This window comes from Leopardus geoffroyi, chromosome C2 (assembly GCF_018350155.1).
Source record: "Leopardus geoffroyi isolate Oge1 chromosome C2, O.geoffroyi_Oge1_pat1.0, whole genome shotgun sequence".
NCBI classification, from domain to species: Eukaryota; Metazoa; Chordata; class Mammalia; order Carnivora; family Felidae; genus Leopardus; species Leopardus geoffroyi.
The window spans coordinates 80,710,161-80,966,677 of NC_059333.1; the positions used below are offsets into that span (position 1 = coordinate 80,710,161).

At 45.0% G+C, this 256,517-nt stretch overlaps 2 protein-coding genes, 3 long non-coding RNA genes and 1 pseudogene across 12 annotated transcripts; 3 read left to right on the plus strand and 3 right to left on the minus strand.

Annotated features, from left to right (window-relative positions):
- The first annotated feature begins 10,570 nt into the window (after window positions 1-10,570).
- Window positions 10,571-27,795, plus strand: LOC123611119. Of its 2 annotated transcripts, XR_006718446.1 has the most exons (4): window positions 10,571-10,659; window positions 17,789-17,844; window positions 20,981-24,220; window positions 24,706-27,795. It is a non-coding gene; the product is annotated as an uncharacterized LOC123611119 (long non-coding RNA). The 2 variants fall into 2 exon arrangements; XR_006718445.1 differs by lacking the exon at window positions 20,981-24,220 and having other exon boundaries at window positions 17,789-18,385.
- A 5,146-nt stretch (window positions 27,796-32,941) lies between these two features.
- LOC123576128 lies at window positions 32,942-33,494 on the minus strand. The gene is made up of 2 exons (XR_006701180.1): window positions 33,265-33,494; window positions 32,942-33,025 (listed from the first exon to the last, which is right to left on the minus strand). It is a non-coding gene; the product is annotated as an uncharacterized LOC123576128 (long non-coding RNA).
- Window positions 33,495-60,731: 27,237 nt separating this feature from the next.
- Window positions 60,732-180,970, minus strand: ST6GAL1 (ST6 beta-galactoside alpha-2,6-sialyltransferase 1). 6 transcript variants are annotated; one of them, XM_045502638.1, is made up of 9 exons: window positions 180,518-180,965; window positions 151,926-152,056; window positions 112,313-112,470; window positions 95,351-95,486; window positions 89,693-90,328; window positions 81,640-81,737; window positions 67,378-67,476; window positions 65,922-66,096; window positions 60,732-63,657 (listed from the first exon to the last, which is right to left on the minus strand). In XM_045502638.1, the coding sequence occupies exons 5-9, from the start codon at window positions 90,276-90,278 to the stop codon at window positions 63,416-63,418; spliced, it is 1,200 nt and encodes a 399-aa protein (XP_045358594.1). In that variant the 5' UTR covers window positions 90,279-90,328; window positions 95,351-95,486; window positions 112,313-112,470; window positions 151,926-152,056; window positions 180,518-180,965; the 3' UTR covers window positions 60,732-63,415. The 6 variants fall into 6 exon arrangements, with proteins under 6 accessions (XP_045358594.1, XP_045358595.1, XP_045358596.1 ...); XM_045502643.1 differs by lacking the exon at window positions 60,732-63,657 and adding an exon at window positions 65,403-65,467 and having other exon boundaries at window positions 180,518-180,970; XM_045502639.1 differs by lacking the exon at window positions 151,926-152,056.
- LOC123611123 lies at window positions 105,445-124,891 on the plus strand. Its single transcript, XR_006718448.1, has 4 exons — window positions 105,445-105,455; window positions 109,893-109,903; window positions 117,641-117,650; window positions 124,497-124,891. It is a non-coding gene; the product is annotated as an uncharacterized LOC123611123 (long non-coding RNA).
- On the plus strand, window positions 123,741-124,891 carry LOC123611122 (annotated as a pseudogene).
- Window positions 180,971-234,364: 53,394 nt separating the features above from the next.
- On the minus strand, window positions 234,365-244,894 carry ADIPOQ (adiponectin, C1Q and collagen domain containing). Of its 2 annotated transcripts, none has more exons than XM_045502645.1 (3): window positions 244,780-244,894; window positions 236,073-236,294; window positions 234,365-235,190 (listed from the first exon to the last, which is right to left on the minus strand). In XM_045502645.1, the coding sequence occupies exons 1-3, from the start codon at window positions 244,859-244,861 to the stop codon at window positions 234,670-234,672; spliced, it is 825 nt and encodes a 274-aa protein (XP_045358601.1). In that variant the 5' UTR covers window positions 244,862-244,894; the 3' UTR covers window positions 234,365-234,669. The 2 variants fall into 2 exon arrangements, with proteins under 2 accessions (XP_045358601.1, XP_045358600.1); XM_045502644.1 differs by having other exon boundaries at window positions 236,073-236,321; window positions 244,780-244,893.
- Window positions 244,895-256,517: the final 11,623 nt, after the last annotated feature.

Sequence of the window (256,517 nt, forward strand, 5' to 3'; positions counted from 1 at the left end):
CACTTAAAACACAGGTGTGGCCCCACCTCCATGTGAACCTTCTGCAAATATCTGACACAGGAAAAACTCCCCACTGACTCAAAAATGAGGTCACAAATAGGAACTGCAAAAGATCTGTGCAAAGTTCCCATAAAAACAAATGAGGAAAAGAAAAATAAACAGAATATAAAAAACAATTTTCAAGAAAAAAGTTGCTTTGAACAACTTGAAAATTATGTAATTTTTAAAAATGAAAGAAGATTTGATTTGCAAAATTGGAAGGACACACAGTGACCCAGGACAAAGGAACACAAAGACATACTGTCACAAAGCTACTAAACTTCAAAGACAAAGAGTCCTTTGGGGAGCCATGCAAAAATATTAATTCATTTACAACGGAAAAAAAATAAGGCTGACCTCCGATTCCCCCAGAGTGAATTCCCATAGCAGGAAATAGTAGACCAATGTTTATAATCTCCTCAACAAGATAAGACCAAGGACTATTTTACTCACTCAAAATTTCATTCAAGTATAAAGGCAAGAAATGAACATTTTGAATATCTGATGAGCCCTTCTTGTAGAAAACACTAGAAGATGAGGTTCACTCAGCCAAGAGATAAATGAAAAAAACCGCAGGCTTGGCATTGAGATTGAATCTACTTTGCTGTAAAATAAAGATTAAAGCAAATGTAGGGATTATGGTAACAATGCAGAAAGAAAACATAATAATATCGAAAGCTGACCTCTGTTCTCTGGAGCTGAAATACATAATGTAAAGACAGAGTCTGGGTATAAAAAGGAAGATCATTTATTGCTTTGCCAGGCAAAGGAGACTGCAGCAGGCCACCAAGACTGCAAGGCCACCTGGGGTAAAAACCTGCAGGGTTTTAAAGGAAAATGCAGGATCTGAGTAGTTTCTATTGGAATCTGGTACATGCTGCCAGCCGAGTCCCTCCTGTCTTCAAGGTGGTCTCATGACTAGCACTGGTGCCCCTTCACCAAGTATGCACTGAGGTCAGTGAGATCAATATCCATACCGAGTCCCTGGACAAAAGATTCTACAGAAAAACAAGTGAAAGGGAAGGGGAGACCTCAAGAATGAGGAAGATAAAAATGTATTCCGTTGGAAGTCAAGCCTTGCTGAAGCACTAATGCGTCCCTCTAAATATCCATCCAATAATTCTTACCATATGGAACGGACATATCTAACAGATTTGAGAAAGAATTTGGAGAGTAAGTAGCTAGTAGTGAATACTGAATTCACTCATCCTCTATAGTACGGGGCCAAAAGATATCATTGGAAGCTGAGAAATCAAGTGGAAATAATGGAGATTTATTTAGCAATACAAAGATAAATGCTAAGAACAATAGCAATTAAAATTGAATGGAGGGGTGAAGGGAAAGAAAAAGGAAATATATTAATTTGTGGCTGCTCACAGTGGGGAGTTAATAGATTCTGAATAAACAGCGGATTAAAGGTTTTATCCTAAATTATGTTTATAACGGTAATCTCTAGATCAAAGAAATACTTTACAAAGTATTAGAATAAATACGCAAGCTCAAAAAAAGTGCAAAACATATTGCATAATAGATACTAAAACACAAAAACGTAAGATAAAACAGTATGACAGAATTAAGCTAAACATATCACTGATAGCCAGTGGTGTGCTAGCAAATGTTTAACAACTGTCCTTGGGAAAACATAACAAAACACGTTAACTTGTAGCTTTTGCTGATTTCCATGTTGCGCATACCCCTACTGTTACCAGTGGGAGAGTCTGCCTTGTGTGAATGGAGGTCTCCTTCCTTGGATTCCTCATGAGGAGACTTACTGGGGATCCACACTCAAATAAAGACAGACAGAAGGAGAGTAGCAAGCAAAGTTTATTATAGTGAAAAGTACACTCTCAAGGTGGGAGAGCAGGCAGGTTCCCAGAGGTAGAATGGCCCCTAGGTTGTTTTGGGATTGGGTATTTGTTGCTTCTCTCTGGGCTGAGAGGAGCTGTGACATTCACTGGGGTGGTCTCTAATGGAGGTTGCTTCCAATCATGTGGGGGACTCTTCCCACAGGTTCAGAGGGAGAGTTTTTGACTCTACAAGGTTTGTTACCAGAACCATCATGGCAGTCTTTCTCCATGGAGGGAGGGGGGTGTACCATACCTGCAGGGCAAATACAGTGTAATGAATCTAGGGGTTACCCTGGGGCAGAGGTGGGGGAGGAAAGTGCAGGCTCAGCACCTGTGGCTCTGGAGCTGTTGTCCCCAGAGTTTTGGAAGCCACAAGGTCAGGATGTTGTGCTCTGGGCTTCTATTGTATGACCTATTTACCACTGCCCTTGCCTCCAGCTCAAGTCTCTATCATTCCCCTTCAAGGACTTGGGACTCTGCCTCAGGGCGGTCCTTCCACTGCACTGCTCACTTCTAGGTTCTACCTAACTCTACCTTGGCCGATTTCAAGCTACGGATCTGATATCACTAAATGGGAGCTGAGAACTTATGAGAAGCTCCAGCACACCGTGGCTGACAGTGATAAATTTAAATCAGCTAAGGAGAAAACTTTCATTTTGGATTACAAAGCAGCACCAACTTAATACTGTATACAGGACATCTTAAAAACAAAGGGGTTGGGGCGTCTGGGTGGCGCAGTCGTTAAGCGTCCGACTTCAGCCAGGTCACGATCTCGCGGTCCGTGAGTTCGAGCCCCGCGTCAGGCTCTGGGCTGATGGCTCAGAGCCTGGAGCCTGCTTCCGATTCTGTGTCTCCCTCTCTCTCTGCCCCTCCCCCGTTCATGCTCTGTCTCTCTCTGTCTCAAAAATAAATAAAAACATTAAAAAAACAAAAAACAAAAAACAAAGGGGTTTAAAACTGAAAATAAAATAATGGGAACTGTATACTAGGCAGAGACAAAAAAAGAAATGACGAGGAGAGAGATCCCGATCTTATATAAAATAAATTTAAAGAAAACAGTATCAGGATGCCTGGGTGGCATCCAACTCTTGATTTTAGCTCAGGCGATGATCACACAGTTTGTGAGATCCAGCCCTGCATCGAGCTCTGCACTGACAGCACGGAGCCTGCTTGGGATTCTCTCTCTCCCTCTGTCTCTCTCTCTGCCCCTACCCTACTCAAAATAAATAAACAAACATTTTTTAAATAAAGAAAATAGTATCAAATGATGTCTCAAAGAGTGATTTATAATGACAAGGCATACAGATAACAATGAAAAGATAATAACTATAAACATTGGCACTAGCTAACATTACATCAATATCAATAAATAAAAACTACAGGAATTATGTGAAGAAACAGATTTAAAAATGCATTAGTAAAAAGACACATTATTATTCCCAGCCTAGGAATTCCAAGTGAATAAAAAGAAGGATGCAGAAGACTTATTAGCATAATAATGTATTGGTATATTTTTTATCAAATTCAAGTTCTTGGAAACAAATATACCTCACCTTCTTTCCAAGAAACCACAAAAGGAGTCATTAAAATTGATTACATATTAGGCCACAAGAAAACATCAAGAAAAATTTTTAATACTGCAGACAAGTTCTTTGATGACAAAGTTTAAAAACCATATATTTATAATCAAATTTAATAACAAAATTCTCTTATATCTGGGAATATTATTTTTATAATTTTTAAACAATTCTTGAGTCAACCAGGAACTCAAAACTGAACTTGCAGAATGTATTAAAACAAATAATAATTATCACATTTCATATTCACAATCCACTGTAAATAACTATGGCAGTGTTCAGAAGAAATTGTACACACTATATTATTACATTAACAAACAAAAAAGAATTAAAATAGTTGAAGTAACCATCCAACTTCAGAAGCTAGAAAAAGAACAATAAAAGTAAATAGAAGGAAGGTAGAGGAAGGAAATAATAAAAGACATAATAAATAATAAAAGAAAAGGTAAATATTTTGAATTATGAATTATAAATTCAAGATCAGAAAAAAAAAAAAAAGTCACCTGGGTGACTCAGTTGGTTAAGCATTTGACTTCGGCTCAGGTCATGATCTCACTGCTACTGAGTTCAAGCCCCACGTTGGACTCCATGCTGACAGCTCAGAGCCTAGAGCCTGTTTCCGATTCTGTGTCTTCCTCTCTCTCTCTCTGCCCCACCCGCACTCGCACTCTGTCACTCTGTCTCTCTCTCTCTCTTTCTCAAAAATAAACAAACATTTAAATAAATAAATAAATAAATAAATAAATAAACTAACATTAAAAAAAATTTTCTTTAAGTCATAATATTTTTTAAAGGTACCAGAGCTGGTTTCTGCAGGGCAAATAGGAAGCAATAAAATACCACATTTCATTCATATGTGGAATTAAAAAAAAAAAAATGAGCAAGCAAAGGGAAAACAATAAAAGAGAGAGGAAGCAAGAAACAGACCTTTTTTTTAAGTTAATTTGTGTATTTTGAGAGAGAGGAGAATGCATGAGCTATGGAGGGGCAGAGACAGGTAGAGAATCCCAAGCAGGCTCTGCACTGCCAATGCAGAGCCCAGTGAGGGGCTGGAACCCAGCTCATGAACCATGAGATCACGGCCTGAGCCAAAGTCGGACGCTTACCTGACGGGGTGCCCTCAGACGCTTAACTATAGAGAACACACTCATGGTTATCAGAGTGAGGGGGGGAGGTGGGTGATGGGGATTTAGGAAGGCACCTGTTGTGATGAGCACCAGGTGATGTATGGAAGTGTTGAATTACTATATTGTACACCTGAAACTAATATAACACTGTATGTTAATTAACTGGAATTAAAATGAAAACTTTTAAAAAAGGAAAAATGCAATTATATGAGATATAAAAGAGGAAATCATTGCAGACATTGTGAACCTGACACATAAGAGACTACTTTGATAAATTGTGGGCAACTAAATTTGAAAACCTGGATGAAATCGATAATGTTCTAATAAAATTAATTTTATTAAAACATAACTCACCAAAATTGGTCTTAAATAGATCAGTTACTATATGCTTAAAATTTGTCAAAGACCTATATTCCCCAAAACCCTATGTCCAAACAGTTTCACATAGGACTCTATAACTTGAAAAAGCAGGTGATCCCAATGTTATTTGTACTGTTCTAGAGTATAAAAAAAAAAAAAGAGGGGGTTTCCATTTTGGAACTATTCCACCCCCCCCAAAAAAAAGACACCATAGAGAAAAAAAACTATAGAATAATCTCACGCATGAATACAGACATAAATTCTAAATAAAATGGTAGAAAACAAAGTAGCATATTAAGAGGCTAATACAACATGACCAAACGTGGTTTATTCTAGGAATAAAAGACTGGTTCATTTAAATAAATTGCCATATCAGAAAATTCGTTTAAATAAATTGCCATGTCAGATTTCAATATCTAAATACTTGATCATTCCCTTAGACACTAAGAAGTGTTAGATTAAATTCAATACCTGTTCTGGACAAAAATGTTTAAACTGTAAGCAGAAGATATATCCTTAACATGATAAAACGTATTTATCTGTCTCCAAACCAATATTTATGCTAAAAGAAGATAGATCAAGATCATCACCATTAAAATCAATAATAAGATATAAATGTAAATCCCATAGTACCGGATAAAACTTCATCTTACAAACTGTACAACAGTATATTAGAATAACAATGGAAAGAAATACAGGTATTTTATTGTATTGTCTTGAGTAATTCTATTTTTTGAAAAGAACCAATGACAGGGTGAGAGATGTCGGAAAATAAACTGTAGTCAAACTAATTTTCATTACTATGCATGAATGTATCCTGAATGACAATGCACGATAATGAAGCTTTGCTGTTCACCTATATAAGCATTTAAGGGGTTAAAAGATGATAGATTATCTGACTCATGTTGCTATAATAATTCCATATACATCCCTTTTTGATTACTGCATAAAATAGCATTCAGAGAAGATACCTAAAATGTTACAGTTTGGGGATAAGAATAAGAATATATAGATTCATTAGTATAAATAATGCTATAAAGAACATTCTCCTCCTTTTGGATTATTTACATAGGATACTTTGTAAGTGGCTCAAAAGATATCTTGATTTTTATTGAAGAAAATGCCTCTTTTTCTATGGTCATACTTAATGCAAAAGGAGTATTGCTTCTTCCATAGCTAACATACTGTATTCTTAATAAAATTTAATTTCCAAATTTTCGACTAATTTTGTAGTTTTTCCAAAGCTACAGTTTTTCATTTTAAACAAGTTTTTTAAAAAAAGATGATAGAAGTTTAATTGCTGCTGGAGTAATCGCACATCCATAAACAAACAAACAAAAATGAATCCTGGCCTAAGTCTCACACCTTAAACAAAAAATAAAACTCAAACGGGTCAAAAACTTAAATGAAACCATAAGACTTTTAGAAAAAAATAGGAGAAAATCTTCAAGATCTAGGCTGGGCAAAAAGTTCTTAGACTTAACACAAAACATCACCATAAAAGGAAAAATTGATAAATTGGACAGTAACAAAGTTAAAAACCTTTGCTCTCTGGAAGACTGTCAAGAAGAGGAAAAGACAAGCTACAGAATGAGAGAAAATATTTACAAAACACATACCTGGCAAAGAGCTAGTATTTAGAATGTATAAACAAACACCAACACAGTAAAACAGGGAGAGTTCGGTAAAAGGATACAAACTACAAGTACATAAAAGGTCTGAGAATCTCATGTATAACATGTATCTCTAGTTGATAACACTGTGTTGTATGTTGTATCATTGACATTTGCTAAGAGAGCAGAACTTAGATGTTCTCACACACACAAAAGGTTAAGTATGTGATGAATGTGCTAACTGGAGGGGGGGGGAATCTTTCACAGTGTAAACATATATTAAATCATCACACTGTACACTTTATCTTACAATTTTATTTGTCAATTATAACACAGTAAAGCAGGGTGTGGCGGTACAAAACAGTAAAAAACCCCACACAATCCAATAGTTACCAGCTGGGAGGTAAGTAAATTGGGAGCCTGGAAAAAACAGAGCTCAATGAAGAGACATTTCACTGAAGCGGATATGTAGATTGAAAATCAGCACATGAAAAGATGTTCAACATCATCAGTCAACTGGGAAATGCAAATTAGAACCACAATGAGATATCAGTACATACCTATCAGAATAACTAAAATAAAAAATAGTAACACCAAATGCTGATGAGGATTTGGAGAGATGGGTTCACTCCTTACTTGCTGATGGGCATATAAAGTGGTACGGCCACTAGAAACCAGTTGAGCAGTTCCTGAAAAACTGAACATGCAACTGCCATGCAATCCAGCAAATTACATTTCTGGGCATTTATCCCAGCGAAATGAAGATTTGTGATCACACATGAACCTATTCACAAAAGTCTACAGCAGTTTCATTCATAAAAGCCAAAAACTGGAATCTGCCCAGATTCCTTCAATGGGTGAATAGTTAAAAGGTGGCATATCCATCATGAAATACTACTGAGCAACAAAAAGACACAAGCTACTGATGTAGGAAACAACTGGAATGAATCTTCAGAGAATTACGCAGAGTAGAAAAATGCCAGTTTTAAAGGTTACTTACTGAGTGCTTCCACTTATGTTACAAACCTGTAATGAGACTTTCAAGATGATAGAAATAGAGAACAGATGAATAGTTATCATGGATTAAGGATGGGGTGGGGAAAGGTAGAAAGTGGGTATATACTAAGGGGCAACGTGAGGTTCTTCTGACAATAGAATGTTCTGTAATCTTGACTGTATCAATCTCACTATCCACGTCTTAATATTGTAGTATAGTTTTGTAAAATGTTACCTTTGGGAAAAACTGGGTAAAGGGCACCGATCTCTCTGTATTATTTCTTATAAATGCTCGTGAATGTACAATTATCTCAAAATCCAAAACTTAATTTTTAAAAATCTGATAGAGTGTTTTTCCCCTTGATAACTACTGACAATGGATATAGTGGGGTTGTTCATGTTTGATGCACACATTATTTCAAGAAAACAATTTTAAAAACCCTATTCTGATACCATTATTGGAGTGTGAGCTGCTTTGGGGTAGTAATGTGTACCATCAATCGGTTGCATTATTCTTCAACACTAAGTAACCAAGACTTGAAAAATCATAACTAATGAGCCTCATAGAATCCAGTAATATGAATTTCCTTAAGTGATATTTGTAAATCTTACATTAACAACAAGTAAAGTTTGGATGTTTTAGCCTGCACACAGAAATCATATAGGTCTATAAAGAAAAATGTTTTTGAAATATTCACTATTTGAATATGCTCACTATTTGAAATGACTAGGGAATGCTTTGTTTCCATCAAGGAAGTAAAAAGTGTAACTACTGTGAAATTGACATATATTTCAAATACCTTTGAAAGTTTAAGTCCTTCTTAAACTGCAAGAAAATAAAATCAATCTCCGTAAAATGAAGGAAATTACGATGCTATTTATCAACAAATTTATAGTTAACCCCATTTACCAACACCTTTCAAAATGTCCATCTTTGCATAAGTTAAATAACATAGGCTTAAAGATAGATTTGAATATATACTGACATTGATTATGATGATTAGATTTAAAGATCTGTGTGATTGTGTAAAATAGCATCAGGAAAACAGGTAGGTAAGATATTCACAGGATAATGTAGGTAGGTAAGATACACGTTTCACTGTTGCATGATTTAATCGGTGTAAATAGGAAACGTTTTAGATCTAATTCAAACTTTTATAGCCACTTATTTGGAAAGAAGATACTTTTATAATAATATCTCCAACTACATGCTTGTTTTGAAACAGGTTTCAATCGCAGTTACTGCAAAGGTGAACAAGAGGTAAACTGCGTGGGAGATTTGACTTTCCTTTCAACTCAGAACTAAATTAGCACAGATGTTGCATTAACAGGAATCTTATAGTTTGTTAATATTAAAATAAAGTAAGTTATTTAACGTTTAGTTGCGTAAGAAATCTGCGATATATGAGATCTTCACTCGGCTGGGAGGTTAAGTAAATTGGGAGCCTGGAAAAAACAGCTCAAGAGAGTTGCCAAGCTCCCGGAGAGCCCGGCGGTTGTTCGTGGGGAGGGCGCCCCCTGGAGGTCTTGGCCGTTCCTCGCTCGTTGGCCCACTGGAGCCCAAGCTATGGGTGTTGGCCCGCAAGCTGCCAGAGCTAGCGAATCTTTTTCTTGTTTATCCAAAATGAGGATGACACCACGCCGTGTGCCCAGCGCCAGATCACGCACTGCAGCAAGACGGAGAACTAAGGATGGACGGGGACCCCAAAGTGGAATCCGCCAGCCGGCCTGCCGCACCCACAACGGCTTGACCGGGCGCGCGGCCGGGGGAGGGGCCTGTCTCCCGGGAAACCACCCTCGGGCCAATGCGCGATGCCAGCCCCGGGTTTCGGTTGAGCGGCGGCTGTTAGACGCCCTGAACCGTTGCCACCGCCAGCCGCCAGTTGCGGGTAGAGGGGCCTCTGAGACTGGGGTACCAAGGCCCCTGCGACTTGGCGGCCGCGGCTAGGCCAGACGGGGGGCAGTGGCCGCCCTTTGCGACAGTAGACAGGGTTCGGGTTCGCGATCCGCCCTGGTGGGTCTCGGGTGCGGGTGTCCGGCCAGCCGTTGCCCGCCCCAGTCTCCTGCAACTGGAGGCGTGCGTCCCCCAGTGGGGAGCGGCGGGAGTGCGGGCGCGGGAGGGGCCGCTGCTGGGCGAGGGTGAGCCAAGTCCGCTCCCCGAGCAGTGACCCGGTCGCCCCATGCAGGTTCAGCGGCCGGAAGCCTGGCCGCAGCTCGCACCCGCTCCCCCCGCGGGAGCTCCCGGAGGTCCCTTGCCGGCAGCGCCTGTGTGTGGCTTGGAGAGGAGGAAAGTTGACTATGAAGTAGCCTCGGAGTCACTCCTGCCCAGGCCTGCAAGTCACCGTTGCGGGTGTCAGTCTGTCGTTACCCAACTTGGGGCCACAGAAGCTTGACCCTATGAATACCCGGGATAATCCGTGGTCTCATCAGCAAAGGCAAGTGCCTTACCCACCTGCTTCTTCCCCTCACTGCTTTCCTCCCAAATGGTTCTCACTGGCTTCAAAACCTCTTCCTCAGTGAATTCTAGTAGACTTGATTTTGGAGTGTCCTTTAAGGTTCCATTCCTCAAGGATCGTCCAGGTAATCTCACCACTTCCTTGCTTCTTCCAGAGACCTACGCCCCACCTAGCCCCCGCTTCACGGAGGTCCAACCTGTGCAGTGGCGCAGGGCTCCACGCTCAGAAAGAGGGCCTCCTGCTTGTTTTAATGCTCCGCCCTCAACAATGAAAAATTCTTAATTTTTGAACAAAGGTCTCCATATTTTCCCTTTTCCACTGGACCCAGCAAATTATGAACCTGTTACTGGTCCCAACTCTCATCTTTTCCTGAAGGCCTTCTTTGATAAAATTCAATTATATAAAAATAGTTACAAGGGAGTCTTCTCTAGACCTCTCAGTAGCTACTAAGAGCATCAAGAGACAGAGGGGGGGATGATTCTATTGCCTGAACTCACAGTTGTTGGAATCATGAGATCTTTCTGATCCAGTGCTCACCCCCACCCCTCATTATATTTCAGGGCCTTCGGAGAATACGCAGAATGTGTAAGTGCCACACTTTTGAAGGCAACAATGTTTGGCTCCTTGCCTAACGATAGAGGCAGGTGAGAAATCAGCTCTATTAATGGGTGTTCTGGGACTACTTTCACAGATGCCCCAGAAGTGCTGGTGCAGGTGTAGGGGGCAGGGAGGGCAGAGAGAGGAGGTGCCTTGTTTGACACCATGTGGAAGAACTAAGAGGCTTCCAGAAGGAAGCTGAGAGGCTGGACAGCTGTGCTGTCCAATACTGTAGCCACAACCTGCAAGTGGTTATCGTGCACTCAAAATGAGGCGTCTACAGCAAGATGCGCTTTATTCATCATCAGGGAAATGCACATCAAAACTACAATGAGGCATCACCTCACACCTGTCAGAATGGCTAAAATCAACAACACACAAGAAACAACAGGTGTTGGCGAGGATGTGGGGAGGGGGAAGCTTCTCTCACTGCTGCTGGGGAAGCAAACTGGTGTAGCCACTCTGGAAAACAGTATGGAGGTTCCTTACACAGTTAAAAATAGAATTTCCCTATGATCCAGCAATTGCACTAGTAGGTATTTACCCAAAGAATACAAAAATATTAATTCAAAGGGATACCTGCATCCCGATGTTTACAGCAGCATTATCTACAGTAGCTAAATTATGGAAACAGCCCAGGTGTCCATCGACTGATGAATGGATAAAGAAGATATGGCATATATATATAATGGAACATTAACCGTAAAAAAGAATGAAATTTTGCCATTTGCAGCAACATGGATGGAGCTAGACAGTATTATGTTAAACCAAAGTCAGAGAAAGACAAAATCATGATTTCACTTACATGTGAAATTTAAAAAACAAAACAAATGAGCAAAGGGGGAAAAAAGAGAGGCAAAACAAGAAACAGACTCTTAACTCTAGACTTAGAGAACACGGTGATGGTCACCAGAGGGGATGTGGGTGGGCAGATGGGTGACATAGATGAAGGAGAGTAAGGAGTGCACTTATGATGAGTACTAGGTGATGTATGGAGTGTGGAATCACGAGATTGTACACCTGAAACTAATACTACACTGTATATTAACTAACTGGAATTTAAATAAAAACTTTAAAAATAGATGTTAGTAGGCATCTTAAAAAGAAAAGAAAATAGGGGCACCAGGGTGGCTCAGTTTGTTAAGCATCCGACTCTTGATTTTGGCTCAGGTCATGATCTCACAGTTTGTGGGTTCGTGCCCCACATAGGGCTCTGCACTGACAGCATGGAGCTTGCTTGGGATTCTCTCTCTCTCTCTCTCTCTCTCTCTCTCTCTCTCTCTCTCTCTCCCTCTCCCTCTCCCCCTCCCCCTCTCTCTCCCTCTCTCTCCCTCCCTCTCCTTCCCTCTCCCCCTCTCCCTTCCCCTCCCCTGCTCACACTCTCCCTCTCAAAATAAATAAACTTAAAAAAATAAATAAAAATAAAATAAGATGTGCTATAAGTGTAAAATGCACACCAGATTTTAATGTCTCACTTTTTAATACAAAATTTTCTATTTGTATTATGACGGCATATTGAAATAATATTTTGGATATATTGGGTTAAATAAAATATATTAAAATTCACCTATTTTTACTCTTTAATATAACTACTAGAAAATTTTGAACTACATGTTCACATATTTCTTTTGGAGAGCACTGTTCTAAAGATTTCAGAGTACTGCAAACTTTATGAAACTTATGAACTTAAAATGTTCAGAAAAACTGCCTCTCCCCAAAAAACTCACATTGCCCTTCCCCTTCCAGAAAGTACCCCTGTGTGGTCTAGAACTGCAGAATTACCATCACTTGTACAGGAGAGTCTCAAACTTGTGTCAGCTCTTGCCCCTGGAACCAATTCAGATGCTGGCAGCTGTTTCTACTGATTTGGCTGTTTGCCTAGTTTTGCAAAATAAATGATAGAGTATGCGAAGAAGGGAAGGAAGAAATAAGCAAGGGAAGCTCACGTCACCAATCTTTGCTCTAAATTATTATATTGCTACAAATTACGGGATTACAGCAGCACCTGATTCCTTTTTGTCAGCCATGCTACCTTAAAAAGTAATTAGCTTTAGGGGCGCCTGGGTGGCGCAGTCGGTTAAGCGTCCGACTTCAGCCAGGTCACGATCTTCAGCCAGGTCACGATCTCGCGGTCTGTGAGTTCGAGCCCCGCGTCAGGCTCTGGGCTGATGGCTCAGAGCCTGGAGCCTGTTTCCAATTCTGTGTCTCCCTCTCTCTCTGCCCCTCCCCCATTCATGCTCTGTCTCTCTCTGTCCCAAAAATAAATAAACGTTGAAAAAAAAAAAAGTAATTAGCTTTAGTGATGAAATTGCCTGATGTATTGATCTGAAGTATAAAAAGGAGCAGAAAATTATCTGCATATGCAGGCTCTCACTTGGGCATCCTCCTTTAGTTACGGAAAGTACAATGGGTGGACGCCAATATCTTAATCCAGTGTTTTGAATGTCTCTTAAAAGCAATGTGGTAAGTGAAGAGGTTAGTTCTAACTCAGTGTGTGTTGGATACTAGTCCTGACCCAGTGCTCCTAGAGCCTCTAGTTTTCTGAAAAGTGGTCCTAGTGTGGGAGTTGGTGGGAGAGGGGACGACTGGTTTCTTGGAGGGAATAACTTGGAATTCTGGACTTCCTGCAGTTTCCAGTAGGTTGAAGCGCAAGGGTTTCTCCTGACACCTAATAAGACATATGTCCAATAGATGTACACCGAGAGCTAGCTTGGTCTTGTCCTGATCTTCACTTTTGGCAGGGAGGGCATCTTGGCCTGTAGGCTTCCCTGGTGGAAGTGTTTTAACTACAAATTCAATATCTTTCATAGACATAGGACTATTCAGACGATGTACTTAAGTGAGTCTTAGTCACTTGTGTCTTATAAAGAATTTGTCTATTTCAGCCAAGTTTTGGGGGCATATGGTTGTTTGTGATATTGTAGTATTCTTTTAATGTTCAAGACCTGTAGTGATGGCCCCTTTTTCATTTCACACACTGGTACTTTATGTCTTTTTATCAGTCAGGCTACAACAATCTCTCAGTCTGGTACTGTTGACATTTTGAGGACACCTTTTAAGGATGTAGGATGTCTAGCAACATTCCTGGCCTCTATACCCCCTAGATGCCAGTAGTAGCACTACACCCCCGTCCCTACCCCCACCCCCATTGTAACAATCAAAAATGTCTTGGGCGCCTGGGTGGCTCAGTCGGTTAAGCGTCCGACTTCGGCTCAGGTCATGATCTCGCGGTCTTTGAGTTTGAGCCCCACGTCGGGCTCTGTGCCGACAGCTCCGAGGCTGGAGCCTGCTTCGGATTCTGTGTCTCCCTCTCTCTCTGGCCCTCCCCCGTTCATGCTCTGTCTCTCTCTGTCTCAAAAATAAATAAACATTAAAAAAAATTTATATAAAAAAAAAATGTCTCAGCATTGCCAAATGTCTCCTGAGAGGCAAAATTGCCTGAGGTTGAGAACCACTGCTTTAGGCTGCCAATTATCTTTTGGAACAATTAAAAATATGATAAAATGTATTTTTTATATTTTACTTTAATTTTAACTATTTCTGGAGATCTTCATCTGTGTAGATGCAAGTTCTGTTTGGTATCATATTCTTTCTGTTGGAGGTTTTTTTTTTTGTTTTCTTTTTTTTTTTTAAGTTTATTTTGAGAGAGCTTAGAAGCAGGGGAGGGGTGTGGGGAAGGGACAGAGAGAGAGAGGAGAGAGAATCCCAAGCAGGCTCTCCACTGTGATGAGAGGCTTAAACCCATGAACTATGAGATCATGACCTGAGCCAAAATCAAGAGTTAGAGGCTTAACAGACTGAGCCATCCAGGTGCCCCTGGAGAAGGTTGTTTTGACCTTTATTTTAGTGCAGGTCTATTGATAATAAATTTTCTTGTTGTTTTTTTGTTTGTTTGTTTTGTTGTTCTGTCTGTCTTTTAAAGTCTATTTTTCCATCATATCTGAAAGATATTTTCCCTGGGCACAGTATTCTGGACTAACAGTATTTTTCATTAATGTTTTACAGGTATTAACTCCACTATATTCTGAGTTGCATAGTTTCTAAGCCAGCTGTAATTCTTTGTTTCTCTGTAATGTGTCTTTTTCTCTGGCTACCTTCAAGATTTTCTCTTGACTTTTCAGCAGTTTGAAAAAAATGTATCGGGGTGTGTATTTTTTGGTATTTATCCTACTTGGGACTCAGTGAGCTTTTTGTATCTGTGGTTTGGTATATTTTATTATTTTTGGAAGATTCAGCCATTCTTTCTTCAAATGTTTCTTCTGCTATCTCTCTCTCCTGGAATTCCAAATACACTTTTATTAGACTGGTATTACCCTACAACACTTGAACACTCTTTTGTGTTTTCTTCACACTTTTTTCTCTTTGTATTTTAGTTTGGGTAATTTCTATTACACAGCTTCAAGTTCATGCTTTCCAAGTTCATGTTGTATCAAGTGTACTGATGGGCTTTTGAAGGTATTTTTCATCTCTGTTACTGTGTTTTCTATTAGCACTTCCATTTGACATACATAGTTTTTATCTCTACTGAAATTTTCTGTATGATCATTCCTGTTATCTACTTTTTCCACTGGACTCTTCAATATATATGATTAATATATTAAAGTTATGTCAAATCCCTCTCATAGTTCCAACACTTAGGTTATCTCTGAGCCTCATTCTGTTGACTCTTCTCTCTTGACAATGGGTTGTTTTCCTTATGTGTCTCATAATTTTCTATCCAATGGTAGGCATCTTGTATAGAACAGTAGAAATTAAGATAGTGATGACTCAAGTAAGTATGTTTCTTCTTCTGCTCAATCAGTCATGTGGGGTGTTGAATCAGTCAGTGGTTGACCTGGTTTTGGGTTTTCTTGTTGTACCTTCAGTGCACCATTGGTTTCAATTTCCTCTAGTGTTACCTTATACTTAAGATGTGGGATGAGGGGCGCCTGGGTGGCGCAGTCGGTTAAGCGTCCGACTTCAGCCAGGTCAGCGGTCCGTGAGTTCGAGCCCCGCGTCGGGCTCTGGGCTGATGGCTCAGAGCCTGGAGCCTGTTTCCGATTCTGTGTCTCCCTCTCTCTCTGCCCCTCCCCCGTTCATGCTGTGTCTCTCTCTGTCCCAAAAATAAATAAACGTTGAAAAAAAAAAAAAAAGATGTGGGATGGAAGGCTAAAGGGAGTTTCTCAACATTCCTTTTCCACTCTCAGCTTCTAGCCTTCCTTTTAACCTGCAAAAAAAAAAAAAAAAAAAAAAAAGGTCTGCCTCCATGCTTTTGCCTTTCTGCCTTCTTGTAACCTGCTGCTTGATAGCTTGGTAGTGGGAGCCAGAGGACCAATCATCCTGGTCCAGCCTCTCTTAGGCAAGTCTTATATGTTTAGGCCTTGCAGGTGGGGCTTCCTCAACTCCTCAGTCTCCCCATGGCAGACAGAATTCTACTTTGCATCTTTGATGAGTCTTTTTTTTTTTCCGTACATTTATTCATTTTTGAGAGACAGAGAGAGACAGAGCACAAGCAGGGGAGAGGCAGAGAGAGAGGGAGACACAGAATCTGAAGCAGGCTCCAGGCTCTGAGTTGTCAGCACAGAGCCCGACGCAGGGTTTGAACCCACAAACTGAGAGATCATGACCTGAGCCCAAGTCGGACGCACAACCGAGCCACCCAGGCACCCCTACATCTTTGATGAGTCTTAAGATAAGAGTCTCCTGATTCCTGTAATTGTATTGGCATGAGATCTTGAGCCCAAGACCATTTCCTATCCCTCCTTATCCAGGTATAGAAGCTCTTTGTTTGTCTTCTCTTACTCTTGGCCTTACCCAATATCAAGGGTCCTCTACCTGAGCCCTGGAGACAACAGTTTGCTTCCCCTTTCCCAGCGGCTTGAAGCTATCATTCATAGGAAGGGTATGGCAGGACTTTTGTCTTTACCATAGTGGGAGCTTACTCTGCTCCAGCAAGACCTTCACCTCCAAGGGAGGCTGTATATGGTCTCCTGCCTTGTCCCCAGTTTTTCTCATCAGCATCCAGTGAGAAGAGGCTGTAAGTGGAAATGGAAACAAGCTCCTTTTTGTCTGAGAGGTTTCTAAACATTATTGCTTGTCCTCACTTGGCCTTTAGCAATGTGTTAACAATTTTAGCTGAATTCTTACCACCCTGTATAGTAGTTGCTATCTCTTCTTCAGTGTTCACATCCTATCTCTCTTTGGTGGAGCCAGTCTTTTCTTGGCTCTCAGGCTACTTGCTCGGTCTGCAACACTTGCTAGGGTGTCAAATCATCCCAATTTGTGTGGTACTGAGAGTTTTCCAAGAATAGGACTTAACAGTACTAAAACCAGGAAAAGTCCAGTTGGTCACCTTAACTTCAGCTTCCCAACAGGTTCAAGAAAAGCTTTTCTATAGTTTTTCTAGGTGTTTAGGTAAGAATGATGTTCTTTCTGGATTTATTTTAGAGAGAATGTGCGTGCCTATGCATGAGAGCTGTGGGAAGGGCAGAGAGAGAGAGAGCCAGAGAATCTTAAGCAGGCTCCACACTCAGCGTGGATCCCATCAATCCCATGACCCTAAGATCATGACCTGAGCCGCATTCAAGAGTTGAATGCTTAACTGACTAAGCCACCCAAGCGCCCCCTTCTTTCTAGATTTCTACATCCTAGGTAGAAGACGAATTAGTGAAATGCTTATGCATGTTGAATCTGAACAAAAATGGTTCTTGAGATAGTAAAAAGCCATATGGGTAAACATCTGTTTCTTACTAAGGCAGAAGGGTTTTTGTGAAATCTTCCCTAAAATAGAGAATAAACAAAATTAGCTTAGTCTCTGTCATTATTTTGTCTGTTGACAACAAATTTATCTGATAACCTAAATAAACTCTAGCTGAAGAGGTAGGTAGATTCACACATACTATTTTTCTTTATAACTCTACTCAACATTCAGCTAGCACCAGATTTGAACTTTACTTCCAGCAGGTGAGTATCTCCCATAGATTTTTTAGTGACACTATAAAAAAAAAATCTTTATGCCCTTTTGTGGAGGAGCAGGAAGAAGGCTGAATAGGCTTTTATCAAGAATGTTGACCACCTCTGGGTAAATGTATATGTATATGTATACATGTGTGTATAATCTTGCTATCAACTGTCTGGGAACATACCTGATTTACGTTGCCATTGGTGGTACATCTCATCTTGTGGTTTTTATTTCAGATATCATGGGAGCCCAGGAGTGCGTGTGACCCCTACAGCCAGCACTAATGAGTATGGTAGGGAACCTCAAAGCCATGCTCTATATTTTGTGTGATGGTGAAGGCTCTGTCATTTGCTCAGTTACTCCTTTGAGTATCCAAGAGAAATACTTATGGCTGCTAGATAAACTTGTAGGCTGTATATAGGATATCTTAATATGTCAATAGTTTGATTAGTATAATAAAAACAGCACAGAAATCATAAGACATAATAAACACAGCACAGAAATCATAAGACTAGGAGCATGTGTAACCTCAACAGCTGTGGGGTTTATATGGCTGTAGATATGATAATAGCTGAGGTGTACAGTGTTTATCATGTGTCAAGCGTTGTCATAGAGGTTTACATCTATAAACATATTGCATCATCACATGTAGAAACTTCATAACAATCCTATGACTTTAGGTATTATTATCCACATATTACAGATTAGGAAAAGAGGAACAAACAAGTTTGGTAATGTGTTCAAGATCACAATGAACAAATGATGACTTAAGCCCATGTAGTCTGTTTCCAGAGTTCTTTTAACCACTGAAAATGATCAAAGACAAAGAAGAGGTAAAGATTTCAACTTTCAGGAGGGTATATAGTAGTGGGAGCTGTGTATCTGTGGGGAAAAGAAAAAGACTTTCAAATAACACTGATTTTAGGTTGTATACCAAATAGAGATGTACAGAAAGCTAGACAAAGACATGCTAAGGAAGAAGATTCAAAAAATGATCAAGTTATGTTTTGTACTCACTGCAAGTAAACAGAAAGTGTGAATTACACTGATGAGTATGGTCAGATATTTCATGTAAACTTCATGTAATACAGATAACCCAGTAATGGCAGAAATGCTGCAAAACCAACTTGCAGGAAGACCTCCACTTCTCTACATGAAATACTTGAATACTTTCAGTTTCAAAATGGAAAATTACTTAGATACTACTTGCCACATAGAAGAAACAGAGGCTGAAAAGTTTTATCAGTTCCATTTATTATTAACCAATTGAGAATAAAACCAACGAATGGTATGTAAAAGAACTTTGGTTTAAAGGTGACAACATGGGCATTATTAACTCACATGAAGCACAGTGAGATTTACAAATGACTGGAAGATTCCACAATCCTCTAGACCAATCCTTGTAATCCAGAGGACTCATAGGGGAGCAGGACAATCAATAGGTGTACCCACAACTTGGGTTGAGTGTGTTGTTGGCAGGGATTCTGGCTTTCTTGAAAGAGTGGGACGCTTTGTGGGCTTGTGATTGGTTTTTCAAGTCAAGTGGTTATAAGAGAGTATTGTATATAACTGTAGATGGGGTGAAATCTTTAACCTAACCTGAGAGTAATCACTGAAGTCCTCTCTGCACCTACTGGATGAGCTGCATGACTTCATACAGCTCATAAGTGGCGCTCATCTGCATATGAATCTGATATTCTCACAAAGGCTACAACAAACTGTGAGCAAGGAGAGAGAGTACTCAGATTGTGCTGAAAGGTATAATAATGCAGAAGCTCTGTAGATGTTTCTTAACGTTAATTTTGACCATGGTCTAAAATGTCCGGTGTGTTGGTAATCTAGTACAGCTTGTAGCCCATAATAAATGGATGCTATATTTGCATTACTATAATACTTAAGATAAGTGAAAGAATTTAATATAACCAGCTCAGCTACATTATGATAATCTGGAGTTTTCTACTCAAAAGAATTGAATGAGGATGTACTTTTGAAGGGCCAGTTCAGTATTTAAGGCATTGTCAACAATGAGCAGGAAAGGGAGCATTCCTCTGCTAGGATCAGCTCTACTCCGAAACTACAGCTATGCCTTTTTTTTTTTTTTTTTTTTTAAGTAAGTATTACTTTCTAAATTGAAATGATCTCACAAAAGACTTGGCTTGAAGCTTGGTGAAGAATAACCTTGTACCTAATGGACACAGAGGGCATTGGATTGGAGTGTTTGATGAATGTGGCTTCTCAGGTCTCTCCAACTCCTCCTAAGACAGGTGTTTAGGCTGGTGATACTCAGGTTCTGCCTGCCCGGGATGGAGGAGCTTTATAAGGCTCTTATATCCCCAACTACATTAGTCTGAAATTCCAGACAAAAACTGCCTTTCACAAGCCAGGTCGTCTGGATCTAACCTTCAGGATCCAGGAATGATCCTTGCTAAGCGACCAACACTGTCTTGCTACATTGCCTATAGTTGATACAATAATGATTAGGCATCTTACACAGTCATATTGTGATGTTGTAGAGAAAGAAGAAGCTGTGAGGGGCATAAGAATTCAGGTCTGCAATGGTCAAAGGTATAGTGGGAGCTAAGCAAAGCACTCTAGTCAGTTCCTACCACATATATGGGAAGGTATGTCTGGGTGTTGAAGGTGTTTGTGACCACACTCATGGTGCTTATGGGCATAACAAAACCCAACCGCATATGTTTTTGCCAAAGATAAATTATTACGCCCAGACCTGGCTGTGGAAACCATTTGGTTGTTCAGATATCTGTCTGGGACATCACAAGGCATAGGCAGCTACTGACTAGCTGCCAGAGTCAGAACCAGTGGTAACTGTTACAATGGTTCCCTCACAGAGTAATAGCCAGCGTTTGTGTCATAGGATATGTTGGTTTAGAAGCAGACATGGCAAATATTAACTCTTTGTTGATGTTTACAGAAGAATGTGGCCTCCAGAAAAAGTGTTTTGTATAAATATAAGAAACTTGTGTCCCCATCCCAGATTTCACTAACACTGTTTGAGGGTTTATGAGTGGGAACTTAAAAGTACAATCTGCACTGATCAATTTAATATGGTGCTTTTCAGCCCTTTTTTTGTTGTTGTTCCCCTTCCCACAAAGAGACTTTCTAAATTTTCTCTTAAAGTGTTCACAGATTTATGGCCAGTTGATGAATATTGCTTTTCCCCATAGGTAAGGATTAATGAAGAGTGTAGGATTTTACTGTTACTGCAGCCAGTACTAGGTATTTTATTTTCATTTTGCAGTTGGGAGAGAAGCAAGCAACTTTGTCTCTTTGGAGTAGAAAGTTCAGACTGGTAAAAGTTAGGATTTCCCCTCCTTTCTTTTAACTTGGGAGAAAAAATCAAAGTACCTTTTTACATTGGGAATGTTTTCTTGGTAAAATTTTAAGATAGCTGTTGCTTATTTTTGCAGGTATTTTTACGCTGGGGACAAAGAGTTAAGACTATAAACAGTATCCTATCTCTGGGTTTTAAGCAACTTTTTAACAGGTTTTTTAGAAACTTAGACTAAACTTTTCTTGTATTGAGTTTTAAAGCTATTTTGCGAGCTAATTACATTAGGAACTAACGCAAAGGAAATTATGTCTTGGAACTTTGCAACCTTTTACACTTTCTACTTTGGTAGTTGGTTATAAATGAGGGTGGTGGATGATGGTGGGCAGGACCAGTGCAGTAGTATTTGACTTATATGACCGAATGGAAAAGGGACAACCACTGATCTCATTATGCATTAAAATATAAGCATATAATTTAATGATGGCACTGTGTAACCACCACTGATGTCAAGAAAGAAAAGACTGCCAGCCTTCCACATGTTGGTTCCTAGTTACGGCCCTTATCCCCACAGGTAACCACTATTGTGACCTGCAGAGTAATTCCTTTTTTTATACCCATGCTCCTCAAAGCATGGTCTGGCATGAGCATCATCTGGGAACTTGTTAGAAATGCAAATTCTTGGGCCCTCCCCTAGACCTAACACATGTACACATTTTTGTGTGTAGGATGCATATTTATGTGAATTAAAGTATAAAGCAGTAATTCTCAAGCTTTAGCATGTATCAGCTTGGATGGCCCATTAAAACAGAGATGCTGGGGCCTACACCGACGGTTTTTGATGATCTCTTTATGGTGGTTTTATTCCCTGATTCTAATTTTCTTATGTGCTGGGTATCTTTGACTCTGTGCTAGTCATTGCACTTGACATGTTATTTTGCAGGAATAACTAACTGTGAGGCCTATAAAGAAGGTACTTTACCCCAAAGAGCATTTGCATTTGCTTCTGCCAGGCACCTGGGGGCGCCATCAGTCTGGGATCGCCTGTTCAGAGTTTGATATATCCTGGACAATGCAAGGGATTTTTACCATGTTTTAATTCTCTTTAGATTATTCCAATTCTTGCTCCCTTCATTCTGAGATCCTGGAACCCAGGTTGTTGTAGGGGAAGGCCTCCTGTCAGGTCCCCCAACTTGTATGGATCTAGAGTTAGTTCTCTTCTATACCCTGAAAGGCCATAAAACGGGAGGTTCTAGTTTTCTGGGATTAGCTAGTGCTATCAGGACAAAAGTGGCTTCAGGCTTGTTCCCTTCTCTAGATCCTTGACTTCTCTTTACTTTCGGCCTGATGATTCCTTGCTATTTTATAATCTCTTTGATGCCTTTGAAAAGATTATTTAAATATATTTTATCCAGTCTTTTTAGTTGTATTCAGCTGTAGGACTGATGTGAACAACCTGAACCAAACCTTTACCAAAAGGGAAATCTGGAAAATACATTATTAATACACAGTATTTTTTCAAAATACTGTGGTTTTTCAAAACATTAAGAATCTATGGATATTTATATCCTTAAAAAAAAACTTTTATCTTTAGCTGACAACTTCACCCAGACATGGGACACACAAGATGGTTTGGGTACAAAACTTTCAATATGAAAAGCTTGCATATTTACAACTTTTAACCACTCCTAAAGGCTCTGATATTTCTGGTGGGTTCCGAGGAATGCTTCCCACAAATGCAGAGCCTTCCAAAATGCAGAGATATGCCTAGTGCAGGCTCCATTTTGCAGTTTATGGCACTTTCTATGAGGTTTAATTTTACCCTTAGCTTTAAACAGTCTGGACACACCAAATTTAGGAAACATAGATGGCTTACACATTTATCCCTAGGACATGGGATAGCATGTGGAATGCCCCAAATTTTTACCGGCAAGTTCTAAGCACTTGATGAATTTTAACCACCTCTCTCTCCCCCACAAAAAGTAGGTTATATCATCTTTTTCCTCCCTGATTGACTCCAATGTCATGTTGATCCCTTAAGATAGGCAAGATTCTCAGGGAGAAAGTACCCCATCTCAACCCATTGCTGATGAATCAGAATACATTCTTTCTGGGTAGAGCTAAATCTTTTATAGTTATCTTTAGATATATTTTGAAGGGGTTTGGAGATGGCAATACACTAATGCTACACACGTGAATTTGGGAAGGAAACTGGCAGGCTTTCCAGATGTCAAGAGATTGTTGGGAATTTGGTGAGATACTTTATTTTGAACACTCTCACTGGGGTTGACAATTAGGATGTGTAGCAATCTGTGTAGGCTAGGCTTGAGGTAGGAATCAACAAACTCTGAGAGCTATTTGTAGAGTCCTTTAAAGATACTTGACGGTCATTTGATGAGCGTCAGGATCCCCTGAAGGTGGTAAGGCTTGCTTGCAGTGGAGCCCATGACCCCTGTAAGTTGTGGGTCAGGATAAATGCCAGATTTTAATCTTCATGGTAGCAAGCATTAGCTCCTCTCAGATAAAGGCTATAACCCAACTAGTTAGAGCAGAGAATGCCTTAAGGCTGTAGAGCACATGCTGCTCCCCAGTGCCTTTCTTTTCCTTCCCGAAGATGTGCCCAAAATCTATGGGCTTATGGCACGAGTGCAGGATGGGCCTCCCACCAGGTCAGAGGGACACTGAGTCTCCTGAGTCTGTGTTTTTCTTTATCAGTTCATAGAAGATGATGTTCTAGCTACCTTGTTGCTGAACCTAAAGTTCATGTTTTGAGTACAGACTTTCAAACTATACCATAGGATGCAGGAACTTTATAGTTCAGAGGTACAAATAATGGTTGGGGAAAGGGTGCTTTGTATATAACACGGGGCTTTCAAACCAGGGGATTTCTTAAGTTACAATATTTTTAAAAAGTCATGACCCGCCACAATCCACATGACTTTTGTGTGGACCAGCACATTGATCTCCAGACCAACATGATGCCATCATTCATTATTTTCACATAACTCGTCCCTTAAAATAGAAATATTGCTTTCACAAATAATAAACTTCCTTATTATAAATTCCTACTTTACTAAATGGTATGGAGAACTAGGACCACATGGAAGTCCGCTCAGTTTAACCATTTACTTATGGACGTATGTTATTGAATCCCAAGTGTTTGGGCAGTGGTCTGGGATGTAGGCATTTTCCCTGTTTAATAATACATGCCCCTTCTCCCTCCCCAGCTAAAATATAATCTTAAGGACATGTGGATATAGACAACCATATATCTTATGGTTACCATTTCTTCAGCATTACTGTTGCATAGCTGGTCATCTATAGCTCTATCACTGATCTCTGAAGTAGCCCTATCAATCTGAACGTTGGAAATTATATAGTAAGTTCTGTTCCTGAGCCCAGCAGGGATTTGGGGGAACCATTTAGTGGCTCCCAGTGCTGGTCTACTTAGTTCCAAGTAGCATCTCCCCCTGTATTCCTCAGGCAGTCATGGGTATACATGGGGTCCTCATATCCAGTAAGTGGGAGAATTAGGAGTAGACCTACAGTTATTGACAAAACCCAGAGTCCCAATTTTTGGTACTTAATATGGATGTTATAATATAGGACTTTTATGAGCATCCTTGATGTTACAAATGCTGGTGCCTAGTCCCTTTATCTCAGACTCAGAGAAAGCATATTTATATAGGGTTGGGACTATGCCTTAGGATGGCAGGAGCCGGGAATGTCAGGGGTTGGGGAATGGATCTTCCCTCTCATGGGTCCAGTTAAATGACTAGGTACAATCAGCCCTGCTCCAGCTGATAGAGATTTGGTAAGTCTAATATGCCCTATCCCCACATATATTTTCTCTCTTAACTGCAGGAGAGCCTTCCATTTATCATCCCTTTTAAACGTAGCCTTTGTGTAGGCTATCCAGCTTCTGGACTTTGCCTGGTTTTTTATTCAGTACCATGATTTACCATCCCTCAATTGTTATAGAATAAAGTATGTACCTCTAGCAGTTGGGCTATGTATTATTCTGTATCTGCAGCCTCTAGGCTAATTAGATAACTTGGTATATAGCCAAACAAGTGATTTAGTATCTTCTTGAGGAAATTCAATTACTACAGGTGCTCTGAATCACCTGAGATGTCTAGGGCAATGACTGTGATCATTCAAAGTAAAACTCATATAATCAGTGTTTTTTTTTTTAAATGTACACACACACACACACACACACACACACACACACACACACACACTAGAATGAGGACTATTTGCTTGCTGGCTGTAACCTTATTTAAATTGGTATTATAGCTAGCCCTTCCATAATTAATCTTCACTGTCTTCAGTGCAGGTAGCAGAATCCTCTTTGTGTTTCTTTCAGAAAGTTTCCATGCAGAGTTAGCTCCAGCTACAGCAATATGTCATAGGCATTGAACTTTGGGGCAATGACTGGTCAGAGCTCCAAGCCAAAGAGTCCCCCGAAGAGAGCACTCTACTCACCTTCCTCACTGGGAACTAATACCTGGAATAGTACCATACACATCTTTGTCATACTGAACTTCTTTGTCTTACTAAAATAAAGTTTTCTTTAAGAAGACTCTTCAGTGAGGATGACTTTAAGAACATGGCCAGGACAACCAGTGTTCTCAAGGGAGGAGATGGCAGACTCATTGGTTTGGCAGCAGCCCAGGCCAGTTTTTCCCCTGCAACTTTCCAAGCTTGTTTCTGTAGTGGTTGGAGCCAAATAACCACTCGTAGACTTTGTTATAGAAGGAATGGTGAAGTCCTATACAAAGAGCAGAATGGGGTCAGCTAGATGCTTTCTATAGGTAGCTAAACTCATCATTTAGTCAAACTAGGATGAACTGTGATAGGCAGCTAAAGGTTCTTTTCTGTGTGGGGAGAAAAGGAGAGGATGGGGCAGAGATAGTATTGTATCTTCCCTATTTGTATTACCTATTCAGTGTTTTCAGGCCTGTTCTCTCTGTTAGCCTGTAGACTCCTGCAAGGGTACTTGTGACTTGCTGTTCCTGAAACATTTGTGTCTCAACCACACCCCACACTAGACCCCACCTTCCATAGCCGCGCGTCTGTTACTTGCACATAAAGCCTCTGTTCCCAAATGTTCCCAGTGGAGGAAGTGGCCTAATTTGGGGTCACTGGCTTCCCTCTAGGGGCAGTTGTCTTGGAACTGTCTGAAGTTTGAACATAGGGTTGAAGGGCAGACAGTATGGTTAACAATCTTATTATTTCTCTTGGTATTTCCTTACCATGACAGTAAAGGTTGCCCATCAATTTGGGCCTCTTTTGGCCTGTCTTTTAATAGCCAGACCAACCGGTCTTTCCACTGAGAACCTCTTTTTTTCTCTTTTTTATATCCCCCCACCCATTTTCTTTTGGTTATTTGGGGTGCTGAAATTCCCAGAAGTCTTCCTAAGCCATCTTTTCCAAAATTATGCATAGAGACTGCTAGTTACCTACCACTCTAGTCATTCTTCTTATGAACAGAAAAAAAAAAAAAATACATTGTCTGTCCTCCACTACCAGTAAGGATGACACAGTGTGACACAGTCTTGTCAATGAGGGGTAACTAAATGTGTTAAGAGAAGTTTCTAGTAAAGCTCCTTAAAAAGAGGTAACTTCAGAGCACACACACTTTTGCTCTAATTTCTGCCCCTTCTTCCTGTCTGTATCTTAGGGGAGATGCTAGACACGGAACAGGCATCTTGTAACAATACAACCATGTGAGAAAAGCCAAGTGAAAAGCTTGGGTCACCTCTGAAAAGACTGGGTTAACAGGACACATAGGCACTGTGTGTGAACTCAAAACTGCATAATTTTTGCACACTGCCACCATCCCTGCTGCCTTAGGTTGTAAAGAAAACAAATCCCTTTGTGTACAACAGATCTGTACTGCTCTTATATCTCTAACACTGTTTGCGGGAGGACTGTGCTGCCATAATTTACTCTTACCATCTGCGACTTAGACATTTTTTTACACCTAAATTCTTTAAAAAATAGCCGTGTGTACCTCTTTGCTGTAAGTTCAAAACTTGACATTTCTTATCAATGGAAGGTCTAAGATCCTCCAGTGGAGTACAGGTATACAATTTGAAAACAATTTGGTTGGCAATAAGTTCATTAATTTTGACAATTAGACTTTAAAAATTAGTACCACATATATGTTAGAATAGTAGTACTATAAATGTACCATGAAATGGTTTTGTAACACATTACCAATTTTAAATGTGTAGATCCATATTTTAAGTTTTGTGGAGATGAATTACTCTCTTTTTAGATCCCTATTTATTTTCAGCCAGTCATTCCAGCTTTGTATTATTTGTAATAGTGAAACACTGAAACAGGTTCAGACCTAAAAATATAAAGGGTTATTGCAACAGCTTACGGAGTTACACAAAAGTTATGTATTACTTAATTGTGGCCACAAAATAAAATCTACAACTCCCTCAGTTTACAGAAAGATCACTTCTGTATGCACATATATATTATCAAGCCGTTACTGTTATTTTCCTAGATAAATGGGCTAATAGAATCTTTTAGTGTCCTATTTAATTTTTCTGTAATGAACTGTTATTAACTTTTCATAAGAACGATTTTTAAAAATGAAAAGACTTCCTCTTGATGGACATTTAACAAGAGAAACAAAAAGTGTTGCTGAGAAATGAAGAGCATTCAGGAACAGCAGGAACCAGTGGACGCTCACTTTTGCTGCTGAGATACCATCACCGATGACCCAGACTGCTCCAGGCTCATGAACTGCTCCTGAGCTGCTTGTAGGACCTGCGTGGCCACGAGCCCTGGTTGCAATGCCAGAGATGCCCTCTCATGTCTGCCTTTACTTCCACATGTTGCCTTGCCCCATCCCATGCTCACGTGTCTCTCTGATGCTTAAAAAGTGTGTTTTCGTGTATTCAATAAACGCTAGAATTTGAGTTATATGCCAAACCCCTGACTAATGCTGAGAATATACCAGTGAGCCAAACAGACCTTCATGGAACCAGTCCATCATGTTGGGATAGATGCTAATCACCTCATACGGACGTATAGAATGGGACAGAATGAGATACGGACTATGACAGAATGGGCTGCTAGGAGGCTGAGTTACTGGGCAGGTGGGGACACCCTCATTACATCATGCATTCAGAAATCCATTTAAGCTGAGAACTGAAGGAAGGGAAGGAGCAAGTATGTGACAGTTACGGTAAGGGGAACACGTATTTTGCGCAGAGGAGACAGCATGCATGAAGGCCCTGAGCTGCTCCGGCATGAAGGGAGTGAGAGGGCATTGGCTAGAGAAGAGAAGGGAGAGAGAACAGAGAGGTGAGCTTGCAGAGGTAAGGAGAGGCCAAATCACACAGGGCTTTGTAAGTTATGGCAGGATTTTGTCTTTTTCCCTACACAAACCAGTGAAAAGTTTTGAGCTAAAAAAAAAATGCCTGAATCAGGTTGGTTTTCACACTGACTCTTGGTACAGGAAAAAGAGTGGAGGAAGAGAGAAGAGAGGGATTGGAAAGAACAATGATAAGGAAAGGTCCAGTCATTTCCATAGCTACTCTATTTAAAGGAGATGGTTTCCAGAAGCAGTTATAGACTCTGGCCCAGAATTTGTAACCATGGCTATTATACTCAGCATTCTGATTTTGACACGACTGCCCATCTTCTTCACTCTTCTCTATAAGGGGTCCCATGTTTGCCACAGAGAAACTTTTGGACCGTGGTCAGGTCTGAGTTATGAGGTAAACTCTTTGCTCTTCCCAAAGTATTGAAGCCACAGTTATGAAGAGGACTGCACAGGGGCGCCTGGGTGATTCAGTCAGTTAAGCATCCAACTTTTGATCTTGGCTCAGGTCATGATCTCAGTTTGTGAGATCAAGCCCCATATTGGGCTCTGCGCTGACAGTGTGGAGCCTGCTTGGGATTCTCTCCTTCCCTCCCTCCATCTGTCTGTCTCTCTCAAATAAAACTTTAAAAGAAAAAAGAACTGAACAAATATTGAGTGCTTACTACATGCCAGGCACTGTAATAGGCACTAACATATGGAGTGAGTTTTAAAAATAGATTCCCTACTCTCATTGGAACTTACTGGATTGGAAGCAAATATTAAATTCTGCAAATGTGATTACACACAATGAAATGATCACATCTTCTTGTCAGCCGCTAATAATCTTTTTAAAACTTTTTAAAGAGTTTATCTGAGAAAGAGAGAGAGAGAGAGAAAGCATGGGTGGAGGAGGGGCAGAGAGAGAGGGAAAGAGAGAGAATCCCAAGCAGGCCTCCACACTGTCAGCACAGAGCCCAACATGAGGCTGAAACCCATGAACCGTGAGATCATGACCTTAGCTGAAATCAAGAGTTGGACACTGACAGAGCCACCCAGGCACCCTCAGCCACTAACAAGAATCTTAAGGTAATGTTCTTCATGGCTCCCGGACCCAGGGCTATCTGGTATAATTGTGCAATTTGAGTGTTGCACAAAGATGCCTGGCCAAGGGAGAAAATGGAGACTAAAACTCTGCCAGAACTCCCCTTGTCAACCCATCCCCTTGTGCAAAGCTACAACTGCCCAGAGGAAAGGTACATTTTTCTTTTGTACCAAAGTGTCCATCTATAGGTCAGCCCATCTCTTCATCTCATATTAGTAGGGAATTCCTTATTCTCAGGATGGCAGGCTCTAACTTGTAAATGTGTAGCTGCCCTAAGCACAGAAATCTGAGGTGAATGTCATAAGCATGAGTGGGTGTTCTTGTATGCTGAGAAAGAATTGGGAGTATAAAGAAGGCCTAGGACACAGGTATCTTTTAGGACATAATTTTTCAAAGCATCCTGCATCTGCAGGAATTAGAGCAATGCTATAGAGAGCTAAGATGAAGTGGAGAAAGAAAACTTAGTGGCGGCACAGTGGAGGAAATACCTGGCTGTACATTAGAAGGGTGGTTGTTTGGGGTGGTAGAACTTGTGGGGAAAGCTGTGGTGGAGGAAAGGAGATCTGTCACAGACTAGGAGTCTGGAGTTCTCCCTCCAGCAAGAGAGTGGACGCAGAATTGAATATGAGAGAGGCTAAGGTCTGGGAGGAGACAAGAGCCCCGAACAGGGGTTTCATCTCCGCATTTATTGAGCTCACAAGATATTACTCACGTGGTGAATGTGAAGAAAATAAGATCTTACACGTGTGAAGGTGGGGAAAACAGACAGTAGTTGTGTAAGAAGCAAAGGGTCTAGGGGGCAGGTGGAGTTTGTGATCAAGGTACATTGGTGCCAAATGGAAAGTAATTTCCTACAGGTGATATAACAAGACACTCGTGATTCCATTACACTATCTTGCTACCTAGCCTCGGGCGTTTTCACCCCATGGTGGCTGCTCTTCACCCTAAGCTTTTTTCTAACCCATTTATGTAGGTAGAACCTATTTCCTCACAGAGATCCATCTATAAAATCATGTATTGGTTTCTGTATCCTGAGCCTGGCTGATTGAACAAAGCTTTGCTCCCATAATACTAACCTTTCTGTCTCAGTTTTGAAATCATAGACTCTCGGCTTATGGGAGTGGTTCTGTTTCTGGGGAGAATCCTGCCAGAATAAAGCCAGAGACAAAAAGCAAAGGACCAGGAGCCAGATATCGTGACATCCTGGCTCTCCCCAGTAGCCGTATGATCTTGGAGTAGACCTCTCTGAGTCTTCATTGTTTCATCTGAAAATAGGAAGCTGCCTTCCTCACTGGGTTACAAGTCTCAAAAGATGTCAAGAAAAAACTTTGTAAACTGCAAGGCCATAAAAAGCATACAGTTTTTTCATGAAATGCCGAGTTTCAGAGGCCTGACTCTGAGCTGGGTTAAGCTGCCTGCCTGGGTTGCCTGAAGCTCTGCTTGGAGTGGCCTGGTTCTGAGGATGTTTGTCCTACATCTTCTGTTTCTCATCTGTCTTCTGGCTGTGCCAAGGGTTTTAACTACCCTCTGGCATTGATGGTTCAAAAACTTTTAATTTGTCATACAGACGCGAGACAGGTTATGTTCTGACCACAGGACATGTGTCTTCTAATGGAATCTGTGGTCAGTTAAGACCCTTTGCCCTTTAATGGGGGCCAGAAATGGAGGTAACCTTCAGGTACCAGCACCCCCCTTAACAGATGCATTAGACAGTTTCCCTCCCCTTGGCTGCTAGTTTGTTGACCATCAGAGCCCACGCAGCCTCCTCAGGCTCAGTCCCTCACTTGCCCTCTTTCTCTGACAGATATTTTGAGCAAGTGAGGCTCATAGAACACAGTAGCAAAGATAAGTAAAAGCATCTATGTCAGCCTGTATTTTTAATGTTTATTTTTATTTTTGAGAGACAGAGAGAGAGACAGCATGAACGGGAGAGGGGCAGAGAAGGTGAGAGACCCAGAATATGAAGCAGGCTCCAGGCTCTGAGCTGTCAGCACAGAGCCGACGCGGGGCTTGAACTCACGAACCACGAGATCATGACCTGAGCCGAAGTCGGACGCTCAACCGACTGAGCCACCCAGGTGCCCCATCAGCCTGTTTTAATCTCTTGTGATCATTACTGAAACAATAGCAGTCAAAGTGAAGTTTAATCCCTCTGTAGCTTCTGACTAGAGCAAGAACCCTACAAGGTGTTTCAGTGCACCTTCCCACGTGCAAAGGAAGATTGCCTTCCCCTCTTTCCAAGTTGCTTAGAAGTACAACATCCAATCCATACCCATCCAAAAGGATGTCGAGTTCACTTTGTGTGAGGACACCACAAAGGTCAGCCAATAGGCAAGGCGGTCCAGGTGAGAGGAAACCGGTGATCCACAATGAACAGGCACAGCGGAAGGCTAATGACACCACTGTGCATGTCAGCATTCATGTAGCAAGGTGGTTATCACCAAGTCAAAACTGGACCAAAACTACTAAAAGATGTCTTTTTACTTTTTTTTAATGTTTATTTTTTTGAGAGATAGCGCATGAGTGAGGGAGGGACAGAGAGAGAGGGAGACACAGAATCGGAAGCAGGCTCCAGGCTCTGAGCCATCAGCCCAGAGCCCGACATGGGGCTCGAACTCACAGACCATATCATGACCTGAGCTGAAGTCGGACGCTTAACCAACTGAGCCACCCAGGCATCCCACTAAAAGATTCTTGAAAGCAAAGCCAACTGGAAGGAATATATATCTCAATGGCTTTATGAAGACCCCTAGAAGGTTGCCTTGTCTCCACACCAAAAATGATTTTGATTCCCATGAATGGCAGCTTTCTCTATTTCATGGAAACCTTGATCTTCTAACATGATCCAGTTCCTTATTTTCAGAGACTGCTGTGATGCCCAGAGCACACATATGGCAGAAAAATATGCAAAAGATGAACAGATCATACACACAAAAGTTCTAAAGATAGCCCCTAAACATAGGAAAAGATATCCAGCCTTACTCAGAAAAATGCACATTAAAATCGCAATGAAATACCACTTCTCACTTTTCAGATTGGGAAACATTGCATCGCATAATATTCCAATGCAAAGTTATAAGGAAACAGCTCATCATAGGTTGTGCGTAAAAATGCAAACCAATAAAAGCATTTCAGAGGAAACTTAATAGTATTTAACACAATGAAATAATTGTTTACCTTTTGATACAGCAACTCCATTTCTGGGAATTTACCCGCTTGGAAGAACCTGTACCTCCAGCAATATGACAGTATGTGTCATGAGAATATTCACTGTGGCATTGTTTGCAATTGCCATGCTGAAAACAGCCTCAATGTCCATTTATGGAAATATTTTCCACAGAAATAAAAAATTTAGGATAGAAGGACTTATGCACAAGAATGTAGCAGTGTTTGTAGTGAAATAAAATAAAACAAGCTAGAAACAAAGTGAATATAGGGGTTTGATTGCATTGCCAAACCACGGCATACTGTGTGGCCATTCAAAAGCCTAAGTTAGATTATATGAGTTGACTTGGAAAATATTTTTCTTTTAACAGGCAAGCTAAGCCATTTATACTTATTTGTCTGATATATTTGGTCTCAACTCTGTCATATTATTTGATCATTATAATGTATATTATGTTTGCTATGTTTCTCTGTGCAATGCACTATTTTTTTTTTTATTTTTAATTTAGGAAGGTTTGTATTTTTTCTAGTAGTTACCTTTGTACCTATGTTTCTTAATGCCCTTATCCCCAGTTTTCTTATTTAACCTTTTTTTTTTTTTAATTTTTTTTTCAACGTTTATTTATTTTTGGAACAGAGAGAGACAGAGCATGAACGGGGGAGGGGCAGAGAGAGAGGGAGACACAGAATCGGAAACAGGCTCCAGGCTCTGAGCCATCAGCCCAGAGCCTGACGCGGGGCTCGAGCTCACAGACCGTGAGATCGTGACCTGGCTGAAGTCGGACGCTTAACCGACTGCGCCACCCAGGCGCCCTGCTTATTTAACCTTTAACAATCCAGTTTTTCTTTTCAGTGGTACACCTGCATTCTTATCATTGCCTGCACAACAATATGCAGATTCTGCTTCCATCTCTCCCTCTCCCTCAGGCCTCCCATTTCTAATTGCATTATTTCCAAATTATCAGAACATATAACAGTTGTGTGTTATTCTCTTTTAAAAAATGTTTTAATGTTTATTTATTTTTGAGAGAGAGACAGAGAGCAAGTAAGGGAAGGGCAGAGAGAGGGCGACACAGAATCTGAAGCAGGCTCCAGGTTCTGAGCTGTCAGCACAGATCCCGATGTGGGGCTTGAACTCACGGACCACGAGATCATGACCTGAGCTGAAGCTGGACACTGAGCCAACTGAGCCACCCAGGTGCCCCCAGTTGTATGTTATTCTCAACCCAAACATTGTCTAGAATAAAAGATACTAACTTATAGACTTCCACTTTTCTGTTCTGCATATAAGGAGCTTGGAAGTTAGCATTTTTGTCTTAACAATAAGTAAAAAGCTGAACAGACTCAAAGATCCATAAGAGAAGGGAGGACACAGGGCAAACTGTTGCCCCCAAGACTGGAGAGAGTCACAGCTTACCTGATTAGAGACACGTAAGCAGAAAACACCATGGGAACCTGTGGCAGGGTAGGAAAACCTAAACTGTAATTGACAAATTACTAGAGGCTTTAGTGTGGACAACTCAGAATTTAAAATTCCAGAGGGACCCAGTCATGGGGAAAGGGAATAATTTTGTGAGATTCACCTTACAAACGTGTCCAAATTCTCACAGAAATTTGGAAAAGAAGCTCCTCACACTTTCTTCAGGGCAATGGGAAAACAAACCATTTAAAAATAGAGCACCCCATTCTTCTTAACAAGGCCTGCCCTCAGGAAAACCTGGTTAGCCATAGCCTAACTGTCATGGGAGAAGGGAATTACACTATTTCAGCCCATTCTAACCTTTCTGCCTCACCTAACAGGGGAGAAGAACCGAGAAACCCTTGTGAAGTTCACAGTGCAGATAGGCCCATGAAAAGACTGAGACCCAATCATAGGACTATAGAATAGTTCCTCTCCCCCACCTCACCACATTTCTAAAGGCCCATTTACACCAGTTCCTTTTAACTGGTATAGCATGTCCAGCCATCCGAGATTTACAAGGCACCCTGAAGGAACACAATCTACAGAGACAGGACACATATCAGAACCAGTCATGGCAGGAATGTTGGAATCCCATCAGCCCAGGAAATTTAAAACAACTATCAGTAATATGCTAAGGGCTCTAAGGGATAAAATTGCAAGAAGAGATGGGCAAGGTAAGCAGAGAGATGGAAATCCTAGGAAAGAACCAAAAAGAAACACTTGCAATCAAAAACACTATAATAGAAATGAAAAAAAAAAATGCCATTGATGGGTTTATTGGTAGACTGCACAGACAGACGAAGAAGAATCTCTGAGCTTGAAAATATACCAACAGAAATCTCCAGAACTGCAAAGCAAAGAGAACAAAAACTGAAAAAAGCAGAATAGAATATCCAAGGATTGTGGGATAGTACAAAAGCCATAACATTCATGTAATGGACATGCCAGGAGAAAATAGAAACAGAAGGAATATATGAAACAACAGCGATGGAGAATTGCCCCCAAATTAATGTTAGGGACTAAACACAGAACCACAAAGCCTATAGAATACTAAGCAGGATAAATTTTTAACAATGCTATACCCAGGCATATCATTTTCAAATGATAGAAAATCAGGGGAGGAGCCAAGATGGCAGAACAGCATGGAAGGTTTTGTGTGTCCCACGTCTGTGAAATTCAGCCAGACCTTGGGGCGCCTGGGTGGCTCAGTCAGTTAAGCATCCAACTTCGGCTCAGGTCATGATCTCACAGTCCGTGAGTTCTAGCCCCACATCGGGCTCTGTGCTGACACCTTGGAGCCTGGAACCTGCTTTGGATTCTGTGTCTCTCTCTGACCCTCCCCCATTCATGCTCTGTCTCTCTCTGTCTCAAAAATAAATAAATATTAGAAAAAAAAAAAGAAAAGAAATACAGCCAGAGCAACACTAAACCATCCTGCACACCTAGAAAACTGATTGGAGGATTAACACAACAATCTGCACAACCTGAACCACAGAATTCAGCAGGTACGCAGTACAGAGAGGTGAACTTGGGGAGCAAGAAGCTGCAGAGGACAGGGAGGTGCTTTTGCGGGTGGAGAGAGGATGGAGATGGCGCGGGGAGAGAATACAAGAAAAGCACCCCTCCCCAAAAGCAGCTGGAGAGAAAGTGGAAAATCAAAAACAGCCACAGGGACTAAACTAAAAAGGGAGAAAGGAGAAAGGAGAGGGTTTAAATTCCGCTAAGACTAAGCAAGGGGAGCGCAAAGTCTGCAACTCTGCAGCTCCATACCTGGAGGTGCTCTGGTGGGAAGGGCAAATCCCCAGGAACAGAGTGGGGTCCAGGAGGTTCTCGGGCCACGCAGGGAAAAGCAGTTCCACTGCTGGAAGGACATTTGGTAGAGACTATTGAAGCCACCTGGTCCCAGTAGACCCCAGAAGGCGGCCACATTCGCTGGTGCTGGAACAAGGTCATTAATGGTGAAGCCTGGTGCCAGATGTGTGTTGTGATTTTCCACAGTCCCTGAAAAGCTGCTGCAGACTATCTCGCGAACTTTTTCTGGGGCGGGCTGGCACCTGGCTGCAGTCTCGGGGCATCGGCAGCAGCAGGGTCCAGCAGGTGTTCCTGGGTGCAGCCGGCATTCAGCCATTGCTCGGTGAGACCCTCCTGCAGAAGAGCGGAACGGGTCAAAGCCGCAGTCCTTCAGAAGTAAGGGGCCAGGGAAAACAGCCGCATCTGAGACAAAACTTGGGAGAGAGGTACTGCCTGGGGCTTTGTCACGGACAGTGAAGAAGCAGGGAGTGGATGAAAGCTGAAGACAGGACAGGTGCGCAATTGCTGATCAGAGAGAACAGAGTTCCCATACTAGAGACTGACGCCATGTTCACCGCTCCTGCGCATGCGCATATGCACCTACGAGCTCTGCAACAATCCACCCCAGTAGGCTAGCAGCGCCATCTAGTGGAGAGCGGAGCCATTACACTGAGCCCCACCCAACTGAGCCAACCTTGCTCTCTTCAAGAACACAAGTCTCACCGCCTGCTTAATTTATGGACTATAAAGCGCTTCATAGTCTGACTTCTAGGGGAAGACGAAGTAATTTCAGTCCTATTCAATCTTTTAGCAGGTCCATCTATTCAATTTTCTTTCTTTTTTTTCTTTTTCACTTCTTGAATACAGAAAGAGAAAAAATTCATTTTTATTTTCAATTTTTATTAAAAATATTTAATTTTTTTACTATATTTTTTACTTTTGTGTAAATTTTTTCAAATTCTATTTTACTTCCATCATTTTATTTTAGTCTACTTCAGTGTATTCACTTTTTCAAATTTTCAAACGATTTTTTTTATTTTTTAATTTTTTTTCTCTTTTTCTCGAATGCAGAAAGAGAAAAATTCATTTTTAATTCCAATTTTTATTAAAAATATTTTTCTTTAATTTTTTTTACTATATTCTTTACTTTTGTGTAAACTTTTTCAAATTCTATTTTACTCCCATCATCTCATTTTAGTCTGCTTCAGTGTATTCATTTTTTCAAATTCTCAAACGATTTCCTCCCCCCACCCCCACTTCTTTTCTCTAATCTGTCAAACTACTTTCAACACCCAGACCAAACCTACCTAGGATCTGGCATCATTTATTGGATTGTGTGTGTGTGTGTGTGTGTGTGTGTGTGTAATTTTTTAATTTTAATGTTTTTTTAATTTTAATTTTTTTAATTTTAATTTTTCTACCTCATTAATTCCTTTTCTTCCTTCAAAATGACAAAATGAAGGAATTCACCCCAAAAGAAAGAGCACAAAGAAACAACAGCCAGGGATTTAACCAACACAGATACAAGCAAGATGTCTGAACCAGAATTTAGAATCACAATAATAAGAATACTAGCTGGTGTCAAAAATAGATTAGAATCCCTTTCTGCAGAGATAAAAGAAGTAAAAACTGGAATGAAATTAAAAATGCTATAACTGAGCTGCAGTCATTGATGGATGCCTCAGGAGCAAGGTTGGATGAGGCAGAACAGAGAATCAGCAATATAGAGGACAAACTTATAGAGAATAATAAGGCAAAAAAGAAAAGAGAGATGAAGGCAAAAGAGCACGATTTAAGAATTAGAGAAATCAGTGACTCATTAAAAAGGAACAATATCAGAATCATAGGGGTCCCAGAAGAGGAAGAGAGAGAAATAGGAGTAAAAGGGTTATGTGAACAAATCATAGGGGAAAACTTTCCTAACTTGGGGAAAGACACAGACATCAAAATCCAGGAAGCACAGAGGACTCCCATTAGATTTAACAAAAACCTACCATCAACAAGACATATCATAATCAAATTCACAAAATACTCAGGCAAGGAGAGAATCATGAAAGCAGCAAGGGAAAAGAAAAGTCCCTAACCTACAAAGGAAGACAGATCAGGTTTTCAGCAGACCTACCACAGAAACTTCGCAGGCCAAAAAGGAGTAGCAGGATATATTCAATGTGCTGAATCAGAAAAATATGCAGCCAAGAATTCTTTATCCAGCAAGGCTGTCATTCAAAATAGAAGAGAGATAAAAAGTTTCCCAGACAAACAAAAATTAAAGGAGTTTGTGACCACTAAACCAGCCCTGAAAGAAATTTTAAGGGGAACTCTGAGAGGAGAAAAGATGAAAATATAAATAAATAAATACATACATACATACATACCAAAAGCAACAAAGATTAGAAAGGACCAAAGAACACCACCAGAAACTCCAACTCTACAAGCATCATAATGGCAATAAATTCTTATCTTTCAGTACTCACTCTAAACGCCAATGGACTCAACGTTCCATTCAAATGATAGAAAATCAAAGATAAAAAATCCTGAAAGAAACCAGAGGACAATCTACAAAATTGCAACTTTTCATGAACTCATTAGCTAGTTAAGGTTATGGATAGCTGGTTATCCTAACTCTGGTGAAATACAGGAGTCTCTAAAAAGAGACAAGACAAGAAACACCGACTCACTTGAAAATCACAGGAAGAATATGGGGTCTGATCATAAGTAGGGAAGAAGAATTCAGCTAACATTTTTGATCCAGTTGCTAAAGTCTGAGTGTGAATGTGGGATAATCTGAGAGAACAGGATCTCTGGGAGCCACAGAAATAGGGGATTTATTTCATACCCACTGGCAGGCTTTTGTCTATGGACCCCCACAAGGTATTCATTCCCAAAGAAGTCTGGTTAACAGAGCAGGAGACTAGAAGAGAAGGCATCCCTGAGGTAGAGGCCTGGATGAGGGGAGCAGTCCCCACTGCAGGAAAGGCAAGAAGCGTTGTCTGGAAATGTATATCTTTCAGAGGAAGCATAGCTGGTGGGCCAAGGACAGCAATCCCTATTCTTCCCAGGGCGTATGGCTGGGAGGAGCAGAAAGGAAAAAAGTCATCACGGGCTCAGAGCAACAGAGGTCTCCTGCTGGGGAAGGACAGGATCCCTGAGAAGGTCTCACCCCCAAAATTCAGGGATGTAGGGCTTGCCTAAGATTGAGATGGGACCAAGGCATCCTGCCCCAACCAGGTAACCAAGCACTGCTAGTAACAAGCACCTGAAATCTACCTCTATGGGAGGAGTGAGAGAGTGAAGAAGAAACCTTTCTGAAATGCAAACAAAGGCATACAGTAAAGGCCTAAAGATAAGAGTGGAGCAGGATCATTGAGAAAAAGGTAAACTGGTCCCACCGTAAGTACAAGGTAACACTAGAATTGGAAGCCAGTGGTGAACTGACAGCAAATATAGAACAAAACTCAGACCCAGCTTAGTTCTGACTACAATCACTCAACCTCCCACATACTTATGGCCCAGCAGAGGACTGCCCAATTCCAGATTAAATACTACATGCCTCAGTTGTTACTGTCCTAGACAATGTCTGCCTTTCAACCAAAATACAAAATACACACACACACACACACACACACACACACACAAAGGAATAAATAAAAATGTAATCCATTGTCAGCCAAAGTAAGCAGCAGAACCAGACTCATCAATGATTTTCATGTTGGAACTATCTTCCCTACTTATGATCGGACCCCATATTCTTCCTATGATTTTCAAGTGAATCAGTGTTTCTTGTCTCGTCTCTTTTTAGAGAACTATCACTTAAATAACTATAATATGCTAAAGGCTTTAGCGGAGAAGGTGGACAACATGTATGAACAGGGGGGAATTTTAGCAGAGAGATGGAAACTCTAAAAAAAGTGTCAAATAGAAATAATAGAAATAAACAATATGATAACAGACGAAGTGCTACATGCATTTATGGTAAAAAAAAATATTTAGCAAACTAGGAATAGAAGAAAACTATTTCTTCTGTGATAAAGATATCTACAAAAAATCTACCTTGACTGCTTTGCTGAGAAGTCAGAAACAAAGTAAGGGGGTGTTTACTCCCGAAACGCTATTCGACATCAAACTGAGTTCACTAAGACAAGAAAAGATTTTATACATATTGGAAAGGAAGCAATGAAACTGTTTCTATTCATAGATGAAATGTTTTCTCCATAGAAAATCCTCCAAATTCTACAAAACAAACTGGAACGCATAAGCTATCATGCCACAGTATGCATGGTCAATCTAAAAAAATCTGTTGAGTTTCTATATTGTAAAGGTGAGTGATTGGAAATTTAATTTTTTTAAATAGTACCATCTACAAAACACTAAAAACCATGAAATACTTCAGCATAAATCTAACAAAATATGTCTAGGATTGTATGCTGGAAACTACAAAACACGGATGAAAGAAGGCAAAGCCCTAAGCAAATGGGGACATACACTGTGTTTATAGATCGGAAAACTCAATGTTGCTAAAATGTCGTTTCTCTCCAAATTGATCTATAGGTTCAACACAATTCTGATCAGAAACATCATAGGCTTTATAGTAGAAGTAGCCAAGTGGGTTATAAAATTTATATGGAAATGCACAACCTTGAAAAAGAACAATGATGGCGAAGGACTCATACTACCTGGTTTTGATACTTACTGTGAAACTGCAGTAATTGAGCTAGTGTGGGTTCAGTGAAAGAACAGACATGTAGAGGACAGGAAGGAGATAGCTTTATTAGCTGAGTTGATTGTTTCAGATTAATCTTTTCAGCTATGTAGTAGATCCTTTCAGTTTGTAGATTGGTATTTTATTTCTTACAGTTACTAATTATAGTTTTAAATAATTGTTCCATGTTTCATATTTCTTCTTTAAGGACTCCAAGTTTTCCCATGTTGCTTTGTTTGTCCTCTGTGTCAACCATTTCATCCTGACCATTTTTTTCTTTTCGATCTCATTTAATTTCTTTGCCTTTAGTGCCACTTCCTGAATTTACATTTGAGCCTGTTCTCCCTTGGGTGCTATAGTGGGTCGAATGGCCACCCACCAAAAGTTAGGTCCACTCAAAAATTTTGAATGTGGCTATTTTTGGAAAAGGAGTTTGGGCAGATGTAATTATGGTGCGGATATTGACATGAGATCGTCCCAGATTACCTGGGTGGGCCCGAATTCCAATGGCAGTGTCCTTAGAAGAGAAGGGGAGCAGACATAGGAAAGAAGGGAAGGTGAAGACAGAGGCAAAGATTACAGTGATGCATGTAGAGAACCAAAGAGCCAAGGATTGCTGGAAGCCACCAGAAGCAAGGGGAGAGCCTCAGGAGGAACCAGCCCTGGTGACTCCTTGCTGGCGGACTTCCAGCCTTTAGAACTGCCAGAGAATCCATTTCAGCCACCCGGTTTGTGGTGATTTGTTAAGGCAGCCCTATGAAACTAACACACTTAACCTCTTAAAATTTTCTCTTCAAGTCTGAATTTCTTTTGGTCTCTTTATTTCTTGCGTTTGAGCAACTCTCTTTTAATTTCTTCCTGTTCTTTTTCCAAACTCATTTATGTTGTTGATTTCTGATTCTAGGCAATTTTTCATATTTCCAAATGCTTGTTCGAGGCTATTTAGTTCAGTCTAGAATGTCACCGTGCAGTTTTCTTCTTCTTCATGGTTGCTTTATGTTGTTCGGATTTGTTTGTCCTGTTTTGTTTGTTTGTTATCTCCCTTGGAATGTTGGAGGATTTTATCACTTGAGATGTATTGATTCTCTCTTTTTTTACCTTTAAGTAAATTTTGCACAGAATTATTTCATTTTCTTCCATTCTTTTTGTGGATTTGGGATGGTTTACAAGATTCTTAGTTTACTGGTGCCCTCTTCTGTCAGTGTGGCCAAGTACAGATTTTTAAGTGTATTTTTGGCGGTTGGGGAGGGATTGTATGTCCTTTGTGTGAAATCCAAGCCTATAATGTGCGCTGAAGAATATAAAGTTTTACCTGAAGGCCCTCGCCTTTCCAGTTCTGTATGGGTGAAACATACTGCCTTCTCAGGAAGAACCCTCAAAAGCACACAGCATTCTCGCATTACCCCCAAGTGCTCCTTCACATTCCCTCATTTGGGATGCTGTCTTGGAGTCATCCCCACCTGTACTCCCTGCTTCCCTGTCTCTTTCTTTGGGCCCTCTCTTTCTGGAAGCCACTGTTGGTATTTGCCAGGGAAACAAGGAAACGTCAACCAAGAAGGAACCAGTCGTGTGGGGAGGGGAAGGAACAGAATTCAAAGAGGAGAGAGGGGCAAAGGGAGTTCCTCAGAGAATGGCAAAATGAAGATCCAGGACAATGTTGTTTCGTGTAGGCTTAGAGAAAGCCAATTCTGGAGGGATCGTTCCCCCACCGCCCCCCTCAAAACAGGAAGGCAATATCTAATATTTACGAGTAAATATATGAGAAAAGTTTTATAGCTCTGTCAGAATTTGGGGATCGAACAGGGATATTACACAAGAACACTAAGCAAGAACACACACGCGAAAGTAATCATTAACTCTGCGGTGGGAAGAATTTAAAAGAAAGAAAATGTAACCATGGACTATGGCTCACCTAATAAAACTTATATAATAAAAAATGCAATTATTGAATATTGATTTAACCAAACATGACACTAGTAGGATTATACTAGGGGTGGGGTATAGGAGAAGAGTGTACGGGTGAGGGGTGAGTTGGAAGACAGCTAAGTTTTCAGCTTCCATTGTAGCAATTTCTAAAACTGAAAAATAAAAAAGCAATCTTAGGATCGAGCTCAGGAGGCGCTGATGTCGCGTTCTCCTTCCTCTGGCCTCCATACTAGGTATCTTCACTCACATACCTCAGCTCCCTTGAAGGCAATTCCCCTCCACCCTCTCTACATTTTACCATACGCTAAGACTCAGATCAGGTCCCGTACTCTTCCGGAAGTCCCCCCTGTTCGCTTGAACAAAATTGATCCCTGGGCTCTCATATTCCTAATATATTCCACTTTTCTGACATCTCACATTGTATTAGATTGCAAGGATTTGGAACTTGCAGAAAACGCTGATCCCTCCAAGGAGGCAGGGGAATAATAAACGTTCAGTAGATACAGATGGCCAAGAAAGGACACGGAGTCTTGCTTGGTGACCAGTACACATGCAGGGAGGGATGGGAAAGAAAAGGGGCTCGTGAGGGCTAGGGAGCAGGCCGAGGTGTTTGGCATTACCCCCTCAAAAGGATTCTTTCCGGGGCACCTGGGTGGCTCAGTCGGTTGAGTGTCCGACTTCGGCTCAGGTCATGATCTTGCGGTCCGTGAGTTCGAGCCCCGCGTCAGGCTCTGTGATGACCGCTCAGAGCCTGAAGCCTGCTTCAGATTCTGTGTCTCCCTCTCTATCTGACCCTCCCCCGTTCATGCTCTGTCTCTCTCTGTCTCAAAAATAAATAAATGTTAAAAAAAAAAATTAAAAAAAAAAAAAAGGATTCTTTCCTAGAAGAGGCCTTGAAGCATACATGAAGAGAGGAGTGAGCAAGAGGAGATTTTGAGACATCTGTGTGTGTGCTGTCTTGTTCTCTCCGGCCTAACAAGGGTTCTAGAGAAATTACTAAAGAATCTCCACAGCAGCTGCTGTGTTAATCTAACTCGTTACCTCAGGCCCTTCTGTGTGCCAGGGCACTGCGGACAGCCCCCCCAGATGCAGCTGTGATGCCCTGGTAAACACAATAACTGGAGTCACAAGTGTGCTTCCTCTCCATAAACCTACTCAAAGGCCGACCTTGTCCAGGGAGCCTCCTCCAGCCACTGAATCTCACTCATGATGTCCTGATCTTCTGAACTCAGAACATTTCTCTCTGGATCCCTTAGGAGTAGGGAGAGGGTGCCCTGCCCACATCCCGTCAGTCAGAGCCCTTCTACCACAGTGTGTCTTCACCCCTGCCCCCCCCCCCCCCCCCCGCCTTCTGCAGGCTTTGCAGGTAACGGCCAACACCTATGACCTTCACGGGCTTTCTCTCCTAGGCAATGGGCCTGTGCATTCTCACCGAGCGCAGGAGGTACCTGGGTGTTTTACATCTACCTCCCACACCCACACATAGCTCCTCGGTTGTGAAAAGAACGGGCAAAACAAACTTTGAGGAGCCAGTTACTCCCTGGAAGTCTCTACAATTCAGGCTGAACCTGCACTCCACCAGAAATTGCAACCTTGCTTAGCCTCGTCTCCTCCCCTATCCTGCTTCTGCCACTTTCTCACTCGCGTCTTTCTTAATAAATCACTAGCACCTGAGTCCCTGACTCAGGCTGTGATTCTGGGAGAAACCAGTTTAAGACCGTTAGTACCATGGGGCGCCTGGGTGGTGCAGTCGGTTAAGCGTCCAACTTCAGCCAGGTCACGATCTCACGGTCCGTGAGTTCGAGCCCCGCGTCAGGCTCTGGGCTGATGGCTCAGAGCCTGGAGCCTGTTTCCGATTCTGTGTCTCCCTGTCTCTCTGCCCCTCCCCCCCGTTCATGCTCTGTCTCTCTCTGTCCCAAAAATAAATAAACGTTGAAAAAAAAATTAAAAAAAAAAAAAAAAAAAAGACCGTTAGTACCAGAATCGGTCCCAGGAAGCGCACTCTAAGGGTGAGATTCTGGAGCTGGATCATACACTGGCCAGATGGAAATGACTCCGTGCTAGTGTTGATAGGCCCTGACATTCTGTAGCATTGCAACTACTAAAACTCTCACCTGTGGTTAACTGGGGCACTACCCAGGTAGAAGGCAATGCATTCACTTATTCAGTATCTTCGGCATTTGGGAAATACAAGGGCAATCAAAATTATGACTACCGTAGAACTTGGTAGTACCCCTGGATGTCCTTGATATATCAAAGACAGGAAGGCCTGCCATCTGCAGCATGGAATTATAGACCTTTGAAACAAAGACAAAACAAAAAGTAGCTTCCGAGCATGGTACCGAGCCCTGATAGAGACAAACCATCCGATCTTAGGAAATCAAGGAACTCTGGGAGCAGGGCTGCCCACCTTGAGCTGACAGCTGTCAGAATTACCAAGTCATAAGGTTGGGCAGGCCCAGCAACAAGCCATTCTGTGAAAAGAAGTGGTATATTCTGGATGTGGCTGGAGCCGGTACGTGCACAGACAGCTCAGTTTTCACTCATTACTCACCACCAGTGCACCAGTAACTTCTCTGCTAACAACCGTGGTCTCATGGGGGAGTTCCTTTGATCACCTGAGAAAGGGGGAAAATAACTAGGTCTGATTCATGGGTGGAGTATGTTGGTATAAGCCAAAAATCAACCATGAATTATATATACCTACACTCAGGGGTGGCCCTGAAAGACAGTGGTGAGAAGAAATTCCCCAAGTGGGCAGAGTTTGGACATTGCATCTGGTCATCCACCTTGTATGGACAGAGAGGTAGTCCATGACTACCTTCAGCGACAGTCGTGAATGGCTTGGCTAATTGGTTAGGGGCCTAGAGGGAGAAAGATCAGGAAATCAGGACTAAAGCAGTCTACAGGCAAACCTATGAGTGTGGGCTCAAAAGGCGAGCATCTGTGTACCACATGTTTCACGCCCACCAGTGAGAATCTATCCCTGCAGAAGAGGCATACCACAAGCTGGACAGAGTGACTCTTCCAATGGATGTCAGTCCGCCTGTGTTCCTGGCCATATCAATGTTTGTATAATAGGCCCATGAACAGAGCAGCCATGAAGGCAGAGATGAAGACACACTGTTTATGGGCCCATGGATGGCTCCGTTTTGCCCAGGTGGACCTCACTGCTGGCCTTGCTGAATGTCTGACCTATCAGAAACAGAAACCCACACTGAATCCAAATACAGTGTTAGCCCTCAAGAACAATGAGTCACTCAGTGAAAAGTTGATTACATTGGATCCTGTCCACTCTGAAAAGGGAAGCATTTTTCCTGATTGGGTTTGATGTATATTCCAGGAATGGGTTTCCCTTTCTTGCTCACAGGCCTCAGTTCACTAACCAAGGGCCCCCAGAGTATCTGATTTAACAGCATGAAATACTGCATAATGACGCTTTGGATGTGTGTCCATGGGCACAAAACTGTAGGAGCCACTAGTCCTACCACATACTACATCATCCAGAGGCTGCTGGCCTAATAGAGTGTTGAATCAGCCTCTTAAAGGTACAGCTGAAATGCCAGCTTGGAGGGGATACCCTGTGAGGGTTGGGTTCTTGTGTAATCAAATTAGGTAGAACATATGAGTCTGGCAATCAGCTGGTACAATCAGGAAATGACCTCAATTACCATCACTCCCACTTGAAGAATTTGTACTTCTTGTTCCTGCAAACTTAGGCCCTGTGGGTCTAAAAGTCCCGATTTCCTGGGGAGGTATGCTTCAAAGGATATATTAAGAATCCCATTAAAGGGGTGCCTGGGTGGCTCAGTCAGTGAAGTGTCTGACTCTTGATTTTGGCTCAGGTCATGATCTCATGGTTCATGTGTCCGAGCCCCATGGAGCCCGCTTGGGATTCTCTCTCTCCCACTCTGTCTGCCCCTCCCTTGTTTGTGCTCTGCCTCTCTCTCTCAAAATAAATAAACATGAAAAAATATTTTTTAAAAAATAATCCCATTAAATTTAAAGCAATGGCTCCCAACTGGTTCCTGCCAGGAGACCAAAAGATACAGAAATGAATCGCCAGACCATTGGGGGAATTGTCTCTGGGGAGACAGAACTATGCTTTATGATGCAGGTGGAAGGAATACATTTGGTGCTCGGGTGGCTCCCTGGGATATTCCTTGGTACTCTCATGGCCAGTATTCAGTGTGAATGGGTAGTTACAGAGCCATGGCCTAATAAAGGCATGGTAACCACGAGGTCAGAACCCTGAGGCTGAAGGTCTGGGTCATCTCACCAGGCTAGCCACCTAGACTGCCAGAAATGGTAGCCAAGGGCAAGGTGGGGGACCTAGAATAGGTAGTAGCAAAGAAAAATGACAAATAATACTTACAGTCTCAGGACTAAGTGCAGCAGTAAGAGACGTGGCTTATCCCATTGACATACCTCTTCTAAGCTTTTCCCCAGAAACTGTGACCTAGGGTTCCTTTTTCTCCACATCCTTGCCAACACTTGTTAGCTCTTGTCTTTTTGATGATAGTCTTTCTAACAAGTGTGAGGTGATAACTTTTGTGACTTTGATTTGCATTCCCCTGATGATTAGTGATGTTGAGCACTTCTTTATGTACTTGTTGGGTCATTTGTATGTTTTCTTTGGGAAAATGCCTATTTAGTTCCTTCTCTCTGACAGCTTTTTGATTGGATTGTTTTTGCTACTGAAATTTGTTGTATGAGTTGTATGAGTTCTTTATAAATTTTGTATTTTTCTTAATTTTTAAATGTTTATTTACTTTTGAGAGAGACAGAGAGACAGAGCACAAGCAGGGGAAGGGCAGAGAGGAAGGGAAACACAGAATCTGAAGCAGGCTCCAGGCTTTGAGCTGACAGCACAGAGCCCGACATGGGGCTCGAACCCACAAACTATGAGATCATGACCTGAGCCAAAGTCGGACGCCTAAGCAACTGAGCCACCCAGCCACCCCTATAAATTTTGAATTTTTAACTCTTTATCAGATACAGGATTTGCAAATGATTTCTCCATTCTGTAAGTTGTCTTTTCATTTTGTTGATTGTTTCTTTGCTGTGCAGAAGCTTTTTAGTTCAATGTAGTCCTGCTTGTTTATTTTTGTTTTTGTTACCTTTGTTTTTGGTGTCTATCTAAAAATCATTGCCAAGTCCAATGTTAAAACAGTTTTTTCATGTGATTTTTTTCTATGAGTTTTGTGGTCTCAGTTCTTATGTTTAATTTAAATCTGTGGTCCCTTTTGAGTTAATTTTTTGTGTAAGGTAGGAGTCCAATTTCATTCTTCCACATGTGGTTATCCAGTTTTCCCTGCTCCATTTATTGAAGAGACCATCCTTTCCCCATTAGATATCTTCTAGGCAGCATATATTTGGTTCTTGTTCTTTATCCATCCACCACTTGATGTCTTTGAAGAATTCAATCCATTTACCTTTAGGGTAATTATTGATAGGTAAGGACTTACTAATGTCATCATAGTCTTTTTTGGCTGTTTTATACTTCCTTTGACCCTTTCCTCATCTCTTGCTGCCTTCCTTTGTGAATTAATGATTTTCCTTAGTGGTATGCTCTGATTTTCTTCTCTTTATCTTTTGTGATTCTATTCTAGGTATTGTTTTGTGGTTCCTGTGAGGCGTTTATCAAACACTTTATATGAATAATACTCTATTTTATGCTGATAAGGGTTTAACTTCAATTGCATACCAAAACTCTACCCACTTACTCCCCGCTTTTATGTTTTTGATGTCATAGTTTACATCTTTTTGTATCGTGTGTCCAGTAACAAATTGTTATAGCTATAGTTATTTTTAATACTTTCTTTTGTCTTTTAACCCTCATGCTCGAGTTGAATAGCGCCACATTAGTCTTTGAGTATTTGGAATCTATGTTTATATTTACCAGTGTTATATATTTTCACGTTATTAAGTAGCATCCTTTTGTTTCAGTTCGAAAAACTTCTTTCATCATTTCTTGCAAAGAAGATTCAACAGTGATGAATTCCTTCAGCTTTTTTTTTTTTTTATTAGGGAAGGTCTTTATTTCCCCTTCATTTCTGAAGGACAGTTCTACTGGGTAGAATATTCTTGGTTCGCAGTTTCTTTCTTTCAGTACTTTGAATATGTCATCTTATTCTCTCTTGGCCTGCAAGACCTCTACTGAAAAATCCACCAATAGTGTTATGGGGTTTTCTTGTTGCAAGAATGTTTTTTCTCTTAGTTCTTTTAAAATTCCTTGTCTTTTAGACTATTTCATTATACTGTGTCTTGGATAAGACCTCTTTGGTTTAATACTTTGTGGTGACCTATTAGCATCAAGAATTTGCATATTTAAATTTAAATCTCTCCTCAGATTTGGGAAATTCTCAGCCATTACCTCTTTTTAAATTTTTTTTAACATTTATTTATTTTTGACAGAGAGAGGGAGAAAGAGAGCAGGGGAGGGTCAGAGAGATGGAGACACAGAATCTGAAGCAAGCTCCAGGCTCTGAGCTGTCAGCACAGAACCCGACGTGGGGCTCCAACTCACGGACTGTGAGATCATGACCTGAGCTGAAGTCAGACACTTCACTGACTGAGCCACCCAGACACCCCTTCATTACTTCTTTAAATAAGCTTTTTATCCCTTTTCCCTCTCTTCTGGAACTCCAATGATATGTACCTTATTTCTCTTGGTGTCCCATAAGTCCTGTGGGCTCTTTTCATTCTTTTTTCCTTTTGCTCCTCTGACTGATACTTTTAATTGGTCTGTCTTCTAGCACACTGATTCTTTCTTCTGCTTTGTCAAGTCTGTTGTTGAAGCTCTCTATTGAAGTCTTTAGTAGAATTCTTTAGTTATTGTATTCTTCAAATCCATGTTTGGTTCTTTTTCATGTTTTCTCTTTGTCAAACTTATTTTGTTTTTGTATTGTTTTCCTGATATCATTAATTTGTTTATCTCTGTTCTCTTTCAGCTTCTCTCTGAGTGTTTTTAGAACAATTATTTTGAATTCTTTGTCAGACAATTCTTAGATCTCCATTCTTTGGGGCCAGTTACTAGTTGGCTTACTGTATTCCTTTAGTGGAGTCATGCTTCCCTTAATCTTTTAAAAGTTTACTTATTTATTTTGAGGTAGAGAGAGATAGCACAAACAGGTAAAGGGCAGAGAGGAGAGAAAGATCCCAAGGAGGCTCCACACCATTGGCACAGAGCCCGATATGGGGCTCAAACCCATGAATTGCGAGATCATGACCTAAGCCAAGGTCAAGAGTTGGACACTTAACCAACTGAGCCACCCAGGCACCTTATTCTCAATGATTCCTGTAGCTCTGTGTAGGTGGCTGTGCATTGGAAGAAGCAGTCACTTCTTCTAGTTTTAGGGGCTGACTTTGGTAAGGGAAGACTTTCACTTGCAGGTGGGGGCATACTGGAGTGTGCTGTGATCCCAGGTCTAGTGGTGCAGGGCTCCATGTGTGAGCATGTGGCAATACCAGGTCCAGGGGGAGGCATATTTCTTCATCTCAAGCCACCAGAGTCCCCAGTATCAACAACTATGTGTCCTTGGGGAGGACTTGTTGGATGGGGAAATGAGTAATAGCTGCAAGAACTATTGTGATCTTCAGCGGCACCTCCATGGCCAGGGTACAGGCAGTGGTAGTGGCCAGAGCTGGTGGTATGCCACTCATCAGTGGGAGCCGGCTGCAAGTGCCTATGTGGTGGCAGGAGCCAGTTGCAGACACACACATCCAGGACAGACAGAAATGGCCAGGGACAACTACAGACTCCATGGCAGCTATGAATGCCCTGGATATCAACATGATTTCCCCTTGTTGTACGATCTCCCACTACATGTGTATACTTCAGTGGAGGCTGGTGACAGGGGTCGGGCCAGGGGGTGCGACTACACAGATGGAGGGGCTGGCTACAGGTTAGTACAGTGGTGCAGGCCAGTGACAGAAGACAGGGCCTGATCTGGGCCCACAAGCAGCTGTGGGGCACCCTGGCTGGCATCATGCCTTCCCACAGCTGCACGGTAGTATCGCTGGGTGCGTGCACTGCAGTAAAGGCTGGTGATGGACGTCAGGTCAACAGCATGCAAGGGAGCAGCTGGCGGGTCTTGCCCTGAGTGCACACATGGCAGCGGGGTCAGCCGTGAAGATCTAGGCCGGTGGTTTGCTCTGATGCAGCCACAGAGGCCTGAGTTGGCTGCCAGTGTGATTCCCAGGCTCTGGCAGGGATAGGGAGGGGGTGGTGATGGAGCAGGAGGGACTCAAGTGGCTGGCATCAGTGAACACAAATACCTGTAGGGTGAAAGCTGGTAAAATATGCAGGGATCTGGGAGCTGTGCTGGCCACTGGTTCTTTCTTCAGGAGTGAAAGCTGCCTGGTTTATCTGTGAAGCAGGCCACTGAACCACAACTGTTCCTGCTGCATGGCTGCTATTGGTAGGCCCTGCTTTCCTTTTCGTTCCTCGCCATCTTTATTACATCTCAGGTTTGCCTGTCTGGGTTGGGTGAGACTGAAGCAGGCCTTTTCTGTGATGCCATGAAAACCTGGAGAAGCTGGTTGCTCAGCCTGTTTCTCCTTTCCTGACAAGGGGAGCTCTTTCTAGCTGGGAAATCCCTGCTTGACACTGGGCAACACCAGTTTGCGAGGTGGGGTGATTCAGGCAAAATGCACCCGCCCTTCTTCTCGTGTGGTTATGCTCGGGTTCTGTTGTTCCACTGTGTTGCTAAAACTTCTTAGGTGGATCCCAGAGCGGTTTTTGTTCACAGCTAGCTGTCTAATGACTGATCTGTATGTGGGGACAGGAGCTGGGGTCTTCTACACCACTGTTTTGGTGGTCATTATCATTGTCATTACAGTCTTTGTAACTTCATCTCATGGCACCATTGTGGGGCATAATTTATATACATCAGCATTGCTCAGTTGGATAAACAGGTGGATGGGTGGGTGGATGGACAAATTTTATAGTTTTTAAAAGTTCTAAAATAAGAGGGTGCAAAGAGATAGCCGGCAGGATTAGTGGGCACTAGAGTCAAAGAGTTTTAAATGAACTTTGGGTCTGAACTAGAGAGTCTGTCCTAAGTGAAGATTGCTCAGTTGGGCAACAGTAGAAACTCCGGTGTAAAATTAAACTTAGAAAGTGTTCCCACACTTGAGTAGTGGGCTGGGAGTGTTGGGGTCCTCCCAGCTGGCAAACGGGGAATACTGCGACGTGGCTTCTGATGGAATTTACCAGGGCCTGATAGGAAATAACTCCCATGAGTGAAACTGAAGGGGAAAAAGCTGAGATTACTAACTGCTGGCCAAGTATATAGCAGACAGTGAGATCAGCATGGTCCCCACCGGCCAAACCACTAACTCCCTTCTTTTGGTAAGTAAGCACGGCCTGGAGCATTAGAATCAACTGCGGTTGCATTATTTTATTATAAAAGTGGCTACTCAGGGTTTCTCTGTGTTTTCACTTTCATCTAGAACTCTCCGTTGAGTACTACTTTATTACTCAGTACCCAGGGCCACACACTTCCCCTGTGCAATATGTTCCGAGAACGGGTGGTTTGCTGTTTGGAAAAGAGGTATTCGTGTAAAGACCTATCAGATATTTCTCTTTTGATCTCTTTCCATAGAGATTCACAAAGGCTCACAGCCTTTGTCTCAACCCGAGCTGCAGAGTTTAAGACTTTCAGCCATTTTCACGTCTGGGCCTAAGACTGGTTCTTTCCCTTCATTTAATCATGCCTCCAATAGACTTTTGGCAGGTGGGTTTTAGAATGTCCTGCTCAATCTTTCTTTGGAAAGAGGTAAAAATAAATATCTGAGGAAGCACAGGGAGAGCTCTGGGTGATGCCAGGATCTGAGGCGGCAGTCCTGGCTGGGCTGGCCCAGCTAGACAGGCCCACCTGTAGGTTGCCCCAGAGCAGAGGTGTCATTAGAGACAAACACAGACCTCATTACCACGGAAGGACAGACCAGATCTCACTGGTCTTCCCACTGGGAAGAGTGGATCACTTTCATAGCTAAAGGCAAAAAATTCAGTTGCTCAAAACAACCACACTAGTCTGTAGCTTCCACTCTCTCGCTGCCCCTGCCCCCACTTCCTGGCTGACCGAGGTGCGTACACGCACCCCCTCCATAAGGGACTTCTCTGTCAGAGATCATTCTTGCTTCCCCAAATCTTGCTTCATGCTTTGACCTTGGCCCTTTCATTGAAGCTCCAGCCCCTTCAAATCTCAACCCAAATAGTGGACCTGTCTTCACGACAGCCATCACTTTCTTCCCTTCTTTTTTCTTCTATGAACACCAGCGCCAGGCACCCGCCATTCTTGCCACCTCTCCTCACTACTATATTCCGTGTTGTTGGAGCTACAGACTGCTCGCACCACACTGAGTTTTCAATTTTCCGGATATTTCAGGGAATCTGAACTTCTCGAGTTTTTGCCTGCTTTCACCACAGTCCTCTCTTCCTAATTCCACAACAGAGCTATGGGACAATCAGTGTCCCCTTCCCTTCCTGTTGTGACCCCTTGAACCTGAGCCAAGCTTGATGAGCCTAGAAAGAGAGACTCCTCCCCCACCCAGCCCCCCCCCTACCCCCCACCCCAGGACTGGGCTTTTGGGAGCAATCTGTTTAACTATATAAAATAATTCATGATTTGCCTAGCAAGAGTCCACTTTCAAAATTATGTTGGGCTAGCAGATGTTGGGCTTTCACTGCTTTAGGGAGAGGAGAAACATCTAGAAGATCATCTTGGGCTTTTGAGTTTTCGAGGGTCCAGATCTGGGGTTAGGGCACTTTTAAGGAATTTTTCAGGAGAAATTTTGACTATGCGTGCTTTTTGCCTTTTATACTAACTTTTGAACCTTACAACCAGATAGGAATATGATTCCATTGTGCAGTTTTTGAAAGAAAACATTTTTATTCCTAGGATTTTATACCCAGGCAAATTGTTTCTCATGAAAACAGAAAAAAACTTTCAGATATGTAAGTACCTGTGTATCCTTGAAACAATTTTTTGAAGATGTACACCAGAATGATAAATGGAACAAATTAAGAGCATTAAGATTGGGGATGTTACAGGGGAGCCTGGGTGGCTCAGTCAGTTGAGCGTCTGACTTCAGCTCAGGTCGTGATCTCACAGCTTGTGAGTTCGAGCCCCGTGTCACGCTGTGTGCTGACAGCTTGGAGCCTGGAGCCTGCTCCAGAGTCTGTGTGTCCCTCTCTCTCTGCCCCTCCCCTGCACATGCTCTGTCTCTCTCTGTCTCAAAAATAAACATTAAAAAAAAATTGGGGATGTTACAGCATATAAAATGATTGTTGCTGAGTAAGTAATCAATTTAAAATAGAAATCTTCCTTGAAATACACTGTAACTCTGGTTATAAAACTGAATGATATCATCAAAAATAATTCTCCAAACCACAGTCATATTCTGAATCTAAAATCTTAGTATTAACAAAGATTAAGGATAAGGAATAGAGAATAATCTTATCTTGTTCATACAGAAATATAAGATATCATTTCATTTCTGACTCTGACAAGGAGTGAAATATGAATTAAAGTGCTTTGGTAGAACTTTAAGTTAGAATGAAATATAAGATATATAGTACACTATATAGAGTGTATATTATACAAAGCTCTGAAAATGACAAAATGAGAAGCCCATATAATAAAAGGAGAAAATAAAAGAAACAGTAAGTAAGGAAGTATAAAACCAGAATGAAAGAAGGTGACAGTTAAAGATAACAATTATGGGGGTGCCTGGGTGGCTCAGTCGACTCTTGGTTTTGGCTCAGGTCATGATCCCAGGGTCGTGGGATTGAGCTCCAAAGACTCTGTCTTTCTCCCTCTACCCCTCTCCCCTGCTTACACTCTCTCTCAATAAAAATAAAAATAAAATAAAAATAAAAAGATAACAATTATGATGGTTCATTAAGATGAATTTAAATTAAGTTAAAATATTCCTGTTAAAAGGCTAACATTCTGAGTTGGAAAACAAAATCTAGTAATATGTTGTTTTTAAGAAACACACCTAAAACCAAATGAGACCCCAAAAAAGCTTATAAGCAAAAGGATGGTCGTGAGTATATCAGATCTTTTTAACAAACAGCATTGGGGTAACTGAATATCTACATACAAAAAAAAAAAAAAAAAGATGAAGTTGGACTCCTTGCCTTATACCTAGCCCAAAACTAATTCAAAATAGATCATAGACCTAAATATGAGAGCTAAAGGCATAAAACTCTTAGAAGAAAACAGAAATAAATCTTAATGACCTTGGGTTAGGCAAAGTTTTATTAGATACAATGCCAAAAACACAAGCAACAAAAGAAAAATAAACTTCATAGAAACATGCTTTAATGCTTTAAATGCTTTAAATGATACCATTAAGAAAGTGAAAGGTAGCCCACAGAATGGGAGAAATACTGGCAAATCATATATCTGACAACTGACTTATAAAGAACTCTAAAAAAATCCAAATATAAAAAGACAAGTTATGGGGTGCCTGGGTGGCCCAGTCACCCAGGTTAAGAGTTAGGAGTCTGATCCTGGATTTCAGTTCAGGTCATAATCTCATGGTTCATGAGATGCAGCCCTGCACTGGGCTCTGTGCTGACAGCTCGGAGCCTGCTTGGGATTCTCTCTCTCTCTCCCTCTCTCTGCCTCTCCCCTGCTCACTTGTGCGGGCACATGTGCTCTCTGTCTTTCTCAAAATAAATAAATAAACGTTGAAAAACTCTAAAAAAATTAAAAGACAAATTAACCCTTTTTTTTTTTTTTTTTTTTTTAATGAGCAAAAGATCTGAATAGGTATTTCTCCAAAAAGATATACAAATATCTGGTAAATACTTGAAAAGATACATGGGGTGATGTCATCAAAATGGGGGCACAGGCCATTCCTTACTTTAGCTCCCCTCACAGGAAGACGAACTAGCAACTATCCGTAGACAAAACACTATTGTGAAAATCCCACAACCGAGAGGGGAGGCTGAAGCACTCCCTGGGGCCACAGAGACCAAAAAGGACCACAAGAAGGGCCTTACCCTTCACTGTAAATGCATTGCCCTTTCCCCCACTTAGACAGTGCTACAGAGTGGGTGCCCCTGAGACTCTGGTTTCTCCAGTGGGAAAAGAGAGCCCAAGGTGGACATCCAGCTCCCCCAGCACTGTGGGATGCTTCCTGGGTGGGGGGGAGGAGGGGCATTTGGGTTTCACTTCAAGGGGATCACTGGGGGAATCTGCTGGGCTGAAGAAGGGGACAGAGCCTACCACAACCAGTGCTCAGATCTTGGTGGATCTCATTTCTGCATGCAGCAGCACTCAAACAGAGATTCCAGCCGGTGGCTCTGCCCATCTATCTGCAGAACCAAGCTGGTGGCCCTGTTTGGCCAGGGAGCTCCATTGGCACTTCTGCCCAATTTGAGTCCCACTCAAGGGGCCATGTAGAGTGGGGAGCCTGTTCTGCTCTGCTGGGGCAGGGAAACAAATGTGCAGCCCCGCCCACCTGCTGAACACAGGCTCCAGTCCCACCTGTCCAGGAAGCCTTGCCAACAAACTAGGGCAACTGTGGAGCTCATCCTTCAACCCTGATTGGGCCGGGAGCCGAGCCAGCCACCCTGTCCAACGGTTAAGCATAGCTTCTGACTGCATAACCAGGGAGCCTGAACAGTGACCCTAGTCAGGCTCAGAGCTCAGCTTGTGGTCCTGCCAAACCGTGGAGCCCAGCCTATAACCACGCCCAGCAGAAGACCCCAGCCTGTGGCCCTGCCTGACTGCTGAGCACAACCTGTGGCCTGGCGCAGGCAGGAAGCCCAGAGGGTGACTGGACTCAGTCGCAGAGCATAGCCTGCAGCCCAGCCTGATGAAGGAACCCAGACAGGAGCTCTGCCTGACCGCAGAACAGCCTCTAGCTCCACCCAACTGCAGAATACAGCTGGAGGCCTCTTCCGACCACAGAACCTGGCCAGAAACCTTGCTTCTACACCGCTGGCAAGTTTCTGTTGGCTGTTGACAAGAAGCCTCAGTTCTCAGGACTTTTCCACAGGACTGCCGGGGTGTCCTCATGATTTGGTGGTTGGCTTCACCTAGAGCAAGTGATCCAAATGAGAGCAAGGTGGAAGCTGCAATGTCTTTGTGCCCTAACCCCAGAGGCAATACACTGTCATTTCCTCAGTATCCTATTGGTAACACAGATTGGCACTATTCAGTGGGGGAAAGAATGTCCTTACCTAAGGACATGAATACCAGGAAGTGAGGGTCATTGGGGGTCATTTTGAAGCCTGGCTACTACAGTCTGCCTTACTGACCTTAACCCTACCACATGCAAAATACACTCAAAGCTTCCAAATCCTTCTTGCTCCCCACCAGCCATATTTCCTCCCTTCACAGTATCAGTGGAGCACAGCCAGCAGCCTGCCAGAGCACAAAAATCAGCCTACAGCCCTGACTGATCACAAAGCACAACCTGAGGCCCTCTCCAGAGTCTTCCTGAACACAGAGTAAGGCCAGTGGAACCGTCTGAGAGCACAGCCTGATATGGCAACCAACCAGGAGAGATTGTGGAGTCCAGCCTATAGTCCTGCCCAGAGTCCAGTGACACCAGCCCGCCGGGGAACACGGCCTGAGACCATACCCAACCAGAAGTGATTGCAGAGCCCAGCTAGTGGCTCCCTCTGACCACAGAGCCCAGCCAGTGGCACCACCCCGGACCTCAGAGCCATGTAAGAGAACCGTCTTGGGAGGAGACCAACCAGCTCCCAGTTAAGCCCTCAGATGGCTGCAGCCCCGGCTGCCATCTTAACCACAATCTGTGAGAGATCCCAAGCCAGAAGCACCTAGCTAACCTACTCCCCAACTGACTCACAGACGCTGTGTGAATACGTTTACTGTGGTTTGAGCGGCTGGCCATTTGTTAGGTAAACTAATGTAACTAATACGCACTCTTCCATTTCCAGGCTTTCACTAATTTCTATGGAGAAGACAAAAAGGAATAACAAAATAATAAACCAGAAAATGTCACAAAGTTTCTAGCAATCTTAGAGTGCTTCCTTTGGTTTGTTCCCTTTTCTGATTTTCTAAGACTATTCCAGCACTTTCCTCTAAGATTCTTCCAGCCACAATTCCTGAGAAGAAAAGACTACCTATCCTACCCACCTGCCACCTCCAAATGCAGTCAGAGATGATGACATATGCTTATATGTGCAGGTATTCGGGGGGGGGGGGGAACACGTGCAAAGAAACTACATGTCCAATTCTAAAGAAAATTGTATAAATTATAACACATTTTTATAATAGCATATCATGCAACCATTACAAGGCATATTTACAAAGAGATCCTTACTGATTTGGAGACACTTTTATGATGTCTTTTTAAATTAAAAAAAAAGTGAGGGGTGTGTGTGTGTGTGTGTGTGTGGTATTTTGTATGTGTGTATATATATAGTATTTTAAAACACAACTGGGAACTACTAGCAGGGATTATCTTTGGATGAAAGAATGCAGATGACTTTTTCCCTTTATGGTTTTGTGCTTTTGACAGCGAATATGTACTTTTATTTTTTTTTTTTAATTTTTAATCTTTATTATTTATTTTTGAGAGAGAGAGAGAGAGATACAGAGTATGAGCGGGGAGGGGCACAGAGAGAGGGAAACACAGAATCCAAAGCAGGCTCCAGACTCTGAACTGTCAGCACAGAGCCCGACGCGGGGCTCGAACCCACAAACTGCGAGATCATGACCTGAGCCAAAATCAAGATTCAGACACTTAACTGACTAAGCCACCCAGGCACCCCTGTACTACTTTTATACTCAGAAAAAGCATTTAAAGTAAAAAGGGAATCTTGTCCATCCCTTAAGACTGTCACCCATTAAGACTACCTAAATCCGGGATGCCTGGGTGGCTTAGTTGGCTAAACGTCCAACTCTTGGTTTTGGCTTGGGTCACGATCTCACAGTTCGTGAGTTCAAGCCTTGCATCAGGTTCTGTGCTGATAGCACGGAGCCTGTTTGGGATTCTCTCTCTCTCTCTCTCTCTCTGTCCATCCCCCCACCTCTCTCAAAATAAATAAACTTTAACATTTTTTTAGAAATAAAGACTACCCCAATTCCTGTCAAAATCAATCTTATTTTCTATAACTTCATCATTGTACTTTTCCTTGTATGATCCTACTTCCCCATTTTGGCATTTGCATGGTGTTTTCCTTCTATGCCGTTACAAATGCGTGCCAAACAACATAAGTGTACTACCTAGCTTTAGTTCTCCAGGAAATGGCACCACTCGTCTCTCACGTGACCATGACACTGCTCACAGGCGGGGCCGGCCCATTCTCCCAGGCCCCAAATTCTTGGAGGACAGGCGCTGTGACTATTCATCACTGTCTCCCAGTGCCACTCACAGTAGGTGTTTCCTGGGGACTCACTGGGCTGAACAGAATTCCTCTTCCCATTATCAGCTTGTTTCCTAGTCAATCCTGAGGAGGGACTGGATGGTGGCATAAATGCATGAGGTGGTGGGATTTTGTAGGCGCCAGGAAGGTCTTTTCCTCTCTCTTGCAGCTGATGCCATGATCCCAGCTCACAGGGATGAATTTTATGGGTTGAAAAAGTGGAAAGTGACCCTGGAGCATTAGTGCACTCCCTGTCACATCACATCACAGCCAGGAAGGCTGCCCCGAGGGTCACAAGAGAAGAGGAAACCAGGGCCACACAGGAGCCTTGGGAGCTAGGAATAGGTGTGGGGGGTTGGGGAGGCAGCCTGAGGTATTGCAGAAGGTCCCTTCCAGGCCCAGATAGCAGGTCCCCGCCCTCCCAGCTCACCAGCTAAGAGGACCTTACAGAGAATGAGGGCCACTGTAAAATGCGGCAAGCACAAATCTCGGTTCCCAAACTGACTGTCACTTCTATTTTGAGCTCCCTTTCTACTGGGATCCAGACAGAAACCCAATCTTTGTTGATAGAGCATTACATCGGAGTTCTAGGGAACGTACAACACGAAGGCATTGGGTGCTGGGGTCCGAAGTACATACGGGCATCGCTTGTTTTGTTGTACTTTGCTTTACTGCACTGCGTGGACACTGCATTAAAAAACAATTTTTTTTTGAAGGTCTGTGGCAACCCTGCGTCAAGCAAGTCTGTCAGTGCTATTTTTCCAACAGCATTTGCTCACTTCCTGTTTCTGTGTCACATTTTGGCAATTCTCGCAATATTTCAAACTTGTTCACTATTATTACATTTGAACTGCTGCAATCTCATGATAACACTTGAATGGATGAAGAGTTGCTTCTCATGCACGAGCAAAGAAAGTGGTTTCTTGAGATGGACTCTACTCCCGGTGAAGACGCTGGGAAGACTGTCGAAATGACAACAAAGGATTGACAACCTCATACACTTCGGTGATAAAGCAGCGGCAAGGTTTGAGAGGATTGACCCCAAATTTGAAAGAAGTTCTACTGTGGGTAAAAGGTGTCAAACAGGATCGCAGGCTACAGAGGAATCGTCTGTGAAAGGAAGAGTCAATCGGTGTGGCAAACTTCACAGCTGTCGTATTTTCAGAAACGGGCACAGCCACCCCAGCCTTTAGCCACCAGCACCCCGAGCAGGCAGAAGCCAGCAACACCCAGGCAAGACCCTCCACTTAGGACTCCCTGAAAGGTCAGAGGATGCCTCGCATTTTTTAGCAATAACATATATTTTTTAATGTTTATTTTTGAGAGAGTGCAAGTGGGGGGGGGGCGGTGGCAGAGGAAGGGAGACAGAGGGTCCAATGGGGGCTCTGCGCTGACAGCAGGGAGCCTAATATCAGCTCGAACTCAGGAAGCTAGAGATCATGAGCTGAGCCAAAGTGGTACGCTCAACTGACTGAGCCACCCAGGTGTCCCACAATAAAATATTGTTTGATCAAATAGTTTTTGCAGACACAGTGCTGCTGCACCCTTAATAGACTAAAGTATAGTGTCGTGTGGTTTAGGGGGACATATTCAATCCATAACGAGAGGGGCACAATTCACAGAGAAAAGGAATTCTCCTCTCTCCTTATTCCTGCTTCTGAGATTTTTTGTCCAAACATTTTGGCTATCCTCTTGGGACCTCAGTCCCTTAAGGGTTTTAGGATTTTGGAAACCAAGGTAAAGACCTTCCTTCCATCCTGCTTCCTGTCCTACAGCATCCTTTCCCTGAGGTGCTGGACAAACAACTTAGTCACGTGAACCCAAGCAAGAGCAAAAGGAAAACAACAACAACAACAACAACAACAACAACAACAATCGGTCAATATCTCAAAGATGCTGTTTGCTACGTAGGTGAGCATCCTTCTTCCCGGGGGAGTGGAGAGGAGCTAGTGGGAAAGGATTCAGGGCTCCGGGACTCCAGCTGTGTCCTCCTTGGAGATAAAAGTTGACCACCAGCAGTTCGTTCCCTTAGCAAGTAAGGAGAGAGGGATAAACTTTTTGAAAAACACGTTTATTTTAAAATTTTACATCATCTTTGGATAATTCATGATCGGATCAGGCACGGTGCAGACACTTCTGAGATCGAGGTCTCCAGACCAACGTGAACAGTTTCTGCGACTGAAGAGCCAGGGGACCTCATGATATAGGATGGAGCGATGGCTACTGACGAAGACGCGACCCCCTCAAGACGGGGACTTTCCAAACGCAGCGTGCAGTCACCATTTCTAAATTATCTGTTGCAAACATTAAACATCTCACCAGACCAACAATAATACCCCTATCTTATCTGCAGTTTACTAGTTTCCATAGACAACACAGATTTAAATTAATTTGATCCCTTAGATGAATAATAACAATTAAAGCTAGCATCTACCCAGTGTAGTCTCATTGTCCACACCAACACCTACCTCCTGCTGATGGAATGCCACCTGCCTCTCACTGTTTGTGATTCAGAGATTGCAGCAAGCACGTCAAATCAGAACATAAAGCAATGTTTTATGGGCCCGGGCCCGGGGGCCCGGAGAGGGGAAAGACTCCCCACACAGCAAGAAGTGGCCCAAGTGCGCTGCCTATCCCCAAGCAGAGAGGTCAGAACTGCAAGCAGGGAGGAAGAGGAGGGGGAGGAGGAGAAGGAGGCGGGGGGGGGGGGGAACGGGGGGGGGGGACACCCTCTGCACGTTCCACTGCCTCGGATGGTTTCCTGGGCATTCCAGGCAGGTGTCCCAATAGGAGAGTTAATTCCCTGATGATAGGACCCCTCTCTGGCCTCCCTCAAAGCAAGGTCTTGCCCAGGTGTGAGCACACAGCAGGTCCTTAGAAAAGGAAGGAAGGGAGGGAGGGAGGGAGGAAGCCACCATGCGCGGGGAACCTCCTAGGACAGAACCAGGATAGGTGTTTCATGTAACCCTTATAACAGCCCTGTGAGGTAGGCTCATCACCCCCCCATTTTAAAGACGTGGAAACAGAGTCTCAGAATTCACCAATGGTGGCATGGCTGGTAAACAGGACGGGAGGAGCATCAATTTGAAAACCCGGGGCTTCTTCCTCTGGGGTCCTTCTACTCTTCTATCAACCAAGGGTTTGGCAGCAAGTGAGCCAGCTCCAGCTCCCAGACAGCTGTTCTAGAGCTCGAGCTTGAGGGGCCCTTGAGCACATGAGGCCAGGAGTCCAAACGCCTGGGTCTAGGAACCCTGGCTCTACAGCATTACTTGGTGACCCTGAGCGAGCGCTCTGCCTTCTCCACAGGGCAGGGCTGGCCTAGCCCAGTATGCTTCTCCACCAGGGAACGGGGTAGCACAACTACCCAGGAAGCCTGTTGGCAGACCAGGGTGCGAGGGCCTCTGTCTGGAGACTCTGACGCTGCACCGTTGCTGGAGGGCCAGAGGGCATGGCCGTCTGATAAACCTTGTGAGAATCGGTTATGATCTCTAAGGTTCTGACTTCTGAGAGCAACTTTAAATGCTAGGGAACCACATCCCCACTCCCTGAGAGACGTCCCGCAAAAGGCCCGGGAAGGTCAAAGAAATCATCAGATCGGGATACTGTTGTAAAGCAGAAAATGTTGAAAAATAATTTGAGCAAGAGAGAAAAAAAAAAAAAAAACCCACTGCTTTAAAGGGGAAGACAAGATGGCAGTCAGGGGTGGGGTGGGGTGGGCGTTAAGGAAGCAGTGGGCGCAGTGTGCAAATCCCACTGCAGGGTAGGGTCAGGCCAGGCTGAGCATGGACAAATCAGGTTTTTGGCATTTGGCTTGCCTGGTATCTGCCAGGGGGCTGCACTCCCTGCCTCAGACGGGTTGCGGGAGGGGGGGGGGTTCCTCAAAAAATCATCTGAGCCCCTAAGTTCAGGCAGATCTTAGAGAATAAATGTGGGCAATAAAGGCAGAAAGGAAAACGCAACTCAAATGAGTCAAGCATCTGCTTGGCCTGTTTCTCCTCTTCCTCTAAAATCTCCTCCACAGCCCAGCTCAGAGAAGCCCTCTCCGACCGGCAGACAGAGCAAGTGTGCGGTCCCTCCCGAGCTCGCAAGCAGCTGGAGGATGGAGCCTGTGCCCTTCTGTGCCTCTCATCGCCCTGTGGAGAGGATGTGTGTTCGGCAAGACCCCTTGCCCACAAGCACCCAGGTTAAGGACCCGCCAAACCAGCTAGAGCGACAGGAATGCCACCTCTCCCGAGGGCATGGAGCTTGGCAGCAGCTTTGTTCTAGAGGAATTGAGGATGTGTCCTACGCTCCCTACCACCTACTGGTCCCCAGAGCCACCTTATCATCATTTAGGGCAAATCATCATTTAGGAGAATTTCTTTAAAACACGAAATCAGTATCTAGGAGCAGATTTCAAGCAACAGAGAGTGCTGGTTTGTGAGAATAACACCACTCCCGTGGGGAAAACAGCCCAGCTTTGGCAGCCCTGGGGAGAAAGGTGGATCCCGCATTTGCCTGTGTGTGGAAAGAATGCTAGGTGTGTGTGCACATGTGTGTGGCAGGAGGCTTTGGGGGTCACACACACACCTCTGCAGCTACGGGGCAGGCTGGACCTGGATGCTTGCTCTTGGGACTCCTGCAGCCCGAGGCTCTTGCTGACAGAAGGCCCACGGTGCAGGCTGTGATTGTTCGGGAATGTGATCTGCCCACGCTCGGTGGAGAAGGGTGAGGGGACCTGACCAGGAAGCCCACGCTCAGCAGCGAATTCTCCGGAAGCCAGGCAGCGTAGCTTTCCCAAGCAGGTAAATGTCCTCGTCTGTGCCCTGGTTGAGGTGTTTCACCAGATTCTTCTCAAAGAGTAGGGGGTGGTAGGCGCCCATCGTGCAGGCGCTGTCAAAGAACTTCTGGTAGTAGTAACACACGTCAGTCTTGCGCTTGGACGGGAGGAACTCATAAATATCCACCTGGTCACACAGCGTCATCATGATGATGATGCCTGAAAAGGGGAGCGGAGGTAAGTCCTGCCCAGCGACCCACCCCAGCATCCTGAGCTCGTGCCCCATGAGCCCGGAAACTCAGGGACCCAAATCTGGGGAGATGTCTATCCGGGGTTTCTGTTTATTGTTGTGATTCCCAACCTGAGCTCTGCCAGTAGGCCAATCCCGCAAGCTGTTCCTCGGGATGTTGTGTCCTGTGTGCCTTTGTATCCCTGGCACCTAGGTCAGAGGCTGGTACGTGACAGCTCCCCCCCTAAGCACTAGAGGACTGAAGCGCTCCACCGGTCACCGAACTTATAGGGGCGAATGAGCTATATGCAGAGAGAGGACAAGAGGACTGAGGTGACAGGACCATCACACGTAGATAGTACTTTCTAGCACTTTTACATCCCACAGGAGCCTGGTGGATGGTGCTGATTGGGAGAAGTTGCTTCTTACAGTGCTTAGGGAGACGGACCTTCCCCGGGACCGGGAGGAGGGCAGTGGGAACAGGAGCACACACGGTCTGTATCGCTGGGCTCTGCTCCTTTGGGCAGGAGATGCAGCCGAAGCGGTGTGGCCAGGCCGGTGCTCCCAGAACACTGTGCCAACAAGAGGCTGGAGACTCCTGCTACCACCCTCCTGTCCCCACCTGGCTCAGGCATCACCTGCAGGACACGTCCCTCGCCATCTGCCCCAAGGGGTGATCCGCCCACTCCTCCTACCACACAGGCTGTTGCTAGGATACAATAAGATGGTGGCTCTCAGACCCCTCTGTCAGCCATAAATATAGGGAGCGTTTGCGATGAAGCAGTTCTCACTGATAGCAAAACTGTAAACTGCTTAGCAGCAACTTTGTTCCAGAGGAATCAGCTATGGGGAAAGCCCTCTCTGGCTGCCTCTGGTCTAATGCGGGGGAAAAAGACAGCTCTGCGATGAACTGATGAAGGCACAACGGAAGTGCTTCCAGAAATTACGGGAGGAAGCACTTCCTATGGGAGAGGTCTTCCACAAACTTCCTGGAAGCACAGGTGTGGGGCCCGGCAGGGGCCACTAGGGATGGGCACGAAGGGGGACTGGTGGTACAGGGGACTGCGTGGGCAAAGGCAGGGCAGTGGCAACGGGAAAGTGCTTTTCCAACCATTCCTGTTCCAAAGGGCTCCTGGAAGAGCCCCAAATGCACACACACATCTAAACATTGAAGAAAAAAGTATGAAGAAGGTGTGATACTGAAATGGCCCCCATCCCTTTCTATAAGGAGTGCCTCTGACATTCAATGCTGACTTGTTCATTAACTTAGGGTACAGTTACCACAGGGCTATCCTATGCCAGACCCAGAAGAATGCATCAAACTCAGTCCCCACCCTGAGGTGGTTTGCATTCCAGAAGGAGAGCAGGCAAATCATGCAATGCGGGGTGGCAGGGGCCGGCCATCCAACCATCCATCCATCTTTCTGTCCATCCATCCCCAGGGAAAGGGGTCCCCTGCGGGGGCTCAGAGGAGAGTTTCCCTTCCACGCATCCGAGAAGAAAGTATGAAGCCAGCATTCAGGACCGTCTGGACTCAGACCTCAGCCCACCCTCACCAGCTCCCTCAGCTCCATTCATGACGCCTAAACCCAATAAAGCTTCACAGTTCATTCCTCTTTCAGGAACATAACTGGGGCACTCACTGGATTAAACAAATTTTTGAAATCCAGAATAAAGTATTACTGAGTCTCGATTTTTCCTCGGATGCCAATATGGCTCAGCAGAACATTATTACTGATCCTGTTTTTATTTAAAATGTTTGATATTTCACTCAGCATCAAATCTTGCATTCGTTGTGGTTTTGAAGAGAGTCTGTATTGATGTTATTTGTTACTGAAATTTTTTGGTGCTCCCTTAAACTGTATACCTGAGGCAAGTGTCTTCCTCGCCTCATCTTCCCAATCCCAGCCCTGCTCTTCTGCTTTCCTGCCCAGCCCCCACCACCAAATCTGCCCCTTGCCCAGGCCTGGGCTGACGCCACCCCTCCACAAAGCTCCCTCCTGGCACAACCGGGCAGCTGCTCCCTCCTGGCCTTGGACGCCTGACTGAACTCCACCACCAAAGACCCTAATGGAGAAGGATTCTATCTTCTGATCTCTGGATCTTAGCTAGAACTTGGCACAGTATACAAATACAACAAAAACCTAGCAGTTGTTTGGTGAGCAAAGAAACGAATGAACGAATGAGACCCCAGAAGAGCGCTAACCACTTCTAGAAACAAACACGAGAGGTCCTTCCCCAGATGCAGACTCACCAAGCATCCCAGAGGATGGGGGGTTGGGCTGAATCTCCTCCGGGGAGACTTCTTGAATGATGTCCCACAGCTCCCAAGGCATCTGGGGCCTGAGGATGTAAAAGGGCTGATCGGGATGAAGCTTGCGATAACTCTTATAGTTCTCAAAGAAGCTGTAGTCAGGGCTCTGGTACCACTGAAAGAGAAGGAAATGGTCTTCTCAAGGACAGGGATGTGCCTCGGCTCGGAGCAGATTCCAGACTCCTCCATATCACAGCACTCACTTGATAGCACAGGGGACCCAGCACATAGCCTATGCTCACAGGGGATTCTGAGCCTGGTGACCCTGGAACAGCCTCAGACTTCAGGATCATAATCTCTGGGAAAGCTTCCAGAGCTCAAAGGGGCCCTTGGCACCGTCTAACCCCACCTCTAAGGGGGCGACAACTGGGGCACAGCTTGCCACATCTGGGGGTTCAAAGTCCCTGTCCTGACCCTGGCCAACTTCTGTTTTCAGGGAGATCAGTGTCAAACTGCGGGGGCTGAGGTAGTGAGGGTACCAGGGATCACCAGAGCCTGTCGGCTCCTGCCGGGTCTGACTCCAGAATCAAGTGTCCCCAGAGGGTCCCCAAGCACCCCGTCCTTCCGCCCTAAAGCCATTCTCCGGTGGCACTGAAGCCACATCAGGGAGAGGCCAACCGAAGTGCAGGACAAACAGCAAGAGCGCCAATCTGGAGAGGCTGAGGAGCCAGCAGGCCCGAGACCTCTGTCGCCTTTCTGAAAGAGTGCCCCCTGCTTAGTAAACCAAGCCCTGGGACAGGCGACTTCCCCTCTCCACAGTCCAGTCTTCTCACCTGCAAAAGGGAAATAACCACGCTTCTACCTACTTCCCTGTGTTGTTACGAGAGTGAAATGGAAGAATTCTAGAGACCGGAAGTAGGTCAAGCATGGCGATTCTGTCATAGGAGTAAGAGTAACCATTGTCTATTCCTGCTGATCTGCATCAGAAATAACTGAATTAGGGGCGCCTGGGTGGCTCAGTCAGTTGGGCATCCGACTTCGGCTCAGCTCAAAGCCTGCCTGCTTCGGATTCTGTGTCTCCCTCTCTCTCTGCCCCTCCCCTGCTCATGCTCTGTCTCTGTCTCAAAAATAAATAAAAAACATTAAAAAAATTAAAAAATTTTTGAATTAGATGAACACAACCCCACTCCAGTGAGAAATTCAGGCCCTGTTACTCCTGATCCATACCATGATTAAGAGATGAAAACACGGCACCATGGGGCAGGGCGCGGAGGGCACTGGTATAGGACGGGAATACTTCCGCGCTGCTATTCCGGATGAAGTGTGTTGTCCTCAAACTGAAAGAGCCAGTCCTCAGGGATGGCCCAGGTCAGCCATGACTCTCAAACCCAGGAACTCAGGGACATCTACAGGCAAACAGAAGACTCATCCCTACGTCCCATGGATACCCACTTACCTTTGGGATATCTGAATGGTAAACAGACGGGTCCCACACAATTAGGATTCCCTCGTTGTACAAACTGTCTTTGAGGAAGCGCCCTTCAGTGGTGACCAACTGCAAGAAGAAGCAGCAAACTGTCACCTGGACGTCGACATGTAAACATTCTGCTTGTGGTAGTAACTGACAGGTCACAAGTACCACCTGAGGCCCCAGGGCCCGTGAGGCTTCTAAGTTTCGGTGCAGCACTTAAATTTCAATGACATATGAGATCAGCTGTCAACACTCACCCTAAAAGGCACATGTTGCCCAGGTGGAAACTGAGACGAACAAATGGCGGAAATCAAATCAAGAATTGTTTGACAATAAAAGCCAGAATCACAATAATCCCTCCCCACCTCGACCACTCACCATCACGAGGGGGCGACCTAATCAGTGTCACTGCAGTGTCTCAAGAGCGGCTATGGGAAGGTGGGTGGTCTGTGTACAACCCAGGGAACACCAACTTGTCATTGGCCTCAGAGGTCATTCAGCCATCTCGTCGCCCCCAAACCTCCCCCAAAGGTAGGAAGGCCCTGGAAGCCTGAAGAATATAACCCCACTTCCTCAGCATATCTTTGAGACAAGAAATATTAGTGGTGGGGATTATGTAGTTGCACTGGGTGTCAAGGAGTCCCCAGACAGTCACAGGGGGCCAGGGTGAGTATGGCCATGAGGTGAGTGAGTGTTAAGGGACAAATAATAGCAGGCCAAGCCAGGGAAGGGGGGTGTAGGGAGAGGGAAGGTGTCCCAGACAGAAAAAGCAATGTGTGCAAATCCCCAAATGTGAGATTATGTGTCAGAGACTGCTGGGCATCACCCAATATTCATCCCTTCTTTCTTCCTTGGAAACAAACATTTCTGCTTGCCTCAATACATGGCTATCTAAAATAAAGACTACCTGAAATAAAAATGTCCCAGCTTCTCTTACAGCTAAGCATGGCCACGTGATAAAATTCTGGCCGAGGGTGTGGGAGCAAGTGTGACTTGCAGGAAGTGTCCTTAGAGGCCTTTCCTTGTTCATTCCTCTTTCCTGCTGGCTCAAAGTAGATGTGATGGCTGGAGCTTCAGCAGTCATCTTGGACTGTGTAGTTGAAGCCACAGGACTGAAGGGCAAATACACAAGGTAGCAGGGGCCTGGGTTGCTGACACACTGGAACACCATAGCAGCCCTGAAACGTCTACCCTTGGAGTTCTTTTACATGAGACAGAAATACATTTTTATCTTGTTAACCTAGTGTTGAGGGGTGGGAAGAGTGTTCCTGGCACTTATAGACAAACTTAGTTCTACTTGGTACAATGAGGAGCTTGTCTGGGAATTTCAGGTTGTCCAGTGCAGCTAGGATACAAAGGGAGAGCTGGAAGGTACTAGAAAAATGTAAGCAGGGGTCATGCCAGGGAGCTTAGGGTTTCTTCAGTAGATTATGGGACCCGTGAAGTCTTTTAAGTGAGAAGGATCTCAACAGACTAGTGTTCTGGAGTCTCTAGAGTTTCAAAGAAAGGAGACCAGGCAGAAGCTGCTGCTGAGGCCTAAGAAATGATGGAGAAGGAATGATGACAAAGAGTTACAACTGTCAGCTGTAGACCTGCAGACTTGTTGGGTGTTGAAAGTGAAGGAAAGGGGGCTAAGGGTGACTTCCAGACCTCGGGTCATTTCCTAAAATGGTAACATGGAAAGAAAAGCAATGGGCATGTGCCACTGGGGGCGAGGCAGGGATGTGAAGTTCAAGGATGAGACAACTGGCCTTGAGTTCCACAGCTGAGGACCACAGGAACTAGGAACCGAACCCACATCTTCTGACTTTAAGGGCGGTCCTCGGTCTGTGAGGAACATTGTTAAGTCCCAGCACAGATATTCAGTGCTGTGGTCCAAAGGCAGAGCAGGTGTCCCAACAAGCTGGTGGCAGGAAGGCCCAGGGAGCAGCGGCCAACCTCCCGCTGTTTTATACTTGTCTTCAGAATTCTACTGCTTCACTCCCTATTCCCATCCTTCTCCACCTCAAAGCAGCAGGTATATTGAGAGCATAAGTCTTTTCCTGAGCCATGCTTCTTTCTATGCAGAGTACTGACACCAGGTGATGTATGGGTACTCAGGAGGATTAGAGAGACCTGGAATTTTTAAGATGTCTCCAGCCCCTCTCCAGTAGTCTTCTTAGTATACGAAGCAGGATGCAGGTGGAGCCAAGTTCTGGCACCCTAAGACTTTGCCACCATCTGTGGCTTCACTGTCCTCAGAAATCCCAAGCGAGCTGCTCAAAAGTCTTCTCCTGTACGATAAAGGAGAACAACAACGATAGCAGCGGATGCCCTTTAATGATGTTTACTACAAGCCAGGTACTTTTTTTTGAACGTTTATTTATTTTTGGGACAGAGAGAGACAGAGCATGAACGGGGGAGGGGCAGAGAGAGAGGGAGACACAGAATCGGAAACAGGCTCCAGGCTCTGAGCCATCAGCCCAGAGCCTGGCGCGGGGCTCGAACTCACGGGCCGCGAGATCGTGACCTGGCTGAAGTCGGACGCTTAACCGACTGCGCCACCCAGGCGCCCCCAGGTACTTTTCATACAGTATCTCAGTTCATCTTCGCAAGAACCCCAGGAGGTAATTATTAATATGCTCATCTTATAAATAAGGAAATAGACACAGAGATGCTAAGAAACTCACCCAAGCCATCTTGCTAGTAAGCAAGGGGTCTGAACTAGAGCCCCTTTGTCTGGCTCCAGAGCCCATACTTCTGACCTACATACTACACTGCCTCCCACAAAGAGGGCAGGGGTGGGTCACCCATGGGTCTTGGGAGGAGATGTCAAAGAAAGCATTTGATGAGGGACATAGACATGTCAATGGGAATGTTGCTTCTTGTGTGAGTTGTAGCAAGTCAACTTGAGGGACGAGATCCAAATCTGTCATTTCCAGAGGGGTAAACTAAGTTCCGTAGAGAAAAGAGACTTGTCCAAGGCTACCAAGTGAGCTTGGGACAGAGCCAGAACCAGAGTCTAGAGCCTGGCTCCTCCCTGAGTGTCTGTTTTTCCCCCCGCAAGGCTATATTCATAAACCACGAGGCCCTGAAATAAGTGAGCACACCAACAGGGGCCAGGCCACCCTCAGTTCTCACCACACATGGTAGGGAAATGGCCATTCACCCAAGCCACTTGATGAGGCAAATGACAAAGCAGGACAGTAAATGCTAGTTTATCCAGAGGAGGAACAGAAAGTGAACACAGCCAGGACCCTTGCAGGGAGAGGGAAGAAACTAGCAAAGCACTCCTCAACCTTACATGGACCGGGCTCTGTACTTACCACATTAATTCTGCTGTGAGATTTAAAGATGTCCTCAAAGACAAGAGAGCCTCAAAACTGCTTGGGCAAGTGGGGCAATGCTTCATGTCTAACCCACTCTGTGGCCTTAGGAGGGCAGCTGCCCCTCTCCAGGCTAAGGTAGCTTATTTATAGGACATTATCACCCTGTAAGGCCCTGCATGACCAGCCATGCCTGGACAGCATTTCAGTCTGTCATGTTTTCAGCTGCAGCAGAAGGCACACGGGAGAGAATCAAAGTCTTTCCAAATGCTCCTGTACTTAACCTTGTGCAGAGTCTGACCTGAGTTCAAGGGATCCCAGGAGCCTCATGATGAGGAAAATAAGTCACTGCCATAGCAACGGAGCCCCAAGGAACACCTGCCAGGAAAAGGTTACACCAGGGAGATGGAAACCTGTTTAAAATACTCTCTCCAGTCACAGAGTAAGAAATGGTCACTGCGGAAAGTTAGAAAAGACAAGAATATACACATATATCTATATATGGAAGAATAAAAAAATAACCCCAATCATTGCATTCTGCAGATCTTACCTGAATGGTTTTTATTCTTCCCAAATCTTTCTTCCCTCAGTTATAGACTGAACTTTGTATGTTGAAACCCTGACCCCCAACTGGACTCTATTGGAGATAGGGTCTTCAGGGCAGTAATTAAGGTTAAATGAGGTCACAAGGATAGATCCCTAATCTGAGAAGATTGATATTCTTTTTTTTTTTTAATTTTTTTTAACGTTTATTTATTTTTGAGACAGAGAGAGACAGAGCATGAACGGGGGAGGGTCAGAGAGAGGGAGACACAGAATCCAAAACAGGCTCCAGGCTCTGAGCTGTCAGCACAGAGCCCAACGCGGGGCTTGAACTCACGGACCGTGAGATCATGACCTGAGCCGAAGTCGGCCGCTCAACCGACTGAGCCACCCAGGCGCCCCGAAGATTGATATTCTTACAAGAAAAGGAAAAGATGCCAAAGATCTCTTTCTCTCCACATGCGCATAGGGGAAAGACCACATGAAGACATAGAGAGATGGTGGCCATTCACAGACCAGGAAGAGAGCCTTCATCAGAAACCAACCTTGATGGCACCTTGATCTTGTAGCTCTGGCCTCCAGAATTGTGAAAAAACAAATCTCTGTAGTTTAAGCCACCCTACCTGGTGGCTTATTACCTGGTACTTTGTTATGGCAGGCCTAGGAAACTAATATACTGTGTGTGTGTGTGTGTGTGTGTGTGTGTGTGTGTGTGTGTGTAGATACTGATATCTTAACTATAGAGTCTAGACTTAGTCGTCTTGTTAAACTCACACAGCAATTAAAGTCAATGTCTTCTTATTTATCCCTCACGGTATTTCCCAGCCCCAAACAGAGTATGAAAAGGAAGCTCTAAGGTTCCATAACTAGCCCAAGACCACACAGCCAGGAATGGATGGAGCTTGGATGCAAATCAAGGCCTGTCTGATCTTTTCCCACTGCACTAGACAACCTTCATTCGAAATAATAAGGGATAACAGAAGAAAGAGTGTGTTCTAGCTGATTTGCGAATTTGCCAGTGTCACAAAGGGGGTTAGTGCTATAGGGAGACAAACAAAGGGTGGTCAGCGTCTTGAGTAGATATGAGAAATGAAGTCTTGACCATGGTAAACTGGACCTGGACAGGAGGTGCCCAGGGCACCTCAAATGGAAAGCCACCAAGTCAGAGGGGCCTGAATTCTACCAGGCATCCCAGGAAGTCATCAAAAGAACCATAAGTATGGGGCGCCTGGGTGGCTCAGTCAGTTAAGTGGCCAAATCTTGATTTCAGCTCAGGTCATGATCTCAGGGTCATGAGATTGAGCTTCAAGTCGGGCTCCGCATTGGGCATGGAGCCTGCGTAAGAGTCTCTCTCTCTTCCTCTGTCCCTCTTCCCTGCTCGCTCTGTCTCTAAGGAAAAAAAAAAAAGCCCCTTTCTGGAAGGGTAGATGATAACCACTTCCTGCCTTTTATAAGTGGGGTATGAGGGGATCACTTATTTTTTGTCCTTTGCCTATGGGGTATCTGGCTAGTCATGCAAGAAAATTGATCTGGCTCTCGCTGCACTGCCCCAGAAGTAGGAGCTTGGGCAAAGATGGATCAATGCATTCATTATGTACTATGAAGTATTTAAATAAGAAATCTGTCTCTAATCCAGAACACCATGTATGCATATATTCAGGATAAAACGAATAATGATCAAACATTTAAAATGCAACAGATAAGTCTAGAATGAACTGGAATATCTTGTTATGCCAGAAGATACAGAGTGATAAGAAAAATGATAAGGGCATGTATGTCATGGGGAAACAAGAGCTAGCTTGAAGGAACTCCCACTGGCCAAATCTGAAACCATGTGAATGCCAAAGTAATTCGGAACACTGATGAATTACAAACCATTGAAAAAAATAATAAGGAATCCATGAGTTCTTACCAATAAAACATAGAGAAAGAAAGGAGAGGCGGGAGGGAGGAAATAAATGGGAGGAGGAGAAGTGAGGGTTACACTTACAGCAGAATTCTGAGTGCCAACCCAGTGATGCGGGGCAGGGAGAGCTATAGTTAGAAAGTACCATTTTGCAACTATCACAGTAAAGACTGGTTCAGGCAAAAGTGAGCCATGAATGCGAAATATAGGAGGAAATTTTGATGAGGAGCAGGACAGTGGCACAATATTCAAGTGTTCATCCACAGACCATAAAGGAAAAAGAATAAATGTTATGTATATGTGTATCCCGATCCTGGACTGGCTCTTGTACTAAAAGAAAAAAAAAAAAAAATGCCATAAAAGACATTATTAGGTCAATTAGGAAACGGATCTGTCTGGAATGCAGGCAGATTAAAGTATGTTATCAGTGTAAATGTATGAAGTTCATAACTGTACTTTGGTTGAGTAAGACAATATTCTCATTCTTAGGAAATACAGACTGAAGTGTGTATTAACTTAGTCTGCTCAGGCTACTATAGCAAAATACCAGAAACTGGATGCCTTGAACAGCAGACATTTATTTCTCACAGTTCTGGAGGCTGGGTAGCCCAAGATTGAGGTACCAGCACATTTGGTTTCACAGTGAGAACCCACATTGTGGCTTGCAAATAGCTGCTTTTCTCCGTGTCCTCACCTGGTGGAATGAAAGTGAGCTCTGGTCTCTCTCTCTCCCTCCCTCTCTTTGTTCTTATCAGGACACTAATCCCATCATAGAGCCCCTACCCTCAAGACTTCATCTACATCCAGTCATCTCCCAAAAGCCCCACTGCCAAACACCATTGCACTGGAAGTCAGGGCTTCGACATATGAATTCAGGAGAGACACATTCAGTTCATAACATTCTGTCCCTGGATCCTCCAAAATCACATCCTTCCAACATGCAAAATACATTAACTCCACCCAACATCCCGGATGCCTCAACTCACACCAACATCAACTCTAAAGTCTAAAGTCCTACGTCTCATGTAAATGTCTAAATCACATAAGGGTGAGGTAGCTCATCCTGAAGCAAAACTCTTCCAGCTGTGAACCCATGAAACCAGAAAAGTTATGTCCTTCCAAAATACAATGGTGGGACAGCATAGGATGGACATTCCCATTCCCAAAGGGGGAAATCCAAAGGAAGGAAGAAAGAGGTAACAGGTCCCAAGGAAGGCCAAAACCTAGCAAAGTAAATCCCACTAGATGCAGAGGTTTGAGAAGAATCTTCTTTGGGGCTGGGCCTGGGTGGTTCAGTGGGTTAAGTGTCCGAATCTTGGTTTCAGCTCAGGTCATGATCTCACAGTTCATGGGTTTGAGTCCCGCATTGGGCTCTGTGCTCACAGTGCAGAGCCTGCTTGGGATTCTGTCTCCCCCTCTCTCTCTGCCCCTCCCTGCTCTCTCTCTCAAAAATAATTAAATAAACATTTTAAAAAATCCTCTTTGGTTCAATGTCATGCCTCATGGACCCACTGGGGCCAGTCAGGAGTCATACCCCCAAGGCTCTGAGTAGCTGTCATCTGGCCTAATAAAACCACAGCAATGCCCCCCTCCCACCTTTGAAACCAAGGACGCAGCCCTGATGATTTCTGAATCACCTTTGGGATCATGCTTTTCCTGCTGCAAGGCACAATGACAGTTTGCAGCCAAAGAGCTCTGTGGTCTGGTCCTGTAGTATCTAAGAAGCCCAGGAGCCTTCCTCCACTTCGTCCTGTATCCGTTTCCTTCAGCTCAAGCTGGCAGTGTTTCTGCTGAGGTGGCTGATTAGGTCTGTGGTTCACACCCTTGCTGATCTCTTTATCAAATGGTCTTGGGCCGCCCCTTGGTTTCCTCTTCAGAACAAGCTTTCTCATTTTTTTGCAGTATAGATAAGCCAAGAATTTTCCAAATCTTTAAGCTCTGTTTCCTTTTTGCTAAACAATTCCTTTTTAAATTCATTTTTCTCTACTCCTATCTCACTGAAAGCAGTCAGGAGAAACCAAGCTACTCCTTCAACATTTTGCTTAGAAATTACCTTAGATAAATATCCAATTTCTTTGCTCAAAAGTTCTACCTTCCACAAAACATTAGTACTCAGTCAAAATCTCTGCCACTTTATAATAAGGATCGCTTTTTCTCCACTGTTCAATAACATGTTCCTCATTTCCACCTGAGATCTCACCAGAATGGCCTTTATCATCCATATACCTGCCAGCATTCTGTTCACGATTATTTCCATAGTCTCTAGAAAGATAGAAGCTATCTCTCCAGCTCCCATCTTTTTTAACTTTTAATGTTTATTTTTGAGAGAGAGAGAGAGAGAGAGAGAGAGAACATGTGCACAAGTAGGGGAGGGGCAGAGAGCGAAGGAGACAGAGGATCCGAAGCAGGCTCTTCACTGACGGCAGTGAGCCTGATGTGAGTCTCAAACTCAGGAACCATGAGATCACAACCTGAGCCAAAATCAGATGCTCAACCAACTGAGCCACCCAGGCACCCTGGCTCTCCTCTTTTCGAGTCCTCACCAGAATGTCCCTTAGCATCTTTAGTTCTAGCATGCCCTCCAAATCTCCTCCAGCTTCTGTCAATTGCCTAGTTCTAAAGCCACTACACGTTGTTAGGATTTTCTTATAGCTGCACCCCACTTCTCAGTACCAACAAATCTTAGCTCAGGCTGCTATGACACAATACCATAGACTGGATGGCTTAAGCGACAGGCATTTACTTCTCATGGTTCTAGAGGCTGGGAAGTCCAAGGTCAAGGTGCCAGCAGATTTGGTTCCTGGTAGAGCTGCCCATCCTGGCTTGTAGACAGCCACCTTCCTCACATGGCAGATATATCACGGGGACCCACACTCAAGACCTCATCGAAATATATTTATCTCTAAAAGACCCCATCCCAAATACAATCACATTGAAGGTTAGAGCTTCAACAAATGAGTTGATATAGTGGGGGGGAGGGGCATAAACTTTCTGTCCTTAGGAATTAATGTCTACAATATATACAACTTACTCTCAAATGAAAACCTATTCTGAAGAATGAAAAGAGCAGATGATACAGCAATGGGGTAAAATGAAAAAGTAATAGGGTCTGGATAAAGGCTATACAGGCAATCTTGGTTTTGGTCATATTATTGCAACTTTGCTGAAAGTTTCAAGTATTTGCAAATACAAAGCTCAAAAAAATTTTTTAAAGGAATTTGGAGAAGTTTGGAGGCAGTCCACTGAAGGAGCAGAAGGTTCTCTGGACTATCCTTTACCCAACAAATATTTATTGCACACCAACTACATAATGGGCACTGGTCCAGGCATTTGGGTTTAAGAGTGAACCAAACAGACAACAAACACGCCTCCTCTTGGAGCCCATACGCCATGGTGGGAGAGCCAGGCAATAAATGAGATGGATAACCAGGATGATGGTAGAGATAGGCGTTGACTGGGAAGGTACCAGCAGGGAGCCAGGGAAGAGCCTGACCCAGCTGTGACGAGGCCTTCATCCTGCTCGGGTCTGCCATTACCCTATGTGGGTTGTGTGGACCACCTTTTCTTCCTGGGCCTTGGTCATCCTGTTTGGAAAATGAAATGACCCCACAAGATCGTGGGCTCCACAAACACAGGGAACACGTCTGTCTCTGTTTCACTGCTGTTGCGGGCTGCTGAATTCCAGCTCCCTTCACAGAGGCTGGCACAGAGCAGGTAATCAATGAGAATTTGTGGCATGAATTCGTGGCTAGTTGATCTCCAAAGTCCTTTTACGCCCTGTGAATTCCAATACAAAGGATGTCCTATCACATCAGACATCACACCGGATTCTGTAGACATTAAAAGGATAATGAGGGAATATTATGAACAACTTTAGGCCAATAAATTCAATAACTCAGAAGAAATGAACAAATGCCTTGAAAGACACAAACTACCAAAGCTCAGTCAAGAAGGAACAAGTAACACGATTAGCCCTAAGTCTATTAAAGAAATTGAATTTGTAGCTAAAAAAAACTTCCCACATGGTAAATTATAGGTCCAGATGGCTTTATTGGCAAAACCTACCAAAATTCAAAAAGAAAAAAAAAAAGAAAAAGAAGAATACTAGTTCTACACAAACTCTTCCAGAAAATTGGCAAATGAACCTCGATCCAAATCCCACCTCTAACGTTTCCTTTCTGCTCTCCCCTGAGCAACTCACTGAGACTCTTTGAGCCTTGGTGTCCCCACTGAAATGGCCTCACTGAAATGGTGCTGATACCAACCTGGGTCTGAAACAAGTATTGAACAAGTGGCACAGGCTATGGTCTCAGGATAAGCCCCTGTATGTGATCAGAGAATGTCCCAGTTGAAATCCAATCAGCACACATTCTGGCCATGCACGCGATGTAGGCTTTCTCTCCCCAGCCTGGAAGAACTTCGTAGGCAAACCTACCATAGCCTTAAATTAAAATATTTCCAGGATGGGGTTTACCTCTTCACTAATCATCTGGAAGAGATACCTAAGAAGGGGGCAGCCTCCCAGATCCAACAGACTTTGCAGGGCTCCTCTGTGCTCTCTCTTCTCGATCACTGCCGCCTACCAGTCTGGAGATCATACTTATTCTCTCCGAGGTCATACTCTCCAGCCCCAAAGTGGCCAGCATGGCCTGGAAATCCTGCTCTGTTCCTCTAGCTGGCCCCTTCTTCTGCTCTCCTCTTTGCTTTCTTTGCTTAAACCTCCTCTACGGAAATCCCTCTTCCCCTCAGCCTCCCTACAAAAAGCCTCCTTTTCTTTACATCCTCCTTTGCAGAGAAAAAAGAAGCCCTTTCGTCCTTCCACTATAAACCACCTCCAGCTACACTTTTCCTAGGCTTCTTCCCTTCTGACTCCATCCTATGGGGCTTGATCCTCAACTGGGCTTTGGATCAACTCCCTCCTCCCCATGATTTACTTACTATCGCCTCTCTTTACTATATTCACTTCCTCCCTCTATTAACTGGTTTCTCCTCACTGACTTAAAAACATTTTTTATTGTGGTAAAATACAACATAAAATGATCCATTTTAACCATTTTTAAGCGTACAGCACAGTGACATGAAGTCAATTCATGCTGTTACACAACCATCGCCACCCTCCATCTACACAACTTCCTCATCTTCCCAAACTGAAACTCTACACCCATTAAACAATAATTCCTCCTCCCCGCCCCAGGATCCAGAAACCACCGTCTACTTTCTGTCTCTATGAATTTGACTCCTCTAGGAACCTCATGTAAGCGTAACCACATAGCATGTGCCCTCTTGTGACTCTCTTCCCACTGTCTTTTAAACGTACTCCATTCTCTCCAATCTAAAGAATGAGAAGAACAGAAACTGGTCCTGGAGCCTTCGACCCTCTACAGCTATCGTCCTACTTCGCTTCTGCCCTTCAGAGCCAGCCTTCTTGAAAGAACTATCCACATTTGCCTTTCCCACTCACCCTTGACCCTATGCTCCAATGTGGTTTCTGGCTTCACCACTCTCCCCGACAGCTGCTGTTGAAGGTGCTGGGTGGCCTCACTTTTGCCAACGAGAGAAGAGTGCTTTTCAACCTTTACCTCTGTTGGCCTCAGCAGAGACAGTGCTGATTACCTCCTCTTTCTATTTTTGTTACCCAAAGCCCTGCGTAGAACTTCTGCCTACACCCTGTCCCTCATGCTCTCATCCGGCCCCGCTGTTTCATCGCCTCACAGATAAAGATGACTCGCAAATTCCCACGTCCGGCCCAGAGCCCTCCACTGAACTCCAGCCCCCTCTGTACAGCTGCCTGCTTGACATCTCTTCACAGGTATCTACCAGGTAGCTCTGATCAACCCTATCCAGAGCCACGGTTTCTATCCTACCCTCCTCTCTGACCCTAGCCCTCACAACCCAAAACGTCTTCAAGTTACTTACAATCCCTGTGACTTCCGGCCGGCCAGCCACACAAGCCCGGTACCACCTGCTGCCCCTCTCCCTTCACCCCTCACTAACACCTGTGGACCACAGATGCCAAATAGCTCTTGAACCTGTTCTGTTCCCACCCTCCCCCTCACTTCTACTCTGCGGCAACTACCGGCATTTCATTAACTGTGGCGAACTGTGCCTCCTAACTGTGCCTCTCTCCACGTGCTGCAGGGCCTCTGCTCAGATGGATGCCGGCGACGTTTGCCAAGTGTAAGTCTGGTCATGCCACCGAGGATACTCCTGACCACAGCGCCTTGGCTCAGAGCACCCTTACCTTCAGCCTCAGCGCTCACCACACCCCCATGCGCATTACTCCCTCCCCGGTCCCTCGCCTTCCCCTGCCCCCTTCCACACATGGCCTTACCCAGGCTGTTGCCTCTTCGTGAGAGGCCCCAGCCCTTCTCATCCTCTACACCTACACAGCTGTGTCACCTCCTCGCAACTCCTGATAGCCCTGATCAGGGAAAATTTCCCTCTGTGGGCCCTGGTAGCACTTTGATCCTGTCCTCTGCAGTTCTCTGTAGCAACTTTCTATGTCCCTGCATGATGATTGTATCTGTAGGCAGCACATGAAAGGGCCCAGTGTATCCCCCAAGCCCATCTCAGTGTCTGCCCACGTAAACGTAAGAGTGGCCATCATCCATCGATGTATGTGCCAGGTACGAGGCACTCGGCATGGTCTTCTGGCTTATTCCCCATAACGACCTTGTGCTGTGAGGAAGGTACTATTATCCTCCCCTCTCCACAGAGGAACAGACGGAGGAGGCTTAAGTAACTTCCACATGATCATTTAGCCACTAAGAAGCAGAGCGGGTTTCAACCCTAGGCAGCTTTACATACCGCCTCCTACCTTCCACTCAGTACTGCCGATAGTTGTGAAAGGGGACGATGGGAGGGAGAGAAGGAAGCAGAATAAACATCTCTCCTGGATATTCAGGAACCATCTTACATAGAAGAACAGGTTAAGCCTTAGCACTTCCTGAGGTGCCCTCCAGCTCCAGGATTTCTTGGACTGGGTTACAAGAAGGAAAAGGAGAAAGAAGGAAAATCTCGTCCCAACTCCTCTGCCTGATTTCCTAGATTTGGTAGGGTCCAAGCAGCCAGGAAGTTCTAGCCTCATCTCCCTCTACAGGGCAACACAAATCCATACCCCACCCCCACGATAGCCAGATCTGTCTGAATGTCTCCTTCATTTTCTATCGGCATCTCTGTCCTGCCGATACCACTTTTTAGAATGCCTCCCTATCACTATTTCTCCAAATCCTGCCCATCTTTCAAAGTCTAGCTCTGATGCCATGTGCTTCAGGAAGCCCCTTGCTGACCATTCTATTTTTTTTTTAATCTGCCCTCTTATAGTTTACAACAAAAGTAGACTCGAACCCAAAGTATAAGGTTAAATAATAAATAGGAACTGAAAGCACTTAGAGTCTACCGAGGATAGAACAGTGACAGAAAGTGACATCATCATCAAGGGATTTGAGTAAGAATGGAAAACAAGATGGCACCCACTTGCAAAGAAGTTCAGTTCATCAATCCTAGTTCCCTCATAAAAAGGTTCCTAGGAGTGTGGGCCTCAAATGGAAAGTGGGCCGTGTAGGAGGCAGCTTCTGCCCAGCTGGGGAGTTCCTCAAGGGCAGGCAGTGAAGAGATCACTGTCTGAGAAAAACAGAAGTGGAGCCCTGGCAGAGGAGTGGAGAAATGCAGGCCTCCTGCAACACTGCAGAAAGGGCATGATGATCACCCCAGAATGCACTCCATGCCCACGGAGTCCCAGGCAACGGACAGAGTCTAAACACTGACGTAAAACAGCCAAAGTCTGTGTGTTTACTCAGAGAACAGAAAACACTGACGGTCATGAGTGAGGTGAATGGGTGTCCAGACGCCTCATGCTAGTTTTGATACTCATGTCTTCCAGTTTTTTGGGGTTTTTTGAAACCACTAATTAAAATCTATTAACAGAACTCTGTGGCAAGAGTATGTCTCCAGTTTCTATTCGTTTTGAGAAATCAGCATATGCTACCTGGAAATACTTCAGGAAGCCAATTATCTAGGGGAATTCATGAGGTAATACATGAATTCTAATGCCATATAACACATAATCATGTGGTGATGGTGTCTTTCAATATTTGTAGACTATTTTACAGCTTATGAAACATGTCCACATTCTTGCTTCACTTACTTTTCACAGCAGCCCTCACTGTCTGATATTCTCTGCTACGTTGTCCCTCATGCAAAACTCCGGATATAACCTAGCAGCTATGGGGACTGCATAACTCTGTTTTCTCCGGGCACTGGACACCTCCGTTAATACAAACTAATGCCCCGGGAGCTTTTTCACGAACACATCACCAGGTTGGGTCTTGGGATCACTGTCTTCTCCTTCTCCAGTGAGGAATCCAGGACTCAGGAAGGTCATGGGACTTAATTCATTTGGCATCTTGGATGTGCTCCTAGCAGATGGGTTCTACGTTGGAGCCCATCCTGTGGTCCTTCCCTCACTCCAGAGCTGCACAGAAGAAATTTTACCTGAGAATTCATCAGGCGAATAGTGGTTTTCGTGCCCACATCTTGTTGGAAATTGGCTGTGGGCGCCCCATTAAATCTCAGGACTGCGTCATGATCATCTATAAACCACAAGGAAACAGAAAAGAGGTGATGAGCACCAGCAACATGAAGACACAGAGAATGGTCTGGAGGGAGAGAGGGCAGGAGGAAGGGGAGGGGTGAGAGAATAACACTGCCCAATCTTTATCCCATCAGGACACACAGGGGGAAAGGGTCACATGCGTATGGGGCAATCAGGTACAGTTTGCAGACGGAGAGGACCACCTGTCCGCCCGGCCACAGAGAAAGCTAAGGAGGCTCATATTGCGGCATCCCTGAAATCCACTCAATGGTTCCAGTGTGCCTGGGCACAACAGAAAAGTGAACAGGGCCAGTGTGCTACCGAAAGTACAATCACTGTTCCAGCTACCAAAGGAGCAAACCAAATAATCTTTTGGTATTACCAGTAGGTCATACTTCTCAATCCCTGTCAGAAAAACAAAGACTCTACCGTAATCTCAGGATAACCCACGAGTGCAAAGTCCCCGTAGCACTCTGAAAAGCTTGCAGTGCTCAGGGAATTGGAAGCATTTATTATGGCACCCAAGACACCTCCCTAAGTGCTCCATTAGGAACCTGAGGCCCAAAGAAGGGTCACAAACCTGGGTGGTGGCAGAGACGGAACAGCAGGTCGTAGATCTAAACTGAACCCCACATTTTCTATTTAAAAAGAAAACCTCTTTGGGGTACCTGGGTGGCTCAGTTGGTTGAGCATCCAACTCTTAGTTTCGACTCAGGTCATGATCTCACGGTTCATGAGATCGAGCCTCGTGTCTGAGATCGAGCTCTGTGTCATCAGGCTCTGTGCTAACAGCACAGAACCTGTTTGGGATTCTCTCTCTCCCTCTCTCTGCCCCTCCCCCATGCTCGCACATGCATTTGCTGTCTGTCTCTCTCAAAATAAACAAATAAACTTTAAAAATACTAAAATAAATGAAAAAAAAAAAGCCTCTTTGTCAGAAGCAATGTCTTAAATCCAGGCAAGATCAAACAGGACATGTTTTTAAAAATCCATTCACTCCCTGTCTCTAGTTCCCTGTCCTTGTAGCTGTTTCAGCAGAGCTTGGAAGACCTGGAGAAGTTTCTCTACATGGCACTGACCGATCTCATGGAGGAGAGAACTAATGACGTTTAAGATCTATCCCAACCCTGAGCCAACCTCCTATGAGCTCATCCCATTTTACTTGATCAAGCAAGTTTGGGGTTCACCCGTAAAATCTGCACAGGGTTTGGAGGTCAGCCCAATTCTCTGCTGTTGCATTTCCCTCCTTGTGGGAAATTTATTTGGGGTGGTTCGTCATCCACAGAGGTGGCATCGAAAGGTGGAGGGGGTCGGGACAATACAAGACGATCCGAAAAAAGAATACCCATAGAGTTAAGGGATGAAATCCTCCCTCTTTATTTCAATTCTAATCTAGGTCTTAAGCCTCAGGGGTCTAGACATCTCAGCCACAAAAACAACCTGATCTTAATCCTAGGACAAATTTTATCAAAATGGGCTTGGAAGTTACATGACATGTCCATAGTCTGCACTTTATCAGCTTACAGGGCAGTCATACTGAACTGCAAATAGGGCAGAAGGCGTATCTTTACACAACTCAGATTGCAACACATTTGGCAGAACTGGTCACTGGCTTCAAAAGTGACCGGCGGTAATCACACCAGAAACGTAGATGCATCAGGAACTTGACTTAGTCAGCTCCCCCATTTCACAGGCGAGCAAACGACTAATCTGAGCACCCCAGTACCAAAAAAATGACAAACTCAGATGGAGTAACTGAGAATTGAATAAAAGGACTATTTCCAAAGTTCTGGGTAGAATTTACTTTTTTTTTTAAGTTTCGTTATTTATTTTTGAGAGAGACAGAGACAGCACGAGTGGGGGAGGAGCAGAGAAAGAGAGGGAGACTGAGAATTCGGAGCAGGCTCCGCGCTGTCCGCACAGAGTCCGACAGGGGGCTCGAACTCACCAACCCGTGAGATCATGACCGGAGCCAAAACCAAGAGTCAGATGCTTAACTGACTGAGCCACCCAGGCACCCGGCAGGTAGAAGTTAAAGAAATCAACAAGGAATGGGCGAAACCCCAGGGATGGCCACAGTGGGAGCCATTCCTACCCTTGCACCTAACGTGGCAAGCAGAGCAGAGGCCCTGAACTGAAGAAGGCCACCTGTCGGGACTGGTGGCTATTAGGGGAATACAGCTACTGCTAATGTCTAGGCAGTGAGAAGGGAATCGATTCCTCAACCTCTCTCTCCTCCTTGCCTCTGATTTCTCGGCCTGAGGGTAAAGAGAGAGAGCAGGGCTCAGAGACAGAGAGGGCTGCTTGAAAGGAGCTGAACTTTTAGTCGGGGAGAGAAGCAGTCTGTGGTTATTCTGCACGGATAGAGCTGGGGGCAGGGGGCGGGGGGGACAGGCACTCCGACTTCACTCTCTCCCTTCTCAGTTTTACAGCAGCACTTGTATTGTCCAGTCCCAAATAAAAGCCAGAGGAGAAGGAAGCCCAGCTGACATGGTCCCAAATGTAAATTCCCAGGGCACAGAGTCAGACAGGAAAAGGAAGAGAGTGGGTCTGGAGGGCTAAATGGAGAACACCCAGCACCAGAGGCTTAGGATACATCCTTGGTATTGACCATCAGGAAACAACATGTTTTTATTCATTCAACAAATACTGACTAAGCACCTACTTCTGTCGGGCACAGTTCTAGGTGCTAGAGACAATGGCCGTGAGCAAGAAAGATAAGAAGGTCCTTGCCCTTAGACCTTAGATCTTGTAATCTACTGCAAGGAGGAAACCAATAAATGAGCCCAGCAACCTCTACTCAAGATAATTACAGACTGAGATTAATACTATGGCACAGATAAAGTGAGCTGTGTAAGAGGGGCCCTGAAGGGATCTCCTTTGTATGGTGTGATGATTTGGGACATGCTGCTGCCATCCAAAGGGAGGCCAGGCACAAGAAGGGTTTAGGGAAGTATATTTCAGCCAGAGGGTGCAGCACTGTGGGGACCCTAAGGAGAGTAAGGACTTGTCTGGAGACGAGTGAGGTGAGAGAAAGAAAAGATGCGTTAAAGAAGCTGGCAGGAACCCGGCCACACAGGCTGTGGAGGCCACAGGTATGAAGTCTGGATTTTATTCTAAGGAAGAAAAAAAAAATCAATCAAAGAAGAAAACTTTAAAACAGGCCACTAAATTGGGCTCATAAAGAAAGAGGACAGCATCCTCGTTTGCCAAAACAGTGCTTGGCTAGTGAAGGCGAAAAAGTTCTGAAATCAAATAGGCCTCCAGGAAGTCGCCAGGAAAAATCCACAGCTACTGGGAGCCCAGCAAATGAGCCCTGCAAGGGGAAGGCTGCAGAAAACAGGGGCCACCACTTCTGTTTAACTTAGAATGAGAGAAAGAGAGGGACACAAATTAGAAAATGAAGAAATAAATGCACCACCATATGCTCAGGATATAACTGCATGCCAAGAATATTCAACAGAATCAGCTCATTAGTAAATTCATCAATACACCAAAATCTACTGCCTCCAGGTATAGTAACTCTAAATAGCTGGAAATAATAATGAAAGAAATTTTATCATAGTTTAGACCAACCTCTTTGCGTATTTTCAAATGAGCTTAATAAATCATGTAAGCATATTTGGAAGGCTGAATTCTGGTTCTGGTCAGGAAAACTAGATATAATACACATCAGGGCGAGGAAATTATGGCCTGAAGGCCAAAACTGGCCCATTCTCTGTTTTGCAAATAAAGTTTTATTGGAACATAATGAGGTTCATTCATTTACTACTGTCTAGTTTGCTTTTCCACTACAACCGCAGAGTTGAGTAGCTGTGAGAGACACTCTATGGCCTCAAAACCAAAAATATTTGCTGTCCAGCCCTTCATGGGAAATGTCTGCCGATCCCTGATACAAACAATCATACCTTCTGAGCTACACAATCCAGGGATGTCTTCTCAGTCCTCACTCTGCACAAGAACTCCATCTGCCCAGAATCTGCCCAAACTCCACTCCCCTTGCCTTGCATATGACACACATCCAGTTCTCCCTGTTCCTTCTCACTGGCCTTCTGAATGTCTCTGCCTTCCCTGTTCTTTCTCCACCTCTTAATGTTTATTTATTTTTGAGAGCGAGAGAGACAGAGTGTGAGCAGGGGAGGGGCACAGAGAGAGGGAGACCCAGAATCTGAAGCGGGCTCCAGGCTCTGAGCTGTCAGCACAAAGCCCGACGCAGGGCTCGAACTCACAAACCACGAGATCATGACCTGAGCTGAAGTCGGACGCTCAACCGACTGAGCCACCCAGGCGCCCCTCTCCATCTCTTGAATGTATACTTTCTCTAGGTTTTCTCCTCAGCCCTCTCCTGGACTAAACTATCACCTCAGCACAAAGGACTCCTTAATCTGATCTCCCACCCTGACCCTTCCCCGGAATCAAATACCGAATCACATAGGTATCTACCCAGGGAATTGACAAACACATCAGACTCAGCATTTCCAAGACAGCACCTGTCTTCCTCTAGAAGCAGGCTCCCCTGTGATAGGAGACAGCCTGCTCCCAGGCTAGAAACTCTGGCTCCTGCTGATCACTCAAGGTCATTTCTAGTTAGACACCAGTTTCTGCCTCTTCTCAAATCAGACCCACCACCACGATCACCACTCAGACAATGCTGGCACTTCTCCCCCGGAAGTTCTCAACTAGAATGCCCTTCTATGGGAGAGCAAGTAAGTGAGAATATGAAAGGATTTTTTTTTAAGCTGATAAGGGATTCATCACATCAAAATTTTTATTTTATGTTTTATTTGAGAGAGAGAGAGAGTGAGTGAGCGGGAGAGGGGCAGAGAGAGAGAATCTCAAGCAGGTTCCATGTTGAGCATGGAGCCCGATGTGGGGCTCAATCCCACGACCCTGGAACCTGAGAGTTGGACAGTCAACCGACTGAGCTATCCAGGCACCCTGCTGTCTCTGTTTTAAATATTGCTATTCTGCAGAAGATCTTGTTAGAAAAGTGAGTCCTGTCACTACCAATAAGCACAACACTATAATGGAGATTTAAAAATAATAGAAGCGGGGCGCCTGGGTGGCGCAGTCGGTTAAGCATCCGGCTTCAGCCAGGTCACGATCTCGCGGTCCGTGAGTTCAAGCCCCGCGTCAGGCTCTGGGCTGATGGCTCAGAGCCTGGAGCCTGTTTCCGATTCTGTGTCTCCCTCTCTCTCTGCCCCTCCCCCGTTCATGCTCTGTCTCTCTCTGTCCCAAAAATAAATAAACGTTGAAAAAAATATATATATAAAAAAAAATAAAAATAATAGAAGCACTGATTCCTACTGTATCTTCAGGTCCTGAGATTCTGTAATTTTACTGATTACATGAGGACTAATTGTCTCTTTTGGCCTCACCTACCTGAATAATTTTCAGCCTTTCTGTTTGAAAACCATTACCGGAGTAGGAATTCTTAACCTGGGGACTGTGGACCAACTTCAGGGGATTCATGAATCCCTAAAATCATGTGCAAAATACCTGTGGGTTAGGTGTGTGTGTGTGTGTGTGTGTGTGTGTGTGTGTGCGTGTGCGTATTAAATCAGTCTACGTGTTTTTCCAGAGAGAAAGTCCATAGCTTCCAGCCAATTATTCTTAGAGGTCTCTGTGACCCCACAAGGTTAAAAGTCAGAATCTATCAATTTGCTTTTTTACGAAATCCTTCACAGTTAATAAAGATGGAAAGCCTGTCCATATTTATAAACATGTGTGCAACACAAAGAAATGCAGTTGCTTTAGGCTCCTTAGTTCCCTTATTTTGAGAGAATGTGCTTTCCATCCTTGTGAAATGAATCAGGCTAAAGAAAGCAAAGCACAGGAAGCCTTCCTCTTCTGTCAGGCTCTGGAAGGTCCTGGAGCAGGTGAGGTCATATGTCTCCTTTTTTATTCCCTGCACATAACTGCCAGGAAAAATGGTCTGAAAGGCTCTCAAAGGAAGAAAAGTAAACCCAAATGGGATTCTCTGCAGCAGAAAGAAGTGGTGAGATCACATTTTGTGCTTCCCCAAATAGTCAGTACTTCCTAATAAAAGCTGCCAAGGTGACTGGCCCCACCCCCACTTCTGCTTTTGCCTTTCTGGTTTCTTTGGGGCTGTGTTTTCTAAAAACTCAGTGTGGAGGTTTTTTGTTCATCCATAATGGATCCTTTCCTTCATCCTTTCTTCCTTCCTGATTTTTGCTCTGTAGTGGTCATGTTTAGAATATCCCAGGTGCTAGCTGATGCTCTTTTTCACGTGAAATCATCATTGTCTGCCGGGGCAGAATTGCGCTGCGGTTTCAGGGAGAGTCCGATACTTCTATGAACTGGAACCGCCTGTATTTTTATGCACTCCATACAAGTTTGGAGTGATTTGCATAAACGTGAGAATAACCTTTTTCTATAGACCAGAGTTATAGTTTCAAGTGTATATTTCCCTGGAAAAACTTTGATCTTGAGACGTAACAAAAATTGCACGTTGGACTTCAAATGTTCTGCTTTTTAATAGGGCATCTCCTCTGGGCATTTAGCCTAACAAATGTTTTAAGGAATTCATTCATTCTTTACAAACTTTTTTTAAGTTTATTTTTTTTATCTTGAGAGAGAGAGCAGGAAGGCTGAGAGGGAGAGAGAGAGAATCCCAGGCAGGCTCAGCACTGTCAGCACCGACCCCGACGCGGGGCTCGATCTCAAGAACTGTGAGATCATGACCTGAGCCGAAATCAAGAGTCGGATGCTTGACTGAGCCACCCGGGCGTCCCTCATTCATTCTTTTATTCCTTCACGGATCTATCAACAACACAGAGCAGGAGCTTAGAATACAGAGGGGAAAGAGAGGGGGTAGGCCTTTTGCTGAAGGCCTGGGAGCATCAGGCAGCATGCCTCGCCCATAGCCTTCCCACTCTACCTGGAATCTGTCTAGCTATTTCTCCACTATTGAACATATTGGATGGTTTCAAATGATTTGCTCTTACACACTGCACCACTAATAGGGGTTTTGGGCGGATAACTTAAGTGACTAGAGGGGAAATATCCACAGCAGTGGGTCCAGAAGACCAAACAAAGTAAGGTAAGTTTCATGGCTCCTTTTGTGTCCTTGTAAAACTGTTTGCCCGAGGGATTGTGATAATGTGCCGTGTCTCCAGCCTCAAACCTCAAACCAGCCAATGGTGGGCACAGTAATTCTCAAATAATTTTGATACACATATATGTAAGGTCTCTTAGATTTGTTTGCATTTTCATTTGAAGCAATAGCATACTTCTAAAACATTATAACCAACAGGGATCACGCTTACTGTGCACCTGCTGTGTGCCCAGCGTGCCTTGCTTTTTAATCCTCCCAGTAATCCCGTGACGTCGGGACAATTACTGTTCCCATTCAACTGATGAGCTAAGTATTGGGGCTCAGAGATTACACAACTGATAAACAATGCACTGTCATTACAAACCGGGTCCTTTGACTCAAAGGCCTGGACACTCATCCTCTCTGCTCTTGCACCTATAGTGGTCATAGCTTTATAATAAAATTTGGCAGGGGCACCTGGGTGCCTCAGTAGGTTGAGTGTTTGGCTCAGGTCATGATCCCAGGGTTGTGGGATCGAGCCCTGCGTTGGGCTCAGCACTGAGCGCAGAGCCTGCTTAAGATTTTCTCTCTTTCCCTCAGCTCCTCCCTCCCCCCTGCTCATGCTCTCTCTCTAAAGTGAAATTAATCCATTAATTAGTAAAAAAGAGACAAGCAAAGCTGTTCTCGTTGATAAAGTTGCTGGCAGCCTGGATCCCCACCCTTTCAGCTGCCCTATGGTACCTCTGACTCATACAAGAAGGCTGAAAAACACTGTCGTGGGCCCACTCTGCCAGTCCACAGAGCCACACGTGGGCCCCTCCTCTCCAGTCCCGCCCACATGCCCAGCTCCACGGGGGCACTGGCTGCTCAGCTCACCTTAACACCCCAGAACCCACCTATTTCTCGTCCGAGCTGGGAGGACTTCAGAGATCCTGCCGATGAGACCACAGCACACGTGCCCCACGGCCCAGCTTTGGTCCTAATGTTCTCCTTGGGCAGGAAGCCTTCCCACTCGGAGGTGTTGAAGGGAAAATCTGTGACCTCTACCATGGAGACGTTCACACGTTCCCGGAGGTGGCAGTGCAGGGCCTCGGCACTCAACTTGACCCCCGGCCCTGGCCCCTTATAGGACACTTTATACTTGTTCATATTCAGGTAGTTCCTCCAGATCTTCTGCAGCCTGGGAATGAGGTTTTTGGAAGAGCTGTCCTTGTTCCACACCTGGAAGGAGGCCTCCGGCTTGGCCTTGGCTGGGCCCCGGGGGCTGCTGAGGGCCTGGCTGCCCCTGTGGGGGTCCTGGGTGCTGCTTGAAGTCTCAGCCTGTGTCTCCAGACCTCTCAACACCTGGAAATCCTTGCTTTGCAACTTAAGGGAATCATAGTAAGTCCCTTTCTTCTTCTCCTTCCACACACAGATGATTGCAAACAGCAGAAAGGCCAGCACACAGCAGCTGAACTTTTTCTTCAAGTTGGCGTGAATCATAATGAAAGATGTGCTCAAGGTAGCCACTCTGTTCTGAGCAGGAAACAGGCCTAAAAGAGGTAAGACGAAGCAAAAATTTTGTTTAGGTACACAAACCTTTGTTTAGGTAAAACGAAACCTAAAAGTAGTGACAGGTAAGAGGTGGGACGATGAGCCAGGTAGCAGATTCAGGGTGAGGAGACTCATTTCCAACCTTGGTCCACTTCCCACCAGGCCCGCGGCCCACAGCAGCTTGAAGTCTGCATTCGGCCTCGGTTTGGGCTCTGAATGTAGACAAGCAGTCCTCAGACACCCCTTGTTCTTCTCTGAACCACGTCCTGTATTCTCCGACCACTCCTTCGTACGCCCTAAGTCTTGGTCTTGCGTTGTCTTAGCCTAGCTCCCTGACTATACTCTCGAGCTAGGTGAGGTCAGCAACCATATCTTACACATCGTTGGGTTCCTAGGGCCTTACATGGTCTGTCAGGTGGAGGCACGCATGCTTGAAAAACTAGCAGAAAGAAGGAAGAGCAGGATAACTGGTCTACATCACAAGAGTCCGAACTCCCTGAAATCCTAAGGGGCCCAGCATCCTTTTTAAAATTGCCAGAAAGAGGGGCACCTGGGTGGCTCAGTCAGTTAAGTGTCTGACTCCTCATTCGGGCTTAGGTCATGATCTCACGGTTTGTGAGTTTGAGCCCCAGGTCGGGCTCTGCACTTATGGTGCGGAGCCTGCTTGGGATTCTCCCTCTCTTTCTTTTTCTCCCTCTGCCTCTCTCTCTCTCTCAAAATAAATAAATAAACTTTAAAAACCAATTGCCAGAAAGAGACCTCGGTCCACAGACAGGGGCTGTGACAGACAGACCTGGGTGTGGCGCATCTCTCTAAGGGCTTGGGTGTTGGACTCCTACATGAGAAGACCACCGATGGTTAGCTTACAACATGACATCCAGTTTCGTGGCGTGCCCTGCAAGAGTGCTATCAGGTGGCAGGATGCTGACCCCTCTCATGGTAAAGCGGAGGAAATCTTGGTAAGACAGCACACACGTGACCAACTCAGGAGATAAAAACAAAGACGCAGGAAGCACCTAAGATGGTATTTCATCTAATTTCACCATAAACCAGGGCCCCTGTGATGCACAACCCCAGCCAGTACCACGTGCACAAGTGTCTAATAGGAAGGGCGTCTCCTGAGCCGTGCAGAAAGGCCCTGACCATCATTAGCCATGAAGGTGTTAGAGTCTCCATATTCATAGGTTAGCAACCCGAAGCTCTGAGAGGTTAAGAGAAGTGGCTAGGGTCACAAAGCTGAGTAAATGGTAGCATCGAAGTTCAAATCCAAGTGCACCAGGGTCCATAATCCATGTCTCTTTCACTATAAACCTGCACTAAACTGTTGCAAGTTCTGGAATGTGGATTTTATTACACGCATAGAGCCTAATGTGCCCCCTTACATCTGGGTAAAGACCTACTTGGCTTTCCCGGAATTAATTGTGTAACTAGATGGCAAATGGAAGTACTTTGAACTCAAACAATGACCTGTATCTTTTGGAAAACATTAAATTCTCTCCTAAATAACTGGGTTTATTTACCATAATGAGTCTAAGCAATCACCTCTGGGGTTCTGCTAACCCACTAGAGATCCATAGTTCCTTCCCATGGAACCCACAGCTAAGGATATCTGGCCCAAGACATAGGAGTACTGGACTAGGTATTCACAAAACCTGGCTTCTCTCTCCGTTCTTGATGACTTTGGGCAAGTCACTAAACCTGTCGGCACCTAGGTTTACGTAGAGTAATCCCTCTCTTATGCACAGACTACTAGGAGGACCAGAAAAAAATGGTGTTTGAACCAAGTCATTGTAAAGGCATAGGAAGTGTTCTGAACAGACCAGAGAGCAGCCCCTTGGCTCAGGGCCATGCGGACGCCATGTGCGACAGGGAGAAATGGCAGAGTGGAACACCTGACTTTCAGGTCCTCATCTGAGACTCTTCAATGTAAGTGGCTTCCAGACTGTTCCTGGAACCCATGGGAAGTACCGTAGGAACCAGTGGCTCTGGGGAGAGTGGGCTCTCGCCTTGGGCTGCAGAAGTTTTGGAAGTGACGAAATGTACAAAGGGAGAAAAATTCAAACCTATGATCATGAAATCGGGGAGGGGCCTTGTTACATGTCAGAAAATTAAGGAATTCAATTTCCTCAGACACTCAGCCCAGCTAATCACGTGACTACAATAGCTAAAGAACTCCAGAAGGGAAAGGAGCATCTAAAAAGCGCCTCCAGTATGGTATGGTAGGCACTTTAGCTGCAATGTCTAATTTATTTCTTTTAATGTTTATTTATTTTTGAGAGAGAGAGAAAGAGAGAGAGAGAGAGAGCGGGGAAGGGGCAGAGAGAGAGGGGGACAGAGGATCCGATGTGGGTTCTGCACTGACAGCAGTGAGCCCAATGCGGGGCTCAAACTCAAGAACCTTAAGATCATTACCTGAGCCAAAGTCAGACACTTAACTGATGGAGCCACCCAGGCACCCCTGCAATGTCTAATTTTATCTTTACTATAACACCATGAGATAGATATTCACAGCCCCATCTGAGAAAATGAAAACACTGATGCTTAGCAAAGTTACGGGGCTTCTCCAAAGTCAACCAGTAGTCAGTGCCTGAACCAGGATCTATCTGACTCTAAAAGTTTATGGTCTTTGCACTAAAAGACAGACATCTGTGTTGAAAAACAATGAAATGTCAGTGTTGACCAAACTCAGAAATCAGGGTCTCAGAAATCAGAACTCAGAAATCAGGGTCCCTAGAGGGACAACTTAACCCACAATCACAGGAAAAAACCACCTTTGCCATCTGCAATGTCCCAGCCCTGACCAGTGTGCACTGTTTTACCCTCAGGCAGCCCCTTCACAAAAATTAGGCTTATAAGATCCACAATAACCCTGTCAGGTAAGCACAGGAAATCATATTAGCTCCATTTATAATTGAAAGAACTGATGTTATAGGAAGGAAGGGAGGGAGGGAGGGAGGGAAAGGGAAGGAAAGCGAAAGGGAAAGGGAAAGGGAAGGGGAAGGGAAAGGGGAAGGGAAGGAGGAAGGAAGGAAGGAAGGAAGGAAGGAAGGAAGGAAGGAAGGAAGGAAGAAGGGAGGGAGGGAAAGGGGAGGGAGGGAAAGGGAAGGGAAAGGGAAAGGGGAAGGGAAAGGGAAAGGGAAAAGGTAAGGGGAAGGGGAAGGGGAGAGGAGAGAAGGGAAGGGAAGGGAAGGGAAGGAGGAAGGAAGGAAGGAAGGAAGGAAGGAAGGAAGGAAGGAAGGAGGGAAAGGGAAAGGGAAAGGGAAGGGGAAGGGGAAAGGAGAAGGGGAAGGGAAAGGGGAAGGGAAGGGAAGGGAAGGGAAGGGAAGGAGGAAGGAAGGAAGAAAGCAGGGAGGGAGGGAATGGGAAGGGAAAGGGGAAGGAAGGAAGGAAGGAAGGAAGGAAGGAAGGAAGGAAGGAAGGAAGGAAGAAGGAAGGAAGAAGGGAGGGGAAGGGGAGGGGGGGGGGGGAGGGAGGGAAGGAAGAATTTCCAAAGTTGCATGTGTGACTAGAAAGCAGTGCAGTACGTTGGGACTTAACTCTTCTATGTATGAGTGAAATGAAACACGAGGTAGGGAGGTAGGACCTGATTCACTATCTAGGAGCTGAGGCTTGGAAGGAGCTGGTGGTCACCTTCTGGCCATCACCTACTGTCCCAAGGTTGAGGGTCTCAAAAAAGAAGACTTCCTCCAAAAAGCCGGGCACAACAGTCCTGCCACTTTAAGACAGCCTCAGCCTTTAGGGTCATGGCCCCAGTGCACTCATTGGAAAGCTTACCTCAGGGCTCCCCAGGGCTCCTAATACCACCCTCTGTTCAGGCTCCAAGTCCAAAAACTGGCTGGAGTTTCTGGTCATGAACACAGAGTATTTCAAGACCCTTTTTCCTCTCTCCTGCTGTTCTGAAGAGACAGGGACTAAAGCAGTTCCATCTAAGCAGCCCAAACTGAAGGAAAGGAGTAGTAAAATTTTCTCCCCTGTTTCTCTGGGGAAACACACCAAGCTTTGGATTTTCCAGAGGTCTTAGCCCCTGGGCCTTTGCACTGCCATAGTCTCCTGCTTGTCCACTTGCCCGTCAACCAGACAGAGTTACCTTTCTGCTTCTGCCCTCCCATGGAACCCCCTCGGGTTTATATCAGGTGCTAAGCAATGCTCGCTTTTCCTGCTGACCCCTGCTAGAGGGGAACCCCTCCTGGCTCATTCCTGAAACCCCAGTGTCCCGCACAGGACCTGAAACTGACTGGGTACTCAATAAGGGCTTACTGAACTGATGGGACTAAGTCAATAAATCTTTGCTACCCCCACCAGGCTTCTAGAAGAACAGGAACAATCCACATTATCACCTACAAAGAACAAGCCAGGGGCCTCTGGGTGGCTCAGTTAGTTAAGCAGCCGACTTCTGCTCAGGTCATGATCTCGTGGTTCATGAGTTTGAGCCCCGCGTCGGGCTCTGTGCTGACAGCTCAGAACCTGGAGCCTGTTTTGGATTCTGTGTCTACCTCTCCCTGCCTCTCCTCTACTCGTTCTCTCTCTCTCTCTCTCTCTCTCTCTCTCTCTCTCTCTCTCTCTCTTTACACACACACACACATACACACACACACACACACACACACACACACATAAATAAATAAAACATTAAAAATTATTTTTCAATAATAAATAAAAAGAACAAGCCAACACTAAACCAACAGTAAGAAAACCCCAGTCAAAGTAAGGTTCCTGCCCTGGTTTGCTCATCACTACATGCCCGGTACCAAAGGCAGGACTTGGCACAAAGAAGGTGCTCAAAAAAGGTGGGCTGAATCACAGAATAACTTCAAATCTCCCACTTCCTATTTATAAAAACAGGCAAACCACCTATTCTCACCACTCACCGAATTGGAACACATAATACATGAGGAAAACAGCGAAGCCGCAGTGAGACATCGAGACTCTGTGAATCCTGGCCCCATATTCTACCACCCCATTTCTTAATTAGGAATGTACCCCTTTGCTGCTCCATAGTCCAAGCTTCCAGGTCTCCTTACCTGCTCCCGGCTAATCCCCCTGGGGCTGCAGGCCCAGCAGGTCCTCAGGAACCAGCACTATTCTCCATAGGAGGAAAGTTGGCTTTATGGGGTCTGGAGGCCAAGGCTCATTTTTCTCAGCATGATCAAAACACATCTGCAAAAGCCAAAAAAGAAAAGGAAGCAAAAAAAAAAAAAAAAAAAGAGGAGGTTAAGAGCTGGTTTCCAGGAGGGGGCAGGGTTAAAGATTAACAAGGTGGTCAAGCACCTCTGAGAGTCTTTTGGCTCAATCCAGGAAGCCCAGAGGGCTCAAAAAAAGAAACACAAAGAGACAAGAGCCCATTACAGGTGCTGAGCTTAGGGTTGGGAACAGCAGAGAAGTCCTGGAAACAGACCTATATTAGATAAGAACATGCTAGAAGGATAAAGCAGGCACCACAGAGCAACCTGGGAAAGAAAAGGATTGTTTAGTCACTGGTGTAGGGGTAAGTAGCAATTTGGGGAGAGAAGATTCAGCTCATCCCTAAATACACTCTAGACAGATTTTTTCAAAGTTATTTCTTATCAGGGCACCTGGGTGGCTCAGTCGGTTAAGTGTCAGACTTCAGCTCCGGTCATGATCTTACAGTCTATGAGTTCGAACCCCACATCAGGTTCTGTGCTAACAATTCAGAGCCTGGAGCCTGCTTCAGATTCTGTGTCTCCCTCTCTCTCTGCCCCTCCCCTGCTCATGCCCTGTCTCTCTCTGTCTCAAAAATAAATAAAAACATTAAAAAAATATTTTTAAGTTATTTCTTATCAAAGAACACTTAGTGATATGTGAAATTTCTATCAGTATAATGCTAACTGGAAAAAATAGGTTGTAAAACTATATATAATATTCTAGTCAAATCCAAAAAAATAAAAATTTTAATGTACATGTGAGAGAAAGGACTAGAAAAAAACAAAACAACACTGGATGGTAGAATAATGTTTTCAGCTTTTATAATTTTTTGTATATTCCAAAATTTCTAAAATGTATATGCATTACTCTTAGAGTTGGAACAATATTACAAAAATAAATAAAATTTTAAAAAGCTACAAACAGAATTCGATATTCGAGCGTCTGACTCTTGACCTCAGCTCAGGTCATGATCTCACGGCTCATGAGTTTTTGAGCCCTGCAGCCCCACGTCAGGTTCTGTGCTGACCGTGCAGAGCCTGCTTGGGATTCTCTCTCCCTCACCCCTCTGCCCCTTCCTCGCTCACTCTCTCTCTCTCAAAATAAATATATAAACTTTAAAAAAAAAAAAAGAAAGGAAATATACATATATAACACAATATTAATTAACTTAAAATATACAAGGTAATACGTAATAATATACAAAATGTATAAATAATTGTGTATGAATTTATGTAGCAACAGGGGGAAAATTCTTCAAACACTGTAACAAAAAAAAAGTGAAACAGAGAATGTTATCTGTGCATCCATCGTTGTGAGTAAAAGTTACTCACGTCCCAATATCTAGGAAAAAATGTACCTGACTGAGACCTGATGAGCAACTGGTGAGCAGAGAGAAGTTCTCATCTTTCAGTCTGACTTCCTTTATTACGCTTCTTATGTTACTGGCAAAACTGTTAGGGACAACACTGAAAATACATTTCAACCTTGTGTATCAATCCCACGCACACTATTGGGCTGGCCTTGAAGCCTGTCCTGGAAGATGCAGCGTTAACAGAACTCAGGAAGCCAGAGTGGCCATAACTCCCTCCCTCCCTTGACCCAGGAGGAGACACCCGCCCGCCTTGCAGGCCTGGGGTTCATACCGGCAGGAGGGCAGCTGTGGGCGGGCCCTGGGTATGCCACACAGGGCAAAAGCGAGAGGTGCCTTGTGGTGTTCCTTGTCAAAAACTCAGGGGGCTCCTTATCAGATCAAAGAACTGGCGCCCAGGCACTCCTGGTCAAGTCCTAAAATAGCTCTGAGACCTCTTCCTCTTTTCGTGTCATGTATGTTTCCTTTGTGGCATAAGAGTTTGTAAGTACGCATGCGTTCGTATGATTCTCTGATGACCAGCTGCCTCCTCTGCTAACAATGTAAACTCCCTAAGCAAGAGCCTCCTCATCTCAGACTTCTTCTCTACCATCTTCGGTGCCTGGATGAGTGTCTGGCACCTGGTAAGCACTCGATAATTATTTGTTGAACGAGTGAAAGATTACCAGGCCTTCAGAGGTCTATGCTTCCCTCAGGCCACACTGATGGAAAAGGTTCTTTCTCGGCATCCTCATGAGGAACACTGAGGGTAGCCCCCTGCCCTCTAGGTGATGCCTCTTGCCTATGAGTGCTGATTCGCTGCCACCCCCCCCCCCCCCCCCCCCCCCCCCCCCCCCCCCGCCGCAAGCTGCTAGACCATGTGACTTGTTTGAATTCAGGGAGCAAATAGTTAATGCAAATCTTCCTGTCCCTATCGATTGCACCTGTTCAGAACAACTCGCCCTCCTAGGATGTAACAACCACTCCCCGTCCGATTTCCAAAAACCAAGTAGCTGAAACAAAAGTGGCCCAATTGTTGACGTCCATCTACCATAGGTGAGGAGAGTCTTCCAGAAGTAGTCACTGCTGCTGGTAAGGCTGCAGTGGTGGTGAACTTCAACCGGCTGCAGGAATTAGAATCCTCAATTCTCTGGGTGAGAAACTTTGGCCATCAGCTACCATTTATTTGGTACTAGCTGTGTGCTCAGCACACAGGGGTTGAGGTTAAGAGCTCTGGGATTACACAGATTGGGGGCAAGAGTCCAAACTCTCTCACCAGTTACATGACCTCTGACAAGCTACTCAACCCTCTAAGACTCAGCTTCTTTATCTGTAAAATGGGAGTAATAATAAAAGACCCTATCTCATAGGATTGTTTAAATAATCAAGTAAGGTGATACACCCATAGCGATTACGATAGGCTTGTGACAAAGACCATAGGCATCACTTCATTTACTCCTCACCATCCCCTCCGGTGCACCCCATGACTGTCCCAGATTACACATGGGTAAGCTGAAATAGGGAAGAGGAGTAATTTTCTCAGAGTAACTCAATTGTGGCATTCCAAATGCCCTGTGCTCTTGCACCCTTTGTTGCCCTGCAAGTAAATTTCCTTCTGATGAAATGTCTTTTCCTCCCCTGTTCACACGGGGCCACACCCACTCAGTCCCCCACCATCCCCTGCACCAACCAGCTTATGTGTCCCTGGCTCTGAAGACTTTCTTGACACCCCCCCCCTCCCCCCAGAGATCCATACAACTCCACTGTGCCTGTTCTGGCTCTCATCAGACTACGTGACATTTAGCTGTTTGCAGGTCTGTCCTACCCAGACAGAGAATTCCTTTAAGGTGTATTTCTGGCCACCCCACATCTAGCCAGGTTCAGAACCATAAGTGGGACGTGCTCAGTTGTGTCTGAATGAAAGAGCGAAGCTAGCTCTGACACCACCCTTCCCCATTCCCCATGCCCTTCAACGATCAGATCCACACTCATCCTCGCACCCGTCCATCACCTTCAGTTGCTAGAATCCCCTTTGCAGCACTGTCACTGCAGAAGCTTATTTTGTCTGTGGGATACACAGAGTGAGAGGGAATTTACCACCTCCTGGGGGGCACATATAGCTTTGTGAACAGCTCTGCCCCTTAGAAGGTCTTAAAATGAAGAGAAATCAGCTCCCCCATAAAAATAAACTAGGGGGTTAAGCTCTGCTTTTTGGAACCACATAGATTCAGAATGAGAACCACGTTGACATGTGGAGCCTGTGCTCAGTGCTGAGAACTTCACGTGCCCCAGCTCATTTCATCCTCACACAACCCCATGCAGACCACATCACCTGCTACCAGCATCGGTGAAGTCATTTCCCCTCCACCGGGACATTCTTCTTCACCCCTTGAATATTTTTGCAGCTGGCTCACTGTAATTCTCCCCATGCTGTTTCTGTCCTGACTCGTGGTGATATCAACATCCACCTACAGAATGGTTCTAGTCCCTGGTCTCTCAGTGAATCTCTTCTATTCCAGTGATTGTGCCTTTAGCCACTCACCCCCAAGGTCATATCTCCGATCTTATCATTTTCATAAAAGACTCCACAGTCTTGATTTTCAGGACCACCACCCCCACACACCATTCCTATCTTCGTAGCTTTGTCCAACTAGTTCTGACCTCCAACTGTCTTCTGTGGTTCCTCCTACGTCCTTCTCATGGTCTCGCACTTCCTTCACAGCCTCACTTCCCTTCCTTCCCAGATTAAACTCCACAGTCCCTCATTAAATTGAGCTCCCCCATCACACAATATTGGATAAACCCCAATCCTGGTTAAAGCCAACTCTCTGTGCCCCTCCACACCTGCGAGCATACAGCTGCATATGTAAAGAAAATCAAAAAACGATACTTAGTGGAGTTTGCCTCAAGTTCATGATCATAAACTGCCGGTAGCTGCTTTATGCTTCCTAGTAATCACATGCTACTTTTCTAGTCAATTCACCTGCCACTCGCCTAGAGGACTACGTGACTTCATCTCCATGAAAAAGTCCCCTCATCTTCCCCTTTCCTTGGTGAACGTGCTACTTACTCATAGAGAGAAAAGAAGCTACCAGAATCGAATCACCACATGTGCACCTCTGTACCACAGCTATTCACCTTACCTGCGTTCATGTCCAAATGATGTCTCATTACTATAGATGAACTGGCTGCACCCAACACTTGCCGTACCCAACATTTGCTCCACTAGAACTCATATTTATTTTTTAAAATATTTTTTAACGTTGATTCATTTTTGAGAGACAGAGAGAGACAGAGCGCAAGGGGTGGGCGGGAGGGGTGGGGGAGTGGCGAGAGCAGAGAGAGAGGGTGACATAGAGTCCAAAGCAGGCTCTGGGCTCTGAGCCATCAGCATAGAGCCCGATGCGGGGCTCGAACCCACGAACCACGAGATCATGACCTGAGCCAAAGTCAGACACTTAACCAACTGAGCCACCCAGGCGCCCCAATGTGCCACTAGAACTTACATACTCTTCTCTGCTTAAGGATATTCTTCTATAAAATCTCCCCTTTTTCTTCTGCGTCATATGTATCCCTCTCTCAAAGATGATGCTTATCAGCACATAGACATGCTATTGTTTCTCCTATCTTAAACAAACATACAAACCCCTCCTGGTTGATGTGAGGCAACATGAAACACACAGCACCACCTACGAAAAACTCTCATCCAAAATGTTTCACCTGTATATAATCAAGCCTTTACATATCATTCCAGTTTTGAGAAAACACAGGAGAAAGAACAAGTTAAATGACACCACAGACAGAAGCCAGAAAGCAGGGCATTCTACAGAACTGAACTAGTTTCATCAACAGGTCAATGGGCATGAAAAACAAACGCCTTAAAAGGCAAAAATGTCATATGCAATATGCAGACTTTGCTTGAATTTTGATTTGAACAAAATACCACCAGGGACAAATGGAGTCCCATTATCAAATGGGGATATCTGAATATAGATCTGGTATTAAATGATATTAAGAAATCATTGTTGGGGTGCCTGGGTGGCTGAGACAGTTAAGCGTCTGACTTCAGCTCAGGTCGTGATCTCATGGTTCAGTTCATGAGTTTGCGCCCTGCATCGGGCTCCCTGCTGTCCGTGCAGAACCCACCTCAGATCCTCTGTCTCCCTCTCTCTCTGTCCCTTCCCCCCTTGTACTCTTACACTGTCTCTCTCAAAAATAAATTTAAAAACAATTTTTTTAAAAAAGAAATCATTGTTAATTCTGTTAGGTATGATTATATATGTGGTTTTTTTAAAACAGTCAGTCCTATGCATGTGAAGTAGAGATGAAATCTACAACACTTCAGCCACAAAACAGATGAAGCAAATATGAAAAACACGTAATGTCATTTTTTCAAGTGTGTTCAAACTAGGCTAGGTCAGAAATAAGAGAGACTTGCAGACTCTTCTTGGACAATATCGTTGGGTGGGAGTGGGCAGAGTTTAAGCTCGAACAAAAAAAAGCACGGGAGACCATTTTTTCTGTTTTGCTGAAGGAATTCGCTGAAAAAGACACATGACTTTACAACAGTCACACATTTCGCCGTGGCGTACGTTCTACATTATAATCGCCATTTCCCTGTCCCTCCTGCGTAACTTCTTGACCTCATTTCACCTTCCAGCTGCTGCCCTCTTTCCTTCGCAGTAAAACTCCTTGAAAGAACGTTGTACAGTCACGGTTTCTAATTTTCCTCTTCCCATCCTCACTTGAACCCACCCCAGCAGGCCTCCGCCATCTCCAGGAAACGGCTCTTGTCTACGTCACCAAAGACCTCCGTGACCTCCATGCTGCTAAGTAAATGGTCAGTGCTCAGTTTGTACCGTGTTTGGCTCCTCAGCAGTATTTTGAGAAGTTGGTCATTTCCTGCTTCTGGCTTCCAAAACCTACACACTCTCCTGGTTTTTCTCCACCTTACTGGTCATTCCTCCGTAAATCTCCATTGCTAGTTCCTCCTCATCTCCCCCATCTCTGCACACGGAAGTGCCCCTGGGTTCTGCACTTGGCGTTGGCAACACTCGTTGTCTGCTTGTTGTGAGCACCTTGTGGTCGGGTCTATCCCTCCTCTACCCATTTTGCACTCAATCCATGCTTGCTGACATTCACCAGAACGAGATCAGAAAACAGGTTATGTCAGTGAGTTTCTGTGAAAAGGAAGTCCTTAAGAATTGAAAAAACACCAACAAAACAGCAGGGTCAGGATGGGGGTGTAGAATAAAATACTATACTCACTTGACCATTTCCCTATCACCTATTACCAGTGAGGGGAGGCAGCACTGCCCAGAGCACTGATGGTCAGACTTCGAGCATATCAGAATTATCAATAACTGGGGCGCCTGGGTGGCTCAGTCGGTTAAGCGTCTGACTTCAGCTCAGGTCATGATCTCACATCCCGTGAGTTCAAGCCCTGCATCGGGCTCTGTGCTGACAGCGCAGAGCCTGGAGCCTGCTTCGGATTCTGTGTCTCCCTCTTTCTCTGCCCCTTCCCTGCTCACGCTCTATCTCTGTCTCTCTGTTTCTCTGTCACTCAAAAATGAATAAACATTAAAAAAAAAAAAAAAAAGAACTATCAAATTACTTATTGAAATGCAGATTCCTGAGTTCTCCCTCAGTCATTCTGATCCAAGTGGTCTGGGATGGGGCTCAGAGATGGGCATTTAGCAAGCACCCGTGTGATTCTGACACAAGTGGTCCCACCCACACATCATGCTCTGAGAAAAGGGCAGCTGAGGGCACCATGACTCAAAGTGAGATCCGCAGTTAAGGCTAGTCTGAGAACGCTTTCTCAAGATCGGGGATGGATTCTAGGATAGGAATCTAATGTAATCAACTTTTATACTAATTCGAAGGAGTAATTTTATGCCTAATGATCCTAACAATAACTTTAAGAGTATTCCAAAAATTCCTCTTCATTGCATTTTAGAAGCTATTGATGTGGGAGAGGTTGGCGGGAAAGAAAAGGATTCTTCACAGATGGTGCGAGAAGCCCTGGCTTGGGAGAAAGGGTTCACGCTCTGTCATCTCAAAAGTCCAGATTCAAATCCTGACCTTTCTACCTGTCAGTTATATGAGGTTAGACCAGTCCATCAGCTTCTAATAAGCCAGTGTCTTCATCTGTAGAGGATGGATAATAATACTTTAAAAATTCACCCCTGCAGGGTTATAGCGACAACTTAATGATAGACTTCATTGCTTTGTTCCAGCTAATAATTGTTGAGCTTTTTCACCACGTGCTGAGTACTCTACACAAGGGCCAAGCTCCTGTAATTCAGCAAGCTCATTTAATTCCTGAAGAACAGTCCCTGAGGCAGGTACCGCTCTCAGCAGCTTCCACAGTCCCCAGAGAGGTGGTCCAGGCTGCTGACTCATTCCCAGCCCCTGGCCACCGAGCTCTATTAGTGGGAGCCAGCAGAGGTCAAAAAGTTAATAGTTGTGTCAAAATATTTCTGACAAGTCACAAATCTGCTCAAGCTAGAAACATGTTAAGCCACAGGAAACCAACTTGCAGTTAGTAAATCTGCGAAGCGAGTGAAAGGAAGCCTCCAGAAAGATTCACAGGGGGGTCTGAGTAGCTGTGCTTTTGCAAGTGTTTACCTGAGGGCCAGAGCAGCTGCGGAGGAGCTCGTGGTGGGGAGGGGGAAATCCTGCCCGGATCAAAGCCCCGGAGATAAAGGGGCTTTCACTCCTGCTTGCCCCAAATGTTCCAGACCCAGGCTGCAAAAAGTGTCTCTTCATGGAGATAAGATCTTTTCCCAGCCAGGCAGGCACTAATGGAGAAGGAACACCTGAGGACATTTCCCTGAGGTTTTTCCAAAAGCATGAGAACAGAGCTTTGGGGGCGGGTATTGAGTCCCCGCCACAGACAGGTCGCCCTGTGGTTTCTGACCAGAGCCGGTCACTCTGAACGGGTAAGGAGAGCTCTGAACTCAGGAATCATGGAGCCACGGCAAAGGGAAATCACTGGCCTTTTGCTACTGTCTTCAACCTCGCGCCTTTCAACGGTGGATGTATATTTGTAGAAATGTTTGCCTTCCCATTTGACAGGTGCCAGGCTGAAAGGGGGGCACGTCACACCCCTTCAGCTCCCTCTCCCTATGATGCCCACTGCCCAGGACAAGCAATCAAAGCCCCAGCCCCAGCAGGCATCTTGCCCCATCTTACCACACTGAGAACCACCGTGCACTCCACTCCATCCGAGCTGAGCCAAGGAAGGAGCAAAAGGGCCTATAAGGAGGGTTAAATAAATACTGCACGCCTCCCAAGCGACAGGTCCACCCCTTTTTCCTCCACACTTCAACCCACACCCAACAGAGAAGCAGAGAGAAAAGAAAATGGGCCTACCTCCTCCTCAGGAAATGGAACTGTTTCATCTCCCCTTAATAGTTAAAAAAGAAGTAAGTTTATATCACAGAAGTCTCTACACCTACAAAAAGGTATAGGGAGTAACACAATGAACCTGTTTTCAGAACCCAGCTCCAAGGATTACCAACATTTTGCCAACTTCGTGTTATCTCTTTCCCCCTTTTCTTCCTCTGGAGAAATTTAAAGCAAATGTCAGCTCCCCTATCTTCTCCATTGGGGTTCCATAAGAAAATGAAGCCCTGATGTCCTACGTATGACACCCATTTACGTAATGAGTTAACTTACCTCCCCGGCATCCAGGATGGTATCAGCTATGTGCCATCCTTGGGAGAAGTGGGACCATAGGCCCTCGAATAATTGTCCATGGAGCTTAATTCTCTATAACTCACACACACTCACACACACACACACACACACACACACACACACACATCCACGCACACACACGCACCGGGTCTGTGAGAGGATATGTGAGGATATATATAAAACCCCGATACCATTATCACTTAATATCCAATCCACTTTCAAATGTTTCCCAGTTCTCTCAAAAGTGTCTTTTACACTAAATTCCTTAAATGAGGATCCAAACGAGGTGGGCACATTTTGTTTGGATGATCTACCACTCTCAACTCCTTTTAATGTGAAATCGCTCCCCACTCCCTGATTTTTCCTTTTCAGGACATATATTTGTGGAAGAAACTAAGTCATTTGTCCCAGGAATGTGCCTAGACCGGAATCCTGCGGAGGACCTCCTTGCGGTATTGTTTAACTTACTCCTTTTTGTTCTGTGTTTCCTTCCTGTAAACGGAGTGTTGGATTTCAAGGCCTGTTGGGATTCAGTGGTTTCAAGTTGAATGGTTCTCCCAAGTTGTTTATATGTAGGAGGGCCTAAGTCCTGGTTGCCTGGGGGAGTGCAGGGTGAGGGACACGGGGAGAGGCCTGAGCTCCCCCACTTTGCAGAAGTTCCAGAGTTAGTGAGAACATCATACACAAGTGTTTACAGTCTATACTGTGATCCAGCCAGCGACACGGCAATGCAGACACCAGCCAGAAACCCCACGCTCCCCAGAATGTGCCTTCCAGTGAGGGGATAAGTGAAGAGTAAAATAAAACAAATACGTATGTCATGTTTTGGAAGTGGATAACCACTGTGCAGAAAGTTAACGCAGGGGAGATGGATAGGGACCACAGGGTGTATGGGAGAAGGATGGAGATCAGTGTTCAACTGGATGGTCCAGTGTTCAACTGGATGGTGAGAAAGCCTCACTGAGAACACGGCGCTGGTGCAGACAGACTGGAGGGAGGTGAAAGGAGGGGGTCATGCAGATTTCTGAAGGAAGGGGATTTCAGGTGGACGGAACAGCAAAAATCCCTGGGCAGGGGCAGGCCTGACCTGTTTCAAGAACAACACGGAGGGGCGCCTGGGTGGCGCAGTCGGTTAAGCGTCCGACTTCAGCCAGGTCACGATCTCGCGGTCTGTGAGTTCAAGCCCCGCGTCGGGCTCTGGGCTGATGGCTCGGAGCCTGGAGCCTGTTTCTGATTCTGTGTCTCCCTCTCTCTCTGCCCCTCCCCCGTTCATGCTCTGTCTCTCTCTGTCCCAAAAATAAATAAACGTTGAAAAAAAAAATTTAAAAAAAAAAAAAAAAGAACAACACGGAGACCAGAAACAGAGCAGAGCGAGAAGGGGAGCAGAAGATGAGGTCGGGAGCGTAGGAGCCAGATCACCTAGGGCCTTAGACAGGTGTAGGATTCCAGCTTACATTCTGAGTAAGACCTGGCTGACCTATGTTTGCAAGGGATCATTTGGGCTGCTGAACTGAGAAGCAAATGTGGTAGGCAGCAGCCTGAAGGAGGTTAAAAAGAAGAAGAAGAAGAAGAAGAAGAAGAAGAAGAAGAAGAAGAAGAAGAAGAAGAAGAATTTTCAAGAGTCCATTGCAACAACCCAGGTGCAAACGGCCCATGAACCACTTACTCTTTACTGGGTGCTAGCAATTTAGAGATATAACCAAATGTGATCCTCTTTTAGAAACAAAAAGGAAGTTCTGAGAGAGTTTAAGCCATTTGCTCAAGATGCCGTTGTCAGTGGTCAAACTAGATTATTCTAACTGCCCAAACTGCTCTGCTGTCCAACAGATGTCTCTCAGGACCCTTTAAAGAGCTCCTAAGAGCCTGGCTGCTTTACCAGGTCAACTACTGGTGCTGGTCACCATCCTGGACCCTCTGGTGACACCTCTTTACTCTGCCCTGATCTCCACTCCTTAACCCCTCAGTGTGCAAATCTCACCCTCATCTGTACCTTAGAACCTGAACTTTCTGTCCCTAGAGACCTTGACCCCCTACAACCCCCAGAGGGTACTTCAGCCAGCCACAATACCTCCAAGAAGCAGTCCATGTGTCCCGGCTTCCAGAAACCTTCACCACAATGGGTGCCCCCACACCACTTTTTTTTTTTTGAGAGAGAGAGAGAGAGAGAGAGAGAGAGAGAGAGAGAGAGAGAGAGAACGAGTTGGGGAGGGGCAGAGAGAGTGGGAGAAAGGGGATCCAAAGCAAGCTCCGTGCTGACAGCAGAGAAGCAGGCTCCGTGCTGAGGGCAGAGAGCCCGATGCGGGGCTCAAACTCACAACCATGAGTTCATGACCTAAGCTGAAGTCGGACGTTCAACCAACTGAGCCACCCAGGGGCCCCGAGGGCTCCCCTTTCTTGCTTTGTGCCAACTGTGCTGCCAGTTAATCCTGTAATGACTCCTCTCCCTGCTTCTCATGTCAGGGATGGCTGGCTGCCCCACCGACATCGGGATCCTGCTGCCATTCAGAATTGTTGAAAGTGGCGGCCCACCCAGGGGTTCCATTTTCCAGCAAGCGCACATGCACACACATACACACTCTGTCCCGAGGTGGGACAGGTGGCCTACGAAATGGGATCAAAAATAACAGGTGCCTCTGCTAGGCCAAGATGACTAGGAAGTGTAGCTAGCATCACCCTAACCGAGCTTCTTGGTAGAGACCTCCCGCATCCTTATTCCTACTCCTCTGGGAGCATCAGCAGATTCTCTGCAGTAGATTCTTCCATCATCCCAGGACTTCCCTGAGCACAGTGGATTAACAGAAGCTCTCCTCAATGTATTAAAAGCCAGAGGTTCCTGAGTCCTCCATACCAAGTACCTTTCCGATTTGTTTCCCCCTGCTGTGATTCCCTGATGTGAAGGACAAAGGCAAAAGAAATGCAGACACAATTAAATTTCCTTATAACCTGCAGCCCACTGACAACTACTTGAGGCAGGCAGAGGATGCTTTCCTCCAGGAACTCCCGACTGTTTTAATGTTAATGCTCTCGTAGAGGCAAAAAACAACCTTAGCTTGACAGTAGCTAGGCCCCCAGGATCCTGTAAGTCTTCTGTAACATAGGAAAATCCTTCTGGAAACTTCCTTGGTTTCTACTGGCCCCCAACTTAAAAGTATATAATCACTTGCTCAAAATCCCACTGCAGCTCTTTCTGCCCAAGGGTCCTATCCCCATGCTTTAATTAAACCACCTTTCTTGCAAGAAAAAAAACGTCTCAAGATTTCTTTCTTGACCATCCGCTCCCGGTCATCAAATCACATCAATCCCCAGGTTTTAAAAGATGCTATCAGCCACATTTAATTAAGAATGTGGGCTCTTACTTGTCAAATGAACAGATATTGCTGCCGGTAAGAGGTTCTGTTCAGCATGAGATTGCCATTGTTATCACAATCAGTTGGTAAAATTTCAGCGTGATACAAAGAAATGGATGATTTCTTTGCCCTGGACAGGTTTGTTTTGTTTTGTTTTGTTTTGTTTTGTTTTGAATAAATGTGCTTCTGCCATCTGGCTTTTTGAAATCCTCCAAGAGTCTCGTGGGCAAGGAATGCTGGTTTGTGTGGCCTGAAACTTACCCCAATAAACTCATGACTTTCTGATCCCAGCTGGCCTCCTGAAAAACAGGTTTTATTGGTTGGCTAGATATGTAGGGTACTTAAAAAAAACTACCCACAACTGCCCTCAACTAGGCAGAATTAAGTCATTCTATGCTTATCTGGAAGAATCTGGCCCCCAAGTGCTTAAAAGTCAGGAGCCCAGCAATGTAAAACCAGATTTTTATTGACTGCCAGATCAAACAGATACAGGTCTCTCACCCATCATCTCAGTGCTCAGCAGCTGAAGGCAGGCAGCCATTACATCAGAAAGACACCCTGCTCTGGGACAGAACAGAACTGTCACAGCTGAGCACAGTAACTAGATGGCCCAGAATTCTCACTGAAGAGCAAAGGGGGACCAGATGGCAACAACGCACGAGGGAAAGAGTTCTACTGAAAGACCAAAGATGAAGAATTTTCTCTTAAATCCTGATACCGAGGGTCTGATGACCCACATCTGTCTCTTCAAGCCCCAGTTTAACTGTCTTTAGTGAGAACAACCATGTCTGCTAATGTTGTCTTAAACATGATGGTCACCAGGAACTCCTCGGCTGGAGATCGTGCCAGGGGCTGTTTATTCTTCCCTTCCATTTTGGCTTTACCCAACCAGACAGGAGAATGGCAGGGCCAGAGTTGCTGACATTCCCCGGAGCCCAGAGTCACTGAAGGGAGCTGCTGTTCTTAGAGGCGGCCACCAAGGTGATGAAGTGTTTACCTCTCTCACCTTGGCAAATTGATCTCTTTCCTAGGACCAGCCCAAGGCCAACTGGGCCACCATACAAAGAGAAAAGGGAAGAGAATGTAGAGGAACGAGGGTTTGATCAAGTCTGTCCTCAGGGTATACCCTACCCCTAGTCCCACAGCCATAAGGGTCAGTGTAGGTGAAAGGAACCACTCAGGTACTACTTTTCCATATCACCTGGGCATTAACATCACCTAGGATGCATCTAAAAATATGGATGGCAGGGGTGCCTGGGTGGCTCAGTCGGTTGAGCATCCAACTTCAGCTCAGGTCATGATCTCATGGCTCGTGAGTTTGAGCCCCACATCAGGGTCTGTGCTGACAGCTCAGAGCCTGGAGCCTGCTTTGGATTCTGTGTCTCCTTCCCTCCCTGCCCCTCCCCCGCTCACACACTTGCGCATGCGCGGGCACGTGCTCTCTCCCTCTCAAAAATAAATAAACAAAAAAATTAATAAAAATACAGATTTCCAATACTGTCCTCAGTAGATTCTGATCTAATTGGTCTAGACCAATAGAGGCCTGGAAGAATATGAACGTTCACAGGAGGGTGGGCTCAGGCAGAGTGGGAGGAAGCCATGCTAGTTCAGGCTAAGCGTGAAGGCGGGGGATGAGCCAAAACCATGGCCTCAAGCGTGTGCAGTCCCTGCTTAGCAGAGGCTCCTCCACAACCCGAGGAGTCTGCTGTCCCTTCACGGCCCAGATTACTGAGAAGGGGGCGGGGCTTCAGTCCAGGGTTTTGGGAATCTCAGGCCAATCTGTTGTCACTTCTGGGCTCCCCACCCCAACGGGAAATGTGAACAATTCAGGTCTGTCCTGAGGTCAGAGGCGGGGAGTCACGACTACCAGAGAGAGTGCTAATTGCCCTGGCATCAAGGTGTGTGTTTCTTTCACCTTCTCTCCTCCCAGCTGTGAACCTGACTTAGGTCACCAGATCACACAGGTAGCAATGTGGCTAAAGTATAATCTAATGGGGAAAGGAGTGTGCTCCGTTCTGGGCAATCACAGACAAGGGCTCACACTCAACTTCTACTCCTCGTGAATGGTCATTTTCTCCTAGAGGGGAAGGGCTGGTATTCTGGAGTTTTCTACATTCACTTCCCTCCCCACCACACATACACAGAGACCACTTTATGGCTGCACCTATTTGGTGCTCAATGGAGCAAGCAGACGGTGGATAGTTTGGATATTTTTCTTTTGGAGCCAGATCCACAAATTTCAGCCCTAATTAATCTCACCCCCAAACCTCCCTACTTGGTCATTCCCTCCCCTTCATTTCCGGGATCCAAGAGCGTGCCCATAACCAGCCCATCTCCATAGAGGAAGCTTCCCAGACTCTCCAGGCTGGAGCCCTTGCCGTGTAGACTCCCACCACACTCCCGACCTAGGTGAATGCTCTCTTACAGGCATTCCAGGTGCTGGGAGTGAGGGGTGGGTGGGGGGGAGCTGCTAATCTTATTCTCCTTCCAATCAGAGATAGGGCTCTATAGGGATTCTGCTGCTTCAGTACCGCTAAGCACAAGGCATACAAACAGTACTCAGTATCCGGACCAGGGCTCACCGCCCGGGCTTGTAAATGTGTTATGTTGAGGGTGGAAGGTGGTTAATTTTTACATAAGAAAATGATTTCAGACTTGAACCAAAATCACCAGTGAACACGAAGCAACTACTGGGCGTGCATCCCTATACAGAGAGAGAGGAAGACAGAGAAGTCACCATGACTGCTTTTGGTGGCTCCCTATGTGCCAGGCACTGTGCTAAACCTGCACGTAGAACCGTTCATTCAGCCCCAATGGCCACCCTCCGAGGTTGGCGCGGTTATCATTTCCATTTCGCAGAGAGGGCAGCTGATTTTCAAGAAGCGGAAAGGCTTTGACTGATAAATGGCACTGCCAAAACGACAATCCAGGACTGTCTGAATGCAAAGGTCATGCTCTTAGTACCTCTTCGCCAGTGACCATCTCCTTGGACCTGTGATTCTCTCAGCCACAGCCGTGCCCGCCTAACCCCAGAAGCAAATGGTTTCAGTTAATAAGGAAACCAGCAGTATTGAGTTCTAAGCCCAGGGCACGCTTAGGATGCTACGCACTTTATATGTCGAACTGGATCTTTCAGCAGCCCTGGATGGCTGCTGTTCTCACAGTTGACCTTTGGCATTTACAGGGTCAACATTTGAAATTTTGACTATTAGAGAACAACCCCATGGTCCTAGACATAAAGCAGGCTGATTTTGCTCATGAACGAATATGAAGTATGTGCAGCAGAAAGTTGGCAGGGGCCAGTCCCTTAGTATGTGAAAGGGCTCATCCCCGGGCCATGACCCAGTGCACAGGGGGCTCTCTGCCCTCCATGCACTAGGAAGTGATGCAGATAACTGCCTGTGAACTACAGATCCCACAGAAATAAGATTGCTAGTCCGTGTTAAGCAAAGTTTATACTCGATGATGAATTTCTGCTAACAGATTTATAAATGCCCACAGCTCTATATTCACGAAATCAATCAGAGACAAAAATCACTTAAATGGTTCAGTTATGCATGACCGCATGTACGGGGGAGCCTCTGTGCCCTGGTAGCACGTGCACGAGTCCTTATCTTAAAATTCTCAAAGATCAAGGGTACCTGGGTGGCTCAGTCAGTTAAGCGTCCAACTTCAGCTCAGGTCATGATTTTGCAGTGTGTGAGTTCAAGCCCCGCGTCGGGCTCTGTGCTGACAGCTCAGAGCCTGGATCCTAATTCAAATTCAGTGCCTCCCTCTCTCTCTGCCCCTCCCCTGCTCATACTCTGTCTCTCTCTCTCCCTCAAAAATAAATAAATATTAAAAAAAAAAAAAAAAAGAATTCTCAAAGGTCTCAAGAGAACACTCTCATGAATGTTGAGCCTCCTGATCCAACTTTTTATAGACGAGGAACATGAGACTTGGGGGAGTCCTGTAACCTGCCTGGGAAAGTCTGGCCCTGAAGCCAGTGAGCTTTCCCCCCTAAAGCCCAATAGCAAGTCAGCAAAAGGTTGTCAAATCCTGCATGCTGACCCAACCAAGGAATGTGACTTAAGAGGATGGAAAAGAAAGAAGCACCATGGAAGGAAGACAGCTGCCCCCCGGGCCGCCACAGTCCCTCCCGCCCCCAACCAGTGCTGGCCTAGGAATGGCTGTGAACTTACCTTGTGACCACATCCATTCAGATCAATCAGTTCAACCAAGATGGAGGTAACTCTGGGCTCAGGCCCGATAACAGTAGGCCCAGAGGTAACGGCCATGCCGCTGCTCTCAAGATGTTAACAGTCTCAAGTACCGTGAGAAATCAGACAAGCACCCAAATACCTACTGCACTATTTACTCTGTCTGTTTCCACACCCCTCCCTCCCCAGCCCAGAACGTGAGCGCCTGAACCAGCGAATTACCTCGATGCTCCCAGAGACAAGGTCAGGGCCTGTGGCTCGGCTTCATGTGCCAAATAAGTGAGCGTTTTCTTCTTGCAAACAAGGTGTTCAAGAATCTTAGCCCAGGAGTAGGAGCCCACATCCAGCCCGGGATCAAAGCCTTCATGGACGGGGAAGACCTGGAGGACAGGAGAGAAACAGCACGGAGGTGGGCAAAGGGCAGGGCACCAGGGCACAGAGAGAGGTTCAGGTCAGCCCAAGCAGGGGCCCAAAGCTGAGCAGTGGGAGGTGACACTGAAAGGGAGTCTCGGGCCTCACCCCGCGGCACCATGAGTAGCCTGGGTCTGGAGATGATCGGACACGTAGTGGAGAGCAGATAAAAAGTTTCAGAGGAAAGCAAAGAGCCAGCGGGAACTGTGCAAGGTCAGCAGGAGGGGGGGGGGGCGGGGGGTGGGTGCCATGGCTCACAACACCCCCTCCACTCCTTGAAGGTAAGCAGCCAACAAATGAGTACCAGCAGCTGCTCCTCCACCATCTACTTCGTGCCACGTGTGGGGCCAAGCAGCTGCCGAATCTTCACCATAACCCCACCATCAGGCAAGTAATTGCTGAACCCGTGAACTGAGGCTCAGAGAGGTTACAGGACTTGCCCACAATCAACCTACTGTTAAGAGGCACAGCCAGGCTCTCAACGCAGATTTGACTCAAGGCCCAGAGGCCAGGAAAACCCTGGGTGCAGCTTCCTGCGTGGGGCAGAACGAGGAGCAAGCCTGAGGCGAGGAAGACGTTCAGACTAGGCTCAGTCTGCAAGGGTGGTGCGAAACTTCACGGGAACCCAGCTTTGCAGCCAGACGAATCCAGACTTGGATCCCCACTTCATTACTCATCCCTGTGATCCCAGGCAAATGAGATACGAGTACTCAGGGTCTCAGTTTCCTCCTTTGCAAAATGTGTGCAGAACCACCTACATGACGTGAGGGTTAGAAGTAAGGAGCCTGCAGTGCCTGGCATGGGGCAGGTGCTTACGACACGGTGACTGGTAAACTTGGACCTGGCTTAGCTGCTATGGGTGGGGGAAGTCCTCATTTCTGAGAGGAGGTGAATTTTCTGGGAGTGTCATGAGTCAATATTTCTCTTTGGCTACGTACAGGACCTTGATGTTCATCTCAACAAAACTGATGTCTGCTGCTTTCGGTGTTAACTCTTTCAGACACTGCTCCCCAGTCAAGAGAATCAGAATTTGGGACCCTCGATGAAGTGAGAGCCCAGGGGATGGTAGAGGGAAGGCTGGACTCCTGGAAAAGTCTGAAACCGGGTCCCAGTCGAGAGGTCCCTAGCTGTCCACCCAAATCACCGTGTGTCCTTGCAAGTCACTTATCCCCTGGAGCCTCCGTTTCCTCACAAGAAAAGGAGCTTCCAAGCTACGCAAAGTGACACTATTGTCATTTTCAATTTCTCCAAGACAGTGTGTAACTTCATCACCTCTGCAACGCCATGGAAGTACAGCTCGTGGGTAGAGGACCTTCCCATTTCAGAGAGAAAAAAAGAAACACTGTTGAAGGAACACCTACTTAAGACACTGAAGATTTCTTCTATTCAAGGGTCATTCTTATGAATTGAGGTGACTTGTGTGAGAAGAATCATGTCTCTGTGATTATCAGCATGAAAGCGTAAACCTGTTCAATTCCCTCAAGAGCTGGTACTCCCAGAGCCCCTGCAGACGCAGGGGCAGGGGAGGGCTCTCTTCTCACCTCCAAGGAGCGGAGGGAGGGCTCACAGCCTGCACAGGAAAGGCCGGTACACCCAAATTCTCACAAGAAAGCCTACTACTGCCTTTTCTCTGGATTTTCCCTCAATTTAGAGAATAGTCCAAACTCACTCCCCTTCCCAGCCTCACCCTTAGGTCTCTTGCCGCTACAACGTGACCTGAGAAGAAAACAGGAAGTCAGTGAAGTGGTCCCAGGACGAAAAAACAGGGTAGGCAGAAAGCTCTGAGGTCCAGGCACCCAATGTTGATTTCTTTGCTCAGTCAACTGCACCTGTGCTCTGAGCTGCATGGTGTAGTGTTTTCTGGCCTTCTTGCTTGGTGTTGAAATAACCTCAAGGGTACTCGCCACCCCCACCTCCCACCAATCAAAAGCAGTAAAAAGAGAAAAAATACTTTGGGTTCTCTCTTGATCTGTGAACAAACAGGTTATTTAGAGCCACAGCCCTCTTTTTAAAAAAATATTTATTTTGAGAGAGAGAGCATGCACATGCATGGGCACAAGCAGGGGAGGGGCAGAGAGAGAGGGAGAGAAAATCCCAAGCAGGCTCCACACTCAGTGTGGAGCCCAACACAGGGTTCAATCCCATGAACCGTGAGACCGTGACCTGAGCCAAAATCAAGAGTTGGACGCTCAACCAACTGAGCCACCCAGGCACTCCCTGTCCCTTTTTATATTGAGTAAATTTGGAGTGTATCCTGGACTTTTGAATAATATATTATGAGACACTGAATCCTGCTAAAATTCTCTGGGGAAGAAAAAACGTTGATATTTTTCTTTATTTATTTAACAGACAACTAACCCACTTAGGTTCAGATTGAAAGTTCTGTCTCATCTCTTGCGACTGATCGTTTCAATGCCAGTTTGGTTTTCAAAGCCTTCACTGGGCTAATTGGCTCTGCCTGTCACGTAGGCAACTCTGAGTTTATCTGGGACCTGGTTGGTGTTACTGTTATAGTTAAGCTCTCAAAACCTTTGCTGTGCCTCTTTGGGTCTATTCCATGCCCACACACCTTGCAGCATGCCCATGACTTAGATCAGTCCATGCACAGAGTGAATGGGGGGCCCTTTTTCCATTTCTCTCCTCTCAGGGATTTCCTCACACCCTCTGGTGGCTCCATTGCTGGGATCCTCTGGCTGGAAAGATGGGGCTATCCCAGAGTGGTAGCTTCCCACACCGTCATGCAATTCCATGTGACAAAGGCCATGATGGGTCATCATCCAAGTTTCAGGTCCAGTATCCTACACCTGCCTCTCAGGGCTCCCATGTTGTTTTTGCATTCTGTCTGGTTTTTTAGTTGTAAACACAGGGAGGTTATAGTTGGATTCCTTCATCTTGGCTGCCTTTTCTTCTCAGCAATTTTTACTTCTTAAAATTCCACTCATTTCTCAAAGCTCCATTAAAATACCACTTCCTGGGACACCTAGGTTGCTCAGTTGGTTAAGTGTCTGACTACCTGACCTGATTTCAGGTCAGTTCATGATCTCGTGGTCATAAGATCAAGCCCTGTATCAGGCTCCACACTGAGCAGGGAGTCTGTTTACGATTCTCTCTCTCCTGTCCCTCCTGCGTGCACACACATTCTCTCCCTGTCTCTCTCTCTCATGCACTCTATCTCTCTTAAAAAAAAAAAAAAAAAGGCACTTCCTTCCAAGAAGCCATCCTTCTTCTCCCAGCTAGAAAAACTTTCTTCTTCCTCTGTATTAGGGAAGATTCAGATTTGGCAATATCGAGAGTCAAAGTCAAATCTTTTCATGATTATCTTTGTTCAAAGATCTAGGTTCAAGGACATGGCTGGAATGAAATCAAATGCAACCAAGAAGCATCACGGTGGTTAGGAGAACAGATTTTGCCTAAACCCCAGCTTTGCTAATTGCTGGATGTGTGACTTTAGGTGAGCCGCTTACATCCATGTACCTCAGTTTCCTCATCTATCAAATGGAAATAATAATACTACAGACAATTGTGAGGATGAAACGAGTTAATAGTTATAAAGCGCCTAGAATAATGCCATGTTGTAGGTGTTAAGAGATTCGCCATCTCTCACAGGTTACCTCAACTTTGCTCTGCAGAGGAAACCCTACAGAGGGAAGAAGAAAGAACAGACAGAATGAACTCTATCTCCGCCTTTTACTAAGCCCTAAAAGGGACTATAATTTTTATTTTGACAAATACTTAAAAGAGCACAATTTGGGTGTCTGTGGGGACCCTCTGAGAAGCCACATGGCAGATGGAAGGCTAATGGTATAAGGTGGGTTAGATCTGCTTTCCACAACTGGGTCTCCTCTGCGTCTGGCTTTCCTGTTCTAAATCATGACTCTACCGGGTAGACTGGTCTACCTGCACATTGCTCACAGAGTGAACCTCTGTGGAAAACAAACGGAATTGGGCCCTTTCTCAGTTTACCCTCCAATGCCTTCCTGATACACACATAATAAAATCCAAATTTTTTTAGCCTATTACCTCAGAGTTCTTGTGATTTTTTTTCCTGCTGTCATAGCTATCTGTAATCTCATCTTCTGCCACTCCCTCACAGCCCTCACATTCCAGCTGGACTGAGCTAACTAAAGTTCACCCATCCCACCTCATCATTTCCCAAGAGCACGACTGCCCTCGTCCTTGAGCTCAAATACCCCTCCCTGCCCTCCTGTCAAATGTGTAAATGCCTCCTCTCCTATGCCAACTCTTCAAGGACTTCCGGGAGGCTTTCCCAGACTCCCCAGGACCCATTTGGTTTGGCCCTCACTCCCTCCTGTGTTCCCAGAGCTCTCTGCAGTAGACACCCTGGTAGCACTTTCTGGTAGATGGTAATCACTTATTTTATAGGTTCCTCTCTCCTTCACTGCACCGGTGTTTTCCAAAATATGTATCTTATGTTAGTTGGTCTCCAAATCAATGCAGAGCAACACTACCAGCTTTTCAAAAACAGAATAAACTCTGTCAGGGAGGGGAAAGGAAGGGAGAGAGGGAACGAGAAAATAAGTTATGTTTCTCTGGAGAACTCTAACACATGGATGCATTCTTAGCCAAAATCCCCACTGTTATGCTGGAGACATTGACAAGCTAATTCTAAAATTTATAAGGAAATACAAAGGACCTAGAATAGCAAAAGCAACCTTAAAAGAACAAAGTTAAAGGACTTGCATTCACAAACGTGCTATAAAACCTCAGTAATGAAGACAATTTGTTGTTGGTGTTAGTTAGGACAGACAACTAGATCGGGGGGAGAAAACCAAAATCCCTAAAGAGGCCCACACATACACAGTAACAATTCTTTACAGTGGTACCAATGAAATTCAACGGAGAAAGGAAAGTCTTCTTAATGAATTATTTTGAAATAGCTAGAGATCCATGCAGGGAAGAAATATGACTTTTGACCTCTACTTCACTTTATCCATACAATTAATTTCAGATGGATCTTAGAGCTGTATGTGAAAGTGGAAACAATAACACTTCTGGAAGTAAATACAGAAGAGTTTCTTCGTGAACTTGGAGCAGACAAAGATGTCTTAGGACACAAAAGGTACTAATCACAAAAGGGAAAAAAAAAATGGTTTAAGTAGAAGTTCATCACATTTAAAGTCCGATTTATGTGAAAGTGGCCCTGATAATCTCAGCTCTTAATGTGAGAAAGACTGAAGATCGAGGCCCAGAAACAACCATCTCAGGACAACTTGTACCCAAGATGTTTCAGGGCCCCACACCAGGGTAACTGACTCATATTTCACCAACGTGTAGGCCCGGAGTTAAGAAGCGTTTAAGAGAACAAGATAAGGTCTTTGTCACTGGAAGATCAGAGAATTGCTGGGAGATAAGACTCACTCAGAACTTATAGTGCTACTAAACTATGTAATTCTGACCTGCGGTCCAAAATAACTCAGGCAAAGAAGAGAGCAGGTTGCGTTGGAGTGAACACATTGAGGATATGAAACAGAAGGGAAGTGAGAAAGCATCTAAGTGTACCCCCCCTCCCCCATCCCATTTGTATAGATGAGAAAACAGGCCCAGTGGCATAGAGAAGGCCACGTCACTGGTTTGCGACAGAGCCAGACTGGAACTCTGATTTCTTGGCTCCCTGTCAAATTTTCCTTCCAACCCTGTCATGCTGCTGACTTTACAGAAGATGTAGGGGATTCGCGTTGGTCCTTAAACATATTTGAGACAATACTTGTGAGGTTCCCAGTATACTGTCCAGCATACAACAGGTGTTTGGCAGAGAATAGGACTGTTACGCTAGACTGGACTTCCCAGATGAGCAGCCACAAAGCAGAAGGCCCCAACGCCAGCATTTCTATGGCAAAGCTCATGCCACACCAGGATTATTCCTACACCTGTCCGGCATCCCATTCTACCAGCTACTACCATTCAAGGAAAGCCACAGAAGCTCACTGTGTCTCTTCCCTAACTCACAAGGCATGAGGATTGAAGAAGGAAACACCCATCCTTTCCATGATGTGCCCAGAGTTCAGATTTTGCCCCAGAAACAGGAAGGCTCGCAAGTTGGAGGTGAACACACCACAGAACTCTCCTCACCCGAAATCCTTGGCTGTGCTGTCCAGGCCCAGGGGTAGGTAATAAGGATACAGGGGTGCCTAAGGCAGGTCTCTGCCTCGGGAGGAAGACAGGTAAGAGAGAATCACAGCCGCCCAGTATGCCAACATGAGGAGGGTCCAGTCAACCAGTCTGGATGGTTCAGGGAGGCGAGCTGGAGGAGACATCTCAAATAGGAAGATGAGAAGGAGTTGGACAGATAGAAGTAGGGGATGGGCGGGCTGTGTTCAACTGCGTCTCCAATCATTTCTTTGCATTTCCTAAGGAATGTGCCTTATACCTTTCCATTCAGACAAATTTCATCTGTGTCACTGGGCACCATCAAACACTCGATACCTTCCATTCCTTGTGACACCAACTGTAGGGGGAAAGCCGCTGAATTAATGAGCATATGAAGTATCACCCTCTCTCTGCGAAATTATACACTTGCTAACCTTAAAACCAAGATTTTGTTAAAACCCGTTCAAAGCTTCAGGGACACAAGAATGTCGCTTTGCTCCCCCTTTGTTTCAGGATGGCCCCAAACCTACAACGTAGACATAAAAATGCACCGTAACAACAAATACGGTCAAAATCTGGGAGCTCATTACAACAGAAGTTAGACCAATGCAAGAGGGCAAAGCTCTCCCTTCTGCAGGGTACAGAATAAAAATTAAAACACAGTGCTTTTCTTTTGGCTCCATTTACACAGGGGCTTTGATGTGTAAGGCTCTGTGCTATATATCACCTCACTAACACCCCCTAACACTTCTGTGAGGCAGGTGCCATATTCCCGCTTTACAGATGAGGAGACTCAAGAACAGAAGGGTTAAGTGAATTGCCCAAAGAAGGCATCTAGACTCAAACCCACATTTACAAGCTTCATTGAGTACTAAATACGTGCCAGGCACCGCTTAGTACTTTGCAAGAGTTAATACACTTCACCCTCCTGGCAACCTTATAAGGATAATGCCACTGTCCCCATTTTAGATGAAAAACGAGTCAACAAGAGATTAAATAACATGCCCAACACCACACATCTCTCGGACTCCAAAGCCTGTGACAGATCCATGTGCAATAGTAGGTGTGGAAGGAAACAGGAAGGTCATTCCTCTTCCTCAGGCCACAGCCAGTTCTGGAGGAAGCTCCATTGTGCTTTTGTGCTGCTGTGGGGAACGGAGGCTGAATGTGGGGGAGTGCCGTGTCCAGACTTGGAGGCTGTGGGTATTTGGGCTTGGCCCTCACCATCAGTCTGCAAAGGAAACTGTTTAACCAACCCGCCTCGAGGAAGGCATCCCAACACTGACGGTGGCCTTGCCTGTCCCTCAGTGACATCAGTGGTGTTCTAAAAGCGAAGTACAAACAAACACTTGGCATATTTTTACCTTTGTTAATTTAGCAAAACTCTGAGTATCACACCCAGTATCACACCTAAATCTGGTGATTTAGGGGCAAGAATGGTGAACTTACATAATCACTTGTTACTGGGAGACTAGAATCGTATGCTGTCCACCTTAAACTTACACCAGGCTGTTATGTCAATTCTATCTCAGTAAAACTGGCAGAGAAAGAAAACCCAGAAGCAACACCTTGAGAAAACAGAAGCAATAATCTCAAACCACCAACACATTTTAAAATGTTTGTCGCCTTCTGGCCTAGAATTCAAAGGCTGGGGTGTTTATTATAAAGAAATCGCTTTAAATTTATAATTATATATTATTTATAAATACAATTATATTTAATTATATTACATTTAAATGTAATTAAATTATGCTTAAACATAATTAACTTATATATGTATAAATCTCAGTGGTCTAATTTTATCATCTAATTATAAAAGATAGAAAAGAGACGTACGCATGAGGCTACAGGCTGCAGCATTAAATATGTCAATTTTGAAACAATCTAAATACCCAGCCATAGAAACAAGCAAATTTTATATAGGATTCAGTGTTATCCTCTGAGGCCATTAACACACCACATGCACTATAAAGATAGAAAAATGTTTATGGTACAGGAAGAAACAAACTCCATCCACACTAAAATTATAATTATAGTAAAAACCTTTTTTTTTTTTTTCCCCGCAAATGGATGATGATTGTACGAGAACACTGTACAATGAACGCTAATGTGTCGGAACGCCAGGAGTTAAAAAGCGTATCTTTCCTACTACTGCAATGTTGGTGAATGAAACAGACTTAGAACTCGCTCGGTTGCCCACAGGCAGGCACATGGCCCTCCTAATCCCGTTTCCCCTCCATCAGGATATCTTCGTCTTCCAGGAAAGGGATAAAACTCAGATGAAACACAGGACCTCCAGCCTTAGCACAGGGAGGGCAAACACATCTAACTTGGCGCTTCACAAGCCGGCCTTGGCCAAGCGCTCTCTGCGTGTTAGAACCTGAATCTTCACGCAACTTCTAAAAGGAAAGTATTGTCCGTGTGAGACAGGCTCACCCCATAGTGAAAGGGCTCCCTTAACTTCCACTCTTGCATTTGAAGACAATGGTTCCCCTTTACTCGCCTGTGACCCCTCGGCTACCTCCTTATTAGAAGCAGGTCTAACAATGGTTTGGAAATTACCTACACCTACTCTGCCCCCGGCCCCCCTTCCCCACTGCACACAACACTGTCAACACCAGCAGCAAACCAAACGCTCAGAGGTAATACCACCACATCAGGGCCACTGCTCCTTTCCACCTATTCAATTCCACCATCCTTCCAGGCCCAGATCAAGCCCCGGGAAGAGGAAGGACAGACCTGGGTCACAACCCAGCTCTTACTTTCCAGCTTCACGACCCCCGGCAAGTTATATGACCCCCCTGGGCTCCGTTTCCTCAGCTATTAGGCGGTACTGTAATAAATGCTTCATGTGACTGTGGCAATACATGAAATATGTAAAACACACCTTCGCCCAATATAGGAGTCACTAGCCACATGTGGCTATGGAGCCTTAGCAGTGTGGCTAATCCATATGGAGATGTGTTGCAAACGTAAAATAATACACTGGAGTTGGAAAATTTCATATGGAAGAAAAGAATGTAAGAATGTTGGATTCATAACTTTTATGCTGATGATGTGATAAAGTGCATACTATTTACATGTGTTGGGCTAAATTAAATATATTAAAGTTAATTTCATCTTTTATTTTTACTTGTTTAATGTGACTATTATCAAATTTAGAATTCCATACGTGGCCCACATTTGTGGCTTGCTTTCTATTTCCACTGAACATGGTCACCGTTCGACGTTCGTCCTTTCTCTGTTTTGCCCTCCCCATTCACTGGCCGCATAGAAGCTCATGCTCAGTATTGTCTGAAGTCTTTAATCGCATCTGTGGTTCCTTCCAGGTGCGTCCTTTCTCCGTTCCAGGCCCCAGGTTACCAACCTGAGCCAGGTGACAAAAAGTAGAAAGGAAACTAGCTTCTTAGAATCAGGAAACCGAGCTGCCGTCCTGGCTCTACCATTACTAATCAAGTAGCCCCTTAGCATGCCGTTTCACTCCCCTGAGCCACGGTTTTGTCACTTACAAAACAGGGTTAATGATATCATGTCCATGGCGTGAGAGAAGGCAGGTGAAGGTGCTTGGTAAACTGTCAAGGACTGCAGAGGTCAGGATTAAGTAGTATAATTTGCACGGCAAGGAGGTGGGGCACTCTTGCGTGCCTCCTCTGAGACACTCTGCCTTCCATTTTGTACCGTTACAACTATTTTCCCCGTCTCGTGTCTCTAAAACCAAGTCTCCCCGAGAACACGCCTCCTCCCTCTCACAAGCCCCCAACGAAAGCAGAGTGCTACAGGCAGACCCCCTCAAACCACCACATAAACACAGTGTGTCCTGTGCCCCAGGCATTAGGCTCGGTGATGGGGATGGCTTTGCAGGAAACCTGGCAACACAACATAGAACACGGTTGTAATGGAGGAATCAAGTGAATGTAAGCGCGCCAGGGACCAAGAGTAAGGTGCTCCTCACCTGGGAGAAGCAGAGAAGCGTGGTGGTGGGGAGATGTAGGAAATGGCCAACGGGAAGGACTCATTTTGATATGTGCAGAACAGAAGGGTATAAAAGCATGAATGAGCAAAAAATGCTATACCAGTCCATCGAAAGTAAACATCGGCATTATGATGCCCAATGAGCCGCCTAACAATAAATATGTATCTTATCATGAGAGGCCCCTGATTAAGAGGTCCTTCCTGTGGAAGGAGCACTACTGCCTTTCTGCCTTGGCTTCTTCGTGGTCCACTCAGAGATGTGTGCAATACTCTGTTAGGAGCTGAAATAACACCTGTGGCAACAGCATCAACTTCAGCTTTGTGCATGGAGCCTTATGAAAGCAAAAGCCCCTGTCTCAAAACATCCTGTTCCTATTTTTAGCCAGCATATACCTCCTTACCATCTACACTCTACCACCTCCCAAGCCAACAGGCATGCAAAGCACAAACCTACACCACCATGTGGGTGGCAGGGTGGGCTTCGCCACGTCATAATGTTTCTTCCTAGTTCCTGAATAAGAGCCAGATTATTTCTAGTACAGCTGAGCTGCAACCTCTACCAAAACCACAATGTTCTAACTGCATGGCCCAGTTAAAGCAAACCCATAAAGCTTCCGGGTTGAAGATCCGGGGCTGAAATTTCTGAAGCTGAACTTGTCCTTCAGACTGGTGTTCAAATACTTAAAGAAGTAAAGAATCTCAAAAGATTGTATTTTCATTTAAGAACAAAAAGATAAAAGATCAGGAAGTGGGTGATTCTAAGAGGGACAGCTGAGCAATAAAAGTAGATAAGCATCATGCAGAGGTGGCCTCGGTGGCATCAGTGTCCATCCCTGTGGACAGTGGGACCATGAGCCACACCTTACCGATGGCCAGATACAAAATCAGTGCCTGGACCCCAAATCCCCCTCTTTGGGGAAACTACTGATTACAAGCATTTTAAGAATGTTAAGTCCTATCAACCTATTGCAATGTAAGGACTGTATTTAGATCCTGATCTGAATGTTAAAAATGCTTTAAGCATTTACTAAGTAAGCTTTACTCCCAACATGGGGCTCAAACTCGTGATCCTGAGATCAAGAGTCACATGTTCCACTAACTGGGCCAGCCAGGAGCCCCAAACAAACTGCTTTTAAAATTACATACACACATAGCCACATGCACATATAACAATTGGTGATATTTGACTATTAACTCCCTATCTGATGGTATGAAGGAACTGTTCATTATTTAAACATAGTGGTATATTGTGGTTTTATTTTTAAAGGGTCCCCGTCTTTTATTTTTTTAAAGATTTTATAATTGTGTTGGCGGCCACTGCCGCACGGCCTCTAGCTCGCCAAGCTCGGCCGAAGGAGAAGGGGGGTAAGTGAGGAGGTCTCAGTACCATGGCTCGTACAAAGCAGGCTGCCCGCGAATCGACGGCGCGGGGCGGGGTAAAGCACCGAGGAAGCAACTGGCTACCAAAAGCCGCTCGCGAGAGTGCGCCCTCTACTGGAGGGGTGAAGAAACCTCATCGTTACAGGCCTGGTACCGCGGCACTCGGCGAAATTAGACAAACTTCTGATCCGCAAACTTCCTTTCCAGCGTCTGGTGTGAGAAATTGCTCAGGACTTCAAAACAGACCTGCGCTTCCAGAGCGTGGCTATCGGTGCTTGGCAGGAGACAAGCGAGGCCTACCTGGTGGGCCTCATTGGAGACACCAACCTATGTGCTATCCATGCCAAACGTGTAACAATTATGCCAAAAGACGTCCAGCTAGCGTGCCGCATACGTGGAGAATGTGCTTCAGAATCCGCTCTGATGGAAAACATTTCATTCTATTAAAAAAAAATTTTTTTTTTCTCTTCTTTCTGTTATTGGTAGTTCTGAACGTCACATATTTTTTTCCCAGAGGGGTCAAAAGGTACCGAAGTATATGATTGCAAACGGAAAAATCGGGGACAGAAATCAGGTATTGGCAGTTTTTCCATTTTCATTTGTGTGTGAATGTTTAATATAAATGCGGGGACATAAAGCATTAATGCAAGTCAAAATGTTTCAGTGAACACGTTTCAGCAGTTCACCTTTATAACAATTATAAATAAATTTGTTAAATTTTTCTGGACAATGCCAGCATTTGGATTTTTTGAAAACAAGTAAAACTTCTTATTGACTGCAACAATGGTGTTTGTAGCATTTTAATAATACAGTAGGTTCCATCCATTCACTATACTTTTCTAACTGAGTTGTCCTACATGCAAGTACGTTTTTAATGTTGTCTGTCTTCTGTGCTGTTCCTGTAAGTTTGCTATTAAAACACATTAAACTATAAAAATAAAGAAATAAAGAAATAAAGATTTTTGTTTTTTAAGTAATCTCTGCATGCAATGTGGGCTTGAACTCACCACCCAAGATTAAGAGTCACATGCTCTACTGACTAAGCTAGCCAGGCACCCCTAAACAGTCTCTGTCTTTTAAACATATACCAAAATATTTATTTATACAGACAAAATGAAAAAATAGAGAGCTGAATTAGAAGTCAGTTAAAATAAGATCTTATTTTGTATGGATAATCACATGCAGTAAACGAAAGCTAAATGAAAAGTCCTCCTACCTTAAATCACCCATAAAATAGAACACACAGTCTGTTTATACAACCCTGAATGCTCACACAGAAGTTCATCCAGTGAACCTAACACAGCTGGGTTATCATCCTACCCTGGAGCAAATTACAACTTTTTTCTCTGGGTAACAGAAGAAGTAATTAATTATATTGAGTTTAGTTCCACGTAGCACGAAAAAGACAAACATTGGGATCACACCCTGCACAAAAATGTTCATCCTACTGAGAGTGAGGGAAACTCAGATTCATTGCTCCCAACCTGCTCTTGTGCAGGCCTTTGATTAATTTGGCTGAGTGGCTATCAGAACAGTGGACACTATCTCAATTATTCTTTCTTTTTGAATCTCTCCCCTTTTAAAAATGTGCTGAGTGGATACAGTTACATTGGCATGCCAGTCTGTATGCTCATATGTTGCTTCTAGCGTTAGAGTTGCTATTTAAGAAAAAAGATAACCACATCTGAACCCGTAGAAATATATGGACAATAAGGAGCATGCAGTGTTCAGGTGACAAAGATAATCCTTGGTAAGGAAGCATCGCCATGTTTTCCCATATTGCAGCAACACGGCAAGCACAGGACCTAGTGTTCAATTATTATCATTCTCGGGTCAATATCATCATTGTAAGTATCACTGAAGCCTTATTCTGTGCTAGATGCTTTCTATTTTATCTTAAATCTTCCGAATAACTCTGTGGGTTGATTATTTTACAGGTGAGGAAGCTGAAGATCAGAGTAAGTGAGTGATTTCCCGAAGGCCATACAGTTAGAGGGGGACACAACCAAGATTCAAGTCCTGCTCCCAAGCCTAGCCCTTTCTAGCACAGTGCTACCCTGCATACACGAGGCCTGAGCACAGTTACTTAACCAGACCCCTTTATTTTCTAAAACATTCTAAAACATTTCTAAAAGAACAAAAACAAAACCCTACTGAGTTGTCAACTGAAAAGCAGAGAAAACCCCACTCTGTGATCCATGGAAGGACTTCTACATGTTTATGGCCCTGTTTAGTCTCACTTCCAGTTTCTTTGGCCGCCATTATGTCTGCCCTTACATCCATCTGACACACTTAAGAGAACAAGAAATGATTCTTTGGTTTGGAATGATAGAAACTCAGATGATCCCAGGATACCCCGACCCCAAAAAAGAGGTCCCTTATAACATTTTTTTCTTTAAACTTCAAATCCATTGGGTTGTCATGGCAACTTAATAATTGAGTCAGAGTGACCATTTATGAAAGTGAACTGACAAAGGACACGCTCTGTCCAAAGAGCAGCCAAGCAGTGACTCGGGCACCCCACAGGAAGTTTGACCCTGAAATAGATCCCTTTATGAACTTGCTACTGCAATTCCTCATGCAGGGGATTATCGAGTGCCTGCAAAGGGAGGTGCCCATCCCAGGCTAAGGATTGTGGGGTAAAAGTCAAGTCAGAGTCTCAGCCCATAGGTAGCTCCAGGCATCATGGGGAGTGGCTGTGGGGTAAAACAGCCATCTGCTGTCACAGGAAACTATCCTTTGCCATCTCCAGGAGATTAGAGGAGATGGACAGTTTTGGAGGGATTAGCAAAGGATTTGTCTCACAAGTGCTGACCAGCAGTGGAACCATCTGACAGAGAAAAATAGTGGACTGAGGGTGTTGGACAAGGACCACGTCTAATTTGCCTTTGAATACTGAAACTGTTCTCAGGTGCCACAACAGAAATCTGAAGGGCTCAGCTTGAGGAACTAGGTGTCTGCCCTCAGGATCGATTTGGCCATATCAGGGATTGACTGGAGATGAGGGAGATGATAGAATGATACCCACAAGGCATGAGCCAGCTGGTTCCAGATAAAGCCAGGACCTGGTTTGTATTCTTAATTGGAATTTTTACAGGAAATCAAGAAAGACAGAGCCGTGGGAAAGGACAGCAATGGTTTAAGAGAGAGGGACTTGGTTCTTCATTCCAGGTAGCCACTCACAGGGTAGTTAAATACAGTGGTCAATCCTGATGCCTATCAATACATCATCTTAAATGTCAATACCCCTGACTGAACATGAACTATGTATGTATCAGGTGCTGTGCTAGGCAGTTTCTCTCTCTCCAATTATCATAATGACCCTGCAAAGTAAATGCACGTCACCTGCATTTTATAGATGAGCATCTTTACGGGAAGAGCTAAGCCCCTTGCCCAAGGTCACACATGCAGGTAGAACAAGGCTAGAATTCAAACCCAACTCCAAAGCCCATGTTTACAGCACACAGAGGAAAGACTACCCCTACAAGTAAGGGCAGGGAAGGGAAGGCTTCCTGTGAAGAAATAAGGTCAGAGCTGGAAGGATGTGTAGGATGTGGACAGCTGGAACAGTGCTAGAAAGATATCCAGGAGGTCCTGATGGTCCCTGAGATCCTGTGACAGAAGACACTCAAATTCAAGTGCCTTGCAGTTTTTTTCAAATAGTAAATTTTTCAAATAGTAAATGCTACCTGATGGGCACTTTAGGATTCTAATTTTTTATTCATCTCCTCCCCACACCTCTTAGCGTCCACCTGCTGGTTCTAATTCTACTCTCTAGAGGAAAACACATGTCTCTTCTTTTGCCCAGAGGGCAATCCTTCAGGACTATTACACTCCCCTGAACCTTCTCTTCTTCAGGCTAAAGATTCTCCTTCTTTGAACCATTCCTTCAATGGCATAGCCTCTGAACCCCTAACAGTTCTCCTCACTCAACTCTGGGCCCGCTCTCATTTGTCCACATCACCCTGAATAGAACTAAACAGTTTCCAGATGCGACCCAACTAGTATGGAACAGGAAACTGACTACACCTCTACAATGCAAATATAAAGAGTTTCTAGGTAGTTTTTAGCAGTCTCATGTGAGTGACTCTCTCAGTTGAGCGACCACTGAAGTAGAGTTCATTAGCCTCTTTTCCAAGTCCTCCTCTATCTAGTCCCATCCCCAGGTGGGCTGCCTTACTTATGCCACTGGTATTCGGACCTCACATTTCATCTTCCACTTAGCCTGGTGCATTCTTTCTTTCTACACTTAGCCCCTCTCCTAGCCTGTGAAGCTTATACCGAACCTTGACCCTGGCACATACCACATTTGCTAGCACAAATGATAGTTTTGCATCATCCATAAATCAGCAAGTCCTCCCGATGTATTCCTCTAAATCACGGACGGACGGGCACTAGCCTCCCGACACAAAAGCATTCTTCGGTGACAGCCACAGAAACAGTATGCGTGAGCCAATGGAAACACCATCCAGGCCATATTTTCCAGTGTTCCCAAGAATAGAAACCCCCAGTTATTGAGGAGACAAAGATGCTCAGTGTCTGACACAAGAGTTTTAAGTTACTCTATCATCATAACCGACACGTATTTTGATGCGACATCACATGTCTGCCCTCGAGGGAACACCTGGGATGGTCTTTAAAATATAGGTTATGGGACCATACACAAGTCTCACGGTGCAGACACCACAAAGAGCAACTCAACTAGGCTACAAGGGGCTGGGCTGGACTGCCAACTCGGAGAGAGATTATCTTTCATAAAAAAATATTATGGATAGAGAGAGGCTATGGTGCTTTCCCATATGAGCCCCAAATTGAAAAGTCTCAAGTCATGGAATTCTATGCCTCACGTCCCAGGGTGAGGAGAAGCAATAGGATGGACTTATACAATATATATAATAAATAGTTCCCTTAGTATCATAGTTATCACTTACTAAATATTGCCACATGCTATGCATTTTACACAGGACATTTCAGTTATTGCCTCATACTCATGGTTTGTAATTATGCCTCTTGAAAATTTAAATTATATTTCTCCCTCCCTTGGGTTTCCCCATTCTCTAGAAGACAATGAAGACCTCCCAACAGCATTTCAACAAAAATATTTACAAGTTTTCTCCGGACCCTGGCAATTCATTTGGCCAACTAACCACCTCTTTCGTAAGTATTTCTCAAGATTTTCCTGAGAATAAGACACTGGGCTGGGCACTAGGGATATTTCTTTTTTTTATGTTTATTTATTTTAGAGAGAGAGAGAGAGAGACAGAGAGCGTGAGCAGGAGAGAAGCAGAGAGAGAGGGAGACACAGAATCGGAAGCAGGCTCCAGGCTCCGAGCTGTCAGCACAGAGCTCGACACGGGGCTCGAACTCACAAGCCATGAAATCATGACCTAAGCCGAAGTTGGACGCTTAACCGACTGAGCCGTCCAGGTGCTCCCAGGCAGCTACATTTCTTACATTGATCTCTCTTTAGTCACAGTCTTCAATTTTCTCTCCCCAGGGCTTGTTCTAGGCTCTCTCCCCTTTGTCGGCTGTGAGCCCGCAGGTAGGTTATGGAAAGTACTGATATAATGCCCTTCACCTAAAGAGGATGGATGTAACATGCACACAGGAGCTAGCTTATCTCCAGGCACATAGGATACTTAATAAATATTAGGGATTTTTCTTTCTTTCATTCTTTCCTATGCAGCCAGCCAATCTGTGTCTTTTCAGAGAAGATGGGAGTAAAAAAGGAGTCAAATGATTCTGTTCTCTCCCAGGACATCTCTAAACTTTATGTCATTTGCCACCACCAGAGAATTAAGCCTGCCTGCTCTGCATATCACATTTAAAAAAATGTTTTTAATGTTTATTTACTTAAGAGAGAGAGAGAGAGAGAGAGAGAGAGAATGCAAGTGGGGGAGGGGCAGAGAGAGAGGGAGACAGAATCCAAATCAGGGTCCAGGCTCTGAGCTGTCAGCACAGAGCCCGATGTGGGGCTCAAACCCATGAACCATGAGTTCATGACCTGAGCCGAAGTCAGACACTCAACCGACCGAGACACCCAGGCGCCCCTGCATATCACATTTTTTAAAAGGGGGGAAAAAAAAAAGACTTTAGTTCTGGATATATTTCAAATCATGGTTCCTTTTATATTTTTCCTTTCCCAACACTATTCTTTTTATAAGATCCAAAGAAAGCAAACTGAGATCATTGAAATCCAACTCCCAGAGAGTCGGGGTGAGATGAAGCTGGTTCAATGCCAGGCTCTGACCAACAGTTCAGAGATCTGTCTGCCACCCTTGGCCAACTCTTTTCTTCCTCTGGTTTCCTGGGACTTATCATCAGCTTGGGTCTGGAAGTTTGTGTCCACCTCCCCCCAGCACTCAAATTCATATGTTGAAATCCTAACCCCCAGAGGTGAAAGTATTGGGACATGATTAGGTCATGAGGGTGGAACCTTCATGAATGGGATTAGTGCTCTTAGAAAAGAGGCCCCACTGCCCGTTCAACTCTATGAGGGTACAGTGAGAAGGCACCAGCTATGAACCAGGAAATGAGGTCTGATTTCAGACTTCCAGCCTCCAGAACTGTGAAAAATAATTTCTCTTGTTTAAGCCACCCAATCTGGTCTTTTGTTTAGCAGCCTGAATGGACGAAGACACCAATCACATCCTTTACGTCCATGTGGAGCTGTTTACTAACTTGTCACTGAAATGAGTCATCTGAAGATATACCTCTTAAACACATAACCACTGTGCAGTAAAGAAAGCCAAAGTGTAACCACATACAGCTGCTCAAAGTGCTAAGAAATATATAGCTTAGGGGAGAGAAATGCCACTAACCAACAGTCAGTGCGTCAAAGAGCAATCTCTCTACATTAGACATTCTTGTCGTCTTGTTGTTGCTGCTGATACAATGACTGATCACTAAGGTCCACAGGATTTTATTGGATTCAGTAAATACTAACTGTGGACCCACTATGTGCCAGGCATGGTGCTAGGGGGCTGGACTGGGCAAGGACAAGATATACTTTGCACTAGGTTCCGTCTGTCAATCTGGATGTTATTAGCTTACTGTCGGTCACTTCCCCACTCACTCACCCACCCACACCCAAAAGACGGTTTTTTTAATAGCTAAAAACAAATCCTTCAAACAAATCACTTCCTCAAGCCACCGCCTGATCTCTCCTTCCTCATAGCAGAGCTTCTCGAGTCACTTCCCCACTTTCCACTTGTTCCTCAAATAATTGAAGTCAGCCCCCATCATTCCACTGAAATTGCATTTCTAATTGCAAAATCTGAAGAGCCCTCTCCAGTACTTTCTTTGTGAGTCCTCCCCAGGTCTCCGTCTTCAAACTCCCTCCTTCTAAAGTCTGACAGGCATACTTTGGGGTTTCCCTCCTCCCTCCCCATTTTAGCCTCCTCTGGGAACCAGCTTCCAGAGCAGCCCAGAAATGCCCACATCCCCAGGGGCCCAGCCTCAGCAGGACCTCTGTTAACACACAGACAACGCCTGCCTCCGTGTGGCCAGCCCCCTCTGGCATCTCCCTCAGACTCTACACCACATCTTTTAAGAAACATTTTTAAACTCAACATCTGTACAGAAACTTTGCACTCCACATTTACTCGTTTTCTTAAGTGCATGAGCCACCACATGCTTGACAAGAATGTTAGTGCTTGGGATGCAACAGGGAATAAACCAGATGAAGATCACTGCCCTTAAAAAGGGCAGAGTGAAACACAAAAGCCCCATAAATGTAATAAATTATGTAGGATCTTAGAGGATACTAAGTGCTATGGGAAACAGAGCGGAGCGGAATGTGGAAAGGGAAGGATCAGAAGTGCCGGGTTGAGGCAAGTTTCCATTTTAAAAAGGTCAGAGAAGGGCTTATTGGGAAGGGAACATTTGAGCAAAGAAGTACAGGTAGTGAAGAGTGAGCCCCAGCGATATCTCAGGAAGAGCGCGGGCAGGAGTACACAGGTGAGCACTGGCCCGGATGCAAGGCACAAAGGGAAGGGGACAGAGGGAGGGGATTCCAGAGGAACAGAGACAGTCAGGTGGAAGGTGGAAGAGATCAGGTAGCACCTTACAGGTCATGGTGAGGACTCTGGCTGTCGTTCTAACTAAAAGTGAGAGCCGCTCCAGGGGTTTGGCAAAAAAGATCAACTTCGACCTGACTCAGTGTTGCCAGGATAGCTCAGGCTGCAGTGTGTGGGGAGAGGGGTCAAGGGTAAAAGCAAGCAGACCACTGGAGAGATCTGAGTGTGAAAGCAGGAGGCTGCAGTGGAGGTGGTGAGAAGGAATATATTTCAGGGTGCTTTGAAACTCAAGTTTGATGGATTTGATTTGGGTGTGAGAGAAAGGTCAAGGGCGATTCCAAGGCTTGGGTCCCAAGCAGCCAGAAGGATGGTGCTGCTCTGAGTGGAAAAGGGGAGATGAGAGGGAAGAGCAGAAGTCCAGTGTGGGGTAGTCCTGAGTTTGAGGTCAGACTGTCAAGTGGAGTGTGATAGGCCAGCCGACAGGAGACCAGAGGTCAGGAGAAAGGTCCAGGCTGGAGGTATAAATGGATCCTGTGGTCGAGTTGTTCTAGTGCAGCTGCATGGGTGTTTGCTCGCCAGCAAGAGTTCCTGGATTTAAGCCGGCCTCTGGCACTGTTCAGCTGCGTGATCTCAAACAAGCTACCCAACTGCTCTGAGCGTGCCTCCTCACCTGTACAGTGGAGAAAACCAAAGTACCCACCCCTTTGGGGCTCATGGGGTGGGGAGGGGGGTTGGAGAAGAGGCAATTCACGTTAACTACCCTGCACACAGAAATCAGCCTTCAGTGTATGTTAGCAATTATAACCCTCTCCCTCCCTCTCTCCCTTTCTTACTATCTTGCTAAGCCTGGTATCTTTGGCTTTTCCTTCTTTCTTACCCCAAATTCAACGCATTCCACTCCCCAAGTGCTCCTGGATCACTTGTTCGTCCTGGTACCTCACTGTCCCCATGACAAGCCCTTAAAAGGCACCCAATCAAACTAACTAGGAAACAAAGTTCCATTTCTACTCTCAAGACATGTCCTAAATCTGTCGCCATCTCTCTTTTCTCATTATTTCTCCTCTGAGCTCCCAATAAATGTTACGAACCCTCAACCTCAATGACTGCTCAAAGCAAATTAAAATACAATTTTAATTTGCTTGCATGTCCCTCTTCCCTTAAAACCGCAGGAATTTCAACCACCAAGTAATAATTAGCTCCATAGCCCTGGAGCCTTGTGTTCAGTGCCCAGACCATGATAGGTATCCAATCAACATGTTGAGCAAAAGAAAAAACAATTTTATTGGCTACTGTTACCCGCTAGACACTGAAATTAAGACACAATCACCACTACCTCCACATAAACTACAGTCCCTGCTTTTCAGGAGTTTTGAGAAACAAACTAAGTACACCCGAGGCAGAAAATAAGCCAGCTGAATAAATGTAATGAGACCATTATAATGAAAGGGCAAGCTGTAGAATATTGACTTGATTTACATAAGGAACGCCAAGAAAAAGATACCATCTGGGCTAGATTAGAAATGAAGACAAATGGGCCGCCTGGGTGGCTCAGTCGGGTGAGCGTCCAACTTCGGCTCAGGTCATGATCTCACAGTTTGTGGGTTCGAGCCCTCCATCTGGCTCTGTGCTGACAGCTCGGAGCCTAAGAGCCTGCTTCAGATTCTGTGTCTTCCTCTCTCTCCACCCCTCCCTCGCTCACACTCTGTCTCTGTCTCTCAAAAAGGAAACAAAGAAAAAACAAACGAAGACAGAGACTATTATTGGAATGGCTGGCTATAACCAGAAGCCTTCAGGACAGAAAGATGGGATCAGGGCTTTCAAATAGAAGGTGGGGAAGTGAGACAGGCCACTGGGGCCTTCGCCAGTGGTCAGGGAGAGACAGGACAGTAAAGTGGAGAGCGCCCACTTCTAGACGGAGGCCAAAAAAGCTGCTGCAGGGAAAGATGGCTGATAGGTAGTCAAAAAGGGGAGTGTGACAGAGGACCCTCCATCTTGCCATGAGTGTGCGCATAACGTAGAGCCAAAAAGTAAAATCTGTTTAAGGAAAACAGGGCTTGAGCTGGAGAAAGCCCCCAGATTCCTTCACCTCTCCTGGGGGATTTTTATTTCTCTAACACGGCAGATCTATCTACTAGAAGATGTGATCTCCTTGTGTTCGGCACACAGAGGTGGGGGCTCAGACGGTCTCCTTATCCAAGTGAATACACACAGGTATCCCGTGGTCCCAAGCCCCAGGTTGATGAAATGACGCACAGCTCACACTCCCTTCTTCTCATTTCATCTTCCCAGCTGTCATCACTCAAGGGCAGTCAGATTCCTGGACCTCAACATCCTTGCCCCAGAGCCCAGCAGTGTGCACACATCTTTCAACATTCTTAGCCAGGATAGAGCCTCCCCGAGAGTCATGAGTGACAGGAAATCTCTCTCTGCTGCAATCACCAAGACATGACTTGAGGAAGGTCATGGTTATCCACATTCATTAACGTTAGGGATGACTTCAAACATGAATACAGGGATCAGCCATCCCTTTGAAGCACTCTGAACAAAGCTTTACACTCTGTCACCAGTCAGGGTAACCAATCCCTAACTTTCCTCCTCATCGAGAGAAGCAAAACTTCATATTATCCCAATGAGACACAGTAGCGTAGGCATAATAAGTTCTAATGTGTGATTCACACAGACACAGGTCTGAAGTCCAAGTCCGTTGCTTACTAGCTCTGTCACCAAGGGCAACTTAGCTGAATTCCCTGAGCCTCAGTTTATTCATCTGTAAAACAAGGATAGTGTTCCCTATAGCACACGGCTGCTGAAAGGATTAAATGAGAAAGACACACAAAGCACCAACACACAATCGGTGTTCAGAGTGGCAGCTATTATCATGGATCTTAGAAATCAAAGTATCCAAGGCAGTTATTCGGTAGGCTTCCATCAGTTTTAGCAGGGTCCTAGAGATGCTCTTGGTCTCTAGGAAAGCCAGTGCTGAGTTTTGACATCAATGCTGCAGTTAAAAATAGGACAGGGGTCAAGCTTTCCTCCAGGCTCTGATGAGACAACGTTCCCTATGGTCTATGATTTATATGCCCCCAAGATGGGCCTTAAGAACTTCAAAACAAAGGCACGACCCAGACATATAGAGAAGAGACAGACAACTGCCCACCATCAGTTCACAAGGAAAATGAAGTATTCTGTGCCCTCATGGTAGGACCGAGAGTCTGGAGACTCAGCTACAGAGGAAACTGCAGAAGTTTCCCAGGGCCCAAAGCAGGGAGTGATGGCCCAGAGACAGCTTCTCACTTCGGCCTCTGCCATCCCTTCCTTCCTGCGTTCCCTCCCAGAGTTGGGATCCTTCCTGGCTTTTGCACAGCTGCTCCACTCCACCTCCGCTGGTATATTAACATGAAGGACTCCTGGTGGGTGCATGCCCGGGGCAGATGCTGAGCAGCCACCGGGTCCTCGAGGAACTGACCAGCCCACCCGACACATGGTGTCACCGACCGCTGGATCACAAACAACAGGGACCTCTGAAGGCAGCTCATTCCGTGTGCAGATCGTTCTCCGAGTCTAGAGTTTTAGAATGTAGACTCACTGATCCAGAATCTACTTCCCTTAACTTCTATCTTCAAGAGCTAGCTGTAGGACTAATGAGCTTTTAAAAGATGAAAACCTTTTCACGGTAAGCTATCCTCTGAGTCAGTTCATGTCACAATACTCACAGCCACCATTTATAGGGGGCCAATTTCTAGGGGGCCAACCATGAGCCACACCTAACAGGCAGGAGAGCACAACACCGTTTCCTAAACTTGCCAGATCCTAATATCATCCTGGGTACCTGTTTCATCCTCTGCTCCCGGAGCCCCACGCTAAGCAAGCTGAATCAACAGCTGACACAGAGCCTGGGAACTGCTCCTTCACCAAGAGCCCCAGGTGGTTCTTAGGATCACGCAGATTGGAGACGGGTGACCTAGTGGACCCAGCTGTGCCACAACTATCGTTGACTCACTACGGGAGCTTGGGCAGCTTGTAGAACCTCTCTGAACCCCAGTTAAGGATCTGTGATTTCAGAATGATAACAGCACGTGCCTGTAGCTATTCCGAGGAATAAACTAGATGTCTCAGCCCACAGCCTCTCAGCAGTGATGCCATTCCTGGTCCTAATGACCCTATGAAATTGCAACCCTAATGGAGCTTGAGTGTATTACGCTAAGTGAAAGAAGTCGGTCAGAGAAAGGCAAATACCATACGACTTCATCCCTATGCACATGAAACAAAACAAATGAACGAGGGAAAAAGAGACAAACCAAGAAACGGGCTCTTTACTGTAGAGAACTGATGGTTACCAGAGGGAGGTGGGTGGGGGGATTGGGTGAAATAGGTGAAGGGGGGCACCTGGGTGGATCAGTCGGTTGAGCGTCCGACTTCGGCCCAGGTCATGATCTCGCGGTCCGTGGGTTCGAGCCCCGCATCGGGCTCTGTGCTGACAGCTCGGAGCCCGGAGCCTGTTTCAGATTGTGTCTCCCTCTCTCTCTGACCCTTCCCTGTTCATGCTTTGTCTCTCTCTGTCTCAAAAATAAATAAACATTTTTAAAAAATTAAAAAAAAAAAGAAATAGGTGAAGGGGATTAAGAGGGCGCACCTGGGTGTCTCAGTCGGTTAAGCAGCCAACTTCAGCTCAGGTCATGATCTCACAGTCTATGGGTTCGAGCCCCGCATCGGGCTCTGTGCTGACAGAACCTGGAGCCTGCTTGGGATTCTGTGTCTCCCTCTCTCTCTGCCCCTCCCCTGATTGCGCTCTCTCTCTCTCTCTCTCTCTCTCTCTCTCTCTCTCTCCCTCCCTCCCTCTCAAAAATAATAAACACTGAAGGGGATTAAGAGTACACCTGTCATGGGGCGCCTGGGTGGCTCAGTCGGTTGAGCTTCCGACTTCGGCCCAGGTCACGATCTCGCAGTCCGTGAGTTCGAGCCCCGTGTCGGGCTCTGTGCTGACAGCTCAGAGCCTGGAGCCTGCTTCCAATCCTGTGTCTCCCGCTCTCTCTGACCCTCCCCCGTTCATGCTCTGTCTCTCTCTGTCTCAAAAATAAATAAACATTAAAAAAAAAAAATTAAAAAAAAAAAAAAAAAAAGAGTACACCTGTCATGATGAGCACCAGGTAACGTACGGAATTGTTAATTCACTATATTGTACACCCGAAACTAATATAACACTGTTAACGATACCAAAAGTAAAATTTTTAAAAAGGGAAAAATAAAAAATTAAATAAATACATAAAAATAGCCACCCTAGTAGTTTTACTCAGTGCTACACAAGTCGCAGTTCAAGTGTCTGAGACCAGGATCTGGACTCAGATCTTACTGTCTTTAAAGCCTACGTGCCTACACCCAGCAGTGGGGGGAGGCGGAATTAAACAGGCAGGGGCACAAAAGGACCTGCATATCCAGGTCTGGCTCCAAATTCTTGCCTGGCCCCAGCTCATATTTCAGCCTCCGCAGCGGCCAGCAGGAGCTCTGGCCAGCAAGATGCCCCCAGTGTCACAGTAAGGAAAGAAAAGTTTGCCTCGTACTTCCTGCTACCCCGGCTTCTACTCCTCTTATGAGTACCACCCCGTGCCCTTCCTTTTGGGACCATCCAGAATCTGCACTCTTTCTCCAGGTCTGCACCCAGCCTTAAGGAGCTCCCCTCTTGGGAGGCAGGCTGGGTGGAGAGTTTGAGAGGCTGGCCTGGGGACCAGGGCACGCTGTGCCTCACGCTACAATTTCAAAGCTTTTGCAACATTACTTCACCCCCGTGCCACCCCCTCTCGGCTGCAGGGCTCACCTGCACTAATGTCCTTGGCACAGTACCTGGCTCAATTAATCAATAGCACCACAGACTCGGCCTATCACCTCTCACTGAAGTCCTTGGACTTTGTACTTAATTAAAGTGGAGCCCACCTATGACTCACACATTAGCAAATAATTCATTCATGAGCCCCCATTCATTTTGTTCAAGTACAGGTGATACAGAAATAAACAGGGTCCAGCCCCTGCCCCTGAGGCCTCGGAGGAAGAGAAAGACCCATAAAATGATGGGTGTAAGCGCATGTAAGGCATTCAGAACTAAAGGCTGGGGTACCACCAACTCCACTAGAGGAAGTCAGGAATGGTAATGTTCCTCCTGGGCTCTGAAGGATGAATAGGAGTTTACCAGGCAGAAAAAGGCATATCCAGAGAGAATGGTAGTCCAAAGGCTTAGCTATGAAAGAAGGCCCGTAGTAGTCACAGAATGGTGAGAAGCTATGAGGGGTGAGGGTATGAGGGCTGCAGTGATGGAAATGGGGTTCAGAATTATCTGCTCCAGACAGAAGTGTTTCTCGTCCCAATTTACCCAAGAAACTGGGACTGGCAGAGGTTTTCTAAGCAAGCAAGTGACATTATTATTTCCTCTAAGCTCAGTGTTGAGTTCCTGACACCAAAAAGGGGCTCTGATGGGGCAGGAGAGGTGAAGAGAAGCCATTTCAGTTGATAGAGGAGAAGGTGCCAGAGACTACCTTTCCTCACCCCTGGTCTGACCTGCAGCCCCACCAACCACCGACCTGGCAGATCCTGAACTTGAGTCAAGTCCCCACCGGAATAAGAAGCTCCAGAAATGGGATATCTGTGTTCACAGAGTGATGGCAAGAGAGGAAGGTGAGAGCCACAGCTGGCACCGGCTGCAGAGGTAACCTACAGGCGAGCCGGGAAAATGTCCTTTTGTGTCTGGTGGCTCACGGCATCCCGAAAGGAGGAGGACAGACCTCGGTTACTTCGCTGTTCTCTCCAAGGCTACTTTCTCATCCATTAAATGGAGATAAACCCCACATCAAAAACTCATTCTAAGGGTCTGTTTGTTTCTAGTGGCTAAGGGTCCATTTGTTTAATCTTGTGGAGGAGGGAGACGTCAGACTAAAAGACCTCAAATATAATGGGGCCCCTGGGGTACATGGGTGGCTCAGTTGGTTGAGCGTCCGACTCTTGATTTCGGCTCAGGCCATGATCCCAGGGTTGTGGGATCAAGCCCTGAGTCAGGTTCCACACAGAGTGTGGAGCCTGCTTAAGATTCTTTCTCTCCCTTTCCACCTCTGCTCCCCTTCCCCACTCATGTGCACTCTCTCTCTCTAAAACAAAGAAAATAAAATTGTCAAATACGATGGGCTCCACTAAAGCACAGGATGGAATCAGCCCCCCCCCTCCCCCCCCCGAGACACACGCTGGGCTGTGGTCGATTCCTAGGAGAGGAATCTGATCAGTCCCTTCCAAGTTGCTTTCTGCCCTGCTGGGCTGTTTGCAGTTTCTGTCAGATCAGGTCACATTTCCCACCTGAGCCAGGGGGCCCAGGAGAGCTGTGGGCCTTGCAGCCGGGAGTCTCAGAGGGCTCACATGACAGGCTGGCAGGGCGCAGCTGTTCCTGGCAAGGGCATCAATAATACAGGCCTTTTTCCGCAAACTCTGGCAAACAGTCTAACGTGACAAGTGAAAACATTGTGTCCAAATTCTCACTGGGGCTGAGGGCAGCAGAGGCCAAAATAACTCGCCTTTATCAGGGCTAAATCACCAAGTGAATCAGAGCTCTGCTGGGCTGGGGTGGCAGCCGGAGGAAGCTGCTGGTGATAAGTGCCAAGAAATGTAGGGGGAACGGTAGAGGAGGGAGCAGCAGGCAAGGTCCTTGCAGAGAACAAAATGCCTGTATTGCGTGAGTGCCTGCCCATGGAATGTTGCAGAAACCCAGGGGCACCCAGAAAGGAACCCGTGTGACTTGTTGGCTGGGGAGTGAACTGGGCCATGGATTTCATCTCAGCAACAGCCAAAAATCACTGCGACCACCACAGGCAGCCCAGAGACGACTGCAACAGGAGGCCTTACGAAGAGCAGGCCAACCGCCCTTCATGAGCAGAGGGACTAGTGGGGTAGGGTTCAGCAGGATTTTGTCTCCTTTGTGCTGTATCAGCACCAAAAACAGGGCCTGGCATCAGCGCACTCCGTATGAATGACTGAAGAAAGGCGTGGTGTGGAGGAAGAACATGGGCTTTGGGCACAGGAGCACAGTCAGTAACCGAAAATTTAAGCAAGCCACTTGTTCTCTCTGAGCCTCAGTCTCCTCATCCGGTAAATGGGATAATGCGCCTGGAAAGATGCCTATAAGAATTAAAATAATGAATGTAAAAGCCCCTAAAATGATGCCTGGTAGGTAGCAGGCACTCAATAAACGGACTTCTCAGAATTAGACCGCAGCCTTCAAATACTTGGAGACCTGCAGTATCAGCTGTTTCCAATCCTTTTGGGGGGCGGGAGAGATTAGAAGAGATAGTAAAAAGAATATAAAACAACAGAAGATGATGAATCAAAGGGAAGTACAGGGAGACCTCTAAGGTCACGCTGCCTGGGTGGCCTTGGTAAGTCAAATTTTCTGTGGGTCTCAGGACTCCCTATGGTTAGATGGGGATTGGGGTTGATGGGTATTCTTCAAACCATGCTCCAGGAACCACAGAGTCCGTGGAGACCCTGAGGGGCTGTCTTGGGGTAAGGAGGTGGGAGACAGTGGGCCCTAACACAGCTTCAGGAAGCTCCCCACTGAAGGCTTCCTTCTGAAGAAACTTCCACACTCTGTCCTGAGTCCTTTAAAAGTCAGTGCTTTGGGGGTTCCTGGGTGGCTCAGTTGGTTAAGCGTCCAGCTCTTGGCGTTGGCTCAGGTCATGATCTCACGATTCGTGGGATCGGGGCCCCTCTTCCGGCTCTGTGCTGGCAGTGTGGAGCCTGCTTGAGAGTCTCTCCCTGCCCCTGCCCACCCTCCCCCGACTGTCTCTCTCTCTCTCTAAGTGAACTTAAAAAAAAAAAAAAATTAAAAGTCAGTGCTTTGTCGAAAGTCACCAGGGTCCTCCCAAAGACCAGGTCTCTCCAGGAACCTAGTCCAGCACTACAGGAAGGCGAGGAAGGCGCCTGGAGTGCAAAATCTCAGGGGCATGTGAGGCCAGGGTTGGCATCTGAGCATGAGTGCCTCTTTAAATCTTGCACCTGAAGCATCTGGCTTGCCTGCCTACTACCAGCCCTAAGTCCCCAGCCCTTCTTCAGCTCCCCTGTTCGGCATTGGGCATTTCCCACTCTGGAAATCTCTCACCACTACCTTCCACGGCACTGCCTTCCGTGGTAGCGTTTTGCTTTCTGGCTCCCCTCCTTCCTCCTGGGCAAGAAGAGTGGAATAGAGAACTGGAGGGGAGGAGAGCATGGCAGGCGAGGGGAGGGCACGCTGTGGGGAGGGGCCGGTGAAGCTGGTATTGAACACGCGGAGCGTGAGGGATTGGCTGAAGTGCATGAGGCAGGTCTGGACCCCAGGAGAAGAAGCTGGAAGAGGGAGATTTTCTCCCCGCACTTGAGAGAACCTTCTCTCGCATCCACTTCTTCCTGCCTCACCCTACTGGCACAGCTAAAGTCAGGTCCACATCACCTAATATCCGGGCCCTCGCAGTAGCCTCCCAAACCATGGCTGCCTCACACCTCTCTCCACATACAAGACTGTGCTCCACATCCGGCTCTGGACAATTACGCCCCTCCTTAGAGACAAAATGGCATCTTCCAAGTTTGCTCCACTAAGTCCAAATTCCTCACCCCCACCTCACCTGCAAGCCTCCGAGCCACACCCCACCACATGCAAATGTGCCCCTAAGCTGTAGGTGACCCAAGGCACCACTACTCCCTGAACTCCCCCAAGCCCCCTGCTCTGACGGCTCGTGCTTTCTTCCCCCAGCGCATCCTCACCACGCACCCCGATCCCACCTATGGAATCTTTGCACTGTGAACAGCACACCCACTCTCCTCTCTTCCCAGATCCTGCATCCAGGCCTGTCAAAGTCTAGAGCCGTTTGCAGATGTTGGAGAGTACGCTTCCCTCTCTCTGCTCGGCCAGTATTTTCAGTACGTCACTTTTGCACAAGCAAGGCCCTTGCCTTGTCCTCAGCAAAGAGCTACAGGGTGAAAAGCAAGCACCTTGCCCTGTAACCGCCATGAGACCCACACCTGCAGACAGGAGACACTGAACAGTGAAGCTTCAGTGGGAACATTGTGAGCCACAGAGAAACTGCTCTCTCCACAGTTTCTCTCTTTATTCCCCTTTGCACCTAGCCCAGCTGTGGCTCCAGCGGGCACTCCATAAATGCTAACTGAATTCATTAATTAGATCCTCCTGCTGGGAGAACGGAACTAACCCCAGAATGATTATGGAACATTTCCATAAAAAATAATTTTCTTGGGGCGCCTGGGTGGCTCAGTCGGTTGAGTGTCTGACTTCAGCTCAGGTCATGATCTCACAGTTTGTGAGTTCAAGCCCCACATCGGGCTCTGTGCTGACAGCTCAGAGCCTGGAGCCCGCTTCGGATTCTGTGTCTCCCTCTCTCTCTGCTCCTCCCCTGTTCACACTCTGTCTCTCTCTCAAAAATAAATAAAGATTAAAAAAACATTTAAAAAAATAATAATTTTTTGGGGGCGCCTGGGTGGCTCAGTCAGTTGGGCATCCGACTTCGGCTCAGGTCACATTCTCATGGCACACGGGTTCGAGCCCTGCATCAGGCTCTGTGCTGACAGCTCAGAGCCTGGAGCCTGCTTCGGATTCTGGGTCTCCCTCGCTCTCTCTCTGCCCCTGCCCCACTTGTGCTCTGTCTCTCGAAAATAAATACACATTAAAAATAATAATAATTTTCTTGCCTTTTCCATGTAAAGATGAACGACCCCTCCAATGATGAACACGTTCTAAAACTGGATGGTTGCACAACTCGGTACATTTACTAGAAGCCATCGAATTTACCCTTAAAGGAAGTTAATTTCATGGAACATAAATTACACCTCAGTAAAACTGTTTTTAAAATATCTGTGTGATGATCAAGACCACTGCGTTCAGATAAGTAATAAGCTGAGTAATGAGCACACTTAAAAACAAACAACAACAAAAACATAACCAGGCCCTCCCTGTAAGGTGTGGCTCTGAGCTCAGCCTTCGCCCCCGTGGGCCAGCAGCAGCTGTCAGTGGTTGGGTCCGGGGAACCTCCCAGGACAGTGTGGCTTGTTGGGGTGGGGAGAACACCAGGGCGGCCAGGCATTAGGTCAGCCTACAGTCAGGACAAGTGAACTGATCCTACAGAACATTCCACATGGGCCTCTTCGGTGGATCAAGGCTAAAGAATCAGACCCAGGTCAGAAGCAGTGCCCTGAGGAAGTGTCTTCGGCCTCAGACCGTGGCTCACTTACACGGCACCACTGAACTTCCTCCAGAGCAATTCCACAATCCACGATGTCACGCTCAGTTGTGTTATTATCTAATTAATATCTGTCTCTCTCTGTAGACCCTACGCTACGTGAGGTCAAGGATGTGGCTCTTGTGCTCACAGGGCCTATTACAGAAGCAGGCACATGGTAGGGGGTCATTAAAAAGTTGCTTGAGTGCTAAGGAAGCGAATGGACACTCTTCACTGATGGAATCAGGACAAGGTACACACACGCCCACACACACACACACACACCCATTTTCTTTCAGCACAGCCCTGCCATTCAGCTGGATGGTTGGAAAGGGCCCCACGAAGAGGAGAGAGAACCAACGTGCTCTAGGGTAATTCACTACACCTGCCCCCACTGAGCCTCACAACGATCTAGATACTAGATATCGTTATTGCCCTATTGATAGCAGAAACTGGGGTTTTGCAATCAAAACCCAGATCTGTCAGGCCAGAAAGCCCCAGCTCTTTCCCAGTCATCTCTGAGGAGGGAGTGGGGGCAGGCAAGCTCAAGGTTATGACTGCACAGGCAGGCGGTTGAGAGTCTGAGGACCAGTGAGGACGGGTGCTTTCCCCAGGGTCAGGGCCTCCCACATCCTCCCCCACCAGCCTCTTCCCACAGTGTGTGTGAGCCAGTCCTGAGTGCACAGCAGGCTCGTAGAACAGAATCATGTCTCCACAAGACTGTGGCTCCGAGCCTGAGCCTCACTCACACCCGGACAGCAGCCCATGGCCAGTGCAGGCCTCCAAGAAACTCTCCTTTCCGCCTAGGAAAGCACTTCCCCCGCTATTCCATTTCCCACCGCAGCATCACAAAGTGCTGACGCCCCAGAGAACACCCACAGCATGCCCCCCGCCTCCCAAATGCTCCCAAAGGCACGGCCTGAGGCCCACAGTTTCACACAGAAAGGTGTGCATCACACAAGGTGCCGCCCACCCTTACTCCCAGATAGCAGAGCGCGAGGACTAGAAGGACAGACTTGTGCACCGTACGTTCACGAACTATAACTGAAATAAACATTTGAAAACAAGAAGACTTGGGTGTCAGGCCATCTGGGTTCAAGTCCCAACTGAGTCACCACTTACTAGCTATGAGACCTCCCATGCCTTCGTTTCCTCATGTGTCAAATGCGGTATTAACAGCACCAAACTCTTAGGGTTGTTGGGATGAATGAGGTAATGCATAGAAAGCACTTAGTACCTGGTACATAATAAATGCTATAGGATTGTTAGCTGCCATTATTATTTTTCCCAGCATAGTAACGCTGCCTGTCCGTCTAGAAGTGAAAGAACAACATCAGGAGATGCTGAGCACAGGGAAGGCCTGAGGCCATGCAAGATTCCCTTGGCATTTCAGACCTCCGAACACTGAGAAAATAGCCATCCTGGCCTAACTCCAGACGCTTCTTTATCTCAGCTGCCAGTAAGTACAGATGTTGGCATACCGGCCCCGGGGAGGAACAGGGTGGAGAGAGAGAGCTTACCCCACAGCACAGTAAAAAAATCAACACTTACAGGCTGTTTGCTCATCTGCGGAAGGGGGCGGGGGGAACTTCCCTGGAAAAATATGCAGCTCTAGAAAATACCACTTTCCTGGAGCCACCCAGAATGATGAAGAAGGATCTCCGATAACTGGCTAACTAGGTCAAAGGACAAAGAAGTCAGGCTTCGGGGCAACTCCAGAAATGCGGGAGGGGGCTTGTCAGCACTAGGTCCTCTTGCTTCTCACATTTAAAGTTTATTTATTTATTTTGAAGGGAGTGGCAGAGAGAGAGAGAGAGAGAGAGAGAGAGAGAGAGAGAGAGAGAATCCCAAGCAGGCACCATGCTGTCAGCACAGAGCCCGGTGCGGGCTCGATCTCACTAACCATGAGACCATGACCTAGGTGGAAATCAAGAGTCTGACGCTTAACCGACTGAGCCACCCAGGCGCCCCTCCTTCCTACATTTAAAAAGTATAGGGGCGCCTGGGTGGCTCAGTCGGTTAAACGTCCGACTTCGGCTCAGGTCGCGATCTCACTGTCTGTGGGTTCGAGCCCCGCGTCGGGCTCTGTGCTGACTGCTCAGAGACTGGAGCCTGTTTCGGATTCTGTGTCTCCTCTCTCTGACCCTCCCCCGTTCATGCTCTGTCTCTCTCTGTCTCAAAAATAAATAAATGTTTTAAAAAAAAAATTAAAAAAAAAAAAGTATAGCCTGGGGTCTAAATTCACACAGCCAGACCTAAGGAGCAGAAAGGGTAAGAGACACACAACTAGCCATCAGAGAAATGCAAATTAAGACCATAATGAGACACGGTCCCCCATCTATCAGAAGAACTAAAATAAAAATATGACCAAACACCGGCAAGGAGGTGGAGAAAGTGGATCTCTCCCACACTGCTGGTGGGAATGTTAAATAGTACAGTCACAGTTTGGCAGTTTCTTAAATAAATAAATAAATAAATAAATAAATAAATAAATAAAATACACTTACCATACAGCTCAGCAATTGCACTGCTGGGCACTTATCCCAGAAAAACAAAAATTTATGTCTACACGAAAACCTACACAAAATTGTTCACAGCAGCTTTATTTGTAATAGTCAAAAACTGGGAACAACCAAAATGTCCTTCCAGAGGTCGATAGTGAAACTGGCACATCCATACCATGGAATACCAGTCAGAAAAAAAAAAAAAAAAGAGCAAATTACTGATACATTCAACTACCTGGATGGGCCTGAAATGTATTATGATGACTGAAAACAAGCCAGTCTCAGAAGTTTGCATACTGTGCATCTCTGTTTACAGAACATTCTCAGAATGACAAAATTATAGAGAGGAAACACAGAGGGGAGGGGCCACGGCAGTGGGACAGTGAAAGGGTGGCATGAGGGAGATCTTGCTGGTGAGAGAACAGCCCATCTCTTGATCGTAATAGCGGCCCTGCTAATCCACCCATGCGAGAAAATGACACACATTGTCCCAATCTCACGTTCCTGGTTTTGATATCGTGCTATAATCATGTAAGATGAAGCCACTGGAATAAACTAAATGAAGGATGCACTGGACCTCTCTGTACTATCTTTGCAACTCCTAGTGAATCTACAATTGTTTCAAAACAAAACATTAAAAAAAATATATAGAAGCGCGCAGGCCATAAGCCCCGGCAACTGGGAGTCCAGCCCACATCCTTCTCCAAAATCCCAGTCATCCAATCAAATTACTTACAATTTTGCATGCAGCATGACATTCAATACGGCCATGCCTTTGCATGTACAAACTTCCACCTAGACTGCCCTCCCTCCACCTAGCTAACTTTCAATTTCCTTTACAAACCAATTCACATACATTCACCTTCTAGAAGCTTCCCTGACTTCCTGTCCTAAGATTGCTCATCTTCCTTTGCACTTCCCTGTACGTACTCAACTGAATTGTAATTATTAGTTTACGTGTCATAGTCTCTCACGACATGCAAGCTTGGGAATTGGAAAATACATTTCCAAACATCTCCAATAAAGGATTTGTTTGTAGAGCAGACAAAGGGCTCGATTCAATCGTAAGAAGACAAAGAAACAAATTCTATTTTTTTTAAGTGAACAAAAGATTCTGCACAGACATTGCACCAAAGGAAATAGGCAGATGGCAAATAAGCACACGAAAAGATGATCAGCAGCATTGATCTTTAAGGAAATGTGAATAAAATGACAAGATATCACCGCAAACCTAGCAGGATAGCTAAAATTAAAAAGGCTGCCCATACCAAGTGTTGGCAAGGAAATGGAGCACCTTGCCAAAGATAGTACAGAGAGGGTCCAGTGCCTCCTTCATTTAGTTTATTCCAGGTATTCTCAGGTAGTGCTGGGGCGGGGGGGGCAATGTAAGACGGCACTGCCACTCTAGGAAACAATTTGGCAGCTTCTTAAAAAGTTCAACATACACCCGCCATCTGGCCCAGCCATCGCACTCTTAGGTACTGATGCAAGAAAAAGAATCCAAAGGTCCCCACAACATTTTTTCACAAATGCTTATAGGGGCTTTATTTTAATGGCCCCAAATTGGCAACAACCCAAATGTCTGTTAATAGATAAAAGGATAAACAGACAGTGGTATTTCCGTACAGCAGGACCCTATTCGGCAATAAAGGCATGAACCACTTCCGCACACGACGCGGACAAATGTCAAAATGATTAAGGAGGGCACTGACTGTGATGAGCACCGGGTGGCGTATGGAGGTCAGGAATCACTATATAGTACACCTGACACTAACATTACACTGTATGTTTACTAACTGGAGTTGAGATAAAAACTTAAATTAAAACTTAAAAGCGATCATGCTGAGTGTAAGAAGAACACGTGCTGTATGATGCTATTTACTTAAAGTTCTAGAAAACGCACGCAAATCTGCAGTGATAGAATGCAGATTAGGTGCTGCGTGGGGCTGGGAGGCAGGACAGAGAGAGGGGGAAGAGGGAAGGATAAGGTGAAGGAGGAAACTTTGAGTGCTAATGATTATGCTCATTAACTTGACTGTGCAGAGAATTTCATGAGTGTAAACGTGTCAAAACTCATCAAGTTGTGCAGTTTATTTTTTTTCAATTTTTTTTTTTTATGTTTTATTTATTTTTGAGAGAGAGACAGAGCATGAACGGGGGAGGGTCAGAGAGAGAGGGAGACACAGAATCCGAAACAGGCTCCAGGCTCTGAGCTGTCAGCACAGAGCCCGATGCGGGGCTCGAACTCACGGACTGCGAGATCACGACCTGAGCCGAAGTCGGTTGCCCAACCGACTGAGCCACCCAGGTGCCCCCAAGTTGTGCAGTTTAAATAAGTGCAGGTTGTTGTTAGGATTCAATAGAGCTGCAGGGAGAAAATCACAGGTACCATTTAACAGGCATCTACTTTGTGGGAAGAGCAGGACATAAATAATTATTAATCTTCACTCGTTTTACAGATGAGGAAACTGAGTCAGCAAAGCCAGGTAGTCGTGCAGCTATGGTCAAGCGAGGTTTACACCCAGTTCAAATGGCCTCAAAGCTGGGGCACTTTTCTCCGTATGGTGAGGTGTTCTGACAGTGGGAGAGCTTCCAGCAAGAAGCCAGAAATGATACACTTCGGCGTCAACAAGACCTCTGGGAAGGTTGACAACAGAGGAGGATGAAGAGCTGGCATCACAGAGATGCCAGGGGATCTTTGACATCATTGAGAGGACACCCTCTGCCTTCTGGGTGGCCACTGCCACAAATTCCTCCACTAGCCAAACCCCGCCCATCACAGGTTTGGGGCCAGACAAGCCAAGGCAGGAAATGGGCTGTACCTGCCTCTGGGAACATTCTTCCCCGTGCAGCCAGAGTGGTTTGGTGTGAAAGACCCTGGCCAGACATTCAGCACAGACTCCAGCTCCACCTGTGTCACCGACAAGGCTCTTCCCCTTTCTGGGCCTCCGTTTCCTCAAATGGAAGATGTGAAGGCCCACCGACCAGCTTTCCAAGGACCTCTTTCAGCCCTGACTCGTGTTCTGAGCGCCCTGCTGAAGTGAGTTTTTCCTGCCTCTGGAACTGAGCAGGTGCCACAAAGGAAAAGGATTCTTGATTATCTACAGAACTGTACACGTCACACCTCCCTCAACCCCAGCCCCACAAAGACGCCTGTCCCACTCAGCAGTGCCTTCCCAGATCTCCCCCTCTGGCCACTCTGCCTCCTCCCCTCAGCACTACCCTTCTGCAGGAATCTTCCCAAGACTCTGGCCCACCATTTGCTGCTTTGCTCCGCAGTTAGCAGGGGGAGCACCGAAGACTCAATTTCGGGGGGGTCTGGGAGCCCTGGGACACGCAGACCCTTGAGACAATTTCTCCCTTTAGAATTCTTGGAAATGGTGTATGGCTATGGGCTAACAGACGTCGGGTACCGTGTCGATGTAGGAGGGCTCCTCCCCCGGTCCCTTGCCATACTAGTGCGCTCAAGGCCCAGCCAGGATCTCCCGACCGAACGGGCCACGAGATGTGGCTAGGCACCCAATCGGCTTTCGGTAACTACCTATGACACTGAAGTAAATCCCTCTTGCCAGAGGAATAATCACTTACCCAAACATGGAGGAAAACCGAGCACATCCACCTCAGTATGTTCGCCTGGCAAAAGCGCATGGAGCCCAGAGGCTGAGAGGGCCTCTGCTTCCAAATGACTCAGAGACCTGGGGCCACCACATGAATGAGGGGACGATGCTAAAGAATTCTATGGATGCTCCCAGCTCTGATGCTATCTTGCTGTAGAATGAAGAGTCCTTGGTATCTGAAAGGAATAGTGTGGCCTTTTGTCAAACCCCAAGCAGGCAGCTGCAGCTGCTCACATAGCCTCAGAGATGGAATGATGTACCCCGAGGGAAGGGACCCTGCCTGTTGGAACCGCATCAGCATCATCCGGAAACGCCCTCTCCTGGAGGCGAGCACTTGCTGTGAAAAGCATCCGCTAGAGCTGTGGAGTCACAGCAGGCTGAGTTTACATCTCTGTTGCCTGTGGGCTGTGGAATCTTGGGCAAGTCTCTTTACCTCCACGAGAGACTCCATTTCCACGTCTGCCTCGTGGGGATGGAAAAACCTATTATCCTGTTAGGCCACTGCAGAACTAAATGAGATTCTGCAGACAAGAGTACAAGCACAGTGCCTAGAGCCATCACCGACCCTTTCCTGCCCTCCCTCATACACACAGGTAAGTCCCCAGACTAGCATCTGCCCAGGTGGTTTCAGTGGAAAACCAAACCCCTGATGAGAAAGGGGACTTAACTGCAAGCACACCGGAGAAGCCCCACATGCACGAAGGCTATGGCAGCAGACGCACGGGAAGGGGTCTGAGAAAGGTGGAGGCAGGGACGGCCCCTGAGACCATCCACCACGTCCCCTTAGCCATGGCACACAAGGGCTCAGTGATCAGGAGGCCTCCAGAGCCGTGCCCCATCCCACCAGCCTGGTTCCCCGCCTCCCCAGGAGGAGCTCGTACCTTCCCACCGGCCACCCACCGCCAGTCACCAGCTGTGCGACCTGGCTTCTTAAAATGAGGGCTTCGGACCAAATGGCCTCTCCAGTCCTTCCCACCTTTCTAATTCTCTGAACTACGATTCTACAAAGTGAACTGGTGCCTAATTGATGCCCCACCTTCTCCCTATCCCCTTCCCCGGAATACATGGGGCGCGGGTGGGGAGGCAGGGAGCCCAAAGGTTCCAGGAAAGTAGAGGGAGAAGGGCAGAGGCTGGGGCTCCATTATGCTAATTTAATTAGCTCTAATCTGCCCACAGCAGGGCCTTGAAGAAAGAGGCTTTTGTTTCAATTTTTACATTTGGCAGGAAGTGCTCCTCCTCCTCCTCCTCCCCCCTCATACCCTCCTGTAGAATTTAAGAGTCAAAAGCTCTAATTTCAGTCCTGGCTCTCACATGTAGCCGTGCTGGGCCTTCCTTTTCACACTTCTTTGACCGACTCCTTGATTTTTCCAGGAAGGAAATATGCCCCAGATGTCCATGAGTAAATGGAGAGTTTTTATCTGCCCTTACAAAAGGGTGTCAGTAATTCACAGATTTCCCAAGAAGCGAGAGCCAAGGAGTGGGGAAAGGCCAGCAGACTTCTCTCCACTGAGAAACCAAAGGTTTACCAATCACCTAAGCCCCCTCCCACGGGCAGGGAGCCTCACGACCGCCTCATGGGATGATTAGAACAGAAATCTCATCCGTTCATCCATTCTGCTAACGCTCATTGAGCAGTACTCTCCGCAGGAGAGGAAGGACCAGGAAGATGCACAGGACAGTGACTTGCTTCATGCCTCCCAGACTGTTAGTGGCAGAACGAGCAAGTAATCTGAATCTCCAAAGCCAAAAAGCCCTGGTTTATAAAACTGGCTAACTTCGGCAGCGTAAACTTCCTCACCGTGGTCAATCTCTAGCTGTCAACAGTTTTTAACAAGCAGTTTGCAAAACTCCTGAATATTTAAAAATCAGCTCTCTGAGAGTGCCCAGACTAGCAGCAAATTCTCCGGGCTCCTAATTAAGGGTTCTTTCGGCCTCACCTCTCTACTTCTGTGCAGGGGGCGGCAACATGCCGTGGGGACTGAAGGAGTAACCTTAAAGAAAATTATCTGAAGGACTGTCAGCAGGGGTAGGATTTCAGGCCTGTTTTATTCTCTTCCATGTCAGTATTTCTCCAGGTGTCCTATGAGCACATATTACCTTTACAATCAGAACATATTTAGGTAATTAGTCATTTTTTAGTGAGCTTAGCAGAATGCTTTGTATTAACCTCCTCACATCATTTTGGTCATTCTGTCTCCCTTGGGTGTGAGACAGAGAGAAAGAGAAAGTATCCTAAGAGCTCAAGCTCCCTCGCAGAACAGAGCAGGTGCCCCCTAAGTTAAGCCATTCACGTGAATCCCGTGCAGTCTTACCTGGAGGATAAATTCATCCCCTCTGGAGTTCAAATTTCACCAGCAACTGAGAAAAACACAACTCCCCGTTAAGATTCCAAAAGCCCTGCTCGGAAAAATCAAAGCCTCTGTAGCCACCAAGTGACCTTGCCCTTCAACGGGCCGAGGTAGAAGCAGGTGGTTTATACTAGAAACAACTGCTCCTTCTCCCTTGAGCTTTAGAGGGAGAGGTTTCCAGCACCTCCAAAGAGGAGGCGTTCTGCCCTCTCTGTCCCCAAGCTGGGATTCAAGGGGTCTTACCTCACTGCTGGGACAGAGGCTGGGCACCAGGGCGTGGGCACGCTCAAGGAGGCCAATTCATTTCAGCTGGGGCTCACTGCTTCTCTGTGGGCTGCTGGCCGCAGAGCTCTGCACAATCGGCTCTACCTCACCTACAGAGGAAACACACACACACACACGCACACACGCACACACAGAAAAGTTGCCGACAAAGCACCAGAAGCGCATATGTTAACACATGCAGGAGGGCTAGCCCCCTTCCTCCTCCCACTCCTGGCCCTGGTCACTCGTGACACCTCAGAGCCCCTTCCAGAACTACAGCCCCACCTGAAACAGCCAGGCACCTTTCCAGGACCCAAACTGCCCATCTATTCACCCAGACCTACCCCTTCGGGGGCTGTGCAATTTCACTGAGCTCTAGATGAAGCAAAGCAAATTCTACCACAGTCACTTAATCCTGTGCTACTTGCTATTATTAGTAAGAAAAGCAAGAAAAAGAAAAGTACAGTTCTGGCCCCAAGTCTCGTGTTTAGATAAGGCTTATGGATACCTGATTTCAATCAACGAACACATCCAACTTGCTCACAGTCTCCCTTTGACCCACAGTATGTTGTTTGGAATGTTACGAATGTGAATTCAATTCCCGATTTATTTTGAGAGCATTTTTAACGGAAACTAAATTTTCAGTCCATATATTATTATAGCTGTCTGGGTGAACAGCATGTTTTTAAAGCAATTGTTTTTTTTCCCAGGATCAAAGAAATTTGTGTTTAATCTAGAAACTTCAGAAAATATAATTAAGTCAACAGAAGGAAAAAAATTACCTATTCCTCTCCACCCAAGATAACTACAGATAACACACTCTTCCTGGTTTTATTTGGTTATCCAGATCTTTCACAAAGCTGCAATAAAGCTAGGCATGACTTGGTTCTGTGTCATCAGCGTTCTCCTGCAGCCCCATTGTAACAGTGATATAACTTGCACCTATGTGGCTATAAATGTTACACCACCCCCAAAGGCTGGCCATCTCCAATGTTTTTATGGTAATTACAAAGAGTGCTTAAAAGTCAATCTTTGGGGAAATCCAAGGTTATTTCCTTAAGGCCCGGTCAAAGAGTTTCCAAATGTCTCATCTTGGAATGCTGCCTCCAGGACTTCTGTGCCGTATAAGCCGCTCTCAGCCATGGAGAAGGGTGCCCATTCCTCCGCTGCTCCTTCCCCAGGGCCTCCTGGCCCCTCCCTCACCCACATCCTGGCTCACCACGGGTAACACTGGCAGTGGAAATGAGAGTGGAGTGCCAGCCATGTGGATTCTCACTTTTCATGTTCACATTCAGCTTAGCCCAAATAGAAGATAAGACCTACTGATTAAATGCACTCCCCTAATCAAGCCTGGGGAGGGGGTACCTGAGTGAGAACAGTAAGGAGCAAAAGGTGGGAAACCCCCTGAGGGACAGAGACGAGTGGTAACACACAAGCATGGTGTCCAGGGGGAAGAGACCCTGAGATGCCATGAGAAACAACAATCATCCCCATGAGACTTCAGACACTGATAGGAAGTTTCATCATCAGATGAAAGTGAAGATGAAATGAGCCATTGAGGGGGTGGAAATGTCAAGGTCCCACAAAGGCTCAGGGCAGAGCAGAGCAAAGGACAAAGGCATCAGCTGACATGGAAAAATAAAAAGTCACTTGCAGCATATGGGCACTTTGCTGCTGTCTGTAGTTAATGCTGACAAAACAGCAGGGGCCAAAGTCTCCGTGGGGAGACTGGGTCAGGCTGGGACAAGATCTCTACCTGCAAACCGCAGCTGAGCTGGTGGCCACCTGGGAGCCTGCTGGTAATGAGCCTTCCCCAGGGAACAAAAGCAAGGGGCTCCCAGGGCTGGTGGACTCTGGGGCTACTGACTCACCTGCCCTCTTCCCAGGAGGGAGGCCCCCCTCCCCATCTCTAGCTAGACTCTCTTTCCCCGCCTTTTGCTCCAGGCCAAACCTTCACCGAGACAGGGATAGTTCACCCCATCATCTGTCCAAACAGACTTCCTGGATTTCTGCGGCCCTGTGACCTAGGCAAAGACCCTGAGAAGCCTAGTCTCGTGCCCCTTCCCAGCTGATCAGCACCCCCTGCCTCTCCACCCCACGCACCTGCACCCCAGTCACGGCAATCTGCCGACTGATGAGGGAATGTGGGGGCTCCACTAATGCTACTTAAATCCTTTGTCAGATGGCTTGCAGACCTCCAGTACTGTTCAAATGCTCAAGTCATTCTGCCAGGTCTTCCTGCTACCCAACCCACACTCACACCTGGGCAGTTCCCGGATGGACACAGGGTAGAACTTTGACTCAAAAGCAACTCACCCATAAGGGTGCTGGACCAATCAGTACTTTCAAAGTTGCAACAGTGACCAAAGACTACAGTCAGCTCACGGTGAATCGTAGGGCTAGAAGAAGTGAATGCCATGCACAAGACCAAGTGATGGGGCCATGGGGCCCTGCAGAAGGAGAGGAAGCTGGCCCACAAAGAGAGGGCAGAGGCCCAGAGAGAGGCAGACAGGAAACTGTGCAGGTCCAGAGAGAGCAGGCGCTTGGTGACGTTCAAGAGACTGCAAAGCTCATCTATACTTCCTACTTTTTCTTCCTATAAGCATCCCCCGAATCCCCTCCATAAACCCCTGAAGAGCTAGGTTTAGATAGGCTCTGGGGTCCCAGCTGACTCTGGCTCACTGAAGTCTTTCAGGGCCATGACTGAGAGCAGAGGGGCTCTCCCAGCATCACCCAGTGCATGGCTTTGTAGTCGGGCTTTGGCCATCCATTGTGGCTACTCAAAGCCTTTTTTGTCCCCAGCTTCCTTCCCAAGTTTACGATTAGGTTTCTGATAGATGAGGCAACTAGATGGGCCAGTCTTAGACTGCAAGTACAACTTGTTCTTAGCAGAAACATGAGAAATAAACAATTACAACAGTAATAACAAGAGCTTTTTCTATTTGAAGGCTTTTCTATTAAGTGGTTCATACTAACTCCCATCACCCTACCAGTGTGATCCATTCAGCTGGCCACAGAGTCCCCATGTCCCTCGAGCCACTTGTATACGCCTATGCTTCCTCACAGTGTTAATACATTGAATTCATGCCCCACTGTAATCTGTGTGTCTTCCGCTCCCTGCTCCCTGCTCAAATCCCACATGAATCACTGGCTTAATATCTGGATTTGGTTTCACTGCTTTTGTCCCTTGGCCTAACCAGCCAAAGTTTGCCTCCAAAACTTCCTCGTGCTAGAGGCCTCTACTCTGCTCTATCGCTCCCTGCCCTCACTCCTGCCTGCACTGTTCCCCGACCTTACAGCCCCTGGCACCTCCTCAGCCAAGGCCCTCGGTCAGCCCGGAAGCCTCAGAAGATGATTCTAAGGAAGAAAGCAGAGAAATGAGACGCTGCCTTGGCCTCACTGACTCCCTCATGCTGCATGCAGGTGTTTCCTTTCAGACATACAACGTGTGGGCGCTGACCACAGACCATAAACCAGGATTTAGAGAGCCCACCAAGAACCAAAGAAGTTCATAAATGAGCCAAGAACATACACCTTAAGAATTTCGTGGCCCAGGGGCGCCTGGGTGGCGCAGTCGGTTGAGCGTCCGACTTCAGCCAGGTCACGATCTCGCGGTCCGTGGGTTCGAGCCCCGCGTCGGGCTCTGGGCTGATGGCTCAGAGCCTGGAGCCTGTTTCCGATTCTGTGTCTCCCTCTCTCTCTGCCCCTCCCCCGTTCATGCTCTGTCTCTCTCTGTCCCAAAAATAAAATAAACTTTAAAAAAAAAAAAAAAAAAAAAGAATTTCGTGGCCCAGCGTCCTCCAGGCAAGGATCGTTACTAATGGGCTTGGTTCTGAGTCAGAGAATGGGTCAGCCTATCCCAGGGGTAGGCTGGGCCCAAGTCCCTGGCTTAAATGCATGATCATCATAAGGCACACAGGAGCCCTGGAGTAAAAGATAACCCTGTGAACCCTCCATCCATTATTCCACATTATCTGGAAAGCGAGCGACCGAGCGACCGTTCCAATTGTTTGGATATGGAAGCTAAATTAGCTAAGAGCTTTGATTGATCCACACACATAAAACTTTCCAGGATCTGGGTCTCGACCCATTTGCTGAGCTCTGCGGTCAGATCAGAAGACACAGCACCCAAAACGCAAGAAGAATTTCTGCTAAAATCAGAAGACTTCCTGGTGTATTTCTGCCTTCTCCTTCCCTCCCGAGCTCGTTTCTTCTGGATGGTTCATCTGTGGGGCCCGGACCCGACATTACAGGGCTCCTGTACTAGACCAACGGTTAACCACAATAGTCCTCTATTTTTTTTTTCTTTACTTAAATGTTTTTAGCAACTACTACGTGCCAAGCACTTAATATACTAATTTATTCATTTATTCCTCACACAACCCTATGAGGCAAGGAGTGTTTTCTCCATTTTATTTTTTTTTTTTTAATGTTCTTATTTATTTTGGAGAGAGAGAAGGAGAGAGAGACAGAGGGTGAGTGGGGGAGGGGCAGAGAGAGAGGGAGACAGAGAAACCGAAGCAGGCTCCAGGCTCCGAGCTGTCAGCACAGAGCCCGACGCGGGGGCTTGAACTCGTGAGCCACGAGATCATGACCTGAACTGAAGTCGGATGCTCAACCGACGGAGCGCCCCCGATGCCCGTTTTCTCCATTTTCAGAGGAGGAAAAGGGCTGAAGGAACTAGGCCGGGCCCAAAGCTGGTAAGTGACCAAGACAGAATTCCACACACCGGCCTGCCTCCCCAAGCTCTCTCATCAAAAGCTGAAATTAAACATGAGTTGAGCACTGAACACACGGGTTCTGACAAGAAAAGAAAATGCGTAAAGAATTCCTTTTCAGGGGCGCCTGGGTGGCGCAGTCGGTTAAGCGTCCGACTTCAGCCAGGTCACGATCTCGCGGTCCGTGAGTTCGAGCCCCGCGTCAGGCTCTGGGCTGATGGCTCAGAGCCTGGAGCCTGTTTCCGATTCTGTGTCTCCCTCTCTCTCTGCCCCTCCCCCGTTCATGCTCTGTCTCTCTCTGTCCCAAAAATAAATAAACGTTGAAAAAAAAAAAATTTAAAAAAAAATAGTAAAAAAAAAAAAAGAATTCCTTTTCAAAGAATCAGAAAAAGGAAGGTCCTCTGCCACTGCCATGTGCAAAACACCCATTCATCCTTGTTGTTAACACGCCCACAGCAGACAATCCCTCAGTTCTGACTGTGCCTATTTGAGCTGCCGGTGTGGACATACATGGAGACGCTTGAGCCTATTTTACTGTCAGAGCGATACCCATACATGATTTCAGGCCCTCCCCCAGCCCCCCAGCCCCGTAGTCTTTGCCACCCAAACGCTATGGCTTTCGGCTCTTTTACCTAATTCTAGAGTGAGCTCAGTATATATCTAAACAGCATGCTTATATGGCATTTTCTGTCAATGCTAGATATTATTCATTACTTCCGACTACAAAAAATGAGAACTTAGCTTGCTTTTATCCCACGTACCTCGTCTACCTCTTCTAATACAGTTATACCATTTTTTATTAAGTCGACACTAGAAGATATATTATCATGACCAGATAAATGACTGTCCACAGCCAGGCACTGTGGTGTGTTATGATTCATTTCTTTCGTGTACATTCCTCAGCTGTCATTTCTGGAGGCCATTGTTGTCTGTTTATTTGTTTAATCTTCTGTGTACCTATCACTAATTCAGTCCTCAACTTTCCAACTTCTTTTTTTTATTTTTTTTTTCTTGATGCTCTCCCTTCTGGAAATTTCTGTCCTCCTACTCCAACTTGAACCGGTTGCTCTCTGAGCTTAAAGGAAGACTCCACTTCTCCTGTCTTAAATACCTCCTAATCTTGAAGGAACACATCTAGAGGAGCTTCCTCAGAAAGGATGTATGGGAGGTAAAAGAATTGAGTTTTCTCACATCTGAAATGCCATTATTCCTCCCTCACGTTTGATTAATAATTTGCCTAACTATAAATGCTCAGTAGGATATAAATCCCTCTCAGAACCTTAAAGGTACAGCTCCATTCATTGCCTTCCAGCTTCTAGTGTTGCCGTAGAATCTATTTCTTATATGTATTCTTATTCTTATTTTTATTCTATTTCTTATTCTTATTTGTAAGATTTCTATTCTTATATGTAATTACTTTGGGATTTTTTTTTTTTTTTTTTTTGCTTGTGTCTTCAAGCTTTGCTTCTGGTTTATGTGGGTTTTTTTTTTTCCACAATGACGTGCTTTGATGCATGTCTTTTTTCATTCACAGCACTAGGCTCTCAAGTGAGTTTTTTCATCTAGAAGCCTATGTTCCTCAGTTCTCAGAGTTTTCCTTGTATTATTTCTTCGATAACTCTTTCTGTCTGTTGTCTCTATTCTTCTTTTGTATGTCCTCCTATTCAGATGTTGAACTTCTCCGAATGATCCTTTCTTATTTTTCATTCCATAGCCCTTTTTAATTTTTTTTTTTTTTTTTTTTTGGTTTCTAGCCTTTCTCCAAGATCTCTTCAACTTCGTATTCTAAATAGTCTACTGACTCATTGATTTCTGTCATGCTTTTAATTTCCAAGAGTTCTTTGTTAGTCTCTGAATATTCCTTTTGTTGCACACCTGTCTTTATGTTATCACTGTGCTATCTTCACGGACACCAGTACTTAACAGTTTTGGTAAAATCTGCTTCTCTCCCTGCTCTGTCTCTATGTCTTGCCAGTTTCTTTTTATGTGGTCGTTGTTCATCTCTTTTGGTTTCTGTGATTTAGGTTTTGAGCTTTTCTCAATGTCTGGTGATCCTCAGTGGTCTTTTTAAATTTACAAGTGAGACACTAACGGGACCGGAAGCTCCACTTACATAGACAGAACTCTTACCACCGGAGGGCTGAGAGTAAGAACGCTAAATATCAATATCTATAGGCCTTTTCTCTTGGGCTGTTAAGTTTATGCAGAGAGGTCTCCTGACCAAGGAAAAGGAGGTCTACTCCTAGCTTGCCAGCACTGTGAGAACCAGCAACAACAAAAATGTTGGGGAGGGGTGGTCTCACTCTTCAGTAGGTAGACTTTTATTCATTCCCTCTGTTTCAGGAAGGCATCTCACGCATGCCCGACTCGGCTTGGCCTGCTGTGCCTGATCTTAATTAGGTCTTAAAACTGAGCTTGTTCTTGGAAAGATCCTTAAAAGAAATTTTAGTTACCAGGGAAAGAAAGAAAAAAACAACAACAAACTTGTTTTCCACAGAGTTTCCAAGGCCAGACATTTAGGAAACCATTAACTACGGTTCACAATCACTTATCAGGAATCTTTGGAAGCCAGATAAGTGTTGGAATTCAGAATGCTTCATACTTTGGAAAAGTGCTGCGTTCCCCAAACTATATACTGCGTAACACCCACAGCAAGGGCAGGGCAGCTCCTCATAATAATGCGGATTCATGTTTCTGCAGCAAAACAAATGGATGCTTATTCTAAGTAGGTTAAATAAAGATTTATAAATAGCTGCACATTAGTCCGGACAGGTTTCGCCACCAAATGGGTTAAAAATAAAACTTTGTTTTCCCAGACGGTTGGATTTGGAAATCGCAGATAAGAGACTGTATGTGCATTTCCTATGCGCCTCCCACACCTCCAGTCACACATGGGGCATTTTCACAGGGATTTTGTCAGGCTGTGGGGCTGCCCTCTTGCAATGAGATATGAAAAAAATGAGACAAGGTGGCATGTGGGGTGGGGAGAGGCCAGGTTCAACAGGGAGAGCATCTAAGGGCACAGTCACTTAGAAAGCGTGGGTCCCAGTTCTGTGCTAGCAAGCTCTGTTACTTTGAAAATGTTACTTAACCGCTCTGAGCCCCAATTTCCTCATCTATAAATTGTGGGTTATTCCAACTAATTTTGAAGTGGTGTTGTGAAGATGAAGTTAAATTCACCTAACACCTATGTATTGTGCCCATTATTCCTCAGGCATTGCTCTGGGTCCTAGAAAAATAATTATGGACAAAGGAGACAAAGTCCCTGCCCTCGTAGAAACAACTTCCTAGTGAGAAGAGACACGGTAAAGAAATCAGATGGCCATATGTGCCACTAAAGAACAGCAAGGCAGGATAAAGGGGAGGGAACCAGGGGGGAGGAGAGAGGAGGCTGGTACCAGATTAATTTATATACGGTGGTCAGAGTGGCCTTTCAAATAAGGTGACATCTAATTAGAAACCTGAAGGAAAAGAAGGGGAACTCAATGACAGTGTATGAAGGAAGGGTGTTCCAACTGAGCAGAAGAGCAGTGCAAAGGCTCTGAGGAAAAAAAGGGCTTTCTGTTTAAGGGACATGAAGTAAGACAGAATGGAGGGGCAGAAAATTATAGGAGCTGAAGTCTGTGAGGACCTGAGGACCAGATCATGCAGAACCCTGTTGACCCTTCTAAGAACTCTGGCTCTGAGTGAAACGAGAAGCCCTTGTTGGTTTCTGAGCAGAAAATGACACGATGCCTTTTAACATCATCACTCTAGTTGACGTTTGGAGGAGACCACAGGAGCAAAAATGTAAGAAGGAGGCCCAGTTGGGAAGCTCTTTGAATAATTAGAGATTGATGGGGCGCCTGGGTGGCTCAGTCGGTGGAGCGTCCGACTTCGGCTCAGGTCATGATCTCACAGTTTGTGGGTTCAAGCCCCGCGTCGGGCTCTGTGCTGACTGCTTGCTCAGAGCCTGGAGACTGCTTCAGATTCTGTGTCTCCTTCTCTCTCTGCCCCTCCCCTGCTCACGCTTTGTCTCACTGTTTCTCAAAAATAAATAAAATGTCAAAAAAAAATTTTTTTTTTTAAATTAGAGATTGATCGGTCTTGGACCAGGGTGAATTTAGTGGATCAAGCAAGGAGTTGGTTTCTTGATTTACTTTGCAAGGGCAGCTGACGTGGTTTGCTGATAGCCTGGATCCAGCATGAGAAAATCAGAATCAAGAGTGACTCCACAGTTTGAAACCCTAGCAACTGGAAGATGACGCTGTCACCCCCTGAAGTGGGGATGGCTGCTTTGGAGGGAAAAGTTCAGTCTTGAACTTGTCATCATTGAGATGTCTATTAGACATCCCAGGAAATGTGGTGAATAGGTGACTGAAGACAGGAGTACAGCGTTTGGGGGTCAAGGTCTGAGATGGAGCTACAAAGAGGGTCATTGACATGTGGATGGTAGGAGAGCACCAGGGAGTAAGGAGACAGAGAAGAAGTCAAGTCCAAGGGCTGCTCCCTGACACGCTCCAAAGCGAACAAGTGAAGATGAGCCAACAAAAGAGACTGAGCAGAAGCCAGTGACAGAAGAGGGGAACCAAAGGGTGTGGTGTTCCAGAAGCCCAGAGAAAGTACTTTTTTAAGGGAAATGGAATAACCAACCATACCAAATGCTGCTGATAAATCAAGGTAAGGGCTGAGACTTGACCACGGGAATGGACAATGTGGAGGTCACTGGTGAACCTGACAGGTGTGGTTTTTGTGGAGTGATGGAGGCAAAACATGGATTTGACTGGGCTTAAATCATGAGAGCAGAGGAACTACAGGGAGCAAGCACAGATGATTCCTTCAAGGAACAAAAAACGAGACAGCAGCAGGAGGAGTAGATGAGGTTAAGGGAAGAAGCACGTGCGCAATATGCACGTGAGTGGCTTTCAGTGGGAGGAACAACAGCCAGGGATAGACAGATGGGGTGGGCAGATGGGAATGGTCCAGCAGAAAGAGAGAAACATTGGGAAGAGAAGGGAATATTGCTGGAGTCATGTCCTTAATTAAGTAAAGGGAACAGGATGCAGCACACAAGTGGAGGGGTTGGTCTTATGTAGGAGCAGAAACAAGTCATTCTCCAAGGTAACGGGCAGAAAGAAGAATTTGGTGGTGGGAAGGTGTGAAAGTTCTCTGATTGCCATTAGTTTCTCAGGTAAGTGGAAACCGAGGTTCTGACTAAGAGTAAGGATGGGAGGGGCGCCTGGGTGGCACAGTCGGTTAAGCGTCCGACTTCAGCCAGGTCACGATCTCGCGGTCCGTGAGTGCGAGCCCCGCGTCAGGCTCTGGGCTGATGGCTCAGAGCCTGGAGCCTGTTTCCGATTCTGTGTCTCCCTCTCTCTCTGCCCCTCCCCCGTTCATGCTCTGTCTCTCTCTGTCCCAAAAATAAATAAACGTTGAAAAAAAAAATTTTTTTTTTAATTAAAAAAAAAAAAAGAGTAAGGATGGCAGAAGAGGTGTTAAAGGTTTGAAGACAGAGAAAAAGCTGTGAACCGTCACCTAGAGAATCGCAGTGGTTCTCAGCCAAGGCTGCCCATTGGAATCAACAACAGAGCTTTTAAAAAAAATTTTAATGTTTATTTATTTCTGAGACAGAGCACGAGTGGGGAAGGGGCAGAGAAAGAGAGGGAGACACAGAATCCGAAACAGATTCCAGGCTCTGAGCTGTCAGCCCAGAGCCCGACACAGGGCTTGAACTCACAAACTGTGAGATCATGACCTGAGCCGAAGTCAGTCGCTCCACCGACTCAGCCACCCAGGGACCCCAACCACAGAGCTTTTAAAAAGGATACTGATGCCCAGGTCATCTCCATAAAGACTTGGATTTCATTCTTTCTGGGTGGAATTACCCAGGAAAATAAAAGCAATACCTTTTATGATCTCCCCCAGGTAATACTAATGGAAGCCAGAGTTGAGAATCACTCAACAAAGGGAACGGAGAAAGATGACCTGACAACGCTCAAGTCCACTGAAGGATCATGGTCACAAATGAGAGCGGGACCAGTCAGGACAGTGGTCTGCTTCTCCAGTGTCACATTCAGCTGGGGGGGGGGGTGGGGGGGAGGGGGCGCAAGCATGCTGGGGAGAATGAGCTGGAGTTAACGAGGGTTCCATGTGATACCTGTTAAGTATCGCATACCTGTAAAAGTACACGTGGGAAGAGTCCAGTGAATGAAAGCTGCTGTGTTTATTTTTATCACCAGCTAGGTGGTATATACTATCCTTGTAGCAAATATAATTTTCCTTTTATGTCATCCTATGATTCACCCAATTTGTATGTGTCACAGCATTTTCAAGTCATTTGCAAAAAAACTAAAATCACAAATGTGTATCCTTAAATGTTAAGGAGGTGTCCTGTGGGTCTTTTTTTGTCACATTTAGCACTACACATGGGATCACTGGAATTCACAGGTCACCTCTCCCACCCAACCTCCCTGGGTTCTGATTTGATAACAACAGTTCTCTGCCAAAGTTTTGTGAAGCCCCCTCCAGTCCACACCCCCTCGGAGCCTGCATGTTAGGGGTTCCATATTTGCAATTCCCGTCTGGTGATCCGTCCTTCTCCCTCTGGGAAGGTCCCCCCTTGATCCTGGCCCTGAGTCTGGAGAGATCTCTGTAGCGATAAGTGCCATCTCAACACTCCCTCCCTGAGCCAAGCCTGGCTAGGTCCCCGTCCGTGTCCACCAACTGCTGGAAAAAGACTGCAGACTTCATCCTGAGCCTCAACTGTGTGCACTTGAATGCCAGCGGAAGGCAGAAGCCCTGTGAGCTCCCCTGCTCATCCCCCAGTGTCCCTTACTATCAGCTCCCGACCTCCCTTATCAATGGATACCATGCCAATTCTTGGTTGTGAACTTCCTTCTACTCCACCCTAAGTGCCCAGGCAAACCGCTCCCCGGGGGTCTCACCTCTTCTTCTCTGACCCTGCCCCTCCCTGTCTCTTGCTCCCATTCATCTGTGCCCTGAATCCACATGCCCGCCTCTTCTCCTAAACAGAAGCTCCTCCAGGGAGAGGCTGGAACACATGTAGCCTCATATCCACAGTGCCTAGCAGAGTATCAGGCCCATCGGGTGGCCAATAACTGAAAATAACTATCACATTAAATAGCTACCAATTTTTTATCACTAATCGTGTGCCAGCGCTAGGTTAAGCACTACACAGGACTTGAACCCATGCTACGAGGTAGCACTGATTAATACCCACTGCAGATAAGGGGCACCTGGGTGGCTCAGCCGGTTGAGCGCCTGGCTTTGGCTCAGGTCATGATCTTGTGGTTTGTGAGTTCAAGCCCCGCGTCGGGCTCTGTGCTGACAGCTCAGAGCCTGGAACCCGTTTTGAATTGTGTCTCTCTTCTCCTCCTCCGCTCGTGCGTGCTCTCTCTCTCTGTCTCTCTCTCTCTCAAAAATAAGTAAACATTAAAAAAAATTTTTTTTAAATACCCACTGCAGATGAGAAACTGAGGTTCAGAGGGGCACCCGGGTGGGGCTCGGCCGGTTAAACTCAGGTCATGATCTCGCAGTCTGTGAGTTCGAGCCCCCCATCGGATTCCGTGCTGACAGCTCAGAGCCTGGAGCCTGCTTCGGATTCTGTGTCTCCCTCTCTCTCTGCCCCTCTCCTGCTTGCACTGTCTCTCTCTCTCACTCTCTCTCTCAAAACAAAAAATTTTTTTTTAATTTAAAAACAAAACAAAACAAAACTGAGGGTCAGAGAAGTTGAGTTCTCAAGTTTGCACAACGAAGACGTGGCACATCTGGAATTAAACCCGCGTCCATCTGCCTGCAAAACATGCGGGGTTTTTTTCTCCCCGCAGTATGATAAGGGCTTTCTGAGAAAGGTGACACTGCAGATGGTAATGGGGAAGCCAGTGAGTTGCTTCCAGCATGCCCCCATCCCCCCACCCCGGGGCGTTACCTGGACTGTCTGGGAGACAAGGGTAGGACTTTCCCAAGTGCAGAAGCATGTCCCTGGGAGGTGCCTTTCATCTGTCTCCTGCCTACCTGATCTTTCCTCTCCTCTTGATTTATAAGCCAGAATAAAATGTTCATTGTCTAGAGCAAAAAAGGAACCGCCACAAGCCCTCTGGCAGGAAGCATCTTCTGGGGATTTATTCCCAACGCTGTCATTAACCACCCCCAGCTCAGGCCCGGGGCCAGCATCCTCCCATTGACAAAGGCTGTGTGCACAGTCTGTTTGGATAAATGGAGGTCCCGCCCAGCTGCTTTTGTCATAGCTCCCTCACTGCCTGCTCTCCCTCTCACCTGGGACAAACTCCCGGGACCCTGGTTCTCCGAGGGATAAGAGAAGAGCGAGGTCCTAAACCTGACTCCCCCTCCCCACCACCAGGGCTCTGCTCCCACAGGTCGGCCCAGAGAACATTCCCTGTTTCATCTTGCAGCTTGTGTCTCACGTCTAAGGCCAGAAGTGAGGGGGAAAGGACCATCCAGTGGAGCAGAAGGGTCCACCAGAGCCCGGAGTGCTCCCCACCCCGGGCTCCTGAATCTCCCACTGTGCTCCACACTGTGACCTGACCTAGGGGCCACCTGCTCACGCTCACTGGTGGCTGAGCGCATCTGTATCCTGGTCTCGGAGGGCAGACGGTGAGCGTGGGGAGGGGCTGGGTGCTGGGCTGGGCCCGGGGCTGTGCCATGAAGCCAGTCAGCCTGCTGCCATCCAGGGGTCGACTGTCTAACCTAGCTAACTCCACAGAACACAGGACAGCATACGAGATGAAAGGTCTTCTCTTTCCTGTGGGTGCCAGCAGTCTGAGGGGCCCGTCCTGAGCTAATGCTGGGCTCAAAGGCCTGTCTCGGCTCAGCAGAGAGACCAGCAGGAAAAGGAAGGAACTGGTTTCTTCAGCAGTAAGGAGCAGCTTAGTTCCCTCTAAAACCACCCATCACCCCCACACACAAGACACAAGATGGGGCTTTCGGATGCCCGATGAGTGGCAAGCCAGGCCCCACCCCAGACCCCGGAACAACTGCAACACTTCCTGGGGCAGATGTAAGTCACCTCAGGCCACCCTAGGTCAGTGCTCAGGCACTTCCTCGTGCGTAGTGTGAGAGACCAATTTCCCCAAGGCCTTGTCCTCATCAGCACTCCCGAAAACTGCTCCCCCCAGAGGCCCCTGATGTCTCTGTCCCTCCGGTCCATTTTCCAGACCATATGCCTCTACCAGACAGACATGGCAGGGGCCTGCTCACCTGGCCACTCCAACATTCCTTCCGGTAGCCTGGCGCGCCTGGAACACCCTCCTGGGCCCTGTGTAACTCACCAAGCTGTTCGCAGCTGTCCCGACTCCACTCTGGCCCAGACTTTGCCAGCAAGCAGGAAGGCAGGCAGGAGCCTCCCCTCACCCGGCAGTGGGAGAGACCCAGACAGAGGACCGGCCTGCCCCCCTCTCCACTACCTCCCATCAGAGTCCCCAGCCGGTAGTCTGAGTCAGCAGAGCACAGCTTCTCACCTGTTGACCAAGCTGTTGCAAGTCTGCAGGGAGCACGGCCATGACTGGGGGAGTTTTTATGAACACCTGTGGGTGCCCTAACAGACGTCTGTACGTTCTCACAGGGGCAAGGGGTGTGCCAGCAATAACCGTTCTGTGTGGCTCTTTCACACTTTGTCATCTTTTTACATCTATGATCTAATCTGAACATAAAGACCAATCTGGGGACAGGCAGCCCCACAATTTTATTACCCCCTTTTATGGATTAGGTAGCCTGAGGCTACACAGCTGCCAGATGGCAGAGTCTGGACCACAGTTTAGGCTTTTATCTTTACCTGTTTTACCTGTGAGATAGATTTGTATTTCATAAGTCTAGATGTATGCAAATACATGAAGTATAGTTACCTGGCGAGTCTTGACCTATCAAAATATTGTTCCCATTTGCTTGTCTTTTTCTAATTTATGTCTCACAACGGTGGCCACTCGGGTCTTCTGTGCACTACAAATCCCAGCACAGTGGAAAAATCGTGGGCTCTGGAGCCCAGGCAGCATGGGGGGTCCAAGCCACCGTCTCGCACTGTGCAACTTTCGGCCAATAAGTCTCTCAACCTCAGTTTCCTCATCCGTACGGTAGGGGTAATTGTAACCATCCTATAGGGTTGCTGGGAAACCGGGAGATGATGTGTGTCGCACCTGGCACGCCGTGCACGCTTCATGAACAGCGGCTACTCTTCCGTCCATCCTTTGTTCCCCAACCACCACAAATGCCTCACAGCTACCCAGACATGGCCTGCCTTCACTCCTCCAAGCCTGTGCCCCCGCCCCTGCTAGGCATGCCCTTCGCCCATCCTTGACCCATCAGAACGCTTGTCATTCTTCCACCGTCCAGTTCAAACTCCGTCTCCTTCGTGAAACCTTCCCCTTAGTCCTCTGGGCCCCACCGCCCCGTGGGTCATCCGTTTTACAGTGTCTCATTCTGCTCAGAGTTCAGCATTCATGCAACTGACTCACCAGCTTCCCCATGAAAAGACAATGTCTGATTCACCTATTGTGTCTCCCACCTGCTCTCCGCACCCTGAGCATCAGCATCTAACAATACCTTTTTGAGGGGTACCTGGGTGGCTTAGTTGGTTAGACATCTGACTCTCGATTTCGGCTCAGGTCATGATCTCATGGTTCATGACATAGAGCCCTGCACCTGGCTCTGCACTGACAAAAATAAATAAACTTAAGGGGCGCCTGGGTGGTTCAACTGGTTGAGTGTCCGACTTTGGCTCAGGTCATGATCTGACAGCTGACAGCTCAGAGCCCGAAGCCTGCTTCGGATTCTGTGTCTCCCTCTCTCTCTGTCCCTACCCTGCTCTCACTCTGTCTTTTTCTCTCTCTTAAAAATAAACATTAGAAAAAAAATTTTTAAGAAACTTACAAAAAATACCTTTTAATAGCCTAACACAAAATTATAAAGAGCTAAAAGTCACCCAAGATCCCTCCATCCAGAAAAAAAAAAAAAAAAGATTAATATCATTCTTCACCTGTCTCTACCTTTACATGTAGATGGACGTATGGAGGATGAAAGAAGGCATGAAACAAGGATGGGTGGAACTACTTAATAAAGTAGCTGTTTTTTATTTTTAAATTTTCTTTTCTTTCCATTCCACGGAAAAGTAAAATTTCCTAAATGCCAGACTTTTAATAAATGTTTCTCCCCCCAAATAGATATTATTTCCCCAAAGATTCCTCCAAGTTTGGGGCGCCTGGGTGGCTCCGTCGGTTGCGTGTCTGACCCTTGATTTCAGCTCAGGTCACCATCTCAGGGTCAGGGGTTGGAGTGCTCTGTCCGGCTCTGTGCTGACAGGAAGAAGCCTGCTTGGGATTCTCTCTCCATCACCCTCGCAAAGTGGCCTCCCTCACTCGCTTTCTCTCCCTTCTCGCTCGCTCTCTCTCAGAATAAATAAATAAACAAACAAACAAAAGATCCCTCCAAGTTTAAGAAAACAATGAGTTGACTGGTTAGAGCCATGACTTTTTTATTATTATTTGAGAGAGAGAGAGAGAGAGTGGGGAGGGGCAGAGAGGGAGAGAGGTGGGGGCGGGAGGAGGGCTGGAGAATTGCAACCTTCTCGGCCTGGAGCCTGACAAGGGGCTCAATCCCACAACCCTGGGACCATGACCTGAGCCAAAATCAAGAGTCAGCCGCTCAACCGGCTAAGCCATCCAGGTGTCCCACCCATGGCTTTTTCTCTTTAGACAGTATGAGAGTGGGAAAGCTAGCACATACACTTTCCTCTTCACTTAACATTCTTGTTACTTCTCACATTCTTGCTTAGCTTCTATTTGAGTAGGTTAAGAGCTCACCAAATGACCCTTAACCATGCCTTCCTAAGCCCACTTTTGATTCATCCTTCTCATGATCAGGTAGGTTTTCCCGAGAAGAGCTCACGTAGGCCCTATTCCCTTTGTTCTAGCATGCATGAAAATGGCTACCTGCCTTATCCTTGTAGAGTGATATACGTCAGTGCAAAAGTCTTCAGTCATGCTGCCTTTCCCTCAGAACCCTGTAAATATTTCTTCTTCTGCATGTTCTCTTCTTCCGCTGCTGATCGAGCCTGAGGCCAACAGGACTTTTGCTCTGTGGCATAGGCGAAATGCTCCCAATATCCATTTTCCTCCTCTTCCTGAGTTTTTGGGTTTTTTTCTTTTTCTTTTTTTTTTTTTTAAGTAGGCTCTACGTCCAACATGGGGCTTGAACACAGCCCTGAGATCAAGAGTCACATGCTCTACCGACTGAACCAGCCAAGCACCTCCCCGACCTGAGTTTTAAGAGGGTGCCCAGCTCCCCCGCTGGAGACGTTCTTCCAGCCTCCTTTGCAGCCAGGCATGTCCACGTTTTGGTCAATGGAACGTGAACAGAAGTGATGTGTATCTCTCAGATGCCTCAGTCATCGTTCTGAGGGATCGCCTCTGTGTGACCTTGAGAGCTCTGACTTTTGTCTGATTAATTTCCTTATCGTTTTTCTCAGCATGTACTGTGATCCTCCTTCAGCCTTCCCTCTCTAACAATTCAGTTTTCCGTGTATACTACTTTGTTCCTTTATTAACTTTTCCACAATGATGTCTGCATCCTCGTGTTTCCTTAGCTCTGGAACAGCCCCCTTTTAATTCATTCTTGTCTCTGAGCTCTCCGTTGATTACTTTTCAGTAAACTTTATTTGAATGCTTGAATGGATACTGCCTTCGACCCAAGAGCCAAGCCCAAGCCAGAAACTAATTAGCTTGGGAGATGGGAAGAATAGGACAAAGGTGTCCCTTTTTTCATGGGGAGAGACAGAATAATCTTAGAGGTCATCTATGAGTCATCCACCTTCCTGATCATACTCATTCTTAAAGGAACAGCTCAAGACCCACCTGTTCCAGATTCTTCCAGCCCAGATTGATTTTGCTCCCTCTCCAGTACCCAAGGGTTTCTCCAGACTAAACATTCACAGGTAATGCTTAGGCTGCTAAGTGAACCTGGAACTTGTGAGAAAGGGCATGAAGGTTCTTCATCTCCCTTGCCACAAAGTTCGGCACATAAAGGTTTCCTTTGAAGATTTCTGGACTACTGAGTCTCTGAATGAAAAGGAGGGCAAAAACCAGAACAACCCTTAGAAGAGGACTTCAACACAGACCTACATGATGCAGGTAGAAGGAAGAAGATTCAACAGGGTATTACCCTTGAAAGATCAATGGAGAAGGAACAAGCCCCTTAGCCAGCAAGCCAGGCCTTCCCAACCTGCCCCTGCAGGCACCGTTGTGGGAGCTGATTAGGCCTACATTCAAGTACAAAAGCACCTTAAGTCACTCTCTCGCTGACTGTGAGCATGTCACCCAACTTCCTTCAGCCTCTGTTTCCTCACCTACTAAACAGAGATAACAGAATATGCCACAGAGGGAAGTTGTGAAAATTATAGATAATGCATGCGACAGTTCCAGCCTCATCCCCACTCCTGCCTTGTCGCGCTCCTCTGCAGGAACACCAATCTCCTAGGGGCTCTCCCGCACATGCCAACGGGCCATTCTTCACCCCACACCTTTCCTCCTGCAGCCCCTTCTCCTGCAAATGCCCTTTCCCTGGAGGCTAACAGCTACCGCCCTCCAAAACCCAGCTTAGGCATCACCTGCTCCAGAAACCTTTCCCAAACTCACTACACCTTCTTCCCGGCTTCATAAGGTTTATCACACAAGATCGTAATTAACATCTAAGTGTCTACCTCCAACTAAGAACAAAACTGTGGGAGTATCTGGGTGTCTATTCTAAAACGCACACTGTGCATTGGCTATAACGGGCATTCGATGTTTGTTGAATGAATGAACAAAGCAAGGACTCTGAGAAGAAGAGGGTGGGGTGACACAAGAAGTCTGTCTGCCATTAACTCCCAAGGCCTTGCTAGTTACACTGAATACGTGTATATATTACCTGCAACATGTGTAAATATTCCCAATGACTAGCACATAATAGGTCCTCAATAAATACTTGATGAATCAATTATTGTTGAATAAACTTTACAAGAGAAGAAACTGTTTAAGAGCCTAAAACCACAGGTGCAAGATAAGCCCATAACAATGCCTATACTGAGTTCTATTTACAAGCCAAAGGCATTTAAGGTAGCCAAGCAGCGGTACCCACTAATCTGTGGCCATACTCACCACCGGTATGTGTGTTCCTAGTCATAACCAGATAACGAGTCAGGTGGATATCCTAGCTTTAAAGGGCAAGCAAAAAAACAAAAACAAAAAAACGCAAACCAGGCTTGACGCAAACAACTCGTAACCAAAACGAATGACAGCAAATGCTATCCACACATGAATGTCCCGTGAATTCTTCCTTTCATATGTTCTCAGGGGAATGACAGAAAATTTCCATCAGCCCCTGTACGGAGAAATTGAGCCAAGCCCCCTGTGAAACTAAGGACGAAGCCCTTCTCCGACTCAAAGGACTTGGAATGATTAGCAGTGGATAAACCTGTAACATACCATAGAGAAAGAGCTTTGCCCCAGGCCAGCTTCAGTAGTCAGCAGCAGTGAATCTTCGGGGGGAGTCTCTACCCCTCTCTGAAGCTCAGTTTTCTCATCTGCAAAACGGAGCTAATGACCCCAAGACACAGTGTCGCTATGAGGACTGAATGAGAGAACATACATAGTGCTTCATCAGGGCCAGGGGCACAGCAAAAGCCCAGAACCTGGTAAGCTTGCCATGCTGCCCTCACCAAGACGCAACTAACCCTTAGGTCCAAGAGGCTCCTCTTAAACCACAGAAAAGAAAGGCACAAGCATTAAATATGGCGGGTGCTATCGGAGGACATTCAAGAGGTTGCAAAGGGTACAGTGTTGCTAAAATTAAAGTTGACTGACATCTCAGCACTGGGCTAGGGAAACCAGGAGATGGATGCAAATTTAGAAAGACCGTAATCAAAAAAAAATTTAGAATCATCCTCCTGGGACACGTAGTTCTTTTCTGGTTGCCAGATTTCCTGGTCATCTAAAGTGTATGTGATATATTTATTACTATGGAAATAATTTATGAATAAAAAGTCAAGTAGAGCTGAAGCCAAGGACAGAACAGGAGGAAGGTTGCCAAGATCCAGGGGAAACAATGTTTCAGCCTCCTTTGAAGGCTTCCATTTTATTCGACCTTTACAAAGCTCCAGTTACGCCCTCCATAACCTGTCCTGACCCTGCAGTCCTAGTTTGCCTCTTTCTACTTCTGGTCCCACAGGCTCTTGTCCGATAGGCTCCCAAGGACGGAAGGGGCCTTAGCAGGCACTTCGGTCAACCACTCCACAACCAAACTGCAAAGTTCACACGCAACGTCGGCTTGAATACTCCCCCCAGGGAGTTCGCGGCCCCGTGACACAGTTTGTTCCACAGTCGGGAAGTTCTGCCGAATAAGTTCTTCCTTATCTCCCATCCTCCTGTGCTTTTCTTCCAACCTGTGCTGGTTCTCCCCTCCACAGCAACCACTCAGTGCTCCTCCCATCCTTCTTCCACATGAAGCAGGTGCCACTTACGATCCCCTGCAGGCTGGAAAGTCCAATGCCCACACTTATCCCACCTCCAACACGGTGTCCTAAACTTCTGTCTTCCAAGGAGCCCATCCCTGGATTTGCTTCCTTTTCCCATGATCTGTATCAGAGCCAGGGAAACAAAACACTCCAGATGGGTCTGATCAACCAGACAGAGCAGAGTGGCACGGGTGCACTCCCTCCTCCAAGCCTGAGATCAAATACTCCTCTTCTTCCCTCTCTCCCTTCCGTCCCTGTTCCAGGCCTCCCACTGGGTCCCCTCAGGTCCTGGGAACAGAAACAAACCTGACAGTGCCAGGGAACGTGCGAGGAGGAGGAGAAGGTGATGACGCAGCTCAGTGCCTTGCACTTGCAGCCAAGGGCACCCAAGCCAGCAGGCTATCTCCAAAAATAACCCTGTCCAAACAGTCAGCCTCTTAGTAATTCCCCAGGAGCCCTTCGTTCCAGCTTTCCAGGGTGTGGTCCTCAGCGTCCCTGTGCCTGGTCCCTCGCCACCCTTTCCAGAGCCTAATGGACTGGTTCCATTTAACCACTGACATTTACAGCCATTGTTCCTTATGTCCAAGGTCTAAATATACTTAGAAATATATTTTTATGGAAAATTTTTACAGTTAAGCAAACATCATAATATAGATTGTAATGCAACTACAAAAAAAGCATCTGCATGCACGGAGAGGGAAAGATCTCTAACACATATAGTCAGGTGGAAAAGGCAGTCTTGTAAAGTGGCAGTTGTTATGGGATCCATTTACTGAGTTTTAAAAATGTATCTGTGAAGAGGCACCTGGGTGGCTCAGTCGGTTAAGTGTCCGACTTCAGCTTAGGTCATGACCTCACAGTCTGTGGTTCAAGCCCCACATCCGGCTCTGAGCTGACAGCTCGGAGCCTGGAGTCTGCTTCGGATTCTGTGTCTCCCTCTCTCTCTGCTCCTCCCCTGCTCATGCTGTCTCTCAAAAATAAATGAACTTTAAAAAAAATTTTTTTTAACATATCTGTGTAGAACCATGAATACACAAGTAAATGTATACAAAAGGGGCAGAAAGACCCACAAAAGTGCAAACAGTAGTCACTTTGGAGAGAAGTGGGATTGGGGAAAATGGCAAAAGGTGAGGGGTAATTTTTTACTCTGAATATCATAAAGGGAAACAGATTTTACTTACTACTTGTATGAAGAAGCCACCTGGCCTTAGGTGTACCTTTCCCCCTTTGTCATCGATCATCTCAGAGCTGGAAGGGGTCCGGGGGACTATGACACAGGTCCCTGAGGTAGGGTACCCATGGTGGCATGCCTTTTGCCTAAGGTCACACAGCCAGCTAGCAAAAGCCAGAGACCACAAGTCACAGTACAGGCCCTGACATCGTGGAACCCCCAGAGGATTAAAAAGAAGGCTTTGACTTAATTACTAAATCAAATCAACTTTATTCTTTCAGTTGAGTCAGAAATACCTACTTTGGTGAACAGCCAGATGGAAGAGACCAAGGTCATCAAACCTGGAGGGAAAGGGGTCTCAGGCAGGACCTATCACTCAGGCATGGCTGGCAGGCCCTACCTTCTCTGGGCTTCCTGACCCTCATCCATAAATCAGAGGGATGGGCTAAGTGACAGGGGACAAGGGACAAGGACAGATTGGCGGGTACGGAGTGCTGTGGGTTCCAGGTGTTCGTCTGAGCGACCTCCGCATCCTCAGAATGAGACTGGCAGGAGCACTCCCTGAGTGCATCCTGGGCCGAGGGGCCAGCAGTCCGTGACCTTAATTCCATATGGAAGCCCTGCCTCTCAGGAGGGGAAGGCTGGGTTCAAGTCTGACTCAGCTCCCCACCCCCACCCCAGCACCAAGCTGCTTGGGCTGCTGCATGGATTACCTCATTCGATATTCGCCAAACTTTCAAATGCGCTCAAAGAAATTCAGAAGTCACTTGCCAAAAGCCTACAACTGGAAAAGGGTGGGGACCTTCTGCAAAATTAGGTCTCCTGATTCTACATTCAGTGCTCCTTCTATCCTGCCAGTTTGGCATGCAGTGGGGCCTCCTCACTTGAGCGATAAAACTTAAGTTCTTGGGTTGGCTCCCCACCAACCCCTGTCTCTCTCTCTCTCTCTCTCTCTCTCTCTCTCTCTCTCTCTCACACACACACACACACACACACACACACACAGTCCCCTAACAGTGACAGCAGAGACAGGCTCCAGGAGCAGCACGACTCAGATATGCATCATGCTGATAAGATGTCTGGGATGTGCTTCAAAGTCATCTGGGGTGGCCTGTGGGGATATACGTCAGCTATGAGTTGTGATAATTGTTGAAGATAAGTGATTGTTTACAGGGGTTCATTACACCATTCTTTCTACTTTTGTACATTTGAAATTGCCCAAGATCAGACTTTTTTTATACTGCATCATGCAAGTGATCAATTTGTCACCTGGTAGGTGGTTCCATTGTGATCAACTTGCTGCTTCCCTCGGCACACAAAGCCACACAATGACCTGCTGTCATGTTAAGAAAAAATATCAGGGCCAAAGTTTCTGCAGGGTGTGAAAATCCCAATTATAGCAATAATAGCCATCGCTTACTGAGTGCTTCCTGTTTACCTGTCACTGCAGTGGACCGTTTAGCTATGATTTCATTTAATCCTCACAATGGCCCGGTAAAGTTGGAGCTGTTAAGCCCATTTTATAGAGAAGCAAATTGAAGTTCAGAGAGCTTAACTAGCTTGTCCAGGTCTCCACCTGTGATGAATGATGAGCAAGAATTCAAATCCTTCATCATAAGAAAAAAGAGTCTGTAACTACACGTGGTGACGGATTTTAACTAGATCTATCGTGGTGATCATTTCACAGTATATACAAATATCAAATCACTAAGTTCTACACCTAAAACTAATGCAATGTTGTATGTCAATTATACCTCAGTAAAAAAAAAAAAAAAAAATCAAATACTGAATTACATGTGCTTTTAACTTCTACTGCTCCCACAATATGTAATACTTTGGTACGTTAGGACTTTCTATGTAATTGGGACTAAATCTATGAAATTTTTCAAATGATCATATCCTTCACAGTGTAACCCAGTCATTTTAACCTTAGGATTCTACACGATGCAAACTATCTTGGAATGTAGACAGGGATTAATTCACAAACACATTATTCACAGTGTCAATTACCATAGGGCAAATGAGAAGTGCCTGGGCTATCCCACAGTGGCCTTCATCCCAGAAGCCTTACTCATGGATGCTCCAGTCTTGGGTGCTTGCCCCTCCTCTGTGGTCCCACAGCACCCTGTACCAGTCTCTTGTTTCCTGGTCCCCTCCACCGGACCATGAGCTTCTTTAAAGCTAAGCTCTTCTCACACATCTTTGGTTTAGAGTGGGCACTCGAATACGTGAGGACTGAATTAGTAAATGACCATGGAGTTGATGATTTAACATCTACAGAAACTGCTTAAGCTGCTGGAGGACAAAGGATAGTACCAGAACCCAAGGTCACATGCAGTGCCCTTCCCCCTCCACCTTAGACTTTAAACTTTTTCTAAAATAAAAAGTAACAAAAATGACTGGAGTTTGAATGCTTGAGGCAGGGTGGGAGAGGGGGAGGAAGCTGGAGGCACCTTCCTCTCTAGGCCCTCATTGAAATACCACTGAAGTGACCAGATCCCATGGGCCATGTAAACTTGGAGGTGCTGAGCAGCTGATATGGGTGATGAATGAAAGACGCAACTTTAATATGGACTTAAACTATGTCAAGTACATCTGAGAAGGTTAAGCAAGAAAGGCAAGAGATGACTGCACATACAGCATGTTCTCAACCATTTAAAGAAAATACATCCATTTGGAAAAAAAAAAAAAAAAAAAAGACCAGAGGGAAAACTGCCAAATGTTAATAGTGGTTACCTTTGAATAACGTAATCTTTTTCTGTGTCTCTATACTTTTTTATACTTTCCAAATTGTTCCCAGTGGGCATACTTGATTTTTATAATCAGAACAATAAATAAAATTTAAATCACGAAATTGATTCTGAAGGCTAGTAATGATTTCGAAAACCTCTCCAGTATTTTAATGCGGTGAAACTGCATTGCTTACTATGTTACTGTTACAGAAGAGACTATAAAAAGTACATCTACTGGAATCAGAATGCCATCATGTAGTTTCAGTACACACGCACACAAGCAAGAAAATGTATTTTTCCCCAATTCAGTTTTTAGTGAATAAATCACTGATACCAGGTCTGAGCAAATTCTCAGTATTCTAATGTTCCATAAGGTACTGTGAATTTCATTAATGAACTATTCCTGTCATTTTTTAACGTTTATTTATTTTTGAGAAATAGAGACACAGAGCAGGAGCAGGGGAGGGGCAGAGAGAGAGAGAGACAGAATCTGAAGCAGGCTCCAGGCTCTGAGCTGTCAGCACAGAGCCCAACACGGGGCTCGAACCACAAACCGCAAGATCATGACCTGAGCCAAAGTTGGATGCTTAACTGACTGAGCCACCCAGGCGCCCCTCCTGTCATTTTTTTAATGCAACCACATCCTCACAACTTTAGAGAGCTACATTCTCTTTGAAGCCTTCCTCTTCCACTCACTCGTTTACCATCATTGGTTTGATTCCCAGAGAAAAAGGGAACACCCCTCTCCATGCCCCCTCCCCAGTCAATATTGAGATAAATTAGATCTACTTTCTGTGGGTTCCTGAGGACAATTTCTTATTGCAGTGATTTTTTTAAGTGTATTTATTTATTTTTGAGAGAGAGAGAGAGAACAAGAGCATGTGCCTGGGAGCATGACCAGGGCAGGGGGAGAGAGAGAGGGAGAGAGAGAATCCCAAGCAGGCTCAGCACTGTCAGCACACAGAGCACAACACAGGGCTTGATCCCAGGAACCCTAAGATCATGACCTGAGCCGAAATCAAGAGTCGGACGCTTAACCAACTGAGCCACCCAGGTACCCCTCTGAAGACAGCTTCTGAGGGGAGATCCAAATGTGTTCTGCATCCATTTGAAAAAAAGGGTGGGAGGGCTTCTCTGTAACTCCAGGTCAACACCAAACCCCAGCCCTAGCCTGCCTGTTTGTCAGTAACACAGAATGAATGAATGCCATCACTTTAGACTGCACAGCTTTGTTTTTTATTTGTTTCTTACTAGGTTTAATTACCTTAGAGTCACACAAACTTTACAACTCTCCAAAGGCCCCCTTTACAATGTGGCAGGCATTCACCCCTCTTTGTTAACTAGGTAGGGTCCCCTAATTTGAGTAGAGGGCTTACTCTATGGGGTTATTCTCCCACCAACATCCTCTGCCACTTAAAAAGCCGGTGAGCACTGGAGCCTGCCAAGAGGTCTGAGCAGGCATAAGCATGTGTCACATGGCTGGATACCCACAACAACGCCAGGATATACATACCCATCCTTCCCTTCACATTAAATAATCATATTCTCAAGGAACACAGGACACAGAAGAGCTGACCCAAACTCCTCTGATCCTAAGGCCTAAGCATCTTCCACTCCCCTGGAACAGCCTGTGCAGAGCCTGGGCAGGAAGGACTTTCACTGTCCAAGGAAGCGAGGAACTGGAGCCCAGGAGGTTAATAGCTCAGAAAGCTAAGTGGGGTCTCTGTCTTCTGGCTTCTTGCTGCCTTTTGCTTTACGATTATGTTCAAAGCAGGTCCCCACTGGGGAAGCAAGCAATAGCAGGGGAACATGTAGGAGGCCAGGGCAAGGGTGGAGTGAACCACTTAGTAAACACTACAGAAAAGTGATCCCCAATGATAACTGCAATAGTCCTCACCATATCTACCATAGGGATCCATGGCTCTGTACCATAACCAACACCTATTTAATTCCTTAAGGAATTCATTCTCAGACTTATAGAGTGTCGTTATAACAACCATCATAACTTTGACTTTACTCTGGGGTACCAACAACAACTCATTTGATGCAACGGTTTTCCTTTTACGCACAAAGAGAAATTAAAAGCAGACACCTTGCTGCATGTCCTTAGGCAAGTGATTTCTCCTCTCTGGGCCTCAGTTTTCCCATCTGTTAAATAAAAGGGTCTGGCCTGATGATTCCTAAGGTTCCTTATAAGGCAAGCATCCCGATAAAAAAGCTATACAGTGGAATTACCACAAAAATGAAACGCTCTAGAAACCCTAAGAAAAGAAACAAGTGTAGCTAGGAGATAACAGGGGCAGGACAAAACAGCACATTAGCTTTGGGGAAACCCGGACTCCAAGTATTTGTTGTCGGGTTTTTTAATTTTTATTTTTTTGGTTTTTTGTTTGTTTTGGTTTTTTGGTTTGTTTTTTTTTTTTTTTGTTTTGATTTGTTTTGTTTTGTTTTTTTGGTTTTTTTGGTTTTCCAACTTTTCCTCTGCCAAATACAAAAATAGGCAGCTACTTCCGTGGAACTCTCAAAAAGAATTTAATTAAATAAAATCAATGAAAACAACGCCTTGTTCTCCCACAAGTGGCTCAGGAGTAGCTTGCTAAGAGACACTTTCTTCCCTGTGGGTCTGATGTCAACAGCCTAATGCTTAGGCCCAAACAAAGGCTTCCTGGCACAGAGATGAGAGGCAAATATCTAAGTCCCCATATCTGGCCCTATTCCAAATTGAGGGGAAAGGGACAGTGAGAAGAGAAAAATACCAAAGTTTATGAAAGGCTAGCAGAAAAGTAAAGAATTACTAAATCTATCTTTTCCCAAACGAATAAGAACTCTTAAAAGAGATAATGGAAGGGTGCAGCTTTCCATCTGAATTACTTTCTTTGTTTAACTCTGTTCTAGGGCCACTGATTTTCAGACTAACCTGGTTGTGCCTTTGGGGGCTGTCAAGGCCAGGGGCAGTGTGGGAACTGGGAGACCCATACTCAAAATTCTCTTTCCCATTTCACTGGTTTAAACTCCCGCAAGGCATTTTCCAGGCCAACATTACCCGCTTGTAAAATAAGAGGGTTCCCTAGATCCCCTTTAGATCCTCAGTAACAGTGGCTTGGAGCTGAAGGCCCTCCAGTTCTCCCCGGGGACACGTTTAACCTCCAGAGGGACTGGCGGCCAGTGAGCTCAGCAAGAGCACTCTAGCAGCGGTGCCTCCATGCCTGCACACCCCAACCCCCGCCCCCCCACTCCCACAACCTCAGGGTCTTACTTCTGCACCAGCACCATTCCCTAACAGGCCAATGCACCCACCCACCCACTTCACGGCTGCCCGAGCAGGTCTGATGAACCAAAACCTGCCAAGGTGAGCAGAGCACATGTAAGCAAAGCAAAAACAAAACAAACAAGAGCCCTCTTATCTGGACCTCGGAATTTCTCTCAAACTGATCTAACTGAAGATAAGAGCGTCCCTACCCAGAACAAGAGGCCTCGGCTGGCCTCGCCTGTAAAAACTAAAAACGCAAAGCGAGTCTCAAGCCAAAAGGGGCCAGTGCCAGACGCAAGGACCTACAAGGCAAAGCTCAAGCAAAGGGCCGAGAAGACCAAGACCGCGCTGGGCGCTGTTTAAATTGGACTATTGTTTCTGCAGGCTGGGGAGGCGCTCGCCATCTCCCAGCAGGGGCAGTCGCCTGAGTGCAGGGACAATGGTGCACTAGGCACGGTCTTTTTTTGGAGAGGGACCCATGGGCTCTTAATTCAACCCCGGTGCGCTGGAAGTGAGGGGCTGCCCTGGTCACATCCAGTAATGCACCACGGCCGGGGACAGGCTCTCGGCCTGGGGCAAAGCTTTTTGTAGCCGCTTTCGTGTTTTGTTCTCCCCTTTTGGCAGACTGGCAGTTTGGCCTGAGGGCCAAGTGGTACCTTTTCAATGTGTCTGTCGTCCTCCTCTGGCCAGCGGCGCCCCTAGCGCCTCTCCCTCCCCCGCGGCTTGAGACAATGGCCCGGTTCCGCAGGGCGGCCGTTCCGCGGCCAGCCGGGCGCCGGGATCCCCGCGCAGAGCGCACGTGCGTTTGTTATGGTGCCTGAGCCCCCACCCCCGCCGCAGGCCTCAGTTTCCCGGTCCTTAAATCTAGCGGCGGGAATGCGCAGGAACCCGGAGCGCGCGGGGCGTCCCGCACCTGACCCGTGGCGCGGTGCGGGAAGCGGGGCTCCCGGGGGCCGAGCGCACGTGGGTTTGTTGTGGGTCCGCAGACTCTCGGAGCCCCGGGGGAAAGCCAAGGCGGTCCCCGGGCCGGGAGAAAGCCAGAGACACCCCGGCCCCACGGTGGCCAGCCGGCCGGCGAGACTGCCGAGGCGGCGCTGGGCACCGGCTCCGCGCGCCCCGCCGCCCCGCTCCCCTCCCGTGCCCCTTCGCACACGCCTCCGCCCGGGCCCCGGGCCGCGCCGCCGCCCTGCGCACCCCTACTCACTCGCTGCGCGCTCGGCCGCCGGGGCTGCGGCCCCTCCGCCCGCTCCGCGCCCTCGCCGGCCCGCAGCCGCTCCCTTTGTTAGCGCCCGGCAGTGCCCCAGATGTCTTCCCTGGCCCGGCCCCGCACTCCCCTCCCCCAGGTGCCGCCCGTCTCCGCGCGCCGCGGCCGCAGGGGAGCCCGGCAGCTGGGAGCCCGGCGCCAGGTCCCGGCAGGAGGGTCTGCTGGGGAGGAGCGGGGGACTGGGGCTGAGGGGTGGAGGGGACGGCGAAGGAGGGAAGAAGAGCGCGGCGGAGGGGCGGGGGAAGCGAAGGTCTCCGTTATGCAAATAGTCGGGCCGACGGGGTGGGTCCCCGGTCGCACGGCGCCCCAGACACCCTGGCCTGGCCCTCCGGGGGTCGCCCGCGGGCGGGCCTCCGGGTTAGGGGTGACGGGTTAGGGCACCTCGTGATGCGGAGACCCCGCTTCCACCACCCCCCACCGCCACCGTCACCGAGGAAGGCGGAAGGAGGAACGAGGGGAGGGGCGACGCGGAGGGCCGGGATCCCCAAATGCCGGCTCTCCCCACCACGCCCCAGGTCCCGGAGGGTCGAATGCTACACTCACAGGCTTTCCGTCCTCACGAGCGGGAACTGTAAATCCTGGCTCCGATACCGACTGCCTGTGTGACTGAGCAAGTCACTTAACGTCTCTGAACTCTTCTTATGTAGGATATAAAAAGGCAAAATCTCTTTCACGGGGTTTGACCCGATCCTGCCCAACACCGGGCGTAGCATGTGCTAGGTGCTCACAAACACTGCAGATACAAGAGTGTGGCCCCCAAGCTGCCTGCAGGCTGGCGGGACGGGAGGCCTCAGGTGCGGTGTTGAAGGGAGTGAAGTTCCTTCCTTTCACTGGGGCTGAACTGGGGCTGCTAGGGGAAGGCTTGCACCGCCTGTGGAGCAGGTGTCACCGCTGTATACTGACCATCCCCGGTGCCCGGGGTGGGGGGGTGGGGCGCTGACACAGAAAACCGCCCCACAGGAGGGCCAGAAGCAGCCTTGGGCCACCACTCCAGTTCCCATAGAGAGAATGGAACCACCGTTGGCAACAATCGTCACCCAACTGAGTTTTGAGCACCCACTTGGCACGAGGCTATCTATGTACTTGGAGGGAAAGGGGGGTGGAAGTCATTTGGGCCCTCTGGGAACACACAGTGTGGGGAACTCTCCCAGCGCCTGAAGCCCTGACACAGAACTCTGTCTCCAAATTGAGGTGACCACTCCCCACCACCAACTCAACTTGGGAAAGGGGAGGTCACATCCTCCTCTCATCCCTCAACACCCTTCTTCCAGGTATTGCTACCGCCCTTCCCCTCCTGCTAGGCTGCTGGCTGGCCAGCTGCTGAGGAAGCATCGCTGCTGGGACCACGGAGCTCCAGTTCCAGGAGGTGCCGCACAGAGTGAATTCAGATCTCTACCACCAACTAGCTGAGTATGGGTTTGGGTCCCTCAGCCTCTCTGAGCCTCTTTTTTTTTTTAATGTTTATTTATTTTTGAGAGAGAAGGGGACAGAGGGTCCAAAGCAGGCTCCCCATCGTCATTGCAGAGTGCCATGCCATGCTCGGTTGGAACCCAGGAACAGTGAGATGATAACCTGAGCCAAAGTCTGACGCTTAACCAACTGAGCCACCCAGGCGCTCCTCTCTGAGCCTCTTTTGAGCCTCTTTCCTCTTCTGTATCATGGAGATATTAATGATGGTGTTGTCTTCAGGGTTATGTGAAATGACCTGTATGAAGCCTTTGGCTTAGTATCTGGCATTTGAAAGGTGCTCCTAACGGTAACCGTAACGTGAGTGAGTGAAAGTAGACAAACTCATGAGACTACTTCTGGGAGGATGCCATATTGGAGATTTCAGACTTTATTCCGAGAAAATTGGAAGCTCTTAAAAGATTTCATCCAGGGGCATGGCATGCATCCTTGTGTTTTACACTGATTTTTCTGCCAGCTTCCTGGAAAGTGGATGGCAGGAGCAGAGACTGCGAGCGTGGGGCACAGAGACCAGTTTGCAAGCTGCCATCAGTGGAGATATAATAGGAGCTGGGGCAATGACAGCAGGAATGAAAAAATAGGACATGCAAATAATACCTACCATTTGGGGAGCAAAAGCAATTTGCTTATTATATTGCCTCTCCTTTTCATGCCATATGTGGGGGCCTTACTCTATCGTATGAATAAGAAAATTGAAGTCACCGAGGAAATGAAAGAGCTGGAATTTGAACCCTTTTCCACATGCGTGGAGAGCCTTAATCATTTCCTTCCTCAGTATCACTTTTATGTCAACACTGCTTAAGACTCAAGAACAAGGAGACGCTGGGCTGGCTCCATCAGAAGAGCATGACACTCTTGATCTGGAGGTGGTAAGTTCGAGCCCCACAAGTATAGAGTAGAGAGATTACTATAAATAAATAAATAAGTAAATAAGTAAGCAAATAAATAAAAAACAAACAAACTTTAAGAAAAGAGAAGAATGGGGCGCCTGGGTGGCTCAGTCGGTTAAGCGGCCGACTTCGGCTCAGGTCATGATCTCACGGTCCATGAGTTTGAGCCCTGCGTCGGTCTCTGTGCTGACAGCTCAGAGCCTGGAGCCTGTTTCGGATTCTGTGTCTCCCTCTCTCTCTGACCCTCCCCCGTTCATGCTCTGTCTCTCCCTGTCTCAAAAATAAATAAAACGTTAAAAAAAAAGAGAGAGAGAGAGAAGAATGAAGAACAAGAAACAGAGGAGAGACTTTTTCAGCTCCCTTCCCACTCCATATGACTCTTTATAAGAAGAACTACAGCCAGATTACAGAGAAAACAAAGCAAGAGGCTCACTCCGTATTCTTGGCTTACAGGGCCAAAGTGACCACAGATGACATGAAAAGCCCAAGAAGTTTCTTTTTTTTTTTCTTTTTTTTTTATTTTATTTATTTTGAGAGACAGAGAGAGCACAAGTAGGCGAGGGTCAGAGAGAGAGGGAAAGAGAGAATCTCAAGCAGGCTCTGAGCTGTCATCACAGAGCCCAACACGGGGCTCCATCTCAGGAACCATGAGACCATGACCTGAACTAAAACCAAGAGTCGGACCCTTAACCAACTGAGCCACCCAGGTGCCCCCAAGAAGTTTCCGGGGCTGTGAGGCAGATGCGTGGACGGGTAGGGAAGATATCCCTGGAAGATGTCCAGGGAAGGAGCAGCTGTGGAGTTATTCCCTTTGGGGGCCCCTCCCCCAAGGTTGCAGTTGGGGTCTTCTGACCTATAGATGAGAGGCAGGAGAGGGATGGACCTGTCCTCTCCAGCCTATGAGGCTTCCTCATGTATTATCTCTAGGGCCCCTGACTTGACAGGTTATTTTTCTTAGAAATATAAATACCTAATTTCCCTCTGGACACTACCTCAGCTCCCCACCCCCATGACCTCAGTCTTTGCCCATGAATAATATTTTAAGTACTGCCTTTCTTAGTCATCATTTTAGGCGGTTTACTGGCTAATACAAATAATGCCCTACTTTATAATGTTCACTTACAGTGAGCCGCTCACAGACATGCTGTTTCTAGCACTCTTAAATTGGAGATGGTGGTATCGTACAGTCTTATAAGGAATAAGGAAAGCACCGGAGGCTGAAAATATCTTCCCAAACCCTTCTGCCTCATCTCTCTCCAGATGCTCATGTAGAACCTTCGATGGCGTCCACAGTTCTGTGCACACTTTCAACACCCACAGTCCAGTATAAGGGCGGACTGAGGGCTAAAAGAACTGCCGTGTGGTCTACCTGCGCCCCCTACCTTAGACTTCAGTGCTCTCAGCTTCAAGGATAAAGATACCTATGCGCAGCGAAGTCTAAGGAACCCAAGTCACAAAACAGAAATAGAGGAACAGCATGTCTGGGAGAACGACACTAGGGGCAGAGGCTGGACACTAGAGATGGGCCCCTCGGAAGGACTACAGCCACAAGACAGGGAAATGGCTGGGCCGACCGTGCCTCGTACAGCAGGCAGTGGCCTTGCAGCCTCAAGACCTCAGCGTTAGATATGGGCATTGGGTAAGCAGGTGTGGGCTTGGAAATGGGCATGTCATGGTGGACAAGTTTTCATTGGACTGCACTTCACCCAGTCAGCTTCAGTGTCCAGCCTTGTCCCAGGAGATACGAGGAGAAACCAAGTCCCAATTCTCAAATTACTTGTGTTTTAGCAAAATATCTTTTAGTCCAAGTAATTAACACAAATTGCTATGGATTGAACATCTACTGGGTGCAAGGCAGCCTATGTGCATGTTCTCACTTAATCCTCACCTGGGGGAGGGGTATCATTCTAGAACCCTGGTGTACCTAAGTCTTCTTATGTGACTCTTCCTGTTGTCGCCTGAAGGCCAATCTTAGCATGAAATTAATGTATAGGAGGCAAGGGTATGGTTATAAATCTCACTCTAGGAACATTAAAAAGCGAGAGAGGTCTTTCCTGCAGGTTTCTTAAGGAGACAAAGTGGTGTCACAACAAACATCAAGATGCAAGGCTTCCTAGATATCCACTTACAACATCCCTTTTTCTGAATTCCACTCCTGACATCACCTTCACACATTTCTACAGAGACCTCCTCAGCATCCCTCTCCCTCCTATGATACTCCTCCAGCTCCCCCCACCCCCACCTCCCAAGTCCTTCCCTCTAGGGGTCTCCCTTAATTTTAACTAGCCTCTCTCAGTGACCCCAAAAGATGTGAGAAAAAGAGTAGGAAGCTGCAAAAAAAAAAAAAAAAAGACAATGCCCATGAATATAGATCTTTACACTTACAAATGGCTTGCATATACATTATCCCACCTGAGCCCTTTTCAGACTCAAAATAACCTGAGAAAACTGAGGCTCAGAGACAAAGTGAGTTGCTTAAAGTCCACTAGTGAGTGTTGAGCTGCACCTTGAAACCTAGGCCTCTTTCCTTCAGACCACATCTGGCCCAGGACTGCAAATGCCTGGACAAGCCCATCTAACTGTCAGTAACACTTCCCCAGCTACAGCTGCCAAAACTGTCGCCCTGGTGTCCCAGGGCAAGACTCAAGCCATGCCCAGGAGACCGAGTCACCAGCAATGGAAGGAAGTGCAGGCACGAAAGGACCAGAAATCAAAGATACTTGTAATAAATTCCTTCAAAAAGAGCCAGGAAATTCGCTTCTCTCAAGTGACTTCTATCAGAACAAAAGTGCAAAGTCCTGTGTATTTATTACCTGAGGATGACCTTCTGAATAACCCACAAATAATGGTCAGGCTTCTTGCAAGAGAGTGCATGGGTCAAGGACATGTCTTTGAAATTAACAAATGTTTTGAGGGGAAAAAGAAACTATCCCATGCCTGTTGGGGATTTCTCCCAAACCTGTCTCTGTTTTTTTGTTTTTTTTTTTTCCTAATTTTATAGATCAAATTTGCTTTAGGAAATTTAGAAAAGTCAGACAAGTACAAAGAAGCAAGGGGGAGAACGATATTGTCAGCCCATCAGCCACAGGCAGAATTAACCTTTTGGCCTATTTTCTTCCAGTTATTTGCCATGCATTTTTCTACAACTTTTCATAGTTGAGATCATGATATATAAAAATGATATCCAGCTTTTGTCCCCCATTTAAACATAACAAACATTTCCTGTATGTATATAATAATAAATGTATTCATTCCCTCTAGCCCTTATTAGATGCAAGGCAGACATTCTTAGGCAAGTTGTTAGTGGTTTATTGCACTATTTGTTGGCTGTATGAGAGACAGTTTAGGGGCTAAACTGATTCACTGACTCTGGAGTCCGGCTGCCTGGGTTTGAATCCTGACTCTGCCACCTCCTGGTTACATGACCTTGGGCAAGTTAATTTACCCCTCTGGCTCCATTTCCCTACATATAAAATGAGGATCGTAGTATCTGCCTCACAGAGTAGTTCTAAAGATTAAATGAGTTAATTACATGAAAAGTGCTTAGAATAATAAATGGCATGGTAAGCGCTAAGTAGTAGCTATTAGCAATCTATGGTATATGTGGTCACATCATAAATTATTCAGCTATTCTCTTGCAGCTGGACAGTAAGATTGTTTTCAATTTTTCCACTATTACAGATAGTCCTATAAACCATTTACTGTATGCATTAGTGGAGGAAACGCAGATTGAAACTCTGCTGTGGAAAAATTCGAATGCCAAGATAAGATATTGAGAAATTCAGGATAAATGATCCAGGAGAAAAACTCTCCTTGAAAGGAGGTATCCAGTCACCTTGAAGAGATGACATTTAATTCTATGGCAAACATTTGTTGAACTCTGTGCACCAGGAAAGGGTCTTGGCTAGATCAGGGAACACAGAGACGAAAAGGGGACACCAAGACAAATAAGAGACAACTCTGAATCTCAAGGAGCTTTATTCAGTTACAAAAATATCACATTTGTTATGTCCAGGAGTGAATTTTCACCATGACATATCTCTATGGTTCACTTATGTGGACAGGGATTACAAAACGCCTGATTTCAAAGGACCAATGCAGTAGGAAATACAGAGACGGCCAGTCTTCCTTCACGCCCTCATGGAGAGGACTTGATCAAGAACGCCTATTTCACAGAAGACAGGCACCTGGGTGGCTCAGTCGGTTGAGTGTCCAACTTCAGCTCAGGTCATGATCTCACAGTTTGTGAGTTCAAGACCAGTGTCGGGCTCTGTGCTGACAGCTCAGAGCCTGAAGCCTACTTCAGATTCTGTGTCTCCCTCTCTCTCTCTGCACCTCCCCAGCTCCTGCTCACACTCCGTCTCTGTCAAAAATAAATAAACTTAAAAAAAAAAATGTTAAAAAGCTACCAACCATGCCTAAGTATAGCAGTGCTGCATGGCCAGGGGAGCCCTCTCTCCCGATATTGTCCTGAGTGAGGGACCCTTTGCCAAGGAATTGTGAGGTTCAGATGGCTCAAACAGGGCTGCAGCCTCAGCCACATTCTTGCTGACTCTCATCACCTATAGTTAATGGGCTACAAACAGCTGGACAATAACCTTTTGGGAAAGGCCACATTTCCCATCACTGAGATAGTTCCTAAAGTTCAAATGTCTCCTGCAAAGCTGCATCAACTCTCCAGCCCCTCTTTGTATAGGGTACAACGCAAAACCTTTTATACCATGAGAAACCTGGGTATACAGTTGCAGCCTTACCCTGCCAGGAGTGGGTGTGGGGATTGGTGATTTGAATTAATCCATAACCAGCCCTGCTAAGGCCTAAATGTGTGGACAATCAGATAGGCATTTGAGGAAGCACCGATGAGGTTCGGTGCAGGAAGTAGTCTCTGAACAATGTCACGTTATCCATTACGGTCCTTCAATAATGACATCATAAAGCACTCAACTGTCAAGTTCAATTAGCAAGTAGGTGGTCTATAATGATAATTACAGCCTGTACCTCTCAACCTAAATGGCTCAGAGCACCACAAAGTCATGACTTGAAGGCCTTAGAATGACTCCATCCAGGAGGCAGGGACACCAGGGTAGGCCCGCTTACGTGGAAAATGTGTGTGTGTTTCTAGAATTTGGAGGAGGTGAGGTACAGACACTTGTACTAAATATATACCATTATGTTTAAAGTGTTGTATCACATTGGCTTGGGGTCCTATCAAACGAGCTGTAATTCCAGGGAGCACGAGATACCTTCTATCACACTCTTTGGCCAATTCCTCTGTGAGGCCTTTCTCGAACTCACAGGAAGGATGGATAGTTAGGAAACTCATTTCCTTGCCCAAAATAGACACAAAGTTCCTAAGTTCACATTCAGAGTGAACTACACAGGAGAGATTTTTATTTGTAGAATCTGGGACTCATGGTTGGGTTAAGAAGAAAGGGGCACAGTGCACCTGCTTGATTTTAATCTACTCCCTTTAAAATGTGTTCCTCACATAGAGGACTCCCAAGGCACTTTCCTATACACCTTTCAATTGAGGTCTAATTTACAGATAAATCAACTGAGGCTTAGAGACTCAAATGGCCGGCCAAAAATGAGCCAGCTAATAAGTGGCAAAGTTTGGACTAGTGCTGACATCTTCTGCCTCTGTTATAGATGCTAATAAGAGGCCACAGGCAGCCCAGAAAATAGAGAGAGAACCAAAGACTTAAAAAGCAGAAACTTCTATGGTCCAGCCTCCCATAACGAGGCGCCTGAGAGAAATCAGGCCTTGCTCATTATTTTCCGACTTTTCATAGTGGTCAGGGATCATTAGGCTGGGTTTTCAGCCTGTCTCTTCAAAGGGCTAAGAAAAACATATCAGGTGATAAATGGAGGTGGTAAAGAATGGCCAGAAGCCTCGTGGAATGTTCTTGTTTCTGCCAGGAAGAAGGAAGTCACTCATCTGAGGTAGCTTTGTGTGACTATAGACCCCTGACGATACATTTCCTTCACTTCAGCGTTTTTGGCACAGAGGGTAAGGAGGCATTACTGCTTCCGAGATCTCATGAGCTAAAAGAAATGATAGTTCTCAGTTATTGATTACTGAGGTGAAATGGAACATGTTAAGATTAGGATCTGGATATTCCCAGATGATCTGAAGGATAATAACGACCTCCTCAAACCACAGAACCGGGAACCGAGGTCTGCCACAGCTAATCCGCACAAAGACCCTGTGCGTGCACGTCATTAGCAGCATTTGGAAACGAGATAACTGAGGCTTAAGGAGTTTGAATAATTGGCCAAAGGCCACATATCTTGTAAGTGGCAGAGCTGGGGACTGAACCAACACGTACATGACTTCAAAGCCACTTTTTAACCACTGTGCACATCAGTTTTTCCTTGGAAGTGGAGTGATGTGAGGTTGGTCTGACTCATCTCTCCATTATCTCTGACTTGTTTATACTTTTTCGTTTCTCTGAAATGTCCTCTTCATCTCGCTCTGCCTGAGTGAACACGACCCCTCCCCTAAGGTCTAACTCCAGCCTGAGCTTCTGCAGGAAGGCTTGAGTCCCAAACCATCTCTTTCTTCTCTAAAGTCTTAGAAACACTTGTAGAATTTCCCAGGACTATGGTTTTTTGTTGTTGTTGTTCATTAAATATACAACTATATGAGGTCGTTTTTAAGTCTATTTATTTATTTTGAGAAAGAGACTGGGAGAGGGGCAGAGAGAGAGGGAGAGAGAATTCCAAGCAGGCCACACACTGTTAGCACAAAGCTCGACACAAGACTCGAACCATGAGACCATGACCTGAGCTGAAACTGAGAGTTGGACGTTTAATTGACTGAGCCACCCAGGCACCCCAAGATTTGTTTTTTCTTATATGCTTTCAAATAAATAAACATTTGATATCTCATAGAAACACTGTTTTATATTAACAAATCCACAAATCAGGACACATCATCCTTTAACAGATTCAGAGGTGTGAATTGATTCAGTTCAGGATCTTCTTTCTCCGCCATTCCCCAAATGTGGACCCAGAATCACAGGGGTATGGAAGTGGGGGTCCCTCCTGGCTTTATCTATGGAAATAGGAAACAGGAAACAGAAAACAGACCATGTGGCAGTGGCTCTTCAGCAGGCTTTGGGACCAAGCAAAATGGAGAATGATCTCTACAGTGCTTTTTACTAGCCAGGTGGCTTCAAGAAAGACCCTTAACCCCTCTGAGCCTATGAAGTATAGCGTGTGAAAGATTGCAGGAAGGATCTGGGGCGCCTGGGTGGCGCAGTCGGTTAAGCATCCGACTTTAGCCAGGTCACGATCTCGCGGTCCGTGAGTTCGAACCCCGCATCAGGCTCTGGGCTGATGGCTCAGAGCCTGGAGCCTGTTTCCGATTCTGTGTCTCCCTCTCTCTCTGCCCCTCCCCCATTCATGCTCTGTCTCTCTCTGTCCCAAAAATAAATAAATGTTGAAAAAAAAATTAAAAAAAAAAAAAAAAAGATTGCAGGAAGGATCAGCAATAATGCTGTTATGTGCACCAAATAGCTACTCAAAATACGGTAGCTATTACGTTTATTAGACATGACCCCAATCAAAAGGAGGTAAACGACTAACTTCCCTAGGGTCAATTCAGAAAAGAACATGAAACGCTTTTGGTCTTACTTAAAAATTCAGGAAAGAACATGAAACGCTTTTGGTCTTACTTAAAATGCCTCCTAACTTCTTCTAATCCCTTGTAAAAATTCAACATTGTAACTGCAATTACCTAGTGTTAGTGTCCCTCCAAAATCCACATGTTGAAAACCTAATGACCAAGGTGATGGTATTCCAGTGGAGGTGGGCCTTTGGGAGGTGATTAGGTTGTGAGACTGAAGCTGTCATGAATGGGATTTGTGTCCTTATAAAAGCTCCCTGAGAAAGCTCCATGCCCCTTCTGCCTCATGAGGACACAGCAAAAAAGAGGACCATCTATCAACCAGGAAGCTGGCCCTTGCTAGATACTGAATCTGCTGGTGCCTTGAGTGTGGACTTCTCAGCCTCCAGAACTGTGACAAATAAATTTCTGTTCCTTACAAGCCACCCAGCCTATGGTATTTTAGTTATAGTGGCCTGAACAGATTAAGACACCTACTTTATGAAATAAACTCATGTCCATGAGAAAAGTAGCACTGCTCCTTAGTTTTCGAAAGATTCCTGCTCATACCTGACATACTGAAGAAGAAGCAGCAGAGAGAAAACTTTCTTCAGCCTTGGACTGAATCAGAAGGCTAGAGGCAACGGGAAGGTCTTGTACGAGGGGTTGCTCATCACCGTGTGAGAGAAACATAAGGTATTACTGGGAGATTTTACCACATTCACGGAAGGTCAAAGGTTATCTCATTTCCCTCATGAGGAAACACAGTTTAGAGAAACCTCCCCTGTGGTGCACAATGACAGCGCCCAAAGCAGAATCTGGTCTCTCGGTGCTCAGATTTCTTTCACCCTTCCAACCATCGGTTTAGAAGCATTACCGAGTACTCCTGGCACACTGGCTCTCAGGGGTGCAAGGCAGGGGGGCGAGGGCCCCAGCCCTGCAGGACTTCACAGGATGGAGAAGCCATGCCTCACAGGAGTCACAGCCATGTGGGAACAGCTCAAGACTTTCATGATCCAGAGCTAAGTGGGGCACCCAGGCCTAGGCAGCCCCCGCCATACAGGAAGTCTACTTGCTTCATTCATTGTTCCATCTCCAGTCCCTAGAACAGTTCAATTAAGGCAACGCCTGTAACTGTGAATGCAGTTCATGGACTCCGGAGCCAAAGGGACTGGGATTGAATCCCAGGTCACTCAAGGAATAGCTGAGCAATCTTGGGCAAGTGACCTAATCTCTCTGTGCCTCAACTTTCCCATAGTAAAGCATGGATAGTACTATAGAGAGGAAATGAGCTAATCCATGTAACGTACTTTAAGAAGTGCCAGCACAGGGTAAATACTCAAAGGACATGACCATAACTATTATTCTTAGCAACCACATTATTAGAGAAGAAATTAGTATTTGATGAGTGTGTGTGTGTATATGTGTATATATATATGTATATATATAATATATATATCCTTAATATGCCATCAAATGATATTTAATGAATAAATGAATGAATGATGGAACGAAATTGAATGAATGCAGTCGGAATCAGAGAAGGAAGGGATTTTTGCAGGCTGAAGTGCTCAGGGAAGGCGTCCTAGCAGGGGCCAGACCTGAGCCAGGCATGTAAGGAAGTGTGAGATAGGGGCCACCGGGGTGGGTCAGTCGGTTAAACGTCTGATTCTTGGTTTCAGCCCAGGTCATGATCTCACAGTTCATGGGTTAGAGCCCCGAGTCAGGGTCCACGGCTAGTAGCACGGAGGCTGCTTGAGATTCTCTCTTTCCCCTCTCTCTCTCTGCTCCTCCGCTGCTTGCACTGTCTCTCTCTCAAAATAAATAAATAAACATTAAAAAAAAAAGGCGGGGGCGGGGGGAGGTGTGAGATCTACGCAGGATGAAACAGGAAGAGGAGAAAAATATTTACACTTTCAGAAGCTCTCTTAGACAAAGACTTAATATCTAAAGATGTTTATTGAAGTGGTTTTTTTTTCTTTAAAATATTGAAAAATGCCCAAACGGCCAGTGAGACAGTCAAACACAATTTGATAAATCTATAAAATAAATTACTTGTAATCCATTAAAGTATTTTCAAACAAGAGTGAATAACAAATATGCTCAGATTATAAGAGTCCAGGAACACCTGGGTGGCTCAGACGGTTAAGCGTCTGACTTCGGCTCAGGTTTGTGAGTTCGAGCCCCGTTTCGGGCTCTGGGCTGACAGCTCAGAGCCTGGAGCCTGCTTCAGATTCTGTGTCTCCCCCTCTCTCTGCCCCTCCCCCACTTGTGCTCTGTCTCTCTCTATCAAAAATAAAGCAATGTTAAAAAAAAATTTATAACAGTCCAAAAGAACCACCACACATTATACACAGTACAATCTCAGCTGAGTAAAAATGCCATTTGCATATAAAAAGAAAGGAAATTACCCAAATGTTGGAAGGAAGGAATGTGGATACTTTTGTTCCTTTAAATCTTTCTTAGTTTTTCAAATTGTCTACAGTGGGTATGTATTATTTTAATAATTGTGTTTGTTTTTAGTTATGGTAAAATATAAAATTTGCCATTTTAACTGTTAGGGTGGCCGGTGATGCGGACAGCAAAGAACTGCACAGAGTAGACTAACAAGCGTGACAGAGTTTATTCCCTCTCGAAGGAAGGAGAGGGGCCAGACATCAAGAGAGATGTTGGCTCCCAGTCTCTGTTAGGCTGGGCCTCTTAAGTGGTTTGTAGGATGTGGGAGGGTTGTAGCTGTGGTCTTGGGGGAGGCTGTGTGGGAAGGGGGTTGACACTTGGTCAGATAGAGAAGGAGGTGACAAGTTATTGGGGCAGGAGGGGGCCGGTGGTGAATCTGTCTGGGGCTCATCCAGGATGTGAGTTGTGGTCGGGCCAGAGAAGAATATGTTCTGGAGTGGTAGCTTATTTTCTGAGAATGAGTGGCACCGTGACCTAGAAAAACAAAGAGTTAGGGCCAAGTACAGACACCTGTGAGTGTTGTCTGTAAGCTTGGCTGGGGAAGGGGCTTTGAATAGAACCCTTTTATGAACCATGTTTATGTGTCCAGTACAACTAATAGTATTATTTTTTAATTCTTGTATATTTCTCAGGTGAACAAGGTGCCCAGGCCCGGGGCCTTGTTTACACTGCTGTCTTGTTACAATGGTCCCACAGAAGCTGAGGGGAAGCATGGCCGCTGCCCGTGCCCGAACACCCCGACCGACCCCTTTGCCCTGGGAAGCACCATTATGATTTTGGAGCATGTTCCTGCCTGCTGAGGGCTGGCACTTCGGCCCTCCAGTGTGGAGAATCACTCCTCCCTAAAGTCAGGGTGTTAACACGCTTGTCATGTCTGGACAACGAGCGGCCTCCCCCGTCCCCAGGCTTCTTCATTTTGTCTCTGGTATTGCTCCACACAAATGCAACATTCAGCCATTTCTTCCGATGCTCACAAACTGGGGGAGGGCAGGGGATTCCCTCAGGCTCCAGAATCCCAAAAAAGTCCCTTGTGCCTCCTGGAAAGTACAAAAAGTGGGGATACGGAGACTCTTCACCTACTTCTGAAGGCTCGGCCTCGTGCTGCAGCTTGTACAGTGAATCACCACAGAGTTAGAGAGAACACCTTGTGAAATAGAAGCCTGGCCAGAGGGAAGAGCTACCTGGCCACAGGCCTGTGTGTCTGCTACATGCCCACATTCAAGGAGAAAATGCCCGTCTTGGGGCTTATCCTCAGTTTCCCTCTAATTCCACCATGTCTTATATCCATTCTCTTCCATTTTCATGAGTCTCATTCATTTACTCAGCAATCATTATTTACCCCTTTCATGTGCCAGGAACTAAGTTAGGGATGAGATACTGACACCTAAGATAATGGCAATAATCTTTTCCTTTTAATTCTTTTTAGTGTTTATTTGTTTTTGAGAGAGACAGAGTGCGAGCGGACGAGGGGCAGAGGGAGAGGGAGACACAGAATCTGAAGCAGGCTCCGGGCTCTGAGCCATCAGCACAGAGCCTGACGCGGGGCTCAAACCCACAAACTGTGAGATCATGACCTGAGCCAAAGTCGGATGCGTAACCGACTGAAACACTCAGGCACCCTGATAATGGCAATAATCTTATACACTGCCAAGCACTGGGCTACAAAGCTTTATCTGCCCTACCCCATTTCACCCTTACAAAAACTTCACAAAGAAGGGACTGTTCCCCCATTTTATAGATAACAGACCTGAGGCTCAGGAAAGATAAGACATTTGCGCAGAAGAACTTCTGGGTAAAGATGGTAAAATAGCTCGAGCTTAGAACATCTCTCTCTCCCCACATTTAACACAATGAACAGCAAAAGTGAAAACCACAAAACAGTGAAAGAAATTATCAGTAAATTCTAACAAGCACCTACCAGACCATGCTTTTCCCACAGATAATGGCTATACACTCAGGATCAAATACAATTAGCGACAATCCGAAGGCACAAGAGACTAAACCGAAGCAAACAGAACCTGGAGGGGAGTCAAATCTTGCTAGAAAGACATGGAAGGAGTTACCTATGCTTGTAGTTTTCAGCCTGTGAACAGGCTGAAGTCGCCGCCACGAGGGTTGCCTCAAGCTTTAATTTCAAAAAAATCCAGAGTCTTTTTGGCCTAAAGAACCAGAGGACAGAGTATGCTGGAGAACAAGGAGAAAGGGGAAATATTGGGAAGGAATGGTCCAAAGAGAGAAAGCCCCAAATTCTGTGTGTAAACTCTGACCAGATCCCAAACCACTTGAGGATAAAGCAGACTCCAAGTAACCAAGCCAAAGACAGGGGAAATGAGCTGAATTCGGTTGCTCCCCAAAGGGCAGTTTTGCAGTTTGGATCTGCCTAAGTTAATTTGCTTCCTAAACCAAAAATCTCAACATTCTCAGAGCACTCCAACAGGATCTAGAATCTCCATAATGTGAAATTCATATGCCTATGATATAATGCAAAATGAGTCAATATACAAAGAACCTGAGAATATAATTTCAGGCTTAAAAGAAAAGACAATCAACTGACACCAACCCCAATATAATCCAGATGTTAGGATTAGAAAAGGATTGTCAAGCAGCTATTATAATTCTGCTCCGTGAAGTCAAGGAAAATATACTTTCAATGGATGAAAGGCAGGAAACCACCGATGAGAAAAAGAAACTATACCTTAAAAGAACCCATGAAAATTCTAGAACTGAAAAACACAATATGTGAAATCATAAATTTCTGGAAGAACTTAACGAAAAGAGTTAAAGAAGCTGAAGCTAGATCAATAGAAACTTTCTAATCTGAAGAACGGAAAGAAAAAACATGGGAAAATATGAACAGAGTGCCAGGGACCTGTAGAATAATGTAAAAAATGTCTGCATATGTGTAATTTGATTTCTAAAAGTGGAAGAAAGAGAGAATGGGTCCAGAAAAACATATTTGAAGAAATAATGGCTTCAACATTTCCCAATTTATAGAAAGACATACATTTATGGATTCAAGAAGTTCAGTGAATCCCAAGCAGCATTAAGTGTAAACAAAGACACACATGGGCAAACCTGCTCAAACTGCTAGAAACAAAAGTAAGGAGAAGCTTTTGAAAGCAGCCGGGTGCGGGGGGAGGGGGGGGTGTTGGGGAAGATACATCACATAGTGGGAGAGTCATATGAGTCACTGCTGAATTCTTATTAGAAATAATGGGCCCCAGAAGACAGTGGAACATCTAGGGGAAGGGTAGAAGAGCCCTTAGCAACCAAGAATTCTATATTCCATGAAATTATCCTTTCAAAAGGAAGGCAAAGTAAAAACATCTTTTAAAATCCACCAGCAGTAACAAGGAAAGAAGTTCAACTTTATGCCAGGAACGTTGAAAAGAAAAAACAAAGGAAGACAGGAGCAAAGAATTCTGAGGCAGTGCCAGAGCATCATAAGTAATCTCATCATTCCTTCCCTAGAAGTGGCATGGAGGAAACCGGGTGAAATGGCAAAATCCTGATAACATTCAGTAACTGGCCCGCCCCATTCCCATTTGGAGAGAATATGACCGAGTAAATGAAAAGGCATCTTGGAAAAAAGTCACAAAAAAAAACACTTGGGAGCAGAAGCCCCTATACACCACCGCAGAACCATGACCATGACCTTGACCATGACCATGACCTTGACTATGACCATGACCATGACGAGTGAAGAAGGGCACCAGCACTTGACAGTTTCCATATCACTGTGCTAGGTTGGGGGCACGCCCACGGGAGTGGTATACACACCCAGCTGGGTGGCATGGGTACTGAAACTGGATGTTTTCATGGTTCTCAGAAAAAGCACAGTTGCACACAGTCCCACCCACCCCTCTCCCATGTCCTGAAACTACGGAGAAGTAGACAGCAGGCACCCCACCGCAGCCCTCCAGCTACGGTTCTGATGGGAAGGTAACTGAGTTTTAAATAACATAGGAAGCTTTTCAAAAAGAAGTCACCCATATTTTATATCAAGCCAAATAATCCATGTTAGTCACAGGCTAAATAAAAAAGAAATAGGACAGAAACTCTGAAAATATTCCACATAGAGAAAAAAAAAAAATCAATCCAGTCTGGAAGAACACCTAGCTCAAACCAAGCAACAGAGGTACACTGTGTGAATTCATCACTTTTCAGACATATATATTCTAATAAAGAATATGACTTTATGGGGCGCCTGGGTGGTTCAGTTGGTTGAGCATCCAACTCTTGCTCTCAGTTCAGGTAATGATCTCTCTCTCTCAAATAAATATTTTTAAAAAAGAATGTGACTTTAATAAAATAAGAACACAAAGACAAAAGTACTAAATTACAGCATGAGATTAAAAGGGAGATTAAAGTGTTAAAGACAAAGTGTCAGGCATAATCTTCATTCAGATCTAGCAAATCACTTTCAAAAATAAACATGTAACATAAGAGATGTGGCTAAACATCAAATTATTTTAATGGATGGAAAACTTTAGATAGTCATAATGAATATTGAAGGAAAGAACATTAAATTTAAAGCAATTAAAGAATAGATGACGAAGACAATCTAACACGAAAATTATTGATGTCCTAGGAGTGAAGAGTTGCAATAATTAAGGAAAGAAACTGTAATACAGGAAAATATGATAGAGAAAAATTTCTCCAAAGTGTGAGAATTCAACCTTTTAATCAAAAAGATGTACTGTTTTCCAACAACATTGATAGAAAAAGATATTTAGATTTATGCTTGCTAACTTAAGTGGAAGGATTAAAAAAATAGAGTTCTGGGGCGCCTGGGTGGCTCAGTCGGTTGAGCGGCCGACTTCGGCTCAGGTCATGATCTCACGGTCCGGTCCGTGAGTTCGAGCCCCGCGTCGGGCTCTGTGCTGACAGCTCAGAGCCTGGAGCCTGTTTCGGATTCTGCGTCTCCCCCTCTCTGACCCTGCCCCCTTCACGCTCTGTCTCTCTCTGTCTCAAAAATAAATAAACGTTAAAAAAAAAAAAATAGAGTTCTTTGGCTATCCAGGAAAAAAATCCAATCATCTATAAGGATGAGAAATCAGATTTTCCACTGCAATGATCAATGGAAGAGGACAGTAGAGTAATATCTGCAAAGTTCCAAGGGAAAGAAAGAAGTGACCTCAAAACATTACATCCCATCAAAATGTCATTCAAAGGCAGACATTCTCAAATATACAAGAACTCAAGGACTATAGCATGCATGCACTAGCCCGTCTTGAAAACACAAACTCTACTTGCTCAAGAGTTAAATCAGAATAAAGCAAGTCAGAAACAAAAACGCTGGCCAAAACCCTGGTGGTGAGCATCCAATCCATTTAAATATAAAAGCAAAGTTAAATAATAGAAAAGTGACGGCACAGAATGGAACGGAACAGAATGGTCATAACCCTTACTAAGAAATGACACTGACCAGCAAAGACTGGTAAGAGGGGAGAAAGAGGCAGAGAGAAGTGCATGGCATTAGTCTCATATCTTCTAGCAGGCCATCAGTTGCTGGTATTTAAACTTAAGATGTGATGGTCCAACTTTTCATGGTTTTTATCAGGCTTTTTCCCCCCTTAATCTTAGCACAGGAGGCAGATACCAAGGAATAGTTGCAAACATTTATAGATGTTTACCATATGCTTACTGCTCTAGACTCTTTACGGATTAATTTATTTAATCCCATCCATAACCCCATAAAGTATAGTCTATTACCAGCCTCATTTTACAAAAGAGGAAATAAAACACAGAGAAGTTAACTAACCAACCCACAGCTAACAAGTCATGGAATCAGAATTGAAACCCCGATAATCTGACTCCCCAGTCCATGTCCTTATTGCTCAGTGAGCATGTGAAGTGGCCAGAGTGAGACATTCAGCTTCTGTTTGTCTAAATAAACTGTGTGTATCCAAGCACGGCATCCACGTGGGTCAGTACACAGCCTGCTGGGCCCAGGTGAGGGTCCTGCTCTAAGAGAGGTTTAGGGACGCCTGGGTGGCTCAGTCGGTTAAGCGTCCGACTTCGGCTCAGGTCATGATCTCACAGTCCGTGAGTTCAAGTCCCACATCCGGCTCTGTGCTGACAGCTCAGAGCCTGGAGCCTGCTTTCGATTCTGTCCTCCTGTCTCTCTGCTCTTCCCCTACTCACGCTCTTTCTCTCTCTCTCTCAAAAATAAATAAACACTAAAAAATATATAATAATAAAAAAATAAAAGCTTTCAAAAAAATTAGACTTTTGGAAAAATTTTGCTCACCAATGTACTTACCAATTCTTTTTTTTTTTTTTTTAAAGCTCTGTACCCAATATGAGACTTGAACTTACAGCCCTGAGATCAAGAGTCACATGCCTTACTGACTGAGCAAGCCAGATGCCCCTGTGTTTACCAGTTCTTAAAGATTTTCCAGATGAGGTGGTAGCTATGGGTTGAATTGTAGCTCCCCAAAAGACATATTTATGTCCTAACCCCCCATATAAATGTGACTTTATTTGAAAATAGGCTCTTTGCAAATGTAATCAATTTTAAAAGACACCGTACGGGATCAGGGTGGCCCTATAAGTAAAAAGAGATTTGTAAACATAAACACAAGCACACGCAGGGAATGAGGCTGTGTAAAGATGAGGTAGAGACTGAGGTCAAGTCAAATCAAGCCAAGAAATGTTAAGGATTTCCAGCAATGACCAAAGCTGGGAGATGGACGTGAAACAGATTCTCCCTTGGTGTCTTGAGAAAAATCAAACGCTGCCAACACCTTAACTTCAGACTTCTACCCTCCAGACATGTGAGAGAACAAGTTTCTGTCATTTTAAGCCACCCAGTGTGTGGTACTTTGTTATACCAGCCCTAGGAAACGAATACAAGGATGATAACACCAAATGTGACTATTTGATAGTGTGAAGTGTGGCATGTGAAAGATGTGCATGACTCATTGAACTGGTATTTCCAAAAACCCAGTGTATAATGTCACAAAATCATGCATGTAAAGGAGCCATTCAAAGTGTAAAATGGCCTGATACATTGCAGTATAACAGGGTACAAAAAGTTCTCTGTAAGGTTTCAGAATTCACATTGCAGCTATAACCTTTAAGAAACTATCACTCATCCTTTGATCAAAGGAAACTATCCACAATTAGCTGAAAAGACTGCTAAAACCTCCTTCCCTTGTCCAACTATTTATCAGTCTAAGACTGGGTTTTCTCCGTATATTTCAACCCAAATAATGTATTGCAACAGATTGAATGCAGAAGCAGATATGATAACCCATCTGTCTTCTATTAACCTAGCCATTAAAGAGATTTGCAAAAAGATGTAAAACGATGCAACTCGTCCCAAGAATTTTTTTTTTTTTTTTTTTTTTTTTTTGCTTTGAAAATGGAGTTACTTTCATGAACGGAGTTACTCATGTTAATGTGTGATGGGTCTATGATTATTTTAAATCACTATCTCAAAATTTCTCATTTAATTTCTAATACAATAAACATCTTTTTTTTTTTAATTTTTTTTAGTGTTTATTTATTTTTGAGAGAGGGAGAGAGACAGAGTGTGAGCAAGGGAGGAGCAGAGAGAGAGGGAGACACAGGATCCAGAGCAGGCTCCAGGCTCTGAGCTGTCAGCACAGAGCCCGATGCGGGGCTTGAACTCACAAACCGTGAGATCATGACCTGAGCCGAAGTCAGATGCTCAAGCAACTGAGCCACTCAGGCGCCCCTCTAGTACAATAAACATCTTTAAATATGGCTCATTGCCAAAGCATAAGAGACTCTTAAAAACTGAGAATAAACTGAGGGTTGATGGGGGGTGGGAGGGAGGGGAGGGTGGGTGATGGGTATTGAGGAGGGCACCTTTTGGGATGAGCACTGGGTGTTGTATGGAAACCAATTTGACAATAAACTTCATATATTAAAATAAATAAATAAATAAATAAATAAATAAATAAATAAATAAATAAGGCTCATATATATATAGGAGCTTTGGGGGGATCCTTGATGATTTTTAAGCCTAAAAGAATCCAGAGACCCAAAATTTTACTAGGTTACGAGGTAAAAACAATAAGATTTGGCAAATGTTTGGTGGAGATGGAGAGAAAGAGAGAGCAGTCTTGTTCTACTCTCCTGATGGGGATTATGTCAAGAACAGGCTTTCAAGGAGAGATGATGTTTCACTGGGAGAGCAGGTTAGAAACCAGTCTATGAATCAGAAAAAGATTATGGGGGTTGGGGGGAGAACCTTTGCAGGAAAGAATGTCACAGAAACCAAGCAAGGTAGAATTTTCAAGAAGGGAAGTGTTCAATAGAAGCAAAAACTCTAAAGATATTCAACGGGGTCATTACTGACCAGCTGGCAGCAGTTCTAGAGGAGGAGAAGTCAAAGAGGCAGCTGGTCTGGTATGCTCTTAAGTAACTAGCTGGAGGTCAGGCAGAAGTGAGAAGAGTCATGTTTAATGGTGGGTGAGAACAAGGCCAGAGGAGAAGCAGAAATTCAAAATTCAGAAAAGGGAAGCATAAACAACAGCACAAGGTTCCACAAGAAGCCCAGAGGATAGGATTTTCTAGAGCTCAGAAGACCGTGGGGCATAGAAGGCAAGCCCTGAAGGGCTTTTGAACCCAACTATGTGATTCAAGTCTTGCTGGTGTCATTTGCTTTAAGTGCTAGGGAGTGAATATTTATGTCCTCCCAAAAGTCATACCTGGAAACTCCAACCTCCTCCAAATCCCCAGAGTGATGGTATTTAGGGATGAGACTTTGGGAGATAATTAGGTCAGATCAAGAGTGAGCCCTCTTGAATGGGATTAGTGCCTTTTTTTTAAGTTTATTTATTTACTTTGAGAAAGAGAGAGAGCATGAACAGGGGAGGGCAGAGAGAGAGGGAGACAGAGAGGATACCCAGCAGGCTCTGCGCTGCCAGCCTGGAGCCCAATGCTGGGCTCAAATTAACGAATTGCGACATCATGACCTGAGCTGAAATCAAGAGTTGGAAGCTTAACTGACTGAGCCAGCCAGGTGCCCCTGCCTTTGAAAAAAGAGACCGGGGAGTTTGCTTCTCTCTCTCCTTATCCCTGTCCCCCCTTCCACCATGTGAAGATACAACGAGAAGACAGTTGTCTGCACACCAAGAAGCAGGTTCTCACCAGATACCAAATCTTCCAACACCTTCATCCTGGACCTCCTAGCCTTGGAACTAGGAGGAATAAATATTGTTGTTTCGGCCACCCAGTGTACGGCATTTTGTTCTAGCAGTGGGAGCTGAGACACTAAATAAGGGATTGACAAGCTACCTAAGCTCTCTGCGCCTTAATTTCCCCTGCTAGGAACAGAGAGAGCGATAGTGTACACCTTCAAGGGGTTTCATAAAGGCCACATGAGTTAACACGCATCAAGAATTTAAAATTCTGCCTGCCAGTTGGAACATACGTGACCAATTGCTGTCACTGCTAAGATGGAAAGGAAGGGAAAATGGTGGTGTCCATTGTCTGTCGTCAAAGTCGGTAGGTGGGAGAGACGGAGCAGAGATGGCTCCTGCCTGATATCCCTACTCTTTTCTGGAGTACTTAGGAGGAAGCAGGTGGTCTAGTCGGAGTTTAAGGAAGGTGGCATGATTCTAAAATACGACTCAGTGGGACAGAAACAAAATTGTTCTCTTTTTCGACTACTGTCTTCAACCACACTCTCAAATCCTCCTTTCTGGTTTATAAAAAGGCAGGTTAAAACTTCAAACTCACCCCCCCACCCCCCCAACCCCCGCCAGGCTGGAGCTGGGATTCCGATGACGGACAACACTTCCAGTTTTCCAGTTGAGGGGCGGGCAGGAGGGAGAGGGGGAAGAGCAAACGTAGCGCTCCCTAACCCCGCCTTGTCCTACTCCTCTCCGTGGCGGCACCTGCCTCTCTGGCTAACGCTGGCCGGGCCCGCTTGTCCTCTGTGTGGCAGGTGTCCAAGAGCTGAGTCACCCTCTGGTGAGGGACCCCAGGTGGGAGCTTGCTCCAGTCCTCCACCCCCCAGTGCTCACACCCAGCAACCTGCCCCAACCTTATTAGGGATCGACACCTATGAAAGGAAGACTGAGGAGGTCGGATCCGGCCCAGAACAAGGTGAACCCTGATGCAAAAGCTCCAAGAACCTGGTGGGTGGCTCTGCAGTGAGGACGTCTGTCGTGCCTCCGATGGGGCACAGAGGTCCAGGGCTTTGTACCCGCGCTTCACTCGGTCACTAGTCACGGGCTCCCCAGGAAGGGTGTGACCACCCAGCAGGCCACTGTGTAACTGTGGCCGAGTCTGACAGGGCTGTCCACTGACGCCTGCCTGCTGACCAGTCCCTGCAGCTGGTCAGCAAGGCTTCCCTTGGAGGGAGTCTAGACAGCCCATCTCTGTGACAGCCACCCCACACTCCCCTCCGGCTTTGAGGCTTGCCTGCCTCTCCCACCTCTACAGAATCTGAGAGCCCAGGAAGTTTGCCAGCAAGTCTTTGGAGAAGGAAGCAGGAAGAAGTGTAAATTTTGGAAATGCTCTTTATCTGTAATTGCAGCCCCGAGCACCCATAATTAGAAAGGCAAATTTACTTCTAAAGAAATCGCACAGCAATTCCCTGGTAAGAGACATTTTGGGGATTTTTCTGCTGTGCTAAGTCTTAACTGACTCCCACCCCCACTTGAAATCATCTAAAATCAGGAGTGCTGACCATCAAGAACACGGGGGCTTCTTAAGCCTTGGACACGCCCTTGCCCATCTGGATTTGGGGCTAACACTGACCGCCTGGACCCTTGCCCAGGAAAACGTGAATTGGACAAGAGGTAGGGTTTGAGGAATAATTTGTATGATTACCTGCAAGTCTCTTTGAGGGTCATTTTAAGAATCCAGAGACTGGCACATTGCCAAGGACCCCAAAAATGTTTGTGGAGGGAAACTTCTTCGCAAATCTGGTCCTATCACGAAATGTATCTGGGATGAGCACAACTCTCAGTTAACCACTCTGCCCTCACTCATTAAGTTCCTGTTAAAGGGAAAGCGGATTTTATTTTTAGGAAGATGGATAGGCAGGCAGTGACTAGGAGAGGGCGAGAGACGAGTGGAGGCATTTCCAGAAAGATAGCTTCTCATCCCCATATATGACAGAAAGGCTTGCGTAAAAGCTCTCGGGCTCTTGTTTCATTGTCGATAACCCTGAGTTAGCTACTTATCATTTGTAAGTGTGCAAACTGAGCATATTCTTATCACATAAATTACGAGGCGCTCTATAAGGATCGAGATAGTAGGTAAAGTGCTTAGCCAGCATGACACTCGAGGTGGGGTGACTAGAGTTGTTCATAGGAACAGAGGGCCGTGTTTCACCACAGGGGAAGAATGGCAGGAGAGAAGAGGCAACGAAATCCGGAACAGAGAGGTCCTTTCCTCAGGCAGAAAACAAAGGTACGTGGTTACCAGTCATTTATTTGTGCAGTCATTCATTCAAGATATTCACTGAGTGGCTGCTGTGTGCCAGACTGACTCTAGGTGCTTGGGATTCATTTGTGAACAAGACAGGCAAAGAGTCTTGCCCTCAGGGAGCTTACGTTCTAGAGGAGAAAGCAGACAATAAAAGCATACAGTGATGAGGAGAGGAGGGCTGCTGGCTGCAGAGGAAAAAAGAAACCCAAAAGGAGAGCATGAAGGGAAATCAGGACTGAAGGAGTGAAGTGGAACAGAGGGAAGGAGGCTGTGAAGGTAAATACATTAGCAAGGTAGGTGGGGTGCTTGAGGAAGTGAGCCAGAGCAAAATTGTACAGGTGAGGACCACTGGGAATCGTGGGGAGAGCAGCCCCAAAGCTACAGCAGAGCATGGAGGCGGGAGCCTTCCAGAACAGGCTCTCCGGGGACAGCAGGGGAGCCAGGGTGGCGGGGCCACTGAGCAAGGGGCAGAGAGCACAGAGGAGCCACTTTGAAGGATGACAGACAGATGGCACTGGCTTTGTAGCCGCTCTGACTTTGCTTTTGCTCTGAGTGAAACGGGAACCTTTGCAGGATTCTGAACAGAGGAGTGACAGTATCTGACTTTAAAGGGGTTATACTGGCTGTGACGGGAGACCCATAAGAGGAACTTCTACCACTGTTCTATAATGGTTGATTCAAAGGCATCTGTTCCCAGATAGATCACTTAGCTTATATGGGACAAGTCCCAGCAGGTAGTGGCTGGGATTGCACAAAGCAAATGCTTTCTTAGGTGAGAGAAACGCAAAAGGATGCAGATCCAGACTTTTCAGGCTTATTTTAATGCATAAGCCACTCATCTTCAGCAAAGAAAAGAAGACATGCTTAACACGCAGACAAAAAAAGAAAGATTGAGAGACAAACTTCGTCCTTTATTTTTACCCAATTAGGATTTTAAATAGGTATTACCTGAATAGGATACTTCAAAGTTACAAAGGGTGGAAGGGTGTCTTTTCCTTTATCTGTTGCCTGTGCAATGCTTCCCTTCCATGGAAGCAAACCTGGTCACCATTGGCTGTGTAGCCTCCGAGGGCCACATACAAGAGTAAATGTGTACCTTATTGTTAGGGACTGAATTGTGTCATCCCATCCCCCAAGTTCATATGTCAAAGTCCCAACCCCCAGTATTCAGAACATGATTGTATTTGGAGATAGGATCTTTAAGAGGTAATTAAGGTTAAATGAGGTCATTGGCATGGGCCCTAATCCAATATAACTGGTGTCCTTATAAGAACACAAGATCAGGACACAGACATGAGGAGAGACCAGGAAAAGACACAGGGGGAAGATGGCCATCAGCAAACCAAGGAGAGAGGCCTCAGAGGAAACCGACCCTGTGGCATCCTGATCTCAAACCTCCAGCCCCCAGAACTGTGAAAAATAAAGGAAATAGATAACTCTGTTGTTTACGGCAGTCTGTAGTACTTTGTAACCATGGTCCTAGCAAACTGATACACTTCTGTATACCTTAGGGAGCAGTGTATATATATATATATATATATACATATATATATATATATATATTGCATATATATATACACACACTGTATATGTGTGTATATATATATACACACTGTATACGTGTATATATACACATATATGTGTGTGTGTGTATATATATATATATATATATATATATATATATATATATAGTGTGTATATATATAGTGAACTGAATCTTGTTTCTCCCCAAAATCCATATGTGGAAATCTAACCCCCAAGATGATGGTATTAGGAGGTAGGGCCTTTGGGAGGTGATTAGGTCAAAAATGAGGTTGGAGCCCTCATGAATGGGATTAGTGTCCTTATAAGAGACAAGAGAGCTAGCTCACTCTTCAGACACAATGAGAGGTCAGCAGTCTGCAGCCTGGAACAGGGTTCTTGGCAGATTCTGACCATGCTGACTCCCTGATCTGCCTGCCAGCCTCCAGAACTGTGAGGAATACATTTCTGTTTCTTACAAGCCACCCCATCTATGGTGCTTTGTTATAGCAGCCCGAATTGATTAAGCTGTGCATTTTTTCCACAATTTGAACAGATTATATATACTATTATGCACTTTGCTTTTTTTCATTTAAAACTGCATCTTAGAGATCACTCCAGGCCAGTATCCATGGAGCTGCTTTGTTCTTTTTAAAGACTCCAGAGTTTTCCACAACATGGATTTCAGTAGGCTCTATGCCCAACGTGGGGTTCGAACTCACAACCCTGAGAGCAAGAGTTGCATGCTCTACCAACTGAACCAGCCAGGTGCCCCAGCATGGATATTTAGTAATTAAATTATTTAACCCTCTATTAATGGGTATTCAATTGTTTCAAAACCTTTGCTATTACCCAAAACATGTCACAAGGAATAACTTTGTATACACTGTCATTTCATACATGTGTTTGATGTAAGTAGGCAAGATTCTTAGAAGTAGAACCACTTCTCTGAAAATAATTTTTTTCAATTTTTTTTATGGTTTTATTTTATTTTTGAGAAAGAGAGAGACAGAGCAAGAGCAAGAGAGGGGCAGAGAGAGAGGGAGACACAGAATCTGAAGCAGGCTCCAGGCTCTGAGCTGTCGGCACAGAGCCTGAGGTGGGGCTCGAACCCACGGATGGTCAGATCGTGACCTGACCTGAAGTTGGATGCTGAACTGACTGAGCCACCCAGGTACCCCTGAAAATAAATGGATTTAAAATTTTGGCAGATATTGCCAAATTACCTTCCAAAATGACCAATGTACCCTCCAATCAGCAAAACTTTCTGTTTCCCCATAACATCACCAATATGTGGTATCATAAAACTATTTGATTGTTGTCAATATACTGGTGAAAAATAGTATGTTGTACTTATCATAGATAAAGTTAAGTGGCTTTTTACAATTTTCAGTATTTTATTTAGCTTAAGAATTGAAATTTTCAGCCCTTTTCTCCTCCCACCCTGCATGGAAGTCTGGGCACCATAACCACTAATCTGGCCTCAGGAGTTTGTCACCCTGTGGTATTTCAAATCCTGTTTTCCTATAGTATATGCCATTCTTTATGCCACAGGGGGCATCACAAAGGATGATCACCATTACCGTAGTTGTGCGTAGACACCCACAGTCTAGCTCAGTCAGATGATGTATAAACAAATATTTACAGTTCCAAACCTACCTGGAGGAATCCAGTACGATTTCAAAGTGGAGGTGATACTCGAGGTACTTACAGGATTCGGCCAAGTCAGAAGCCATTCTAGACAGATAAAAAGGTCTAAAATTTAAAACACTGCATGCTCGGGGTGCCTGGGTGGCTCAGTCGGTTAAGCGTCCGACTTCAGCTCAGGTCACGATCTCACAGTTCGTGAGTTCAAGCCCCGCATCGGGCTCTGTGCTGACAGCTCAGAGCCTGGAGCCTGCTTCACATTCTGTGTCTCCCTCTCTCTCTGCCCCTTCCCTGCTCATGCTGTGTCTCTCTCTGTCTCAAAAATAAATAAACATTAAAAAAAATAAATAAATAAAAAGCAAAAAATAAAAATAAAAAAATAAAACACTGCATGCTTGGAACATCAAGTAGTCCGGTAGGACATCTAACACAACGCAGGAAAGACTGTGGTTGGACAGCCTCCCCTTCCTCATACAGGTTTGTAAATGGGGACACTCACACTCACCGTGGTTTATAGCTGAGGCTGCTTTCTGGCATCCACAGGTGCCTCTAATTCCACTCCATCCTACTCCAATTTCCTCTCCTGGGTTTCCTCATTCCAACCAACCAGCTCTCAAAAAGTGTTAGAAACCAAAAAAAAATTTTTTTAAATACCTGTATCATTTTTTTCTGATTAGAGTAGAAAACCTCATGCAGGCAACTGAAGGTATATAGAACACTATGAAAAAAATTTAAAGAACAAAAATACTAACTCCCAGAAGTTTTGCTGGAAATCTTTGTAGAGGTCTCCCTGAACACACACACACACACACACACACACACACACACACGATGTTAAATATATATTTCATGTAAATTATATAATATTTTTCACTAAATGATTATAGAAATTTTCCATGCCAGTGAATAGAGCACTGCATTATCCTAATTACTCCCTACATAATATTTTATTCTATTAGAGCTACCAGAATTCATTGACTAATTCTCTTTTATGGACATTTAGGCTCTTATACAAACATTGCTATATTGAACAGGCTTGTATATTTATGCACATCAAGATTATTGTATTTTTGGTGTAATGATATTTTTTTGATCAGTTGGCTATTGAACTGACCTCAAGCTAATCAGGTCTTCCCGAAAAAGGGCAATTTCTAGTCATTGCCTTAAACTCGTTTGCCTCCCTCCTTCCTGGCACAATTTTCAATTTAAGAAACGTATTCCTCCTATCATTCTCCTCCCCAAACCTCCCAGGTCTGTCTTGTGCAGGCTGGACAGCACCTCCCTCTCAGTAGGTAAAAATAGAGATACTGCTGAGATGATCATTGGTAACATTTTCTTCCCTCTCTGAGTTTTTGTGAAGTTAGAATCTGAAAGGTTCCCCCTGTGCTCTTTCTTTGAAATGTAGACATTTCGTCTTGAGCCCCGCAAAGCCTTAAGGCTTCTCTCTAGGTTTGGTGTACATTATCAAATAGCCCCTTTCATCCGCTACTCCACGTAACAGACTGTGCTGTGTATATGACGTTATTCTGCTGCTCTGTAGATTCTGGTCATTGGAAAAAATCGCACTGAATGTTTCATCTAGTCGTGAAGGATATTGAGTCTACTCAATGTCATTAGTAATTACGTTTTGCTCAGTACCAAGAACTGCCCCTGTAGATCCTACTGTAAGTCACTATAAATCACTCCACCAATTTGAGCCTCAACTTCCTCATTTGTAAACTAAGAATGCTGTGCAAGAGGACCTCTGGAGTCCTTACTGCTCTTAAGGCTAGAGTGATGAATGGACTAAGCCAAATGAATGAATGAACATATTACTCGATGGCAATCTTCTTATGATTTTATTACCTCAACAACAGCGCAGGACCACAGTGACAGGAGTGTTCCGAGGACATCTTGAGTAGTTATGACAATAGGCACAGTAGAAAGGAGCTTTAAGGAGATTAATATTGAAGAGGTCAGGGGTGGCAAGGGAAGGGAAGCCTCAGCCTATTTACAAGGAAGAAATTTTACCCTGAATCCTGTCTCCGGTTACATCTGCAAGGTTTCAGGTTCCCCAGACTCTTCTCTTCAGTAGCCTGTCCTCAGATCACCCTGTGCGTATCTGAACTGTCTCTTTTCACTCTTCCCCCAACTCAGTGGACCTCCCCACCTGGATTGGGCTACAATTCACATCCGTATACAGTGAATGAGCAAAGAGAAGTATTAGCAGTTCCAGAAAGGAATCCAGCAATGTCAATGCCTGACTGGAAGTGGCACCGTCACCGTCCTGTGGGGAGTCAGCATGACAGTGGATGTTTATACTGATGTAACCATACCTCATACTATAGCCATTGACAGCCCTACAAAGATTTCAGGAAAGAGAGCTTAGGAAGAAATGATAAATTGCCAAAGGGTATGGAATTTTGATTCTCACAACATCAGATTCTCAAAAATTCTGATTCTCCAGCTTTCATATATGGCCACCCTTCTCAAAGTGTCAATCGTTTCAGCAAATCTCCTAAGAGCCGGTTCTCAACTACAAGGAACCAAAGGTAGCTTCTGCCATGGCTTGATTTCCCTGCAGCAGTCGCTGATGTGATGTCTATCATTATGTAGTAGTTCTGTCTGATCTACACCTCCATGTGACTGGAATCATACAGTATTGACAATTCTGGGTCAACATAATGCTCACTCAACATAACACTTCTTAGATCAAGCTATGCTGTTGGAAGTATCAGAAGTTTGTTCCTTTTAATTGCCGAGTGGTAGTCCGCTCAGCCTATACAACAATGTGTTTATCCATTTATCTGTAGCTGAAGATTTGGGTTATTTTCAGCTTGGCTATTATGAATTACGGATAAACCAGAGACGAACATTTGTTGTGTTGGCCTCAGCCTATGGCTAGTGATGCTCTTAGCTAGGATACCTGAAGTCCTCTCCTGGGCCCATATTACTTGTAGCAGGCCCCCACAGATACTTCCCCAGCTAGAGTCAATGTTGTGGCTGGATCAGCCCCTGTGGTTCTTATTATAATTGCAGGATGCACTTTAGCAGAAACCACCAGGGGACTTTGAGCAACAAAACGTAATCCCCACAGGTCTTGGAGAGTACACGGAACAACCAAGGTCCACCCACACAGCAAGGGCATGAGTTGGTGGGTGGGGAGAGATTGAGAGAGAGAGAGAGAGAGAGAGAGACCTGAGGCTCTGCCTTTATTAGGGTCCCAGGGTTGGGATATCTAGAATTCCAAAGACTCACTCTTTAGTGGCTAATTTGAAGCCAAAGAGGGGAACTGGGGTATAGAAAGGGAGAAGAGGGTTCACACAAATGGGCAGTTATTTAGATTACCCAGGGCTTTCTGAAAGAAAAAACTTCATGGGTGAGGGCAGCCCAATTTCTTATCTGGTTGTTTTGCTAGCACTTGTGACATACAGCTGGTGATGTTTATTCAAGATGGATGATTTTGAAATGGATGCCATGGCAATCAAAAGCTTAATGTCAGGCACATAAACTAAAATTAAAAAGCTTAATGTCAGAGACTTACATGACAATATTCATATACAGCTCTTTTGGTAGCAGATGTTTTCTCTTCTCTGGGTGGTATGGTAAGTGTATGTTTACTTTATAAGAGACTCCTGAACTGCTTTTCTGCAGCGGTCATATCATTTTACATTCCCAGCAACAAAGTAGGAGTGTTCCCATTGCTGTATATTCTCACAACAGTTGGCATTGTCAGCCTGTTTAATTTTAGCCATTCTGGTCCTTATGAAATGCCATTCTTCATGATTTTAGTTTATATTCCCCTGATATTAATGAGTATATTTTCATGAGCTTAGTGAACATTCATATGTCTTTGTGAAGTATCTGTTTATATTTTTACCCTATTAAACACATTGGAGTGTTTGTCTTATTATTGAATTGTCAGGGCTCTAATATCTACGTCTGATTCTGAAGAGTCTATTCTGATCGATTGATCTATATGACTATCCTTCCACCGTTACCACCCTGTCTTGATTTCTACAGCCAAATAATACATCTTGAAATCAGGTAGTATAAATCTCCAACTTTGTTCTATTTTGCCAACATTGTTTTGGCTATTCTAGGTCTTTGCATTTACAAATAAATTTTTGAATTAGCTTGTCAAATTCTACAAAAAGGCCCGGTGATATTTTGGTGGGGGTTGAATTGAATCTATAGATCAGTTTGGGGAGGATTGCCACCTTAAGTATATTGCAACTCCCAATCCGTGAGCATATTATATCTCTCCATTTACTTACTTATTTTTTAACTTTGTCAACATGTTCTGTAATTTTAAACATAGAGGCTTTAAATAGTTTGATGTTATTACAAATTGTATTTTTAAAATGGCATCTCACTGTGGTTTTAGTTTTAATTTCCTAGATTACTAATAAGAATAATATTTTTCCATATAGTAACAAATTATATGTTCTTCCATACTTTTGTTCAATTTTTATAGGACTATTTTTTAGTTCTTTATATCTTCTGAATACTAATTGTTCAGTCACGGTGTGTTTAGGATGAATTGAGGAAAGGATGATTTGGGGGCTGTCAAAACCAATGTAAATAAAGCAAAGGTTTTCCTTGTGTTTAATATTCCGGAGAACTACTGGAATCACTTTTATTTCTACTGTTAGAAGAAGGTAACTAAGTATAGTTACTTGGCTTGAACCCCATGGCAAATTGAATTTTTATAAGTTTTAATACAAGGCAACTTTAAGAAAGAATTAGTAAAGTGGGGTGCGTGGGTGGCTCAGTTGGTTGAGCGTCCAACTTCGGCTCAGATCATGATCTCACAGCTCGTGGGTTCAAGTCCTGCGTCGGGCTCTGTGCTGACAGCTCAGAGCCTGGAGCCTGCTTCGGATTCTGTGTCTCCCTCTCTCTCTCTCTCTCTCTGCCCATCCCCCACTTGCTCTCTGTCTCTCTCTGTTTCCCAAAAATAAATACACATTTTAAAAAAAGAATTAGTAATCTTATTAGGTAGCATTTTACTCCCATGAATATAGTGTGATTTCATCATAAGTTTTCCTACTAGACACTGATTGGTGACAATGATATAAACAATGTAACAGAAGCATTTAAAACAAACAAAAAAGATTTATTTTGCATATCAGAAAAATAAGCTATCAAGTGTATGATCACTTTGGAGAAGGTTCTTACCTTATAAAATTGTTAGTAGCTCAGGAAAAATTACCACAGAATAAAGGAGGCAACAAATGTGTTCCCTTCCAAGCATTTGTAGCCTTCAATCTTAGAGATAAGCATTACGCTAATTAGAAGCTGCCCACCATTCTTCAATGAAAAACATTTATTTCTCACTTAATCCTTTTTTCATTAAAGAAGAGGGGCTTAAATGCTGTTTTTCCACAGAGCTGTATAAAGAAACTTCCAGGAAGCTTTGGGTACATCAGTGCCTTCTATGAAGTCCTGCGGGAAGGGAATGGATAGCAGGCTGAGGACCCCGGACTCTCCACCTTCTAATTCCTGAACTTGCCATAACCCAGACAAGTTCTAGGACTTCAGATTCTCTGGCCACGGCAGCCTTACCCATTTCTCCCTCTTGATTTCATGTTTGATCTCAGGAAGATCTTGCTCAGAAACAGGAAATCATTAAGCAAGTGCTGACTTCGAGGGAAAACAGGGATCTAAAAAGGATGTTTACCCAAAAGAGAAGGAAACCAGGCTCAGTGACAAACTGACGAAAGGAAGTGGTGCCTCTGGTTTAATATGGACAACTGACTACCATAAACACTTCCTGCTACTTTCTGCAAAACTGTAAGTGGCCTGAAAATGTACTTGGATGGGTCAAAAAGGTAATCGGAAAGTCACCGTAATTGAAGAAGCAGCCTCCTATCAACTGTGATCAGCTCCTAGAAGCTCTATCACAAACAGACACCCATCCGCCTTAGAATACATTTTCATAAGGCTCATACGTCCATAAACTCCGAATACCTCACCCCTGCTATCCATAACATCATCCCTCAATATATAAGTAGCTTGGTGTTAAAATACCTCAGAGTACATTATGGAAATGTAAGATGACAAAACAAATTCATTAAAAGGCAATAATTCTCAATACAGAAACAACATCCCGAGAGTGCCTTGCATGAAACAGATATCATAGGAGAAAGTGGGCTTCTGATAGCTTCGGGTGTCCAAATGGTAAGAAGGTCACAAACGATTTTCCCTATTGGACTGATACACCCACCACTTTCTCAAGAACACAGCCTTCGTGTGGTAGGATAGAGTAGTGTGTAAACCCTATATCCGTTTATATTCTGTGAGTAGAGGCTGAGACATCCGGGTAACTCACACTCATACTTTTACCTGACTCATACAAACATTCCAACTGAATTGAACAGCAAAAAGTAGGCTATGGTTATATCCTAAATTTATCATTCTAATGTAGAAATATCTCTAGAATTGAGTCTTTCCTCCCAACTCAATCACTACTGCGTTTGTCTTCTTTTGCTGGGATTCATAACAAATAGCTTCTAATCTGGTCTTTCAACAGTAATAATGTCAGCAAGTGACCTTCATACGATACCAGTCTGATCATATTATGCCCCTGCTTAGATTTTTGTTGGCTTCCCATCACCAAAGATGAAGTCCAAACACTTTACCCCACCAGTCTCTTTCCCTGAGCTTGCCACGTGGAACGTCATCTCTGGTCTTTTCTCTTACTATGTTTCTTTCCAGTCACATTGAATTTCTCAGCTTCCTTATCAGCCCATTTATGCTTTTTTGACTTTGACCCTTCACTCTTTTTGGAATGTCTTCCTTTGCTCCTCAGTTTAGTAAATTTCTTCTCCTTTTTTTTTTTTTTTTTTTCAAGCTTTATCCACCTTTGGGACAGAGAGAGACAGAGCATGAACGGGGGAGGGGCAGAGAGAGAGGGAGACACACAATCGGAAACAGGCTCCAGGCTCTGAGCCATCAGCCCAGGGCCTGATGCGGGGCTCGAACTCACGGACCGCGAGATTGTGACCTGGCTGAAGTCGGACGCTTAACCGACTGCGCCACCCAGGCGCCCCTCTTCTCCTTTTTTTAAGACCTACCTCAAATTGTATTCCCAGTGCACTTTCTGATCCTCTCTTAACTTTTAACCACATTTTATTAATTCATATGGAAACAATTATTAAGATAAAGGGAAATTATGAGTTTATATGTCTCTCTTCCCTCTAGATAAGTGCTGTCCAGTGGAACTTTCTGGATGATGGCAATGGTCTTCTGTGCTTGTCCAGTAAAGTAGTTACTAACTATGTATAACTATTGGGTACTCGATGTGTGGTTAGTGTGACTGAAGAACTGAATTATTTTATTTTATTTACATTAATTTGAATTTAAATTTAAAAAGTCACATGTTTTAGTGGTTGCAAAATTGGACAACACAGTTCTACTCTGTGCCCAGCACAGATCCTGCCTAATATTAGATGACCAATATGTTTTTGTTGAATGGCTAAATGGATGGATGGAAACAATATCAATAGTTTACATTTCAAGATCTTCCCGTTATTATACATGCTTTCTAGCCCTGAGAAGAATATAAGGTTTCCCAAATGTATCTAGGAGGCCTGGAGGTCATAGTACTCATTTCAGAACACAATGAAATTGATATATTTAATTCAATTAGAAAACTCAAGAGTCAGAAAATGTTATCATATTATATCCCCAAAATCATACATGAGGTATTTTAAAGATCACTTTTCAGCAGGACAAATTCTCTTATCCAATTTATGAAAAACTTTAAACAAAGTTTCTTTGTTTGTTAATGTTTAGTTATTTTAAGAGAGAGTGTGAGCAGGGGAGGGGCACAGAGAGAGAGAGAGAATTCCAAGCAGGGTCCGCACTGTCAGCACAGAGCCTCACGAACCGTGAGATGTGGGGCTTGAACTCACGAACCGTGAGATGATGACCTGAACCAAACTCAGATGCTTAACCAACTGAGCCACCAGGAGCCCCTCAGATGTATTCTTTAACAATTAAATGTTTATTTCCAGAACTACATCCAGAAGCTTGCTGTGCTCTGTCCTGAGAAAACATGGATGGAGAACTGAGTTTATTTGATAGCTGACAGTGAAGGTGGGAAGTTGGTTTCTAAAGGATAAGAAATGCTAGAAGCAATAATAAATGACCCCAGACATTTCATAACACAATCCATCTTAACAGAATAAAGGTTTATTTCTTGTATGTGCCATTGTCTGATGTACGTTGAGGAGCTCTCTAAGGAGGCTCTCCTCCAAAGGTGCCTCAGGGATACAGGGTCCTTTCACTCCATGACGCCCATTATCCATCATTAACATATGACCTCCACTCTCACTATGAAAGGAGATGACAGTGTGTGGGAAGGCACATAACACTCTTCATTACTTCAACCTGGAAGTGATACCCATCTCCGCTCCATTGGCCGGACCTAGTTATGGGACCAACAAGGAAGCCTGGGAAATACAGAGGAGCATGCAGATATCAGGGAGTTCCAGAAGAATCTGTCACGATGCTTAAGGCAATAGCCAAATCTATTAGAATTGCCCTTAACAATCCTTTTTAAGAATTTTGGGAATACACAAAGTAGTTGCCATCAGTAGCTATATTGAATGAAAAATATCTATCTTTATAGAATGGATAACACTCAACCTCGGTATTAGCTCATGTGCAAGAAAGATGTCAAGAACAGCAAAGGAAACACACGCTCACGTCTCAGTTCTCATGTTCACTGCAAAGACTAATTCCCTACACATTTTGAATATCTCTCTCTCAATAAATGAAGATTTTTTTTATGAGACTGCTCTATAGTAGGGAAAGATGGGGTGTCACAATAGCTTCTTTTGTTAAATATGGGAAGTCATGGCATATCTTTATCTTCTCTTTGATCAGATTACTACTTATAAATATCCTACATCTCTGTTACACCTGAGTTACACTCAGGGCTCCTTCTCTTTATTATTGAAGACAGGGAGTATGCTATTGCCTGGGCTGGGCTGGAAACAATTTCCAGTTTCCAGAGAAAACACTCACTCGTTGAAAGCAGTTTGGCATGCAGACATTTACAACATTGTATCATTCTTCATAGAATTATCCGTCCTGAAATTATTCTGTGAGAGAGTTTTCCAGGGTGGGAAAGCAACTCAATAGAACTTTTCATTTGAATACCAGAATTCATACTTCCTTTTTTGTGGCTGTGATTTTGTTATGAGTAAGGAAGACAGTAAGATCTTTGTCTTTGGGATTCAGTGTAATGTACTCATATTTACTAAAATAAATGTGCCTGCCAAGTAAACAAGACTGTGAACTAGATAATATCTTGCTGCCAATAAGTCAAAAGGAATGTGTGAGTTGGAGAAAGACTTGCTACTTCAACCGTTTTTTTTGTTTTGTTTTGTTTTGTTTTGTTTTGTTTGCCACTTCACCTCCTATCTGAGCCCTGACTCACCCTTTGCTAGACTTCAGCTAGTCAACACCTATACATGCACAGGACTGGAATAGTAAGGAAGTTTTCTACAAACTCAAATTATAGAAAACAGTTACACTTTCATAAGCCTGGGTTTTATAATTTACTCCGTTAACACCATCGTTCAAATTCATCTGTGAGTCTATGAGGTATTCCCCTCATCTCCACTTTCCAGTTGTAATTAATACTCCGCCAACCAGCCCAGAGTGAAGATTTCCAAGTTTTTCTGGGCTCTGACACCATTCCCCAAAATAGTCAATAGTCAGGCATTTTGCCCCGTCTGCCTACACATCTGCCAACATGTTTCATTTCTAGGTATAAACATTATCCTAATCAATCACTGTGACACCCTGCTGTAGACTAAATATTTGTGTCCCCTCCCCAAATTTATTTACTATTGAAGCCTAAACACTAATGTGTTGGTATCTGGAGGCCATTGGAAGGTGATTAGGTAGAGCCCTAGTGAATGGGATCAGTGCCCTTGTAAGAAGAGACATGAGAGAGATGATCGCTCTCTGTCCACCGAGTGAAGACCCAGCCAGAAAACGGCCATCTGCAAACCAGGATAAGGGTCCTTCCCAGAAGCCAACCATGCGGGCATCCTGATCTCAAACTTGCCCACCTCCAGAACTAGGAAATAAATTTCTATTGTTTTAGTCATGCAGCCTAAGGTATCCTATTTATAGCAACCCAGACTGACTGAGGAACATCTATATAATGGAACACTATACATCCATATAAAAATCACATTTACAAACTATATTTTATGACATTCAACTTATCCGAGAAAGGGCGAACACTGGCTATTCACTACAATCCCAATTTTTTAACAAACGTGCTGCACACTCCAACTTTCCTATTCCTCCTATCTCTTTGAGCAGGTCTATTTCTTCCAGGAAAAATACTGGAAAAGCAAAGGTTCTGTCTTAGGTCACTCCAGGTGGAGTTGCTCTGCACTTTCTCCCAGCTTTGCCACAGACCACCTGTTTCCTGCCACACTCTCCTGAAAGCTAGCCCCACAATTCATTGTTTCCTCTCCACGAACACTAGACGTTAATTTGGGCCAAGCCTCACCTTATTTGATTGTCCTGCTCCTTTCTTGTCCCCAACCCCACCACAAAAGACTTTAATAACAGGCTCAGGAAACTTGAGGAGACTACAACACTGTAGGAAAAGCAATCCCAAGGAAATGTTCAGAATATGGCTTTTGCCAAAGTCCAAAAGAAAGTCCCCAAAGTTAATCCCAGCACAGGGAGCCCTTGCAAAATAACTCCATTCTTGACCTGACTCCCCGGTCCTAAAGCTCTTCCTTCCTTCAAACACCTCTTTCTCTGCTGTAAAAATTATGCAGTTTAGAAAATACATTAAACGAAGATTCATTCCACCTTCAGATCCATTTACTGGAAACTATAGATGATAGCACAGTCATGGGACTCAGAGTTCTCAAATTGTGAAACAGTGTGGAAGGTAACCAAATAACTAGTGCGATAGGTAAGGGCACTTGCATCACACCGTGAGGCACTATTACCATAGTGGTGATTACTGACTTGTTTAGCAAGCCCTTCATGGGTGTTGCCAAAATTCCTAGAATTCAATGCATGCAATAAATTCAAAAATGTTGAGAACCCAAACCTAGGGTGGGGTTTTTTTCCATTTTAAGGTGAATTCCTTTTATTATTAGAGATGCTGACCTTCTATTCATAGGGATGAAGATTACGATAAAAGGAATCAGCTATCTTTCAACACACTTGGTTAAATTTCTTAAGAACAAAGAAAGCCCACAGTTCCTTCAGTTTTTTTTTTTTTTTCAACGTTTATTTATTTTTGGGACAGAGAGAGACAGAGCATGAACGGGGGAGGGGCAGAGAGAGAGGGAGACACACAATCGGAAACAGGCTCCAGGCTCTGAGCCATCAGCCCAGAGCCCGACGCGGGGCTCGAACTCACGGACCGCGAGATCATGACCTGGCTGAAGTCGGACGCCCAACCAACTGCGCCACCCAGGCGCCCCTCCTTCAGTTTCTGAGTGAGTGACCCCTAGGAAAACTCAGCTGGTCCTTAGGAAAGATTAGCAACCCTTGTACCAGAGTAAAACGAACATCCATGCCTCTAGTGCGGTGTTTTATTTTAGTTGAAATGTAACTGACGTGTGACATTGTATTAGTTTCAGGTGTACAACATCATTTGATATAGAGAGATACATGGATAGATAGATAGATGGTATGGGTTGTTTAAATGTTAAACATACTCTAAACCAACTTATTTTACCTCCAAACTATATTCTAAAATATTCTGACAATTTTTGTTTAAATTATACTTTGGGGGTTATCTGTGACACCCTACCATGTCCTCCAATACCGGAACTTAAGAGATCACTATCAACTTATACATATACACCAAAGAACTGATAGAGTCAAATGTTTATTCTAACAGTCTCTGGGAACTAGAATTAGGAATGTTTTTCTGTAAACTGTTTTGCACTTTCCAATTGTTTTGCGATGAAAATTCATTATCTTTGTAATCAGAAAAATATATATATTAGGGGCACCTGGGTGGCTCAGTCAGTTTAGCATCTGACTCTTGGTTTTGGCTCAGGTCATGATCTCACAGTTTGTGAGAATGAGGGATTCTCTTTCTCCCTCTCTCTCTGCCCTTCTCCCTGCTCATGCATGTGCTTTCTCTCTCTCTCTCTCTCTCAAAATAAATAAATAAACTTAAAAAAAAGAAACATATATATTATTAAATGTTTTGGCCACTGATAAATGACCAGCAACTTACATAAAACCAAGTGCCTTTATACTTCAATAACAAAGAAATACCATATACCCTTTAAAGTCCGCTTATTCATTGAACTGAAAGCCAAAAGAGCCAGAAATTTATAGGCTAAGCAACTGATAATTCTCCAGTATCATGAAACTCTGGGGTTGCATTTCCAGCCACGGTAGAGCAATGGAGTCTGGAAATATCCCTCCCACCACAAGCAACTAGAAAACTGGAGGAAACAAAGGAAACACAGAGTTCGGATATTGGACAACAGGTAGTGCAGGCTTATGATCCCTGGGAGAAGAGAAACAAATGAGGTAAGCCCTACACTCGCCCAACCTTTCCGCCTGGAGGCAATATCCAAATTGTGGCACAACTAGAGGGGGACTCAAACTGAGCTGAGGAAATAAAGATTGGAGCTCAGGAAGGCTGCAGAGACTAAATTTATAGGGCATAATTCCTAAAAAGGAGAACTATACAAAGAAAAAAATCCCAGAAATAGGAATTTGTATAAAGTGTACAAACTAAAGTATAATTTAAACAGAAATTGTCTTTTCATATTTGACTAAAAACCAGTCCGTACATGATAGGGTGAAATCCCATGACATCAAAGAACAATTTGTTTAAAGAATTACTTCCAAAGAAAGACAGCCAAAAAATTCACAGAGCTTATAGAGCACCCGGAATTGTTCAAATCCCCACTAATTAGAGCAGAGAGGCCATATGGAATACACCAGGCCTTTAGTAGAGACTCCAGGAGATGCAGGCTAAAACAGTGGGGATAAATTAGCTTTACAATACAGGCTGTTCTAGATTCTTCCTAGAAGATGAATCCACAAATAATTTAACTGCATAGCAAAACAAACAAACAAAAAACTAACATTCTTTAAAGACATACAACAAAAGCCAAAGTTCAGTGATCTAAAATTTACAATGTCCAGAGCTCAACCAAGTCTTACCAGATCTATGAAGAAGGAAAATGTGACTCATAACCAGAAGGAAAACTAGTCAATATAAGCAGATGCAGAAAGGCCAGGGATGATGGAACAAAATGAAAGGACATGAAGACAGCTATTATAAATATGCTTCATATTCTCAATGATATAAAGGAAAACAACATAATGAGATAAGAGATGCAAATACAAAAAACAAATGAAGGGGCGCCTGGGTGGCTCAGTCAGTTGAGTGTCCGACTTCGGCTCAGGTCATGATCTCACAGTCTGTGGGTTTGAGCCCCGTGTTGGGCTCTGTGCTGACAGCTCAGAGCCTGGAGCCTGCTTCAGATCCTGTGTCTCCCTCTCTCTCTGTCCCTCCCCCACTCTCACTTTGTCTTACTCTGTCTCTCAAAAATAAGTAAATATTTTAAAAAATTTAAAAAAAACAAATGAACATTTAGATACTGGAAAGTACTATATCTGAAATGAAAATTTGGTTGCAGGTACTTTTGCCATAACTATCTCTGCCATAGGCATTTTTGCTGCAAGCATTTTTCACCACATAACTAATTGGTCATAAGACAATTTTATAGTAAAAGATTAAAAAAAAAACTGGTTTGTGTATTGTCCAGTGAGAGAAGCCAATCTGAGAAGGCTACCTACTGTATGATTCCAACTATGTGGAATAATTCCAACTAATGGAAAAGGTAAAACTGGAGGCAGTAGAAAAATCCGTGATTGTCAGGATTTGGAGTCAGGGCTTGAACAGGTGGAACACAGAGAATTTGGGGGCAGTGAAAATACTCCGTAGGATCATATAATAAAAAATATATGACAAATATTATGTTTTTTAAAAGGATAATATTATTATACAATAATACAAGTATTATTTTTTAGTTTTTTTAATGTTTATTTATTTTTGAGAGAGAGAGAGTGGGGGGAAGGGGCAGAGAGAGGGAGACGCAGAATCCAAAGCAGGCTCCAGGCTCTGAGCTGTCAGCACAGAGCCTGATGCTGGGCTTGAACTCACAAACAGTGAGATCATGACCCGAGCCAAAGTTGGATGCTTAACTGACAGAGCCACCCAGGTGCCCAAATAATACGAGTATTATTATACTTTTGTCCAAACCCACTGAATGTGAAACACCAAGGGTGAGCCCTAATGTAAACCGTGAACTCTACATAATAATGATGTCAATGTAGGAACATCATTTGTAACAAATGTACCATTCTGGTGGGGGATGTTGATAATGAGGGAGGCTGTTTAAGTGTCATGGCCTCTCAATTTTTTTTCATGAGCAGAAGATTTGAGCAGGAACTTCACAAAGGAATATATAGAAATACTCATTATGCACATTAAAAAAATTTTAACCTCATTTGTCATGAGGGAAATATAAACCAAAACTAAGATGAAATCTCACTTCACAGACACTAAAATAGCTAAAAGGAAGAAAGACTGAAAATAATAAGTGTTGGCAAGGATGTGAAGCATCTGGAAGTCTCATATGCTGCCAGTAGAAATATAAAATGGTACAGTTACTTTGGAAAAGAGTTTGACAGCTTTTTTAAAAGTTAATTTTTCCCCTACCATTTGGCCCGTAAATTCTACTTCTAGGTATTTACTGAAGAAAAGTAGCAACATATGCCCACAAAAAGAGCTGCCCAAAATGCTCACAGCAGATTTATTCGTAGTGGCCAAATACTGGAAAAGCCCCAAATGCCCATCAATGGCTAAACAGATTGTGTTCCATTCATACGGTGGAATATTACCGAGCAATGAAAACGAACAAACTGCCATTGAATCGAGAAACGTGAATGATTGGATTGGGTAAGACTGTCCTGAGTCTTAATCTCAGCACTGCTTATTTACCTAAAAGCCTTCAGCTCTTATCCCCATCAGAACAGTTCCCTTTGCAAGAAAATGTTCTGGGGAAAGCCTTACGAGTGGGATGGTCACCAAATTCTCATTGGAGCCCCTAACACTTTGCCGATATAGAGAAAGCCCCTTCTCATGTCCTTACTTGAGTTTGTTTTTCGGTTTTGGTTTTTTTGGTTCTTTTGATCGATGGATCAGCCTTTTTTTTTTTTTTTAACGTTTATTTAGTTTTGAGAGACAGAGAGAGAACGTGAGTTGGGGAGAGGCAGAGAGACAGGGAGACACAGAATCTGAAGCAGGCTCCAGGCTCCGAGCTGTCAGCACAGACGCGGGGCGCGAACCCACAAACCGCGAGATCATGACCTGAGCCAAAGTCTGATGCCTAACTCACTGAGCCCCCAGGCACCCCGGGATGGATCAGGCTTTTAACTCAATGTTTGCTTTTGTATATCATAACTCAGGACTTAATATATTTCGCCAGTAGTATGAGCTTTACCTCAAAATAGCTTTTCGCTTTACTGCTAAGCTTGACGCTCCCACTAGTTCATAACTGTGTATCACCTTCAATTGTAAGAATTATTTCTTTTTGGTTATTTAATTCATTGGTTTAGTTTCTTGAGCTTAGGTGCGAGAAATGACATGCTCTTACCAGTCAAATCTGAATAATGCTGGGTTTTTTCCTTTCTTGGTGAAGGGTTGGGGAGAGGTGGGTGAGTGGTCATAGTTTGCTCTAAAGGTGAGGTTTCTTTTTTCAGTTTATATGTGATGCTCGTTTGGTATGGAAGATTGCTGTATTCCCCCTCTTTCCCCACATTCTGGAAGCACTCCTTCCTGCAGATCTCGCATCAAAAGTGATTCAGGTGGGACTAACTCCCTGTACATATTCCCCGCCCCCACCGCCACTGCTGTCCTCCATTACTAGTAATAGAAGTGGGTGCGTGCCCGTTAGATCAAGGCAGCCATGTGACCTAACACGGTTAATCACAGACTGCAGGGTTTTGGGGTTTTAAGCGAAATATAGCTTGTACACAATGTGACGTTAGTTTCAGGTGTGTGCCTAGTGATTCCCCAGCTCTGTATGCTATGCTGAGCTCACCATCTGTCACCCTACAACAGTATTACAGTATCATGACTATATTCCCTCCGCTGTGCCTTTCATCCCCATGACTTATTCATTCCATAACTAGAAGCCTGTGCCTCCCACTCCCTTCTTCTCATTTTGCCCAGCCCCCCCCCCCCCCGCCCCCAGCCCCCTTCTCTCTGGCAACCGCCAGTTTGTCCTCAGGAGGGTTTGACGGACAGACATCAGAAGAGCGAAAAGTTCTTCAGTTCGGGGATGCGGAGCTAGAAGAATGACAGAAATAGACATCTTTTCCCACCGTCTTCTCTGGTCTCACAAAAGAAGCCATCTGTATCAAGGAAAAATGTTATCGATCCACTAACAGAGGCAGAGACCAGATGAAGTGAGAGGACAGTTAGACTCATCACCATGTCACTAGAGCCCCTGGATCTAGACTGAAGTATGCTCTATCCCTGTGATTTTTGGTTACTTGACTGACAGATTTTGATTTTTGCTTATACTGGTCGGAGTTGTGTTTCTGCTACTTGTAGCCCAGAGTCGACGATAGAACAGGAAAGTATGAAAGGGAAAAACAAGTACTATTAATTCCACCATCAAAGATACCTGGATTTTTGTAGTATTTTTGTGAGTTTTTATTCCAATTATTTTCCATGCATGCTACTAATTATACCCACAACTCTGTATCTTTTTTTTTTTTTTTTTTTTTTTTTTTGTAAATTTAACATAAGTATAGGGGCGCCTGGGTGGCTCAGTCGGTTGAGCGTCCGACTTCGGCTCAGGTCATGATCTCGCAGTCTGTGAGTTCGAGCCCCGCGTGGGGCTCTGTGCTGAGAGCTCGGAGCCTGGCGCCTGCTTCAGATTCTGTGTCTCCCTCTCTCTCTCTGCCCCTCCCCGCTCATGCTCTGTCTCTCTCTCTCTCTCTCTCTCTCTGTCAAAAACAAATAAACATAAAAAAAAAATTTAAACTTAACATAATTATATAAGAATTTCTTGGGTAATTCAGAATTATTTGCAAATATCATTGCTCATGGGCATCTCATCATGCAACCATGCCATGATTATAACCACCCCTCCATTATTGGGTGCTTAACTTGTTTCCAATTTTTCTCCATTATGAATTCTACTACAATAAATATCTTTGTACCCAGAGATTTTTTTCCTGCCTTTAGGGTTATTTCCTTCATATATAATCTCAGGAATTTAATTATTGGGCAAAACATATGAACATTTTAAATGTCCATGATAAAATGTTAGTAATTTATACCCAAAGAGTTGTTGTATTGTTAATAACCTCAACAAAAGTGCCTAAAGATACCAAATTCATGACTACATTAAATATTACTACTTAAAACGATCTTTCATTAGTTATATAGTTGAAAATAACATGGCATAACTTTGTTTTAATTTGTATTTATTAGAAACGTATTTGCATAAACTTATAAGTCACTTCTTCCTTTTTGTGGCTTGTCTCTTCATGTCCCTACCCATGTGTTTCCTGGGGACATTGTGTTTTTATCAATTTGACTTTTTTTCTTAATTTTTTTTAATGTGTATTTGTTTTTGAGAGACAGAGCATGAGCATGGGAGGGGCAGAGAGAGGAGGAGACACAGAACCCGAAGCAAGATCCAAACTCCGAGCTGTCAACACAGAGCCCGACGCAGGGCTCAAAGCCACAAACTGTGAGACCATGACCTGAGCCAAAGTCAGATGCTTAATTGATTGAGCCACCCAGGTGCCCTGAACCTGCAATCCATTTCAAGCTCATATGAGCTTGTTTTCCTTTGTTCTAAACAAATGGAATGCATACAGTTTCTTTGATCACATATTCAACTTTTGCATATTTTAAGGTCTAATTCTGGGCAATCTGATCTTCCATTATTCTGTCTCTTCTTACACCAGGAATATTCTGCTTTAATTGCCATGATTTTGTAATGTGCTTCAACATCTAGGTAAGGCTAGCTGCCATGCCCACTTGTACATTATTATTTTTTTTTATTTTGTTGTTATATTGTCTCATTTGTTTGCTCTCAGGTGATGACCACAAAAGGAGAAAACGAACACCTCTGAAAATTCACCAGCAGGAGCAAAATAAGAAAAGGAGCATGGCTACAAGTTATCGTCTTCAAAATGTGGCTATTGAGGAAAGAAAGAAAAGATTCTGTCAGAATAAGACCTGGCTTCTAATCCCGCTACAGCCCCACCATGTTGGCACTGAGGAGGGAAGAACACTGGACAAATTCCTGAGTTCTCACTGATACCACCCGAGGGGAAAACAGACAGAGGAAGTAAGCAGCCCAGGAAACACTCATCAGAGTATAGGCTCCAACTTCAGATCTTGGTGGACACAGGAAAAGCCCCAGGAAACCATCAGGAACTCAGAGGTATTCTACCATGAGTACAGGAAGCATGGCCAACACAATAGCTTAATTCTTGGGACCAGATATTTAACATCAGTTCAGAAGACAGACTGAAACCCAGGGTACTCAACAAAGGCTGCATACAGCCCCCAGCAGAGGTCTGTTCCTAATCTTTCTGCCCTCAGTCTCAGATGAGGGGACAGAGCGCAAGATTTTAGCTCCACCCTGTAGCCTGGAGGTGAGACTTGCAAGTGTCAGGGATGCAAGTCCCGGAGAACTCATCCTCACTGTCTCGGGAGAGGTGAGGGTCTGGAAACAGCTGCCCACATGCAACACCAGCAAGCTAGAATTAATCAGATATACTGCAGAAGAACAAGGAGAGAAACAAGCACAGTGTGCCAGAGAGGAACCAAGAACCAGGTGGGGAGAAAAAATATATAAGCCAAGCAAAAAAATTTAAAAAAAAAAAAACCAAAACGCCTAAGAGTGTGTGTTCTGTGGAAGACTGTGATGAAAGCATGAGTAAAATAATGTTTTCAGAGGGAACCCAACAACAAGAGGGTAAAGCAACAGAACTTTCAGAATATTGTTAAGTAGGGATGGAAACAGTAGTTGTCTTGTCTTGTCCCCAGTTTTGATAAGGACATATTTGGTGTCCATTATTTATTATAATGCTAGTCACTAGAATTTGTTATGCTTTGGGGCGCCTGGGTGGCTCAGTCAGTTAAGCGTCCGACTTCAGCTCAGGTCATGATCTCACAGTAGGTGAGCTTGAACCCCACGTTGGGCTCTGTGCCGACAGCTCAGAGCCTGGAGCCTGCTTCGGATTCTGCGTCTCCTCCTCTCCCTGCCTCTCCCTGCCTCTCCCCTGCTCATGCTCTGTCTCTCTCTGACTCTGAATAATAAATAAACATTAAGAAAAATTAGAATTTGGTACGCTTTATCATGTGAAGGATTCAGCATTCTATCTCCAATCCATAATGTGTTAGCAACAAATGGTTGAACACTGACTCAACCTATTTCAGCTGGCGCAGACAAGTTATTTTGCAAGGTCCTGTTTTCCCCTCGCACCACACTCACAAAGACCTTCAGTCCAGTCCTCAGAACTTGTCCACCTGAATGAGGAGCAAGACATTTCATCGTATTTCCATTTAGCAACCAGACTTTCTGTCAGACAGCAAACTTAATGACTCATTTTACAAAGGCAAGTTTTTCCACTACCAGTATTTACAACATTGCTGACACTGGAGCTACAGGTTGTATTAATGCCCTGTCCCCCCAAATGTCTTGAAACTAGAAAGAAGGACAGGCTAGAGGGACTGGGATTTATTTTTTCTACGCACATGAGCTTTGGAGCCAGGTAGCTCTGAGTACAAATCCTTGCTCTACAATTTACCCATCGTGATTTTGAACCACAACTTAGTTTCTCCGAGCACCCGTGTTCTCACGTCACAGGTGGGTCTATGGATATTTAATTTACAAGGGGTTGTAAGAATTAAATACAATAATGCATTTTAAACAGGTACCTCAAAATGGTTCTTTATATCATTTTCAATTTTTTTTTTAACGTTTATTTATTTTTGAGACAGAGAGAGACAGAGCATGAACGGGGGAGGGTCAGAGAGAGAGAGGGAGACACAGAATCTGAAACAGGCTCCAGGCTCTGAGCGGTCAGCACAGAGCCCGACGCGGGGCTCAAACTCACGGACCGTGAGATCATGACCTGAGCTGAAGTTGGCCGCCTAACCGACTGAGCCACCCAGGCGCCCCAGCCATGTTACCTTTTTACTAAGTATTCTTCCTAACTAGATCTCAGCCTGGTTCCTGAGTCACAAACTAATTTCTGACCCCTTGTATTTGGATGCAAATACAGTAGAAACTTTGTTTGCAAGCATAATTATTTCCGGAAACATGCTTGCAATTCAAAGCACTGCATATCAAAGCGAATTTCCCCATAAGGAATAATGGAAATTCAGATGATTTGTTTCACAACTCCAAAAAATTCATATAAAAAGGATTACAATACTGTAAAACAAAATCACAAAGAAAATACAAAACATAAAGAAAAATAAACAAATTAACCGGCCCTTACCTTTGAAAATCTTCGTGGCCTGTGTGAGGAAGATGAGAGAAAGGAGGGTTATTGTGTAGGACGACTTGTGTCGCTAACGGAATCACTGCTATCTATTGGCTCAATGGAATCTTTTTCTTTTGTTCAAATTTAACAAGAAACCTACCTAATGACCTAGAATGAAGCAAAGCGTTCCTAAGCTTACTTTTGTATGGAAAAGCAAAGGTCTGTCCGTAGGCGCTTTGAAGTGACAAAAAATACACTAGGGCCAGTTGTGGGCACCTTCCAACCTTCCGAAAAATCACTGATTTCTGCCAAACACCATGGCCTGAGACTAAGCATCTGAGCATGGGAGACAATCACCCACAATCCCACAGAGAGAGAGAGACAGAGACAGAGAGGAACCATTGGCTCAGTTGTGATCATGCGACATTCGGCGTCACGTACTATTCTTCTTGCAAGACATCGCTCATTTATCAAGTTAAAATTTATTAGCAACGTTTGCTCGTCTTGCAGAACACTCATAGAACAAGTTACTCGCAATCCAAGGTTTTACTGTAACAGAAATCAACTCAAGCTGGCTTAAGTTAAAAGGAGAAATTGTACAAAAATCTAGGAACTGGTTCTCGGGGGACCCACGGGCAGCGATACAGCTGTGTCAAGAAGGAATGGAAACAAAAAGGGGAAAGCTTCTGGGAACTAGAATGCTCTCACTCTCCCTCCAACTTTCAGTTCTATTTCTTTCTTTTCTTTTTTTTTTAAGTTGATTTATTTACTTTGAGAGAAAGTGAGTATAAGGGGGGGAGGAGTAAAGAGAAGGAGAGAGAGAATCTCAAGCAGGCTCCGCGTCATCCGCGCACAGCCTGATGAGGAGCTCAAACTCACAAACCATGAGGTCATGACCTGATCTGAAAGCAAGGGTCAGATGCCTAACTGACTGTGTCACCCAGGCGTCCCTTCAGTTCTGTTCCCAAGACTGGTTCTTTCACCAAGATGAACCTCTTCTCTCTCTAGACCGTCTGGCAGAAGGTAGCCACCCATGAGCCTTGAATCTTCATGTTTGGCATGTAGCCTCATTCATATTCCTGAGGGAAATTGGGTTGGCCTGGCTTAGATCAAGCACCTGCCCTGGTTCATTCAACAGCCTCTAAGAGAAAGGGATCAGAATGTAACACAGAATGGACCACCTTCACTGCTTGAACTGAAGGACCGGGGGCGGGGGCACCAGGGAGAAATGGCAGGACATCCAGTAGATGTCCACCACACATAGCCCTTATCACACACTGACCCTGAGCCTGTTCACAGCCCTGACTCTAACCACAGACTGAACTGCCCACTAAGACTTCATCTTGGCCCAGGGACTCCACTTACACTGACCTTGTGAAACACATAACTGATACAGTGAAGAGATCTCACTTCGCGTCCTTTTGGGAAAATGTGGTTTTTGTTCAAAAACATGTGAATTTTTTTCTCTTTTTTTTTTCTTTATTAGAGAGAGACAGAGAGAGAGAGCAGGGGAGGGGCAGAGAGAGAGGGAGAGGGAGAATCCTAAGCAAGCTCTGTGCTGTCAGCACAGAGCCTGACATGGGGCTTGAACTCATGAGCCATGAGATCCTGACCTGAGCTGAAATCCAGAGTCAGACACTTAACTGACGGAGCCACCCAGGTGCCCCAGACATGTGAATTTTGTTCAAACTCACGTTTCCTTACTATAAAATACCCGAGTGAGAACTAAAAGGTTAAAGGGAAAAAAAATCTAATTCTTTCAAAACATTCTTCAAAACCTGGATATTTCTAGAAATTCCTGAGTAAAACACTAGATGAACAAAATTTCTGAATTTGGAGGTTACTATTTCCAGTTTGGTCCCTGTGGGTGGGGTCACGCTGCCTTCTTTAGTCTCTGCACAGGGTGTATGTAATATAGTCTCATCAACCAGTCCAGGCACAGTAAAATTCAGAGGCTGGGGTAAGTCAAGACCTTACTTGGCTCCAGCCTCCCTTAGTGGAGGAGGACTTTTAATAGCAAAAGTTTTAACATTGTAATGTTTCAATGTATATAGATGTAATATACATAGAGACCACAATGTAAAGAGATCAGGACAAAGAACGCTATTTGATTATAAGCATCTATATTTTATTTGAAGTGCTAAAATATTAATTCTAACTATACTGTGAAAAGTTAGGCACATACATTGTATTCCTAGAGCAACTACTAAAAAGTACCACCAACACATAGACAAAAATCCAATAAATAAATTAAGATGAAATACTATGAAATATTCAACCAATCCAAAAGAAGTCAGGAAAGAGAATAAAATGGGAGGCAAAACAAAAACAAAATGGTAGCCTTCAATCCAACCATAACAACTCTTGTATTCAATATGAATTGTCTAAAACACCAATTAAAAGAGAAGGTTTTCAAATGGGATAAAAAAACAAGACCCAATCACAAGCAGTCTATAAGAAAATACATCTTAAGTATAATAATACAATTGACCCTTGAACAACATGGGTTTTATTTTTACTATTTTAAAGTTTATTTATTTATTTTGAGAGAGAGTGTGTCGGGGGGTGTGGGGGAGGGAAGGGCAGAGAGAGAAGGAGAGAGAGAGAATCCCAAGCAGGCTCTGCACTGCCAGGGCAGAGCCCAACGCAGGACTTGAACCTGTGAACCTTGAGATCATGACGTGAGCCAAAAACAAGAGTTGGACGCTTAACCAACTGAGCCACCCAGGCACCCCAGAACAACATGGGTTTTAGTTGCATGGGTCCACTAACACACAGATTCCTTTTCAATAAATACACATACAATAATATAAATGTATTTTCTCTTCCTTATAATTTTCTTAATAACATGTTCTTTTTTCTAGCTCACTTTATTGTAAGAATACAGCATATCATACCTATAATATACAGAACACATGTTAGTCGACTATTTATGTTGTCATTAAGGCTTCTGGTCAACAGTAGACAAGTTTTTGGAGGGTCAAGTTTGCACACAGATTTTTTTTACTGTGTGGAGGGTTGGTACCCTTAAACCCCACACTGTTCAAGAGTCAACCGCATAGATTTAAAGCAACATGATGGAAGAAGATATACCATGCAAACAACAATCAAAAGAAAGCTAGAGTGCCTATATAAATTCCAGACAAAATAGACCTCAGAATAGGGAAAATCACCGGAGATAAATAAAGGCATTATATAATGATAAAAAGTAAACTCACCGAGAAGACATAATATTAATAACATTTCTTTTTTTTACATTTATTTATTTTTGAGACAGAGAGAGACAGAGCATGAACGGGGGAGGGTCAGAGAGAGAGGGAGACACAGAATCCGAAGCAGGCTCCAGGCTCTGAGCTGTCAGCACAGAGCCCGACGCGGGGCTCGAACCCACAGACCGCGAGATCATGACCTGAGCCGAAGTCGGACGCTTAACCGACTGAGCCACCCAGGCGCCCCAAGAAGACATAATATTAAAAGAGTATGTACTTAATAGGAGAACTCCAAAATACATAAAGCAAAAGCTGGTAGAACTGAAGAGAAATAAACAAACCCATAAGTATTATTTGAAGATATGATGGGGCCATGAAGATAACACAGGACCACTAATCCTAAAATATTGGCCACAACTTCTCTCAGGAGGTATTGGGCAGATTGGCTCTCTCTGTTTCCACAAAGAACTAACCCTGCTCCAGGGAGCTTACGGTGAGTGTGGCACTATGTCCAGTGCTGTGAAGAAGCCACCTTACCCAGATGTGGGACTGTGAGCATGGCCAGACGTTAGCTACTTGTTGAAATTTTAGGGAAAACCGATAGTAATTTTCCAGCAATATCTCCCTGAGAAACCTAAGAAAATTCAAACATGCCATTGAGAGTTTATTGCGGGCAGGTGTTTTTGCAATTCATCATCCACTCTCCCACTTCTGGTAACCGTCTCCTGTTTTGCTTTAGAGAAAATACCCTTTCTTCAGCTTGAGCCATAATCAACTTACATCAATAAATATAGTCCATCCTCCTGAGTGAAATAATTGGTCAGAGATGGGCATACAATGTAGCCAGAGCCAATGGCGTGCAAAGACATAGTTGCTGGGGCTTCTGGAAAAGAGAACTTCCACTCTCCTCCTTGGGAACCACCAGAAAAGAGGATATCCCTTTAGCCAGATGGTGGGATGGGAGGGTGCCAGAGCTGGCACGCTACCAGTCAGTCTTTTGGTTTTTTTTAAATCTCTCTCTCTCTCCTTTGAGAGTGAGACACAGAGCATGTGCAAGCAGGGGAAGGGCAGAGGGAGAGGGAGAGAGAGAATCCCAAGCAGGCTCTACACTCAGCACAGAGACCAAAGCGGGGCTCAACCCCATGACCCTGGGATCATGACCTGAGCCAAAATCAAGAGTCAGACGCTCATCCTACTGAGCCACCCAGGCAACCCTACCAGTCAGTCTTTTGATATCCTGAGGAAAAGTCTAGAAGTATACGGTGTAGAGCCCTATATGTAGAGCGGTGTAAGCCCGGTAGTACCCCGGTGTAGAGCGGTGTAAGCCTACACTGCTGAAGGCAGAGTAGAAGAACAGATAGAAAAAGGTCTTTGATATCACTTGAGCCTCTGGTTTAAGCCTTGCCTCATGACAGAGCAGCTGCTCTGGTATTTTCCATCGTGCAAGGGAATCTTTTTTTTTTTTCCTCTCAAGTTACAGTTGGGTTTTCTGTCATTCATAACATGGCGTCCTCACACACAGTTTACTCCTTCCTCTCTAAACCCCATGTCTTTCGTGGGACTCAAGTGCTTCTACTTTTAATGCTGAAGAGTACCTTTACTTGTAGAAAATGACGGTATGCAAACGTTTTAAAAGACAGGGCTTTGTACGTAGAAATAATAATGGCTTAATGATTAGCAATACACATGCAAAAGGGAATCATTCAGAATTTAAAACTGTAAGCAACACAAACAGTTTCCCCTTTCTGTTTATAAAGAACGCTGCTATTGACTCTACTTTTGCTAAAAACTCTGAAAAGCTTTATTCAAGCTATTGTCTCCTGTGAAGATATTTACCACTATCAATCACCTGCTTTCTTTTTTTGGAATATTTTGACAATTAAAATTGTGTGTATTTAGATGTATAATGTGATGATTTGCTATAGATAAAAATTGTGAAATGATCACCACAATCAAGTTAATTACCATGCCCATCACCTCAGATAGTTCTTTTTTGTTCTTTTTTTTTCTTCTTTTCTTCTTTGTTTAACACTTAAAGAACAAGAATAGATTCAGAAGGTCCAGGCCTTGCCAGACCCTGTTGGTGCTGAAGGAAAGAATGGTTTCCAAATTCCTTTGTGTGTTTTGCATTGTGGACAGAAGCTACTTCCTTGAGGGAAAATTCTTTAAGTATTCTGGAAAGCACAGTCATCCCAAACCTCAGTAGAAAAGAGTCAAACTATCCACTGGAACAAGGATTAGGTGCTTAAATTCAGGGAGTTCCTAAAATGAAAACGTTTTCATAGATCAGGTTTAGTTATATGGAGAGACTGAACTGGAGATAATTCTGCATAGGGATGAGATTCCAAAGGTTGGTCTTCATGAGGCATTTATCAAGGACCTGCAAAGGGACTCGGTGGTGAGGGAAGCTCAGTTCTTTCCCATCAGTCGTCCCTGGCCTGGAGGAAGGATGTCTTTCACATTCAGGACTCTCATCTAGCATAACATATAGCAGGGCATAGGGGCACAATGTGTGCGGAAGGTTTGCAGGAAAGAGCGAGCCCATCAGAGAAGTTTCCTGACCAGGTGGCTCTGAGGAACAGGGAGGATTTCAGCCTGTGGAGATCGAAGTCGCTTTCTGAGCTAGAGAGAAGAGCATGAGGAAAGACACAGAGAAGCCAAAGTACAGTCATTCAGGGGCCATTAGTAGTCCAGTTGGGATGGGACATAGCCATAGAATCACCTTCTCTGACGCAGCTCTACCGGGGAAAGGCGTAACTCACCATGAAGGCCAACTCGGAGGTCCTCAGATGAGCTGGGTGATTGACTCCCTACCAACACTCCCAAGAGGCCATGTACTCCTAAACAAGGGCAGGGTCTAGAGGAGAAGGTCTCTAGACCTGGGTTTGATTTCTAACTCTGCCACTTAATACCTGTGTCACCTTAGGCAGTCACTCTCAGGCTCAGAACCCAAGTGCAAAAAGAGGAGAATAATACGTTTCCTGTGTACCTCGCAGGATTGGCATGAATATGAGGAAAAACAATAGACACAGAATAACACTGTGAAATACTTTATGGTAGTCAGGTATCTTGCCATGTGTGCAAAGCACCCCAGGAAATGTTATTAACCTTTCATTGTTACTACATAGCAGATCCTTGAGGCCAGGGACCATGTCTTCTTCAGGAACATAGTATATAATTTTTTTAAAGGACTTGATGAATGAATGAGTAAATGAATGAATAATGTTCAGAGCCCTCCAACTAGGTAGTAAAATTAATCTCCTAACTACACTGAGAACCTGTAGACTGTTCTTTCACTTTTGGTTGTCTGGCCCAGTGGAGGTTCTAAGTTAGTTGTGATCAAACGGTGTCATAGTAGAGAAGGAAGCCTGTAAAGGTGGAGTCATTGACGTTATCTGCATAGAGCCCATTAGAGTCCCCATCCCCATACACCTGGAGCCAGACATCATCGCCCATCTCCAGATGGAGGAGCACAGAGCCAGAGGCCTGGTCCACATTCTTCTCCTGGTACTGGTCGTAGGTGAAGAGCATCGCCTTGTCTCTCTTGTAGAGACTGACCTTGACGTCCTTCAAGTAGACTGTGATGTGGTAGGAGAAGTAGTATAGCCCGGGAATGTTGCAGTGGAATTTTCCAGTGGTAACATCATAGTGGTTTTGCTGATTGTAGAAGATTTTGGTAAAGCGAATGGGAACATTGGGGACTGTGACCCGGCTCTCCAATCCCACACTGAACGCTGAGCGGTATACGTAGGCACTTTCTCCAGGTTCTCCTTTCCTGCCTGGGATTCCTGGAAAACCTCGGGGACCTTCAATCCCAGTTACTCCAGTTTCACCAGTGTCACCCTTAGGACCAACAAGACCTAGAGAACGAGAAGACTTCGGTGACCACAGAAACAGAACTCCTGCCTAGGTTAGTTCTAACCTAAAACACCGTCCTTATCTCCCTTACCCACAACTTGCCCGACTTGCAGAGCAGGGAAACGATGGGGGCTCCCAAAGAGGTGAGTTATACCTTCTCCTTCTACATCCCACAGCAGGCTCCCGTTAATTCATCTCCAACCTCATTCCCTGTAAGTCTCCATCATAGACCCTCCACCCTGCCAGCCCTTCACATGTTGGCTCAACCAACCATACTTCTATCCCCTCTGTCTGGAATGCCCTCTCTCTATTCTGTCTACCCATCCTTTAAGGCCTGGCTCCAGTCCCACCTCCTTCTTAAAGCCTTCATTGTTAATAATCCGGATCTGCATTGAGAGCATTTTGTCTCGGTTCCGTACTTCGGGCATTAGTCCACATTCAACTTGGCATATTTGGAATAGGCCTTCTCGTAGTAATCCTTAACAGCTTTGTGCATTAGACTTATGTCCTTAATCAGACCAAGAGTTCCCCAGGAGCAGGACCGTGAGCTGTAAGAGTGTGCATTATGTGTGAATGCCCCTGGGTGGAATGGGAAGTTAGCGGAAATGAAGGGTAACATGAATGTGAACAGATTGGGCATAGTGATGGATGAGGTGGAGATGGGAAAAGGTACAGAGAACGTGATGTGGCTAGAGCAGAGTTGAGTGTACTAGTTTTACAGGTACCACCTATTCTCAGAGGCGAACCCAAATCCATTTCGGGTTGCTTGTGGGTCACAGAAAACAAATTTGCTTCCTCCCTGTGTCTAGGCCTTAGTCAATAGCTAATGCCTCTTCCACCCCACAGAAGTCTATGACAATGGAAGCCGAAAACCTTGTTCTTACCTGGATCTCCTTTCTCACCCTTTTCACCCGAGGCGCCATCTCTACCATCCCGGCCTGGGGTCCCATTGTGGCCGGGATGCCCTGGAATGCCTGCCATCCAACCTGTGCAGGCCCCTTTTGGCAGGGGAACCACGACTCCAGGCCCTTCTGTCTCGGGGTCCTGGCCGCGAATGGGCAGGACCAGTAGCAATAGAACAGCTCGTAGCAACAGCATCCTGAGCCCTGGAACCCAGATCCGCACCGTCAGCCCTGCGAGCAGACCCCACACAGCACACCCCGTCAGGACTTATGCAAGACCAGGGCCATCTCAGCAGCACCCACTTCTGAGACCTGCTCTCTGCACACTCACCTCTTCCGGAAGACTGTTCTAACAATTTCCACCCACCTTGATCTCTTTCTGCCCTGAAATTTGTAATACTTAGCATTATTCTTTGTGTATGATCTCCTTTCCTCAACAGATCGTGAGTTCAGTGAGGGCAGAACAACACTTTTCCAATTACCTCATGTCTGAGCACAGGACCAGCCTCCTTGGATCGAATTCCAAGAGTCCATTTGTCAAGAATCTATCCCTTGAGTTTTCCAAGGATGATGGCTCAGATCCTCTCCTTCAACTCTAACCAATATCTCTCTCTCTGCCTCCTTTTATCTTCTCTACTTCCCTCTCCTTCATTTCTATGTCTGTTTTTCCTTCTTTCTCTTTCATTCTTTCTTCCTCTCCCCATTTCCTAGATCACATGATAGACCATTTGGGTTATTGCACACACACACACGCATACATACACATGAGTGCACACACGTATACACACACTCGCACAAGGCACACACACACAGCCTTTCCCTGAGTCAGACAACCAGAGACACACTGTCCCATGAGAATATGCACTGACTCTGCCTGGGTCACACTTAGCAGCACTTCCTTACCTCCCTGATCCCTATGCAGCTTTCAGGACACAGTAGGGATGTCTTCTTTTTCAGGAAATCCTCCCTCCCCAATCTGGGTTGTTTGTTCCTCCTTTGCACACCCCCAGTGCCCTCACTTACCTCTAACATTGCATTTCCTGCACTACACTGTAATTGCTGATTTGCTCATTCATTTCTCCCATTAAACCACAGGTACCAGGGATGAAGACTGACATACTACCAGCACAGAGTAGGGACTAAAGAAATACTTTCTGAGGAAGAAAAGAAAGGGCAAGAGAGCCAGAGAGGGGAGGGAAGGAGGTAGGAAGAGGGAAAGAAGGATGGAGAGGGGAGTGGATTTTAAATGTGTCTTCTGGGAGCCCTAGCAAAAAGTTCAAGTGGTACAGGTGGCCGGGGACACCTTCCCAGAACCGTTTCTTCATATCCCCCTCCTAGAAGATGATACTCGTCCCCTCCCAGTTTCTGCCTCTGATATCAGGGTGATCTTAGTCCCCTGCCTCTGATAGCCAGCTTCTTGGTCTTCTCAACCTTCTCTCACCAAAGAGTTGAGAGAAAGCACCACAGAAAGGAAAAAGGATCCTGGATCACAGTCATTACTAAAACCCTCTGTGGAGTGTGAAAGGTGCCTAATCCCAAGAACATGCTTCTAAGTTAAACACAGCCTGTGTGTATTTTTCTACTCTGAGCACTCACTATTTTTCATCAATGTGCTTATCTCTCAAGGGTTATACAAAGTCTCCAGAATTGGGTTTGGTTTTAGGAGACAGTTCCTCCATGAGGGATGTAGGAAAGACCCTGATTGGCAATTTTACCCCCAAAGATGTGCATGGCGTCTAGAATCCCATTTCTATGTCCCATCACCCGGGGTCTATAGTGTCCTCTTAATGAGGTACAACCAACCCATCATTCATTCATATATACTCATTTTGCATAGATAGAGAGAGAGAGAAATGGATGTAGATATAGACACACACATGAATTCACTAAGACTAATAACATAAACATCTTGGAAACCACAGAAAACAAAAGGATCCCCAGTCCCAAGACTTTCTCTGTTTATTTTTAAACATAATGAAAAATGTACTTTGTGCAGAAATTTATTCCCAATTTTTGCCTTGTCATTTTCTAGTTCACATAATCATCATTTTAATGGTGTATGTGCTCCTTCCTCAAGTGGATATAGCCAACTATACGGAACCATTTCTATTGAGTTCAACTTTTAGCTTACTTCCATTTTAAAGTATTATTTTAAAATCCATAACTAATATCCTTGGTCATGGAGCTTATCCGCAACTCATATTCTGTCATGACATATTCTCAGAAGTAATATTAGCGGACTAAAAGGTATGAACATTTTTAAGGCTCTTGATGCATATTTCCAAATTGCAGTTTGTTATACTGTTACTAGGTCGTGTGTTAGTGTGTGTATAAGAGAGCCTATTAACTACTCTCACCAGCAAAATTTTTAAAAACCTATTTTTGTTGTTGTTAGTTTAGGGAACAAAAGAAATGGTACCTGGCTACTTCGATCATTAGTGGGTTGTACATTTTATCAAAGTCCTGTTTTCTAACTTAATTTCCTATCCCAATTTAATTTCCTCATTCATTATACAATCTGTTAGTGGTTTTTGTCACTTAATTTATTAGGGACACAATGTGCTTTTTAAAAAAATTTTTTAACGTTTATTTATTTTTGAGAGAGAGAGAGAGAGAGAGAGAGAGAGAGAGAGACAGAGAGTGAGCAGGAGAGGGGCAGACAGAGAGGGAGACACAGAATCCGAAGCAGGTTCCAGGCTCCCACCTGTCAGCACAGAGCCCAACGCGGGGCTCGAACTCACAAACCACGAGATCATGACCTGAGTCAAAGTCGGACACACAACCAACTGAGTCACCCAGGTGCCCCATGTGCTTTTGAATCAATTTGTGTGAGCTCTTCACGCCAACACTTTATCATATATGCCATGACTATTTTCTTAAGTGATTATTCTGTAGATTATTCTTCTGTTTATCCTGATTTTTAAGTGGCAGAAGTCTTAGCTTTTAGAGTCAACTCTGCTGATATTTTTCTTTGCCTCTAAGTTTTAAACAGTTCTCAGCCATTCTATGTTTTGGTAAATATTCTATTTTTTTATCCTCTGGTGTTTGATATATTTTAAATTTCACTCTTTAATTCATCTTCGATATTTTGTTTTGGTGTAAGCTGTGATCTAAAATACTCAAATGATTTCTCCCTATTTGAAGACTGGCTGTTTAAAGACACTTTCAGTTCATCTTTTCCCTCTCCATTGAGCTGATAGATCATTTAGCAAAGAACAAATATGATCTTATAAATAACGTGAGAATTGAGAATGAGGTAGACTGATAGAAGGAGGGGTAGAAACTGAAGAAACACGGCAGCTGAGACAGAAAGGACTGGACAGACTCTGTCCCCTCCGCAGTGGTGGTGAATCTCTAGCCAAGGCTCACTCTTTCCATCTGCATGTACCGTTGTCGCCCTCTACTGATTTCAAGGGCTCAGGAGGGCGTAGTCCATAGCTCCTGGAAATAAAATGAGACACAGAATGGGCTTGGCTGCCCCACAATAAGAAGAAAGAGGTGAGTGAGATTAGAAGCCAAGGAGGAGAGGCCAGCCAAGCCCCTTTTGTGTTTAGGAAGAATGCTTGTTCTGAGGCTTTGAAGACTTCATATGCATTTGAAATTTCTCACTATTTGTCACCTTCATTCTTTCTCCTTCTGGGCTTAGCATTACAAGTCCCAGGAAGACCTCTGAGAGGTTCTGTGCTTGCTTTCTCCAGAAATGAGGAGGGCAGAATCTATGAGGCTGTGTCCTTTTCCACAGGGAGATGGGAAGAGAGAATCCAGAATGCAAGAACTGGTGGGGGCAGCTATGGAAAGACCCAAAGATAAAAGGAGATTGGGGGCTGTCTCCAAACTGTTGGGGGGAGTGTGATGTAAGAAGGTCTCTGGGTTCTCTGGTTCCTCCTCCTCTTTGAAAAATCAAGATTCTATTCTCCCAGCCTTAGGGAAGGCTTTCAGCCCTCAACACTTTGGTGTTATGGACAGATTTTTCCACTAACAGGGACAACCAGTCTGGGTTCCATGACAGTGGCATGGGGTGGAGGAGGTACTGAAAAAAGGGGTGGGGTGGGGCACCTGGGTGGCTCAGTTGGTTGGGCCTCCGACTTCAACTCAGGTCATGATCTCGCGGTTTGTGAGTTCGAGCCCCACGTCGGGCTCTGTGCTGACAGCTCAGAGCCTGGAGCCTGCTTTGGATTCTGCGTCTCCTCCTTTCTCTGCCCCTCCCATGCTCATGCTCTGTCTCTCAATAATAAATAAACATTAAAAAAATTTAAAAAGGGGGGTTGGGGTGAAGATGGGTACACGATTCTAGGAATTTTCTCGTTCTAAGAACAGATTCTGGTTGCAGAAGAAAGTTGTCTTCTAACCTAGTTCTGAGTGGAAAAAGCGGCAATTGATAACAATTGAAGGCCAGTGCAGAAGTGTCTCTTAAAAAAATGTATTCCAAAATTATCTGTGTTCTTTGCTTAGATATGGCAATTGTTACACTTTGATTTTGAGAGATTTCTATTTCTACAGCGGAGAACACTATTAAACAAAACTGTAATCTTAGACTCAATGGTGCTTGCAGAGAAAACTCTTATATGGATCATGAAGCTAACTCCCAAGCTACACTTACAATTCTGTTTCTGTAGAACTCCATTTGTAAAGTTCTTGCCTAAAATGTCTCATGTAATCTTCACAACCATTTTGAGAGATGGTGTGAAAGAGAAGGACATCACATACTCTATGATCCTGGTGCTCGGGTGGGAATAATTTGTTCTTACCTATAATGTGTTTCAGTCATGTATTTGTTGGAGGATTAAGAGGCATAATCCATATAACGTACTTAGAACAGGGCATGGCACATGTCAGTGTTTAATAAATGTTAGCTATGACTGTACCCATTTTAGAGATGAGGGAAGCGGATTCAGGAAAGTTAAGTGACTCATCCAAGAGCCTAGAGCTCTTAAACGAGGAGGAGCTAGAAATCAAATTCTGGTCTTCCAAAGCCCAAAAATAGAGTCTTAGGCATAGTTCACAGGAGGAAAAAAAAATGCATCAGGATTACACATCTGCCTTTTCATATTCCACTCCATGGGATGGGGGACATAAGAAAAAATAGAATGAAAAGCCCTCCAGGTTATGATGCAAGTGCCCTGGCTTCTCGTCTAGGCTCCACCGTTAACTTGCTGGGTGACTTACTTATCTCCACCCCACCCCCAAATCTCATGTTCTTTGCCTCCAAATTATTAATGATATTATTAATGATTATTAATGATATTAATCCTTACACAACCTATTTCACAATCTTATTGTGAGAACCAGTTGATTAAAAGTCTGAAGCATTTTATAAACTTCCACACATATAAGTCAAGAGAAGGGAAACTAACAAATATTTATGGACCACCTGTATTGGACCACTGTACATCCACCGGCCCTTTAATCTTATTTCAGCCCTACTACTCCAGGAAGTAGGACTCAGTTCCCACATGACAAATCCCAGGACCAGAGAGGATTAATAACTTCTGCCCATGCATAACAAGGAAGAGTGTGAAGGTGCACTTTAAAATCCAAAGGCCGAGTTCTTTCTACTGCACTGGCTCTCATGGTACACCGTGTATAGGCATGGATCCATTCATTCTTAGAATTATATGAAACCATAAAAGACTCTTAAAAACTGAGAATAAACTGAGGGTTGATGGGGGGTGGGAGGGAGGGGAAGGTGGGTGATGGACATTGAGGAGGGGGCCTGTTGGGATGAGCACTGGGTGTTGTATGGAAACCAATTTGACAATAAATTTAATATCAAAAAATAATAATAATAAAATTAAATTAAAAAAAAAAGAATTATATGAGGGATGGCCATGATGTTCTCTGGATCCTAAAGGGCCATATTATGATCTCTCATTTTCAATGCTAAAATTTATAAGAAATTCCAGGACACCTGGGTGACTCAGTCAGTTAAGCGTCTGATTTCAACTCAGGTCATGATCTCACGATCTGTGAGTTCGAGCCTTGCATCGAGCTCTGTGCTGACAGCTCAGAGCCTGGAGCCTGCTTCGGATTCTGTGTCTCCCTCTCTCTCTCTCTGCCTCTCCCCCGCTCACACTCTGTCTCTCTCACTCTTAAAGGTGAATACATGTTAAAAAAAGTTGTTTAATATATAAGAAATTCCACTTTGACCTGCTGGAATTTCAGTAACAACAGCAGAATCCCACGAAATACAGGACAGAGTCTCCTTTAGGGCTGGCAGGAAACAGAGCAGTATGGCGGGGGTGGGGGGGGAAAGGTCAGCAAATCTGTGCCAACCCTTGCAGCAGGAAAGGGCATTAAAGCACAGATCACTCAGTCCCTGAGAGCCAAATGAACCCCAGAAATCATCTCACCCCTGCCCTGCTTCTACAAACAGGAGGTTAAGGAGAAGGCACTTATTAGATCCTCGTAGAGGCCAGCTCCCACACTAGCAGCTTCCACACATTATTTTATTTATTACTTATTTTAATTTTTACAAGAACTCCATGAAGTAAGGAAAATAATCCCAACTTTAGAGATGGGGAAATTGAGACATTAAGGACATGACCCCTGAGAGATTCCTGTTCTGACTTCCAAACTGGTAAGCTTCCCATCACATTACACTGCCTCTAAAAAGCCTCTCAGACTCAGCTTCAGAATCTACTGAACGCGATCAGGTAAGAGGAGGGACGTGAGAACACTTTGAAATTGGTCAAGGATACTTTGGAGTAGAAATTACATAAGGCACTTTCAAACTTGATTTCTTGTAACCTTCCCCACGGCCCTGCTCTTGATTCTACTATAGAGAAGAATCTGAGACTTGAAGAGACCAAGATGTTGGCTTAAGATCACGCAATTCTTAGTATCCAGGGTGGGGCGGCTGGGGAGGAAACAAAGTCATACAACTCTTGTGGGTTATATGTGTTCGCCATTTTTAAAGGTTAAAGTGGTAGAATATTGGGAGTACCATTTCACATGGTACAACCTAATGATGAATGACAGAATCAGGAATCAACTCAGTTTGGTCTAGCTCCCAGGAGGATTACCTGAAAGCTTTCTTTTCTTTTTTTTTTTTTTTTTCTTTTATTTGAGAGAGAATATGAGCAGGAGAGAGAGAGAATCTTATCCTTTTAAAATTTTTTATTTATTTCTAAGAGATAGAGAGAAGGGGAGGGTCAGAGAGGGGGACAGAGAATCTGAAGCAAGTTCTGTGCTGACAGGAGACAGCTCAATGAGGAGCCTGAATTCACAAACGATGAGACCATGACCTGAGCCAAAGTCAGATGCTTAGCTGACTGAGCCACCAAGGCACCCCTTACCTGAAAGCTTTCACTCAACCCTAGGAGAGCTGTCAGCATTCCTATGCCCAACACACACACACACACACACACACACACACACACACACACACACATATTCTCAAGAACTAGTAAAGCCGAAAATCCCTCCAATGCATTTTTAGAATCAGTCACTCTCCACATGAAAAAAATCCTGACTGAAAATTTCTGCTCTCCAAAGCTTCTACCTTCTGACTTCAGCCAAGTCGGGCCACTAATCTCTTGGCTTGACAAGGAGTAGGTGTAAAGTCTGTCCCTGCAGCCACCTTAGAAAGGACAAGAAGCAAGTCCTGTGTCTCTCTCTACAACTCCTCAAGAGTTAAGGGAGGAAGGCAACGAGGACTGCCAATTGAGCTGCAGGGCTCCATTTCTATTTCTCTGCTTCAAGAGCAAAGCTGACACCTTCATGCTCCTTTGGGCATGTTCCACCAGCATAAAGGGCTCCCCTGCTCCACTACCTTGTCTGGAGAAGCTGGCCTTACCCCTAATGGAGGGAGTCACCAGGAGTGAGGTGGCTGCATTCCCTGTGAGGACTGGTCTGAAAACCAGAAGCTCTCCAGACCAGGGATCCACATCCACTGACAGAAGAGGTATGGCCTGATCTCTAAAATCCTTCCTGCTCTGACGTCTGCCTCCCACACTGAAAGCAACCAGATGCCTCAGACACAGCACTTGCTGGGGCGAGCAGGATTGGGCGTGGCAAAGGCCAGGCAGACCCATTGGTTTCGGCCAGAAAATGTCTTCTAAAAATAAGATTTTCCTAAGTTTTCAGTATATGCCAAGCTTGCATTACTTCATTTGAATGTCTCAATCGTCCTGTGAGATATCCCCACATCCCCATATTTACAGATTCCTTCAAATCCAGACAATGATTATGTCTCACTCATCTTTGCAAGTCTACCCAATGTCTGGCCTATAGAACTTTCTCAATCAATATTTGCTGAGAAGAGTCAAGTAGCAGAGCTGGGTTCCAGACTCAACCTGAGGTCAGAGCTCAGGCTATCCCCGAGCTGCCTACTTTCCTTGCCTACCTGGTCAAGCTGAGGAGTGATTTATTTCCTTCTCTTCTTATTTAATTGAACTCTATCACTGGACCATCCCTCCTTCCTCGCGGATCCCAACCTTTTCTCTGGGTAGGCATCTTGCCACAGAGTGAATTGGGCAAAATTCAAGATTTTCACCAGAGGAACAGCTCCTTTACTCTTGGAGCTGTGGGAGAATCAAGAAAGAAGCCCAAGGCCTGTCTGCCTCCACCAGTGCTGCCCTCACCAGAGTTTTGCCTGTACAAGAGAGCCTGGGCATACCCCAGTCAGAGGCTCCATTACAAGGCAGCCATCCCCACCCCCGGCCTGGAACTGTGATCAACTTGATCTTACCCTCAGGTGTAGAATCAGACCCACAGACTGCAGTCAGGATGCAAGTGAGGAGATGGTCCAGCCTCTGCAGCCTGGTACTCATGGGGGCAGGCAGTCCCCACCCCACAGTTGTCTCTTCCCATTGGCTAACCCTGTAAGGGCCAGAGGCCAGTGGGAGGGCACCTTGCCCCTGGCAGCTGCCTCAGGTCTCCACTCTGGGGAACCTGTTGCAACCCCCCTTGGGCTTGGGAAGCCAAGTGGATCCACAGTCACAACATTCACATTCTCAGGTCTTGGCTCCTTTTTTTTTTTTTTTTTTTTTTTTTTGGCTTCCTACAATAGCAGTAGAAGATGGGACAAGGGTCAAGACCGGAGAAAGGAAAGCAAGCTACAAGCTATCTCTCCATCTGTGGGAGAAACTTCCTCCTGTAAAATGAATTGCCCGGTGGTCCAGGGGACCTCCCTCTCCCCATACTTTGCCCTAATAAGTCAGGGACCCCGATTACCACCACCACACTCCTGCTCACTGTGCATGATGAAGTGTGACATTTTGTGGTTCAGACACACCACTTCAGAAGGGAGAATGCTGCAATAAAGTGAGACATAGAACATATCCTCCACTCTCTGGCCTGGATCTCAGATGTGGGGAAGACTTTGTGTGTTCATTCTGAGAACTGAGGTAAAGGGAAGTTTCTGAAGCGGTGGGCGGCAGGGCCAGATTAAGATCTTTAGAGACCCTGCATTCCAAAAGATTATGGAGCCCCCAACCCTGTTCAAATTCAACACAACAGAGAACTTACATAAGACCTAATATTAGAATGTCTTTCAAGATTTTCTGGTTCCAAAATTCCAGATAACGTTTTGAAAACTAACTTTTTATGGGTATGTGAGTCCTCATTTTGCCAGTGCCTTAGGCATATTGCTTAATCTACCTATTGGTGAGCCCCGCTCTGGGATGGGATTGGCCTGGAAGACCAGAGGTTGCCACCTACATAGGTGTTGCTAGAAGGCTTAGGTTTGAAATGGCAACATTCATCACGTTAGACTCTTTCTTGGCAAACCCATGTTTTGTTTTTGAAATGCAGGATCAGAGCTGGCCCCTGCAAGCCATGAATTCTCAGGCATTAAATCACGACCCCAGCTAGGGCTCAGGATCCCAGCAGCAACTTCTACAAGACATTCAGAAACAGAATGTTCTCAGGCAGAGGTAGGCAAGTGTCTGCCTGTTCCCAAACACCACCTCTGCTGGCCACACAGAGCCTAAAAGTCCACAGCAAAGTGAAGTAAAAGTCTGATCTAAGGCCTCCTGCTAATATGCAAATTTTCTAGAGAAGTCACGTGATGAGGCACCTGGGTGGTTAAGCATCTGACTCCATTCTGACTCAGGTCATGATCTCACAGTCATGGGGTCAAGCCCCACGTCAGGCTCCTTGTTGTCAGCACAGAGCCTGCTTGAGATTCTCTCTCTCCCTCTCTCTCTCTCTCTCTCTCTCTCTCTCTCTCTCCCCCTCCCCAGCTCGTGCATGCAAGCACATGCGCTCTCTTTCTGTCTCTCTCAAGATAAATAAACATTTAAAAAAAAAAAGTCACATTAGGCCATTGAGATTGGAGTCATGAGTCCCTTTCCAAGGGCCCACTGGCTTAGATAAGGGGCCAGGGAAAACAAGGTTTAATATAGTTTGCCAGGTAGGTTGGACCAAAGGGAAAACAGAAACGGTAGCTACTCTCAATTACATCACTTTTGGTTTGTGTTACTATCTGTCTCTCCTCACTACAGGAGGAACCTCATGAGAACAAGAGCTTTGCCTTTTCAGTGTTGTCTCCCCTGGTCCCTAGAATATGATCTGGTACAAGGTAGGCAATAAAAAATGTTGAATAAATGAATAGGGAAGTGATCATATTTAATCTTCCCGGGAGATAGCTACGGCTGTCTCATATTTTACAAATAAAGCATCTGGAGTTCTTCAAGATAAAGTGACTTGGCCAAGGCACAGATCTAAGATTTGAGCCAGATCAGTCTGACTACAAAACTCGTATGCTTTCTAATACCTCATGTCCCTCATTTTTCCTGATGGACTGTGAAACCCTAAGATTTACTCTTATACTTTAGTGTAGCTTTTGGGTTGCCCCCCCCCCAAAAAAAAAAAAAAACATTTTCTCCTGGCTTTCTGGGAATGCAGCTGTTTACAGCAGGCTTTAACTGTTGCACAAGGTGGAATGACTTTAGCCCCAAAAGCACAGCAGGACTGCACTGGGTCTGGCTGTCAGCCAGTGACATTGTGAAAGCCTGTCATTTTGAGACCTCAGAGAAATCTGCCATCCACTACAAAGGTCACCATGTGGAAAGAGGCAATTCTGTGGCATAGGGGCTCAGAGACTGTAACTGAAGAGCATTCAGCCAGGAGTTCCTTGAGGCTAGTCTTCTTTCCCAGGACGGAACTGTCACACCCTAGAGGAAATGATCACATTAATGTGATCATTTCACTCTAGGTAGTGATGATGGCTACAGTTCAATCCCCTGTCAGCTTGTGAATTGCAATATTAAAACAGCAGGCTGCATGACTAAGTTTCCTGTAAGTATGGCTAAATATTGCCATATATTTTTCGCTTAATTGTGATCTCAAAAAATAATCTTAATCGAAATAATTAAGCATAATTACTATGTTTTGAAAAATAATCCAGAACACGGAGCAAGGCAGCAGACAGCATATCCTGCAGCCTTCTGCTCCTTCCCCAAATACCTATAAATGGCAAGAAAGGAAAAAATTCTTGGCTATAAAAGGAAAAAGTCTGACTCTAACTGCACTTCATCCAAGTGCAACTTCAGATACTAATTTAAGCACCTATTTTCCCACTCATGCTTTGGACTAACAGTAATGCACTTCCATTGGCAAGAAGGCCAGATAAGCAACCCTAGATTCATAGCTTTGAGAACCTGTGTCCTGGGGCCCCTCCTGATACCAAAGTACTGTTTGAGTCCAAGAATTTTCCACAATTATTTTGGAACTGCTGGAGAAGCAAAGGAAAGGAGAGGGTGTTGCCCAGAGATCAGGAAGCGGCCCCTGCCCCTGGGCCATAGCCTGTAAGCCTACACTCACTGTACTCCTAGAGGCTCCCCCACTGCAGTGAAGAGCAGCTAGGGCCACTGACACCACCGGGGGCACCACCAGAAACACAAAGCTTCTCTGTTTTGCTCCTTTCAATCTTACACAGCTGTCTCTCCTTCGCAGAACCTAACAGGAGCTCATCTGGCAAGGGAGTCTGGGATATGTCCTTTCAGACACCCAGCTTCAGGAGTGAAAGGGAATATAGAAAAATAGATATAGGGCTGAGTACCAACAGACATAATCTGACATAGGCCACAACTTCAACAAATAGAAGAATTTACACCCAAGGAAACAAAGCTAATAGCCAAAAAAGGGTGGGGGAGGGGACTTAAGAATAATTGTTATATTTAGAGAGGTGACAGGAAATGGCAGAAAAATACAGAAATTTACAGAAAAAATAATTAGTGAATGAGGTGAAAATAGTTTACTCTTCTTTAAATCACCAAGTTTGTGGTGATTTGTTTTGGCGACCCTAGGAAACTAATACAGGGAAGTAGAGCTAGGGAAAGTTTTTATGTATAATACCAAAGGCATGATCCATCAAGGAAACAATGATAACTGAGATTCCAGCAAAATTAAAACTTTTGCAGGGAGCCTGGGTGACTCAGTTGGTTAAGCATCCGATTCTTGATTTTCGCTCAGATCATGATCTTGTGTTTTGTGGGTATAAGCCCTACATCCGACTCTGTGCAGACAGTGCAGGGTCTGCTTGGGATTCTCTTTCTCTCTCCTTCTCTCAGCCCCTCCCCCACTTGCTTTCTCTCTCTCTTCTGTCTCTCAAAATAAATAAATAAACTTTAAAAAGTAAAAAATGTAAAAAAGTGAAAGTAAAAAATAAAAATAAGTAAAATAAAAATTTTGCTCTGTGAAAGACCCTGTTCAGAGGATAAAAAAGCAAGCTACAGACTGGGAGAAAATATTTGCAAACCATAGATCTGACAAAGGATTTGTATCTAGATTGCATAAAGAACTCTTAAAATTAAAGAGAAAAAAAATCCAGTTAGAAAATGGTCAACAGACATGAAAAGCATTTCATAAAGTAAGATATATGGATAGCAAATAAGCACATGTAAAGATGTTCAACATTATTAGCCACTAGGCAAAAGCAAATTAAAACCACCAATGAGATATCACTATGCACCAACTAGGATGGCTAAAATTTAAAATGGTAAGAAATACTATAATGGAGGGTAGATATTATGCATTTGTCAAAACCCATAGAATGTATGGCACAAAGAGTGAACTCTAATATAAACTATGGACTGTGGATAATTTGTTTAAAGGTGGGGAAAATAGGAGCACCTGGGTCAAGTGTTCAACTTCGGCTCAGGTCATGATTTTGCAGTTTGTGAGTTCAAGCCCTACATGGTGCTCTGTGCGGACAGCTCGGAGCCTGGATTCGGATTCTGTGTCTCCCTCTCTCTCTTCCCCTCCCCACTCGTGCTCTGTCTCTGTCTGTCAAAAATAAATAAACATTAAAAAAATTAAAAACAAAATTTTAAGGTGTGAAAAATAAAGATCACATTTCTTTAAAGATCGTAAAATGGTGAGAATACTAAATTTGGAAAAGGAAATGATGAAAATAGAGCACTCATAATCTGCCAGTAGAAATGGAAAATGGTATAGCCACTCTGGAAAATAGTTTAGCAGTTTCTTAAAATATTAAATAGCCATCACACTCCTGTGCATTCATCCCCCCAAAATACCTGTCCATAAAATCTTGAGTATCCCTGTGCCTGTATATCTTTGCTCATTTGTGTGAGTGGATCAAGATGTATGCACATCTTAACTTCTGAAAGTTGTAAATTGACTTACAAGAATTCCATAGCGATTTCTACTCCCAACATGGTATAAGAGTACCTGTTTCCTTATACCCTCACCGATATCAGATACTGTCAAACACGTAAATATTTGACATTCTAATAGGTTTTTTTTTAAAGTATCTCGTTTTAATTTGTATCTCTTTGATTCTGTGTGAGGATATATTTTTATATATTTATGGGTTATTTGTATTTCTTTTCCTGTGTGTTGTGTTCTATTCGTGTGTTTATTTCCTTTGTCCATTTTTCCTATTGAGTTATTTTTATTAATTTTTAAACGTTGTTTGTATACCAAGGAAATGAGTCCTTTGTTATACATTTTTTAAAATATATTTATCTTTTGCCTTTACAAAATAGGTTACGCAAAAATTTTTTGCTTCCTGTTTAGCTTCATTCTTTAGGTTTTGTTTTGTTTTGTTTGAGAGAGAAAGAGAGCATGAGAAGGAGAGGGGTAGAGAGAAAGGGGGAGAGAGAATCCCAAGCAGGCTCCACACCCAGTGCAGAGCCCAAGGCGAGGCTAAATCTCACGGCTGCAAGATCATGACCTGAGCTGATATCAAGAGTCGGATGCCTAACCCACTGAACCATGCAGGTGCCCCTAGGAGACCATTTTATAAAACTCTCCACCACTGTACTCTAACATGAAGCCTGGCATACAGAAATGCTGATCTGGCACACGAGAAGTGTGGACCAAGAGTAGAAAACCCACATCATAAAGCATGTTTTCCTGCAGGCTGGTTGGGGGACCATGATACATATTAAAGGACTGGTAGCCATAGAAAGGGTCTTCATCATCAGGAACTCTAATTCCTACCCCTCCTTGAAGCTAGGAGTTACCACATGACATAAGTTACCATATTCTCATATTCACCTAGAGAATAGGAGAGAAAGTGATGTGTGCCTACTTCTAGGCTGAGTCTTAAAATGTTGCATATGTGATGATTCAATTTCTTCTCTACTTATGCACTGCAATGCCTATGACCCGGTTTTTTGAGGGGAGGGTTTGAGGGTTGGTTTTTGTCACAGAACTACATGTTTCCTTTCTATTCCGAGCTTACTGAGAAGTGACTGACAAATGTAATTGTATATATTCAAAGCGTGTTGGGCGCCCAGGTGGCTCAGCCAGTTGAGCGTCCAACATTTAATTTTGGCTCAGGTCATGATCTCACGGTTGGTGAATTCAAGCCCCGCATCGGGCTCTGCGTTGACAGTGCAGAGCCTGACTGGGATTCTCTGCCTCCCTCTTTCTCTGCTCCTCCCAATCTCTCTCTAAAAAATAAACATTTAATAAATAAATAAATAAATAATAAATACATAAATAAATCAAATTAATTAATACCTCCATTACCTGACACAGGTAACTTCTTTCTTTCTTCCTTCCTTCCTTCCTTTCTTTCTTTCTTCCTTTCTTTTTGTCTTTCTTTCCTTCTTTCTTTCTTTCCTTCCTTCTTTCTTTCCTTCCTTCTTTGTGGCATGGGGGGTTGATGAGAATGCTTAAGATCTATTCTCAGCAACTTCCAAGTATACAACACCTATTATTAACTGTAGGCCTGTGACCCAGTTTTGACCATACAGACAAAAAATGATGTTGTAGGGAATGATGGGAAACTCACACGGAAGAAGCCTGGGAACCCTGAGGGACTGTGGAGCAGAACAGGCTTCCTACCTTCCTGGACTATTCCATGAGACAGAAATTAATTCATCGTTTGCCTCACTGTATTGGTGGAGCTCTTTTGCAGCCGCTTACTAACCCACGTGGCATGTGGTATTCCATAAAGACAATAGTACCGCAGTCAAATAGTTTGGGAAATGAAGGGGAATAAAAGTATGCAGGTTCCCTTCCTATAGGGAGTGTCTGAACCTGGCTACATGCTTTCTTTGCTCCTCTATTGCAACTTGAGGGAGAAAATGGCTGACGTCTTGCATTCTCTTACTGGTTCTGAAAAAACACATCTGAAAGATGCTGATTTCGATGATTTCTGTTTGCCCTAAATATTGCATAACGCACAGCAAAGTGTTTAGTGTGCATTCAGAACACCACCAAATTTCACAGAATCAAGGCTGCCTTTTTTTTTTTTTTAATTTTTTTTTCAATGTTTATTTATTTTTGGGACAGAGAGAGACAGAGCATGAACGGGGGAGGGGCAGAGAGAGAGGGAGACACAGAATCGGAAACAGGCTCCAGGCTCTGAGCCATCAGCCCAGAGCCTGACGCGGGGCTCGAACTCACGGACTGCGAGATCGTGACCTGGCTGAAGTCGGACGCTTAACCGACTGCGCCACCCAGGCGCCCCAAGGCTGCCTTTAGTCCACCCACTTCAGTCAGAGCATGTTATCTCTAGGGGACAACAGGCAATATTACAAAACCATCCAGAATAATTCTTCCAAAAGGTTCAGGAGGGTTTTTGTTTGTTTGTTTGTTTGCTTGCTTGTTTTTATCTCATTGTGCTGTATTCTTTCTCATCTAAACAAATGGAAAGGTGACACAAATGTTACCCAGAGAAGAGTCATCCTTTTTTGTGTCTTTTAAAAGGTCTTAAAAATGTACTTCAATCACAAGTCATTCAGCAACTATTTCCTGAGTGACTACTGGGTGCACCACCACAGAGAAGAAAATGTGATGTCCAGATTGGAAGGCCAGGCCCTCCAGAAGCATCAGCAATGATGTCCAGTGCTGAGATGGCTCCTCTGTCGCCCACCTGTGATGCAGGATTTGTGGAGAGGCTCCTCACGTGAGGCCTGGGAGGTCTGGGCATTTTGACCTCTGCCAGCACCAGCGAGGGTGGCTGATTTTGTAGATACAGACAACGATCGGGGCCCAAAGGATTGGGAGAGTTCAGGCTGTCTCTGCAGTGGGCTCGTCAACGGTCAACGTGTTTAAGAGGATCCAGGTGATGCATTTTCTGACTATTCTTTTAAAAAAATTTTTTTTCAACGTTTTATTTATTTTTGGGACAGAGAGAGACAGAGCATGAACGGGGGAGGGGCAGAGAGAGAGGGAGACACAGAATCGGAAGCAGGCTCGAGGCTCTGAGCCATCAGCCCAAAGCCTGACGCTGGGCTCGAACTCACGGACCGCGAGATCGTGACCTGGCTGAAGTCGGACGCTCGACCGACTGCGCCACCCAGGCGCCCCTCTGACTATTCTAATAGTCAGGATCCAGAAGATTCTTCCGTCCAGCCCCAGTACTTACACGTTCTCACGGAGAAACAGATATGGTGATGGGTAAGACAACCGGAGAGACCGAAGCAGAGAAGTATGCTGAGAAACATATTCAAGACTGACTGAATGAATGTGTTCTATAAAAAGTGTGAAAATACACCAGAATAGATCATGAAGGACTATACTTTCTTTTGACCTGGTAGACATGTCCAGTGCTGTTAATGCAGCAAAGGGCTCTGTATGCTTTAAAAGCTCTCAATTGATTCACAGGCTTGGGCTGGATCTGAAGCAGGTTCCCCACTTTGGGAAGGCATCCCCACAAACTTTCAAGGGGTGCTGAATGCAGTTACAGGCTACGATTGGTTCCACAAGAGCTCAGTTCCCGCGGTGCTGGTCTGCAGAACTCCCCTAAGAGACCCCGCGGGGGGCTCTGCTCTGCTCTGCCTCCTCTGCAGCTGGAGTCACCTGCACTTCACAGCTGGCTGGTCTCAACCCTCCTCCCTCCCCACGGATGTTTAAGAAGCAGGAATCAAAAGATAGAAGAGGGAGGCACTCACCTCCAAGACTGAGTGGGAAGGAGTGAGTGGACCAAGGATAAAGCCAGGAATGAGATGAAGAATTCCAGGAATGACAAGTCAGAGGATCTTGTAAGCTGTGGTTGGAACCCTAAGATCAGGAAGAGCACTGACTCCTGATGTCGCTCCCTACTCTCTTGCAGACTGGCTGTGAGGACCAAATGAGGTCCTACCTGTCAAGCACCAGGGACTTTCTGAACCCTGTGGCCCAGTGGCCTCTGTCAATGCATTCTCTCTGCCATGCATCCCTCCTCCGTGCCTCCGTGTCTATGCATGACCAGGATGTCCTTCTCCTTCTCCACTTGGAGAAAACGCTTGCTCCAGGAGACCAGCTCAGATGTCAGCCCATCCCTGACTACATCAGGAGGTCAGTGGCAGGGTTCCGTGCCCCATAGTATTTGTCACACTGTGTTGTGATGATCTGTTTCCACATCTGTCTCCCTTAACTGCACTGAGAGTTTCTCACTCACCTTCACGCCTCCGTGGTCTCTTCTGATGCCAACACCTTCTTGAGGACAGGGGTGCTCAGGAAATAGGTGTTGATTGAAATGAACAAATACATACATAAATAAAGAAATGTTCTTATGGTCCATATGGAACAATGGGGGTTGGAAGACAATGCAGGGAGAAGGAAATAAGACTCCCTGTGGATTTGGAAAGATATTTATTTTGTCGTGCAGATAAAAATCATTGTAGTCTACCAATTTGAAACATACTCTGTCTCCCAAGAAAGAGATTTTGTCATTTGGACAGGGAATGGACAAGGATAAGGTAGCCCCACAACATAGCTTAACCTTAACAGAGAGAGAGTCTGGCTCCATTTTTAATGTTTGACGACTGACAACTTTCAAACTCCACCTTTCTCTTTCCCTTTTGTTCCACATCTGAGCAAGCTGATAAAGTGTGTACATCCTCTCCCTTGGTACCAGAGGGGACGTTCAAACCCAGCCTGTGCCTGGTAACCTTTCTCTTGGCCCCACCCCACCCAACCACAGTAAAAATCAAAGCTGTGGGACACCTGGCTGGCTCAGTCAGTTGAACATCCAACTCTTGATTTTGGCTCAGGTCATGATCCCATCATGGGATCGAGTCCCATGTCAGGCTCCACACTGAGAGTGGAGCCTGCTTGAGATTCTTTCTCTCCCTCTGCTCCTCTCCCCTGCTCATACACTCTCTAAAAATAAAGTTAAATAAGTAAATAAAACTAAAGCCACTCACTTCTCCCTTCACTCAAGTCATTTCAGACTAGCTTGGATATTTGCCTCTGCTCTGCCCACGAAGGCTTATCATTTGAGTAACAAACCTTTTCATGTGTGGCATCAGCAGCAGCCTGGACATCAGAGCCATTTTTTTTTTTTTTTTTTTTTTTTTTTTTTGCAGGGGGTGGGAGGAAACCTCAATCCTGCTCTCCACAGGGCAACCACAGACAGTAACTTTCTGAAAAATTTTGAAATATACTCTGTATCTAAGAATAGAGCTATGTTGTCGTTAGGGAAGGGGCTGGGAGAATGTGGCCCCATAACACAGTATAAATCTCTGGCAAAAATTGCTGGACAATTGTGCCAAAGGACCCCTTCCTGTCTGTTTTCTTAATCTCTGCCCCATTTTGGCCATGCAGTCAAAGGGCTTCTTTATGAACAAAGTGAGACATTCATTTTTGTTTTCTTGATTCTAAAGCGATTTTCTTTAGTTTTATGGGAAACACTCCTCAGGTGTTTGGTGACCCATTCCATTCCAGAAACAAATCAGAGGACTGAAGACTCAGCCAGATTCATCAGGTAAAAAGTTAAAACCAAGGAGCCCTAACAATTCCAAAATTAACTAAATTCAGAACTAAAACTAAGTAACTCCAGAGCTCAATGTGCTGGTTATTAGCCATGATTTCTCAGCTTTCAGCCCACCCTTCTAATCTCTGCTTTGTGGCCCTGGGGCCACTCACCTCCTTTGCCAGCTGTTCCCTATGAGGCTTGGCCAATAGGGCAGACTGATGGGAAGAGGGGAGGGGAGAGGGACCCCCGTGTGCCTGACTTCCTCCCAGCCTCCCCCGCAACTGCTTTTCACACTGAGAGCAACAGCTCTTCCAGTAGCTGCCCTTTGCCATTTTCCCAACACTTCCACAACCAGCCTCATCACGCCCGCACCCACTCCCCCCCCCCCCCCCGCCCCCGCCTGCCTTTCAGAGTTCAGCATCCAGCTCTCAACCAACTTCCCCCTCCTGGGACACCTGTCCCATGGGCCACCTCCAACCTCTCCCCTTTGCTCCCTCAGCCAGTGGGCTGGTAGCTGCTCCTTGTGGTTAACATCTCCATGATCTCATATTATCACTTTTTTTTTTCTATTTTAGTTCTCTGCTAGCTGAGTAACAATTCTTTATGTTGAATTCTTTCCATTATAATCCGTATGGTGTCTCCATCAGTGATTGGCCCCTGACAGAGATCTAAGACTAAGCAATTTTGTAAAGTTTATTTATTTTGAGAGAGGAGAGAGAGAGAGAGAGAGCGCGCGCGCACATGCACACATGCAAGCAGGGGAGGGACAGAGAGAGGAGAGAATCCCAAGCAGACTCCACACTGTCAGTGCAGAACCCAAGGCCAGCTGAATCCCACAAACCCTGACATCATGACCTAAGTCTAAATCAGGAGTCAGCCGCTTACCAGACTGAACCACCCAGGAGCCCCTCCAAAACTAAGCAATATATATATATATATATATATATATATATATATATATATAAACGTTTATTTATTTCTGAGACAGAGAGAGAGACAGAGCATGAGCAGGGGAGGGGCAGAGAGAGAGAGAGCATGAGCAGGGGAGGGGCAGAGAGAGAGAGAAAGAGAGAGAGACAGAATCTGAAACAGGCTCCAGGCTCTGAGCTGTCGGCACAGAGCCCGACTCAGGGCTCAAACTCAGGGACCGCAAGATCATGACCTGAGCGGAAGTCGGACACCTAACCGACTGAGCCACCCAGGTGCCCCAAGCAACTTTTAAAATAAATAAACTTTAAACAAGTAAAAATAAGGAACAGAAAAGCTTTTTTATTAAAAAAGGAAAGAAAACAATTGGCAATAGCTCCGAAGATAATTCAAAACTA

What these genes read in the sequence shown, in the direction of transcription:
- ST6GAL1 (XM_045502642.1), bottom strand. Translation starts at nt 90,278, where the DNA reads ATGATTCACGCCAACTTGAAGAAAAAGTTCAGCTGCTGTGTGCTGGCC. An exon ending in TTCGCCTGATGAATTCTCAG is followed by an intron (nt 67,477 to 81,639) that starts GTAAAATTTCTT and finishes TTCTTCTTGCAG; the next exon opens with TTGGTCACCACTGAAGGGCG. An exon ending in ACCATTCAGATATCCCAAAG is followed by an intron (nt 66,097 to 67,377) that starts GTAAGTGGGTAT and finishes CTTCTCTTTCAG; the next exon opens with TGGTACCAGAGCCCTGACTA.
- ADIPOQ (XM_045502644.1), bottom strand. Translation starts at nt 244,861, where the DNA reads ATGAGTACCAGGCTGCAGAGGCTGGACCATCTCCTCACTTGCATCCTG. An exon ending in GTCTGATTCTACACCTGAGG is followed by an intron (nt 236,322 to 244,779) that starts GTAAGATCAAGT and finishes GTCTGCTCGCAG; the next exon opens with GGCTGACGGTGCGGATCTGG. An exon ending in GGGTGAGAAAGGAGATCCAG is followed by an intron (nt 235,191 to 236,072) that starts GTAAGAACAAGG and finishes CTCGTTCTCTAG; the next exon opens with GTCTTGTTGGTCCTAAGGGT.